At 43.9% G+C, this 256,052-nt stretch overlaps 5 protein-coding genes and 1 long non-coding RNA gene across 11 annotated transcripts in view; 2 read left to right on the top strand and 4 right to left on the bottom strand.

Annotated features, from left to right (window-relative positions):
• RFC2 (replication factor C subunit 2) overlaps nucleotides 1-1,447 on the top strand; it is a 7,087-nt gene extending 5,640 nt beyond the window's left edge. The window contains exons 9-11 of the mRNA XM_082068427.1: nucleotides 1-23; nucleotides 362-475; nucleotides 1,150-1,447. The exon at nucleotides 1-23 is cut by the window's left edge and continues 58 nt beyond it. Of these exons, the coding sequence (XP_081924553.1) occupies nucleotides 1-23; nucleotides 362-475; nucleotides 1,150-1,260 (248 nt within the window). The 3' untranslated portion in view covers nucleotides 1,261-1,447. The remainder of the gene's footprint in view (nucleotides 24-361; nucleotides 476-1,149) is intronic.
• Nucleotides 1,448-4,530: 3,083 nt separating this feature from the next.
• Nucleotides 4,531-19,950, bottom strand: LAT2 (linker for activation of T cells family member 2). 2 transcript variants are annotated; one of them, XM_082068594.1, is made up of 13 exons: nucleotides 19,762-19,950; nucleotides 14,815-14,920; nucleotides 14,064-14,103; nucleotides 12,542-12,585; nucleotides 11,602-11,656; nucleotides 10,974-11,017; nucleotides 10,396-10,434; nucleotides 9,778-9,894; nucleotides 9,599-9,654; nucleotides 9,025-9,090; nucleotides 8,106-8,174; nucleotides 7,148-7,232; nucleotides 4,531-5,333 (listed from the first exon to the last, which is right to left on the bottom strand). In XM_082068594.1, exons 2-13 carry the CDS (start codon nucleotides 14,900-14,902, stop codon nucleotides 5,251-5,253), a joined length of 786 nt encoding a protein of 261 aa, XP_081924720.1. In that variant the 5' UTR covers nucleotides 14,903-14,920; nucleotides 19,762-19,950; the 3' UTR covers nucleotides 4,531-5,250. The 2 variants fall into 2 exon arrangements, with proteins under 2 accessions (XP_081924720.1, XP_081924721.1); XM_082068595.1 differs by having other exon boundaries at nucleotides 9,778-9,808; nucleotides 19,762-19,943.
• Nucleotides 19,951-26,889: 6,939 nt separating this feature from the next.
• Nucleotides 26,890-38,770, bottom strand: EIF4H (eukaryotic translation initiation factor 4H). Of its 2 annotated transcripts, XM_082068204.1 has the most exons (7): nucleotides 38,619-38,770; nucleotides 32,881-33,065; nucleotides 31,880-31,944; nucleotides 31,680-31,779; nucleotides 30,946-31,011; nucleotides 28,909-29,067; nucleotides 26,890-28,784 (listed from the first exon to the last, which is right to left on the bottom strand). In XM_082068204.1, the coding sequence occupies exons 1-7, from the start codon at nucleotides 38,675-38,677 to the stop codon at nucleotides 28,648-28,650; spliced, it is 771 nt and encodes a 256-aa protein (XP_081924330.1). In that variant the 5' UTR covers nucleotides 38,678-38,770; the 3' UTR covers nucleotides 26,890-28,647. The 2 variants fall into 2 exon arrangements, with proteins under 2 accessions (XP_081924330.1, XP_081924331.1); XM_082068205.1 differs by lacking the exon at nucleotides 30,946-31,011.
• A 1,031-nt stretch (nucleotides 38,771-39,801) lies between these two features.
• MYBBP1A (MYB binding protein 1a) lies at nucleotides 39,802-92,969 on the top strand. The gene is made up of 27 exons (XM_082068220.1): nucleotides 39,802-40,003; nucleotides 40,177-40,272; nucleotides 41,133-41,216; nucleotides 41,610-41,684; nucleotides 42,097-42,204; nucleotides 43,234-43,424; nucleotides 43,716-43,883; nucleotides 44,305-44,422; nucleotides 46,756-47,045; nucleotides 47,939-48,046; nucleotides 48,652-48,777; nucleotides 49,129-49,332; nucleotides 49,874-49,982; nucleotides 50,389-50,476; nucleotides 51,591-51,742; nucleotides 52,435-52,524; nucleotides 53,163-53,303; nucleotides 54,019-54,183; nucleotides 55,220-55,377; nucleotides 56,119-56,253; nucleotides 57,486-57,594; nucleotides 58,362-58,493; nucleotides 60,271-60,339; nucleotides 79,000-79,113; nucleotides 90,172-90,273; nucleotides 91,364-91,488; nucleotides 92,310-92,969. The coding sequence occupies exons 1-27, from the start codon at nucleotides 39,836-39,838 to the stop codon at nucleotides 92,848-92,850; spliced, it is 3,966 nt and encodes a 1,321-aa protein (XP_081924346.1). The 5' UTR covers nucleotides 39,802-39,835; the 3' UTR covers nucleotides 92,851-92,969.
• LOC309447684 lies at nucleotides 62,604-62,923 on the bottom strand. The gene is made up of 3 exons (XR_014185654.1): nucleotides 62,831-62,923; nucleotides 62,722-62,753; nucleotides 62,604-62,627 (listed from the first exon to the last, which is right to left on the bottom strand). It is a non-coding gene; the product is annotated as an uncharacterized lncRNA (long non-coding RNA).
• On the bottom strand, nucleotides 67,523-219,238 carry SPNS2 (SPNS lysolipid transporter 2, sphingosine-1-phosphate). 4 transcript variants are annotated; one of them, XR_014185623.1, is made up of 15 exons: nucleotides 218,843-219,238; nucleotides 186,225-186,290; nucleotides 162,920-163,056; nucleotides 145,410-145,561; nucleotides 143,460-143,526; nucleotides 140,790-140,932; nucleotides 139,508-139,660; nucleotides 137,457-137,646; nucleotides 130,931-130,996; nucleotides 124,251-124,349; nucleotides 114,766-114,929; nucleotides 114,116-114,198; nucleotides 101,803-101,849; nucleotides 99,925-100,203; nucleotides 67,523-67,573 (listed from the first exon to the last, which is right to left on the bottom strand). XR_014185623.1 is itself a non-coding variant. In XM_082068221.1 (13 exons), the coding sequence occupies exons 1-12, from the start codon at nucleotides 219,135-219,137 to the stop codon at nucleotides 101,807-101,809; spliced, it is 1,575 nt and encodes a 524-aa protein (XP_081924347.1). In that variant the 5' UTR covers nucleotides 219,138-219,238; the 3' UTR covers nucleotides 96,826-100,203; nucleotides 101,803-101,806. The 4 variants fall into 4 exon arrangements, 1 of the variants encoding a protein (XP_081924347.1); XR_014185624.1 differs by lacking the exon at nucleotides 67,523-67,573 and adding an exon at nucleotides 83,740-84,021; XR_014185625.1 differs by lacking the exon at nucleotides 67,523-67,573 and having other exon boundaries at nucleotides 96,826-100,203.
• Between the last annotated feature and the right edge of the window lie 36,814 nt (nucleotides 219,239-256,052).

The following is a 256,052-nucleotide window of genomic DNA, read 5'->3' on the forward strand; positions in this document are numbered from 1 at the left end:
CAAATATTGATGAAGCATACAAGGTTGGTTTTCATGTGTTGTGTCTGCATAGACACTTCTTTACAGAATTCTTGTTTGTTTTGAAGAATTCACAGTGTGAGTTGTTTTTCAAGATAAGGGCAATACCATGTAGATGAGTTGATGAATTAAACCCCTTTTATGCAGAGGTTTGTTCAGATGAATAAGCCAACAAGCAAAAAAAGCAAGTTATATTGAATTTACTTGCTAAATAATTGATGTTAAATCATTTGATAAATAGTACCTGCAGTTCCAGTAGTTTATACAGCTGTTCCAAAAGTGAATATGCTTGACTACCTGATAAATTTTGGAGATAAATATAGAGTTATTCTTGCCTGCACAGATTCTTGCCCACCTGTGGCGACTTGGCTATGCTCCAGAAGATGTGATTGGCAACATCTTCCGTGTGTGTAAAACCTTTCAAATGCCAGAGTATCTGAAACTGGAATTTATCAAGGTTAGTTCTAACCTAGCTGCTGGTGAGGTCTTTTGGGCCATTTTAAGAGGAGGATGTGATCCCTAATACAGGGGCAGCCTCAGGATTTTCTGTTTGATATTTGCTATATATTAGTGCCAAAAAGTATTTCTCCACTTCTTATTACTGCTTTTTTTCCCCAGTTTGCATCATTAGTTTGTCAATAAGAATCATCATTTGCAGTTTAAAGTCCAACCACCCACAGAAGCGCTAAAGTCACTTTAGTGATAACTCAAATTAATAACAAACACAATGCTGGTTGAATTTATTATTATTTACTTCAAAGCCTCAGATAACTCCTTGAGAACTTTATTCAAGCACATACCTCCAACAGATAGTACAATATTATAGTAACAGCCAGTTGACAAACGGTAAACTGCTGTAATGGAATCACTCTTCAGGTTTAAAACCTATCCTAAAGTATATGCACCTTGCTCTTTACAAAGAAAGTGGAGAAATATGGGCTATGATTAAAAAAAAAAAAGAAGGAAAAAAAGGCATTCTAGTTGGTCTATATGTAAAGTTGCGCTTCTCTTGAGTGCAAGTGACTCTGAAGTTGGTTTCTCAGTAAGGGCTATGTTCTATTTAGTTGTTAGTCATACTATACATAGACTGGGGGAGAAAACAGGTGATTTTTACGATGTCTTTATCCCCAGGAAATCGGGTACACTCACATGAAGATAGCAGAAGGTGTGAACTCCCTTTTGCAGATGGCTGGACTGCTGGCCAGGCTCTGTCAGAAGACGGCAGCCCCGGTGGCGAGTTAAGGGTTTCACGGGGCATTCTGGGAGGGGAAGGGCTGGTGTGCAAGGTCAGCAACTCCCCATGTGCCCCAAGTTCTGCATGCACAGTGTCTGTTCCCTACACTTCGCTAAATTGCAGAAAAATAACCAGGTTCTATTGTAAAAATGTTTTGTACTTCTTTTATTTAGACCAATAAAGCTTTAAAATCTACCCCAAGTACTCTCGCCTGTTGTATAACTGGGCTAGAAGAGAGGACTGCGACAGTCCAGAGCAATAAGGTCTGTCTAGTGCACTCAACAAAACTGCTTATGTCTGCTACTGAGACCTAAGAGCAGGAGAAACAAAAATTGAATCGTGTTGTTAGTGATTACATTTCAAGCCCGGCCATGAGTGGTGGTCCTGCTGAGACCAAGAAGGAAAAGGTTTTGCACAAAATAAGGCATTTAAGGAAATTATAATTGAGGCATGCTGAGCAGATGCCACTCCTGGTTGCTTTTGGTAAGGAAGTTATTTTCACTAAACATATACAAAAGAAATATTACACATTTCTTAATGGTGCCAGCTATTTATTTTGGATTTTTTTTTTTTTTAATTTTCCAAATTCTGGGTTGCTCTGCATTTGAGTTGCCTTTTCTGTTCTTGCTTGTCCAGGTTAGGTAAAGTCAATTTACTACAGTTGCAGCATACCATAAAGCTACAGCATCGTGCTTTCCTGTCTGCTCAGTTCTGGAAATCACCTTATCGGTGCGGGTGAGCAATAAAGGGTGAAAAGCAAAGCGAAAGCAAATATAAATGAATTTGGCCACCTCCATATCAGATGCGAGATGTGTGTCTCCAAGCAGAGCAATCTTAATATAATTAAGTATGTTCTGTTTATAGCAGTCAGACAAAGCATGGTAGAGGTGCACGTCACTGGTGCCTGAAGACAAGTGTTTTGTGTTGAAAGTGCAGGAGAGCAAGTTAATTGGCAGCTAAAGCGCAGACACATTTGAGCTTGCTCCCAAATAGAGTAAAGCAAATAGCTCATAGAATAGTGGATATAATATTCAAAGTACGTTCTTCCTTCACTAGATATTTATTGAGCTTACCTTTTGATTCCCAGCAAGTGAATTGTCGCTACTAGCACAAACACTGTTAAATATACAAATAATTTAGTATTATGTTAAGGGGCTTAAGCAGCCCAGTGCTCTACAGCACCACAGCTTTTATCCCTCAAAGCTTAAATAAGGCATATTTAAATTAAGAGTAGGTTAATTTTCCTTTGGCTTTACATAACAAACAGCCTACTCTGTTTTTGCTTTGGAGTTAAATCTGCTCAGTGCTGAATGGGGAAGGAAGAGGTGTTATAGTGCAAGTTTCAAAAAATAGCACATGTGGCGTTAGGAGGAGTAAAACTGGTTCTTACCCCCCTGATGTACCTCCCGTGCATCCTCCGGTTTGCTGCGTTGGTGCCAGCGGAAGGGCGAGAAATACAGAAGTTCCTGCTCCTACCTGGTTTAAGTGGTTTTCTTCTCAACTCTAATCAGTAGCTGCTTCTCACAGCTCGAGTTTGGAGCAGACTCTTCCAGGCTAATCCAGCACTAGGGGACATCATCAAACTTACTTTAAAGAGGAATAGCGTCGATCCGAGAGGCCACCAATGCAGCTGGTTCTACCAAAGGCGGTTACTCAGTGCCGAGCTTTCCAGCTCCATTTCCGAGCCACACCAGCGGTGCCAAAACTACTTTTCTAATGCATCTTAAATTGAAAATTGGAAGCGAATTGCTCACTTGGCTGCCTACCTGATGTGAGGAAAGAGATACACAGACCAAGGGGGATGTCCTTTCTCCTTGCACGATGTTCAGACAACACGGGATCTGGCAATTTTGGTTGAGCACCAGAAATCCTGGCACACCTAAAAACGAGTCTTAAAAGGACAGTGCACCAGTGGACACACACGTATGTACTCACCCACTGCAAATAAAAACCGTAAGGTGTTTCAGAACAAGACTGTGATAACATTGATGAGAGTTCCTGTAGCAGACTCTGGATATCTTCCAGCATAATGAGTTCACTGAGAAGTGCTTCAGGAGCTTTGTAAAGCTGAGAAAGGTTTACCCCTCTCTACAGCGGGCTGTTCTGTAGAGCTGTGACGCGGGGATTTGCTCACGCTCCTAGAAAGGAGGGAAGATTCTCCATTTCCAGCTCCTGCCCTGCCTGCTTCGGCTCCACAACTTTCAAACTCAGATTTTGGCAGTAGAGGAACCTCACACCAGGAAAACGTAATTGGTCTAATCTGCCTCCCTGCTTGGTGAGGAAAGCAATAAAAATCTTGTATTTTAATGTCTTGACCGCACAGTCACCCAACGGCTAGAACTTTCTGGGAGTTCTCTAGCTGGATCTATTACTGTGTGCCAAGGATGTTTTACTGCTGCTAATCTTCTCCTAATCATTTAATTAAGAGGTGAATCACCAGTAGGTACAACTTCTCTCACATCATTGAGGGCTTGCCTTTCCCCTTCAGCAAAAAAATCCAGTCTGCAGCACTTCATGGAGAGTGGGAGCTTGTTCAGGTACAGAGCTGATCACCAAGGGTGACAATTTTGTGGCCCTGTGAGGGCCAGGAACACTGTTTCAGTTACAAAGGTATGTCCTCCATTCCTTGCCTGTTTGTGGCTGTCATTGTGTCCACTCCAGGCTCCCTGGGAAGCTGGTGTCTCCCACCCATGCAATTCTTTTGCAAAGCATTAAAACATCAGGAAGTCAGAGGGTGTGAATAGGTGCTAGGCTGGAGTAAGCAGAAAATGGAGCTGTAGCTGACGGTGTGTGTACATCCCTAAGCGCACTAGGTTTTCTCTGTTGTAAAAGTCCTATGGAAGCAGGAACAAACACACTTGTGGGAGCTACAAGTAACTCTTCCCCTAAGCCACACTCCAAACCACCCACTGTTTCAGCTACACAGATAGTGGCGACCCATGATCTCAGCGATTCTGCTAAAAATACAGCCGCAGCATTTGCAGGAGGAAGCACCTGACATCCCCTTCTCCTGCTCCAGAGCTCCCCCTTACCCTCAGCTCCACTTCTCTGCTCACTCTTACCAGTCCCAAAGATGTGACTGTGGGCTGCATCCCTTCTTGAAGCATGGCTTTCTGAACTGATTTTGAGGGACTTTGAGGGGCTTTTAAGGAGCTAGACTTTCTCCCCATAAGATCCCACACATCATTCTGTGTCAGCTCACGTGCTCCTGTCTCTGTCTCACCCAACCATTCAGACATGTGCATCATAGCAAAGCATAATAAAACGTCGTGTTTTCTTTGGAGGCTTATCAATTTTAATAAATAAGTGATACAACGGTGCCAAATCTGTGCATCAGGCCTCGAGAGACAAGGGTTACGTTTTAGGGCTGATGTTCCTACAGCAACACTGAAAGACTGGTGCAGTTTCTGAGGTTGGCAGTTCTGGCTTGAATCATCTCAATACTTGCAGGGTTTTTGTATCATTATAAAACAGATACCGAAACAAGGAAAATTGCCAGAAACACTGAGAATTACAAGCAGTGGATAAAGCAGGAATTTAATCCTTTTTAGTCTTCAGCTTTTGTGCACAGGCTGGTATCTCATTCAGCTCCAGAGAGCCACTGCTGTTCTAAAAACAACCTCTGCCAGTTCCTCTTCTGCAGGAAACCGCTTCTGTAAAACATAGGAGCTAAATCAGAACATAATCCCTGTGTCTTAATACCATCATGCATGAGTCACCCTGACAAATTAAGCAGCTGGCTGCATTACTGCTCGGCAATTTAAAGATTCATTTCATGCTTGACAGGAGAAAACATTGCACGGACTGGCCATCCCCCCTCAAGCAGATGTGCCAGGAAACAAGATGGGATAACGAGCTTGCCCATGGTCCTTGCGGGCATGGTGCTTTCTCCAGTTGCAGGTGTGCAGTTGGACTTCTGTGGGACTTCAAGCAGAGCATTTCTTCCTTTTGGCGGCACCCCTTCGACGTGATCTCGGGCACAATTTGGAGAAGAGATTTCACTGAGGGATCGGAGACTTCCCTCTCCCTGCATACACTCTTACAGCTCGGCAAAGGACTTCTTCAGACTTTATGCAGAATACTTGAAATAAAAGGGGAAAAAATAGTGAGTCCACTGACTTTTAATCCCTCCTTTAAACTTCTTAACACTGCTGCTTAACACTGAAAAATATCCTCATATAATCAGAAGCCCCAGCCGTGCCCCTGGACAGAGTGCAGAGAGGTGCCAGGAGTCCAAATTAACCCGCCCTTGGTGGAGAACTTGTTCTGGCATTTGTTGGTTGGACATGGGGCTTTTATAGCATTACTCTGTTAGCAGAGGCATCATTATAATGGCAAAAAGCGCACTGGCAATTTTAGTTTACTTACAGAGCTGCTAGAAGCTCTTTACACCTACAGCCACGATAGCATTTAGTGGGCTTAAGACTGGAGGTTTTCCCAGGAAATCCATATCACCAAACTGCAGCGCGGCTATTTCTCCCTCTTCTACCTTCACAGCATCGCTTATCACAGGGCAGTGGATTTATGGTAGCCCCTGTGCTGCTTTGATCATTGCTCTTCACCAAATGAAATGCCGTCATTACAGCAACTTTGCTAAATATTTTGGGCATCTATCAGCCCTGATTGTTCCTCTCACAGCTCCGAATGCAGTGGGCAACTTCCCCATTACAAACAGCAAACAGAGCAGCAGGTTTCCCGTGTGCAGCTGCATCCTGGCAGCTGCTGGGGCTGGACTGCGGGCAGGGGAGGAGGCGATCACCAGCCTGAGCTGTATTTGCTGCCGGCCACACCATGTGCGTGTGATGTTAGGAAGCGGTTTGTGTCCCACAAGTGACACACACTGAATCCTTGACCAAAAACCAACTTCCCCTTCAGCACACTCTTCGTCAGAGCCAACGCTGCTGGGACGGGCTGCTGAAGTTCAAAGCAAATGCTGCGATGTGACAAATAGAGTGACCGTGCTTTGTGTGGTGGGGACAAATCTTAAAGGCTTCGCACAACTTCAGAAATATCTGATTTTGGGGATCTGTCCACCACCAGTGCCCACAGTTTGGGGAATATAAAAGCCGGTAATAGGAGCTGCCAGCATGTGGCATCAGGATGATCCCGCTGGGTCTCCGTAGGTTCTCAGAGAGTAAATACCTGACAAGGGGAGCAATACTGGTCCCAGTCCTTCTCCCAGCTGGAGTTGTAGTCATAGTATGGAGCAGGGTGACATTCTAGCCAGCATGTGAAGACTAGTATAGTGGTGGTTTATTTTCCTCTCGCCCTTTTCCCAGCAATCTACAGAGAATTATCTGCCAAGAACTCAGCCAGTGTTTGCTGTGAGCTTTCCACAAAGCCTCCAAGAGCCCATTTTGAGCCACAACACCTATCACAGAACCTGTCACTGCATTTGGTATATCTGGGGCTGCTTTTCTTCTATACGTTACCATGCATTTACTGGCACTGTTCTATGACCCACTAATTCAGCGCCATGCAATCTCCCTGCAGCTCTCTGCAGATGGTTTTTGCTCTAACTGCCTTGAGTGATGCTTTATTACCAGCATCAGCGTGCTGCTGATAACGGGGCAGGATGTGCGGTTGCAGCAGAGCAGGCAGGCTCTGCGGAACCAGGGAATCCCTGCCAGCTACCAGAGAGGTCTTTGGGGGTACCTGTCTGCAGCGCGTAGCAGTGCTGCCCAAAGCTGCTCTGAAGCAGTTTTGAGTTTGTATTGAAGGAAAGAGGCACTGGGGACATGGACTTTGTGAGATTTGTATCCACGGTCTGCATTAGTCACAGCTTAGCATCAGCCAGAGATAAGTTGGGGCTGCGCCTGCTCCCCATGCTGCCACAATCCTCCCACCCCTGTACCATATTTCATAAAATACATCAACCATTTGTTCTCTTTTTACCTTCGCTTTGACAGAGGGACAGGGTCTGACGCAGGGGTTGTGTTGACGTAGTCTGGCTCATCATCCAGGCTTTCTGTCTGCAGAGCTGTGAGCGAGGATGGGAAGCGCCGATCAGTGAGCGGGCTGATCTAAAAGCACGTGCACACCTTAGACACGCTGTGCATGCTGCCAGTATTTAGCTTTTGGTGCCGACACATTTTTGCGCCTGGGCTAAGAAGCCTCAGGTCACAGCGTCAAAGTTGCCTTGAAGGGGCTTCAAAATGATCACCGAAAATTTGCACACACTCTGCGTGCAGCACACAAGGACAGCTTTTCGGAGCCAAAAGAGAACGACTTAGATTTAATCTAGAGAGTGTGCAAATAGGATAACAAGAATCAGTTTGCTTAGGCAGTTCCCACACCAGAGACAGAAAGCTCTTCAATAGACATGTATACATTCACCGCTGTCTCCCAGGCCAGGCTACCCCCTACGCTTCACAGGAAGCCACACATTAGATTAAGCTGCTGTTTAAAGGTTAGTTTAAGAAATATGCACCCATGATTACTGCAGCAGAGTCGCGGGCTGGCCCAGTGGGTGCGCATGCTGCACATTTCTGTGTCAGAGGGGATCATAAGGCTGATCTCGCACCGTGGCAACTTCCAAACGTAAGAAGATATAGGACACAAAGAGCGACATTCTACTGTAGCGTCCCATGGTCAGGGCTCAGGGACAGCCACCTCCACGGTGGCCTTTTGAGTGCTGGAAACACCCTGTCCCACCACAGCAGTGTTCAGTTACAAGTGTCTGTAGCAATTTGCACATGACCTTAGGTGTTTTTCATGGATGACTGAGGAAAAAAGAACTCAAGATGGGGGCAATGGCTGCACTGCTCTGAGCATGGTTGATTCTAATCTAGCATGACAGGCACCCTGCCCATGAGCCCCATCCCTAAATAGTACAAATCTGCTGAGAACATACCTTCCGCTTGCTGGAGTTTCCATACGTGTATCGCCGCGCTGTTCTCGTAGTCTGCAGAGTCATCTGCGACTAAGAAGAGTTTGGACAGGATGATGCTGAAGAGCATGTGGACTAAAAATGGACCTTTGTGAAACCCCCCTCCCACCGCCCCAGCCCAACCACTTCCTACACGTGGCCAAATTTCCAGCCAGGCAGCTCAGTCCCACCACAGCTCTGCTGATCCTGCCTCATCACTTCTTTGGCCCTGACCGCATGCCTGGAGATCTGCAGACGTGGATGGGGATCATAGAATCATTTCAGACTGGTCCCCCTGCTCCTGCCTCCTCTATTCACTCCGTACAAAGCCAGACGGGAGCAGGGCAGGCTCTAACAGTGCAGAAAGCTTTGTGTTAAGTCGCTGAATGAAACCACCTTGAATTCCTATTTTGCTTGCAACATCCCAGGACAGAAGCCAGAAGCCCTTAAGCAGACACTGTGGTCCAGCGCCATCCTCCAGCAGCTCACTGGGCTGGATGTGGTGGGAAACCTGAACTGGGGGCTACAACCACGGTCTGGAATAACACTGAAATAACACTGTAATAACACTGAATATCATAACACTGAAAGACCTAGAGAAGCAATGCAGACCCCAAAGCTCCCAAACTGCTGCAGAGATCTTCTAATGAAAGGGATCAGCTCCGAGGTGAGTTTTCGGCCAGTAAGGTGTCACCATGTGCATTTTCCTGCAGAAAGGGGAAATGCTGCAGGTCTGCTCAGTGCCTGCAGCAGCCCCTGCACCCCGGCTCTGCCAGCATGGAGCTGAAGGAAGAGCTCAGCCTGTGAACAAGGGGTTTTCCCTTGGCTGAGCACGTCACCATCCCTCTCTGCACCTCCAGATACCCTTGTACAACACGCATGAACCACAACAGCAACACACTACCCAGGTCGCAGCTGTGAGAGACTCCAACGATGACGTTCTCATAGGAATGGGAATCCTCCTCTTTCTCTGGCAGAGAGAAGGAAGAGGGGAAAAGGGCTTAAAGAAGCATAGGTGACCTGGGGAGGTCCCTCTTCCCCACCGCAGAACACACATTAGCTCTAAAATTGTTAGTCTTGGTGACAGCCTGCACTGACCCAGGGACGGGACATCCCCAGCACAGTCGAACTGTGCAATTGCTGCCCCACAGGACCCTGTCACCCCCCATGCCGTGGAGAACCAGGAGCATCTCTGGCCATGGCACCACGCACAGAGCCACCCGAGAGTGAGTGGCCAAAACCGGTCCTGAGGCATTGAGACCTTTCTTATGGAGAGGAATAAAACCCAATAAGCACAATTACCAGCCCCACGGTAGCCCCTAAGGCGAACAGAGGGAGGGCTGGCTCTGGTGAGGGGTGAACCCACAGGCACAAGCCACATGGCAATAGCACACAGATCTCAGCAAGAAAAGTCTTGTGAGCTCCCTGCAGCCCCAGAACAGGAGCAGAAACCTGTCTCACTCAGGTAGAGACCTTACCGTTGGGTGGCGTGAAGAACCGGGCATGGTTGTAGTAATCCAGAGCAATGGGCTCCCTGCAGGAAGAGCAGTCGCTGTCAGCTCCCCCTGCCAGAGGCAGCCGAGGCTCCCCAGCTACCAGAGAGCCAGGACCAAACTGGGACCAGTACAGCTCTGGTGGGCAGTGAGCAGCCACTTACACATAGGCAGCGTCCCCTCGCAGACAGTCCTCTGCAGGCACAAAGGGTTTGCCGTCAGTACGCCACACCACTGCATAAACCCAAACTGCCATCCCAAAGCGCAGCCGGACAAGTTCCCTGGGCACAGCCATAGCAGATGTCCCCAGCAGCCAGAAAGCCCCAGCACAGCCCCAGAGCCCGTCCGCAAGCAGAGCCGGGGGGCTGGAGCCAGGGGAGGCATCCCCAACCCACCCCAGACCCTGAGAAAACCGTGGCTCACCACTTCTCACACACAAATGCTGCCAGCTGGCAGGGAGAATCGAAATATCCTCCCCGGTTTGGGGAGGGAGAGCACAGCCCCACATGCCATTAATCCTCTTAGGGTGAGCACCAGCTGGGAGGGAGCTGGAAGCTCCCCAGCATCCCATCCACCTCTGCTCTCGCCATTAATCAGATCAATGTGTGGCTTAAAGCAACCACTAAATTTCTTATAAAGCAATCGCTATATTATCCATGCTGAAGCTCTGCCAGCTGCGGTGTCGCTGCCTGTGTGTTCCCGCCGGCTCTTGTCCCCGGTCACCTCCCATTGCCTGGGCAGCCTTCCCTCCCCAAGCCCCAGCATGCGGATGCAGCATTTACCTGTCAGGAAATTCTGATACCTGGACTCGGTCCTGCTCCCTGGGGAAAAGCCGAGGGCCACGTTACGCTCAGGCTGAGTGACAAGGAGGCATTTGATGACGGAGCCACCGAAAGCTGCGGCATCAGCAGCTCCCGCTCAGCGCTTTGCTCAGGGCTGGGGGACGCGGCTGCAGGGCTGCACACCCCAGAAAGAGGTGGTGGGAGGGACAGGGGTGACATTTTAAAGAACCTGTCCAGCACTGGTCAGCTGTAGCAAGACAAATGCTGGATTTTAAGCTCAGATCCAGGCCAGTTCTTATTGTCACTGCATAGACCAGCCACAAGTATGAGCAGGTGCTGATAAACAGGAGTGACTTTTCTGTTTGCCCAGCTTGTTTCCAGGATAAACTGCCCCTGTGCTCTGTCTGGGGTCCCAGCAGTGAGTAAACAGCCTCTCAGAGGCTCCCTCTTCCCAAAATTGGTGGGAGCCCCCAGCAGACACCTGCACAAACGAGCCGAGATTTGCAACATCCCTATTTATGAATTTTGTGGCCATCCCATGGCCATGTGGATGCGCCTGTCCCAGGGGAGATGCTCACCGTATCCAGCGTGGCGGGAGGCACCGAGCTCCTTGGTGATGTTCCTGGAGGAGAAAAAAGGCAACAGAAGTCCCAGGTCTGAGCAAACCCTACCAGGGGTTACAAACCACAGCAATGACTGAGTCAGAAGGAGCATCCGTGAAACCTGCCTGTGAGTTTATACAAGAAACACATCAAGGAACATGAAATGAAGAGTTTGGGGTTAAATTCCAAGATGGAAATAGCTGTGCTTGAACACTGCAGCAGAACTGGCCCTGCAGTTCTTGGGGGTTTTAGTGTTGGGGAGAAGGGCATTTCTTGTGTCAAACTGCTTATAAGCAAAGAATGGCCATTTCTTTTTTCATGATGTAGCTATTATGGACAGCCACAGCTCATTGCCTTGGGTTTGATTTAAATGGTTGCCAGCAGAATGCAGCGAGACTGAAGAAAATCCAGAAAAAGTCTAAACCCACTATTGACCATCAATAAATTATGTATAGCCCAAGCCCCATGTTTTAGATCCAGAACCAAGGCCCAAATCCTGAACATTCACAAATGTTGGGTGAACTTCATCCAACCTTGGCCATAAAGCTATGTGGCTGTTGGTTTTGGTGGTTTTTGTTTGTTTTTTGGTTGGTTTATTACCTACCTTGCTATTGATAAGTTTTCAGGTTCCTTAATTTGTTCCAGCCTCCGGGTTGTAGCTAGCACCAAGAACAAAGCGAGACGTTAACGATTACAGCAGCAGCAGCAGCAATTTTGGTGAGCACAGGGCACCCACCACGGAGGATTCTCTGGTACTGGCACACATTTTTCTAACACATCCCAAAACAGCTTCCAAATTGTGCCTCGAAAGTACAGAAATAGCCAAAACGAGAAACAGATAGAGGAACAGCTGGTGTCTGTGCAGAATGCAGAGTGAGCAGACACGCACCAGGGGAAGGTATGATCCCAACCACAGCCTTATTTCCTATTTTCCCCCAAATTCCCCTGATTCTGGGACATTTCTCGAGCTCGGCATCCCTCCCTTCACACTGTGAGAGGAGCTGGTAGGTTGTGAGCTTGGGTCAGGCTGGGCTAAAGTGAAGGCTCACAGAGGGCTTTGTGGTGTTGGGGCTGAAATAGGTGTCAGGGACAGCAGTGTCCCCGCGGAGCCCGTCTGCAGACACTGACATTTCATACAGACCCCGCCAGCGGCTCGTTTCAGGATAAAAATCAAAAGGTCAGCACCCAACCCAACGTGCCGCAGGAAGCAGAAGGGGGTGATGACAGATGAGTCACTCCTGTCGATTCGGGTTCACCCACAGCAGCGTTTTCACAGGGCGAACACAGCGGTTTGGGGAGCCCAAGTTAATGTGGTGTTGCATTTCGGTGGCATTGCTTTGGTGATTTATTTCCAATGCAAAGGGAGATTTTTTTTCCTAGAGCTCAGAATTCACATCGCTAGAAGTGGCTTTAACAATCTCTATCTAATATCATTTCACCACCTGGCTTCAAGGTAACCCTTTTATTTTTACTCTCCCCCCCGTTTTGTGCATGCAGGACCCCCACCCTGCAATGCATGAGCCCCGTGCAACGTTCACACTCACTGGAATGGGATCGGATCACCTCAAACCCCTGCTGGCTTTCAAACCTGGAAAAAATAGATGTAAAACCTCAGCAGAATAAAAGGAAATAGATGCAAGAGACCTCCCTGTTTGGTGAGTGGAGGGAAGAGAACACAGCCCCTGCGCTTGGTTTGGTGAAATCCCAGGGGGTGTGTGTCACACAGGACCCATATGAGCTGGGAGCAGTTTTCCAGACTCCTCTTAGACCCTGTAAACTCAGTAGGTGCTTATGCACAATTGGCAGAGCGCCTAATGTCAGCCAAGGGCAGGACCCAGGGTTGAGGGAAACATCATTTAGGATAATTCCTATTTTCACAAATTATGCAACAGTTAAAGCTGGAAGAGCATTTTCACCCACAAAACCCTGGGTGTTCACCCATGAAATGGCTTCAAACCCCACTGCTTCACCTCCACTGGCCCTCCCAACATCCCTTAACATCAACCTGAAAAAAATAACATGCCTGATCAACAATAAAAATAACATACATGCTAAATAACCTCTTTAATTTCTAATTAACAAGAGACCTGCTCCTCAGAGCACGAGATACAACAGCTCTTCTACTGCAAGTACCTATTAACCCTGATTTTGGGACTCTAGAAGTGTCCCTTCCCCCTCTTTATTCGGGTCACCTCCCCGTCCCAAGCCGGTATCACAGCACAGGCCCGGCAAGAGGAGGCGTCGGGCAAAGGACCTCACTGCAAAGTCTGCAAATGTAGAGTTAAACCACTCTGCTTGCAAAAAGCCCTAACTAACCAAAACCAGATCGCTGAAGAGAGCACACCATACCATGAGCCTAAAGGCAAATGGCCTAATCGAGGTGTACATTTCAAGAAGTCGGGAGGATTCAGTATGAGCCCACAGGGGATGGAGCTTTTCCCTCGGTCGCCGATGGACCAGACTAAAGGCAGTGGGGCAGAAGCAAACACCCAGCCCCATAGAGACCTTGGCAGAGCCCCTTCGCACCACGTTTGCTCCTATATCAAAGGTTACCAGCCAGCTTTTTATTTTGTCTTTATATCATTTAGCTGTGGTTTGTCTGTTGCTGAAGGAAATAAGGGGGTGTGCATGTGTGTACAAGGCATTTGCTTCGCTGCGGTCGGTGGCTGCTCTGGCACAGGGTCCCAGCAGCACCAACCAAGGGCAGGGTCTGGTGTATGGAGTTAACAACCTCCTCACCCCACCTCAGTGCACAGCGGGACAGGACATGGACTTGCAGAAGTTTTGGAAGCTTTTCTGACTAGTGACTCACAAGTCTCATGTTCAGAGCATCAGTTTCATTTTGGATTATTCTTTGTGAAGCCATTACCCCCTCGGCAGTGCCCTGGGCTGGGGTACGCTGCTCTGCACGCTCCATTCTGGGATTATTTTATTTTATTTTATTTTATATAAATCCAGATTTTGGCTGCAGAACATGGAGTGGTCTGGCTCTGGCCGGGGTCTCACCCTGGGTGAGCTGTTCGGGGGAGAAACGTGATTGTGAAATTACTGTGAAAAGCAACTTACTGACTCCTCCGCTCACTCTGCTGCTTCTTGCGCTTGGTGGCTGAAAGACAAGGAAAAAAACAGATATTTTGGGAGTTAAATATCAGAAAGACCAATAAAACACATTCACAAAACTTCTTCAATGGGGAGCATGAGAGGACAGCTGAGGCGGCAAGCAGCAGTTGTGATATGGTTTTGATTTTCTTTATTTTTAAACCGTGTCTAAAGCGTAACATTTGCCTCAGACACCACAAAGCAAACAAGCCATTCCTGTCCCCAAAACCCCACTCCGCAGCCTCCATCTCCCAGTAAAACCTCCCCAATGCTCAGAGGTGGGACCGAACCCCACCTGGGGTGGGCGCTTGCCCCCCTCTTTGTATTTAATGCATATATGAATATATCATACATCCTCCAGCCTCTCCTTTCTTGCCTGCCTCTCTCCTGCCCGTCTCCCAGAGCCCCCCCACAATTTTGCATCTGGACAGTGTGGGGTGCCCCAAAGTGCCCACGGAGGGGGTTCTGCAGCCCATGGGTTGCATCCACCCCAGGGAAGGGGTGAGTGGGGTCAGGGGGTCCATCCCAACCCCAGCAGCTCCCTGGCCACCAGCAGAGCCCCTTCCCAACTGGAGCTGTTGGGAGCATCCCCACGAGGACGAAACTCCCAAAACCAGGGCATGGCTGAGCAGGACCAAACCACCCAGAGGGGACATCCCAAGGGGAAGGGGTCTGCCCAGCATCACCCCCCAGCCCGGGGACGGCGGCAGGACCTTACCGGAGAGCTGGCACTTGACGCAGAGGCTGACGATGGCCCCGAGCAGCATCAGTGCGGCGGCCGCCCACAGCAGCTCCAGCTGCCCCATGGCCTGGCTGCGTCTAGCCTGAAACACAGCAGAGAGAACACCCTGAGCATCGGGGCCCCCCAAAGAGCCGCGTCCTGTTTGCCTTTGCGTGCCCAGAGAGACGGGTGTTTGTGGAGGATGAAGAAAAGGCTTCAGGGTTCTGTTACGGGGTGGCAGAGGCAATAGGAGGAAACGGCCTCAAGTTGCACCAGGGGAAGTTCAGATTGGATAGTAGGAAAAAATTCTTCAAGGAAAGGGTTGTGAAGCACTGGAACAGGCTGCCCAGGGCAGCGGTGCAGTCACCATCCCCGGAGGGGTTGAGCAGACGCAACAGATGAGGCTCTCAGGGACATGGGTTAGTGCTAGATTTAAGTTATGGTTGGACTCTATGATCTCAAGGGTCTCTTCCAACCAACACGATTCTATGATTCGATGACTCTATGATTCCCTCTCCCCACACTGCCCACACACTTCCAGCTCCAGCAAGACCTGAGCACCCCCCAGAGCTGAACCCCCATTTCACCGCGGGGAGAGAGGAGAGGTTCCCAGGCTCCTCCTCAGGAACAAAGCAGAAAAACACACTTGGATTTACTCATTCCCAATCCCATGAGCCACATTGCCACCATAATTGTCAACAGATACTATTTTTGAATATCCAGAATAGAGGACAAAAAGGGAGGCACTTCACAATATTCAAAGCTGCCGAGGCTCTCTGGTTATTTCCCTGTGGCATGGAATTATTTAAATGTCAGAATCCCCACACTATTTCCTGCATTGAGCTGGCTCAGACACGGGCTCTTCCCCTCCTTTCCATGACAGGCTCTTCCACACACAGCAGCTAACATTTTGTAATAATCAGCATGATTTAGCATCAGTTTCTTCCTTTAAAATACAAAACATTCTATAAACATCACAGAAAACAGTCTGCTGGGTGCAGGACAGACTGTTTAGCCCATTCCTGTTCCCCAGGGCCAGATTTTCTTTACCTAGGGATTATTTTAATTTATTTTTGTTTTTAATAAACTTCTTCTTTGGCCCCTAGGGATGGAGACGCTTCAACTTGCCAAAGGGCAGCATGTCATCACTCTGCCTGGTAAGCAGCTTTCTGACCACCTAACCTGAATGTCCTTCATTACAATTCAAGCCTGTGGATTGGAGGAAGGAAATAGATATATATTAAAATAATTAAAAACAATTAAATAAATACCAACATCAGATGATAGAAAATAGAAGCTCGATTCTGCCCCACTCAGCACCTTCTGACCCTGTTTGTGGAATAAAGAACATTTCACTGCCCCTCGGTGCTGAGCAACTTCCTCCCACCCGTGTGGCCGAGGATGCCGGCAGGAGGTTTGCGGTCCAGTTTGCCTTCGGAGTCCCAGTTTTACACCAGTGTCCTAATTACCAGGGCACGATTTAAATTGTCATGTAAAGTCCCAGCCCCCCGTTTCTCCCCCAGAGCACAGCGCTGTCTTTCCCTGCAGAATTTCTTGCAGCATTTCTGAAAAAGCTGGGATGAGATATTTTAAATTAACAGCATTTCCAGACCCCCATGGGCCCACCCCGGAGGTGCAGGACCAGCACCCCCAGCTGCTGGGACACCAGGGACAGAGCCTGGTCAAAAACATGTGGTTTCCCACATCATTTTTCCTTGGCTCAGCATCCCCCATGGAAACCATGAGCTGTGGATCATCCCTAAAGCATCTGCGGGAAGTTGGCCCAGTGCTGGAGACCAAAATTTGTTATACAAAGGGCTGTAACATTGCTGGTTGGTTTGTGGGGGAATTCGGTTATTGTTGTGGTGTTTTGTTTTTTTTTTAGAGGCAAGGCAGAGCTGAAGTCACCCGACAACACTGACCTAGTTTGTACCTTTGTAGGCCAGGCTGCCATCTTGCTTCTAGAACCGGTTTTATTTCTGCAGCCAGGCAGTAACGCAGCAAACCCCAACTGCTCCCAAGCCCCTCACTCAACAGCAACACAAAAGGTGGTTATTTGCAGGGCTGAATGGGGCACCCCACATCCCATCCCCATCACAGCAACCCCACAGTGAAAGCTCCTGTGGGCACCAAGTCAACGTCAGCCCCAAGGTTATAATTTATATTCACCAAACACCCAAGTCCATGGAAATCCTCTCTGTTGGTACAAAACCTCCTCTCATAAGGAGCTGATGGAAGAAGGTGATGAACAGATTTATGACAAGCAGAAGGCTGGAGGCACTTACGGCTGGCGGGATATAAATAAAATATTTGGAAGGCTGAACGTGCTTTCCGTGCTCTCCGCCTTGGGAGACGGTGTGGAGGATAAAGGGGCTGGAGCCACCGAGGGCTGTGCTGAGCCCCGAGTATATCAGAATATATCACACATACGTATGGAGTTAACTACGTGCTGACCAGCTGTGTTCTCAAGACGCTACATTCAAACACGGGGAGAAAACCAGTTCCCATCTCACTTCAGCTCTTCAGGAGTAAAATTCAGAGCGTGGCAAGACACCCTGTTGTCTTCACACACTTCTCTGTTCTCCTTTTATGTGTTTTTTTTCCCCTTTTTGTGCCGGCAGAAGTTTCTCCTCACACGAAGAGACTGTGGCGAGCGCTGCCCAAGCACCGCGGCCCCACAAACTGCTCCGAACAAGCAATTCCCGGGAGAGCAAAGTGCAATCAAACAAACAAAACCTTCTTTTATTTTTTTAATGGGAAGAATTAGCAAACTTGGAAAAGATCATCCAGTCCATACACAATATGTCTTATCAGCCCGGCTGCTGCTGTGCAAGGTTTCTAGTCCTAAATTAAGGATTAAACCCAGTAACAGGGCTTGCTACAAACAGCCAAGGGAAGGGGAGTTGGTTTTTAATCAGGGAAAACTGAAAGGTCTCTCACTTTTAAGTCAACTAAAGCAGAGAGTGACAGCACACCGACATTCACTGTCAATCCATCCCACCAAAGTGAGAAGAGCGATTTAAATTTAAATAAGACAATATTGGCTTATAAAATGAGTGGGTATGAGCTGGATACACACAAGCTTGAAATAAAATTTCTGATGGGTGGAAAGTCTAGAAGAACTTTCCAACAGCAGCAGAAGAGGCAAAACGCTCACTTAAAAACCCTTTAAGAGTGCTTAAAATGTACTTTGCGCCAAAAATCCAGGAGAGTGAGGAATGCGTTGACGCGGAATTGTTGAAAATGGCTGGTTTTCTGTAGGATCATTCCTGATGAAATAACTTTATCCCTTCGCAGGTATCAAGCCCACCCCCCGAGCTCACATTACAAGAAAAAGACCGAATTGGTGGGTTGTGTGCTCAATGTATTTGTAAAATAAAAAAATACCCAAAAGGCAAAATTAAAAGAGTCTTCTCCTCTCTCTTCCAGAAAGCTTTGCGGTCTGCACCAGTTTGAAATAAATTAAGGCTAATTCAAACAGATCGGATGAGTCACCGGCATGAAATATAAAGTGGAGAGTTTATTTAAAGTCTCACCATATGAAATTTAGCGCACAGACTTGTTGAACAGATGCGATATTCAGCTTGACTCAATGTCTCTAACATTTCTAAGAAAAGAAACGCTGCTTTCTGTTTGTCTGCGTCGCACAGATTGCTGCAGAAAGTCCCATCGATTTAGAAATTAAAGTCTCAGACCAAGGAAGCTCCTGTGGTTGGAACCACTTCAATGACCAGCATGGAGCCGCTAGAAAAGCTCCTTTCCAGAGCTCTGCACAGCCCATTTCCTACCAGATTTTATGCCACTGTAAATTTTCTTAGGAAAGCTGCTACAGCACAGAGAAAGCCTGGTTTCGTATGGTTATTCGAGCAGACCATGCTTTATTTTATGCCAGGGGAGCAGTGGATGCATTTTAGTAGAACATAGGACAAGAGGGAAAATCAGAATGGATAAATCAATTTTCATAGAGACCGTCACTTCGTAAAATGCTTTAAAAAACCTCAGGTGGAAAATACAGTGCCAAATCCTAATCACAACCAGCGTGCCAGCAAAAGGAGGTGATTTACAGAGATCTCTTGTATTTGTCCTTAAGTTCCTCCGCAGCAAATCCACGCAGCATCATTCCCGCTGCTGCGGAGTCCCGCGAGATGCTGCATTAGGAATTAGAGATATAGGCAACCCACACGTATATAACTACACACTCCTATTTAGTCCAGAGCGATGAAAACAAGCCAATATTACACAAGATTATCCCATAATTACCCTGTTCCGCTAAAGTGTCTGCCTCATGGCCCATATTACACTGAACATTGATCACAAGAGCAAAATGATGCAAAGACAAAGCTCTCTTCTACCTCGGATCCGCAATTTCAAGCACTTATATGCAGTAAAATAAATACATTCATATACATGATGCCAGTCAGCCCTGAAGCTGATGTAAAACCCAGAAAGCATAGTTAAAAATCAGCTATCTCATAGGATTGGGCTTTGGAGGGGGAAACAGCGTGAGCTGCAGCGGTCCCAGCAGCTATAAACAAGAGCCAGAAGCTGGACCGAACAGATTTGGGATGAGGGCGGCTCAGCTCAGCCTGAATGTTCCAGAATGAGGTGGGGAGATGTAAAGAACAGTATCGTAAAACGGTCAATCCAGACTGTGTGGGACAGACTCTCCTCTTGGGTTCAAAGGGGTGTAAGCGCCTCTGAGAAGATAAATTTGGCTATTTTTTTACCTCGGAATTTGTCAGGTGGTGGCCATGAGTAGCAGTGAGGAGTAACAGCCAGTGCATTGCTTTCAGTGGGGTCTTGTGGGGATGACCTTGAACCCTCTCTAACAGGGTCATTGAGATCTAGCTGAGGGTCTCTGGGCTCACCGAAACCCACAGGACACCCCACCTGCCCCCAAAGCCTTCCCACAAACCCACGCACCCCCTCACTCTCCCAGCTTACCCGCAGCCTCAGCCGCTCTCCCCTGTCCGTCCCATCTCCTCCTGCATCTCACGGCCGCAGCCACCAACGCTGGAGCCGGTTCCTCCGGGGCTCATTAGCCAGTTTCTGGTTTCCTGTCATCATCTGAAACAGCAGCCCCGACATCCGCCGCTCGGCCGGCCAGCCCCTCGCCGGATCACGAGAGGGACCCACGGGCGGTGCTCGCACCAACCCACCCGGGGAGCATCTTGCGTTTCAGTTTATCTGCCACGGGGAGAGGAAGAGGCTGGTGCAGAACCACAGACACCACCAACGTCCCTTCCCCAGTAGCCCTTGAGCTTCAGATGGGGCCAGTGCCCTCCCCCAAAAGTTTAACTTTCCTTTTAGTAAAGAGCTTTTCCAGGATTTAACACCACACGCTGGAAACAGCAGATGCTGCCTGGGGAAAACTCCTAGCAGATAAAGCAAATAGCAAGTTGTCTCTTAGTTTTTACAGGAAGGACAATATATCAAGCCTCAGAAAGGCAGCGCATAGCCTGAGGTCACCACTGCTGATGGCCAAATGTGGAGCTCCAGTCCAGAGCTGTAAGAATAAAACTACTTCTTATGCTTCAGCATTGGCTGTTCGCAGGTATCACGCACCATTTCACCGGAGTTTTAAGAAAAATAGTGGCTCATGATATTTTTAAAGTTTTTTTATTTTTTTTTTTTACGCTTTAACAGAATAAGGTGGGCTTGTGAACAATGTGGGGTTTATCTACTGGCTCAAAGCCCCCTTACTGTACACAACATATGTATCCTGCTCCAGGAATAGGAAATTCTGCACACGCACAACAGGCAGCTGGGCACACGCTTTACAACCGCAAAAAAACACGTTTCATGCTGCCTCTCACTCAGGCTCTGTAATACCTCCCTTACACACAGGCATGTAAATTATTCGGTAAAGGGAAATTCTGTTATATTTAAATTAGGGTGCTTTCAAGCTGCCACAACCAGTCATCTGCATCCTCCTCTCTCTACGACAGAAAGTGACTCTTCTATCAGAAAAATGATTAAATAGCCAACTGTTTACAATTTCTTCAAGTCTGGTATCTTGCTATCAAGCTTCTAGAGGAAACTTTGCTTTCATAAGATAGTTAACCACTGTCCGTGCAAAATTATTTAGACTTTTAATTCTGAGGTGCAAAAATAATGGCTTGCATGCACCTTCCAGAGCTGCTCCCGCATGGAATCCGGTGCAGAAGCCCATCATGAAATCAGTACAGATAATTTGAACCAAAGATTAGAAGAGCAAGACCCAGCCCTGAGTTGCTTGCATGGTTTCTGGCTGGCCTCTATGTAGAAGATATTACATAATATAAAACACTTTTCTGACTGTTAAAAACAGTTGTTAAAAACCTGGCATTTCTAGCAGAGGTCTTAGGGATTAAGTAGTTTATTAGGGGCTTTCTAGCATTTTGTTGATTTATTTAAACACATGCTGATAACTGAAGTTTCAATAAAAAGTTGTTTATAGCAGAACTGTTGCTCTGAACATGCTAGAGACAATTACAGTTTGTCCCTTTCATATATTAAAAAAAAAAAAAGTCTATTTTATTAGGAAGAGGCGACGCTAAAAAGGCACCAGGTACTTGCATGTGGGTTCTCTGGTGGGTCTCACAGCTTCTGAGATGACTCAGTGCCATGTACAGACGTTACTGCAGTTGGCTCAGGCTGCAGCAGATGCATCTTGTGTTAGTTCCTGATTATCTCCTGGGCCAACGCAACTGCTCAGCCTCTCCGGAGCAGGCAGAGGCTGTTGTGGTGCCCAGGGAGCAGCGTCGGGACCAAAGATGGAGCAATGCCCTTCAAGGACATCAGTCCTTTGTTGAGACCAACCACCCTGATTGCTAACTCTGATTAGAAGGTAATTACTGCAGTAAAACAGACAGCATCTCACTTCTTTGTATGTCTCACAAGGACTCAATGCAGGGGTTTAGAATGAGAACATCACTCTGAGCAACTACCAACACCACCATGAGCTCGGCCCTTCGGGAGGCCAGACCAAGCCCCCTCTGCCACACAGACAACGGCCCCCGGGCACCAAACCCAGCGTGTGACACCAGGCGCTGCCCCGTGTCACCTCTCTCCCTCCTGTCACCCCTGCGCCTCATCCAGACCTGCTGCCCCAAACCACTTCAGCTCTGAGAAAAGATCAAAGACACGGGAGCACCATGTTCTTATCTTCCGCCATATAAAATGCCACATTGCAACGTCACCTTTTCAAAGCTTACCCACTTCAGCTTCGCTTTGTTTTCCCCCCATAGCAAGCGTATAGGCACCTACTCCTTCAGCCAGCTGACCAGCTAACCAAAACTGCTCTTTCTCCTTTTACTACATAGCTAAACAATTGTAGAAAATTTTCTTTGGGCCCAAAGAGATCATGAGACTGCACCCTCCCCAGCTTACTTGTTAGGGTTGGGAGGCTGAATGCCCGGGGGGGGCAGTTTACATCCTTCCAGATAAAGGTGGGGTCTGCCTAAGGACCAGCTGGTTTTGCTTGAACCAGGTGTTGTGACTAATGCTGATTAGAAATTCTCAGCGAAACAATGATTAGAAATCAATGCATCATCCAAACCTGACCTTTCCACAGAAACACACGCAAAGCTGCAAACATTGAGGAAAGCTTTCCAAGCCCCATCTGGCTCTTTCCCCCAGAGCTCATAAGCTTTGTGATCAAGCGTTACCTACTTTGCAGGAGACCAGGATTCAAATCCTTCTCACTCTGGGATCAGAATAACGACACATCTCATCCCAACCACTAATTATTTGTTTGGCCAAATTCTCGTGGCATTTTTAATGAAAGTCAAGTCTTGGAGGAAATTTTCTCACTTGCTAAAGTAGCCCACGAATGTTTTTGTACAGCCCAAGAAACGGCTTTTCCTCTTGGCTGCAGTCGCCCGAGTGTCTCCCCAGCTGAAGGGGAAGCGCCACCTCCCCGCGGCCGCGCTGCACGCCCCGCTGCAAACCTCCCCTGCTCACCCAAAACCAAAAGCGGCTCCGTTCTAGCTGAAGACACATGCTGCTACCACCCAGTGGAAACACGGCTCACAGCGAGGATTTCTGGGTGCTCCACAAAAATGTGGCCAAGTCAGGTTTGCAAAATGAATCCCGTATGTCCCTCTGGTGCTGTAAAGGTTCTTTCATTCTTACCCTGCTTAGTTCATCCTTGTGGACACCATCATTCTTAAATCTGAACACAAAAGCCTTGAAGGTTTAAATGCTTTTATTTGATTTTTATACAGCAATACAAATTATACAGATTCATTACAGTACAGGTTTTGCAGGGGTTTATAGAGGTACTTAGTGATTTTTTGGTTTATTTAAAAGAAAGAGGCAGATCTTGGGAGCACGGTGACATGGACAAAACAATCGCATAGTAGGAAGCAAATCCCTACCATGGGGAACACTAACCTGGCTCAAACCTACTGGCAGAAAGGCGGTGGCAGCGTTTCCCACAATGACATACCCCAAACACCAACCCTGGGACGCTCTAGAGCTTTTCACAAGAAATTCTGAGCTTACGGGTGAGCAGGCTGTTCCTGTACCAGCACTGAAGGTCCTTAAAGCCCTTGGATGCACTTTGCTGTAAAGGGGACAGACATGAGGGGAGCTGATGTTAAAATTAACCTGCTGTCGAGTGGGCAACGTCACGTAACGGTGTTGCTGCAGCTATGGAAAAGGAAACCATCAAACGCTTTACATTTAGGCACCCAAACAGCTACAGTAAGATGAGGAATGTGATCTTAGACCTAATAATTGCGACGCCTCACACACCGTGACACGTGTGCAAACAGAACTCCATCTCCCATTTCTTGTGCCCATCTAAGCCTCAGGTTTAAGTGAGCCAGACTTGGGGAGCAGCCACCAAAGCTCCTGCATAATCCCTAACGTGCAGGATGGGTGCAGGCTGAACACCTATAGCTTTGGGAGTATGTTCCTCCGGTTAGTCCAGAACATACAATGTCATCACGATATTGCTATTACCAATGGGCATCAGGCTGGAGAGGCAAGTGTCCGGCACTGAAGGGTTAAATCATTTCAGAAAAATGATTACACCATTTTAAACACTTCTCATAGGTTGGGTTTAATAGATATAGTGAGCAGTACTACAAATAACAGAATAAATTGCAGACTATATAAATAAAACGTATTCATCCAATAAAAGACCGCTCTCTGCCACTTCGAATATACCCGATTCCTTGAAATCCTGCAGTGGATAAGTGGCATTTGAGAGGAGGGATTCAGCTACCAGATCGGAAAATTCCAGTCTCAGCTCGAAATCAAATTACTCTCCAGCTACAGAAACTCCCTGTTCTAAAAATTTAAGACAAGCATCACCTACAAAATTGCAACCCAAGAATCCGGTCCAGAGAAGTGCCCCTGAGAACTCCAAAGGGAACCGATTCTGCGCTAGAATATGCCGGGCTACATGCGAACAGCCCCGTTCCTCGAGAGCCTTTGCTCTCGTCTGGTAGCGAAACACAGGAACGATCAGAACGTAAAACATAAACGTAACACAAATGTAAAGATGCTCACGGTTAACAGCTTATTGCCCGTGTTCTTGCCATAAGCCAGCGTGAATAATCTCGAGAGGTCCTTCCAGACACTGAGAAGGAACGAGGTCGCGGTAGAAAACCAGTGATCTGTGCCTGGCTTCAAACCGGAGCAAACGTGACACACGCAGCCTCTGCCCAAAACACACTCGAGGTGAACGGGGGATAATTCCTGGAGAACAGTCGCTCCAAACAGCTTTGCTCAAAGCAGCCGGCGGGACAGGGGCGGCTCTGCGAGCTGCTACATGCGAGCGCCCTGCTGACGGGGTCGCACACGCATTTCCAAATTTGCTGGCTTACTTATTAAATATTTTCTACAAAAAGGGTTGCAATGTCACAGGATTTGCTATGAAATATTACCTTTTCTGAAGACAAGTCAGCATCTAGCACTACAGGTCGCAAATGCTCCTACTGTATGCTATGCTAAAGTCAGGATTGAAATGATAACAGAATTCATAAGACAAGCTGAAAAACATCAGCATCATCCAAAACTGCCCAGGGACAGCAAGTCGTGGCCACAATTACTATCACAACCAGCAGAACTTCAGAAATACATGGTCAACATTGGAGACTCTTAGTACCAGCACATCTCAGTAGTAGGTTAACATGCTGTTGCTACTTCAGAAAGGCAGGTAAGCCAGCCTTGAAGGTGTGGATTTAACAGCACCAGCCAGTCATTTGAATACAAAAATACTCCTCCACCTCGGCCCTCAGCCATCAGAGCATTGGTGACCACAAGCACAAAGAGCCCTGTGGATGCTGTTACTGACTCGCATGGTCCAGTGAGTTGGCAACACACCAATGCCAGCACTGGGATGCTGCTGTTAGACTGGGATTAGCTGTCCCGAGACTGCTCCTGGGAGCTCAGCAGGGTTTAGGTTTTGGTGTGTGACAGTTTTGTAGCACGTTAGGCATGTGCTGCTTACTTCTGCATCACCCCACAGCTCTTCCAGACACCACACCAGGGAAACACAAGGCCCTTCCTCCAACAGCAAAGCTGTGCTTAATTCAGTTTCCATTCCAAAACCTGGCTACTGCATTCCTGACTTCAGTTTTGTTCATTTTTTAAGTTAAGCTTGAAGAAAGCTCTGCACAGCTACTAGAAATAACTCAGTGAGAATATGAACAGCCAGAAAGTGAATTATCCATTTGTTATCACTGCTGGTAACCTCCTCAGTCTAGGCTTTGCCATGCCAGGTTTAGCTTTAAGCTGCAGGTAAAACTAAGCATTGCAGATTAAACCTTAACTGCTTTGTGCTGGTGGAAGGGGAAAAAATAACCTTGCTTCCTCCTACAAAACTTAAATGCCACATCCATGTATTAAATACATTTTTGTCAACCGTTGACACAGCTAGTCTGACACGCTTGCATATAGAAAAATGATAACAAATTGAATTTTTGAAAAGAAAAAAGACTGGAGGAGTCTGACCCTGAGCCATATCGAAAACATAATGCTCAAAGAAAGCAGGCAATGTATTAATGTTTGCATATGAAGAACTACTAAAATAAATAAATAAATAAATACATAGGAAATGATACTGGGATTAGGCTGCATTCACTAGTGGGAAACCCTTGATCAAACAAAGATTAGCAGGCAGAGAAAAATATTTTTAGTTATGAGCCACTTGCCATCTCTCTACCTTTGTAGAGTGTTATTTTCCTCCATGCAGAGTGAGGAAATTATTGCTCCCACCATCAGGAGATTTGGAAGACCAGTTAGGAGCAAGCTGGAGGACACCACTGCCACCCAGCAATCCCTGCTCCTGCACGTACAACTCAGTTTATTGTTCCTGTAGGAGCCAGGTGCTTGCACACACCCCACGTTGGCAGCTCCAAAGCAGGATTTGAGGTTTCTGCTCAAGCTGTGGCACGGGCAGGTCTGAAGAGAGCAGACTGAGCAACCAGGAGGCAGGAACGCTTCCCATCCTTCCTTTCACGCTATGGGAAGCAGTACAACGAGCAGGGAGGTCAGACCTTATTTCCTCAATAAAAACACAACTCTCCCTCTTTTCCTGTACCCTGCAGCAGACACTTAGTGCAGAGAGACAGGGCCACAGCCTCATTATGCCTAGAGGGAAATGGGGCAGCTGAAAAAGTTGGGAGAAACTGGGCAAGACAGCAGCAAGCTGATTTATTAAACTGTCTCACCACAAAGACTCCACAAACTGACCACCACTCACAGGGGAAGGATGCATGTTTTGCCCTGTACCGGACAGGGAATTCCAGGCAGCAGAACCTGTGGGAAATCACAGCCAAAACTCCATCACCTGCTCCAAGTTCTGCCTGGCAGCCTGGGCTGCACAACTGCAGGACAAAGAACTTGGGCTCACTTCCACTTGTGCACAGTTTTTACTTCACCATCTCCTGCATGTTCCAACACTTGTTTAGATTCAATTCCTTCCCTTTATCTTTTCCTCCCCCCACTTATTTGTATAAGAATGGTCTGGTACTGCCTCCCCATAAAATGTATGGAAGGCGATCGGCAAATTAACACAAGGTTTGAAAACTGAGGGGGGCAGTGCTATAGCGGACTCAAATAAAGACCAATGTTAAATATTACTTAATGTTTTCTTTTATTTAAAAGATCATTCACAAAATACCATATCCATAAATTCATTTTGTTATGAAGCAGAATGTGTTAAGTGTTTGGAATTTTCTTTCTTTTCCTTTTTTTTTGTTGTTTTTGTTTTTACATTTAAAAGTCAACTGTCCTGACTAGAGGTGAGTTTTTATAAGGGAATTTGTTCTTAAAATCTTTTCCACATTGAAGACGTAAATAGGTCAATTATTGGTTTGGAATACAACCACACAAATGCATGTCTGTCTTAAATTAAGTATTAGTGTTAGACAAATGGTTCTTATCTCAGAAGCAGATTAAGTGACAGGCAGAAGGAAGAAAAGAGCAGTTCTGTAAATTGCTGGGACTCTGACATTACAACGGTAATTTTAGGGAAGAAATCCACTCCCAGCAGAGATGCTGGCAGTGGAGCAGCTGCGCTTCCAGACTCCTCGTGCAACACCCGGGTGTGCTGGCTGGTTTCACTGAGAGTCGGCAGCACAAGCATTAGGAGCCTGAGATTTTCTCATGCATTGGACACATCCACACTTCAGTGTTACAGATCCAGGTCTGGGGTTTAAACATGAATGATCTCTCTCCTTTTGCTCCAGTCTCCCCTCCTTCCTCCCACACAAGACTCCCAACACCAGCAAGAAACATTTCAAGTGATGAGAGATGAAGCAATTAGAGATGCTTTTTAACCAAACTTCTAAACAAAGAGAATCTATAGCAGAACAATTTCTAATCTGCCCAATTTCAAGGCATTCTGAAAGCAGGGGTCTTAAAACTATATACCACTGGGCAAAGAAACAGAGGGGATAATGGCAATTACATACTGCATGGTAAAGTATACACTCCTTAAACAAAAATAAAGAAGTCAATTTTATTTGTAGAAACTTTGTTTAAAAATTTACCAAACATGTAAAACCCAAAAAAATGTAAGCAGAAAGAGCCAGTGAGTGGTTGTGCTCAAATGGGCACATTTTTGCAGCACTAACCTTGAGCTCAGGGGTGTAGTATCATACCATCTGGAAGTCAATAGATGCCACCAGCAAGAGTCTGCTGGCAGACACTTTATCTGTACTGATGCCACCACCTATTCACCAAGCTCCTTGCATCTATTAAATTGATACTTACTCATAACCTGTGTGAAAGGGCAGTTATCCCTTTTAGTTTTACAAAGGGCTCTGCTGTATACAGCAATTCTATCACCAATTGTCATAAATGGTATTTCACTACTTGGTCAGAACTGTGAATTTCTCTGTTGAACTCATCTGGACTCTCCAGTTTTCCTCTTCAGAGCCACAGCAATACAGAACAAGACATGCAGGTCGGAAGAGGAGCACTGAGGAAGTAAAAGGAAACAACGCAGGGCAATAACTAAGTCTAACTTGTGCTTCTAAAGTAAAACAAACTCAGAAAGGAAGAAGTTCAAGCAGCACCTTTGTCCAGAGACCTCCACACTCGTGAAGCAGCCACACTGCCTTATCTACTGGCAAGTGTGCTGCTTGGAAGGAAACAGAAGAGGGAAACTCAGCACAAAGCAGGCACTAGATACAGCAAAGCCAAGAACGTACTAAAAACCACTTGTTAACAGCTGACATGCATTCACAAGCTCTTGTGTTTTCGGTTTCAAAGAGGACAAATGCCAGATGGCAGGAATGGTAAACTGCAGGGTTGACATTCCAGCAGAGCTAGTCACTCTGTACTGTCTTGCTTTTTCTCCCGCCTCCCCATTCCCTCTCAACCCCAAACTCAGTCGTGCTCTTTTACTACTTCCTCTCGGGGCTTGGCTCCACCAAAGATAGCAGAGTTTGGGTTGGCTACTTGATTGAGGGGGGTATCAACTGTTCGAGGTTTGAGCTGAAGTCGGGGTCGCTGTGCTCTTTCCTCTGAAAGAAAAAACATTAAGGTTTTAAGATCTGCCTGTCAAGGGTGGTAGTTTTAACTTGACAAAGCAAGCAGGAGGCTCCTTCACAAAGGAAGACTGAATTACAGAAGATATAAAGAGTTTACCTTCTGTTGGCTCTCTGAAGTCCATGGAAGATCCACGAAGGGGAGGTCCATCTCTGAAGCGACCAGTACCACCACTTCCCATTGAGGCACCTGGTGGTCGCCGGTCTCCCGGGCGGGTTCCTCTACCCCGACCTCCCAAGAAGTCATCATCTTTGAATCCTGAAGATGGAAGACAGTACATTTAAACAGCACATTTTGCAATATTTTAATCTAGATTTTTATCTGGATGGCTGGAAAACCTTGCAAGTCACTGCTGTCAGTCCAAGATGATGCACTGAGAGCCTTTGTCTGTAGACACATTGCTTCACAGCTCTTACACATTCTAGAAGAGTCACACAGATTCCATTTCAAACCAAGTATACTGTGTCACATTCAGAAACTGCTTTATCCACCTAGAGGCTTATTGGAGTGTTGGAGAGTGGGTCATCAAGTGAGCTTAAAATATGAGCTTCAGCTGCAACTTCAGATTGTTAATACCATTAGCTGAATTCAGAAACAAGTACTCAGAGTACTTCTGTAGTCACAAGATGACACTGGCTACAGCCTTAGCATGAAATCTGCAGGAGCAGAGCAAGTGGGAAAATAACTAGGGAGTAATGAAATACATAGTGCCTTATAAAACAAAACATTTGAAAAACCGAGCAAAACCCCAAGGCTTTTTAGTTGTACTATAAACTGACCAGGCATTTACTAGACTAATTAAAGAGCTGGAAAAAAACAATTCAGATTTCAAATATGAAACTGACTGCATTTTTTTGGGTTTACGTATCAAAAGAGTCACGAACTGTCTGTCACTGGCCAGAGCTCCATCCTGTACCAAGGACTATCCTCAAGTATCCCTCCAAGCCCCCACCTGCATCAATGGGAGGAGGATGCTTTGGGCCAGCAGCACACCTAGGGGCAATATACTCAGTTTTTCAAAAGCTGCCTGGAAGAGAAAGTTGTTCCCATCTGAGATCTTCCTTTCCACTTCAGCATTCTGCAGAATTGCAGAACTGTCTCTTACTTACTGCAGTGCCAAACAACCATCTTTAAAGACTTGATCCAGAGCAAGGCTGTGCAACCTGAGAAGAAAAGCTTCTGTAGCAACTAAGATTTAAATGCGAAGCTTTTGGCTCACAAATCACTCATCCAGCATCTAACAAGCTGAGACACATCTGCATTTCAAGCAGCTGCCAAAAAAAGGCATAAAGCTATGACACCAGAATGCTTAGCTACAAAGGCAGGTCAAGCACAGCACTGTAGCAAGCTTTCTCTCTCCAGCACCACGCTTCAGCGTCATGCTAGTGGCAAGGACACACTTTGTTACTGTTCCATCTACGTTGTCCATTCCACTCATGCAGAGACCAGACATTGCGAAGTTGCATTTGCCAACATCTCCCCATCAGAAAATGGACCAAACCCATGATTTCAGAGGACAAAAGAAATTGTGTTAATGTCACCCTGGATTCTAATAGCTTAGAAACTGACTGGAAGTCAAGAGCAAACCCAATGGCTCCATCAGTGCCTTCCACTCAGCAAGCTCAGTCATCTGCTGCAACTTGCATTACTGTAACAGGTCTAAAGTTTAGGAACATTTTGCATTTACAAGTGCTTTGAAACACCAGTACGTCTTTGGAGATGTCAGTTGCTTCACAGATACACAAATGATGTCATATCTTCTTAAGAAGGTGAAAGCCTCTGTTCTGAAAGAATACAAGATCAGCTTTTCCACATGATGTGTCTGTTTCTGCTACTATTCAGAAATGCACTTGGCCTCATGTTTGAGAAATGCTTAAAACCTAGACACGCTAGTCTACATTTGAACAAGTATTCTGTCATTTAGGATAATTTCATAAAATATACAAGCAAGACTCTTTATTATAAGGCAATGGAAGATTCCCCCTGAAGAATCCCACTGCAGCTGCAGGATGTCCAAAGTTGACAAACAGTAGATTCAATCAAAACAGTAATGGGAAAAAAATGTAGCTGACATGAAAATGAGAACACTTTTGTGCCTTTTAGGCCGCCTATCTTTATAAGTGTTAATACTGATACCAGAATTGAAGTCATCTCTGGAATCCCATCCACCTCCTCTGGATTCTCGGGGACCTCCTCCCATTCCTAGGAAAAAAGTCACAATTGTGTTCAAGTCTGAAGCTATGGGCAAGACTGATCATGGGGATACCAAACCAAAGTTTCAGTCCTTCAATATCCAAAGTCATGCTGCTAGAAAATCCTTTTGTTTTGGTACTACCAAGTTCCATTTCATAGGAACAAAAGATCAGTTTAAGTTAACCAAGAATAAGTGGTCAAAAAAGTTGCTCTCAATACACATTCAATGGAAACTTTAGTGAGTCTAGTTCAATTAAGCTTCAATTAAAGCCCTTTTTTTTTTTTTACACTGGAATAGGAGATAATGCACGATAAGTATTTGTATACTTGTGCTTACTTGTCTTACTCACTTTCTTCACATGACAGTAAAATAGTAGCAGATCAGACTGTTGGGCTTATGATTGTCCTCTGCAAAATGCTATACATTACTGGGGTATTGGTCTCACTTCCTGGGCTAGGAGTGACAACACATTCAGCTTTTGGACACAAAGCACATCTATTCCAGACATTTCAGGAGCGGCAGCAGCTAGGTTAGAAATGTGTACACACAAATAAAATACATCCTTCCTACATAATCTTCATGTTTACTTGCATGCCTTGTCTTAACATTAGTTAGCACCAGAAGTCACAAATACAACCATTATATTTAAAAAGCTATTCAGAAAAATGAAAGTCACCTCTGTCATCAGGCCCGCCACCTTTTCTGAAGCCAAAGCCACCTTTATCCTGTTTTCTGCCTTCCGCTATGTCCACTCGGAGTGATCGATCACCCAAAAGCTGTTAAAGAGGAGAATCTCTTGAGATTTTACCATATGGGCTGCCAAGGACTTTGAGACTTGTGCTTATCATTTCACAAATTAATTGCAAGTATACTTACTGCACCATCATATGTAAGAGCTTCCTTGAGTGACTCCACCTCATCAAACTCTACGTAACAAAATCCTGTAAGAAGAACCTCACAAGTTAATATCAGCACTTTAAAAGGCCTTTGTAAGAAGTCACTCTTCCTGCATATCTGCTAATAGCCTCTCTTCTCTTTCAAACATGAGCTACGATATGATAAGTGTAAGATGTACACAGCTCTGAAACCAAACATTAACAATGGATCCATTTACCTGTGCCTACTACGATGGGGGAAAATCCTGAAACAGAGGTCTGTATGGGCACTATGCAAATGCCAGGAGCCTGATTAATTTCCTTTACCATAAGGTTTCTCAATACAGGTTAGATTTGATCTATGCCTTTAGACAGTTATTTAGCTAAATATTGACTTTTGGTTACTAGTATTTTTCAACAAGAAGCTGAAGTACCCTGCTTGGCCAGCAGTCTCATTTTGTCATCACATCAGTTAGTGAATTTATTCCTTTTCTGAGATCCCCTGTTGCCCAAGTTAAGACTTAACCCCTCGCAAGAAGTAACTTACAAATATACCCCTTTCCACTGACCAACTCCAACGGAAATCAGATTTGCATCCTCTAAAACAATTGTCTGAATGGCTTATCTACGTGCTTTTTCTCCCTGTCTACTAAAAAAAAAAAAAACAAACCACAGCTGAAGCAATAGGAGACTTCTGAACTGAAGAAAGATTGTGTAAGTACTCAACACTTAAGGTCATGGATCTTAAGTGGAACAGACACTTCAGCTTTGTTGCGATTCATACAAGACAAACAAGGTTTGAGAAAGGCCTTTTATGGTGGGGCAAATATTGACTCTTGTCACTGATGTTAGTCTGCATGTTCGGAAGATGGAAGTAACAGTGAATCTCAAGCTAACTGCACTTGAGAGCAGACTGCAATTCCCCACTGAAGTGACTTTAGAAGTACCTCATTTTCTCCTACCAGTTAGCCACCTACAACTCAAACACCACCTAACACTCACCTTTAAATTTGTCTGTTTCCTTGTCTCTGACTAGTCGCACACTCCTTACACTGAGATCCTTGAAGATGGCATCTATGTCTCCTTGAACAGTGTTGAAGGGTAGGTTTCCCACATACGCTGTGAAAGGGGGTTCTGTTGGCAGCTCTTTCTGCTGCTTGCGGGGACCGAGGCCACCACCACGAGACCTGTTGAAAGCAAGCACAGTGTCTCTGCAACTTGACTCCCAATACAGCCAGTAACATACTATATGGCACTGCTCAGGTGCTGTTTGACTGTTTGGAAACAGATTTTTCCATAACTTTGGTTAGTTCTTCCTATCCCATTGCCTGCACTAGCTACCTCCACTATTGGCTGACTCCTCTCTAGTATTACACAATGCAGTACTTCAGTGGGAAAACAAATGAACAATGTTTTTAAATACACTACATGTGAACTCAGCAACAAAGTGATGAACTTCCTTCTCATCCCACAATCCATAGAGAAAAGCAATGTAAGATTATCTCTACTGTCCTCAACTCAAAACTACAACTTCTTAAACTAATCCTAGATTAGACTTTAAGAATAATTTATAGCAGTGAAGAAATACTTGCATGGCACAGGCTCATCACCTTATCCTGAAAGTAAGCTGGATGCAATGCTTTAAACTAAATAGTATATTATTATCCACTCCACAATCATCTAAATTACTTGAGCAGCATTTAGCTTAACAGAAACATCTCCTAACTCTGAAGTTATTGCCATAGCTGTCAGATATCTGGACTGGAGTGCTTTGAATTGAAAACATAATAAAAAAAAAAAAAACTTGGCGGAGCAAGGTCTAATACAGATAAACCAATTTCAGTGTTACTTGGATATTTACTTTTTCCTTTGTGCCTCATGAATTACAGACTGAGGCAAACAAGGTTGTCTTCTCCTGTCTTTTCCCTCAGTCTCGGTAAGGGCTACTGGCATCAGTTGCTGAGGAACTAGACTGTCCCAGCTGAATTCTTTACTGTATTAATGTAACTCATCTCTGTGTTAATTTCCTGTAGAGCCTAATCTTCTAAAGCTAGCTTTGATCTCCTTTACAGAGAGTAAGATTCGTACTGTGGGCACAAACTAAGTTAGAGCTCCTGGACTTCTAGACTACAGGATGCCACTGTCACTGTTTCCACCACCATGTGCCTCACCTACATGATCTTTGACTTTCACCTGAAATGCCAACCTACCACATGTTGTCTTCTTCAACACTTCACTTTTACTGGGCTTTATTCATGTCTGCTCCCTTCCCTAGGGGCTCACTGTGCATTTAAAAGCACGATGGAACACAAACTGTACCAAACCAGGACCTGCTACTGTGACATAGACAATAGACTTCTACAGAGTACTACCTGAAATACAGAAGGTCAAATAATTTTATTATTTCCTTTTATTCCAGCTCGTTGCACACAGCCAGAAAATCCATTGGGAAAGCAATGTACTTGTCTGCCTTTTGTTTTTTTAAAATTCCAGAATAAGTATTTTATTACTAATGAATCAGATAATGCTGAAATCTTGAACAAGATTCCTTAACTCTCTCTAGGTAAACCCCTCATTTGTGCCTTTCCATAGTAGCAGCAGGAGTCATTTGTCACCAATGCTATCAGCATTCTGTTAAATGTACTTGAATCACAACCTACATATCTTTAATTAGTGTTCACCCAGGTTTATATTTCAGCATTTTTCACAATATTCCTCATCTGCCTTTGTCTCATTAACAAGTGAGAGTCAAAAACATACTTGAGAACCAAAGCCGCTATAGTTGGGTGCTGCATTACATATAGCAGAATTTACTTTAGTCACAAGACTAAGTTTTAAGGAAGAAGTCCAAGAAAGCTGAGCTGCTCTTCTAAAGAATTCCATCACATATAGAATCAGTTCCATGCCTTTGTCCTTAATTCTTATTTATGGCCTTACAAACAGCTATGAAAATACCATACATTTAATTTGCAGACAAAAAAAAAAAGTAATCTTAATTTTTATGTTCTATAGGAATATCATAATTTCTTTGGCTGAGTTTAAAAGCGTATTTCCTCCTTCTGCACACTCGTACCATGTTCCTTGAACTCCCAGTTGTCTTGTTCAGGGAGCTGATTCACCTAAAAACTTGCCCTAGAGCTGAATTCTCAGCCAGATCAACCAGGTGATCTGGACAACTGTAGAGAGCTCTTGTGCCAACATGGGAAGGAGAATGAAAGCAAGGGCTCTGACTACAGCTTTCAGCAGCAACCTCCCCTCACATTAACTGGAGCTGCTGTTGAAACCAGACCCTCAAGTTAACAATCCCCAAAAGCATTTTTTGTGCAACAAACCTTGTTTCTGCCACAGTATACCAGAACTTCCCAGGATGCCTGTGTGGAAATTCATGCCCCATTGTGCAATTCCTACTGATATTATGTCAGAAAAATGAAGTGTTCTCTTTGAATTTGATTCATTAGTTGCTCAGTTATCCAAGACATAACTATATAATTGGTAATTTACTATCCAGTTGAAGAATGGGAATGGTCAATAACTAGGTTCCAAACTAAGTTTCCTACAGAATCCAGGTATAGCAACACGAAAAGAAACTGTTTCTACACGTCCTTACATTTTTTTCAATACTGAAACAATCCAAAAATAAGGCTGACTTCAGCAACCAAACAATGAGATTGAAAGATGATGCTTTCACTTGTAACAAAACAGGACAAAAGGCAACTATAATTAAAAACATTTCTGAACCAAGAGAACTGGGTCACACCAAAGTGTTAAATGAGTATTTGCATTTCCCACTCAGCATAACTTTTGCTCACACACAATTAGGTAATAATTATGTCATCTTAATGTTGGAATCTGAAACACAACTATTTGGTTTCTTTTTCAGAAAACCAAAGCAGAAAGCTGAAGAGGAAAGCTTGTTTCTAGCAAATATCCCTATAATTAGACTTTGGGGTAAAAGAACAACTAAACTATCATTTTGAAGCTATTCTTTTAGAAAGTTTAGTTATTCTCTCCAGAAAACAAGACCTGTCAAAAGTTCAAAACAAAGACTATGTTGAAAGCTAGTATTTAATAGCCTTTTTCACTAAGGACCAAAACAATAGCTCAGTATTTATATTTTTGCACAGCACAGAGACTAACTGCATTTGAACATCAGTACTTTACCAGAGGCAGCATAAGGCTCAGCAGGACGCAAGCTTTGTCAAGAATCTCCAAGCCCACAACTCTAAATACATACCCCATTTATTCAAGCAATCCAGTACATCTCTACAGTAAGCATTACACATTTTCAGCTAAAAGCTTACCTGAGCCTATAAATTAGGAGACATTTATTAACAAATTGATAAGACAAAGGTTCCAAAATGTCAGAAGGATGAAGACTAGTTCTCCATTTTCACTTAATTGTACAGCACCTCAGCAGATGAATCTTAACCTTTAAGTAAGGTGCCCAGCATTATTAGAGCCAGCACTTAAAACCACACCTAAATAAACAACTATCAGCAAGTCAGGAGTGATAAATACTCAGTTTCCTTCAGCTTTGAGAAGCCCTACAGATGTTCAGAGGCCTCAGTATGCTTAAGCATCGATTTTTGAGTCAAATTTGGGGGCTCCAAAACACTTACTAAGAAGGTTTTATAGTAGTCTTTTGTTATTAAAGCAACCAGCACGTTCTTCATCTGGAATTAAGTGACTTTTGCATACCACAGTATTATGCTTCAGGTCTTAATCAGCATGCTACCAGCTCACTAGCAAAATCCTGCGCTTCATCAGCCATAGTTATATTCTGTTGCTCTTCCACCATAATTTTGAAGAGTATGAGAAACAGGCAGATATGTCACATATGTTTGAACTTGTTGGGAATACTATTTTCTCTCTGCCATGCTTAAATCCCATGCTCGCTCTCTATACAGACCAAAGGTTATGCAAAATGCAACTTCCACGAAAGTATTATATCTCAACTGAGTTTACAATATTTTTACAGTCCTAGAGCACCTAAAAATGAGTAAGAGTAATTTTAAGTTAACATGGGATTCTTTAAATAGAACCTTCAAGAACAGTCGTGTTTCCATTTCACTACATAGGTTATAAGGCTTTATACAAAGTACAGAGACCTGTTAAGGTCTGAAATAATGAAATGCAAGTAAAAGTTGCACTTTAAGAGCAGTATCTAAGGCTTAAAGCTACAGCTAATTCAGAAGTAGTATATTTTCTCATCTGCAGAGGCATCTACTAATCAGCAGAACACCTTTAGTTCACCAAAACAAGTATCCACATTGTGCCTCAGCAAGGTAAGTACTCTATTGCAGAAATCTGAATATGAAAGTAACATTTCAACTTTAATTTTATTACTTCATAGAACATGCCTACATTGACTGGGGCAGACTGTACCGTAACACCTGAATTTATCATGAGTGGCAAGTGCCACTTCAGGTTGCTGTCAAGGTTATTTGTTAGCGAATTTCAGAAATAACAGAATTCTAAGTGGCTACAACATCTGCTTGCTCTGGGACATCTCTTCTTTAGCCACAAACAGTAACTATGCATAAAAATGAGCTTACAAAGCTTGGCTGTCAGAGTGTTTCCAAAGACAAGAAAACTTACTCCTGTTATAATCTCAGCAGTAGCTCCTCCCAGCTGTCTAAGCAGCCTGAAACAAAACTTATTTATTCCTCTAAGAACAGGAAAGGACAAGAACACTCTTGATCAGGAAACATGTCTTGGAATATTAGATTATAAATTAGCATGCTTGTTAAGATTTGTTCACAAAGACAGTTTATTTCATAGTTTTATGCCTACTGTTTCATTTCAGTGCACACAGAATCTTATATGGCACTGACCTTCAAAAAAATCAATTACTAATTTCATTTTCCTAACTTGATTTAAGACAAAATTCGTAATCACTGGTTATCGCTTTTGTAGTTCCTCCCCCATATGCAATTTCCAGCAAAGAAACAGAGGTGAGACAAGTCCTGTTCCCAAGGATCAGGGTTTTGGAGTCAGCATCCGGAAAACGCAGGACGGTGGCTCCCAGCGCCCCCCTCTCCTCCCCCTCCAATCTCTTTCCCGCTGCAGGAATCACAACGCTGCCTGCTCCAGGGGGCACCTCGCCGTGCGGAGCTCATCCCGCCACAACAGGAGCCTCTCACCCCCCCACAGTCCCTCATGGGAAGCTCCTTCCTCCCATCTCCCGGTCCGTGCCTGCAGGAGCTCCTCACGGCCTACCTTGGCTCTGGCCCAGCGCCTCCCCAAATTCCCCCCTCCACTCGTCTCCGGGCCGGCGGGAACACAGCGACACCCTCCGCCCCTCGCCCCTTCCCGGCACTCACAAGCCGCCAGGCCCTAAACCTTGCGGCACCGTGGAGAGGGGACGGTGGCTCCCCCCTCCCGGGACACCGCAGCCTCCTCCCCGCCTCACAAAGCGGGCCCGCCAGGGCCAGAGGAAAACGTGCCCCGCTGGGCTCACCCTCGCCTGCCGGAGAAGGGAAGGCGGCGGGGCAAGACGGGCTCCAGCAGCTCCTAGGGGCAGCGCCCCCCCGCCTCTCTCCCCCCCCGCCCCCCTGCCGTGCCCGCCCGCCATCTCCACAGGGGAAGGGGCAGGCTAGGCCCTGCCCGGCCGCGCCCCCGCCTCGCCTGGCCGCGGGAGGCACAGAGCGCCACTCCCTCCTTCCTTCCCTGCTCCGGGGGGAGCCCTCGGCGCTCCCCAGCGGCCCAGGCCCTGGCGCCGTCCACAGCGCCGCGCTCACCCCCGGCCGCCGCCGAAGCTGCTGTAGGCCCGATCGTCGTAAGGATCAAAATCCGCCATCGCCACCTCAGCCTCCTCCCCGTGCGAGCGTGACAGGACCGCGCCCGGAGGACCCCGCGCCGCTTATATACGGGGGAGCCCGGGCCAGGGCTGCCCTTCGCGGTGCCTGTCTTCAGCTCTCCGCCCCGCCGGGGCTGTCTGCGCCACCGCCTGCCGGGAAGTCCCGACGCCCGGGTGCTCAGCGGCCGCCGCGGCCCAGCCCGGTCGCGGCTCCGCCTGCGCCGCCTTGGCGGGGGCTCCCGGGGCAGCGCCCGGTACACGCCTCGGCGGGTCAGGGCTGGACCTTTATTGGTGACGCGAGGCCAGGCCTTTGGCTCTGCGGCGTGCTCTAACCGCCCCTCATGTGTCCCCAAATCGCCTTGCTGCCGGTGCTGATGGGATCAAACATAGAGATGGTTCGTGCTCCGGGCGTTGCACTTGTTCTCTGCGCTCCCGTGGCTGGCATGGGAACCTGCAAGGCAGGCAGCAAACGGGCACGGTGTTTGCATGGCAGGTGGAGAACAACGCTAGATTTTATTGTGAAGATAATGGGCTGCATCCCAAAGTGTCCTGCTGTCGTCAAAAGCCTATCCTTTACATGAACTGGTTTGTTTTCTTTTCCTAGGCTGTCATTTAAGGTTTTATAATAAAGCCACAAAACATACAGATTCTCACACCACCATCAATTGTGCCAACACATCCAGGGTCCTCTGCCTCTGCACGGCCGGATCGCTCCGCAGGGCTCCGACCCTCTTCCCGCACCGAGCCCCGCTTCCCCGCGGGGAGAGGCTTCCAACCGCCCCCCGAAGCTGCTACCCGGGAAACGGGGGAGAAAAGGACGCCCTTGGGGCAGGGGAGGGACGAACGAGCTCTGCAGGGGTCTCGGGCTGTGAAGCGAGGGGAACGTGGCGCTGGGGGGCGGCCCGGAGGGGAGCGCGGGGCTGGGGAGGGGAGCGCGGGGCTGGGGAAGGGAGCGCGGGGCTAGGGAAGGGAGCGCGGGGCTGGGGAAGGGAGCGCGGGGCTGGGGAAGGGAGCGCGGGGCTGGGGAGAAGCCGCTGCCCTCAGAGGAGCGCGGGCGCTCGGCGGCGCTGACATGCCCGTCCCCGCCCGGGCCCCGCTGCCCCGGAAGAGGCGGGGCGGGCGCAGGAACGGCGGCGGCCCCACGTGCGGCAGCGGAGCATGGCGGAGCCGGAGGGTGAGGGCGGCCCCGTGGTGCTCGATCCCCGCGGGGTGCTGCGGCAAGGCCGCGCCTTCCTCGACTTGTTCTGGGACATCGCCAAGCCGGAGCAGGAGGTGCGGCTGGCGGCCACCGAGAACCTCCTGCGGCACCTGCGGGAGGGCAGGAAGGTGAGGCGGGGGCCGCGGCTGCGCCAGGCCGGCCGGAGGGGCCGTGGGTGCGGGCAGGCGGCGGGCGGGCACGGCCCTTCCTTTTCTCCGCTTGCGCTTGGACCCGCGGCGCCCGGCAGGCCCGCGGGGTTCAGGGCAGAGAGGTCACCGCCGGAGCTGGGTCTGTCTTGCAGGACGATGAGCTGAAGTACACCCTGAAGCGGCTGGTGGAAGGACTGGGAGCCACCCGCGAGGCCGCCCGCCCAGGCTTCAGCTTGGCCCTGGCGCAGGTCAGTGTTTCCCCTCTGCGGCCCCTTGCCAGGCGCAGTCAGGCCCTGGGGTCCTGCTTTGCTGCTCGTGAAGCGGCTGGAGGGCTCCCATCTGGCGGTTCTGCATGGGAGTGGCAGAAAAGGTCTTGCAGCAGGCACACGTAGGGAGACTGTGCAGTTCTAAATAGTACCAGTCAGTTTTAGAAGCACTTATCAATGTATAAGCTGTACCAGTATCATATTCATGCTACAGAATTGTCCTGCTTCAAGAACCAACTTTGATTTGCAAAATTTGACCAGGTTTTCATATATGCTGCGTTTAGAACTATTGTGACTTAACTATTGTAACTTAAAATTGGCTTTCTCTTGGTGTTGGGCTGGTTTTGTGGGGATCTAAAAAGACAACCCTTTAACACATGCCTCGAAGTTTTTCATTTGTTTGTGACATAGCAAAGAGCCCCAGCAGTTGGGATTACCAGTGGAATCTGACCTCCTCTCACTGAAGAAGTTGATAAACATAGAAGAGCCCATGTTCTTCCCACTTAGATCAGGGCCTTGGCCATGCTGAAAAGTTTTGTTGCTTCTGTTACAGGGTCATGCAGTTGCAACAAAATGTTCTCGTTGTTAATCCTACTAGGTCATGTGCAGGGAAAAAAAAATAAGCGATACCAAATAGGAGCATCAGTGGGTATATTGATGTCTACATTAGTTCTTATTCTAGACACATTTTTTTTACTGATCTGGTTGTCTCTATTCTGGCCTAATAAAGCAGCACATCTGCTGCTATGCTGAACAGCTGTTAAGGTCTTTTTTGACTGCACCTGATAAAACTTCATAAAAGGGAAGAACTGCAGACTGAGCTGTTCCATCCATCTCCTCAGGTTTTGCAGGCTTTTGAGGAAATTCCAATGTGCAATGTCCTGGAACAGATAAAAGAAAAACACAATCTGGAAAAAGTGAAGAAGGTGAGTCAGCTCATAGCAGTGTTGGCCAACAGCTAGTTTCAATTACCTGTTCTGTATTCTTTGAAGGCTTGGTAGCTGGGTACTGTAGTTTTGGGGTTCTTGCTAAAGCAAATTATTATAATGAAATAGCACAAATATTTGTGAAAACTAGAAGCTGATGACATTGTCATCTGGTGGTGTTTTAGCTGAGATTTATCTGTGTGATAGAAAGGCGATCTAGGACTGTTGCTCTTAAAAATTGTGCGGGGGGGAGCTTTTCAGTACATTGATATGTCAGGATGTTCAAGACTAGATCTTCCAGCAATCTTGTTCCACTGGTCAGAGCCGTAGCCAAAGATGAAATCTAACCACTCAGTGAGGAGGATTTTTAACCCCTTTTTCTTTCCTTTTCAGAAACTTGTGAGAAATGCTGCTTTTGGAAATTTTTTTGGAGTTATGGCTCTGTTTCAGTCTGGCCGGCTTGTTAAGGTAACTGCCGTTGTTGTTTGTCAGTACTCATTCTAGGGCTGTCTGAAATGAAGAGAGGATCTAGAGAGAAAAGCTGGATTGTTGGCTAGTGGATGAGATGGGACTTGAAGGATCAAGTTTGGTTCATTTCTTTTACATTATACATTTGTGCCTTTTAAGTGTCTGTTCCTGACTGGAACTTAGGAACTGTGTCAGTACAGGAGGTTCCTACCTCTCATGGAAGGAAAGGATCTGTTGTCATATACAGCCAGAAAACACCATTTTGGGAAAAGCTGAGTGGCGTATCAGGGAGCAATTGTGTAGGTTCCTTATTACAAGGAGGCATAAGGGTCTCAGGAGCGGGTTATTCCCTGAGCCTTCAGCTTAATCTTTGATATATGTCATCTGATTTTGGCTTATGTTTCCTTTCTAGGACCAGAAAGCTCTGCTGGAGAGCATCCAGCTTCTCCAGCAGCTGGCACATCACCAAGCACACCTCAGAGATCTCCCTCGCAAAACTCTTATTGACATCATGTCTGAGGTACAGCCACAGCATGTGGTGGGTGGGAGGAGGACTTTGCTTTGGGGACTGCCCTTTCATTAGTTTGTTCACAGTTGAAAGTTAAAGGGGGCGTGTGGAAGAGTGTATTTAAACCATGGGAGCTCTTTTCTCTAGTGTCTGTGGGCGGATGCTTTTGTTCTGGGAAGGATGCTCAGGTTTAGCTTAGTCTGATTTCATCATGGACAAACCCATAGTCTGTTTTTTCCCAGTTGACTTGCTTGGGTGCTGCATTAGGCCCTCTGCTGCTTTGAACCTTCTTTTTTATGCACCAAGCCTGGGCCTAAGGTTGAATTTTGGGCTGTTGGGAGTGAAAGGAGGTAGGGACGTGGAGTAAAGGAACTCTTGAGTATGTAGTGAAAGAAGAGAGTTTGTTTATTTTCTTTTTTTATGTGGATATTTTTTGTGGATGTGAAGACTAACAGCATCAAATCAAAATTAAATAATGTTTTGTATGGAACTGTTCCGTGTCATTTAGTCTTGATGTTAGGTTTAAATGTATTTTGAATCCAATCTTTAAAAAATACAAATTAAAGCAGTTATTGTGCTTTTCTTATTCACGACACCATTGGATCCAGTTTTCTCTAAAACCATTGAACACATTTGTTTGCCAGAAAATTCCGTGGAAACAAGAAGCTTATTTTTGCAAAATTTAATTAAAAGCAAATACAAGAGTGTTTCCTCCTCCCTGGGCTGAACGGCTGCACATACAGGAGCAGTCGGACAGCAAGAGAACAATTGCAGCTGGAGTCAGTTGACCAGAATTGCTGTCTGATGACAATATATTGTCCTGCTCCACATGGTTAAGCACCTGGGGACTGTGTGGCAGTACTAGACACATCCATTAGTCATTTTTTATTGTGTCACCATAAAGATGATTTCTGAAGTTTCCAGAACACTGCAAGCATTTAGTAAAATGCCCTACAATGCAGATACTTAATACACTACACAGCAAGATAGTAAAATGCCATCTGATGTCTCTCATATGTTCTCACCTTTGTTCCTGTCTAGGTTCCTGAAACTGTGTTTGAGGAGGTCCTGTTTGGCATCTTGCGAAGTGACCTCGCTTCAGCCTTAACATCTCCAGAGAACCTGCACCTTTTGCTTGTGGGCATACAGAAATTCCCTAGTGTTCTGAAACCTAAAAATCTGAAGAAGCTGTTTGGCTCTTCTACTGTTGTAAATGAGAAAAATATTCCCAGGTAAGTTCTTAAATAAGGAGCATTAAATGCAACATTCTCGGTTCTCTTGGCTAGCAGTGAGAGAAATGCGGCTTACATTCCGATACCTGCCCATATTTGCTACTGCAGGTACTTCTAAGGGTTAGGTGCTAAGTGTCATGCAGATTCCTAAATTATAACTCTGTCATTTCTCCCAGGAGGCACAGCCTGCTGTGCTCAGGAAATGTTCTATGTCCTTCAGCAGGATGAATTTGGCCTTCAGCAATCCCCTTCGAGGCCAGATCTCTTGCATTGTTTTCTCTTTTCTTCTAGGCTTGTAGAGCTTCTGCGAAGTGCTGCCAAGTCTGAAAAGAAGGACAAGAAATTGCCCAGTGTAGTGTTTGATTTGCTGCAAGTTTCGCTGAAGGAAGGTGCCTTTGAACTGTTCTGGGAAGAAGGTGTGGAGAACGGGCTATTGAAGGAGAAATCGGGACCAGTGAGGTTTGTTTTAACATACATTGTTGTTTTCCATATCATCCTTCTGTTTCGTGGCCCAAATTTTTCTGATGCCTGCTGGTAGGATGGAGTGTGTGGTTTCTCAAGAACAATATGAGAACACTTGCTTTTGATTATTTAGGTATTCATAGGAAACCTTATAGGTAGCCTAAATCCAGGAGTTAGTAAGATTTCTCTTAGAATTGTGACATATAACAAATTTGAGGTTAAATTGAACCAGTACAGCACTTAAAGGTAATGCACCTCACTGGCCATAAAAGTATCTTAAATCTGTAGTTTGCTGCTACAAGACTTGTCAGAGGAGCTGTACTGTCCCTTTCAAAGTGGCTGAGAAGGAGAGTCATTTCACTGTGCGTGGCTTTATTGCTGGGCCTCTGCCTGAGGGAATCTTCTTGTTTCCACTCAGCTACATGTGCTACCGGCTACTGGGCAGTGCTCTCCCCTTCTTGTCCCTGGATCAGCTACAGATGGTTCTCAGAGGGAAGGTGATGCAGCACTATGGAGAGCACGTGGTCACTTCTCAGGTAGGTCTTCTGAAAGCACTCGTGCTCAGGGCTAAAGACCCTGTCCTGTGCAGGAGCCTTCTCCACCCCCCTTTCTAGTTTCACATTGTCTTGTACAACAGAAAAGTTATGTAATTTTAGACCTTGGACTCTTACTTAAAACAAGGTTGAGTATAGACTGTGTTTAATCATCATTGCCTACTTGTGTAATTTTGTTCAGACTTATTTTAAGGGTTTTGAAATTGTTCAGCCACCTGCTTTCATTGATGTTGCTGAGAAAGCTGTAACAATGGGGAAAGCAGAGGAAGGGCAGCCCTCAGCGTGTTGGCAATGTCATATGTCATCCTTTAACAGTCCTTTTGATTTTGTGTGTCCAGAAGCTCCTTTTTGTCTGTCATTGTGCTGGGTGTTGCATGAACGTGAAGGCAAATACAAAAAAGGACAACTCAATGCTTTTGTTTATATTATTGCTTGTTTCAATAAGCACATCTGAGGTTTAAGCACAAATTTTATTTGGAAATTGGATTTTGAAACTCTTCTTTCTCCTTGCCTCCTGGGAAGCCAAGAAACAGCACAGCTGTGCAGTAAAGGGAGGAAGAAAAAGGGGGAATACTGATAAAAACAGGTTTTGGCTTGGCTTTTTGTGGTAACGTAATCCTAAGCCTTCTCATTTGGGCCCAAAAATCATTGCCCTCTCTTGGGAGAAATAAGTCTTTTCAGTCTGTCTGTTCTGGGATCAAAGCAGCGATAGATCTGCAAGTTTACTCTGAAAATAGTGCTTACCATGGCGCCTCCCTGTATGGTGCAACTTTCTCCAGGGTTTATCCACTAACTCAGTTGTTTTCCTGTTTCTTGCTTTGTATGCTTGTTGTACATTGAATTATGTTACATTTTTCCATGTGGATCAAAAAACTGTTTATTCTTGTCTGAAATTTACAAATCCACTGAAGACAATGGTTGACTAAATGGAAAGAGAACCCCCTAATATTGTTGATGATGAAATAGGAAAGATCTTAGTTTGAATTTGTTGTTGTTGTTTCTGTGGTTTTGTTTTGTTCATGACAGGAGTTGTTTGTTTTGGAAAGCAAATATTGTTATTTTGTACTTTCTTATGGGATTCTGGTGGTTGTTGGAGATAGAACTAGACAAAGCTTGACTCTGATATTTACTGACAGCTATCTTCCTGAATCCACATATTTGTTCAACAGGAGAGCAGATGTGCTTGATTTGCTTTTGTTGAGAGGTGATTGATGAAGCACCTGTTGTGAGTTATTAGCCTGTTCACAGCTGTCTCTCCTGGAATTTTTCTCCCAGTTTTCATACTGATATACAACTATTGAGTTCTCCAACAGTGGAAGCAGGAGCTTACTAAGCTGTATTTTGTGTGAGAATTCCTACAGTGGTATTTATAATTGAATCGACTTGTAGTTAATTAGGAATTTATAGCCCCCTTTCTTAAAAGAACAGTGTTGCTTAGACTTTCATTACTGTTTCTGCTCCTGCCAGGTCACTGTATTGATCGTGACACTATACCAAACAAGTTATTTTATTAATTTACAAAAGTTACACTGTGTTTTTGGAATGAAGCCACAGCTTGGTGTTTTTTTTTTTTTTTTTTTTTTTGTTTTTTTGTTTTTTTTCCACAACAAATGAGTGGAATTGAACACTGTGGGCTATGAAACAACATAAAAAGAAGTGATGTTTGATGAGGTAGGACATGTCCTGGTGGTCTGCGTGCTGCTGAACAGCTGTATGCCTTGTGGATCAGTGGCAGAACTGAGGACAGGACTTAGCACAAAACAGCAACACCTCAGGATGCGGGTTTTAGGTTAAACGTGTCAATTCGCCCTCCTTTCAGAGTATCTCAACACTTCTGAGACACCAGGGAGAGGGGGTGGAATATGCTCTCCCCACTGTAGGTCAGCAGCCTCCAGGGCTGCTAGATTTGACTGGAATTGATGTGGGGGAGTTACCAAATTGAGGGAAAGTCAAAGGCAGGTGATGTGAGAAACACCTTGGACATTCACCCAACATGAAAGCTGATCAGCCTAGGGGCTTAGCTACACTGGCCAGTGTGTGGTCCAGCCTCCTGAAGCCCAACTGCTTGGGAAGGTGCAAATTAAAGGGTTGAAGTTGGTATATAACAGGATTCTGTGGTTGCTTGCAGTGGTTGCTCCTACATGAGGAAGACCATGATGTGAAATTGGTGATGTGCTGTATGCCTTATGCCAAATGTTCAGGCATATGACTTTAATTTACATACTGCAGTCAAATCCGTAAAGTGATTTGTTCTTACAAAGACACTCAGAGTCAGTGTGAGGTTCCTAACCTGCTTGTTTGACTGTATTTTTCAGCTTCCAGACCGATTTAAGTTTGCTCCAGAGATGGAAGGATATATAGATGAATTTCTCAGCAGCTGTGATGACCCAGAGAGGCAGCTGGCAGTGCTGATTGGCTTCTCTACTCTCACCAATCAAGGCTACCCAGTGTTGTCCAGCTCTACCAGGGTAGTCAAACACCTGCAGCCAGTGGCATTACAAAAATACGTTGACTGGCTCAAAGACATGTTCCTCAGGCCAGACTTGGGCTGTTGTTTGGACTTCTCAAGTAACCGGCAGAAACAGAACCACGAAAAAGTAAACAAGTGAGTGTATAGGTGATGCACCTTCCTCTTCTCTTTCTGTTTTGTGGTGTGAAGTTGGGTTTGGACAGACAGTGTTTGCTGGTTCCCTTGCCATGAGTTGACAGTTGTTGCCCGTTCTGTTTCCTCTGTCCCAAAAGGTTTAGCCCCAGCATCTGACTCTTTTGCTGGGACAAAATTAAATTCTGCAAATAGGAGCAAACACGGTGAGAACCAGCCAGCCTGACCAAAGCAGACTGGATCACCAAAGAAGCCTTTTCTCTTGTTTTTCTAGCCATGACATCTGCTTTGGCAAAAATGTCCAGTGGCTTCCTTTTCCACTACAGACTCTTGGGTCTTTGTAGGATTTGTGCATCCCTTTTATCTGGCTGTTAAACTGACCTAAGTGCTCTTGTCTCCTTGGCCCACAGCAAAGCACCTGCTTCCATGTCTCAAGAGTAACCTATAAATACTTATATCCTTGATAAGCATTTGTAGCAATTTTCAGCTAGGAAAAAGTCCCAAGAAATACCCACATTTTGATGCTGTGGGTACTGGGTTACTTGCAGGGGCTTCCTGCAAGGAAGGTGTAAGCTGTTAAAACAGTGTGCCTATGTGTTACTTGTCAGTAGAGTGAGGTTATAGGTTTTCTACTGCAATTCTTTAAGTGCTTTTTGCTAAACTGCAGTGTCTCAGTGGGGTAAACAGACTGTCTTTTGCATAGTAAGAAGCAAACTTGGGGAAGATTATATATTTTCTTATGTACCTGTTGCATTCTTACTACATAACTTTGCCATCTTTAGTGTAAAGCCTCTTAAATAGCTGAGTGTTATCTCTTGCTGCAGTGGATTTTGTAGTTTGTGTTTGTTTTGAGACAGTGTTCAAACTAATAATTGTGTCCACTTCCTTATTGAAAGAGCACAATATAAGATTGCTCGGTTAAGAAAATGGATCATCCACCGACTTGCTAATATCATTGAAAGTCCAGTGAAAAAAGAAGAGAGCCTTGTGATGGACGTTTCCAGGTGAGAATGATTTAAAGACTTAATGCCACAGGTGCTTGGAATAATAGCGTTTAGCTCTACAGCAGCATTCCATGTAAGCTGTCCCCATAACATTAGGCAAATTCAATAGTTGGAAATGTTCCATAATGTAAGTTGTTTAGGAGACTAAGTTCTGTTTTCAGAATACCTTCTGCAAACTGGGACAAAAAAATAGTTCAGGCACTTAAAATCACCTTAGTCCATGCTTTCAGTAAATTTTAGGTTCCTGGTTACCTGAACTGCTTGAAGATATTACTTCTAATCTTTGCATCAGATATTAATAAGTATTTATCGGTCATTTTAAAAGTCCTGGAGAATATGACCCAAATCTGACCATCTGGGTATTGTATTGTGTGGCCTCAAGCGCTGGCACTTTTGTGAAGTCCTAAGCATACTTCTCCCTTCTTTACCCTGTGTTCCTTGAGGAAAGGGTCATATTGTAAATAGTTACGTTTTTCAGTGTTTAGACATTCTTGAATAAAAATGTGGTGAATATGCGGTGCTATTTGTTTTGCACACATGGGCTGGTTTTATTGTGTTATGACCAAGCTGGCTCTTAATTTTGTCCTTGTTTCTGTCCGTTCTAGGTTTTGCTTCTTCCATGCTTTCTTTGAGGCTAAGAAAAAGACTTCCCAAATATGTGAGGCGAATGTTCTTCCATCAGAGCCCCTAGATGAACAGGCGCATTCAGTGACAGAAGACTACTTCTTTGCGTAAGGATTTTGCTTGTGTGCTTTAGGCTTGGAAATGTCTCGTTTTTTTTTCCTGAGGATGAGATTATAAGGTTTGGGATAGTGAGCTGCTATGGGAGCATTTCTTTGACTCCAGGATCAGAGAATGGCTTTTTTTTTTAAGGAGATCCTAGATGGATTTCCCAAAGATCCTAAAGTTTTGTCTGATAAAAACAAAATTTTGCATGGCAAACGTACTGAGTATGTGTGTGATGATCAGGTAGGTGTAGAGTTGAGCTTAGGCTACTTTTTCTTGTAATGTTTCTATTGCCACCATTGCAAGCTACAAGGGGAAGGACCCAAGAGTAACACACTGGTTGTTTCTCTTTGCAGGTTACTTCAGACTTTGAACACCTTGACGGTTTTGGGGGATACACCAAAGGCGGCAGCCTTGAGGGAGAAGCACATCCATGGTGTGACTGCAGATGGGAAGCTGTGGATCTTTCTCCTGGTTGAGTATGCCAACAAGCTGCTCTCCAGTGAGCACGTCAGAGCTGTGAAGCCTTTTACTAAAGGACAGAGAGATGCCTGGGACAGGTGAGATTGGGCCAATAAAAGAGAAGTTCTATCCTCCTACTATTCTGGGTGCTGTAGCAGAGCCATTTCACAGCAGTGGCAGACTTGTTTCTTCCCTTTGAGTATTCTGCACCTGCATCTGGGTTTCGGGATGCCTCTCTGTTTCTTAAGACCCTGTTCCTTTCTTCCTGTTCCTTCTCTGTGTTAACTATGTCTAGATGGCCATGTGCTTTTCTATTTTTGCCCAAACATGATTGTAACTCTGCTAATCTTTTCTCCTAATAATGCCTATACTGAATTTTCAGTGATTTTTTGGTGTTCTTTTCTGAGGTTGGTTTCCCCTAAAGGTAAAGGCTGTAGTATTAAGACTCTAGCCTGTGCCCAAGTGCGGAGGTTTTTGTAAGCCACACAAAGTGAGATGCCATTATTGGGTTAAGTTTGTATACTATATGTACGTCCAAGTTCAACAAACTAAATGTTAAATACAGAAAATAATACTATAGATTTGGTCATGATTTGTTGTTGTAATTGTGAAAGACTTTAAAAGGGTTTCTTTCTTCAGAACACTTCAGTCTGTGAAGAATCTGCAGAAGAAGGAAAATAAATCAGACAGTGCCAAAGTTGTTGCTTTCCAGCAACTTCTGCTTTTAATGGCCATTCACCTTTTCAAGGTAAGACCTCTGAAGCATATTTGAGTGGTGTAAAATGGGCTGATAACTGGGCTTTCTGAACACTGAGCTGCAGAGTTTCTTTGTGTTCAGAGATCCAATCTTTCAGAGCCCCCGGCTTCTGAAAATGGGCAACTGGCAGGTAATAAACTGTGATTCTTACACTGACTGTAGACATGAACTTACAGGGACAAAGCTTGGGCTGAGCTTTGGTTTTGCCCTTGATTTTCTGCTGAGTGAAGCAATTTTTACTTAGTTTCATATTTTCTTCTGCAAAGGACTTGTAGTAGCTGATTTTAATATCTGTACCTATTTAGAGAGGTCCTTAGATTCAAGGTATATTCCTTCTATTGCTGTTGGTACTGTGGTATTCAGAGAGATTGTTTACTGTCTGCTTGTGATCAAACAGAATCCATCTGAAACAATGGATGTTCTGAGTGATCTTCTGAACTGCACAGAGAGAGCATTCAGCAAAGAACCTAAGAAGAAAAAGACTGGTGAGTCCTTCCAACAGGAAGAAATGGAGTGGGATTGTTCATGGTCCGTCAAAAGACAGAGGAATGGCAGTTCTGCATTAGTGAGGCACTCTGACTGCATTGCTTCTGGCTGAATGCACTTATCCCCAGGAGAATCTTTTCTCCTTCATTCTCTTTCCTTGTCTTTCTAAATCTCGTTTCCTGCTCCAGCTCTCTGTGCACATCCTCAGTGGGCTGTGTTCCTGTGTGCCTCTGAAAGGACAGGTGGGCCGCAGAGCTGGCCATGGTGCAGATGAGCAGTCTCCAAGGGTGTTTACGCAGAGCCCCTTGATCTCTACTGGCCAAGAGCTTCCTGCAATGGTGGTATCTGTCTGCCAAGGCAGAGCTGTGGGCTCTCCTAGGAGCTGGGAGGCCTGAAACTTGCTGCTTTCAGAGTTCTTGTTCTGGGCAAACTAAATGTGTCCCTTGTGTAGATACAGCCTGTTTGCTGATTTAGGCTAGTCCTTGTTTAAGGCCTGCAGAACTAGGTTGTAACTCGACCAGGAAAGAACCTGGCTTGGTCTTTTGACTTCCTCTCTAACTATGGCCTTGTTGTTCTCCTTCAATATGTGTAAATCTGAGGGTACTGTGAAAATAAAAGCTGTAATTCTGTGGTAGCTTGGTTGTATGTAGATCAGGATTCCCAAACTTCTGGACTAATGGACCAGTTTCAAATGTCAGTTTTTTTCCTGGGCTGCTGTGACTCCTGATATCGTTTGAAACAGCATAAAATGTGTACACTTCTGCTGGGTAGCTGCTCATTGCTTTAATGTGGCCAAGTAGGTGTCGAATTATTTGCAGAACTGCTGGTCTAAGTGGTGATTTAATGAATAGTAGGTTTTGTTACCTGATAAGGCTTTGTGGTGGCCTAAAGACAATTTCAGGCATGTTTCTCGCTATGGTTAGTAGCCTTCCAATACAGCTACAATCTTTAGCTTCACAGTTAATTGTTTCTGGTCTGTGTTGCTGAATGAGTACTTTTAATAGTCAGCTAGAAGAACTGTCTTTTTCCTCTTAGTGAATTTTTCTGCAGTCTGTTATTGATGTGCCAGTGCAGTGGTTCTGTCCCTTCCCGTCATTGTTTGTTCCTGTGCAGGCAACGCAGAGCCAGGATGGGTTGAGGTGATGGTGGAAATCCTTCTCTCACTCCTTGCACAGCCCAGCTTACTCATACGTCGGATTTCCAAGAGCACATTTGTACGGATATGCCCTAACCTGAACAAGAGGGGCTTGCAGCTGATCCTGGATGTAAGTGAGGCACTAGTAGGGCATTGTGCTGTTCGCCTGTCTTGTCTCTAACAGATATACAAGCATGTCTCTATTTTGGGATTGAATAAAAGCCTCCCTGATTTAGAAAATGTCTGACAATGTGTGCTACAAGGTTTTGAATGTAGCTGACAGAGAGGGTTTGTGTTTCTATATGGGAGCCTGAGATCTGCTAACTCTAGGTGGTATTCTTTGGTAGATTTATGCTGAAGAAATTCCTGGGTCATTTTATATAGCTGGTAGATTTTATGTGTGAATATAAATAGTGACAACTTCTTTTTTTCTAGAAAGGCTAAGCATAGAGTTGCTAAAAATAAGTGACACTGGAAATCTGAATTGGTTGTACCACTGGGTAAGGGAGTGTCTTCTGAGAGAGTAATATGTGGATTGCAAAGATGAGCTGTCAGGTACTTTAAATGATGAACCTAATACTTTCTTTGTAACAAATCAAAATGTGTGATGTCACCAACCTTTTCAGTTTTCTTCACCTATTTTGTTCCTTATAGACAGAACTTAGCATATCAAGAAATGTGATACCATAATGCGGAAAGTTGAGTGTCCTTACTTAGTATTTCATTATTCAACTGGCTTACTGTGCCAAAATTCCTGTCTGTTGTGCACAAGAAATGCGTCAAAACAAAACACTGAAAAAAACACATCTCTTTTTTTTGCAGGTTCTTGACCCATACCAAGAGCAAAATGAGGAAGGCGCTGTTGTCGTGTTGGAAGAATCAGGCAAAAAGATCAAATCTGCACAGGACATGGTAACTGATGTGCTATTGCCAGTGAGAAATACTCTTTAGACCTTCACTGCTTAAAAATAATGTTTTTCCTGATCTGTGGTAACAGATATAATTGCATTGCTCTGGCTTGAGTAAAATGGCTGTTGCTTTACAAATGGCTTGTTGGAAGTGATGTTTTTTGGTTTCTTGGCCTTGAAGGACAAGGCTGCGGTAAGTATGGCTGCTTGAATAGGTGACTTTCTGAGAACAGATGACTGCGTCCTGAGGTTAGCACAGGCCTCTCTTTTTTGCAGCCACAGGCTGAATCATTGTGGTGCACAGCCATCTGAATTCAAGATCTCAGGTTTTAAGAACTGCAGAAATTTGAGTCACAAAGCATTACGAGCATTAGCAGAGAGTCACATGGGGATCGTTATTTCACATGTTCTTTGGAAGCTTCTTTTTGATACTCATTTAATATGACAGAGAAGTCTGTGTTATGTTCTGCTTATAGCTCTTGTGAAGACCTGGTTGATTATCTGAGGTGTTTTTACTTGAATCTGAGGGCTGGAAGCAAGGCCATGAAGTGAGAGGAGGCTTGACATTTATTTTTGAACATTGATACACCTGAATAGAGCTTGAAGAATGGTGGAATCACGACATGAACTTTTCTTCCTCAGGACGAGGAAGGAAGCGAGGACTCCTCAGATGAAGGTGACACTGAGGAAGAGAATGACAGTGGAGATGAGGAAGAGAATGAAGAAGTTGATGATGATTTTCGCAGTCAACTGATGAATGTTCTCCAAGCAGGGAATGCGGTGGTATGTTTTCACTGCCTGCCTTGATACAGATATCAGGTTTGGGGTGGTGAAAGATCTTCTATTGCCCACATCCCATCTGAACCCATGCAGCGATAACCCTGGCAGTCAGCTTTGTATGGCATTTGAAGTAGGAGGTTAGGATCTTCAAAGCAAGCTGTGGGAATAAGTCACTTGTTCTTTTATTTATTGTTAGTGTGTCTTGAGTGCTTTTGCTTGTCCAGTCTAGCTTGAAATAGCTTATGTTCCTTCCTGTAATAAATGAGATTGATGTGAACTGGAGCACTGAGGTACTGTTACTTGATGCCTGTATTGGCTGGCCTGTGTGGAACGTGATCCATGTAGGCTACTTTGGAGTCTTCTTGTAGCAGCGCTGGAGTGTGGTTTAATTATTCCTATAAAGGCCACAGACATAGTAACATAATAACCTCTTTACTGAAAGAGCAAGAGGACAGAGGGATTCAGTGTCAAAACCTCAGCCTCTTCCCTTTCGCAATCCTCTGCATGTTAGTACTGTGCAGTACCTGATAGCAAATATGAGTTAGATTTCTCATTGATCTGAGCAAGTTTTCCCTCCTCATATTGTTGTTCTGGGTCTAGGGGAAGCTACATCCCTACTGTGATTGTGATCCCTACCGCTCTTGGCTGTGGTTCTCTCCTCACTGTCATTCTGAAGTTCATTAAATGGCCTGTTGTTTTCACATTCTAAAAACAAAAGGGCGGAGATGAGAGTGACGAAGAACTGGATGATGAGGCTATGATGGCTCTTGACAAGAACATCTCAGCCCTTTTTGCGGAGCAGCAGAAACGGATCCAGGCGAAGAAGGATGAGAAAGACAGGATGCGGAAAGAGAAGATCCTACGGAGGGATTTCAAGATTAAGGTGGGGGATAAGTATTTGGTGTGAAGTTGTAACCTACTGCATGCCATGAGCTACTTAACCCTAAACAGCTTGGACGTTTGTCTAAGTCATAAGCTCCTGGAGGCTGGGACTGGATTGTTCTGGCTTTGTATAGCACCTGGCATAGCAAAGTCATGATCAGTGACTGGGGGCTTCACATGCCTACTTCAAACACAGGACTGTGCTATCAGAAAGTGAACTGTGGTTTCTATTTGCTGATTGGAAATGATTCAGTTTATCAGATCATTCCCCACACCTACCCAAAGGTAGGTGCTTGTCAGTTTTGGTAAACTGGACAAGCTTGATGTGCTTTAGAGTGGCATGCATAAAATCCCTCAGGTAATTTTGCAATGTAAATTTTTAAATTTGCTTGTTATGCTAATAAAATCAGGAGGATTATGGTTAACACCCCCTGGTTATTTTTGGCTGTAATACTGACTTCAGGCCACCTGGTGTCAGCGTGGACTGTCCAGGATATTTGGGCATCCAGGGACAGCTCCAGCCACTCATGTATAGAAATGTCTGGTGTCAGATTAACCAAGATGAAGTCTGAATGGTGTATCGAGCCATTGGTTTTCTGCATTTTCATTCTGATGCTGTGCTATAAGAGGCTGATTTTATGCTAATGCACTGTGTAGAAGTCAAAGGGGGTTTGAAGAGGTGACAGCTATCAGTCAGTGGTGCTAATGGACACCTCTCCCAAGTTACACTGATTGCAGGTCTGGCCAGGTGGCAGTGATTCTCATAACTGCCATTTCTAAATGGTGTCACTGCAAAAAATAAGGCTGAAGTCAACAGTCTTTAATTTTCAGTTTCAAATTTTTAATTTTCCGTTTCTCATGCCCTGATATGAGGGCAAATGATAGCAGAAAGTGTACAGTTCTCAGCTGAAAATAGTTTTCCTCAGCCCTCTCCAGCTGCTGTGCAGCCCACTGCAGTCTGAAGAAGCTGCTCTGGGTGTATCCATCATGTTTCCCTGTCTGCATTAGTTCTCATGTCAGTAACTCTGTGTTTGCAGGTGCTAGATCTGGTTGAAGTGTTCCTGACTAAGCAGTCAGAGAACCCCTTGGTGTTTGATGTCATTGAGCCCCTTCTTCGGGTGATTGAACAGTGCATGAGCTCCGACTCTGACAAGCAGGAGGTTGACTTCCTTCAGAAAACAGCCAATATCTTCAAGTAAGTGTCCTCAGTCCTTCAGAAAATAGGCAGTGATGTTTGATAGACACCAGTGGCATTGGTGAAATCCCAGAAGCACACAAGCACACAATGGTTAGTCATAACCTCCAGGAAAGAAAACAGGATCTGGGTTTTCTAGTCTAAGGGTCTTCGAAGTGTCAATCCTGTTTGCAGGTAGAAACCTTAAGAGCAAACATTGGTATTGCAGGCATGGTGCCATGTCACTGAATATCTCCACAGGCTTCTGACCTCTGAGTCAGACTATGCAACAGCTCCCTAGGCTGACAGAGTTCCTGCTGTGGCTGCAGTGAAACTCCCAACAATTTATTATTGAGACAGGCAGAGTGCAACTTCTCTCTTCACAGCCAGAAGTGAGGCATGATACAAGCTGGACACAGACATGGTGCATGGGACAGTGTGTCCTCTACACCATTCCCTGACATCTTCAGCACTGTTCTAAAGCATTTTTAGCTCTGTGCTCTAGCCCTGGTGGAGAAGCAGTCTGCAGAAACAGGGCTGAGGCAGCCAGTCCTGTTTGTCAGAGATCTGGAGGAAATCCAAGTCTGCCTAAATATGTACTTGGGTGCAAAGAGCAGTAAGTTTCCTCACCTATCTTGCCACAACAACAACTGGATCTTTTGCTGCCCCCAGCTAGCACTGTTTTTGTTTATGTGTTGCCTTGAGCCCAGTGCTAAGGACTCGTAGCCACCTGCTTTGGGTTTGTTTTTAATGCTTTTTCAGGAACTCCTTGTGCCGAAGTAAGCAGTACTGCAAGAGAGTGGATACCCTGCAAGAAGATTTGCATGCTTTTGTGGAGAGGCTTGTGAAAAAGGCCTGCAAGCACACTGACTCTTCAGTGGCTCTCTATTATTTCAGGTGAGCATTTAAAAGGAGCACCTCTACTCGGTGCTGTGGCCATGGCTGGGCTGTAAGCAGATATGATGTTGCATTGTGATACAGTTCAGAGAAGTGGGGGACTTGATGAAGGCTGGGTGCCAGTGTTTGTGTCTTACGTGAGGACTTGTCATCATGGCAGTCTGAAGCATTTTCAAACAGATGTCTGTTTTTTAGTGATCTTCTGTGGGCTCTGTGAGACAGGAATGGCCTGGTACAGCTTTAGTGATGGGAAGTGCTTCCTTGAGGCTTGATTGGAGAGTAATGAATTATGTGTGATTCAGTGCGGGGAAGATTGTAATTTGTAGTCCACCTGCAATTATCGTTCTGTAAATACAGTGGTTGACTCTCCATGATAACATAATGAGGACAATAATGATTATTACTCCTGATTGTACCAGGATTCACTTTGCTTCTGAACACAGGTGAATTAGGATAAGCCATATGTGTATTTCTTAGGAAACACCAGCAATCTTGATGTTTCCTGGTGTAAATGGGAGTGCCATTTACCAGTAGGCTCTCTTGTGACTTGTAGGCAGTTTCAGGAGGACTTTCATACTCTGTCTGGGATTTCTTACCTGCGTGTGCAGTAGTTACCGTGTTGCATGGTCAACCCAGTGCCATGGGGCAGTGTTGGCTCTGTAGCACACCTGGCCCGTAGCTGCCCAGGAACCGTGGTACCTCCTGGCAATGCGGGGCTGGCTGTGTGTGCCGCATGGCTCCTTGACAGCTTCCTGGCAGTGACAGTCCTGAGTGGAGCTGTGCCCACTTAATACAACATTTCACAAAAGCAGCAGGCTGTCTGTGTGCTCTCTGAGTTGATCTGCCTGAGTTCTCCAAGCTCACAACAGTCTGGGCTGAGAGGGCTGCGCTGCAGCACTGGCTGAGCTATGCAGGCTCAGAAATCCTGGGAGAATGCAGAAATTCTCAAGCAGTGCTAGTCAAAAGCAAGAGCCTGAGGAAACCAGGCTGATAGTAGGGAGGTCTGACTGCATTGACCGATAATGAAATGATGCAGCCTCCTAAGATTTATTTGTCTTTAGGTCTAGCCAGAGTGGGTTAGACTGAGAGAAGGGGCCCTCTCAGGCTCTTTAACCCCCTCGGTACCGAATAAGCTGCCTGCATGACTTGTCCTCTGCTCTCAGGTGGCTTTGCAGTGACACTGTGACACTGTGGTGACAGCTATGTTCTTCCCTTTTTCTTTTATTTTTTAGTGCCTCATTATACCTGCTCAAAGTATTGAAAGGAAACATGTCTGATAAGTCATCAGCTCCTGCCCCTCTACTAGAGAAACAGAACAGCACCATCCCGCAGGCTTCTCAGGTAGGACAGCAGGCTGCTCTTGAGGCAGTGTTTATTGCCAGTGAAGTTGCATTACCCTGTTTTGCTGAGTGGACCTTGCTTATTCTGTCTCAGCGTTCCTGCTGCCTGCAGATACCTGTCTACATGATTTATTTTCTGTAAAACTGTCACATGTCCCCTTTGCCCTCATCCTCCTGCCTTTGCAGTGCCTGCTTGCCCATAGCCACCAGGGGCTGCTGGTGTACAGTGGATCCAGGTTACTTGTCTAAGAAGCCTGATGTATATTTATGCTGCTCTCTTGGACAATTTGCTATTTTTTCCATTAACCTCTTTGCAGTCGTGCTTGCTTTCTTTTTGGGAGGGTGTTGAGGAGCAGGGAGGCACAGGACACTGGTGGATGAGGGTGAACTCCTGTCTCTCTCAGGTTTGGGCTGAGTTATCTTGGGGTGAAAAGAGTGTGGAACAGCCCTGATTTCAGTGGTAGTTGTTTACAGGGAGACCTTTCATCTAGTTGTGCTGTGAGTGTCTGTTACTTTGGGATCCTTACTGTCTGGTTCTCTTTTACCTATGTCTCTACTGAATTTCACAGGTTTCTGAATGCGGTGCCCCTATACATTGGGCAGCCCAGTCCAGTCATCTCCACAGAAACCTAGGAAGCAGTGTTTCACCAGCTAGCCTGATACTTGTCTCTGAACCTCTCAAAATGTGTACAGAAATTAATTATGTCTTTGCTAGTGATTCATCCTTGCATTTCACTGGAAATTTTTTGTTCTGCTTTTTCCCTATAGCTTTTGAGCACAGGTTGTTTAGATATGGAGAGGGTGACTGTAATATATCAGCAAGCACTGACACAATTCTTGACTAAACGGAACAGCGCTCTTACAAGCTCCATGTTCCAAGATCTCTTCAGCCGCTTCCCGGTAAGTGTTGCTGACTATGGTATGTTGTCTTGTGGTGGTTCCAAAGTACGGTTGTAATTCTATGGAAAGTAGGGAAACTTCTCCACTTCATTGCTGGCTTTTAAAACTGCCGTTTCCTAGGATGTTCACCTGCTCAGACTCTTAATACTGCATGTTTGGTGCTGCAGAAGGCCAGGATCTCGTTTGTGATTTGGATTGGGATACTGTATGGAAAACGGAGATGAACAGAAAGCTGGTTTTTAAAGCATAGCCTAAGAAGCTCTATTTTTTTACCAGTATTCAAGATAATGTGGATGAGCAAAGTTTGTACAAAGGCTGAAGGGGCCAACTTGTTTAAACAGTTAATGTAGCTCCTGTCCAGCTTTGCTCTGACTGCATGCTTAGTTTTATCAATTTTCTTCCAAGAAGACTGTAGAGCACAGAGTCTAATTGGAATCTAACCTGCAAGCTGGATGTTCAGACAGTGTCAGTGTCTGAAATGTTTGAGGTATTTCCTGCAAACTTGACCTATGCCTGGAGCTGGTCTGCACTATGAGGACAGCCAGTTTTTAAGAAACAGGCCTTGGGTATGGATGTCACACAGTTCTTTAGGCATTTTTAGGTCTGAGTGAGGGAGAGACAGTTGCTAGAAGCGCTTTCTCAAGCGCTTCAACCTTTTAGATCTAATGTCTGACAGGAGGGTGGGAGGAGACATAGGCTTGTGTAACTGGGGGAAGATGCTTTCAGATTCTGAGGGAATCCATGCAGGAGAGTTCTTTTGCGTGCCAGGTTTCTTAGGACACCAGCCCACGATGCCACCTACATAAGTTAGTGAAGTAGGGGGAAGAGAAGGGTGTGTGCTGCCTACACAGGCAGCAAATGTAAGATCTCATCTGCAGGTTTCTAAAGCCTGTGGATTCCATGTGACTGTTCCTTGCAGAAAAGCCTTTTAAAGTCTTTAAGCTCATCCTTTTTTTAAAAGAAATGTAATGATATACACAGATATTGGCCTGTTGAAAGCTGGGCTTTGCCCACTTGCTAGAGCTATCTGTTTTTTTAGTAGTCTTCTTACCCCAAAAAAGAAGCCATTTCAGGTGCTGTGGTTGGAATAGCTATCTGCACAATATGTCAGTGAACTGCGCAGCGAACTGCTGTCCATGCTTTGTTAGGGCCAGGCCTTCCAGTGCCTGACAGACGACATTAAAGATATGCCAGTAAGGTATTTGCAGTTCAGTTGCTTTCTCATTTCTTGTGTCTGGATTCTGTATGCCCCTCAATTTGGAAATATTTTGCCCATAAGCAGAAATTGATGGATTAGGACAGAACTTTAGGATAACCTGTTTCCAGGGAGGCTTTTCTCCTGACACACTTGTTTTTGGCCCCTTTAGTATGTGGGTTCAGATCTTTCCCCAAGCTCTGACATTTTCCAGTCTAACTCAGTATGTTCTTTGCCTATGGGACTGTTCCTCTGCGTGAACTGAGCTGCCTACATAAAGTATCAGGCAGATGCAGATTTAAATCAAGATCCAGGCAGAACACAGGCATTGAAATCTTTACGCAGTTTTTCCAATTTAAGAGTTTTGCTGCTGATTTCCTTGTGATCAAGATTTCACTCAGGGCTGGTGTGAGCAAAGCTGTTATTTTTCAAATAAGCTGTTGCTGATCTCTGGGCACTTTTCTTTCTTGTGGCATTTTCTTCTCACTCAAGAAGCTGTGTAAAATATAGACTGTTTTGCTTGAAAAACGAACCTGTCTGTCAGAAACCACTAATAAGAGACTGGGTCTTTCTTTTTTACAGATCATGTGTAAGCCATTAGTAGGTACTCTCGTCAAGTCTATCACAGCGGGAGTCAGACAACATCAGCAGGTAAGAAGGAAAGCAAACAAACAAAGCTGTATTAAATTGTCAATTGGAGAAGTCAGTTAATCATGGCAGCTCAGATGATGCTTAATATGCTTATTGCTGCTTTTAAGGCTACCCAGTTTTGAGAAATGGGCTTCCTGGGCGGAGAGCTTTTGCAAGCACTTCCTTACTGCTTCAGGTGTGCGACTGAAGTTTTGGAAGCAGCTTATATATTCACAGTCACGGGGGTTCTTTGGTAGCATCTCCTTTAAAAAATGCCTGCAGCTTTCAGGGTTGAGACCTGCTTGCTTTAGGAGTTGCCTTCAGTCACTTCTTGCTTGATTACTTTCTTATTGGTAAGATGTTCCTTGGTATGAATGCAGTGTGCTGTAATCCTTGCCTCCTAACACTAGCTCAAGGTTAGCTTCTTGAGTCTGTTCTGTGCCTTGCCAGCTGTCCTGCATTTTCTAGGCCACGTGCTTCTGTGTCTGGTTTAAAACCACCTGTGCTATAGATCCGATTTTTGATGGTTGATTGCATGTGCCTGACTAACACAAAATTAGTGGAGCCTTATCAATAAAACATTGCAGGGTGACTGCACAGCTCAGTGTCGCATGAGCAGGGAATGAGGCCTGTTTGGATTTTCCCTGCAGTGGGGGGGCCTTCCATGCAGTTAATAACCAAAACCCTTTAGGCCAGTAGCACTCTCTAACTTTCCCACCCCCTAGCTGTAACCTGCATCTGTCCCCTGCAGAAGTACATCCTAGACTGACCGTTCTGTTTCGTAAATAGCTGTTTTATTGTTTCTTATCATTGGAGGGAAAGTGAAGGGCTAGGTATGTGCTTACAGTAAGGCTGCTTTACATTGTCAGTGTAAATTGCATTTCAGGCTCTTTCACCCAGCAGGAATGGCTCTTATTTAAACAAGAACAAAAAAAAGAGTGAGTGAATTAAGCTATTAGTAATTTCAGTGGGTAGAAATAAGGACGTGTTACACAAATAACAAACAAATTAATTATAAGGCACATACTTGATCCTGTCCTCAAGAGACCAAGAACAGCACCCAAGCAGACAGCTTCATTTATGTGGGTGTCTTTGCTTCCCCACAAGGAATAGCATTGTCCTTCTTTCAGGGCTTCTACAATTATCTGCTCAAGCTTTGTTTCCAGAGCCTGTTTATCTGTGGGTGGGAGGAGCAGGGGAGGATGTGCAGTACGCTGTGTGTGGGAGACTGGATAGAGAACATGGATATACCACTGTTTAAACAGAGGCAACATGGGGAGTAAGCTATGTACAGCCTGGGGAGCTTGGAGTTGCACCTTTACATTTTTTGCAGACTGCTTCCTTTTCAGGAATTCTGGATTCCCCTCATCAAATGTCTAATTTGCCAGGTTTTCAATTAAATTTTCCCACTGATTTGCAATGCAAAAGTGCTTTGATGGTATCCTAGGGGGTATGGTAGTGGGCAAGCTAGATGGGTGTGTGTGCCAGAGTGATGTCGTGGGTAAAGCAGGGGGATAAATAACTCCTCTGGAGCCTCTGCAGCTTCTGGCAGTGCCTGGGGGGGGTGAGGTGGAGGGGCTCAGCTGCCAAAAGGCCTCTCCTAACTCTGAGTACCGAAGACACCAAAGGTCTCCTGATACCCTGACTTTAGCCATCCCTGATGGTTGAGCCACAAGTGGGGTAGTCTGCTATTTTCAGCCCCTGAATATTGGCCTCTAGTCATTGAACTCATTTATCCCAGAGACATGAGCCTTAATTCCCCTTCTAACACTCCTGTTGTTACTGCTGATCGTTCTGGCTCTGCCTGCTGCATCTGTGTGAACAGCTAATCCCATGGTGATTTTGACTTCTCGGCTCTGCAGATCCCTTTGGCGTGGAGTCCTCGGGGCTGTGCTGGGTGGGAGAGCCGTGCTCTGCACGGGCAGGTGGAGCTCACGGCTCGGGGCTGGTCCTTTGTGTTGGCCTGGGAATGCACCCCCAGGGCTCTGATCCAGCAGAGCTGCTTTCTGCTCGTCCAGCTAGTCTGGGGGAGGCCCTTCCAGTGTGGTAGTTGATGACCTGGGCTACTGAGTCTTGCATCGCTGCAGCATTTCTGTGCATCCTGTCTCCCTCAGTTGCTCACCTCTAAAACTTGGAACCCTCAGCAGCAGTGTTGTCTGTGAAGACAAAGGTGTTTGTAGCTGTCAGATGGGTGTTTATGTGTCTTTCTGGGAGGTGCTTTTCTTTGGCCTGTGGAATTGCTGCTGTAGAAGGGGTCTTTCAGCGATATCCAAAGGCAGGTGTGTCAGAGAGTGCATCTTGATGCAAAGCTTAGCAGAAAAAAAAGGGAAGCTTTAGAACAAAAACTTCAGCTAGTGTGACTGACATTGTCAGCCCTTTTCTTCTGACACTGCTCCTACGCACCTAAAGCAGCAGTGAGGTTGTTCACCTTCGTACTGAAGTAATTTGTGAGATTAAATGAACAGCACTTTGGGGGGTGAGAACTCTTAAGGCAGTTTTAAACCTGGCTCACAGTGGTTGGCTTGGTAGGTTTTCCTAGCAGTAAGCTCAACTTCTATAAAAGGTTTTAAACTGGAAAGATGAATTTGCAGTGGTCTTACTGAGACTGAACTTGAAACTGAAGCTTGTAGAAGTGGACAAGTTCTGTTCCTCTGATGTTTCTCTCCTGGAGCATGGATGCCTGCAGGAGACACTAATACAGCAGTTTCCCTGGAAAAGGAAAGAGCTGGAGAGACTGGTGCCATTTGTGAGTAGGGGAAGGAAAGGAAAGGGATACTTGACCGGGAAAGGGGTGTTGTCAAGCCACCATTCACTTAAATTCACATTTAAACCTGTACATCAGAAGTATCCAGATGAAGATCTGTGACAGTGGATCTGCAAAAACACCATGTTTCGAACAGTTCCTGCATCTGAGCTGGATTTCTCACTTTTTGTGAGACCACACTGACTGCAGAACACTATGAATCATCTTCTGCCAGTTCAAATGTGCTGTGACTCTGGGAGCTGGTGCTTTGAATGCTCAGTGTTACCTGTTGCCTGGCCTGTTTCTCAAACTCTGCATTTCTTGAAGTGTGGAGCTAAAGATGACTATTGTCCCAAAGGTGCCTGTGTGCAAGTTAAAATGCTTCAGGCCTTTAAAAAAATGAACACACTAATGGTTGGATATCTTTCATTTGTTGAACTGAGAAATCTGGTGGGGTTTGCTGTAGTTTGTGGGGTTTGTTTTGTGGTTTTTTTTTTTTTCTGTTACAGTAGCAGTCAGGATCTTCTCCCTAAACTCTTGTTGATCCTTGCTTTCCCATATGTATAATTTAAACCAATATATAACTTAAAGCTGCACTGTCTTCTCATTCCTGTGATGTGTTCTTGCACTGTTGTCTACTGTAGAAAGAAGTGGATAGAAATTGGATTAAATCACTAGATTGCAAACAGCTACTATGAAGCTTTTCAAAAGGACCTTTAGTGTGTGAGAAGTGCTACAAGTTAAAGTAAAAAAGAAAGAAGATGGTAAAGAATGAAATTTTTGGGGTGGTCTAATCCAGCTTGTTGGAGGCAGTCCTGAGGACTGAGGTCCTGAAAATCCGTGACGTTGGACTTGGTCTAACGGCCAGCAGAAATGTCTTCAGTGGCAGGACAATGGGACCAGTGCACACATCACAATCTTTTTGTATATATAGGCAGATTTGATAACTTTCTCTTACTGAGAAGGTGGTTATGCTTAGTAAAGTGTAGCTAACGCTTCTATAATCCTGTACCTGCATGCATACAGGTGTTTTAAGTTGCTTAGATACAAATGCCAGCTAGGGATACAGTCTTCAATGATAAGACTGGTATGGGAAAATGACAAGGCATCAGAAAGGGAGCTTGTGTTACACTTTTGAGTTGACCCGGTGGTAATGAATTGTCTGGCACAGGTGATCCCGTTGGCAGTGCGAAGTCTTGCCATTAGCCAGGCAGAATGTGTGTGGTGCTAACAGGTGGGGGAGGCTTGTGCTGTTTTGTTGACTAAGGATGTTGCTGTCTGTCTGTCTTCCACAAGCACTAAGCAGATTCTCTCAAATTCTTTTTAGAAAAAAAATGTGTGTGAGTTTGATCTTGCTTCCTCCTTTCTTAATGTGGTTTGACCTTACTACTGCAATTGTTTTCCAGGAGACCTTGACCTTCAAATTACTTCCTTGTGCCTTGTTTCAGTGGGTGCAGTGTTGCTTTTTCAATATGCACAAAAGGCTTGGTTTTTTTGGCTTGTGCTGATGGAGCGTAAACCAGGGATCAAGATGTGTTTAATTTAATGTTTTTCGCATGACTCAGCTACATACCAGAACCCTCCTGAGCCTTAGGTGAGGAATGTCTTCCTGGTTTATTTTTAACAGCATCAGTATGATGAGCATAGCTACAGTAACATCGCGTTTTGTAGTTGTGTGGTCCTGGGCTGTCCCTCTGATGTTGTTACGGCACAAACCCCTCTGTGGTGCATTGCTAATTATGATGAGGTTCTTACTGCAGTGTCCCTTGACCCATTTTCCTGCATCCTGGGGCTGCCAGAGGACTGGATAAATCTGTGAACTAATGCTTCTGCCTTAACAACTTTGTTAGTCTAAGGATGAGGTGAAGAGGGAACATTTGTGGCTGTTTTCACTGCGGTACCCAGGCTCACTGCTGATCCAGGCTTCTGTAGGCAAGCGCATATTCCAAGTGCCAGCTCTGAACTGGAAACATGCTGAAGCACAGCCTCTCTGGAAGCCTGGACTGGAACAGCATTCTCTTTCCTCTGACAAATCCAGCTTGTTGACCAGTGGTACTGGAGCCAGTTTGGAAGGGACGATTAGTAAATGAAACATCCACTGTTACCAGGAGTAAGGGGTTGCCCCCACCTCACTTGTACTGGCAGACACTTAGACCACTTCTAGTCTGTAACTTTTTCCTAGGGTTTAGGCAGATGATTCCACACCTGTCCCTGGTTCTTTTCCTTTGGGAAAGGCAATAGGAGTGTACATTTCAACACAATTACTTTGCAGTTGTTTCTACACTGTGGCTGCACATCAGTTTGGATACATCCCTGTCTTCTTATTTACATTTAAAGCTATGTTGGTAGAGAATGCTGCAGTAGCTGGGAGTATAATGATGCTATATTTGTCTGCCAAGTGAGTTGATTTTCTATGATTTGGCTAGAGCTCTGCAAAGCTGATGTAAGTGCAGAGCTGTCATGAAACTAATAAAAGCAATTTTACTTAGTGTGGAGATGAGAATGGGCACTGAGACAGTTCAAAATGTCATCTTATGTCATATAGATTCATTAATATTTCAAAATGTGTTTTTATAAAGCAGTCTGTGATGAGGAACGCTTTAAGATCTATCTAATAGAGAGTGTATTTTAGGTAAGTTGCTAATTAATCTTGGTGCTTTGGCAGTCTCCCAAAAGGGATCAAACATATATGGACATAATTCTACAGAACTGTAGCAATTCTTTACCAGAGCTGCCATCACCAGAAGAGTAAAATGTGATCCTAAAGTCCTGCCAAAGAGATCTTGGCTGGTTGACAGTTATCCTTCTGAACAGTTTATGTTCTATGTAAATATCTAAGTTAAAAAGTAATTAAACTTTAATACAGCATGAATAGTCAAAGCATCAGAAGCCAGCACCCCTCTGTGTGTATTTGTGGGAGGATTCCTCCTCGTGCTGTGATAGATGAATGGATCGCTATACTAATGCACGGCGCCTTGCCTGTGTTCTCGCAGCTACTTTCCAGCAGGTGGTATAGGAAGGACTTGTTATGGAATATTTTGCATAAGCCATCACTAATAATGAAGCAAAATAAACCTCCCCAGATAAGTACCAGCGCCAGTCCTTTGCATCAGAGATGAGAACTGGGTTGCTGATGCTAGCTAAGCAATAGGTACCGTTCCTTCAAAGCATCCTCCATCCCCTCCGCAGAGGTGGGACATGCTGTGTCCCCATAGAGGTGTCACTAGGGGAGGGCTTGTCCCAGGGTCCAGTTGAGACGAGCAGACCTTCAGGGGGTGAGTTGCCCCCAGGCAGTGATGGCTTCTTGTGTGATACAGTGTTAAGGTGGCTGCTGCCTGCAGACTTCTTCATTTTTGTCTTCCTCTGTTCAGTATGCACCCTCTCTTCAATGAAAAGAAATCATTTGCAGCTGGAAAATATATGTCAGCCTGACATGCTTTGGCCAAGTCAGTGTCCCACTCCTGTTCCTGTTTTTGTTTTGTGTAAGGAGATGGTCAAGGAGAGCCTGTGTTTTGCAAGGTAAAGCTGAACTATGGGTGGGCTCGTACGTTTTTTTGAGCTATCTGATCGTGAGCCAGCAAAGCCCTGTGACATGTACTAGCTCTAGGTATGTAAACTGTCCCTCTGAAGTCAAAAGGAAAACAGTTGAATGCTTAAGTGCTTTGCTGGGTCAGGGCCAGAGTGCTCTACATTTTTTGTGTAGAGTTATTCAATTCCTAGACCTTTAGGATGGTTGTGGATGTGGATTATTGCATCCCAGCCTTTCATTACTGAGAGTGTCTCTTCCATTGGGAGAGCTCAAAGAAACTATGTTCCCTTGGCGAGTTGGAGGACATTGACAGCATCTATAAATAGTCTTTAATGTTCTTTGGAAAGGTGTCTGATGCCATAGTAAAACATAGCTCTCTCTGATCAGCTGCTTTATAAGCCATGTTTCTGTCTTCCTTTCCTCTCACTTGTGTGAGATGGCTGAAAATTTAAAAAGATCTGTTTAAATTTTTCAGATACTCCTGGCTGCATTTAAGCCAAGTGCTTGAAATCCCATGGCATGAGCTTTTACATGTATTTTCATTGAGAACTTTGTGTGCCTGTTGTGTATTTCAGTTGTCACTGAGTCTGTTTGGAGCGTTTCACATGTTAGGTGTTCATGTTTGTTTATTTTTTCCATGAGATCTATATATATATGTATGTTTATTTTATGCCTTTTAATGGCCCCTATGGCTTTTGCAAAAAGTGTCTAGCAGACAGATGTCTGCATTGCCCACATACAGATCCATAATGACATTAGATATTAACTGACTGGCACAGAGAAACTGCCCTGTTAGCAGTCCCAGGCTTTATATTCTACCATACGTGTGGCAGCACAACCAGAACATAAAAAAGCTCCTACTTGCCTCTTATTCTGATTCTGGAGATGCAGACTGTGATTATTCTACTCACTGCTGTTCAGCTGATTGGGCTGATGATCTTGTAGCGAATCCTCAGTAAAGGAGGAAACATTCTAGTCTGTTGCTGGGAAGAAATAAGAAAATTAAAAGGTCACATATGCTTTAGTTGTTACTGTAGACACAGCTGCTGGCAAGAGGTATCCAAGGATGAGACTGATCGGTGGCATTAACAGCCCTGCATATCAGATGGACTTGCTGAGTTAGATATATACCATACTGCAGTGATTTTCCAAGACTGAGTGATTTCCTGGCCTACTAAATTAAACTTGCCATCTGACACATGAGGAGTTGATAGTTTTTAAAAAGAGAGTGAACCACCCAAGTGTGTTCTGCTCAGCCTGACAAACACAGCCCCTTGAACAGTTTGATGAGTGGATATTTGTGTAGAGCAACTGGGAGAAGCTTGCTGGGAGGCAAGGTCATTGCCATGTGTTTAATAACAGCATAACAAAAACAGGAGGGGAAGAGATGCCAGTGGTTGTGATGAAATTGGTGACTATCTCAGTCATATGGGATTGAGGTATATTCGTGCTACAAAATATTATTAAAACGTCAGGGTAGAATCCTGATTTGTTTGAAGCTTTGGGTAATGATTTCTGCTGTGTTTACAGTGGGGTATTGGATCTTGGTTTGGAAATACTAGCACGTTGGAAGGGTGTTTGTTGGCAAGTGAAGAAAGATTAGGGCTTCTGCAGCTTAAAATGAAATGCCAACCTGGGCTGTAGTGACTGACAAGGATGTTCTTAAGAAGAGTTCCTGTAGACAGAAAGTGGTAGATCCCTTTTTCTTGTTGTTTGTGGGTTGGAATGGGGTTTGGCTGCTGCTGTTTCTGCCCTTGGCATGTACTAAAATGCCACTCTGCAGAAGTTAAAGCACAAGAAAGGAGTTACGATTTCTCTACAGGATTTCTCAGCAATCTCCTGGCAGAACAGGGTCTCAAATGTCCCTCTCCCCAAGGGCAACGTGCTGTCTGTCATGTCACGGTGCTTCTCTCAGTGGATTCTGCAAAATGAAAAGGTCTGCTGGCGAGCATCCGAGTTGTTGAATCTACAAAGTTCAACCCAGTACAATTCCAACATTTATTTTTTTTTTTTTGCTTAGCAGTGCTATTTATTTCAATGTTCCAAGGTAACAATTTTACTGACGTGTGAGTAGTTTTTTTTTTTATACTGCCTGAAAGCTAAACTTCAATAGTTGACGTTTAAGTGAATTGGAATTCTAATTTCTCATTATCTTCAGATAAATGTTCTCAAAAGATAAAAACCTTTGTCCTTGCGACATCAAGCCTGCTCTAGTGAATCAGAGACAGCAGCTAAAAGGCACACAGTGTCTAGGCAATGTGGGGGTTTTTTTGAATGCGTACTGCTCTTAAATCTCCTAAATTATTAAATTTGACTTTAGCAAAGTCTCTTTAAATAGGCTGCATTATGCAGTAGCTGCCTTCTGAATAGCCTAAAAAAACCACCTTATTCCATGTCTCTCCTGAATTGAGGAAAATTGGCTTTGTTGTGCATCTGGCTTAGAATGTGTTGGGAGGAGCAGCCAGGTGAGGAAACTGGAGGGGATGGGTTTGGTTTTGGTCTTACCAATGTGTGCAGGTAACTTGAGGTGTCCGTGGAGCTTCTTGGCGTTTGATGATACAACGGGTGTGTGTATAAAATAAAAATTGACAAAATGAAAGCTTTCGGGATAGATTAGACAGGGTTGAAAGAATAGTGCCTCAGGGGATTTCGCAAGACGTTTCGTGATATTTGGTAATGTTTCTTTGAGCCTCAGCTACTGGGACATTCTGTGAGAATCTTTGCTCTTATTTCTTAACAAAAAGGCATTTCTTGCTCTGGTGTTTCAAGTGAAGAACTTGTAAAAGCAAAGCGGTAATGCTCCAAAATAAACAGGGCCATATTAAGAAACCAAATTGTCTTATATTTTTTTTTTTTTTTTTACTTGTGAATTTGTTCTTAACTTGGGAGAGAAGTGTATTTGGGAATGGAGGGGGAAATGGGTGTATTTCCTGGCTTTGTTTTTTTGTTTGTTTGTTTGTTTTTTAATGCAGGAAGGGAGAGGCGTGGATACATTGCACAGAACACGTTGCTGCACTTTTCCCTCTGATTTCAGTACAGCCTATGGCACCATTATTCCCCACAAATTTTTCAGTCCTGTAGTTGGACATTACAGAACAAGCAAAATTAGCGCTCGTGGGTTCTCATCTGTGTTCTGCTAATGATTTATCTTGTGTTCTTATGGCTTAATTATGGCATCTTTTAACTTTTCAAGAATTTAGGATAAGATACTGACTTTTTTTTTGGGGGGGGAGTGAGGGGAGGAAAACATTAAGACTAATGGGCCTTTCTCATATCGTAAGTGGTTACCCCTGCGAGAAATGAATCCCTGTGTTCACATACAAATGGGCTCCTCTGGTTAGGCAAGTGTAAGATGGGGCTTTTGCTCTGACAAAACCATCATCCAGAGCACTGTTTGCAGAAGAACCAAGTGTGGAAAAATCCACTCCCTAGCAGCAGTGGAGAGAACGTGATTTGCAGAGTTGTTGATGGAACAAATCAAGTAAGGATGTTTTAGGGCATGAAGAAACCTGTATGTAAGTAAGTACTGTGTATGTGCCCAGGTCTGCAGGCAGGCTGCTCCAGTGCCTTGACTGCTAGTCCTGGGTTTTCTGCTGGCTCAAGCATATTTAAAAAATCATACTGGTGTGACTTTGTCAGTGAAGGCAAAGACTATTTTACCTGTAAGGCCAAGGCTGACATAACTCCTGTAGGTGCAGCTGCATTATTTAAAGGTGGTTTCTATGGGGTGTAGCTCATTCCATGTTTTAGCCAGATTGAGCAGTGGTGGTTTAAGTGCTTGTGTCTTGCAATAGCTGTTTGCATGTTGTGGAGGAGGAGGATGTGACAGCGTAGCTAATGCGATAAAACTTTCTGTGGTGTAGACAAGTACTCAGTATTAGCAGAATGAAGTTAACAGCCCATCTGATCGATGCGACAGCTGTTGTTCAGAACCTTGGGAATAGTTGTGGAATTGTATGGATTTCTTACCTTGTCACTGCTGCTGCTTAAAGGACATCTGAGCCACAGGTGAAGAGGTTTATGAAGGGTAATAAAAATAAAGAGGAGAGGGGTGTGGCAGATGCAGCAGGAGGGGTAGAAGATGGAGATGATGTCTGTTTCAGAGGTTTAGAATTGAAAGTTAAAATAAAAAGCCCACAAACCCAACAGAGTCCATCGACAAGTTTATGCACTCAGGAAGGCCTGAACAGATAATCTACATGATGATGATGATCAAATGAGCAAAATGTGTCTGGTGTGTGACAGTTATTTTCAGTGCGCTGATATGCAAGCTGTTGTGAATTGTTTAAAGGTGCCTGGATGGAAAGCATCCTGCTGTATGTGTGGAAATCTGCTCCTCTACTAGTGAGGAAGAACAGGTACAACCTACTTTACATCAAACTGGACTGCAGTGCAGGTTGGCTTATTCTAAAACTCTGAAAATCGCAAGAGCTTGATGACGTAGGCTGTTTGGTGGGAGTGCACTGAGTAAGATTGCTTTTCTCATCCAAGGTTGTAAAATGTGATTTAGGTGTCACTTAAATGCTTTACATGTTGTAATTAACTAGCCTTGCAAAATTTTTCTCATCCATTTTTTGCAGGAACTTAATTTAAGCTTGTAAAATACCATTTGTTTTGATCACTTTTTGGCAGGAAGAATTTTTTCCTGGGCTCATAAATCTCTTCTTTGGTGTTTTTTTGGCAAGGCCAGACTGAGGGAGGGCTGGGAGGAAACTCCTGCGTGGCTCGGGGCTTGTTGTGTGGGCGGGGGAAGGTGTGGGAGCCAGGGGCACTGGTTGATGGGTGCGGGTGTCTGATCAGTGTTAACTTCTGCTGCCTTATTGTGCTGTTGGCCATTCCTGGAGGCACGAGCGCAGATTTGCAGACTTGGAAGCTTGTGTCTGGTAAGACAATGTCTGTGCTGGCCGAAATGGATCCTGCTCATGTTCTTCCCACCTCAGACAACAGTATTGGACCTTGTCGAAGGTGGCTGAGGGGATGTCTTGAAAGAGCCGATTGATTAGTCTGAAGACACTGGGTTGTAGCAGGAAATATTGGATTTGGTTCCTGAGCCAGATGATAATGCAGAAGAGATTTTCATGGCCTTTCCTGTGCCAGCACGAGCTCTCTCCGACTCTGCTTGCAGACACCAGGAGTCTGTGCAGCGATGGATAACGCGGTGCTCCTGCTGCGAGCTGGCTGCGCAGCCTGGGCTCCGTGCTGTGACAGTGCTGACACACAGGCCTGTTTTGCCTGTCTCCCTGTGTGCCACGGGCCCTGCAGACAGGAGCTCTGCACGCAGGTTTGCTCACCCTGGTGCACAGCAGGGCTTCCAGCTCTGGCACAGCCCTGAGATGTTTCTGAGCCAGGCAGGACACAGGAGACAGCCAGAAATGGCACAGCAAAGGCAGTCCCTGGGTCCCTTAATCAAAAGGGACAACAGGGTAAATGTGGGGTAAAAGTGAATGTCTAACACGTGGTGCTGCCTTGGAGCATGGGCAAAGCATTTTTAAATCAAGCAATAGTTATAGAGATGCTCTGGTGTCCTGGCATGGGCAGTTCTACAAAACCAAATGTGCCAGCTGTGTTATCATAACAGTCCTACTTATCCCAGAAGGGGCGAGCACTTCCCACCCTGAAACCTTTTAAATCGCTGCTAAATGAGAATCTTGGCTTCTCTGGTTATGTGCACCTTGTTTCAGCAGCACTGAAGAGGTTAAGAATTAAATTTTTCCTCTCAAACTAGTTTTCTTAAGCCACAGCCACGGCTTTGCCTTATCCTCCCTTCCCCCTCAATTTGGAACATAGATGGAACGTGGGTGTGTGCCATGTGTGGAATATTGCAGTTACATCTTGTGGATTGAGGAAAATTAGTTTGGCAAATGTTTCTTAATCATCTCTGGTTTTCACTTTTTAGATCTAAAGCCTTCAAATAAGGTTTGTATGGTTTAAGTAAATAATTGGCGTTTGTATGGTTTAAGTAAATAATTAGCGTTTTTATGTTTTAAGTAAATAATTGGCGTTTGCTTGTTCAGTGAGGATAGTTGTTAAGGATCTTGAAGGATATTTTTTTGTTTGTCCTTAACTTAGGAAAGTGTCTGTTTGTTTGTTTTCCTCTTCTTGCATCCTCCAGAGAATTTGCAGTTTGGTCCTGTCGAGGTCAACAGGCTGTGTGAAACTCAGACTTTTAAGTTAGTCACAAGTTTAAGTCCTCTGTTAAATATTGTCATGAAAGTTCCTAGCCAAGAAGACTGTCTTGCCCGCAGTGTTGGAGTGCTCAGTCTTTTAGAATTCTGATGATAATGTGTCAAGGAACGGTAGGAAACTTGCATATATATTGCATACATTGAAGTGCAGTTGCTTCTGTACTGCCTGTTGTGAATGTGCTGTAAAGAAGAGGGAGCACCATTGTTGTGGGCCTTGTTCTCCTTTCCCTCTCCTAATTTCATAATTTGCCATTTTGAATAAGCTGCTAGGCTGTTCCTAACTTGGCCTCTGCCTGCCAAACCATTATCGAACTTGTGGCTTATAGGTTCAGAAATACTCAAATGCATGAAACAAATGTGATAAAGAAATGAAAAGCAGGCCCTGAATGTCAGGACTGCTCTTTTGGAGTCTTTTTCTCCATCCTACACCCAATGTAAACACAAAAAGAGAGTATTTTAATGGTGGGGGCAGAAACAGGGCTAGACTGGTACTTGCTTCATGGTTTTGCATGCTGTTTCTTATCTTTTTACAAAAGCTTTGGCAGTGATTGGAAGAGCCTTTTGCTGTGGTGCTCTGGCTGTCCTGCCTTGTAGTAACAAATGACAGGTTATTCTCCTGTAACCAATAGTCCTGTAAGCTGGAACTTGCTGTGCCTTTTTTTTTTTAATGTTACAAATTGCAGATAGCTGAGGAATTGATTTAATAGTTTGACCATTTCTTAAAATTGAGGGAAATCTTATTTACAATTTCGCGTATTCTTGCAATATGTTGTTTTACCCCAGCTTTCCTGGTAGCGTTTGTCATGAGCGCAGTATGTGATTCATGTGATTGCAGTCGCACAGGGCCTGGTAGGTGAGAATTTCTAGAAGTGCAATTATTTTTTTGCCATATCCCTGTGGTCGTAGAATAGTCTTAATGCTGCGGATTATGTACTGAGAGCTGCTGTTTTGAGAACATGTGCTGACATTGGATCAGATGTGCTGGCGGGTCAGGTTATGCTGTAGCTTTGCTGCTGTGGTGTGTGTGCCAGAAGGGAGACATCAGTGCTCTGAAATACCGGTAGCCTGTGTGGTGTGATACCACCTGGGTATTTTTGTCTCCTGGGCTTCCAAGAACAGTGAAATGATGATCGCACTAAAGCTCCTGGTGCTTCTTCAGTTCTAAAAATATATTTGAGTTGCACAAACTCCTAAGTTTCCAGGTAATATTTCTATATCTATATCATCTATATATCTATATCTATATCTATATCTATCTGTAATTTATATACAAAGGGAAAAAGAAGCTCTTGCCATGCTGGCAGCGTGCTTCATGTTGATAAGATTCTGTCCATAATGCAAAAATGATAGACATAAGGATGGGGAAAAAACATCTTGATGTCTTTGGTGAGCATTTAAACTCCCCAGTGCTTCTCTTACAATGTGCAGGGGGGTCTGATGTAGCTCAGATACTGTCCTGGCTCAGAGCTAATGAGATGTTTCTGTCCTGCCAGTTAAACTTACTGCCTCTCTCCTGTGAGCTGGAAACATCATAAGAGAACTTAGAAGGGTTAAGCAGCTGTAACCTCCAGGCTGCTTTGAGACCATCACACAGAATGGCCCTGTGAAAACTCAGACTTGGTGGTTGGCGTGTTGCCGTGTGGGCACATCTTGACGTTCATTCTCCTCTGATGGTGGCAGTGGGTGACTGCTGATTTTGTTGGTGTCTTTTCTCATGGGAGTGTGTCTGTATGGTGTCCTTTTTCACTTGCTTGCAAAACCACCTCCAGCCAGCCTCCTAAAACACTTAAGAGTGAGAAAAGCATTTCTTTTTGTATCAGAAACAAGTCTCTTCCTATTAACAGCCTGCTTTTCTTTGCAAAACAACCCTTAATTTGGGTCATGCTTCCATCTCTTCAGCAATGCAGACAGAATCTCTACATCGTTGCAGAGGTTTCTTTGCTTTTGGCTTTTTTCCTGCACAACAGTAGTGATGGAAAGGCATCTCAATGTATTCCCCTCTGTCCCGCTCACCTGGATGGCGACTGGGAAGAGCTCCCGTTCTGACCTACACGGCCACTATGCCCGTGCCAGATATTTGCTTTCAATAACAAAACAGTGGCTGAATAGGTGGGGGTTAGTCTGTTCCTTACCATTTCAAACAGTCAGGCTGCACGTCTTGTCCTTTACTGCAAAGGGTAAAGGCAGGTTGTAAAACCCAGCAGCCCCGCCAGCTTGCGCTCCTTTTCAGCATCTAAATAAGGTAGATGTGCACATCTGGGAATTACCAGCACATCTCGGTTACTGCAGTGAGCACATTCACTATTTCAGAAAGAAATAAGAAATCTTGACTGTTTATACTGGGTGGTGTTTTGTGTTATCATTGTAGATAAGAAAGGAATAAACAAAGCTGGCAGGAAATCACAGGGTCAGCACTGCAGTTTGTTATTGTTTGTTCTCTTCTCCCACATGGACTGATAATGAGCATTTCTGCCTCATATAGTGACATGGTTGATAGATATATGTGGGAGTGTATGTATGTATGTACTATCCTTGCTTGAATAGACTTCACTTTTGTTTATTTTTGTATTATTTTATGATCTTTCTTTTTAAAAACTGACATTAAGAAGAAAAATGTTTTGATTAGGCAGCTGAGTGGCTACTGGTCACAGAATGGGATGCAGCATTTTCCTCTGCCCTTAATAAAAAGCTCTAATGTGGCTGTCAACTTCTTGTAACTATTCTGACATGTTCTCCTTTCCAAGATTGTGCATATGGGGGATGAAGACTTTCTCTTCTGAACTGGACTGGAGTTTGGTAGCTGGGGCTCTTGAGTCTTCTGCTATTTTTGTGCATTTGTGAAGTGCTGATAATACTTGGCTCTATTGTAGGGCTGTCATGAACACAGCAGGCTTGATTTGGCACTGAGAAAATGCAGAGAATCCTCTATGATATTCCTGGGAACAGTATTGTTCTGGCAGCCTCCAAAATTGCCAAATGCTTGTAAGACATTCAAAAAATATCAGTGATGCTGGAGAGGGCAGGAGGGAGAGGGACAGAACTGGGTAGTTGTTGAGCCCAGCTCTGTGCTAGATTTTGTGGGAGCACTTTCCAAACTTCAATTTACTGCTAGTCTGTGATATGATGGTAAAACATGCAGCTGGTCCCTGTATCATGCCCTTTCTGGCCAGTGGTTTGACATTTCTCAGCCCTGACAGATGAATTTGTGGCTGAAAAGCCATTGCTGAGGGCTGTTTCTTTCAAGGCGATGTGGCTGCTGTATGGTCCTGGTTGCTAGGCCACATTTCTCTGACCACATTTACTTGTTAAGCAGTCTTCTGATGACTTCCATCCAGGATCCTTTTTCACATGCTGATAGATGCTGTGATTGAGATCTGATGTTTGCACCTCTTTCTGAAGGAGAAACTTGGTGTCCCTCCTGTTTTGCTGAGATGGGATGGCGTTAGCGGGAGGAGTGGGAAGTGTGATTTCTTACTGGGTTTACCCTTGGACTGGGATTGAAGAACTGGGTTTTAGTTTTGCTTCTGCCCCTCATTTTTCTGGCTGACTTTGCTGATGTCAGTTCCTCTCCCTGTGGTTTAACTTTTGCTATTTAACTGTGAAGTTTGCTCTGGAAAAATAGGCTATGCGTGTTAATAACTAGCTCTAGGAATAGAAGAGTCACTGACTCTGTGATGAATATGATAACCTTAAACTACAGCATAGCATGGTACTGGGCACTGAGGACCTTGTAATCATTAGTGTCACGTTTGCCCTCTGAGATGTTCTGAGGCAAATTTGATTTCAACCAGCAAGTAAATTCTTTATTTTTATTCTTTCAAATGAGCAAAGTTGTTCATGCTTAGTACTAAACTATCATTTGGTTAGAAAACAATCAGGAAACACAGGATTGTGTTGAGTACAGCAAAAGCAATGTTTTCATTACATGAAACTCAAAACATTTTCTCTTTGCTTCAATGTAATGTACAGGCTGGAGGCATGAAAGCTATGAGTGTGACAAAATTACTAAAGACTGATAGCACCAGCCGGGATTCTCAGATGACTGGCTGTTTTGACTTCGTCATTTATGACACACAGAAGGAATGTTCAGTGTTCTGTTTTTCCTTTCTTTTAAAATAATTTCCAAGCTTAGTGCATACTGAGACCTGGGTCCCGTTCAGGATCTGTTCTGTCAGTCTCAGGTCTCCAGAGCTCCTTGTTCGGCTTTGATTTCTTTCCAGTTCTTTTCCTCATTGACTTGCAGGGCTCCCACCCACTGCTGACTGGTACGATTCCTGAGCAGGCCCTTATCACTGTTGCCTCTGCTCCTCTGTTCACCTCTTGAGTAAATCTGTAGTCCTGAGGTACTATCAGGATAGTTTAACAGAACCCTTCTCTGTGCTTTGCACCCACTTGCAGTATGAACGCTTTCATAATTGTCAAAGAAGAGATGGTGCCTTGAGGTTTATGACCCTGCCTGAGCCTTTCAGGATGAATTGTGGCCTTTCATCTGCTCCGAGGGTCACGTTGTCTTTGCAATTGCACTGAAGTGACTTTCCACTACATTTGGTACATGCATGCAGACATGCCATAATTTGTTCTGTAAGACACAGCCTCCCCATAATTAGGAGGAATATGTAAGCTTGCCTGCCTCGAACATGGCATTAGGGCGCGCTCTCTCATTAAGTCAACATAAATCTTTTGACGTAGTCTTGTTGGTTCCCTGCCACATTTTCTCCCTCGAGTGAAGAACAGGATTTCTGTGCGTGGGTGAAAGCTTGCTCTATTTGGATAATTCTGTTTGTTCGCCAGAGTGGTGCAAACTGGAGGTAAACTTACATAGATGTGTGACATTAGTCTGTTGTGACACAAACACATGTGCTGGAACTATCCAATGGGTCACCTCTGTTCAGTGTCCTGTCCCTCCCAGAAGCCTGGAGTATGTTGTATAGGAGACACAGACCTCCTTGAGCTCGTGGGGTGTTCTGTTCCACTGCCTACAACTTTGGATGGTCTGACTGCTCTCAGGAGATCATGGGATTTCTTCTCTTCCCTCACTTTGTATTCTTCAGTAAATAGTTCCCTAAAAATGCTCCAGAAACAAAATGTGGCCATCGTATGGCCAGTTTTTAGCCTCCTGCCACGTGTTTTCCAGGTTCCTTCCTTTGGACCCAAGGGGTATGTGGAGGCCGGGTTGGGTATCACCAGGCTACCTCCTTTTTTAAAAAATTTACTTTAGGCCTCTTAGACTTTTGATTTCAATGGTCTCTTTGATAAAGAGTTTTACAAACTCTGCCTGGTTGTTTTCTACAGGCTGCTTTCAGCTGCAATGTGTGGTTAAAAAAGGGCAGCCCTTGCTTTCTTTGGACAAAATTAACTCTTGATGCAATTCCCAATGATTTTTGGTATTTATACCTACATTTAATTTCGGTCTGTGTGGTGGCAGCTAGAGGCAATGTTTTGTTCTTTATTTGTGGGTAGAATTTGCTCAGTAAGTCCATGCTGCTACAAAATTTTCCCTTTAAATCCTCTAGACTATTTGCACTAATCCTCATTAGTGTATTCTGTACATTTCTGTGATTGGATTTTGTTATTGCTGCGTTTTTCTCGTGCCTAAGAAAGCCTTAAAGTAGGAATTATGGGATAGAAAAGGGCTTGTAAGAAGATTGCAGATTATTGTTGTTTTTCTAGTGGCTACTCTTTCCATTGCTGTGTTAATGTAAAGGCTTAATGAGCAAGTTTGACTCCAGGGCAAGGCTGAGGGCTGCTCTGAACAGCAGTTTCCATCTCGGGTTCCTTTGCAATGAAGCATTTGCTAACCTGCCAGCTTTTATTTTTGTTTATTTGTGCCTACTGCATTCATCAGGGCATGGTAAAGGGTTGAGTCACGCAAAGGGCTGCCTGAAGATTTCTGGAGACTGAAAGTGATGCACTCATAGCAGCTACCTGAACCATGTTTTAGATATTAATGCCTAAATCTAGAAGCAGCATGATCCCCTCCCTTTGACCTTGTCTTTTAAGTATGTGCACTCAACCAAAACCCACCACCCTGTCTCCTGAGGAATGACTCTGTCAGGGTCTAGAGAATGTTTTCTAACAGAGTGACATGGATGTTGTTGAGGATATGCAGCATCTGTAACATAGCATTCCCTGGACACTGTGCTTAGCTCTGCTTCAGCGCAGTATTTGCATTGCTGATATCTTCCCTAGAGAGTGCAGAGTTTCACATCTCTTTTCTCTTTCAGGCCCAGGCTTGTTTGCTTCTCCAGAAGGTTCTGCTACTTCGTGAACTGAAGCTCTTCGTGACGGAGGAGGAGTGGGAGGAACTGATCAGAGAAAGCATCAGCCAAGTGACAGAGGTAACAAGCTTCAACATGTTCAGTGTATAGATAGCGCCTAATGGGTGCTGCTTTTACTGCTGTGATGCTCGTTCTCGGAGCTGGAGTTTGCAGCTGTGCTCAGCACTCGGGTTGTGCCTGCTCACACCAGCTCTGAGAGGTGTCCACCAGGACTACAGCATTCTTGTAACGCCGCTGTTCGGGTGTATTTTCACAGAGTGCAAGAAACGTGTCTGCTACAGCTCAGCAGTGCCAATGTATGAATCCAAGAGACAGAGTTTGGGTTTTAGGGAATATGCTCATTCAGATTAATTTAAGCTGGTTTTAAAAAATTACTTTTGAATTGGAAGGTATTGTGAACGTCGACTTAATGTCTGAAGATGTTAAGGTATTTCTGTATTTGCATGATCTTCAGGGCCAAAGAGAGAAAGCTGAGGTCCACTAGACTTCTGACTCTTTCCTGGACCGGACTCCCTTGTCAATATTGTTTATCAGAGAAACCTTAGAATACATTGGAAAATAATTTGTACGTAAAAAACGGTGACACAGAAACTGCAGGGCTCCTGATTCTCAATGCCAAGCGTGGATTATACCTGAAGACAATTTTTGGGTGCAGCTATTATGTAGGAGGTGATCTATGGGACAGGAGACTGAAGAAGCAAGTGCCATTCACTTATATTCTTGTGGATTAACGTGAGGGGAACCAAACAGCCAAATAAATGTTATGATGTGGTGACTAAACTTGATGACACGGGAGATTCCAGTCTTGGTGTTCCTACGTAACTGTAGTATTGACGTCTTTTTAAGTGTAGCTTTCATTCTTCATGGACTTCCTTAAATGCTGGTTACATGGCAATTTAAGCCATTCTATAATTTACCATATTGGAACAGAACAATTAGTTCTGTTTTCTTTTGTTGAGGAGGGACAAAATCTAAGCAGGTTTAAACTAAATAATTCAGAGGTGCTGCGTATAATTCTTGAGCAAGCAGGTTATCTTGGGTTTCATTAAATAGCTTCTATTTAATGATTACATCAGGAATCCAATGGGTGGAGTTAGGTGTGATTTTATTTTCCAGCTACATAAAACATGCCCTCCTCCCAAGTGGGTCATCTCCATGTTTCTCTTTTGCAGCTGGATACCTGCAAGACTTGGTGATTCACTGGGAAGCCACAAACATTTACAATCCCTTTATGTTGTTCTTGTCAGGGAAAGTTAAGCGTCTTGCAACCCATCCAGTTTTTTAATGAGCTTTGCTACCAGAGCTTCCTCAGTGCCTCTCATTTCTGTGGTCATCTGTGTTTAAAGAAAAATTCCTGGGAAATATTGTCAGTTTGTTTGGGCTGCCCAAGGTACACGCTGCGGGCAGGAGACCTCCCGTACTATTAACTAGCAGTGGTATATAGGCCTGTTCTCTTTTTGGCCTGAAAAAGCCCTGATATAACATTTTTAGAGTGTTCTGTTGGTGGACATATGTGTACTGGGTTTTGTCTCCCTCCTGCTCTCGCCTTGCACATCGCTCAGTGGAGCTGGGGCAGCTGCACATCTTTAAATGTTGCTGTAATTAGGAGGGATCAAGGACTTTGTATATCATATAACAGTTTTGATTCATAACCAAAGGCTGATCCTTGTGCTGCAAAACTTTTTAAGGCTGCAAAAGCTATTCTGTGTCCTTTTGGTGGTGCAGAAATGCTCATTTCTCTGAGTAATAGCTGCAGAAACGTGCAGTGGCTCTATGGTGTAGTAAAACAATACTCATATCATGACTGATCTCTTTTGGCGATGGTGAAAATCCCTTGTAGCAGAAATCAGAGGCTGGAAGCAAAGCAAATTTAGAATCTACAGAAAGTATGTATTTGTCAAAGACAGTAATCCACCAGTAAAATAACTTGCTGAAGAGTTTATTAGCTCTGAATTGCCAGGTGGAGATTGTGTGCTTGTCTGACACAAAAGCTACAGGTTGGGTGGAAGTTACAGGCTTGGTATTGAAATTATGCGCTGAGTTTTCTTGGACTGTGCTAGGCAGAAGCTTGGGCTAAATGACAGCCCTTTGTGTCCCTGGTGTCCCTGCACCCCTCTGCTTAGCTGGAGGGTGGGGAGGGCATTTGCAGAACCAGGGGCTTCTCCTGCAGCTCGGTCACATCCATTCTCACCTGAGACTTGTTTTGGTGGGACATTCTACGTCAGCCATGATTTTGGAGGCGAGTGCATAAGTAGGCAGATGTTGGCATGCGAGTGTTTACACATGAGAACCTGGACTGAGAGCTGTAATTTGTGATGCTGTGGAAAATGATGTTTTATTACCCTGCCTCTATTTGAAAGGTCTGCATTTGTTGTCAGTAGCCATTCCTGCCTCCATCCCTCACAAATAGCTGTTTAAAAAGGAAAGTATGGTAACGCAGAATTTTATACCTTTCTTTGACCCAGGGAGAAGTCTGAAATAACCTGGGAGGGCCAACTCTTTAACTGACTATAATCTTGGTGCCTGATTTCTCATCCTGTCTTGCCTGAAGTGTTTGCATTGCATACCTGCAGATCACTTGGTGAGGAGCAGGGAGCCTGGGATGGTTTTAGGCAGTGATATGTGCTGGAACTGGGACAAAGCAATGTGAGAAAATTGCGGTCTTGGATATCATTGAATTATGTGTGCAAAACGAAGAGGCAGATGAGGGAGAATCAGCGGCCAGGAGCTTTAAGTGAAGAGACAGCTTCCTGAAATAGCAGCTCTGGCTGCTGCGAGGCAATGGCTCTTGCACTTACATAAGCTAACTTGACCTTATTTGTTCCCAAAATGTTTAAGCATGCTTATAAAACATGTATGGCAGTAATGAGGGGTTCATGTTTGCCATCTCCTTACTGACAGTGAGGGAAGTCTTGATATCCTGCTTTGGAGTTGACTTGTTCTTGTGAGTGCCCTGCTTGCTCTTGGTGCTCTTGCCTTGTTCTGCTGGGTAACCTGTGCTGAAAGCCGTGTCTGCAACTCCTGGGACCGCAAAGATGTGGAAGCGGAGAAAGAGCTTTGGCAGAGTTTTGGACTCCCAAGTCCTAAATAGTTACTTTACACAAAGCAGAACCTTGCTACAGTTGTTCAGGTTTATTCTAATGTTGGGAGTCTAGACAACTAGGTTGTGTTTACAGTATAAAGAAATAAGAGTTGCTTCATGTTGTAGATGACAGAGCTCACCTGAGATCCTAAAACATCTGAGAGACTTCTTCCTCTTCCAGAGCTTTGTTCTTTTATCAGTAGGTCTCAAAGCACTTTACAAAGGAAGTTCAAACCAGTGAGTTGTTGATGTAATGAAGAAACTATTTTGCAGAAACCAAAGGGCTGATGTTATTTGGTTTACTAAAGTAGTTCACCCTGTTTTACAGATGACACGCTTGGCTGGGAGCTAAGCCAAGAATCAAACTCGGGTCTCCTGAGATATCCCAGGGACCTTCCTTGCGCACAGTCTGTTTCTTAACTTGGCTTCAGAACACCCCAGTGTGTTGGGCAGCAATCTCTGTCCCCACGTTATCTAAAGGAGGATGCTGGTGGTTGTGAGTTCAGGCTGCCGGATCACGCCATGAGGCCAATGGCAGAACCCCAGGGGCCCAAGTTCCCCGTTTCACACAGGAACTGTCGCAGTTTTGGTGAGGGATCTCTGCAGGGTTGCTGCTGGGCTCACACACTGTCTTTTTGATTCTATCAAGCGCCTCTCAGTTTGGTCTTTCAGCTCTCCCAGTTGTGATTGTGGACACATTTTGGTGTTTGTTCCCCTTGTTAGATGTATTCCTGTTTTCTTTCTGACGTGTTACAGAATTGCCATCTTGGCTTCAGAGTGATCTTGAAGCCCTGCGGATTTTTCAGTAACTTCACTGACAGATTTGGCACAGGAAGCTCCGGGATCAGAATACATAGTTTCATTACCTTTTTGTGTCATCCCTTTCCCAGGGACTTACTTGCCCTCCTGAAATGAGGTGCTTTGTGTAACTCCCACCTTTGCTGAAAGTCAGGAGGAAGTGGGAAAGGATTTTGAGGAATATTCTAGAAAACATGTATTTTCACAGCTGAGCAACTTCAAAACAAAACAACCCTCAGAAAACTCTTGATAAAACTACTTTCTCTGGCTTGTACACAGCAGTTTCCTGAGGGTTTCCTTGGTCTCTCTTCTGCAATAAGTGCAGCATAGGAAGGGCCTGCTACTATTTCTTCCTTTGCTTGTCTTGTCGGTGTTGTAAGGGATGGGCAGAGCACATAGTGTTCAGGTTGGTTATTTGAAAGCAAAATGGGATCCTGGAATGTAAAAACACTCACTGAATCTGATACCTAAATTCATTGAATGACCAAAGCTTTCCAGGTTACCAATATTGGAGACTTTCAGTTAAATATACACATAGTCCTAATGAGACACATGTGATGCCTGCTCCCGTGTAGGATAACCCAAGACCTCTTTTCCAAGACTCTTATAATTTAAAAGTTACTATATGCTCTCTGAAGACTTTTATTGTACGGCATTAGAGGGTTTTATTGCTATTGTGTTGTTCAGCTGGGGATTTAAAAGAACTAGCTGGAGCTACTCAATGTGGGAGGGCAGAGAGGGATATACTATATAGGCTTCCAGTGTATTTCTGAAGGGCATCACATTTGATTATCGGTGTCTTAATTTGTAGGGAGATAAATTATTAACAGTGACTTCATCAAATCTCTAAAAAAGCCATTGTTCATTCTTTTTTCTTCAAGATTGCCTGAACTTTTATCTGTCCATCGTTATAAATTCTTAATTCATTGCCCTTTCTCAGCCTCTTAGCTTGTAAAATGAGGCCAGTGGTGATTTAACTGATATCTTTGACGTGCTTTCAGAGTACTGGATGTCTCTGTGGAGAATTCATTCTCCTCTGTTCCCTCAGCTGTCCCGTATGGTTTTTCCCTGCTGCATTTTCACATGATCTGTGGAAAAAAAAGTCAGATCTTTAAACTTGGGTAAGCATTGACATTTTCTGTGAGAATGGCTTCTGAATTTTGGGCTCCTCCTTCTAATAACAGCCAAAATAAACATTGCAAAAAATGCCCTTTAGTTATACCCTTCAGCATGTGGATCTGTTTAGTTTCCTACCTTTCTTCTCAGTCAGGGGCAAGAAGCAGCTTGGTGGTTCCCTTCCTTTTGTGAGCATTTCTCGCTAACTTGTTTCTGTGAGAGATGCAAGGAAAAAGATTTTGAACATTTATACTTTCACTCTTCAGAAATTTAGTGAGTGAGAATGGAGGGAGAAGGGATTGTCGGTGCTTTCTTTCCTCCTTTTAGTGCTCTCGGCAGCAACTGCTGGGCTGTTCATCTTGGGTTCTTCTATTGTATAGTGAATGTTGTCTTGAAAGGAAGTATTTGAGGGTGGCTTGTCTAGGTTTTGGGAAGCCCAGGGTTCGTTCCTGACTCTGTCATGGTCTGTGTGACTCAGTGATGTTACCTGGCCTCTCTGAGCCCCTGTAAAATGGGGGAGAATGATGCTGGCTTAGCTCTTACCTCTTAGGAGGTGTAAGAGTAATTACAGGTAAAGTGGGGGTGCTTATGTTGGATAATGACAGGGGCTATGAGCATAGAGAATACTAAAATACCTCATTTGGTTGTCAGTTTGTTATTAGCCTCTACATAGCAGGGGAAGGCTGTGCCCCTCCCAAACTGCTCAGATCACCTGTACGTTGACATGGGACATCTTGTGCTCAGGTAATGGCCACACTCTTGCAGGGCCCCAAACCCACTTTCTGGAGCCCTTCTGGGTGCGGGTCCACCACAGGGACCTGAGCCACAACAGCAGCAAAACACCAGGTTGTGTCTTTGCTCTGGGACCCTGTGTGCAGCGTGGAGCCAGGGCAGGGCTTTAGCTTTCAGAGGCAGCGTGGAAGCCGTCAGCACACTGAGCCCAGACCTCTTCAGCGCTTTCTCCTTGTGCCTGTGGACATTCAGTAGAGTGGAAATTTCGCTGAACTATTTGCTGCTGGAGAAGAGAGTTTACCTTGACGACCTCGGGCTGTGCCAGGGGGTGTAAGGTCGTGCAGGGTGGATGCAGGTATGTGTTTTGCAGATCCAGGCACTTGGCACTGTATTCAGCCATGAATCTGCACATTTATCCGTCAGCATCAAGTCTGTTATGGGGGAGGAGGGGGAAGGATGGAGATAGCACAGCATGCGGAAAGAATGCAGGTTGGCTGGGTTTCTCCAGCTCAGGGAGCAGTGATGGATCTGTCAGGCTGATCCCACGGAGGGGAAGGGCTGTTTGTTTTGAACAATGAAACAGGCTGAAGGACGTGCTGGGAATGCATAAATATTAAATAGTGTTCAAACTTCCAGCTAGGAAATGTGCTTGTCTCTTGGTAGGAGAACACTCCTCTGCACTCTTGATATACTGCTGTGTCTTCTAAGTCTGGGCTAAGTGTGTTCCCCACTGTGGTACCTGTGAAAGGGAAAGAGGTGCAGGTGGGTGTGGATGTGGAAGCTTCCAGAAGTTTTGCCTGGCTCCCTGCAACAGCATTTGCCATCTCCCCTGTGGGCAAAGCTGGGCAGTGGCTGGGATGCTGACTTTGGCTCTAGATGCACATACACCACTTTTTGCTGTATTGCAGGTTTCAGTGGAGCTTAGACTAAAATCCTACCTGGGAAAGTGAGACATGGAACTCTGTGGTTAATTAGCTGCAGTTAACTACTTGTACGGCTGAATTGCTGCAGGTATTCACCTCCTGTGCTCTAAACCAAACTTGGTTTATGCTTTGCGAAGATGGAGTGCTGCGAAGTGCAATAAGAAGTGAAACAAAGGCTGAATCCTGCTGTAGTTGGGATATCTCCATGTGTGGTACAGAAATTAGGAATATAAGAAAATACTTGATTGCTAAGATGCTGGGGGCGTGCTGTTCTCCTTGTAGAAACCCTAGAAGCAGAGAACTTTGGATCCAGGAGTGCCATCCCCCAGAAACAGCCAGAGGCTTTTGGAAGCAGCATATTTGACACAACAAGACTAAACCATCTCTGCCAGCTGAATCCATGTAGAGCGAGGCAGGAGCTGTGTTGCTGTATTGACTTGAGATGAGATGGCAGTTCCAGCTGTGAAAATCGCCTCCTCATTTTTCCTTCTGGAAAATGACCTGCCCAGATCTGCTGACAGCTCAGATGTACAGGCATGATTAACCATCACAGGTATTACTGAGCTCTAACTGGAACTGAGATTCCCTGTAAAGTGGAACTAGCTGTTACTGAAGGAGCGGAGTAAAAAAAGCAGAAAAGGGGAGAAAACCATAATGATCAGCAAGTGATGTAAGTGGGACTGTTGAGTATAAGCCACATGGTCTCTCTCCCTTGAGCATTGAGGGACTGAGTTATGTGCCTCTTGGCTTGGTAATGCTTTTGGTGGGCAGGGGAAAGCAGAGCTGGATAAGTTTTTGAACAGCACATGGCAGAGAATCACTGAACAGGTAGTTAGACAAGTTCTTCTGGGTTTTCGCTTAACCCTCCACCACTGACCTGTAGCATAGCTGGGAGCAAAACTGCTGCTCTGTGCCTCAGTCTTGCTGTGTAAAATAGAGATACTTGCCAGCCTAGTGCAAGTCTTTTGCAATCTAATCAGTGTTTGAAGCTCTCCTAAGAATGCTGCAGATGACTGAAATACTACTTTTCTTTTTAAGGCATGTTTACCATGTGGTGCAGTTTGCCATCTGTTACATAACAGCTTTTGCTTTAATTTTATGATTGTATTTTATACATTCCCCAAATGAAATCACAGTAGGCATGTAAAATGGTTGACCTACGCAACTGGGGTGGCAGTAATAATTTCACCTTTCAGATAGCTGAGCAGGGGAGCAGACCGAAGCAATCTGTTGTGTGAACCCATAACGTACAGACAATGGTGGGTACCTTATGTATAATAGTAAGAATTTATGACAAATAAGTGGGAAAGCTACTTTTGAGGTTTGGACCAAGCTCCTGTTGAAGACACTTGGGATTTCATTCCTTGGGAGCAGTTCCCCATGATTTGCCAGCAGTTCAAAGGCAGCTTCTTTTTGATGTCACATGCTGACACAAATCCCATGGAAGCAAATGCTCCCTGCTATGGGAGGAGGACAGTGAAGATAGCATCTCATGTACGGCCTAACGGGAAATTACTCTGAGACAGTGGTGATGAGATCAGGATAGTAAGTGACACTCATCTGAGCAGGAGTTGGGCTCAAATCCAATTCAGGGGCCTTGACTGTCTCAACCAGAGGTGCTGGCATTTTTTGTGCTCTTTGGAGTAAATTTCTTTCACACCTTTTATAGCAGAAGGGAAAGAGAAAAGACACCTATTGAAGAATAATAAGGCTTTATCTGAATCCAGCTTCCTTAAAGCAAATCCATTCTGCCTCCAGACTAGAGAAAATAGTGGATTCTGTAGGAATTAATTATCTGGTGCTACTTTGCTGCTCCTTTGGCTTCTTTACCCACTCCTACCCTCTTTCTTGTTTCTTCCTCATCTTTGAGAGCTGTTTAAAAATGACCCATTTCAGGAGGGAGCTATTTGTTTGCAGAACACCTAAATTGTACTGAATTGCTTCTGGCTATTTATGCTGTATTTGTGTTTCCAGACTCATGCAAAACACTACTACATAAATTCTTAGTCTTACAGCACTGATGTCACTAGACCAGTGATATCTTCTGTCTCTAGCTGGGCAAGCCACCCTTTTGGTTCTATAAGTCTGCATTAATTTGTTCGGGCACTCCAAACAAGGCTCATGTCCTGATTTTCCTGAAAACTGCTGGCAGACTTCTGAAAATCAGCCCCTCGGGTGTTGTTCAGAGCTATAGGACTCTCCTGTTGACTTCAGTAGGGTGTTTTCCAAACCTTTCAAAGCACCAGGGCAATTCTGGGAAGTAGGAATGGCAGCGAGACCAGGCAGAGTCAAGCCAGCACGATATAAATGCAGTCATTGACATCACTCATGTACAGTGAAGAGAAAATGCAATTTATTTTTAACACCTTCTTAATTCCAAAATGCTTGTGCATTAAAAAGGTGAAATGAAAGTTGACTTCACTGTGGCTTCTTCTCCCAGTACTGCCCTGATTCCTCATCCTGAAGAGCTGGCAATCCATACTGGTTTTGTCTCACTGTGAACTTGTAGACAACGTGCCGAAATAGGATCTCAACTTAATAGCCTCTCTGAAAGCTAATTTAGCCACAAGTTAGCCTGGCAATATCTTGTTCTTTAAATTGCAAACAAAATTTTTATGCAAATCGGGCTGGTTTGTTTTCATTATTGATATTATTACTAATGATAGTAATAATAAATATTATTACTTATTGTGGTAAGCCTAATACATGCAGTTTACATGGCCTATGGGCTATTACATCCTACATGTGAAGATTTATTTTTTTTTTTAATCACACACCCTCTATTTATTTCTCATTTTACCTGAGAGACTTTAGAGCTGCTGAATTGTATGACCTTGTAGGTTAATGACAGCTCTGGAATAGAGTTGCACTGCATCTATATCAGGAGAGAGTAATTAGCAAGTTATTGATAGTCAGATGAAGTTGCAGCTTGAATTCCAGCTAGCAGAATGTGGTGGCTTTCTATCACAGGGCTTGAGTGGTCCATCCTGGTCAGGAAATAAGTGTATCATTATTATTTAAAAAAGGTAATCTCAGGGTGTGGAGCCTGTACAGATAGTAAATAATTGTACTTGAAGGCTGCTGCTCCTGCAGATATGTTATCTGGTCTCCCCACTTTTTCTGGTGAAAGTATTCCTTATTTTTTCTGTTGTGGGCATCATTACTGAAAGAGCTTGCTTTGGGGAATAAATTTCTTACTTCTCTCTGTGCCTGTGAGGATTTTTACTTGATTTGCCAGCTTCATGCTGATATAGATGAAGAACAGTTTGCTCAGAATCCTTAAAATTACTTCCAGTCTGAATGGAGCAAAAGTAATAGATGGTTAATTGGGAGAGACTGCATCTCCTGGAGAACCTTCTGCTGCTGGACACAGGTTTGGTGCCGTGACTTCCCAGCCACGTGTGTTGTCTGAGGCGCTGAGGATGCTGAGCCTGGGCTGCGTTGGTGTGTTAGGTTGTGGTTGGACTTGATGATCCTGAGGTTCTCTTCCAACCAAAATGATTCTGTGTTCTGTGTTCAAACTCCAGGCAAAGGCGGGCTTGGCCACGAGTTCAGCCTCCTCCAGAGAAACAGGCTGTGATGGGCCACACCACTTCTACAATAAGCTTGTCCCTGCAAATCCTATCTCATCTTAGTGTAATCCATGCAAGCTGTGAGGCTTACTGTGATGTGTGCATCCGCACAGAAATAGAGCGGGGCAGAAAACTACCATGAAAGCAGGGCTGTGAGGACCAGCTGCAGGCAGAGGATCAGTGCTCCTGAGCCCCTGGGCCGCCTCTTTGATCCAGCTGCCTTTTTATGGCGATTTTCTGCCCTTTTCCACTTGTAAATAACTGTGGCTTTTATTTGACCTATCTTTGGAGTGATTTTCCTCTAAGCCAGACCTTTCAGTGTCTCAGAAACCCTGCAGCGCGTAAAGGAAACACAAAGAGATGAGATTTTTCTCTCAGTCATTTCAGTGAATTTAAGCTTGATTGACAGGCCCTGTTCTAGTGCTGGCAACTGGGATTTCCTAGGCGTAAGTGTTAATGGATTTTTGCATTAGCGCTTTATGTGTAAATCCCAGCTTCCTCAGCTGAGTAGCTGTTGTCCCCAGGTGAGTCTGTTGTCTGGCAGCCTCCTGGCCTTTCCAGGGGACAATATCGCCTGTCGTCTTTGTCTCCAGGAGGCAACAACATCTCCAGTTGTGCTTTAGCTTAGAAACTCAGGAGAGCAGCAAGGGTTGTGGCTTTGTGGTATGCTTGCTCTTATTTTGTCCAGTTGTTTCTTAATTAACCTGGGCATCAGCAGCTTCCACCGTGTACCATCTTGAACATTTCTAGATTCAGTGTGGTTTGTGTTCCAGAGTTACTTCGGTGTCAGGTTAATCCTGTCAGTCATTACTCATTTTCTGCTTTCTTCTGAGAGGAGTGATTTGTTTCCCCATTTAATGTGTGCTTTTTCTCCATCTCCTCATTTAATTTGCAGAGTTTGAAAACGGCTGGCATGTGTGTCCTGAAGGCTGAGAAAGAGAAAGTTGCCAAGAGCTTGGAGCTTTTGAACTTCCTGCTCAAAAATGTGACAGAGCAGGTGAGTGCGTGACCTGATGTGCTGCAAATTATTCTTCTGAATACCACCAAGGCCTCTCTTAAATGTCATTCTTGGATTTTACATTGCGACTGCTCCATTGCTATGTCCCACCTCATTTCTTACTGAAGGTACCCCTGGAAGGAATGCCTGGCTGGATTTGAGGACAGAAAAGCCCTCATGTCTGAATAAGTGACCCGTAGCTCTTGTGAGCTGATCTCTAAGTGCTCGTTGAAGGGTTTGTGCAGTGTTCCTCAAACACGTGTGACATCTTCTTATCAGCAGAAACACAGCCTGGGATACAGTGAGGGCGAGCTGGGTTTTGTCCCAGGTGATTGCTCTGTCCTCTCCACTGATTTTTAGTTTCCAGAAACTGGGACCGACCCAGAAGCTTTGGGAGCAGGTGTGAAGCTTTGTTCTGAGGCTTTGTTTTCCATAATAAAAAATGCTTTTCTGAACATGAGAAGATTTTCTATAGGTGACAAAGTAAGTCTTCAATGTGGTCTTATTTACTGGAGCAAAATACCACAGGCAGCAGAATTGCTGAAGACCAGTTTCCTACTGATAAGCACTGAACTCACACCACAGCCTGTTTCTTTGTGAAGACCTAATAGGAAAGTGGGTGGAGGAGAGAGATTATTCCCAAGGCTCTTGTAGGAACTGAATAGCCTTTGAGAGACCCCTTTTTGTCCGATTTTACTGGAATTATCCAGTGGGTTGTGGAAGAGGCAGCCAGAGGCAGCATGACTGTATTCTTTAGAAACCAGACTGAAAATGCTGCTGCTTTTCTTTTAGATAGGTACATAGCTATGTGTCTCCTTCCCCCTCTTCCCAGCCATGGAGTGAAAGGAAAGAAGACCAAAGGACCTTTCAGTCCCTTTTATGCCAGTACAATTCCAGCTGTTAGACTCAAGCCTCTCATGCTAGAGACCTAGTTTTCAAGCAAGCCCGCTGCAAATGGTCTCAGGGCAGCAGCCTGGAGAAACCAGGCAGGATTGGTTATTCCTACCATAGTCTTATCCCAGGATGGCCTGTGCCCAGCTGCTGTGAGGGCCTCTTCTGCACTCTGATTGTTTGTATTTGCCTCTTGCAGAAGCTGCATGTGAACTTGACGGAGTTGGACAAAGTGCTGGTAGCTCTGAATCAGCCGGAAGGCATTGGGAAGTCGGCACGTCTCGACGCTCTCTACTGGAACGTCATGCGCTGGCTGAATTACACGTATGTACGCTTGGCATTCTGGCTTCTTGACTTGCCTGGGGGACTGCCTGCCTGTCCTGCTTGTCCTCATTCATGTGGGGAGGTAGGAAGAGGAGAGAAGCCAAGGCACTGAGCTCAGGCTGGAGTTTGAGTTAAATGGAGCTCTTGGGTTGAAGTTGAAATAATGTGGTGTTTTGCTTGTTCACAGCAATGCTGGGCTTATTGTTCCTTGTGCTTACATGCTTAGAATTGGTCCTTGATGGGAAAAGATTGTAAGGCATGTCTGATATCTGATCGTCTTGTCTGTAGAGGACTGAGCTGGTGCAAAGCAGCATGGACTGGGTGGTGGGGAAGGTGCTGATGGACCTCTTGGAGAACAGCAGCAGCAGTGGCTTTCTTGCAGCAGTACAAAGGCTGCCTAGATGAGAATGGAATGGTCTCTTGGGGGTTCTTGCTGGAAACCCCTTGTGACTGTTAGCACAGTGGAGGCCTTGCTGGGGCTGTTCACCTTGCACAGACAGTCTCAGTAGCCTTGCACAAGGCCACAGGTGGGTGCACTTGAGAAGGTGTAAGTACAGCGTTACCTGCTTCTGTGGAATGGGGATTCTTCCTCAAGTCTCTGTATGACTTCTTGAGTCCTGGTCCAGCTCTGGCTGTTCATTTAACTGGTCCCTGTGCAGACTGAGGACAACCTCCAGGGATCACGCTCATCCTTGCAGCATGCCTGTGCTTCCTGTGCCTTTCTTCTGCTTCTGCCTGTTCGTGGATTGCCTGTAGCACAGATCACACTGCTCCCTGGCTGTAAACTAAGTTGCTCTTGATTTTTGGCATTTTCTCTGCAGGAAGCCCAAGAAAGAGAAGACAGCCAATAAGCCTGTGCAGGATGCGGAGCCCCTTAAGCGGAAGAAAAAAGGCTTCCTGCCAGAGACCAAGAAACGCAAAAATCGCAAGAAAGGTATCCAGGAGAATGGGGTAGCACCAGTAGCTAGTGAAGGTGGAGAACCAGCACCCCCAGAGGAGCAGCCCCCGGAAACCGAAACACCCAAGCAGAAGAAAGGCCTCGTGCCTGGTAGTGGCAAACACAAGCATCGAAACAGAGGCATCAGGGAGAATGGAGTGGCAATGGTGGAGAGCAGGGAAGAAGCTGTTAATGGAGCAGATGCTGTAGCTGGCAAAAAGAAGAAGAAAAAGAAGAAGACTAATCTGAACAGGAAAAGAAAAGGTGATGCAGGCAATGAAGCTGAGCAGGTTCCAGCTGCAAAGAAAACCAAGGGGAATATCAGCCAGGAGACTCAACAGAAGCAAGGCAAAGCCAACCAGCAGAAGCAGGGCAAAGCAAAGAAGAAAAGAAAAGAGAATAAAGCTCCAGTGCTGCAGGAGTAAACTCCATGGACTCACCCGGGCCTGGCATGGCAAGCAGGCTCAGAGGACTGTTTTAATATCTTTTATAAGTATAGTTTTTATGTCCTCCGTGACCTTAAATAAACCTTCCATGATGCTGAGCTTGGAAGCTGCAGGTCTGACTTGTGTGGAGAGTTCAGCTGGAGAACAGGGAACTTTAGCAGGCCACACACCCTCCCGGCTCTCTTCTCTGGCAGTGCCAAACAGCCTGTGCTTGGGATCACAGACTCCTGTCTCCACAATTGCCCAAGGCAGAAGTGAAAGCCTTGTGTGGGTGTCTTGGGGAGCTGCAGCAGGTGCGCAGGCGCTGCTGAGTTGTGTGGTTCAGCCCTCTGGGAGGTGCAGAAGTAACCCCGAAAGGCACATTTCTGTCCTGCCCAGGTCCAGCACTACTCGCAGCTTTTCCAGTCTGGAAGATGCTGACTCTCTTAAATGCTGGGAGGTAAATGGGCTTGTACATGCATATTCTGGGGTCAAGGATATCCAATTTGGCCACTCAGGTGTCACCAGTAACTACCATGACCTACCTTTCCTGCCTGTTTGCTGCTGAGTGCAGGAGAGGTGATGGCACAAGGGACATCAATAAAGCAGTGAAACAATTGAAATGGTTGATTGATTTGCTGGTCTGCCAGGCCAGCAGGGGCTGTGCAGCTGTGCAAGGCACCTGTTACCAGCAGGTTTACTACAATCTGTGAAGGTGACTCCTTGGAGCTGCATCTGCTTATTTATCCCCAGGCTCCTGAATGCCATCACCCCTTTGTTCCCAGCCAGGAGGTTTTGGCAATTGTTGTTGCCAGTCTTGTCTCCAAGAAAAAGGGTGTCTCTGCTTCAAAGGGGCCTGTTGGCACTGGGGATGCTGCTCTGCCTCTGCCATTTAATGTTGAAAGCTGTTTCATTGCCTCGTTAAAACCTCAATCCCAGCTAAACCCCTCCAGATGTCTCCCGAGTGGTGACTTTTGGTATATTATGCAAATGCAGCATACAAGAGGCCAGCCGGTCAGGGCCATCCATGTTTAATGATCCGGAGATGCTCTGAAGAGGAGCAGGGCTTTCAAATCTGAACACTGTCTTCACTAACGATTTCTTTGCTTCTTCTGTGCTTGTAAGTAGGACAGCCTGGGACTTTGTACCACTGCCCCTGCAGAACCAGAGGAGAAACAGCATGCAGGTGTGGTGGGTGGGAAGCAAGGTGAGCACACAGGTATGAGAAGACAGCATTAGAGCCCACGGGGCTGTCTGTTCAGATGTGCAGCAGGGCAGCAGCTTGATTGTGTCATGGGAGCTGAGCCTGGTGGACTTTCTGCCCCATAGAGCTTGCTGAGTTGTTTTAAGGAGCCCTTGGGTTTGGAAGGGACCTCTGGAGAGCATCTGGAGCCCACCTGAGTGTGAGCTGGGGCCATGGAGGCAGCATATCTGCCAGGGCCACAGAGGTTAAGAGTCCATGCAGATTGGTTTGTCACTGTCCTTTTGCAAAGAGACCGGGGAAGGACAAAGTGGGAGGCTGCAGCTGTGCCAGCCATTGCTTCCGACAGAGGTGGCAGCTGGAGGGGTTGATTTTGGCCTCCCCCTTGCCAGTGTGGAGGCTGCTGTGCTAGTGTTCTGTTTAGTCTTCGGCACTTGCAGAGCAGTCAAGGGGAAAAGGGACAGGAAAGCTGGAAGGCATTGTGCAATTTGTGCTTTGGTAACAACTTTTTTGCAGTTAAATTACCTGACTTTAGAGTGGCTTTGATGCACAGTTTATAGAAAGCAGTCACTAATCCACCAAGTCAAATCATGTTTTGCAGGCTCTTATTTGTGCCTTTTAACAATTGCAAAGGTTTCATTTTGCTTGATTTCATGTCCTGTCTGTCACTTGACCTTTAGGACTTTAGGGGATAGAGCAGGTTTTGATTTTAATGAAGCCTTTCCAGCTGTCCTGTGCACAGAGGCTCTTTGGCAGCCATAAGAGCTCAAGGGTTCTTCTGAATAAAGAAAATAGCTGCAGGCCCTGGAGCAACGAGCTCAAGGCAGCAACTGCTGGAGCTGGGGCTTTGTCCCAGGCAGGGGGAGGCCTGGGAGGAGCAGGGCTGTGAGCCACCTTTCCCAGTCTGGTGCCTGCTGCTTGTGTAGGCTGTAACTCTTTTAACCTTTGACTTTTTGGTCCCAAGGTGCATTAAGACTCTTCCCGCTGCCTACGACTGGCAGAAGAGCCAGTGCTGAATTGCTAGTGGAGGGTCTGGACAGGGCATTGAGGCTGGGAGGAGGCCGGCTGAGCTGTGAAGTTGGGCAGTAAAATGTGCTTTTCTGCAAAGGGGATTAAAAAAATACACCTGTCTCTCTTCTTTGCAGATGAGATCAGTCTTGATCAGTCTATGGCTTTGAAACCTCTGCCATGGCAGGATCCCTGCCTGCTGTTTGTCGAGACAAATGGTAGCTTAGCCATGTTGCTAATGAGGCTGGTGGGGAATTAGCCACCCTGTAGCGGTGGGATCATGGTGATGCAGGAGAAGCTCTGGGGTTTACTGCCAGGACCATGTTCCCGTGGGGTGGGAAAGTGTCGTACAGCACTGGCACTGACGTGTCACTTGTGGCCAATATGCATCACTGCTAAGTGGCAAATATAGTGGCTGTGATCAACTCAGCAGCAGCCAGGCCTCTTCCAGAGAAAAATAGCTGCAATAGCTTTTACTTTGAAGTGTGGGACAACAAAACCTTTTTTTTCTGAGTTGTATTTGCTGCCAAGACTTGAGTCCCAAGCTTGTTCCCAGCTGCTCCAGACTTAAATAAAATACAGCCTGGCACAGGCTCAAGATGTACCTGGGAGACACCTGGAAGACAGGGAAGCCACAGGCCTGGTCTTGTCATCAGCAATACCACTGCAAGTCCAGCATGCAGAATGGTGAGTTGTTTGGGTTTTTTTCTTTTCTCCCTTTCTTAGGCAAAGCAGAACCTGTCCTAGTGGCAGCAGGAGTTGATGGTGACATTACTGTCTAAAAGGATTAATTCCTTATAATCAGAAACACCAAGGTTGGTTATATAAATTGGCTCAACATGGGGTTTTATCACGGTTTGTGGTGTTCTGCTTTGTGCTGAGAGACTAGAGAAACCAGCCAGGTCCCTGTTTAGTGGGGAGGGTTGAGCAGCATGTGCTGGGGTTGGCAGATGTTCCCAGTTGCTTGGTACTGGTTTGGCTGGGGGCAGTGACTCTCCCAGCAGCCTGGCTGTGCTGTGAGGGGTGTCCCAGACTGCTCAGCCAAGTGGAGCCTCAGCACCCAGCAAATGGTGTCACCTTATGGCTCTTATTGGCAGGGGAAAATCTGCCTACACGGGTTTCTTGCTGACTTGCATGTGTTGGTCATCACATGTAGCCACAGAGAGGGCTGAATCAACTGCTAGCGAGGTAAATGTTGTGTCCTCTTAAGCATATTTTCAAATGTTAAAACTTTAAAGTTTTATTTTGAATTAATATACTACATGTATATTTTTGCCAGGGACTACAGGATGTGGTTGCAGTGTGTTGGGAGTCGATGAGGAGAGAAAGAGGTGGCCATGCAGTCAGGACATTTTCATGGCCCCTTCTTGCTTGTATTCCAGAGCACCCAGCCCAGAGCTGCCACCACATGAGGTGTCTTCATGAGTCAGATCTACCCAGTCTTTTAGCTGTCACATGTGTCATCGCTGTGCAGTGAGGAGCCTCAGAGGGGACAGAGCAGGACCCTGTGGCCACCGCTGGCTCCAGGCAGCCAATTCAAAGGGAAAAGGAGGCTGTGACCCCCTCGCCCTCTGCTCCTTCCAGCCTTCCCTGCTCCTGGTGTTACTCTTGAAACGAGCTCTGGGCAGGCTAGTGTCCAGGTGGGTTCTTTGCCATCCCCAGCCAAGTGTCCCTGGCAGGAGCTGTCCCAGGGGCCAGCCCTGCAGCAGCAACCACAGGCGTGTGCGACCAGAGCGAGAGGGGACACAGGAAAGGGAGCCGGGAGGTATGTTTTAAATACTTTTATTTCTTAATTTACATAAAGGTATATATTTGGCTTATTTATCTGTTTTTATACTCTGAGATTCACAATCAATTGCGCTTAAAAAATAAAATAGTCATTTGCTTCTGAAAGAAATCAGAAAACTATTTTATATTTGTCCCTTGTATAACAAGAAAATATACTATATACTCCCGTACATCACGTAGCAAAAGTGATCGTAAGTGCTGGTTTACCAAACAATAAAGCAAACGGAGAAGACAAACAATTAAGATGGAAGGTGCAGAGAGGAACTCTGCTCCCCAGAGTACAGCCAGTCATTTGTAGGGTTTACTCACCCCGAGGTTCTCTCTTTGCTGGGCTATGAAAGGGGAGAGCACTGGGGAAGGACCCGTCGCAGCCCTGAGGAACAGGGTGAGGCAGCGGGTGCCAGGGAGTCGGGGCAAGACACAGCAGCTCCTGTTTGTGTCCTCTAATTTTCAGACATTCACATGAAATTATTTTGTGTGCAAGAGATCAGTGGCTTTAAAGGTACTTCTGTCCTTATTGGGACTATTTAATTTTGTGTTGAAGTTTAGAACCACAAAGATAAACCTGATGACTTGAACATCTACTTAAGTGATGAGGTGGAATCTTGCTTCATTTGGTGTGATGGATACTAAAATATGTGTATTCTTTTTTTAAAAATTAATTATCTTTTCCTATTAACAGCCTTTCTTTACAAAAACAGAAATACTAATTTTAATGAGGGTTCTCACTCAGCTTGGATATAAGCAATATGCATTCATTCTAGACTTCTCATTCCAGAAACACTTCCTGTGTGCATAACAGATATTGTTCCACTGCTCCACAAAGTCAACAACCAACTGGCCCAAACAGCTTCTGAGCCTGGTTACATCCACACCTGCCTAAAATGGAGTCATAGAGGAAACACGCATGATAGTCCAGTCCAGCACCAGTATAATAAAGTACTGTAAGTCTTTAATAATGGGGAACTTCTGACCTCTACTAGAGTACAGAAACAAACCATCATGTGTTTATACAGCACCTCAGCAGCACGTATCTCAGCTTTCCCTTCTGTTCCTCTCCTCTGAGCTGTCATAGCTCTGCTTTGGCTTCCCTCTCAGCCTGGAACACGTAGGAGCAGGGATTTGGGGATCCCTTGGTGTGAAACTGCTGTAGGTAGGACTCACTTCTCACTCCCTTGCTTCCTTCCCTCTTTCCTCGTTAAAAAGAAAGCCACAGCAATTTCCTTCCTCTGCCCAAAAGCTAAAGCTGGCCTCCTATAACAGTGCTGTGCTTCTCTAACAGGGCTGGGGCTTGTCATGAACAGGGAGAGCTACCCTATAGAACACTGAAGTTCCCTTTCATTGTTGACTCCTGAGAATTAAGGTTAAGGACAATTCCTAATCTCTGAAGTCTAGCAGGAATGCTTCATTTTGTTGACACTAAATGCTACAACAGAGCAACTTATGAAATGTGGCTAATCTTCTTTGGTCTCCGAGATGGAATGACTGATTGTTAGGTTGTTTTTTGTTTCTTTTTAAACAGCTTAATAAGGAATTTCTTAATGGGAATCAGAAATTCATGTGCCTTTAAAGCCAAGTGTTTGGCTCCTAGACTACAGAGGCGTATTTCCCCTACACATGTAAATAGTGGCACGAGGTGGGAAATGAAGCATTGTTTTGGATTTGCTTTGCTCTATTATTTCTAGCACCCACTTGCTGTTCTCCAGAGGATGCCCAGGCACTCAAGGAAAATTTCTGGCTCTAATTGTTTAGCCAAATCTTAAAGCTATTGTTAAAGTGTTTTATGTGACAGAGCAACCTTTGCAGAAGAGTTCTGTGGAGTCTGATGAGGTGGAAAGGCTCACATTGTTACAGGAGTCACCTCAGAACCCATCTGCTTGGGCACAGACTGGTTCTGTGGTGAGTACTGACCAGTTCACTGGTACCTGGAATTACTGACCATCTCCACTACTGTCCTGTCCTGTAGGTTGTAGCACATCCTGGACGTGAATGGGAGATAAACTCCAGAGCTACTACCAGTACCTTCCTGTGTCTGTGAACAAACTTAGGCCACAATCAGACAGCCAGCGGCCAGACTTAATTCACATCCAGTCCCAGTCTGGCATTTTCTTTGCTGATTTAGTCCTACTCACAGCACACCTGCAGCCACTTGTTAAACACGAGCACAAGAGTAAGATGCATTCACCTGTTTAAGGTGTGTGCTAAATGGGAGCCGAGTATCTAAACTGTGCGAGACATCTAAACAGGAAAAAGAAAAGTCTGGGACAGGGGATGGGCAGGCACTGAACCTCAGCATTGCTCCAAAGGAAACGGTGACGGTGGAGCATCAGCCACCTGCTTTGAAAATACTGACAGAGGGAGAATCAGCACTGACAATACATGTGATGTGATGTGATATGCATGTAAACAATACGTGATGTCACTGGCACAGCAGGATTGCACTACCAGGTCCCAGGTAAAGCCATTCAGCCAGATGGATTTTGGTATTTTAAAAACCTGTGAACCTCCTAGGCAAGCCTGAGTTTAGCATGTTGCGCAAACTCTACAGCCCCTAGGTATTTCTGTCTAAAGTTCTCCTGGGCCTTTCTGTAACAACCACCACCAGCACATCCAGTGCAGTGAAACTCTCTCTTCTGTCCCATTGCTCAGCCTTAGGTGACAGGAGTCACCGACGGGAACTCTTCCTATGGTGCCCTTGCAGGGCCAGCGAGCGGGCACTGAGATGAGGAGAGTTGTGGATGTTATTCATGTCTGGCATGGTTGCACAGGCAGCTCCAGATTTTAAATGTTTAAATAAAAGCTGTTTATCTAAATATATAGAGATATATATATAAAATCTAATGTCTTCAGCAGAGATAAAGCATCTTATGACATATTTAAATAAAAAATAATAATCTGAATTGAGCCTTCAGTGTTAAAGAAAAGGTGATGTACAGAATAGGTCCCCAATAGTGCAGTCTCGGGGTGGGGGAGTGCTGACAGAACAGCAGCATTCGGTAGGACGTAAGTTGCCCTATAAATGATGCGGACTTCGCTGGCTACAACTAAAACCATATACACAATCTACAGTCACTCACTTGGGTAGCACATTGTGGGTCCAGTTGCTTCCGATGCTCAGAGGAACCTGTGAACGTCCTTTTGCTCAAGAGTTACGTGTGTTCCAGGACGCCCTGCTCATCTCCTGGTGCCTGACCCCGCAGGCTGGACTGGTGTGATCAGTCTGGTGCTGGATAACCCTTCCAGGGGGGTGTGGAGCTGGAGGATCCACTGGTTTCCAGTACGGAAGGGCTTTGAGCTTGAGATTGGTGTGGTGGTGGTAGGACCAGGAGTCCACATGTTGTTTCCTTCACTGGCAACTGCAAAGAAAGGTGAGAAAAAAGGAGGTTAAGGGGGTAGTGACAGGAAGGGATTGGTAATGGTGAACCATTGTGGCAGAGGCCCCTCGCTTCCATGCAAGTTGGAGACTAGCACATCTTGGCCAGTCTGGAGACAGCACTTCGGGATGTACTGAAGGCTTTTGGAACTAGAAACACAAAGATGCTGTGATCCAGGCAAAAATCTGCCCAAGGAAATGAACCAGTAGCAAGTTTACACTCCTGTCCATACTATTTAAGGGCATTGACCACTTGTGCATGCTGTGGCGTATCTAATGGGCCAGCAGCTTTCCTAGATTAAGTGGAAAGGATAAGTAGTTCTTTTTCTGCAGGATTTCCTGTGAGAGGTTCTGTGCTCCATGTTATGCAGGAAATTGCCCCTGACCTTAAAAATTCAGTGACTGCTGGGTTATAGAAAAACTCCCTGTAACAATGGCCTCTTTTCTCTCAACCTGTATAAAACTGGGCTGAAAACAGAAGAAAGTACAGTGAAAAACCCAGGCGTGCACAGGACCCGAGCGGTCAGTGTTTTATGAGGCAAGTCTCTGCAATACCACCTCGTATTTGCTCCCAGATTTATTTAGGCTTAAAAAAAACCTCAAACAAGGAACAAAAAAACCCACAACAAACCAAAAAAATTACAAGCAAACCCCAACAACACACACAAAACCAACCAAATTTTGTCTAAAACCTCCTGATAGATGACAACATGTGAATACTCATCCAGTCCAGAGACCGCAAGGTACAGGCGGGCCTATGGAATCCTTAGCCTATACCAGAATATCCTTCCCTCTGTGGAAATAACACATCTGCTGTACTAGAGATTGTATTAAACCTTTTCCCCCAAAAGGCCGTTCTTAAATGTGCTATTGAGTTCTGATTTTATTATTAGTCTTTCAATGCATTTAATTTATGGGAAAGAAATCTCCTCTTCAAAAAACTTGGTTTAATTAATTTTGGCTACAGTAAAATGCTGGGAAGTGTTTATCAATCGTTGCAGCTCTGAGCTGCAGCACTGTGGCTGTTGGTGAGTGATAAGAACAGCGTGAACATAAGGGAGAAGAAAGGGCAGCAGGAGTGGGACTGTCCCTCTGGCTCCCTGCCGAGGCCTCAGCTCCGTCACCCTGCACCAGGGTGGCAGTGGGGACAGTTCTAGCAACAACATACAAATTGATATGCTGCCAGAAAACATTCTTCTGCAGAAAACTGGGAATATGCTAAGAATGGTCATTTGACAGCGAGCAGCTGTTGGACCAAGAGCAATGCGGCCGCAGGTTTTATGAACACAAGATGTGTTCTCAGTCTGGCCACGGACAATCACACCTTCAAGGTCAAGGCAAGAGGGGCTGCAAGGCCTGGGCTGCTCCAAGAAGGGAGCACCAGGTTTCTGGAAGCAACTCAGTGCGAAAACGACACTTGAGTTGATCCCTGGTTTCTCTGTTCTTGATTTGCTCCAGTTTAAGTCAAGGTGCAGACCAGGGCTGTCTAATGTTAACATCTTCCCAACTTAAAATAAATGGCTTAACAGGGGTTTGGAGCGGAGGGGTAGCATGGAACCAACTGCTGGTTTGGGTCACTCACCGTCTCAGACTTTCACAGAGGCTGGTGGCATCACAAGCTGATTCACCCTGGTGGAGGGAAAACAAAAGTGACATGTGAGAGCTGAATTAGCCAAGAAACAGGCTCCTAAAAACATACCAGCTATTAAATTCAGGTTCCTGTTGCTTAACAGGTTCTAAAGAGATAAGACATTAATAACTGTCCTGCACAATGGTATAAAATTGAAACCTTTCACAGTGGTGTCTGATAGTGATTCTGACAATTGCTGGAACATGCCAAGTAACATTGCTGACACTAATTGACAAGGATTTGGGAAGGTCCCAAAGGCATTCAGACATCGCAATTGTTTCCCTAAGCCCGTAACAAGACTGTTTATACAGTGCCTGTTAAATGGTGTCCTTCAGACTGACAGCATAAATGTAAACAGTCACCGCTGATAAAAATTAAATTAAGAAAAAAGGAGCTGTCTTTTCAGTTTTCAGCTGCTGGAGACCTGCTGCTGCTCCAGACAGTGATGGATGGAGTCCAGTGGGGACCGCAGTGTCAGCAGCCAGAAGCTGTCCTGCACCTCCTGCTGCTGGGGGAACAGCCCCTCTTGGCGCTGGGGGTCCCCAGGGAAAAAGCTGCAATGATCTACAAAGCGCATCCCTTAGACCTGCTCCTTCTCGTCGCAGGACGTGCCCCGTGCAGTTCAGCTGCTCGGCTGCTCTCCTGCAGCAGCTCATCACCTCTCCTCCTCCAACAGGAGAAATCTGAGGCACCAAGATTCTTCTCATACCACCTGGCTGTGCCAAATTACAAATAAACTGAAACGGCAGGATTTTATACCTAAAAGGGTTGCAGCAGGATTTTGCCATCGCATACAAAATCACAGCTTCTTTTCAAATCAATCAGTGAAAAACTTTGGCAGGTTTACAGGGAAGATCACAGAAACCATCTCCGCCTCAGGTCCTACCAGGTAAGAACTTCTCAGTGAAACATCATTTTCCTTTGGAAAATGCTGATTCATCAACACTCATTTGTGTCTCTTCACCCGACTTCATACCTAACCCAGGACACTTTTTTTGCTGAAAAGGTACAGTGCTGGATTCAGACGTATTCCAGGATAAAAATTAACCAGTGGAAATCTCTGCCTCAGAAATTGGCCCAGTCCAGCCTACAGCTCTGACCTTCACACCAACCTCACAGAAAGTTTGTCTCCAAGATGCTTAGGAGCCTCTGTGCCCTTTCTGCCTTTCAAGGCTATAAACTGAAATATTTTTGATGCAGGAGCTGACCCAAGTTTCTTTGTAGAGTTGCCATTCTTGGTAACCCCACTGCATCGGGCATTACACGGTATTGAACATGGTAACTGTGCTTTAACTACCAGAACACATCAGAGAGAGAAAACAGATCACCTTGTAATGCTACAGTCACCTTCAGAGGCAGGAATAAACTGATATGGTGTGAAGCTATTAAACAATACCAAAACTTCAGATGTTTGAATGCACTGAAATGTTGTTTCAAAGTTTACAACATCCAGAATACAGTTAGTTTGACCATTACTGTCCCTTTAGCACAGAGAACCCACCTGCATTGCTGACGGATGAACACAGACAACTTCCCTTCTTACTCTAGTCCTAGTTCAGCCTCCTATAGGAAAAAATGTACCTCCCACATAAATACTTACGTTTTCCCCAAGTTATGAGAGTGACTTGTTCTTTGCATTTTAACTCATTTCTCTCAACTCCTGCTTTATCTCTCTTTTACAGATGGGAAGAGAGGCCTAGAGGGGCTAATCCTGAAATGCATTTAGAAGATTTCATGGGAAATTAGACCCCACATGACTTGAGAAGCTGCTGGGGAGAGAAGTGACTTTCAGGGATCACATAGGAAGCTGTGAGCAGAGGAGAGAACAGAAATAGTGTCCCAAATTTTGGGCAGCGTTTGGTGTCTGTGGAGCACTGTGTTGTACGCAGTGGTCACAGGCTTCTGCACCGCCTGATTTCAACCCGGCTCAGCTTACAGGTGGCAGCAGTTTAAATCAAATCTGCTAATAATAAATTTTATATTCTCTTAGGTGGTAAAATGTAGTACTTGGACTTAAGCTAACAAGCCTTAAGAACATCTAAATCCCTGTTAAAGTCCCACTTGCCTTTCTAATAATGATAATCCCCCACTGAATAGATTGTCGCTTCCGATTTGGGGATATCTGCTGACTAAACATTGGCTCCTAAATCATTCTATTTTCTTTGCAGTGTTTTCTCAAGACTGTGAATGTTTTCATTCCTTGAAAAGAGTGGGGTGGGAACCACTCTGTTATTTCCTGAGGGGGAGGAAACTTACCCAAATTGCCTTTCAAGACCAGAAGCTGTACAACTTTTTCAGTTGTTTTTATGGGCTCCTCCAGCAGTTAAAAATGTGGCTGACTCCTCATAACCCCATCATTTCCTTCCCTGTCAAACCTGGATATTTCTACTAGATCCTATCAAGCCATTTCCATGTAGTGTGACAGCATCTATAATTCTGAAGTATTTATAAGACTGTCTGTTCAATATTAAGCTACATGCTCTAGAGCTGTTAAATATTTATACTATGTAAAATGGATCTAATTTCACAGCACCTCAGCCGGTTAGAGAACTGCATAAGAAAAAGAAGATGATTTTAAGATAACAGATGAGCGGCCAGGATCTTTTCCAGGTCAGCTATACTCTACTTTGTTTCAGGAATTGTGCAGAGATGATTCTCCAAACGCTCTGTCCCTTTCAGTCTAGCTGGTCACCAAGGCAGCAGATGCTGCAGGTTACGGTTTGTCACGGAGCCAGCGCTGCTCTGTAGTTCCCGGCACAATCTGGGCTCTGTGAGGCCTTTGAAGGTGTTTTTGGTGCCCGCATCCAACCCAGGAACGCTCTGTTCCACCCTGCGCCAGCAAGAATAACACCCACACCTCCCTTCTCACCTGCAGCTGTGTCTGCTCCAACAATTCAGAGTGCAGTGATGGGATATATGTCCCACTGACTGTCCATAAGCTATAGGCTGCTGAATGTTTGAGCTCATGAGTTTGCATCTCTGTTCATGAACTCAAACGCAAGCAAGAAACAGGACGTCCCAAAGGAGAACAGTCTTAGTGTGGGCAGCACCATAGTGCACGAGAGTCCAAGAGAAAGGCTGTGCTTACCCAAACCACTTGCAAATGCTATCGACACCACTTTATATTAAGTTTCATCATAACTTAAACAACACATGAATTTTAGTATTCTGCAGATTTCCAAAAGCCCTGTTTTCTTGCTATCTAAACAAGTAAGGCTCTGGCTTTTGTACCAGAGAAACATATTAGGAAATAACGTCCTAATTTTTACAGCCTGCTGTACTTAACATCACTTAACTTTTACAACCAACAATAAAATGCTTCAGTGGGGTCCTTCTAGCCTGCAAATAACTCATGTTTTAACTAGCAGGAACTCACTCAGCAGAGTATTGGGGCTACAGGGGCAGCTCTATCACTGTACTTCGCAGCAACTCCTGCCCGTGATTAAGGATCCTTTCACCGCAGAGAATTCTGTGTTTCTGAAGCACCGCGGCTGTTTGAAGCAGCACGTTAGGAAGGGACATCAACAGAACAGTCACTGACACCACCCTTCAGCAGATTCCTCCCTGTCTGAACTTCCTCAGACATTGCTCTGGGGGGTTAAACCCCTCCGAACCGCCTTGTGAACACACTGAAATCAGAAATTTTAGGTGATGAAATGTTCACGTGGCCAGGCATCCTTGAAAGGTCATGAGACTTCATGGCATTACATCTATGAAAAACAAAACATATTTTTCAAATACAGCCAAATAAAGGGTTTTTTTGGCATCAAAGCATTAGAGCCAATGATGCACCCCACCTGTGCATCAGTGATGGGCTCGCTTCACCCTCCGCCTTGTTACTGCAGTGATCAATTGCCTTAAATAAATCCTTGCTGAAGCCAATTGCCAAAACACAACATTTTAGTAAACAAAGGAGGGAAATGGACCCAAGTTTACAGACCATCCCACTCATATTTTCCACCACTGACTACATACTGTCAACACCCTCATAAACAGTCAGCTTCAAGAGGATGTAAAGCTTATTCCAATACAAACAGGTAACACAGGATGAGGAAACACCTTAAAACCACAACCAACCACGTTATCACAGCTCAGTCTTACCCTGCACACACCTACTGCTTTGTCTCACTGGTATTTCACCAGAGAGCATGTTCCGTGTTAACAGAACTCAAGCTATTTTGATAGCTAAGTCAGTAACTTTGGGACAAAACACACAAGATTAACACCACACATCACTGCAGAAACTCGGTGCTTTGATTTAAAATCTTGCAGCTGAAAACAATGAGTGAAAGTGAAGATGCATGAAAGGTGAGCAATAATCATACATCAACCCAGAAAGATCCCAGTGAGTGGTACAGGGACAGGACTGGCACAGCTAAAAATAAGTCTATGCACTGAGCTTTCTGATGCATCATGACGGGTTCATCCAGCCTCCCAGGACTGTTTGACGAAGCCGAGGTCACTTTGCTAAAGGAAAAGGACACCAAGCAGATCACTACCAAAAATTAACAGAGAATCAGCCATTGGAGTAGGAAACCATTACTTAATTTAGCTCTGCCAGCTGCTTACACTCACTCATTTCTACCCAGAGAGGAAGCCTGGGGGGTGTAAATCCGAAGGACTCCAAAGCAGGGCTCAGACAGGACCTGGTTGCGCGCAGCCTTTGGCACGAGCCGCCCTTCCCTCTGCGGAGAGCAGCGCTGGGTCGGGCTGCGGCTCCTCATGGACACGGCCCGGCGGGAGCTTCGTGCGGCTGGAGGCAGCTGCTCCGCCAGCTGCACCGCATCAACTAATTGGCTTAAATCCCCTTTTCTTCCTGCACATCAGTGGGTTTAGCAAACAGAATATGATAGTTGTGTACAGCAAATATTTTTTTTCCTCTCTATTCAATGCAGTCCTTTAAACCTGCACAGACTCCGTTACTATTTTCCATTTCTCCATTTAATCTAGATGCTGAGGGTATTTGCCTCCAGAGGAAGAAACATAGGTCAGCTTCTGCTTTTCCTCTTTTGTAGATATTGATAGAGGAGGAGAGTAGCATAAAGAAAAAAAAAAAATCAATAACCTTTCCTTCTGTTTTTCCGGGCAGCTGCAACAGAACAGATGTGAAGATGGGCGGTTAACAGCACCCATCAGGGTACCAAGGGCTTGGATGGAAATGAGCTCCAGAGACAAGTCTGCCTCCCAGCTCTGCCGTGGTACACTGATGTGAGCACCTGAAGTTAGTGAAGATGTGGGTCTTTGAAGCCCTCAAAATGTTGTGCCTGAGTCTGTTCCCGTATGTATAATTCTGCCAGGTATTGATGGGCTCAGATTTTCGGTGAGATTTTTAGTGCCATGGAAGATGTGAGTAACAACATACTCATGTCTACTGAAATAATGGAAGAGAGAGGCAGTGGAAGGTCTTTTTCTTGGCATGACTGAGCAGGAAAGGGGATAGAACATGACACAAAAAGCAGGTATCATCTGATTAAATCTTTGAACAGAAAATGCTGTAGAACTTCTTGACGCCACTTGATTAGAAACATACTTCTTACCCTCCAGGATACAGCTCTTCCCACCAACCTCTCAGCTACCCGGGTTGGGGAACCGTCCCGTTTTGCTCCGCTGTTGCACCCTGGGCAGCCCTGCCCGGCGTGTGGCCGGGGTCTGGCAGCAGCTTCAGGAATGACCAAGCCACAACACTTAAGACACTGCTTATTGAAGCACTGGAACTAATACTGCAGCAGTTTTGTCCCAGTTTCACTTAAAAGACGCCATTCAGGCCAAGGACCCAACCACAAGTAAATTACTCTAACACAGTCAGAGCTTACTGAAAATCTGCCTGGCAGATTTCTCCACATGAAGAGGTCGTCTGCTGTTGAGAAAAGTCAATACCTTCATAATAGGCTCTGTGACCACGACAGGCTTCAGGAAGCAAACTATCAGGGCCAAATTTTTCATGATTTGTTCTATTTCCTTGTGTCAGGAAGAGTTTCTGGCTGGGAAGGCCGCTCAGCTCTCCGATCACCTGCACGGGATCTATCAGATTTCATTTCTGTGCCAGGACAGCCTGGGCAAAGAAACTGCCTTAGCGTGAATTTAAAATATCCTCCTGCGTGATAAAGTCCCTGCATGCCAAGAACTGTCCTTTGCAATGACAATGCAAATTGACATCTTGAATTCATTGGAAGCATATGGTTTAAGTGCCCCATGTACCGTGCTTTTAATCCTGTTTTACAGCTGATGAGCATTTCAGGGACAGCATCTGACTTCGTCAAGGTTGCAGCAGAGAGTCAGTAGCCAAGACAGCAGGAGGACTCCAAGTAGTTCTTGATCTGGAGTTCTTGGACAAGTAAGCTTGGCCTTCCTATAACTTCAGGCACATGGAGAAATTCTTGCTGTAGAACAGCACTCAAGTAGCTCAGAATCATCTAGGAATATTGTTTTCTGTTCCCTGTGGCACAGGAGATTACCCTCCAATATACGTGGGACACTGATGGGCTTGGAGAACCACGAAGTTCTGCCTGTTCCACAGGCTGCAGTTCACAAGAGCTGCGCCAGCACCAGCTGGCTCGGTCCTTCTGCTGGACTTACGCAAAGCTCCTGCTGCCAACAATTAACTCGAACAGCATATTTCAAATGCCATGAGCATTTTGTGTCAGGACCACAACTGAGCTCAAAATGTCTGGGAACAACCAAACTGACCTTCGACATCTTCCTACCTTACCGGCAGGAAATCCGCAGGTTGACTAAAGCAGCAGAACAAATCAGTATTTTTTCTATATGAGACCGTATTTTCCATCTGCATGAAATCAGCAGCTCCCAACTGAAGAAGCAAATCAGCATTTAAAATTCAGCCAGTCCCAAACCGTTACATTCTTATATTTGCTAGCTCCGTAAACGGGAGAAAAAATCAGCTCTAGAAGCAGGCTTTACCACCAGTAATAAACCTACTTACATTTTCACCACCCTTCGTATTCCCAACCATTTGATACCATATAAACCATCTACTGGTCTAATCTTAGCCCATCTGCAGCCTGTGCATCTTTATCAGGCCACTCTGGGATACCCGGAACACTCTCCTTGCCTCTCCTTCCATCCTCACAGATCCCTGTATCCTAATCTGGGCTTTGGCTGTAAATTCACAGGCCTTCAAGGGCCAAGGACATCTTATCTGGGCAAAAAAAGCATTGTGAGCTTATATCACTGTAGGAAATGTTTAATTATTGTTCTTAAGCACAAAATAAACAAAGCAATCATATTATTCCCCCTGAATAGCTGAATATGAGCAGTGAGTGAACTGTTCCTCAAATAGCTCTTTATGGGAGTTGTTTGATTAAATCCACTTGCTGGCCCTGAAATCCCCAAATTCAAACTCCGCTTCAATGCAGTGCTGAGATTCTCTCTACAGTTATGTGTCCGGCCTCTTTAAGAAAAACCCTCGCAATACATCTTAAAGTATTTCATAGAATAAATAGGTTTTTAGTAAAGCAAACTACCAGAACGGAACATGCTGTGTGTCAGTCCAGCACACCAGTTTAATACCTGTGACACTACTAAGAGAGGGGACTCAATCCTTTGCTGGCGACAACATGAGGGATTCGATGGGTCCTTTCTGTCTGTAACTAAAAACAGGGTTGACAACTCTGCAAGTCCTTCCCCTGCCCCACATAATAGAATCTGTAATGCAAAAATAAGGTCAGACACTTTCAAATTGCTGCAATAGGAGAACTGGGTGATCATTTTATATCTAGTTCTAGAAAAAGCTAAAAATAAACCTAATGTGAGGCAGAAGACAGAGGCTGAAAATGGATTATTCTCATTTTTCCTGTAATGTAATTTGCAGATATGCCATGTTTAAGACAGTAGAGAAAGTGTACAGACTTGGGATTGCTCTTTCTGTGGCTTACACTATCTAGTTTGCACTGAGTATTTTCTTTCTAGTGTTTATACACACCACTTTTAAAATAAAATCTTAATCTGCACTGCTATTTTGCAAGAGTTCCTGCACCTGATCAAAGGTGTTAAAAGTATTTTTTTTCCTTATTAAATGTTTAATTTTTATTTTAGAAGAGAAAAAAACCTAGTAGAGCTGTTTAAATAACCTGGTTCTTGTCATATAAGCAAATGGGTGAACCATTTATGGTTGCAGGTCTCTGAAGGGCTGAGCAGTAGCAGTTTAAATACTTAAAAATCTCAGCGCAGCTCTTTACTCGGGTTGGAGCCTGCACCAGGGATGCACGCTGCAGTGGATCCTGCTGCCTGATCTGCATTGCTGTATCTTTGGTGAAAGTACCCAGCATATATCGTGCAGAATGCAGAGAGGGACCGAACAGTTACACAATTTGGAGACCCACCCAGAGCATCTTTCTGTACTTTTGAAAGGATATGGGGAAAAAAACAGAAATTCTCGCGCTTCAAGGTGTAAAGTGAGGGATTAAAAAAAATATATTTAAAAAAATATGTTTTGAAGGGTAGAGTATCCTACATGAGGGTCCTGCAGGGCTGTGCCCTCCAGACGCTCCACGCTCCCACTGACTGCCCGGGAAAGAGTCACGTCACACGCCAATTACATTACACTGATTTATATGCCCTGGCACCCAAAAGTTGTCACAGCTTGGGGAAAGGATTTATTTTTTTCTCCTTTTCATAATAAAACCTTCTAATAAGTACCAATGCAGGCTTTTCTTCTGCAGCTCCCTAGGGTTGAAGCTTTGGGGTTTTTTTCAGGTTATCTGCATTATGAGTGAGGAAGAAGACACAGACCGACCACAGATGCAATTCCCAGTAGTGCTGAGTTTTTACTTCCAACGAGTGAAACACCTGACGTACTCCTGAGTTCTGAGAGCTGCTACCTGATATTTGGGCTGGTATCTGCCCAGGCTGCGCAGGTATCCTGATGGAATAACAGCAAAGTCACCGGGTTTCTGCCCCATTTCTGTGGGGCTTTGCCATGGCAAGATACCGTATCTGTATGAGTCGTCTTCCACAGTATGTCAATGTATAGCCTGGCTCTCAGCAATTTTCATCAAGCAGGTAGGAGAAATACAATACAGAATGCAGTTTTGTTTGGAAATAGCATATGACTGGTTTAACCCTCCACTGCAGTACTACAGAACAGGAAAGTAACAAGATAGTCAAGCAAAAGCACAGTAGGAATCTGTCAAGGTTTAAGGCAAGGCAGCAATAAACCAGGACAGAATTGTAGCTGAGTGGTTTAAAAAATAACTGAATAGTTATTATGACTAGCACATAAGAGCTCTTACAGAAACCATTCTTAACCATTTTCTCTCTCTTATCACTTTGGAAGGGTGGGATTAAATTTGTGTTAGACAAATTGCACCAAAAATGATTGGATTATATTATAGTGATGTACTGTATTGTGTTCTCTGCCAGTCCTAAATTTACTAAAAGCCTCTTTAAGCTGTCAGGCTTCTGAAGATGTATGAAAAAAGTTACGAAAGAATTGTGATTTTTTAAATAAAGAATTGCTGTATAAAGAGGAGCAGCCTTACTGACTGGAATTCCTGTGCTAAAATGTAATCTACAAAATATGCCAGGAATTGTGGCGATGATAAAAGTAGTGTAAAAAAGTCACGAGGCACTGAAAGGCTGGAAATTCTGTTTTTGAAAGGAAGTGTGGTGGAAACTGGAGGAAGCTTTACAGGAAAGAGAGGTCGCTGTCCTGCTGCTCTGTCCTGCCTGGAAGAAGAAATTATCTCTAAGCAAATGCCCAGAGACCAGTACACAAAGGAACAAACAAACGAAAAAATCCCAGCAATAAAACCCTGAACTTCTTTTCACAGGAGCATGGAAATTAAAGCGGGGAAAGCCTAACTTCCACAGGCAGAGCTGCAGAGAGCAGTGTTACAGTTCTTTGCTTCCACATTAGTTCATTCGGAAGGTCTGTGACATCTGCCCTGCGAGCCCTGACCTTACTGGTGATGAATGGGTTTAATCTCTGCCGTGTGACACCCGCATTTGTGATTCCCGCAGGTTAATTGATTTCTTTTGGCAAAGCGCATTTCCAAGTCCTGTTGTCTGAGCAGCGTGACTGACTGCAGAGGAAAACCAGGCGTCTCGAAGAAGAAATTGAAGCACTAGGTAAGAGAGGACGGCAGGCTGGCCCGGCAAACGGTGCGCGATGCCAAGCGCAGATGGACTGGCGGGTAGGTGGGAGCTGGACGCCGGATTTGGAGTCCAGCGTGGAGTTTGAAGCTGCTAATAGCGAAATACTCTGTTGTCTTTTCGCTCACAGGCGCACGTGCGGCTAATAACAAACAAATCCTGCCCATAAATTACCCTGAGGAGACCAGTGAACCTGTCGGCACTGGCAGATGGGACCCAGGTGACACAGGGCAGGAGAGGAGCCTTACCCCACAGTTGCCAACCTTATTGAAGATCTTTTTCAACATGTCAAAGCTGAATCAAGCTGCGCTCTCCAGGAATCTGACTGTAGGATGTATTTTTAAGATGGGAGTGGGCATATCCCTGAAACAGTGCAGTAGGAGTCACTTGAAATTATTTTGTTAACCATTATTTATGACAACTGTTATCCGTGTGTGTCTGAGGCACTTTGCAACATGAAAGATCCGTGGCTGGATAATACAAAATTCATAAACAAATGTGAATCAGGCAGACCAGGAAAGAAAAGGATGCTGAAAGAGAGAGAGCAACAAAACCAGGTCTGATACTTGACTATGCTTCTTCAAAAAGTAAACTAGTGACTGGTTGAGAGCTGGTCTGCTTTGGACGTGAACAGAATACAACCAAATCTGCTCAGGCTGGACAGCCACAGAGAGAAAGAAACACTTGTAGGCAGGAGAAAGCAGAGCTGTGGATGTGATCTCCCTCCCACTGTGACGCTGCTGCGAAGCCGGTGTTTTGGGGCACTGGAGAACGCTCCTGTCAAACCCCGCAGGGCTGGCAGCCACGCAGAACCTGCAGGGAGCGCCCGGCCGGCCCTGCGGTGCCTCCTCACAAAGCCTCTGCCTTCCGAACGGCCCTGGGGCTGTGGGACCGGCTGGGATCCACAGGGCACTGCCCCGCGGGACGGCCCGGGTGGGGTTAGAAACGCTGATGGAGATGAGAGTGACCCAGAATTCATCAGTACCCCAACACTGAAATGCTTCTTCCCCACCGGAGACGCTGCCATGCCAGGCTGGCAACACACGTGGTACAAAGGGATGCATCCCCACCGTCATTATAAGTGGAACGAGCCCTCTCCCCTCTGAATACAGTGAAGACAAACGCAGTGTAGTTTTCCTAGAAACAGGTGGAGCCCCTGAGTGAAGCCTCATGCTTTGGCTACACGGGGGATTTAATCTGCTGCACTGTATCACTACCCTAGCACTACAAAGAACTTCTGGCCCCTTGCAGCAAAAAAGCCACCCTGAGCACCCAGAAACTTCTGGTCATCTTGCCACGTCCCCAGGTGATCACAACTTGGATTTGCATGTACAGTTTATGCGCACGATTACAGAAACAGGGCTGGGAGGCAGCAGGAGGGCAGTTCCCATCTTCCTGCCCCAATGCTGAGCCAGGATGGCCTTCAGAAACACAGGACAGATTTCATACCGTCTCCAAATAATCTGCTGTAGCATTTACCTCTTTTTTCTCTTAGGAAGTTCTTGCTAACATCTAATCTCCAATTCCACTTATTGTACTGTCGAGCCCTTATATGCAGATAACAAACCAGGCACACATCAGTCATGTCTCATCTCCGAAGTTCAACTGTACAGGAATTAACCTCCCTTATGAGATCCATGAGTTTTTTCCACCACGTTTAAGCATCTCATTACAGGGGCAATGTATACATTTAAAGGCACCAGGAGGCAGAAAACCTTTCCTTTCTCTGGTATTTATGTGTGTTAGTAAAAGGAAGGTGGAACTGCTCTTACGGGGTCACAGCACCGTCTGTGACACAGCTTCCAAATCTCTTGTATCCATCTGATACAACAGTGTGAGCCAGAAAGTATCATCCAAACTGTTCCCACACTTAAGTCAACCACCAAACACCTTATTTTCCTTCTAGCTGTACCATGCCTAGCGACACGGACATGCCAGGGCTCTTCTCGAGGTTCAGCAAGGTAAACTCCGCTCGCTTTGTCTGCAGAACTACGCCAGGCTGTTAACATCTGCACCGCGTCTGCGTGTCTCCTCCCAGTGGGAGCGAGGCAAAGGCAACTTACAGTCAGCACCAGACTAGTCACCTACCCACATATTCAGCATGACATTATACACAGTACTCTTATTTTTTGACAATTATGAAAAAGAGACTAACCCCAGAAGTTTGTATGTCATGTGGAAGCGTCTTCTGAATTACTGTAGTTGCCAACCGTGAGGTGGTCCGAATCGGTTTCATTACTGAAAAACAGTAGCTTTTTTTTTACAAGCTGCAGTAAGGGACTGAGAAAGACTATCTTCAACACGGTGACCCTTGAGCGCGATGTCCCCACGTACTCAGCTTGCTTCCTTCTTGTTCCTGTGTATTGGAGGTAGCGAGCGGGGCATGGGGGCCTGAGATGGCACTGTGCGCTCAAAGTTGAACCACCAAGCTCCATAAAGTACCTCTCGCTCTCCACCTAGCAGTCCACGCTCCAGCACACAGCAACCCCTCACCACGATGGCCTGGGCTGTGACATGCTCACGCAAGGGTAAGAGGGGCCTGCGATCTCAACTACTGTGCTCCCCTGCGGGTCGTACGGCCAACACCTGAGATCCACCAGAGCAGAAGCGTGTAAAGGATGCCCAGCCAGCATGACCCAAGCCCCTGTGCTTCGTGCAGCCTCATGCACTCTGCTGAGCTGAGGTTCTTAACAACGCGACATCCTTTACCTGAAGGACCAAGGCCAGGGAAAGAGTACAAGCATAACGTTTGAGAGAGAAAACAGGCTCCAGTACCTCCCCATTTGCAATTGCCAGGTTACTCACTGTTGTTCAGCTTTGGCTCGGTCACTTAGAAAGAAGAGGGCTGTGGCCAGGAAAAACATCCCTCCTAGGACAACGACAAACGGGCAGAGCATGAGTGCGTACCCCAAGCTGAGGAACTCCCAGACTGGGGACTCCTTTGTGCTTTGTCGTATCAGGTCTGAGATCTAGGAGAGAAGAGCAAAAAAAATAATCAATTAGATGAAAAAGAGACATGACAACGGTGAGGGAACAAGACATTCTAAACAACCGCCCACTGAACATGTGCATGAGGTTTAAAATGGAACAGTGTGTTCGGGAAAGGTTGAATGTCCCCTCCACACTCCAGCATTCCACATTCTCCCCACAGCCGCTCCAACGTCTCCCCGGCTGCTTCAGCGACTGAATCCGTGGGTGCTTAACCTGGCTGCACCAACCAAGGCTCCGGTGTGCTGACAGGGCCACCCCGGCACTGCTTGATGGGTGAGGGAGCAATCAACCTTCTGCAATTTCTATCAAGTCCTGTTTGCTCCTACACCTTACCGGCCTTGCAGCAAAGGGAAGCACTCAGTTCCATTTCTGTGTATTGAGTGGGAAGGGGGAAACGTCTTTCAAACCACAACAATACAGAGATCTCATCTGATTTTCAGAAACAGGACTTCAACGTGGGTTTTTTATCATCATATCTGAGGCACAAACCTCATTCCCTCCTCTAAGCTCCTAAACTTGTTGCACTTTGCAGGGTAATTGTGTGCACGTCGTGACTCACACCGAAGAACCACACACCGCCGAGTTTATGGGCTAAGACAGCCCGCACCTTCCATCAGCCAAAAAGTGTAATTATATGAAAGGGAACACTAGTTTGTGTTTACAGGAAGGAGCAGTGACATGCAATGGCAGGATTTAGTTCATTATGAAAAGCTTTTGCTCAACCTCAGTAATATTTAACGACTGTCTGTAGCTAAAACAATCACATTGTAATATTTACTGTCCAGCAAACAACTTTACACTCCATAAATCCAACAGAGCGGTATGGGTGAGTCTCAAGGCATTGGGTATTTAAATGTCCAGCTCTGTTTTTAATCTGTGACCTTTTGTTGAGGCAGAAATGCTAGTTTATACCAAAAGACTGCAGAGAATTTGCAGCATGAAGTCCTACTGCTGTGCACACACGCAAATCAGTTCCAGAAATAGGCAAAGCTTGTGCAGCAACTTCTGAACTGCTACATTACGTCTAACAAAAAAGATGCTGTCAGACACAAGTTACAGGCAAAATCCAACATGCAAGGCTAAGAACATGTGAAAATCAAGTGAGGACATGTCACAGATAGGAGAGATCACCAGTTCACAGCCCTGCAAACAACCAGGGCGAACTGGAAGGTGAAGGTGTGTGAAGGGATGTCGCAGCAGAGGCCAAGCACAACAGATGGGCACACAAGGTGACACTCATGGGGACTCAAATGAACAAGTCTCAGAGTGTGCAGAGGGAGACACGGGAGCTTTGGTGGCACTGGTGCTTTAATGTCCTCCTGACGGCTCAGGCTGGCTCCTGCCACAGCGAGGAAAGGACAAGCAACCAGCCTGATGCTGGAGATAAACCATTCTGCACACCACGGAGCAGAGGACTGGTTCTCAGGATGGAACATTCTCAAATAGAGAGAAATCAGTTAACACTGAAAGAGCATTATCTACAGAAAGAATTGAAGGTTTTTAGACTTCTCTGTTTCATACCCTGCTGTAGAAAGGAGGAGGAGGAGAAAATGTCGGTGCTTGGGATGGAGCTAAGGAAGTGCTCCTGTTCTCTCAAAGAGAACTTAATTCACAGCGTACAACACACACAAGAGCGTTATGAACAAGTCTCATGTGAGGACTGATGGTTAAAAAATTTTTTAGACTGAAAGGCAAATAACAGGGGCTATTAGTCTGAAAGACTAATTAACAAAATAGCAACAAGACTTGAATGTGAAAAGAATGCACCCACAGGAAATCAAACAGAACATGCACTGCACCCAGAAGACAGCGACATGGGCTGGTAGTTTATTCCCTCTTGTATCCAGACACCTTAAGTCCCAATATTTCCCTTGCTCTTCATTATAAACCAAAACTTGGCATTGAATCAGCCCCTCTGTGTGCAACAGCCAGAATTGAGGCTATTCTAAACTAGAAATTTAGAAATTCTAAACCACTTTTCATTTTGGGAATGGATACAATTATCCTCCAAAAGGACCAGACAATAAATCACTCGGCAAATTGACATGATAAATCAGCAGCAGAGGATTAAAAGTCAGGCATACGCTCCCCATTGCTCTGTCTTATGCATGACAAGACATTCTAAGCTAAAACCTGCTTTGAAAACGTAAAGTCTCCAGCAAATGAAACTCCCAGTGCAGTTTGCCCACACCTTCCCTTCTAAGGCATTGTGTTGACCTTTTATACCAACAAATCATGTTAATATTGAATATGCTAGCCATCTTCCTCCTTTTTAACCCAATGTACTCTGTAAGTGCACGTTAGAAAAAGCACTGTGTCCTCCCATCCACAGTATAACTCTTCCCACCAAGCCAGTGGGCTTTATCTAAGTTTCCTACAAGCTCTTCAGCCATGCCTGCATCTCTTAACTCCAGAACTTTATCAGAGCCCACATATGTTTTTGCTGTTAACTTAACAGTCGCTATTCCCTGTTGTTTTGTTCCACTCAGTTACAAGCCACCTGCTAAGACTGGAACTTTGGCATCTCCTCTGGAGGACACAGACATAATTACAGGCTGGTGCTCCAAGAACATACATGCTGTTTGCCAAACGGTCTGCTCTGTATTGCCAGTTTTTGGCTTTCCAGACTCCTTGCAATGATAGCAACCCAACTTGTCTAACTGTGATTTGGCAAGACCCAATCGCACATCGTATTTGATGTCTTCTCCCTATCATGAGTAACAAAACGCGGGGGTTGTGTGCAGAGTCAGAGCCAGTTCTGTGGGATTCCGTTCTTTGTTCTGCCCGTTGGTAGGTGGCAAAAAGCTTCAAAACCTTTACCCAAAACTCAGGGGTGGAAAATCAATAAGGACATGCTTCTGCTGCTTTGCAGTCTATTCAAAAGTCTTTGGCAACACCCTATGAAAGTTCACATCTTCTCTTCCCTCGCTGTGTGACACAGACCTCAGACCAAGAGGAATGACTCTGCTAAACAAACTGCAGCTCGTGGCATTTTCCCAACAGAACACAAATGGTGTGTGTTCAGCGGGTGGCAGCCAGCGGGATGGGTCCAGCGGCACAAAACCCCCACTTGCTGGGGAAAAAACAGCAGAGCTGCCGTGGGCACGATCCCAACCCCCCGATCGGTGAGTGTGTCTTAATCAATGAAGGAAGAAACGGAAACTTCTTTACCTCTCTTGGGAAGCAAGTGCTGTGATTTATGAACACTTGACAGGGTATTGATGCAATTAAAGTTCTAGGGCTGAAGCCCTAGAAAGATGGCTTGCTTCTGTGCTCCCGTTCCTCCTGAACAGCATGAGCGGTTAAATTAAACTGATTTACTAATTAGACAACGTAATGGTAACAACATCTTTGAAACCATCATTTCATCTACCTTGTCTCATTGCTGAGTCTGTACATCTCAATTCCTCCGCAATTGCTTGATTCTTCTAACTTTCTGATGTTGCCTCTTGGGCACAAATTTTGCTACATAAAAGGATATTTCCACTGCAGTATCTGGCACAAATACCTGATTTTCATTATTACCGATGTGATACGATGCTCTCCCTGGCTCCTCTCTTCAGTACAGGTCCCTGACACAGCACCCCCTGAAACCCCACAGCGGTTTGGGTTCACCCACTTGGAATTCAGAGATGCTCGTGAAAGATTCCTTCAAGTTTTTATTTTCTAAATCTAATATCCATGCAAATGAAGACTAGAAACCAAAAAGAAGAGCTTCTATCAAGCAAAAGTAAACAATTTGCTGGACCTGTGGGGGAGCACAAACATTTATACTGTGCTAAATGGCATGAGAAACACATTATAAAACAAGGAAGTAAAGCCAGCTATTTTATTATATTCATTCTGAAAGCCACAGAAAGGTAAATCAATTATATTCTAAAAGTTACTTCAATTTTATCATTGGCATGTTTGGATGTTGGAGGTGAAAAAAAAGTGCCAAACAGCTCTTTATTTAATGAGATTTTTAGTGCACAGAAGGCGTGACACAGCAGATGGGATGGAGCTTGAAATACCTGAGTGCAACAACAATCAGCTCTGGATTTCTGGGCTTTCTTTGACGAGATACTTTTACATACTTTTAATGTCCGTTTATCAAAAACACTGAGAACCTGCACTTCTAACCAAAGCCGTTGGAAATGACAGGTGCACAAACCAGAAAAGGCTGTGAACCTTTGGCAAAGAGCATTTTATAGATGGGAAGTCATCTGTTTTTTCAGGGCGGATTTAAATCTTGACTGTTGCTGAGTCATCAGGAGTGAGAAGCTTGTTAGCTCGTCGCAATGATGAGATAAATCCCATGTGTTTGGTCTGCAGGTGCTTAATTCTCCCCTTTCTTTTTGCAGCTGACAGCCATGTCAAAGACTTGGCCTTTCCATGCACTATGAAAAAGGCTTTTAAATACTGAGCTCAGCCAGGACCAGAGAAATCCTCAAAGTCACTGCTTGAAGATACAGATAATAAGGATGAGGGGCTGGGGGTACCTTCCTCACAGTATTTCCCTGACGCACGTACATGAGATGTTGGACTCCCATGTTACCCACCACAACCTGGGCCACCTGCAAGCACAGATGTGGGGAAGATCTCGACAGGAGCAGCGATTCCTTTAGGGCTACAGAACCAGCAGCTGGCACTTGGTAAAGAAAGAACAAGAAAAAGCAGAACTGTGTATTGCATTTCATCTGCCTCCACCAGGTGATGGAAGATGCTGCCTGTACACACTCATAGATACTATAAATATTAGAACATGTAACATGCTGCAAAGGCCTCATGCACTCTGTGTTACTCCAGAGTAAGCATGTCCACAGATCTGAAGTAGTCATATCATTTAAAACCATAAAATACGAATTTTAAACCATAATGCATGAATTCTCCTTTCTCGGGCAGGCATGTCTTTACATATAAAACTACTTTCTACATCTCTGAAACTAAATCAACAACAAGGCTGTCTCAAAATGGGACAAGAAGGTTGTGGAATCTACACCTCCAATTATAACTTTCCTTTTTAAAGTATCTTAATTGCTGCATTTACTACAATTTTCCTTGAGTTGCCCCTAATCAAATGCTGATCTGCCTTCCCTGATACTCTGCACCAGTGGTAATTAACACTATTCTGCTAAATACTTGCTAAAGGAAGGTCATTAGCATTCTTGCTATTTAAGTAGCTCATTAGATCTAGTTTATCAACCTACTTACATAAGAAAGTTGGGGAAGGGGGAAAAGTGAAGGGCGACTGGCTTATTAATAAAATTTTTCTAGGTAAGATTAGGAATTGCACAAACCTCATTCAAAACGGAGCAGCTGAGGTTTGCTTGCAGTTAATTACAAGGTCACTCACGCTCAGAGCTCTTTTTTGAAAGGAAAATCCCTGTTCAGACACTCGTGGTCGCTGCTGCCAGGAGAAGCAGCACACCTGGGCACTGCAAACCCACACGGGTTTGGGTCGTGGGGTCTGCCAAGAGGAGCCTGTTAGAGACCCAGCAATTTGGGTAATGCTGGATGTTGTGTCCCTCAGGTGCAGCAGCCAAGGAGGTCAGGACAGGTGGGTACCAGCACCAGCAGAGCACAGGGAGCAGCTTTTAGCCCATCCAAAGGTGCTGGTGGAGCAGAGCTCATCTCTGGCACTTCACACCATCCTCACACATTGATGTTGCCAGGTGACAGGCAGACACAGACAGGTTTCAATCTCTAGACCTGATGGATGGTTGCACAGGGAAGATAAGAATTTAATAAAGCAGGAGGGTAAAAGGAGAGCCCACAGCAGCGAGGACAGTGTGTGCCCACGATGGAGATTTCCCCAGCACGTGTAGAGCGAGCAAACCTGCCGTAGGTGCATGTTTCTCATCACAGGCAGGGCTGGAAGCAAGGCAAGGGTGGAAGAGGAAAGCACAGCTGTGTGCAGGTGGGGAGCAAATGACAGACTTGGAGGAAGGAAAGAAGAAGTACAGAGGCACAGCCTCAGAACAATGAAAGAACGCCTGCCTGAAGCAAAAGCGTACTTCAGCAAGTGGAGGAAGACCACTGTTTGTGTGAAGGAATAAAGTAAACCCCGAGTAGGGAAGACAGGCTCGTGCACGCATGTGCGCAGGTGAACGTGTAAGTACGGGGTCATGGGCACATCTTACAACTATTTAATTTTAAAGGGCAACAAAGATTTAACCAGAATGAATAATAAAAAGAGCTGGAGCTATGATGCAGCCCGAACAGGATGAACTGTATTTCACATTCTGCTGCTGGCTGCCTCCACCCAGCTCTCCTGAGCTTGAAATCCTGTCCAGATATGAGGCATGGGAAGAGCAGATAGAAAACCTTTATCTGATCATCAACAAGAGTGGTGGGATTTGGGGTATTTCTGTATAGTCAGACCTTTCAAAGATGGAAAAGGACTAGAGATATGTGGGTGTAATGCACTGAACAGGTGAGATCTCTCACTGACTACCTCAAGAATAAAGCACTCCAAGTTGTTGAACAGGAATTATATAAAATCTGCAGGTTATCACAAAGGCTCTGAAAAAGTTACAGTTATCTAGGAATAAAAACTGTCTCATCTAATGAAATACTGCAGCAATGCCTGCTCTTATTTGTGAATGAATAGGCAGCACTGATTTATAGTAATTGATCTCAGTGCTTGGCAGGTAGTAAAACCTTACTCAAATTACAGCCGCCACCCTAAAACTGCATTTGCATAACTTCTTTGTAAGACAATCTTAAGCCTTTTAACCATAATAAAAGTTATCGATATTTAAAGAGACGTGAAAAATAACCACTTAGCTTTTAAACACTATCATATGTTTGGTGCTTTGGGTGATTTTAAAGAACCGCATTGCAAGATTTGGAACTGGAGGACATCACAGAAAAATCTGAGTGTGACCTTCAACTCTTACGGCTCTGACAGAGCGAGGGAGCGACCGTACGCAAGGCTGCAGCTGTTAAGTACCTTCTACGTTCCACATGAGGATTATAAGATCAATACAACATTTATTGGTAGCCAGCAAACAGAGACAACTGCCTGTGACAGCTTCGCCCTACAAGGACACGGGTATCTGATTCTTTATTAAAAGTGCTGCTAGAGGGAATCTCACTATGAACTCACCAAACCCATGTAAGATTCCAGCCGTATTTGGATCAAAACACTGCTCACACAGCAGTGTGAGTTCATGTCCTCAGGCTGGGGATTCCCAGAAGGACCATAGGAACTGGCTTCCCAAATTTCCCTTAAAGCCAACAGGAGCAGGTTGCCTTGAAACTCCCCATCATCACCCAAGCCTTCTGTAACCCATCCCACACAAAGGTCTCCATCCTACAACGTGGCTGGACGATGCCAACAACAAACACCTGCAGATTTTAACAATGAAGTTGATTGCTTTTCTTAGCTCTGCTGCAGAAGTTGTCTGTTTGGCCTTTCACTTTAAATAGTATTTGTTTTTCTGTGTTATGCAAAAGCTGCAGTTGCCCTTTCAATCCCTGCAGCACAGGGCGCATGAGTCAGCCAAGCCGGTCCAGAGGCTGCAGAAAAGGATGCTGGTGGTTTCCATGAGCACCTCTCTCCTCTGCTGCCACGGAGCCGTGTACTTGGGCAGCCTCCTCCCAAATGAGAACTGCCCGACAACCACAGCATTAGAAAAGAACAATTCAAAATCGTAATTAATATTTTCCCAGTCCAAAGAAAGCCTAAGGCAGCTATTTCAGGCTGGCATCTTTAAGTATTAATAACTCACAACTTGCTTGATCTCTCACCAGCAGAAGGGCAAGGCACATTATTTTCTACAACCAAAGTCCTTTTTTTTAATCCGTGACACTAAAGAGCCCCAGGCAACTTTCAAAATTAATTGCAATCCTTCAGAGTCCTTGCTGTTCCTCCCAGACATCCCCCTTACATAAGGAAAAGACAGAACGTGCAGCAGCATCACCTGCATCCCAGACCCTGCCCTCCTTCCAGCACTCCCCGTGCCGCCTGCCCTGCACAGAGCAGCCGCCGCCAGTGATTCCTTTGTTCTCACCGCCTTCAAATCATTGCTAAAATAAGATCATTTCTCCCTGGATGCCCAGAAAGTAAATAAAGAGTAAACTAAACTGCACAAATTTATTCTGCTGAGGTATTTCTCATTTCTTCATTCCCTTCAGCCTTATCTTTATCTGTCTCTTCATGTATGCTTCAGAGAGCTTCACGGCAACTATATCAGCTTTGGGAGCTGGCATTCAAGGGTAAATATTTATGTATATATGAATACATATCTAAAAAATAAATATAAATAAATATGTATAGACACACACCAGTGTCTATGGGATGAACAGATGAGAAACGATGTTTTTCAAGAACTCCAAGGTCCCCAGCAGCCAGCGGCTGTGTCACACAGTGGTACTGAGCTAGAAGAGCACAACAAAGTTGTGCCTCTCAGGTGATGGGACCAGCGAAGATCCCACTTGCATCACTGGAAAATGGGAGCACCTTCAGCACAACAAGATCGGTGCCGCTCGGGGCTTTACGTGGAAGCTGCTGTATTTTATAAATGGTCTGCGTTCTGTGAAACTCAACACATCAAACTCCGCAGAAGGGTGCAAGGGAAAGTAATTATCCAAGAACATCTAGATTTCTTTTCCTCGTTTCATTTCCCAGGACTTATATTTTCAGCTGTGAATGTTCTGTGATTGCCAGCTTTTGGAGGAGGATCTGTTGTTTTGCTCTGCACTAGGATACTGGGGGCATAATGAGGGACATGGCCAATCAGACCAAGGCCAACAACTGCAGCAGAAATAGAAAGGAATACTACTAAAAAACCAAAATATACACACCAGAAAGGAATACTAATAAACCCCCCAAAACATACACACCCATCCTGCCATGGATTTTGCACCATCATTTATTATCATACAAAGCAGGTTCCAAGTGTCAGCAGGTCAGAACAGCTGCATGTTGCTACCCATACACAGATATTTGGCTTATGAGGCCAGATTCACAGTTAAACACACACACACAACTCTGTTCCCATCTAATTTCAAATGGATCTGTGTCCACACCACAGCACAACCACTGTCCCTTTACAGAGCTGTCTATAAGCTTTACAAATGCCTCAGGCTAACAGGATTTAGCAGCTCACTTCTTGTGCCCTAGTGGTCCTTCCGAGGTTGAACTGTAGCCCACAGACAACACAAACACGTAAAAAGGTTGTATTTCACTGCACTACTTCCTATTCTACCAATAAATACAGGTCTTCCTTCCCCAGCATGGTTCAACTTGGCGTTTTAGATAAGCAGTTAGTAAACAAAATCCAACACGGGCAGGTAACCCTGTGAGCACTTACAAATCCAATCAGGTACGGGCTGCCAGCGTCTCCCAGGAGGTGCGATGTGAAGCTCTGCAAGGCCACTGCGGTTGCACGGCGTGTTGGAATGACCACATACTGCAAAGAAGGAGAGAAGAGAAAATATTACATAAGGGAACCAAAGTAAGAACCTGTCCTGCTGTCTTGTATTGCTCAGTTTATATCCAGGTCAGGACTAAGTCAGTGGCAGACACAGCCACAAGTTATCCCCCCTTGGGGGGACCAGAGTTCGCAGAAAATAGAACCCTAACCGTGGAAGGGGGTGAAAATTGAAAAAGAAAAAGGCCCAACTAACTCTTATCCTATGGAATGACCTTAATTTTACAACACAAATTTAAGAGCCAAAAAAAGTAAGTATCTCCTGCATAAAACTTGTGAAAGAAGCTGGCTAAGAGCATCTGCACCAAGTCCATATGTCCTAGTTTAGAAATTGATCCTGTCTTGATTTAAAGGCTGTAAGTAATGAAGAATTCAATGGGTCTCTAAATCCAAGTGAGCATTTTTTCCATTTCTAAGCACTGAACCTTGTTCTGCCTTTTCCTGTGCTCTGAAAAGCATCTGCCCTGCTAGAAATGACTCTCTAGTTTAGCTGTTTGTACACCATGATCCCTTTTACTTCTCCACTTCCTCTCTGGGCTGCCTTTAGTCTTTCTTTACAAAGCACGCCTTCCCAGACTTCAACCCCTTCTCGCAATCCTTTCCTGAAGTCATTTATTAATTAGATGTGACATTTCAGGACTGGCACATCCGCAGCTAGAGATACACAGAGATGGATGTACCTCAGCTGACTGAGGGAGGAGAACTCATTGCTCAACAGTGACATGTCTGGGGGGACAGGACCTGACCTGAAGCGCCGTTTTGGAGCTTTTAATGCTTCCTTTTAGGGAAGGTGAGTTGCCCTGTCTGCAATGGAAAAAGTTTGCCATAAAAAAGGGACAGAAAAGAAACATCAATGAGAAAATACACACTAGAAGAGAACCGATGCCTATTTAGAAAGAGCATTTTGTTCCATGCAGAGACAATTAGGAACGATGGGTAAAATTAGATTAAATGCTCTTCCTTAGGGTTTTACCATGTGCTTTCGGAATGACCCGCCTGTTCTTTCATTACTGGTTTACAAAGCTGCAAATGCACGCTGCTAATGCACGTTGACAGCACACATTAAATGGGTCCCCTTGTTCAACTGCTGTTGAGCAACACAAGATGATCAGATCCTCAGCAGCCACCTGGCCATGGGCGTCAGACACCGTCCTTTGGCATCCAGGAGCATAAACCAGGCCTGAACGCTCACAGAAATCCCCCGAGGAAAATAAAAGTCTAGACTTTAGAGACATGGAAATGTCCTGAAGGTGACACTGTGAAACAGGTCAGCCCCACAATTCATTACCATTCCCTGAAGATCCAGGGCAACGGGTGCAGCCTGGGTAGATTAGACAGAAGGAAAAATAAAAGGATTGTTCTTCTTCCCACCTGGCCCCCGTTCACACAGGAGCAATGGAGAAACACTCTGCAAGAGCTGTTTGAGAAAAGGGCAGCTGAGAAGATAAAGTGAAATTCTATTTAATTCAAGACTCCAGAACTGTGCAGATCTGTGAAACAGGGAATTTTGAACTGACGTTAAAATATTTTTCTTTCTATAAAGTTTATGTCAATAAATCTGGAGGGTTGAGCCTGCCTGGCTCTGTATCCTATCCATTTTCTCAGCAAAATGACAAAGGAAATGGGAAATATATTCAAAAGTTGCGATGTTCAGGCAGTGAATTCGTGCCAGTTGGAGAAAGAAGTTTGACTGACATCTGCATCAGATGTGTGTGTGCATATAGGTATTTATACACGTGAATACACACACACCTTATACAGAAATTGCATGTATACATGTGCTATGCTTACATGTAGTTTTGCAAGTAACAATACAATTTCCAGCAAGATTTCAGTTTGCATAGCTGAAGAAGTCCAGCATTACGAAGAGCCAAAACTTATTCAATTTATTCTGGAATTCAAGTGGCAACCACCCCCAAACCACCCGCCCCCCAAACCAAAACCCCAACACACGGCAAATAAAGGACCATGAGATTTTCCCTCCTCCTCCAAAAAGATATTGGGAAGAAAGAAAGATTTAAACCAGCATCTCCAAAACACCAAAAAAAATACTCTGCTTAAAAAACATTTTGTTCTGATGCAGAGGAAGTAGTTGGTAGCACACATTATCTACTTTTCTAGGAAGACAGCAGTAAATTACAGCTCTAAATGGGCATTTTGGTACCAAAATAGACTTAAATTCAAACCATACGCGCCCTGGTTTGAGCATCCCATGGAAAGTGGAGGTGGGAGAGCCGCAGCGGCGCGGGTGGAGGGACAGTCCTGGCTCATCCCCAGCGGCAGGTTGGGAGGGAGGACGGGCAGGGAGGCTGAGCAAGCAGCTCTGGCAAACCTCTGCTCTTTAAATAGCGGCTCAGAAAGGCTGCGGTTTGCTGGTGACATCTCCCCTTCCTGCAGTGAAACCAGCAGAGCTGGTCCAAAATGAAATAACCAGGAAACCCTTCTCCCAGAAAAAGGCCAAAACGATAAGTTCTGATGTTCACGTCTAATCTTTGATAGAACCCCCTGATTTCTAAAACGCTTTGCTGCTCTTTCTGGGTCAGACAGGAATCTTCAGGACAACGCATCTTGGCCTCTTTCAGCACCAAAGGCAAAGAAAACACACGCTGACCCCATTCCAGCCACTGACAAATCCTGGAAATAGCCCAGGTGTCCCTGTTGTAACTACTGCTCAGAAAAGACAAAGCCTACGATCCAGAGAAACCAGTCCCAGAGAGACTCTTCACTTGAGCTGGGCAGACACTCTCTAAAAAGCACTTTTAAGTGAAGTAAAAGGAGGCTGAGCTGGTCTCTGGATCACAGCACGGAGTAGCACACATCCACCCGCAGCCATCGGCACCCACCAGAGCCGCTCCTTGGCATAAAAATGGGGCAGTATTGTATATTAAATAAGTACATTTTTTTATTTATAGGGAAGGTAATCAGAGCAAAAGCAACATTCCTCCGTGGCTGCAGCACAGCCGGGCACCAGCCCCTGCCTGTGTTAAGCCTAAAGGAAGACTGTGACTCTACAGCAAAACATTCAGGCAGCATCTCCATGGCAGCTCATGACCATTTAAAAAGAACTCATGTTTTAAAAGAAAAAAGAGACTTTGCATAAACTGGAGGAGGCTTTTCTCAGCAAAGACCTGAAGAGATGGCAATTGCAATAGCTGAAGCCCTTTAAATCACCTGTTGGCTTTTACACAGAAATGCCACCGAGCCTCTGCCCATCAACTTTATTTTTGACACGTGCTTTGGAGGAAAAAAAACACTATCAGGACCAGATTCCACAAAGTCCCAAGCACATCAAATGTTACGCACTTGCCTGCTGCACCGAAGCTCATTCATTATTGCTGTTACAAGGCAGTTTTAATGCTGCTTTGGGGTTCTGGTAATTTTGAGGCCAATTTGCAAAGATGGCTGGCAAAATCTGTTTCATAATTAGTGTGCTCCATGAGAACCGACTCCCTTTCCCTAAGTACCACCCGAGCATGTGCCTGGGAGGAGACTTGGAGAGTTGCGCTCAGGAGAATAAGATCCCTTCTCTACGAATTTGCATTTGGAACAAATATCAGCCTTTTACAATCTCAGGCAGCGCTGACAGTTTATCAAACCCAGCACTCAGCACCTTTTCCTGCAGACAATGTGAGGAGCTGCACACCGACCACTACACCAGCAAGAAAAGTAGATGCAATGGAAGCACGAGGCTACGAAGAGCCAACAATTCACTTTGAAGATAATAAGCAAATATCCTTGTTTTTCTAAGCAAATTAAACTTGCAAACCCTCTGAAAATGCTTACCAACTTGGTTTTTAAGCAGTCATGAGATTGGGAGAGCTACGATAAATCATTTGGGATGCAGTTTCCAAAAAGCCTCACTTCTGGCATAATGGAAGCAGTGGGAACAAAGTTCAGGCAGTATGGAGAGCTTTTCATCCATGAAAACATGGTAATGTTTATGTATATGATGGAAGTGTTGTTATGCTTACACTAATAATGCTTTTAAACTCCTTACCAGCCCCAGGCAAGAACAGACACACTTCTGATTACACCAAATAAATAGTAATCAGTAGAAACTAATTTGCCAAACATTTAAAGTGCATCTTGCTAGAGCGCATCCACACCTTTCTCTGGCGAGGACTTCTTCTAAAGCTGTCAAACATGGTTGGAGCCCTGGCTCTCACCTGCTGTCTGACTCAACATCCTCTCGAGTCCCTTGTGTCATACAGATGCACTTCAGACCATCTGTTTACAGGTTTGCATTGACCTACGTGGATGTTCACATTTATTTGTACAGCACTTTTACAGGTCTATACACGCTGATAATGCATTAAGCTGGGCATTATATACGACACTCAGTTCTTTAGTCTAAACAGCAAGAGAACAGCTAGCTTAAGAGTTGGCATGAATTAGCAAAATCCAGTTTTTAACATGGTTTTAGGTTCTATCCTGTGTTTTGGAAATTGGAACTAAGAAATTATTTCCAACTATTTTAAGACATTTCTTATGGAGTTCTTTTGCGCTAAAGCAACATAAATAACCACAAATGCATCCCTACAAAATGCAACTGGATCTAGGATGCTGGGAAGACAGATGGCAAACCCTATAAAAGCTATTCAAAAGCTACAGGATACTGAAGTCATATTGAAATCGACACCAAAAAAATCTCAGCAATTAAAACGGGACAATGATGGCATCCTTAGTACAACTATACAACAAAGTAGTTGGTAGAAAAATGCCTTGAGGCAGCACGGGTCTATTTTGAGCTCTCCCCCTGGCCAGATATTCTGGAGGACCTTGAATTTAATTAACACATCAGCTAATTCTGACCAGAGAGAGCTGGGAGCGCTCCTGGGAACACCACAGCCAAAGGTGGGATGGACAAGAACCTCTGGCAGGAGGCAGCAAGGAGCAGCTACAAATATTGCGCTATCATTTCTTCCTCAACACAGCTGTCTGTAGACTGCACATCTGTCTAAGTGTTGAGATACCACTTAACGAAGGGCAACCCTGACCTCGGCACAAGCTGCAAACCCCGTGTAAGTTCAGAGCACCCACCCGCTGGGCCCCTGCAGAGCTCTACCACCTGACGCCAAACTGGTACGAGGAATGAACCTCGGTAATTAAAAGCTATCTAATGCTACTGAAGGACACTGATAATTTTTGCTTCTCTGTGCTTTATTCACATCTGAGAGACGTAGAATTAACAACCCCACCTCCTAAAGTGTTCTCTGCACAAATGAGTTAAAGATTGAAAGTTCCTTAGGCAGCACAGTTATGGCAACTACAGAGCTACCGTAAAATACAGGGTGTTCCAAAGGGACAGACCAAATCACTGTATCTCTAAAACCACAAACCGCTCGTGAATGAAACTCTTGCCATGGGAAAGGGCAGGGCATAGAGTTTCAAATTATTTATAAAAGGTTGCTAAAACTGGATAACTCATTAAACTGTTTGTAAATTTTTGTGTAACATGTTGCCGTCGTGAAATATACTGCTTTGAAAGCACACGCACCTTTTTGAAACACCCTGTGTAAACACAATCTTGAACTTAAATCATAAACAGAACCTAAGCAGAAGCTTCAAGTTCTTTGCTGAATCAATATCTCAACACCATTATCTTTACATCTAGGAATACTGAGCATGCTTGTTTTCTCGTTGATATTTGCACAAGCAACAAATACCAGTCAAGGGAGTTTTCTATTGATGCCAGACTGATTATATTTTTAGTTCTGCCAACAAGCTGCCAAAAGACCTCGGGCAAGTCCTGTAATGGTTCTGTGCCCTAGTTTCTTTCTTTTTCACACAATAAGCAACAAGTAACCTCCCTCACAATAGGATTACAACATAGGGTATGTTTGATAGGCTCCATAAGTCTCTGATGGAAGCATTACAAAATATGCGAGGTCCTCTAACATACGTTCACACTATTTCATAGGAAACTCTGGCTGCTGAGGTCAGCTTGCTTATTTGAAAGACTTAAAGAGCTCTATGGTGGAGAAAGAATGGAAAATGAAGGACATGAGGTGAAAAGTCGCTGACAGCTTCCTCCTGGACGAGGTGGATGCAGTCCAAAAATTCTTTATACTTTCTTTTCCTCCCTCCTCTCCCAGAGGTGGTTTTCTATTGTGCCTGTGTTGAATGGGAGGTTTGCTGGAGCTTGGCCACAGGGAGAGGGATGTGGCTCCTTTGTGGTCAGAGGAGGGAGGGAGGGAAGGATTTCCTACCGCAGAACAAGGCCAAGTTATTGATAACAAAATCCACTAATGTGCTGACTATTAGGAAATGTTGGCTGATTTCTTTGCATATGGAGTTTGCGCAAATAATTAAAATTTGGGAATTCAGTAACAGTGTTCCTTTTGGACATTTCCTCTTCCTGGTGCTCAGAAGAAAGGACAAGTATAATATTTTTGTCTTTTTCTCCCTCACTTTGCTTTTCAGCAAGTTAAAAAAAGAAAAAGAAGAGGCTGAAGTAGGGGCTACGAGGTATTTGGAAGAAATGGTGAATTTCAGGCTGTTCTTGCAAGCTGACAAACTGGCCACCAGAAGAGAAAGATGCTGTTCCAAAGTACACTCACCATTAGTATGTCTGCTGTGATGGCCCAGTTTGAAAACAGAAGAGTTTCTCCGATAAAAATGCAAATCTGTTGTAACAAAACACACAAAAAGGAGAAGATTTATTCACTTGACATTCAACGGAAAAATAACCTGTCACAAACCTTTCTTTGTTGCTTATTTGTCTCAACTCTACACAAAGGATTCTTTTGTACACAATGCGCTCCTGCTTACTGTTGTGGTTTATCCTGAATATCAGAAAATGATAGATTTTTATCAGAGCTGTAGAGAGTTGGCCTGCAACTTCATTAGTGCAAACTGTTTATGATCTACAGAACAGCTAAATAAAAGGCTGACACATCTCGTAACAGAAGAACATGAGAAGCCAAGAGGAAGAGACAGCCCTGGGCTTTCAGACTGCAGTGGTTTAACCCCAGCTGGCAACCAAGCACCACGCAGCCACTCACTCACTCACTCCCCCCTCTCAGTGGGTGGGGGAGAGAATTGAAAAGAACCACATGGGTTGAGATAAATACAGTTTAACAGGACAGTAAATGAAGAAATTATTATAATAATAATAGCATATAGAAAACAAGTAATGTACAACGCAACTGCCCACCACCTGCTGACCGACGCCCAATGCATCCCCAAGCAGCCACATTGCCCAGCCAGCTTCCCCCCAGTTTGTATACTGAGTATGACATCATATGATGCGAAATATCCCTTTGGTCAGTTGGGATCAGTTGTCCTGGCTGTGCCCCCTACCAGCTTCTTGTGCACCCCCCACCTTCTCACTGTCAGGCCAGTACGAGGAGCTGAAAAGTCCTTGACTGCTCAGTAACGACTAAAGCATCAGTGTAATATCAACATTACTCTTATTCTAAATCCAAATCTCAGCACTACAGCAGCCACTAGGAAGATAATTAGCTCTATCCCAGCTGAAACCAGGACATATACTTAAATAATTCTGTTCCAAAAAGCCACCTAGAAAAGGTAAGATGGCCACAAGTCCCCAAAACATAGTCATTTTCATCACTAGAAATCAAGTTATGTGTTAACATAACAAAGCCAAGCAGGGATTCAGAGTGGGAAACTTTTGTTGGAGGGAGGTAGGGGTAGAGGGGCTTGTTTTGCTTATTTTTAATCCAAATTGGCTCCGCAGTGCAGCTCACCGAATGGTTCTACAAACAGTTATAGCGGTTGAAGAACTGGAAATGATCAAGAAGAGAAACTAATTTAAGCTGACCTCATCATTAAATGTTCATCAAATTGAGTCCGATGGAGCAACAGTGACGTGGCTTCAGGAGGAACACGCCTCCATCTAAAAGCTTTTTTCGCATATTTCAATCATGAACCTTTTCTTTTTTTGCTGTACGTTAACAATTCAGCAAAGAAATGTAGGTTCAACAGGATGAAAAAACAAGGGCAGAAAATCTTCCACACACGTTTCCCTCTTCCTTTGTGTATTATGAAGAGCTACTTAAATAATTAGACTTGTAAAAACCAGCTCTCCCATTCCCCAGCAGTAACAAGGCAAGCAGAACTCCTTTGATCTCCCCCAAAGGTTGCTTTTTGCCCAGCCAACTCATTTCTCTTTGTTGCATCTAGAGAGAAAACATTACTCCTGAAATCCCTATTGGCACTTGGAGATAACAGCTATGGAGATTTGGCTTCTGGTAATTGAAGATTCCCCTATTAATTGCCTTATGTTCAGTTTTTGTTATGTTGAATACGCTACAATTCATTAATGAGGCTACAATTCATTAATGAAGCAAAGACAGCAAGAAATACACAGTACACTTTTCTCTGAGGAAACATCCAGATGGATGTTGGTTTGTGGTGTTCTCGTCACGCTTTGATGGGCTCTGACAGTCACAGCCGCTGCCCCAGTCCCTGTTGCTGGCACGGGCGCAGTTTGGGGCAGGAGGGGGACCCCCAAGATTGGCCCCTATGGCTCTGATGTGACGCCCACAAGTGTCTTTCTGAGCTGAGCTGAGATTGCCTAAACCCCTCAGACCATCATGTCACCACCAGGAATAGTTTTTGCTTTATTTAGCAAGTCTTGCGCATTAAGCTACAGAAAGTTTCCTCTATTTGTTTCTAAAATTGTCTTTGTTTCCCACACATTCTCCCTCCCTATCCCCTCTTTTTGCGACTGGATCTGCTTCCTCTGTGGTGGTGTCTGAGCCAGTCATTGTGGCCCAGCTGGTCAGCTAGGAAATCTCTTTCCATTTTCCCACTGCGCACTGGTCTGCCTTGAACTTGGCTCTCACTGGAGATGACAACGGCTGAGCTGAGCAACACACATCTAACAAATCAAAGTGCTGATGGGAGGAGAAGCCACATGTCACGTAGCCCCAGGTGGGCTCTCAGGACCTGCTCAGAAATCCATCCCACTACAGCTTTGCAGCTGCTGTTGCTGGGGTTCTGCAGCTGAAGAGATTAAACAGAGCTTGGAAAAGATGCAATCACACTTCTGAATGCAGCATCGCTATGCCCTGCTTCTTCACACAGCAATGCAAGCAGGCAACTGCTTGCCTTCAGGTTATATAAATTATCAACCCGCACACACATATGAATTGTTGCACGCAGCAAGTAAAGCTTGCCTCCTTCTGCAGGAATTCAGTGCAAGTCCTATAAATAAATCACTGAACTTCAGGGTGCATCACTTCTGAACTGTTGAATGTGTCTCAGCCATGAAACACGTGCTTAATATGTGGATACTGGTGAAAGGGGAAAGAGGAACAAGAGGAGGATCAAAAGTAGGACAAAAGATACGGACATTAAAAAAAGCCCGTCCTTCAGCTGCTAATGGGGATTTATAAAAATGAGTTCATCTGCTGCAAAGGGCGCATGAGGATAAGTGGCATTTCTGCTGGAGAGACTCGAGGGATGCTCACTGCAAATAGGGCAGCCTCCAGAACAGATCAATAGCTCCTGAACCCATCACGGGTTTGACTCCTCACGCACTTTTTGAAGCCTCATTTTACACTGAGATTTCAGCTCTAGAGATATATCCTCTTCTGAATCCAGCTGTGTTGTATAATATGTCACCATCTCCATTTGGCGTCCAGCGGTTCATCTGTGATGAGCTGATAGAAGTTATGTCTCCCTCAGGACTTCTGTTTACGTGATCAGTTCACAAATTCTGATTCCCAAATATGTTCAGCAGTTTCAGTGCGGTCACACCAGCAGCTCTCACAGCAAGATCTGAGCAGGTTATAAACTCCTTCCATGGCTATTTGCAAAGTCCATATCTGTCTCCATCTTCATTATCTGTGTTTCTCTTTGGAATGGTGGGCAAGACTCCCATATGTGCTCTTGAATTTGAAGCAAGTCTGAATCCATCTCAGCGTTGGGCAATATCCATGCCTCAGAAGAAGGAAAGTCACCAACACCATGGGAACAGAAAAACCCTGGAGTTAAGCCTGAGTTGCTGTAAAAGCTCTACGGCAAGGTTCTACCCTGGGACTTGCTGTTTCTGCAAGATCATAAAGTGCCTTTGAGGAATTGAAATAGATGTTGAAATTGAGGTACAACAGGAACTTGGAACAGCGTCAAAAGGAAGGCAAAGCAAAGCAAAGCATCTCTCTCCAGTCATTTGGAAATCTAAACTAGTTTAAAATCTGCTGTTGAAATGTCTGAGTAGTGTGATACAGTGGTGCCACACAGCTAATGGCTTTCAAGAGACAGGTTTAAAACCCAACATTTCAAAGAGTACATATTTCAGAAAGAGTGGCACCTAAAGATATGCCAATTGCTGTTTTAAGGAGCTGGATTACAACACACAAATCCACACGCTGCTAGGAACACAGAATAAGAACCAACTGGACTATACAGGCAAGCAAGATAGTAAAAGACAGAAATACAAGTGTCTGGGCAGCTAAGTGATAGAGAATTTTGCTTTATTCCACCTTGCAGCCACTTCTACCACTGCCAATAATTTACTGGATCAGTATGAAAAGACTGGAGGGAAAAAAGAAGTCTGTCTATCTGCTCCAGGTAGGAGTGGCTGCTACAGAACTGGAATAGCAGCTGCCCTTGGGGACCCAAACCACCTACAAGACAGGACTGAGCCGGGGAGGAAAAAGTACAAATGATCAGGGGAGGAAGACAGCAGACAATCAATTTTACTGTATTCTTTCCAGAGCAAGCTATTAGAATGGATTTTGAGATAAGGAAGGTAACCTAGTTCATCATGCTGCCCACTCAATCTAGGTTTTCCAACTTCAGAGTCAGAGGACAATCTCTCCTTCATTTTGGACCAATGAGACTTAAAACAGAGGCTAATGAGAAACTACACCATGCAGCCTTGCAAAACAGGTCTCCTAGTGAAAGCAAAGGGAATTCAACACTCTGGAAGCCTGTAAGATTGCAATAGCATTGAATAGCATGGAAAACCAAGGGCTCATTTGCTTGAAACTTCCCTTTAAAAGTCAGTTCGACTGACACATAGCACCACCATGACAATACCTTGTGTTATGAGACACTGGTAGCTCCAACACAGACCTGTTCCCTCAGTGGGGTTCACATCTGTAACACCAAACAGCAACCACAGCAGGTGCTGTGCTCTCATTTTCTCTTTATATTAATCTATAGTGGATGGCTTGGCCACAGATCTTCTAAGTCCAGGTGATGTACAAACATTAATGATCTAAGCTACTCTGACCCTTTGTAAATTAAGAATCCCAATTTTTGCAGAGGCAAACCAAAGTTATTTAACTTGCCCACTGTCACATGTAGAACCCGTTAAAAAGAGTTCAGATCTCTGATTCCCCAATCAGCACAGGAACTAGATTCTTATCTGCTTTCTAAGCATCAGGTTTCCCTCGGCAGATACAGGGTATTCAGGGCTACAGAGAGGCAGTGTTACCTCCTCCTAACAGCATCAGCAAATAGGCTTATATTCCTCACATCCCCTCCATCTGCAGATATAACTTCCTTTACAAATCATTGACTCTTTATGAGATTTACTGCTCATGCATTATAAAATAAATAGTTTCTAAGACTGGTTAAATAATACCATTGATATTTATATATTTGCACAATGCAGAACAGTCACGTGGCTACATAGAAGAAAAAAACTAAGCAAAAAAAGATGACAATGAGACCAATAACCACCTTTTGCTGCAATATTTTTGAAAACAATATTTCCAGCTTAGAAAGGGAGGACTTTCTGCATAAAGAGACTACACACCACACACGAACATGTCTGTCATCGGGTCCAAGAAAGGAGAAAATCACAGGGCTGGCTGCACAGAGAGGTGGAGGGAGGGACGGGTGGATGGATGTGACAGATCTTGTCACTCGGAGCCCATGAAAGGAGGGTTAATGCTTGGCTGACCATTAACACCCTCTTACAGGCTGTCCGAGGTGAGCGTTTTTCTGCTGATCGCTAATCAAAGGTTACTTCTAGACCATGCCACAAACCAGAGGAGCGAATCTCCTTCTGACAGTTTCTAAATAGCCCCAGTAGGTATTGTTGGTTCTGTCTTCAAGTTTTAAAATTTTCAATCTTTCTTCTTGTGCTTCCCCGTAACAATGAAATATGAGCATTGAAATACTCAGAAAATAACCACGGCTCGGCTAGTGCTGGAAATACAGAGAAACTAGGAACTGAGGGAGAGTGGCTGGTTGTTCAATGGTAAATGAATTCTTCTTTCTGGGTGGAGTGTGCAGCGCAGCGGGGAAGTGAGCGTGGGCTTTCACAAACTGTCCCACTACTCCAACCATCTCATGCTTTCCCTCAAAAACTTCTCCCAGGTCCAAGGCTTCTCTTTACTATTATTATTACTATTTTCAATATATTGAAAGAGAACCTGGGACCTGTTCACTGTACTGGATTTCCACTCTACTGAAAGCAAGATTCTAGCCCGAGGCTGGATTATTACACTTGAGTTTTTAATTTGTCTGGATCTATTAGATGCCTTTTAATATATTTAAACTATAAACACTCTGGGAGGGGCTATATTTTAATCTACATTTGTGCAGTATTGTGGTTCCTGGGCTATGATGAGGACTTTCAGGTGCTATGGTAATACAGATAACAACAAACTGAAATTACACGGTAATTACTATTGGTCTGCAGCAATCTACCTAGTTATGGAAATTAATGACACTTATCACAAGTAGCCAAGAGCTTGCCCACAGACAAGTCATACTGTAATTATAATTTGGTACCACTGCATCTACAATACCCTTATTGTAAAGGAAGGAGACAATTTTCCTGTACCATTAGGCAAGAGCAACAGAGGTATGGATAGAGGTATATATAGAACAACCCAAAGGCCCAGAACTGTGGGTTTCCATGCATGCGCTAAATCCCCAGCTCTAAATTCTGATGACAATTAGGGAGAAGGGACAATCAGTTGAGATATAATTTTCCCTTCAGGCACATCTAGATAGCGCCAAAATGCCAAGAGGCAAAATGAAGGGGAAGAGCGAGACCAACATCTCAGGTTTGCTGTAGGAGAGAATGCACAGGGTGTTCTAAGGAGTTTGGTAGAGAGGGAACAAGTGAGACGGGCAGATGCAAAGGATTATACTCACATAGGCTCCCACAATGCTGCTCTTGGCAGCGACGAAGATGAGGCAGATGAAGATGGCTGAGCCAAGCATGCCAACAGCACAGACAAGCGGATCAGCTCGCTGGGTTTTTAACCGGCACCATTTGGTAGCTCCAGCCCCTGTGATTACACCCAGGAAACCAGTGAAGCATGTGATTGCTCCGAAGATCAAGCTATTGAAAAGAAACAAGAAAAAAAGAGACAGTTATTTTTTCTGGAGGTTTTCCCAAAAATGGACATGGTCTTTGAACACATTATTAGGGTAAACTGACTAATGGAAATCTGCACATTGGCTTTGCAAGTTCAAAATAAAACAAACAAGCTCCCTGCTGACTGCCTGAGATTTTAGCACCCTTTCCTTGAAATTAAGAAAAAAACAACAGATGAAATTCAGCCTTGTACACAGGCATTGATCAATACACAAAGATGTGCAAAGGACTCATATTGCTTCTTTGTGTGACACTGAGCGTAGTATAGCTAATTATGTATGTACAAAACTAACTGCACATTGATAATCTAAGGGGAAATCATGGACAGAGCAGGCACTAGGAAGCTTAAGGGAAAGGAAACCTAACAAGACTCTACATACCAGTGACTTTTAACATCTTTCTAACTCCTTTCAGACCACTTCAGAAAGCCTGATTAGGTTATTTTGCTGTTCTGTTACACATTTGAAATATGTTAATTACATTTAAGGAGCCAGGATGTGTTAAGGATTCTCTGTATTGCATGTGCAGGACTTGGGCTACAGAGTCTTTGGTAACTACATTACAGCAGCTCCAGGGCAGCTCACAATACAGGTGTCATCAAGGCGTGAAACGTTTCTCTGTGTGAACGGCAGATGGGCAGTCTGACTGGAGCTCTATTTTCTTCTCACTGCATTTTTGCAGAACAGACCGCAGCTGCCTGCTGGGCGCTGCAGTGGATGGTACTCCAAACCACTAAGTAGTTTATTTGAGATGGGATTGTGTCAGCTAGAGCAAGGAGGTTTCTCTAATATTACTTTTCCCTCGCAAGCTAGAAAGCAAAAGAGTTCACAAAAGGCAGTTTTTTGCATCTTTTATTCACCTGGAGAAATGCTTTTTTAGCATTTCATGTTTTGTGCCATCACAGTAAAGCACAAAACAATGAATTACTTCTCATAGCTTATGTCCTGCAAGTGATATAACTGGGACTGGAAAACCGCACTACTGTATAACATCAAGCAATCCAGGCCAAAGTGTCCCAGATCTCTGCAACACTCTTCAGCACAACTCAGCACACACAGCTGTATATGGAGCAATCAAACAGCAAGGTCCTCCCTCACATACAAACAAAAGTTTTCAGGGTCAGTCCCTGCATCCTTGAGGGGAATCGGTCCAGCCTCTGAATTACAGCCACGATTGCGGCTACCCAACCTGCCAGTTTATTCTGCTGCTACCACACAAAAGTATGGGCCTCAAGAAACCATAGCATCATAAAATGTTCTGAGTTGGAAGGGACCAACAAGGCTCACTGAGTCCAACTCCTGACCCTGTACAGGACAACCCCACAGGTCACACCGTGTGTCTGAGGACCTTGTCCAGTCTCTTCTTGAACACTGTCAGGTTGGGGCTGTGACACCTCCCTGGGGAGCCTGTTCAGTGTCCAGCACCTCTGGGTGAAGAACCTTTTCCTCATGTCCAACCTGAACCTCCCCTGGCACATCTTCCTGCCATTCCCTCGGGTTCTGTCACTGGTCAACAAAATTCTCAGCTCTCTCATCATCCTCTAAGGCAAAGAAAACAGTCTCTTTTCTACTTCTGAACTATATCCTGGGAACTAAGACAGAGCTGAGGTCATCGCTTCTCCATTGGTTTGACTTCATGCGATGAAGAAAAGAAGAGAAATAAAACCTAGTTTACAATTCCAGCATTTCCTATCATTGTTGCAAAGACCTAGAGGAAATTACTGACATTCTAGTAACTTGACTCCATGGGACTTGCCTGTTTCCTCTGGTAAATAAGCCCCCACTCCCTTTTCCCCCTCTTTAAAGCAGCAGAGTATGAATCTCACCTATCTTTGGTGCCGCAGGGCTGTGAGCTGCAGGTCTCCGCTGTCTTCTGCACGACCTGTGCTCTGTGAAGGTAGAGAGGGATCCACATGCCAAGCGCTCCTGTGGCAAAGGAGACGGCTGAGGTGGCCAACGACGAGAACACGTAGCTGCGGCTGTGGAGACACAAGAGGCAAAACCAAGAGAAGGTTTAGTGACAAAAGTGAAAGAGCAGGAGCCAGCGCTACAATGACATAACACAGTGTTGGCCCACAGAGCCCTTTGCCAAAGGGCAGAGCTCATACAAGGTACAAAGCGATGGAGAATAAGAGGCATGGAATATTTCTTCATATAGGATGTTCCCTTGATAAAAATGTACTTTTCAGAGGTGCTTCAAAGAGATCATTTTATGTGGGACCATTTCGGAAAATCAGTATTTAGTCACAAAGACATGGTGTGTGAGTTACAGGGCTATAATATCTGTAATATTACTTATTTAACTGGGTGACCAGTTTAACCTCTCCTTCCCTATCCATGCCATATGATTACTGCTTGGATAAACTAACAAAAAAGTAAAGTAGAAATATTGATAAATTAACCATCATCAGTTTTCATAGTCCTTCGATACTGGATGACAATACCAGGAGGCATTTTATCCAGCAGTTCTAAAAATGAAGGACACCACAAGTATCTCATCAGAATTCCGATGTAACATTGAATTCACAGTGCAAGTTCTTGCACATTCGCAGGCAAGCTTTTTGGAAGCAAGTGCAGGTACTTAAACACTTGTAAGCATGTGATCTTTTATGCACATATACAAGCACTCAAGCACAGTCGGTGCTCGTGCATTCGGTCACGTGTGCTTTTATAAACATATACATTTAAACTTGCCATGCAGTGCAAACTTTTGTGTATTTTCTCTTTTTAACCTCAGCAGAGTTGTTCTTTCAAGGTAGAAAAAGGATCTAAGAGCCTGAACAACAGTGGCACAACAATTAATACAAGAATAGCAATTTCTACACTTTAAAAGCCTTGATTTGTCTGAAGTATGAGCCAAACAAAGCAGACTCTCTCTTAGATCTCAATCTTGTAAAGGTTAGAGGAAAACCTGGAATCCATCACTGTCTCTGCAGTCAATACCTCATGAAAACCTAACTGTGATTTTCTTTCCTATGTCCACAGACAGTTCCTGCAACTCCCTGCGTGTTGTCTTGTTCCAGTCTCACAGTGCTAAGAAGTACAGGTCATTGCATGTTCCACTTAAGCATCAGAGGCCAAGCATGCTTTTTACTAGAGAGCTCTTACTTCCTAATCAGCGCTTTCATGTCCCTTAGCCATGAGGTGCGTGCCTTCAGCTGTCCCCCAAGTTGTTCAACATTGCCTCTTTTAGCAGCAGGTACAAATATCAAGATGAGTGTCCCTGTTATCATTCCCAGGAGTGGAGATACCTGTAAAAAAGGAACAGGGAATTAGCACAGGGGCCAGCAGGGTTTGCTTTGACCCTTCAGTAAGAAGTTGCATTTCAGCAACTCAATTTTTTACAGCCAGCCAGAGCACACTGAGGCATTTGCTCTTTCCTTCCTCCCTGTCATTCCCTGGACTCTCTTATCTCACCCTAGAACAGCAGCTTTGAGAACACTCTGATTAAGGCAGTCCATTTCTTTGTGTTATCGAAGCACCAAGATTCATCTAAACATGATTCTTCAGTGAAACCTACTCCCAGCTGGGCTGAGAGAACAACCGGTTTCTGGGAGAGCACAGGAGCCTTTTAAGGGTTATGAGGCCACGTGAAAGATTTCTGGATGGCTTTGAAAATCTTTGTTTGACACGCATCCCTCTCCCAGCTAACACGCAATGGCTTTCCATTTCCAGGCAGGTTCCTCGCATTACCTCAGTGTACAGCAGACCAAGAAACCTTGAAAATTCAGGCTGGAAGAGGGGAAAATGACACGTGCAAGGGTTAGGCTTCCCAGTTTCCGATCCTTTCTCCCACTCACGAGACAAAAGTACAAAGATCCTACGGTGTTTTGCAAGCTACAAACATGATTCTTATTTTGACACAGAAATTCCATCATTGTCAGAATGGAAAATAGCACCATTATGAAAATAGGAACATGGATTTTCACTGACCTATTGTCTCTTCTATATGTGCTATTTTAAAAATAAATTCCTGTTCCAAAAAAAATATGCTTCCAATAATAACCTGAGAAAGGCCTTTACACATAGAGCAGTGTTTCATGTCCGAAGATGACAAACCCAGAATTTTTCTAGGCAAAGAGAGAAAAGACAAAAATATTTCAGAACTGGAAAGTCAGGAAGTCCGTCATCCAGGGATAAATAAGCCTGATACAGAATCCTTACTACAGTTCACCACAAGACACAGCACTGGTAAGAAAAAAGGAAGTGCTGGCTTTTTCTAGGGTCATATAATTTAAAGTCTCTCTGATTTTTATCTAAAGGCTTAATCCTCCAACAGGACAATATCCATTGATATGCAGTATTGCTCCAACGAAACAATGATGTGATTGTCCTTCTGTCTTCTTCATTCCACTGAAGTACAGATTATTCCTGACCTCCCACGGACGGCAGGAGATCACAGAGGGAAGCGTCACCTCGGGGAATCTTTCACATCTTGCAGGAGCACAATAATTGCCATGGGGATGGAGGCTGCTTTACACTGATGTCTGGAAGCTTTCAACTTGTGCTGTTTGACTACAAAAACCAAGCAATGCTGTTCAAAGCAACCATCAGAGAAGTGTGCGGCTTGTCAGATTCCCCACAATTTCACACAGGCAGGGAATCAGGCATCGATGTGTCATTTAGAGTGGAAATCACAACCCCATAAAGGGTACAGACTTGCAGATAGCCTGGATTTATCAGGATAACTACAGAGTCTTCATCAACAGAGAAAGATCCTAGTGAGGATTTTTTCACAGAAATTAACCATTTGAGTTTTACAGACAGAAACACAAGAGTTCTCCAATGTTTCAACCTCATTAAAGGCCACTGAGGAGGGGCCTTGGGGTTTCCTCATGCTGGCGTCTGCTCAAAAGCTAATTCTACCTTTAAAGTCTTTCTGTTAGTGAACAAGGTGGCCATCCTCTTGGTTTGAAGCTGTAGGCTATTCAACATTCACTGCAGGTTCACAGCTGGAAACGTGTCTCCGCTCTCCCAGCTGCAGATGAACCATTCACGGTGATTTTCCTGGCCTTGCTTACCCTTGCTGGCCAGGAAGGGAACAGAAGGGCACACTTGCCTGAGATGGGAACCCATGTGTTTCATCACCTGCCGTTATAAATGGTGTTGGCCTGAGCTTCGTGAAATTCTTTCTCTTCATGAAGTGCCAGAGCCAGAGAATGCACCTCACGGGGGCTCGTGCCACCATACGGCCAAAGGTCAGAAAACAGTTCTGCTGGGCCGCTTCCTCTCTGCACTTTCAAGGCATCTTTGTGCACGGGATCCGCTTGTGCCTATGTGATTGGGGTGTATTATCTTTTCAACACATTTATCAAGGTCTCAAGAGGTTAAAATAGAAGGAAATAGACTGTCTCAGGGCAGAAAAACAAGCGGAAACTGGAACAAAGTGTTTTTTCCTCAAAGCAGGAAGCCATTCTCGGAGTTTCTTGACAGCAGGGGACTGAAAGACTGTGGAGTTGATTTAAGGCCAATGCGTTGTCTTCCCATCCCCATCAAGAAATCATGGTTGACTGATAATAAAGTGATTGGAAAATTCTTGCTCCCAGGCAGGAAAAAAAACAAGCACAATGAGCCAAAACCACATACCTGTCCCATTTGCTTAGAGAATGTATCTGCTATGCACTTCACATCCATAAAGGCAATTTCTAATCATTTACCTTCTATCTAATATATATATATATATATATATAATAACAGGTTGAGTAATTGTGATAGAATTCTTCCTAATGCTGATCAACTGATGCAGCTGTTATTAAGATGTTATGAAGAGTGGCTTACCCGCAATGCCCAGTGCCAGTCTCCAGCAACCTGCTTCACGCTTGAGCCGGTGATGTATCCCAAGCCACTGCAAGGAATATGAAGACAAGAGTCAGCCAGAGTGGCACAATCACAGCTGTTCTTAAACCAACATTTTAAAAGTCACAATGAATTTTGTGTCCTAGGCTCTCTTCTCCTGCAGGAAGAAACATGGGGCGTGAAGCTGATGGTGGCTAATGTGTAACTCTTCCCAGCACCGTTGATGTAAAAGTGCTCAAATCTGATGGAAATTTGGACGCTGATCTCAAGTTTATAGCTGACCTTTCAATTTATAGCAGATGGAAACAAAAGCCTCAAAAATAATTTATTTCCCAATTCAATTTCTACATCAGGCCTTTCTGTGCACTAATAGGGATACTTAACAATTTTATGTTCATGCTCCCAGTTTAGAAGTGCCCTTCAAGGACACATCATATTCCATCATTAAATTTTTTCTTGCCATTTAATAGTACTTGGTTCTAATTGCCCATGAAGAGATAATTTTCCATGAGCTTGTTACAAAAAAAAAAAGAACAATATGCAAGACAGTCTGATTGAAGAACATCAGATCTGAAGCTTGAAGTCCCTTCTGAAGATAAAGGAGCAACAGGACCATGGATCCAAACCTCTGTTGGATATTGAGATAATGAAGTTCCAGAATCAAACCCAACAGGATGAGTATTTGTCATCCCTTGCTAGTTCACTGAATTCTCTGTAAATACTGGGCATCCTTGGCCCTCTTAGGAAGTTGCTCTTTTCACCAGTTAAGGACTTTGCGATCTCTTTTTCCTTAAGAGCAAATGGACATTTGTGCATTTTATCTCAAGGATAAGTGCTCTAATTTGTAAAACACAGCACCCTAAACCAGAAGTTTTTCCCTGAGCTGGGAAGGATTCAACTGCTGCCCACGTTTTCCCTGCTGGAAATGAATCCACTTGTGCACAGGATGTTGTCCAACTCTGGGAATCAGCATGCAAACTATGTGAACCCAGCCTGTCTACGACCTCACAATAGAGGGTCAGCCATTATTTAAAGAATTTTTAAAAATAATAATAAAAGAAAATCACAGATTCCCTCCTGTCCTGACAATCAGATATTGCATTGGGCTGATAAGGGAACTCAATTGAAAGAAAGCGCCAGAGGAAATAACTACTCCACATCGGAGTCTGTCTGTTGCTTTCGTGAGGCATCCATGGGCTTGGCTCTAAGTTAAGACTGAGTGCGAATGCTCATTACAGTTTCTCTCTTTGTGATTTCTTCTAATTGCTGTTTCAGTGGCAATAGCACTCAAATGGACTGGCCACTACTATTGCAACTACCCAGTCATCTCAGATTGGCTCAGACACATTTTCCAAGCTGAGTCAGACTGGCCAAATTCAAGGTTGGGCAGAATTTGAGCTTAAATTAAAAGTATTTTTAAAAGGAAAAATTTCAAGTTGTCTATGTTGTAGAGCATAATTCTCTTGAAACCTCTGATAACTGGACTGTCACATAGGCAGGAACCCAGTCACTCACTTCTGAAAACTCAGCCCACTGTCTTAAAAGATCTTGATTTCACAGTAATCTAAAAGACATTGGCTAAAGAAGGCCCAGAAATCAAATGAATCGAAGCAAGGATTCAGAGAACCAATATAACATTATTCAAAATGAGTTTAATTTAATAACGCTAAAAAAAAGAGTCGGCTAAAATATTTTTATTCCATTTCCACCTCAGTGCTGTAAAAAATAGTAAAATCTGTCCCACTAATTCCCAGAAGTCACATGAACCGGGGCTAGAAAAAGAACCCAATTCCTGCAACTAATTAGTCACTAATCACAATATCTTCCTGTCTAAACCAAAGACAGAAGAACTATCATCATTAGCAAGTTAAGATCTGTGTGAGCTTACTTGGAAAGCCAAAAGCAGATGAGAGCAGCAGTTATGTCACTTACCTGCCAAGAGGAATTGCAAAGTAGAAAACAGACAGCATGAGGGTCCTCGTGTTTTTGGTGAAAAGGTCTCCTATGATGGTTGGTGCAATAGTGGAGTAACTTGCTTCGCCGATGCCAACCAGGCCTCGTGAGAGCACAAGCAGCCAGAAATACTGAGAAAAGACAGAAAACACCTTAGCAGGTCTCCCCTTGTCTTTTCGAATTCAGGATGAACAGTAGAAGGGGCATAAATAGGGAAATATAAACCCATGTGGGTGGAAAGTGACCCTCTTGTATGCATTTATTTTTTAAAACCTCAGGCTCTTTTCATGTGTCTCTTTCTGGAGAAGGAGAATATTTTTTGTGAAGATTTATAGGCATGAAATAAAAGTTATAATAATAATACATGTTTACCCAGTGACACTCCAGAGATCTCCTAAGGCAGCAGAAGACCCGTGGTTTATTCTCAGGAGGCAGCTTGCTCTTGTTAAACCCAAGTGGAACGTGGAAGGTTTGGGGAGGTGGTTGAGTGTTATGAGTCTTGCACTCGGATCCCAAAAAATCAATAACAACCCCAACTTCCCCAGCCTTCCAGGGGACAAGTTATGATTGGTGAGATCCTAAAGGCTCTTCAAAGCCGTGAAAGAATTGAACCTGCAATCTCCCAAATTTGTTTTCCTTCATTAGAAGCTACGGAAGAAGGGAAGTTTGTTCACAGGTGCTAAGCACCTATTGCACTCCATTTTCCACAAATAAAAGCAGAAATCTCCCCTTCGCAGCAGGAAAGCAGAGTAATTCAACACTGAACACTTTGGAAAAACCTCAGGACAATTACGTGCCCTTCTGAGTAAAAGGCAACCCAAGAGAACGAGGAGATGGACTCAACGTTCAGCACAACACAGCCTCAAATGGACAAAAGGGATTGTTCACCTGACAGAATTCTCTTCATGGCCCATTTCCTTGTTTCCATAAACTGCAAGGACCTGATTTTCAAGCCAATCTCTTCCACTATACTTGCAGTTTTCTAGGTGCTGTGTGTGAAGGCATAAGGCACAACACTTTGATGCCTAAATATCTGATATATACGCACAGTCAAGTTCTCAGACATCCAAGCAGCCTGAGCTACACCCAGAAGTAATTGCAGGTCCAGAAACTAAACAGTCAACTGCAGAAAACTGTAAGCACAGGGCAATCTATTTCTACAAATCTAACCTCTACAAATTCTCAATTTACTGTTACTATTCTACGGCTCATTTGTGAGGAAAACAGCAGGGATTATGATATGCCCTTAAACATGAAAGCGCTTTGAGAACAACGAGCAATTACTGATTCTCTTTCTACAGATGGGGAGCAGTGGAGTTACAGGGCAGCGACTTCGTGCCCTACAGCAAAGCTCAGCCGGAGCACAGGGCTCTCGTTCTCAAACATGGGAATGCCAGGCAGCCATCAAGCCACGTGCGTCCGTCATAAATACATCCATCAGCAGACAAAAATCTACCACTGACACGTTTTCATTGTTGTCTTTGCTCTAACCCCCTGGTTGAAAGGAATTTCTTGATGATTCCTATAGCAGCTCAAAACACTTTTGCGCACTCTTCAATTCCTCTTATTTTAACGTAAATTCTGCATCAATGCCTATTTTCTGAACGTATACAAAGTTCCCGGTTTGCTGGCATGGCATTTGCAGAGCTGCAATCATTCATATATCTCCCATAAGCTGCACATCCACACCAGCCACACGTGGGTGTTTGCAGAAAGGGCAATACTGTGACTCACGCTTCTTAATTTCTGCCAATTACCCAACGCTGAACCACCCCACTGCAGAAATATGCTGACAATGATTGGCGCACAGGTAACCAATGCATTTGGAATAAGCAACAGTATTTATAACATGCTGAATGACTTAGTCACACAGAATTAGAGAGCAGGGGAGCTAGAGGCTGATTTTGGTTTCTTAAGAAGTTCCGATCTGAATCACAGAGAGGGTGACGGGTAAAATAGTCACCTGCCAGACCTGGACTGAGTATGTAGACAGCGCTTGGTACACCTGTAGAATGACAAGTTTGCAAATGCACTGGATGTTCCTCAAATCTGAAATACCTACACAAAAATGACTCAAGTTTGTGCTCACCCGCCAGTATCACTCGCAGTGAATGCACTGGATAGGAATTTCTCCCCAGTAATGCTGTTGAAGGCTCCTCTTCCTCGTGTAAAGCAGGAAAACTGTACAAAGTTTTCCTGTTGTGGTGAAGTGTGACTCAGTTCCATCAATACCATTGAATCAGAGTCTCAATACAATGAAATCATCTGCAACAAGTAACATGTTCATTCTTCTCCCCGACTCCTCGTCCCTGGTTATCCCATGCTTCCACACTTCAAATATCTCTTTAATATCTAATCTATGTTCCCTGAAGCAGCAGTATCCAAATTTACGTAATGAGATTCTGACTTCAGTTGGCAATAAAAGGAGTCTTATAAAAGCATAAGCTACATAAAGACATGAATGGTATCACCCTTTTGAGATGCTATATTGAAGACTACGGACAATGCAGCTATTTAGGTACAACAACTAGGCAAAATACATAGAAGTCTAAAACACTATTAGGGAAGTATTTATAATGAGCTCTATATTGTGCCAGGTTTTAGAGCTCTATATCTAGGATTAAAGAGCTGATTCCTCATCCCACTGAAAGATCTCCAAAATTCTTGTGCTGCTTCTCATTCGGACCCCCAGAGCACTGGTCCCCAAACTGGACCCCATGAACCGCTGGTCCCCAAACCACTACGTGTGCATGCTGCCATTTCATGTGTGTGTATTTATATACACATTTATATCCACATAACACATCTCTGTGTGTATGTGAACATGTCAACCAACACAAACAAATGGGGAAGTCAGATATGGCCCAGGCAGAGGAAGCTCCGTTCTCCCCCAGCTGGAGCAGGACATTTCTACCATTTCCTCTGCACCAGATTGCCCCCCAAGTGCTTTTTCCTCTTTGTCCTACCCCAGGATTCTCAGCAGTTTAGTGAGACAAAAAGGGCTGACACCACCAAATTCTCCTCTACATTATCTGTGCTTAAAAGTAGTATAGGCAGCTGAGACTTCTAAGTGAATTACAGTCCTCCGCAAGCAGAAATTGATATATATTGAAGCAGCTTATTCTTTTCTACATTACTTTGGAGCTCTTCTGTAATTTGTTTGTCTGTGCAAATAGTTCTCACTCTAGCAGGAAAATTGACAACATCTCAGTCAGCTTGCAGCACCCGGGCTTATTCCTCTTCCATAGGTTAAGCCCAGAAACCTCAATACTTCAGCCTCTTCTTCCTGGGTCAGTGCTTGCAACTGAAGTTTTTTGAAGCAAAGAGCTATTAGAGCAAATGACACCCCCGAACAGTTGAGTTTTGGAAGGGATGCAGATCCTTATGCCTCAGGGAATGCACCCATCACTAACAGGAAAGTGCTACCTACTCACTTCTAAATTTCTTAAATTATCAGCAAATCATAGGCAAGAACAGTGATGGATCATGGGGACAGATGGCCCCGGTCTGATTGCTGTTGTCAGTGACATTATCCCATTAGAAGCTATAGGCTGGACACAATCCTTTCAGAATTTTCATCTGAAAAAAGCTTTCATGCTTAGAGTTAAATATTTATAATATGCCAAAAGACAGTTAATGTATTTTCTCTGCAGAGTATGACATGGTTTATATGCATATTTTAATACTGACTTTACTACTCTCAATCTCATGCACACGTAAATGTTTGATGGCCTAGGACACGTGACTGGCTCTAATCATGTTTGGACAAACCTCCTAATTATACATTTATCCTAGTTGTATAGGCCATTGAGTAATACACGTTTTAATAGCTCTAATTACAGCTTTAACTTTTTTCTCTCTTTTTAATTAGTTAACAAAAGGAATTAAGCCACAGTTCTTTAAAAGATTAGCTGTCAGTGATAAACCTATAATCTGCCAAATATGTGTACAATGCTGAACCACCAGATTTACTGTCTAACGAATCATATGATCCTTAAGCTTCGGTTATTAAGTATTTGCATTTGAATGTGGAGAGGCTTGTAAGGGCCCCATAAAACAAGCTGAATACACGTTTCTTTCAGATTGAGGACACACGGATGGATGAGATCACACAGATACAGTTAACCTAACCGTGCAAGCCACGTTTTGGACTGATGCTGCTGGTCTAAAAGAAGGATTTTATTGTACAGCTACAGCAACTGCACCTGCAGCCTTTCCTATACGAGGATATTGAGTTAACCTTCTATAGTTTCTACATTTAGCTTCTGTAAAAGAGGGCTCAGCACCATGAAATTCCATATTTGAACTGCTGAGGTTTGCCATATTTTCCTTCTTTTATTATATAAACATTATGCAGCAAAGAAGGACATAGTGTCAGGGTTTGAATACTTGGAAAGAAGACGTGCATAAGGAAAACCATCCATGCCACCAGGCAGCTGGGATCGCCACACAAAGCCTAAAGAAAATGTGTGTGGAGTGACAATAAACTAAGAAGCAAGCACTGGGATTGATTTAATTTCCCTGAGTTTCCTGAGCAAAGTCAGCTGAACTGTACTGCACTTCTGCAGCTGGCAGGGACAACACCCAGGGTACCGTGGCAGCCACAAGCCATCAGTCAGAGCAACTGAAGACAGATAAACCTGGAATAGCGCAGGAGCCAGCTGATCAAAGTAAAACCCGCAGGGCTCCCGTGTATATTCAAGGGCTGCACAACTGTGGTCCCTTTTGACAGCTACACCCACGTGCAAGCATTTGCCTCTCCTGAGCAGAACCTCTATTTTCTGGCCAGGCGAACACTCTTTCCTCTTGCACTGCATTAAGTTTTCCCAGCCGCATCAGTACCTTGCAGGGATCTAAGCGGTTAAAATCACACACCACACCCGTCACCGCAGGTGGCAAAATGTACCACTGACCATGATGCAAACCACACCAGGAACAGGCTTCTGAGTATCGGGGTTGTGACTAAGAGCATCAAATTCCAGCTCATTAGCTGAGAGGCACTAGGAGAGCTGAGCAATGGAATGACGTTACAAATGCAGGTGATATCTTCGTTTAAACATTAACCACTTCATTTCTCTTAGCCCTCACCTTTAAGAATCTGAAAGTTCCCAAGTCAAACACGGACACTGACATACCATAAAAGACAAGATGACATTAAATGACGATGTTTTAAATTCCATTCTGTGCCTGGATGGATGGCAAAGGCTACAGGAGAATAGATAAGCCTAAATACACCTTCCACCTCTGTGCACCCCTACGGCATCACAAATTTTAAACAGCTATAACCAAGGTACCCGGTTTCCAGTGATGGATACAGGTCCTGGCTCCACACACTCGGTAGGAATGGTGTGTCAGACCTGGATACGGACCACAAAGTCACACGCCCTGCCTTCTCAAACATGAATGGTTCTAACTCTCTTTTAATAAAAGGAGAATAAATATCGTAAAGAGCTAGAGAGGGGTTACAAATGTAGTACTGGTGAGTTGTTCTGTGCCAGTACCCAAGAATATGTTTTCCTGTCAAGTCCAGGCCAGATTTCATGCCAAATTTTGGCCATTTGCTGTCTTCCTGTCTGGGAAATCTTTGTGCAGGAACAAAGAAAGATGAGTATCTACCTTCATCTACAAGCACTCTTAACTAATCCCTCATGGGCATTGCCAGCAGAGAGACCAAAATACAAAATAACATGTGGGTAGACCCGCTTTGTTGGTCAGTACTTTTCTCCCCCATTATTAGGTTGGGTGAGCATTGTTTTCAGGATTTCCTACAACCAAAAGGAGATGATTACATTTAACCTCTGTGTGGCATAGATAGCGACGAGCCAGGATACATGCTAGTGTGGGGTCTGGTTGACAACAGGTTGATGAGATGAGTTATCAGCTCTGATGCAATGCTGCGAGCTATCAGTAGTTTATCTGTTTTCTGTAGAGATACAAGTGCACTTAGAAGTTCAAGTTACAGTTACCTGATAAATAAAACTATAAACTACCCTTCTCATCTCCAACAAGATGTTCTTCCCTTATCAGAAGTGAATCATGCTGGCAGGCTAGTCTGGGAGACATTCACTACAGTTGCTGGTTCTTTCGCCATTTGGCCCATTGCGGAGCAGTGATTTGGTTCAGAATCCTCTTTTCTCCCCTCACTGTGTGTGCCATCACTTACCCACAACCACTTTTCACTTCCCATCTCTTTACACTCACAACTGCTTTTTAAGTCACCACTTCACCCATTTCCCATAATTTCTATCACCATTGGAGTCTATTTAAGTTGTACAGTTTCCTCCCTTCAAACTGAACTCTTGATGCCAAATCCATCTTCCATCACCTTCTAAAACTGTTCTTCTCTCCTCTGCATGCACGTCACAAAATCAGGGAATGGTTGAGACTGGAAGGGACCTCTAGCCTCTGAAACCTTAATACGCTTGATTAATCATTTGCTCAAGGGCCAACATAGAAACCCTTTGCAATTTGGATGGATGGACTTTATACTATAGCTTCTAAAGCAGTCTGATTCTTCTGCAGCATCCACCTACACTATGCCAAACAATTCAAAACTGTGGCTCATTTTGTATGCACTAAGTGTCCAACCAATTCTCAGCTCTGAGCACCTCACCTTTGAACAATTCCCCTTTGGGAAAATTCAGCTGGTATTCAGAGACCCGCGAGGAGGAGAAGAGAGACTGCAGCAAGTAGAAAGGGAACAAAATACATATTTAAAAATAGAAATGAGCAAGGGAGATGAAGCAAAGTCCACTCACCTTTCCTTTGATTGTCTCTAGTATTTGCTAATGGCTTTAATTCTCCCAGGTGACCTGTTAGGCACACTTAATTGAATGCGGAAAGTTTTATTTGGAAATATGCTTAAGATTGCGGCTGATGAAAGCATCCTTATTTTACGAGATTTATATCATTATTTAGTACATAAAAATAACCAGTGAAGACTGTAAGATATTCCTTTTTCACTCATCACACCCTTCAATCAGCAACTAAAGTGTTTAACAACTGGATACCTACAGAGAGGCTCTAAAGTGAAGCACCTAATTAAGCTCTCTGGAGAAAACAACAAAAACAAAACCACCCGGGAAGCAGCAAGACTCCCACAGAGCTGCCCAGAGTCGGCAGGGAGCTGCTCTGCGCTTCACGGGTACCAAATCAGAGCCAAGATTTTCTTTGCTACTTGTAAATTTGGCACGTGCAATTGCCTTTCAACATTCAAATTGCAACATCTGGAATCCAAGTTCCCATCGCTGCCCTCCCTTCAAACCTGTGGCAGTCCCGAGAGACTCTTCTGTTGCTTTTCCATCATTTTTTGGGTAGCACCAAAAGAAAAAGAGGGGAAAAAAAACCCAATTCCCATTCTCCATCCAACTAAGTAATGTAATTACAAGACACTGGGTGATGAAGCAGCAGCACCAGGTTCTGTCAATAGCCTCGGTTAAGACAAAGCAGCATTTCAGCTTTCTAATTGAAGGGCTTTTCATCTGATCGACCTGCCTGTGGTAAAAATATTACAGGACGCTCAAACGGAGGGATTGATGTTCTTGTCAGTTTAGTCTCTTGGTCATTAATATTACATTAATGACAGGGATCTGGAAGGTAAATGGAAGGAATGTAACGGATTGGCTGGTTTATTCAGCTGAACACCATCCGGTCGAGTGCCACATGTGTAGCTTCTTATAAAATAGACCGTAAAAGAAAAAGGTTGATGTTGTCAAATAAATCACAGGGATCATGAAGAGCCCCGTGTTACCGGTCCCTGCTTGGTCACCGACTTAAAGCAATTCTGTTCATCCTGTGCCTCTGGTGCGAGACACAGAGGAGTCTGTAGCATTTCACATGGCTGGAATAGGGTCATTTATCCATGTTACAAAACAATTACATGCAGCTCGGCCAGAATGTATCTTCCAAAACAGCTCCCCTGAGAACCTTAATAGTTCTGGGTCAGAAACAAACTGTTGCTTTTTGTTCCAGGTCTGTCAGGTGGAACACACTTATCAGCGTTTGCAACAAGCATCCCTGGCACCGGGCACTGTCACCATTCCCTTCCTGAGACGTGCAAAGGCAACCATAACAATCACAAAAACAGGGACTGAGAGAACTACAATGCGTTTTTGCAACCGTGACAGCAATGCAAGGTTCTCCATGCAAAAGTTTTCAAATCCTAATAGCTGGAATATGACCTGGCATACACAAAGCTAAGGAACATTCGCAGGCAGTAACAGGCTGCTGTGATGAGTCACAAGTGAAGACTGAATCCAAGCAACCCAGCTGTCAACAGACACCAGATTTTTCAGAACAAATAGTTACAAGTATTGATACACAACACTAACACCATCTCCACCTTCAACGAACTCTATAGAAATGTGGGAGATCCAACCACATCAACCCGATGGGCTGTCTTGGCTCAAACACTCTGTGCTTTGGACCAAGTCTTAAAGCAAAATTTAGTTAAATCCAACTGACACAACCCCATGGTCCTGGCCCTGAGACACCTGCAGAAACTGATTTCTCAGCACCCTTTGAAAAAAGCACCAGCCAACTGAGACACCCAGGTGTGGATGTTTTGCCCTACGTGCATCTTCAAGGGTAGAATGAGATTTGAGAGTCCATGAAGGACACATTTTAATGGTCTACATCTGAGAGATATCTCATTTTAGCATCAAATTTCCAGAGGGAAACTGATGCATCTATCAATTCCTCCTACCTAGCAGCTTCTTCTTATTCATGATCTTCAAACAGTTGTTATTTTGCTAGTTGAAGCGTTATTAATTGGCAAGGTTTTATCATGCTGCAGTTCCATTTCATTCTCTACAGCCAGACTATTTGACAAAATGACAACCCTATTTAACTATATTAAATACATTTGCATGTTCTGTCACTATCTTCTCATGAGACTATGTCAATCATGTTTTCAGACATGGTGATCAGCACCATTCCCAGGGATTTCCAGCTCAAAATCTATTACATGGGTTTGAGATTAGTACTCTAATTCAACACTATCTGAATTGCAAATGCAGTGTTTTGTGTAGCATGTGAACTTTATGCATTTAAAAAGAAATGTCAACACTTCAAAAGACTAATTTAGCACCTGGTACTAAGACATTTCCCATCCTCACACTATTTACATGTTACTCAGAACACAATGGTCCTTTTTTCAGCCTTTCTGTGTGACCCAGGAGGCCGCAGACTGTGTGTGCCATTGAGGAAGCACTGACACATCCTACAGCATGAGTGATGCTTTCGGAGCAGCAGGCAACCATGAGCTCGACCAAAGAAAAGCCCAAATCCTGACTTTTGCATTTGAACACAAAGCCAAAGAGGCTAAATAACACTTTCCCTCTCTCCTGCATCCAGTTTTTCAAGACAATGTGCACAACCTTCAAGAACCACCAAGGTCCTTCTAATACAAAGTTTAGATTGGTACTTTCACCTGCAAAACTCACCCTACTGAGACTAAAATTGGGTCGAATTAATTGTTTTATTTGTGAGGCATCATTAAGCAAGCTCTCCTGAAGCACCATGCTACTGTCCACGTCATAAGCCCCATGAGGACAAGCCATGAGCTGCCCCACTTACATCCATGCTAAGTATGTATCAGCTTACATCCTTAAACGAACAGTAATAATTCTCCAGACCTGCACTTGAACACCGCAGTGAAGCACAAAGAGACATGTTCTGCCTTCCCAGCTTGGCACCCTCTCAATACCCTCAATACACAATACTCTGGGAAGCTTCTTTCCAAAGGAACAGGATCACCTGGTGCCATCCAGACACTGCGGTAATGACTTGCTTTGATTCCTGAACTCATTTGACCAAGCCAGACCCCCCCACCAGTGAAGCACAGCATGGAACAGTGAGCACTGCACTGGGAATGGCTTGTGCTACTCAGGTCACAACCACTACTGCAACAATCATCTTAAGCTGATAGGAAATTTTATAATTCCTTACTCTGTATTTTAACATTTGCGTAGAAACTTACATGCAGTTCTTTTTATCTTTCCCCACCCAGCTGGTTCAGTCCATCTATTTAAGGAGCATTTTCCTTTTCTTCCATTCCTGGAATGTTTTGAATAAGGCTGAGCTTAAGATGTTGTAATAATTATTTATAAAGCACAATGTTAAAGCATTATAGAGACTTTCAACAAGACAGGGTTGAAGCAATAAGACCTCCTTTTTGTGTTCCATCAGCATGCTCTGTGGTTAGGCCCCTGCTGCAGTATGACAAACAGAATATACATTTTAATAGACAACACAAGAAGAAGGAATTCTTCAAAGACACACACAACCTGGCAATGCAATAAATATGCCTTCTTCCCTCTGCCTCCTCAGCAAATAACTGACCCAGGTGAGGTTTCCTGCTCAGGCACAATGAGGCAGGAGAGGTGGGATGATCGTTACCGCAGGCGTTGTGTCCAAACCATCCATTAACTGACAGAGCGGCTGAACTTTCCTATTCTTCAGCCTAGAGACTGTAAATTCAGGTTTCTGCATAAAAACGGGACAAAGCTGCAAAGGTGTTAGGCCTGTAAAGATCTTTCATGCTGGCTTCACAGTCCCCTGCTGTTGTCTCTAGGCATTTTCACGATCCCATGAAACAGCACCAAATGTCAGCACATTGATTTAAAACGATATAGGGTCTGACTCAGTTCCCACAAAGACACACAAAAGGTTGCCACAGACTTCCAAAGGAGGAGCTGAATCAGAACCACAATCACAGATCCTACGATAACGATTTCAACATCTTCCAGTAACCCAGATAACCAACGGTCCTCTAAAAAAAGAGCAGAGGCAATTACAGGGAGCGCTCACAGAGCCCCACTGCAAATTAGCTTTAAGCCTGGAACCTATTTCTTGATACTCTCCCAGCACAAACCTCTGTCCACCTGGTCCATAAAATGCCTGAGCTCTGAGGAGCAATTCTGACATTTCATTTTAATGAACCGGCAATAGAAGCCTCTGCGGCAGCACGTGTCACTTCAGGTAACTTATAATGTTCAGTAACAGAAACATCTCTTCTTATTTCAGCATCCACAGATCTTGCGTGATTTCAGACCAATTAATGACCCAAAAGTATGCAGCAGAGGGTAGGAGGCACACTTATCTGATCGGGGTGATTTGAAAAGTTTGAATGGGATGTGATGCCAAAGTGCCGCTACCTGGGGAAGGTGGGACTTGGGAGCTGTAAACTTGATTGATTTTGGGTCCCAAAGGGGAGAGAGCAGACCCGATCTTGTTCCAGACACCCTGCAGACAGGACAACCTGTGTATGGTAGAAACAGTCCTTACAACAGTTTCTTTAAGTTGATTTTTCTCATCAGATGAATAAGCTTTCTGAGTAAGCTTTGGAACTATACTCTGTCTCCCTCCTGGCAGCCATCACCAGCTGTGTTTTCAGTAACTCTTCCCAAATGTGTTACAGATACATGGATGCAGATACTGGAGGGGAAAAAAAAACCCCAACAGAACAGAAAATATAACACTTCAATTTCTGATAACACCTATGAAAAACCTCCTCCTCCCACAGATTGGCTTTTTTGGGCTGATGCTCTGAGAACACCCTATACCTGTTTTTCATTTATAGTTTCCCTTGGGAAAGGGACAAGGTAGGAATATAAAGCCGTCAGGAGACAAACACGACAGTAATTCTGCACTCTATTTCAGCAAGCTGCAACTGTTGCATCTATATAAATCTTCTCCCATCTCTTCTGTCCTAGATCAGCAAAATCTGAGGGAACAATGAGGACCCAAGAATCAAGAGTTCAAACCTTTACACTTGTCTGTGCAAGAGAAGATGTTGCTCTTACATGAAAACAGTTTCCCATACAGTATTTGGTATCAATATATATATCTATATATATTACCCACCCTAATATCTTCTTCTGTGATAAGATGATGCAGTGGACTGTATTCTTCCTGAGCAGTCTAGCAAAAGGGCAATTGTGCAGAAATCCAAATGCCAATAGCAAATGTTCATCTGTAGAATTCCAGTATCACATTTAAGGCTGGCAAAACCCACCAGAGCCAAGGAACAGCCCTCGGCCCCGAGCCCCTGTCAGTGCCAGCCCTGTCAGGAACGGACTGAATGCTGTGCTGCCGACTCCACTAAGTTGCTCGGGAGAATGTGATTTGCTTTCTTTCTAAAAGACACTTCTGCTCAAAAATAAAAAATAATAGGATGGAACAGTGGGATATAAGCATTCCAGTAATTCATGGTGACTTCAAAGATAACGCTCAGTACCCGTCTAACATAAGAACTGATGGCTTGGGGCTTTTAGTTCTGTTTGTTTCTGGTTCTCAGACTGTGGATTTATCTTACACAGTGGAAGCAAAGGAACAGCAGCTCTGTGTTTTATAACATAACTTCTGCTAGCGCATGTAAGACCAAAGGGGTTTATTATGTTTTTTTCTTAGAGTGAATCATCATGTGTAGGGGCATGGGGTTGGTTTATGTTTACATTTTTTTAAATTAAACCAGCTAACCATTTGTTCCACACGGCACATCGTTTGTTGCTTCTCTTTTAGCACTCCTTGAAAGACAAGCTCTGGAAATAAATATACATCTGGCAAGGCTGAAAGACGGGACTTTAGCAAGCACTGCAGGCTAACTGGAATTCCACAGTGGTCTGTTTGCTTCCTCTTTCAGAGATAAATCAAAAGGAAAAAACCACCAGTAGATGTACCTATCCAGATTAACTTGCAGTGGGAGCAAAAAGGTTTTATCATATTAGCTATATCAACATTTAAACAGAAATATTTACCAAGAACTGGAGGATTCAGAAGCACATTCCTGGTTTACCTTGGTAATTCTTTGCTTTTCCATTTCCAAACCCTCTACCATATGCGGCTCTGCTGTCTCCCAGCAAACCCACATTACCACAGCCTGGGCTGGCTGATTATTAGGTACGCTTGGTCTCCCAGCCTAGTGGAGCCAACCTACTTAGCAGAACACTTTGCCTGTCTATAAAACAACATCCCCTTTACACAGAAACATGCTTTATTCAAGATAAGTGCACGGTAACCAGCAGTATTTCACAAGACTAGGGGGACAGTCTGCAACTTTCCACCTCCAAGCTCCTTCTTGCTTTAAGAAACTGGTGTCTGCCCAAGAGGGAGAGGGGTCCTGGTCTCGAATTTGTGCTAAGAGGGGTAGGAAGGCTTGCACCAAAAGCAACGTTTCACCTAAGACAAATTTCTGGCCAAAGCAGTCAGCTGTAAGAACAGCTACCATGGGTAAGAGATGTGGATATCCAAGCAGCCAAAACCAAACCCCCAGCACATGGGCTGATCACTCCTGGTAACCAGGTTGCCTCACATGAAACTGTTCAGCAAGTGAGAAATGGTGCAACTGGGATTACGGACTCTTTCCAGTGACATCTTGGAACATAAACCAGCCAAGGTGATCAGTCACCACACGGGCAGTCAGGCTCTACACTCATCAAAGTGTCATCTAAAGAAAAACGGGTCACTTGTTAAATCAGAGTTTATATTGATACAGAGGAAGACAGACGCGTATTTAGCTTTTTGTGTGGATGGAAACACATCTTGGTAAAGCAATTCCATGATGTCTGTGTGCTCAGTGCGCTTCTCTGTGATATGACTCTAGACAGCCCATCCACTCACTTATTTTTGCTGATTTATTATGGAGCACTAGCCAACAAACAGAAAGTGTTTCATCCAAATGCTTCCAAAAGCCAAAACACCACACGGGGAAGAGTTTTGCAGGTGAAAGTACCAAAATTCGTATACCTGCAGGTGCAGAACTGATTCAAAGGCATGCAGAATGGGAGGTCATTTCTAAGCAGGTGTCTGTACTTACAAAATACAAATTAAGATATATACATACTCTACTGAAGTTTCTATAAATGGAGCTAATCTAGAGATCCGCCTGATGTGTACCAACTTAAACAAATTTTAGATTAATGAACAAGTTTGTTAATGATTCCTTCACACAACTTTTATTTTAGGAAGTGCTAAATGGTGTTATAGAGCAGAAATGTGCAAGCACCGGAGACAAAATAGAGGAAGATTAACTTCTTATTTTTCTGTAGAGAAATTGTGCACTAATGTAAATTATCAAATCACATTACTTAACAGAATAAAAACTCACCTTTTCAAAATTATCTCAGACTTGTTACTTCTGATGGTTTTCTTTAGTTAAATTTACCATTAGCTGCTTTTATCCGTGAAACCAGATGTATTTATGGAATTGTTCTCCAATATGGTATTTATTTAGGTTTCTTATTTTGATTTGGTTTAAATGTAATCTAAGACCTCATGAACAGCAACCAAACATTTAAGTATCTAGTTATCTTGCTACTATTTTGCTATGCAAGGAATTAATGCATTGTTGTTTTCTGTAACTATCACCTCCTATATGCTCTGGAACTAACCTCAAATTATGGTCTGATTTTCTTTTTGCCCTGTGAGAACCTATTATTTAGTTATTTAGTAGCTACTAGCAGATGAGAGACTCATTCTTCATTTATTCAACAGTCATTATTCCATGTTAAAAGCCCAAATATATTTGGTAATAAATAACTAAGGATATTTTAATAAGTGGTTACAAACCCTAATGTAGTACTTTCTAGCAACTATGTGTCTGCATGGTATATATATATCCAATTCCCTGTTTTATCCGCCAGTTTTCAGTCACTATCTTTTTAACCCAAACAGCATGAAATAGCATTTAGATGGTATCTTCGATGAACTGTTTCATTGTGCTCCAATCCTTTTCTCCAGATCAAATTCCATCTCTCTGAGGTATTTTCTCACTCCACATCTTCTTCTTTCTACACGGCTATTTACTGAATAACTTGGCAGATAAGAATTAACACGTCCTTTTCTCTATGCTTGTTTGCACAACAAATTACAAATAATCTAGATATTCGGTCAAGCGATAGCATTTTGATTGTTTTCCTTTACGTGTCCAAATTTTAGCCAGGAACTAACACCACACTGCCAAAAACCGTTACAAATTGGGTGCCTTCAGAGCCCACCAGCTCTGTCGCTGGATTTCTGCCTTTGTTAAGCTGCCTCTTCCCACTTACACTCCGAATCTGGCTTCTGTGGACGTGTACTCTATAGAATTACACAGTGACGGCGTGCACAAGGCATGAGACACCGTCAAAATGGGAAAAAAGGCAATCCCTGAAGGCACAGTTTGCTATTTCTACTGAATGGCTATTGTTTTCACCTACTTCAGTATTCTTGCTGTCGCCACACCTGAGTTTACTGTGCAGTCTTGCAATGGGCTCAGCCTGTGTCAACTTGCTCCTTCTAGCCCTGTGTTTTCACGTTGATTTGGGTGTGAGTGCTTATCTATTTATAGTAGCCTCACCGCTGCTTTTATTTGCGCCAGCAAAGAGTTTTTCGTATTTCAGCTCCTCGTGTTCCTCCCTGACAAACACACCATCTTAAAAGAAAGAAAAGATGTTGAGAGAAGAGCTGGTGTTTTGCTCCTCTAATGAATCGTAGAAGAGAAAGATCAGGAAAAATGCTCTCTCTGACCCTATTTCTCATTGGCACTTCAGGAATTCGCCTTGTTCAACGTGGCATGTCTTCCCAATTAGAGACAAGGCCTCAAAATGGTACCAAAGTGGAAAGGGACACTGTGTGAAGTTGGAATTATTTTTATGAACATGCTCAACTGCTGCAACCACTGGGTTGAGCACATCCATACAGCAACTGTGAAATTTTCCTATGATCTCCTGGAGTCAATAACAAGAGCTGGGAACGAGACCTCTAGCTTAATTGAGAAGTTTTGGGGTAGAGTTGAAGATCACAGTAAAAAATGGACAGGGAATTTTTCTCAGTACTCGGGTGGGTTTTGTCCAAGGTTGTGGTTCGGGTCCAGAGTTAGTACTGATGCAAATCCAGAAATTTCTATCCTGTCTCTCTTGTGACTTCCAAAACACTGAAGTTTGTATTCCGAACATAATTCAGCTTTATAAACATTATTCTCCCTTTCTTTGGCTAAAAATACACCACTTCCACTCTGAGCTCTTGTATATTGATGACCATATATATTAATCCCTACTACTTCAGCTAATAAACCCCAAATCCTTAAACTGAAAACCCGCTCTGAAAACACAGATTAGATCAGTCCAGTTCCAGTGTTCCACTACTTGCAACTCCATTGCAGAGAGAGGGATGAAAAATTGAGCATGAATGTGTGTTCCTAACATGAGAAGTGTTTATAAGCAGATAACTGTTTCTTTTATAAAACGCTTCCCTCTTCAGCTTTCACCACAGTTGCTTTTGCAGAATGTTACAAAGATAAATTTAGGAAAAAAAAACAACCAAACCCAACACCCTCTTCATTTGAGACAGGAGATGTTCTTTCTCTGGAAAGATGCTTCTTGGCCGAACATAAACCCAGAACAATTCACTGAGTTAAGGCTTCTACATTTGGCCATGTGCATTTTTCTTTAGAAATAGAGCAACACTCAATCCAACATGAAAGCCAGAGAGACACATGACTGCCACTGCCCGCTTTAGGTGGAAATTCTCTTTTATTAGAAACTGTGTGTGGGCAGCAGGGAGCAGGGTGGAGAGGTTTAGTTCCTGGTTGTCATTCTTTAGGCGTGACCACAATGCTGCAATTTCTGGAACGCAGCTGGACAGAAAGGATGAGGAATGTCCCTACCTCCCTTGGGGAAATCAGCCCGATGATGCCAGGAGCTGTGATTTGTCTCTCCAGGAATGTTGCCACCTGCAGCAATTAAGCCTCCTCTAAAATATGGTTTAAACAAGATGATATTTTTTCCTCAGCCACTGCCAGATCATTGTTTCCTCCAAGCACTCTCTGACAGGCATGAAAATTAATGCAATGAGGAGTCCTGAAAATGGGGTGCTGTGGCTGTCCTGAAAGTAGGTGAGGGATGCTTGACAAAATTAAGTGAGCCTGACAACTCCATCATCAGTTCCCCAGACACATCCATCAACAAGCGTTAAAGGAGCTGAACGTGTGTCTAATCTCTGTGCTATCGTCCAGCTTCGCCGCCTTTGCTGGACAGGAAACAAAGCGCAGGCATAAAACCACTGCTGGATGCATTTTATCATTCTACATATCATATCATTCTACATACCACGGGCAGACTTCTCAACAAACCCCAATGGCTTCTCTCACATACCAGAAGAGAACAACTCTATAGACGAGGATTTGTTTTTCAAGTTTTTAAAGTTTCTTTAAGATCTCCCTCAAAACAAAACCTTTATGTCTACAGAAACTCTTGCTTAGATATGCTTCACCTGTTGTTTTTTATGTATGGACATGATCAGAGAATAACAGCTTTCACGGTTAAGAAAACACAGTTATACAGACCACACTTCACCTAGAAAAGGTCACATAACACAATGTACTCTATGTCTAATACACACCAGAGGGTACATTCTCCTCAAGCACACTGTGATGGTGGGTCAGGAGTTTTTTGGAACATATTGTGCATCTTTTCAGGACACCGTGCAAAGTATCTATACAAAGATCTTACCTGTTCAGTGATGAAGGAGCTTGAAAAAGTGACAGCTGACCAAAAGAAGATCCCACAGCTGAGAATGATCTTTCTGTTGAAACGGTCACCAAGGTAACCAAAGATGGGCGCTGCAACCATGAAACTACAGATGAAAACTGCAAAGGGGAGAGAAAGGAAAGAAAAGTTTAATAAACATCAGGCCAAGAACATGGAAACTAATTTTCTGCAAGCCAAATCCTCTAGAGAGCAGTTCCATTTAATTAGACATTCTGCAGCCCTGATTTATGAAGTTTGCAGTCTGATTGGCTTTAAGAAGCCAGTGTTTCCTTAATCAAACAGATTTTTCATTCCCTAAGAAACTTCAGAGCAGTGAACTCTTATTGCAGCTGAAAGCACCAGCCCCTCTCAGCCCCTGGGAGCTCAGCATCCAGGAATGGGCAAAACCAGGACAGAATAAATTCAGAGCTTCAGCCTAAATGTCACTGAGAAAGTGAAGTGGAGGTTGGAAGGAGTTTCAAGCAAACAGAGGACAAGCCAAGGGCTCCTTGTTGGCTCTTGCAGCACAGACCAGAGCAAAAGGCCACAGAAACAGAAGTTATTTCATCCTTACTAGCGGTTATTTTAGAGCAACCATGAAGAAAAACAGTCAACGCTACAACCATCCTATTGGCACTGGTCCTGTAGTTAGACAGAAAGCTCCCACCTCCTCATTAGATCCTTTCACCAGCACTGAACTTACATTTAAACCCATCACGAGCAACAATTTCACTAAAATAAAGAGTTTTAACCTACAAAGCCCAAACAGGCCAGGAACATCCTCGCCTGAAAGATTACAAGTTCACCTTCCACCCCAAAAAACCCCCAAAGCATTAACCTAAGACCTTTTGTCATGTAGGAATGAGGCTCTCGATAGAAAAACCTCTGCAAAATCTCAGCTTCAGAGTTCTCTCCTCCAGCCGAGCTCAAAACCACTGAAAACACCTGAAACGGGGCACTCACACCATATCCACAATTAAGTTGAAACTTGCCAGAAACTGCCAGATTTTAAGCTGATTTAGACCTGGCTTCAGCGTGTCCACATTAGCGATCTGGATAAGAGCAATGACATCAGTTTTATTGCTGTGTAGTAAGAACTTTCACCGACTGGCTGAGTTCAGCAAAGCCAGAAGGACTTGGGTGGGACACCAGGATACCTGGAGATCCCTCGTTAGCACAGAGTTCTGACTCTCACAATTATTGGGCAGCTCCTGGGTGGGCTTTTGGTGTTGTCTAACCATGGCTGTCTTTTATAAGGGGAAGGATGGGGGATAGAACATGGGAAAAAAAGGCAAGAGCAGAGGACACACTCCTTTGGTTGGAATGTGTGCATAAATTAAACCGGTTATGACCCAGATTCTGAATTTTTCATGACTGATGATATCCGATAGCTCAAAAACATGCAGAATGCTGAACTGAGTAATGATCTAAATGTTTCTTCTTTTTTAATATATTAAGATGTCAAAGCTGCTTTATAAATAATACATAGCCATTTGCATCTGTATTTTGTGAGCCGTATGACTGTGTGTCAATTTTGCACAGTGATATTTGACAGGAATTACAGATTTCCTCTTTTTACATTCATAGTAAAATGAATGGAGATAATACAGAAATGTTAAGACATGACAAGAAGCACATGCAATATGTTATCACACATTTCAATAGTAACGCTATGCATAATGTTGCTGTTAAGTTAGCACATAAACCCTATTGACAGACAGAATGCTCTGTCCCTGCATCTATCCCAAAATCCTGGTGCAAACAAAACCTGTTGTGCTCACCCACCCCTGCAGACACCCCCAAAAACCCCCATCTCCAGGGAATTTGTCTGTAATAGACCAGAAGTGGTTTAAAAATCTCAGCTCTCCAAGGTACATCTGCACTGGCCCCAGCCCAACAAGGCACTTAAGCGCGTGCTTAAGCGCTTTCGAGTCATCAATTCCATGATTAAGTGCTTTCCTGAATTAACACCAAAGCGCCCCGTACCTTGCAAAGCTGGTGTGGCAACCTGGCATGAAGGGTATGGGGCTGTTTATCGGGAATGAGAAGCAGAAAATGACTCTGACTCATACCAAGCAGCATGCCCACTGCAATTTGACCTTACCCTTGGAAGGACAGTGAGATCCATTCATCTCAGAATCAGATATTCTGCTGTTTTTACGATATAAAAAGACATGAAGCTAAAAAAGCTTCTAAGGGAAAAACCAGAAACATCCAAGTCAGCATCCCACCATTTCAAATACCAAATAACCTGATCAATTAAACTTTGAGACATGGGGAGTGTGATCCAAAATTCACATTAAGCAGTGGGATTATTAGCTTCAATGACCTCTGGATGATAACTGCAAAGTCTAATTCTGGAATTTGGGCAAAAGCAAGCAAAAAGCACAAGCCTCCTCTTTCCAATAAAATAAACCTAAAAAAAAGATTGTCCAGTGCCTCTCCAATAACATACATCCTGCTGTTCCTCAAATCCCTTTGGAGAATTTATTTTTGGAAGATTCTGAACTGAGCTGTGAGCTTTGTCACCGGTAAGCAGCTGACTTGACAGCTCCACAAGGTGTAAAATGAAAGGACAACAGAACCTAATAAATAACAGGTAATGGAACGCTGCTGTCACAATAATAAATGCAATTTATATCAGAGTATTTATGACCCAAATATGCATCAGAGCATTGATTGACTCAAACAAATGCAGAATATGATGGCTGTGTGGTCTATCAAAAGGATCTGCCTGTTACAGGCATTTCCCATGAACTCATTTTTACAATTACCCCTGAAAATGACAGATGAGACTCCTGAACAACAGACTGGGTTGGCGGAACAGCAGTGAATGAATCTAGGGCATGTTACCAGGTGGGATGGAAACCTGAGTTATTCCAGACTAGGAGCTGAGCAACAGCTAAACACCATGAAGGAGAGTTCTTATCCAGAGGACAGAAACCTGCCAGCACGTTCAGCTGGAGAGAGGAGCAGTGGGAACATGATTAATTTGGAGACAGAGATGGGCACAGCATAACACAGAGCGGTGCATCGCAGGAAAGGAGCCTGGCACTTGTGCAGCCTCTTCCAATCTGGCTCCTGTCCCCCTTCCACAGCATCTTCTGCTCCTCACACCACCCGCTCCCCTGTTAACATCCCAGTGACACACGGCAGCTGCAGCTTCGGCTCAGCCCACTGCCACAAATCTTGTGCATTAGGAGAGAGCTGGGACAGGGGCTGGCACTTCATTTGCCCCTTCCCAATCAACAGCTTCTCTTCCCATTTACACTTAAAGCCACCTCAGAACGTCACCAACTCTTGAGAAGACGGCCAGAGTTAGAAATCCATGGGGATTTGGGATAAGCTACTAGAAATACACCCTTTAGAGCGGCTGTGGGCAGGTATAGCTGTGTCAGTCACCAGTGCGTAGCTGAACAGCTAATTTCCCTTGGTAAAGGATCTCCAGCAGCGCCAGCAGAAGTGGCTCGGTCCCAGCACTGGGTGGAGCCGAGATACGTTTCTGCAGGAGCAAATTATCATGTGAACAAAGGATGAATAAACAGTCACATAATGAACACCATCCCAGGAGGGAGGTTCTTTTAAGTACAGGTATTTTCAAAAGGAGATCCCATTTGTCTTTATACCTCCCTTTGTGGCTCAGCCGCTGAAATGCCGACTGCGGTGAGAATGCAGGAAGAGGATAATTGCCCAAACAGGATGGCTCGGTGTCTATTTCTGCCTCTGGATGCCTGTCCCACCCTGTACAGGTGCACAAGCACCTTTGCAGCCAGCACTGCCCAGCTTGTCCTGTACATGGCTGGAATTACAAAAATGTGCAGCATAAAAGAACCCAAAACATTTATATATATATATATATACACATATATATATATACATAAAAATTGTACACTTTCCACCCAAACACCCACCAGAGAAGGAAAGCATCCTCCCCAGCCTCTCCTGCCTACTTCACGTTCTGTAGCTTCAGTTTTCTCCCAGGATTATGAGCTGGGAGCTGCCATTCAGCCCATGTTCCCCTCTCCAGGGCTGTCTGTGCACCCAGTGGAAACGTAAATCTCCAGACAGTGGAAGCAAAAGAGATGAGGGGAGAGGGAGAAGCTGTAGACTTTAACACTCACAAAAAGCTCCTGCCTACTGGAACTGGACTTCATTGCTCTTATTTTTTTCTTCTTTCCCTCAAAACAAAACTTCACCCAGTGTTACTCTACAAGTGTTCCCTGAAACAGCTCTGACCCCTCAGCTCTCCACCCCGTGATCCCAAAGACACTGTTGCCTCTGTCTCACTTGCTCTTTTCTTGCGTGGACTGATCAACTCTTTGTGTCTCAGCGAGGGGCTTCTCCTGCCGGCGGGTCATCCACAGAGTATAACCAAGAAGGAAGAAACACACTGACACAGAGGCACACGGAGAGGCTGCGTTCCTCAGTGACTGGAAGGGTGAGGAGATCACAGGCACCTCCAAGAAAAGATCCCTTCTTTTGGTTTGGACTTCAAGCACACAGGCTTTATTTTTTCCTACCAGGAATAATGCTAGAAAGGTTCAGGTAAAAATAGCTCATTCTTTCTATGCAGGGATGCTCAACAAGAGAAAAAGCACTGGCTATCTTTGAGCTCTGAGTCAGCGTGAAACCGTATATACACGTCTAATTGAGTGCTGACAATGTGCTTGGCTCTGTGGAAGGCAAACCCAGACAGCCTCTGCCCCAAGGGACTGGCAATCCACTTACACACAGCAAAGAACTATGTGCTGCGAGGTTGTTAATATTTTCCCAACAACAAATTTCCAAACAATGAGAACGCCTGAACACCCAGCTCGCTCCGGATGGGATAATCCACGGGTGTGTACAAGCACGATCCTGCTCCTTGTGCATGAGGCGCTGTCCTGCTGGGATGTGTTGGAGCCACTTCTGCTCCAGGGACTCTTGGTTGTGACTGCACATGTTGCTCAAGCTGCTTATGATACCAACCTGACATCGACCTGCAACGGCGAATAAAGACTCTCCCATCAGCCCAACCAGTCCCTCTGTTTCAAAAACGTTTTCTGCAATGCTTCTTTCCTATTTTCATTATAGCTTTATGCTATAATACTACTACTCAGCACATACATACACAGTATATTTAATCACAGTGAGGCTTGGGACAATTTAGAAAGGAAGTTAAACATCATTAATTTCTCCTTCAGAGTTAAGGAAATTAAGACACAGACAAGTGACCTGTCCAGAATGAACTACAGAAATCTTAAACCCACACAGGTCTTGCAGCTTCAGCAGTGCCCTGTTTACAGGACCATATCTATGCTAAAGATATTTTTGAAGGTCTACAATTACAAGTGACTTTTTTTTCCTTACAGCACCATATAAGCCAAGCAAGAACAAAGATCCTTTTGTGCTACTTATCATTCAACCCGATAGTTCAGACACAACATGGTGATGTGACCAAGGTAAAAGTGACATCTGACTATGGGGCAATTCAAGGCCCTGGGAAATCTCAGCAATGTGATTTAAAACATCCATCATTTGATGGAGATGAATTCTTACAATATAATTGCTTGTACAAAATACCACCCTTCAAATCATCATTTTCACAAACTCCACAACAGGTACACTGTTACATCACTCTCCACAAGGAATTTGTTTTACTTCATTGCTAATTCAACAGCCAACAGATGGATCATGTTACTGCGGTTTGCCAAGTGCAAAACTCGAGATCACTGGGTTCCAGACTATCATGCAGACTAGAAGTTTCTGACAAGTGTAAGGAGCTTTGAAACACACCATCAGCTCCGTATGTCATACAAAGCTGTCGTATACCAACCGCATTGAACACAGGGGATTTGAAAAAAAGGGACTGAGAACACACCAAATCAATTGGAGTTGAGTATATGGATGTTTGGTTGGGATGTGGCCTGGAATGCCATCCCAGAACAGACCATGGTACAAGATGGAACAGAGAATTTAATAAATGCCTCATTTTATGTGCTTTTGTCCTCAGCAAATTAACAAAGGGGAAATAGTCCTTTGAAAGGTGTGGACCAAACTACTCACACTGTTTGTGTTTCTCTAGTGCCTCTGTGTTTGGCAGGACACTAGATTGCTCTTCCCTCACTGCAGATGCCTCTCATCAGTATTCAAGCTCCAATCCTGTCTTCTCCCTAGGCAGCATGCTGCAACATGAGGTGCCACTTTTTTCCTTAGAGCAAACTGATATAAAATATAAACAACATGTTTAGGATGACTGTATACACACACAGTTGATGTACACATGTACATTGAGAAGGCGGCTGCCGTACGATCCCACTGCATTTCATTTGCCATGACAGGGTCAGGACCTGGTTACACAAACACAGTTGTGAAGACAGACAAGGCTCAAACAGAGTTTTCCTGGCAAGTTCACGATTGACTCAACATCACACAAGATGCTGCCCTGGGAAGAATTCAGTACTGATAATTCCACCCCTCATATTCCCAGCAAAGGATATCCTGAAAGATTGTTTTGTTCACCTTCATCAACAAGAATAATTGATTCAGTGGGAATTGTTGGGAAATCCACTCCTTGGAAACAAAAAAATCAGATAAGAAGAGCCAGAAAACCAGCCCGATAACACACTAATGCCACCTGAGCTTTGCGGGGAACTGTGTTGGGCAAAGAACAACCACTACGGTCAGATAAAAGTAATTGCTGTCGTAAATGCCATATAAAGTACAATATGTCATTGGTCCTTACAGTGGTATGTGATGTTATGGATGTGAGAGTGGTTTCCCTCCCTCTGTGCATTGCTGCATAGGGATGGAGAAATATTTCTCTTCAGTCCCAAATGCCTAGACAAAGAAATAACTCTAATGAAAGTGAAACCTAAAAAGGGAAATGACCCTTACACACGAGTCCTGTTGCCCACAGGCCAGAGTCCAGTGGCCACGGCAGCTCCGTACATGATAAAGATAAAATCATCCAAGGAAAGACAAACAATGTCTCCAGCCAACTCTATAGATCTCAGCCAGTACCTCTATAAAACTGATCACTATGGTTCCCATTTCTATGGTCCATAGCACACCAGCACTCCCTAAAGAGTAGTAATGATGCTCCTCTCACTTAGGCCTGACTAATATTGCTATAACATTTCAATGTTTGAAATCAGTCTTAGTTTCCCGATTCAAGCAGCCAGCATTGTAATGACAAGGAAAAAATGGCTTTGAATTGAGAGCCGAGATCTAAGACAGCACTCAAATTTTTCACTTTTTAAAAAATTAATTTCCAATATTACGTCAATTTGAAGTTGCATTTAAAGATTCAGCTGTTAATATCTTGCTTATTGCTAAAGCAATTAAGAAGGTTATTCACAGTTATTATTTCACATCCATTTTCCACATCCACTGAGGTCCAATTCTATCATGCCATCCTGCAAAATTTTGCGTACAGTGGAGAAGCAAACACTTTACTGTGCTGTTTGTTCTCTCTAGATGTCCAGCAAATTTACTTGCAGCCAGAGCTAACTTGCCAGCAGATTAAATTTTGAACACCTGTACACATAATTTAAAACAAAAGAGGAAAACCCAAAGCCACCTTCTGCTTTTCACTTAGGGAATTACAGTGATTACATTACCATTGTTTTAAAGGGATTTGTGCCTCCTGAACATCAATAAACCTGTTACTGCGTTCTAGGGATGTGCTTCACAAGGCAATGCTGCAGGCAGCGATGCCAAGGAAGGGTTCCAGCGTCCGGCCCACGGCCCAGCGCTTCCCTCTGCCTAAACTGGGGCTTGTGTGACCCTGCAGCGAGCTGGTTCTGGGAGACCAGCACATACACAACCTCAGTGAACATGTTTTGCAATAAAATAAATGGCGTATTCTCTAGCGGAATGTCTTGTGTGCCTACACAGTGTGTTTGGTTAGGGGATTAGAATTTACCCGTGAGAACATTTGAGGAGGAGGAGCAGACACCACCTCTCCTCATCAATTAAAAAAAAAATGTTCATATCTGGGTCAGTTCCACAATCGGGTTCATTACACAGCAGCCAAAAAGATGGGGCAGGAACAGGAGGCTGTGGCAGAGTTTGCTTTCTGTGGCAGTGCCATCCAAAAGGCATGTAAATTATTGACAAAACCAGCATTACATTGCTGACACTGAGCAGCAGCACCCAGAAAATGAGCTTGGCTGCCACTGTTTAAATTCTGCTTTTGCATTTCTTTACCATTTGGAACTGAATGGTAAGTCAAGGCCACTTTTGTTTTATAGCCACTTCCACTTTAAGTTGTTTTTCTGCAAAATGGTTTTAGTGGGGTTTGATTTAGACTCCTGACCAAAGTCAATGGAAGGACTCCCACTTGATTCAGTGGGCACTGGAGCTGAGTTTTCTGTTTAGATACAACTGCTTACGAATCCCAAATGAGAGCAGAGATCAGAACCTCTTTACCAGTAAACACATTTTAGTACTTGTAAGTTTACTGCATCCCTGTAACATAAAAGGTTATTACTGAGAAAAGTACAGAGAGCATCAAAAAGAATTGTTAGAAGGACAAAACAGGTCCTTTTACAGGGAAACATTAAACATACTGGAAAAGAAACAACTGACGTGGGATACAGAAGAGACCTAGCACCATGAGTAGCATTGAAAACGGGATGACTGAATTCCCTTCTCTCTTACAGACCGACCAGGTGGCATCTAATAAGACTGGCAGCTGCAAAATTCAAATCAAAGGAGATACTTCACGCATGAAACTTCACTAAACACTGGGATTTTATCATGGGAGGCTATGGGAGCTCAGAGTTTATGTTATTTCAGAACAGGATTGGACAAAGTCCTAGAAGAATACTAATTTAAGGACTGTTAAAGATAACAGCTCTGGTTCAGAAAGTCCTCAGCTATCCAGTTGATACCAAGGACCTGCCACCATAATCTTGGACTGTGCTTTTCTTTTTTTCCCCTATATATGCACTTTTGATCACAATCAAAGTACTCGGCCAGTTAACAAAGCTTTGTCCTCTTGCAGTTTCTTCTCCATTTGACTTAAGTGGCTCTGACTGTTTGAGGACTTTGCAGGTTAACACAGCGGAGCAAAGCGGGACCTCAGCCCTTCCTGGCTGCGGCCTCAGTGCTCACACCATGCGTGACATGGGCCGGTTTGCCATTGTGCAATCAGCTGTAGGGAAAGTTCATTAACTTACCTAGCCAACTAGGATGGATTTGTATTCATCCTGGTCAATCCTGAATTAGACATGAGATCCCAGAGGTACCGAGATTGGTCAATAGCTTTGTAGTGCTGCTAGATCAGGAGTGACACTGCTACAAGATTGTTTTTGCCTCAATGTGACTAAAACACACTTAAAAAAATCTTCACTGCTGTTACAGAAACAACCAGTAACTGTTCCTAGGACTCACGAGAGTGTACCTGAAAGAACAGCGGGTTTGCTTTTCCCTTTATGGGCAATTTTTCAGGGCATCCTGCACATGTGCCACCCATCTGAGAGCTTCGATCCCAAATAAACCTGCAGCAGGGAGCGGGACGAAGCAGCGATAGCCAGGGCTCGGGGCTGGAGAAAGGTGCCTTGAGAAAAGCATTTAAATAACCACAAAACTAAAGGATGTTTACTGTATTCTATATTCCTTTCCTCCACTGGAGATCTTTCTTTTTCCAGCAGTTATGATACCAGGCGCACACCGCAGCCGCATTCACGGAAGCCTTCGGGAATGAAGGTGAGGTCTTTGAAAAGAACCAGTCAGACTTTCCCTTGTGCGAGAACTTGTGCAGCCACCTGGAGAGGAAAATCAGGGACTGATGAGGACTGAAAACTGACCTCGTATCTCTTCTGGCAGGAAGGAACGGCCAGGAGCAAACCAGGACCAGCGACCTGCACCCTTTTGGACCACAGCGCGCACTTAAACACACCGAGAAACAGCAGCCCAGACCTGATAATGCAGAATAATCTAAATCCCTTGATCCCTGAAATCTGCACTGAGTGCCATGAATTAGATCTAACTAGCAATAAAATACTTTAAATCTGTTATTCGCTTAACCGAATGATACATCATTTGTATTAACAGAAGTAATGTTCCTTGTCTCCAATGACAGATAAAGGGGGAAGGCTGCTTTCATCCTAAAATGAAGTTTGCCACCCTTCTTTACAACTGCACCACTAATCCTGCATCCTATCTCAACTAACATTTTAATTTCAAATAATTATCCAGAGTGCGATAGGAATTATTCTGCCTCAAAGAGAAATCTAAACCTGCTTCCTGCAGCAGTGAGAGAACAGGAGAGAGAGGAGATGCTTTGGAAGTACAGTGTGCTACTGACAAATTCTTTGCTAAACGGAATTTACCAACAGCAGCAGCAGCTTCCTAACAAAAACAATGCAATAGGAAGTGCTTCCCCTCCTCTTCAGAGCAGAATCAATAGTTCTTCATGCCATGGTACTCATGGAGACTTGCTAAAAGAAATGTTCATCTTGACATATTCTCAACCCAGAGCTTTTGTCAGACGTCAGGTTTGTTTTTACAAGGCAATTCCCAAATAAATTACTATTCCGCGGTCGGAATGCCTTGCTCATCTCTACACATGAGCTCCTATGAGGCTGCTGGTTGCATTTACAAAGCAGGAGAAACCCTGCGGTGCCCAAATATATACACCATAAATACGCTGCACAACCAGGTAGGGCACAGGGCAGGCAACATGGGTGCAGTTCCATTGCAGGGCGAGGGATTCAGGGCCGGCTGCGGCACAGACGCTGGTTCTGCCAGAAAGAGCCCCTGGGCCATCGCTTCCTACCGAGCTCAGGGGATGTGGCAGCTGCTGGTCCCCGGGGCTGGATGGGGGAACCAAGAGGATGCTGCGGGCGGCAAGAAAAAGTGACATCAAAGCCTCGCAAATCCACAGGGTTCTGCTTTGGCAACAGAGGGGGACACTGTTCTTTGCTGACATTCTCCCCAGACAGCCAGTGGGACTGATTGATTTGGTTTTAATTATTACAGTTCTTTAGGGAGCTGTTGTACCATCTATAGGTCTTGGCAAAACACACGCTCCCTCTTTGGAAGGGAAAATGGCCATCCTCTTATTTTAAATTCTGAATTTGCCATCCATTAACTCAGCACCGACAGCCTCGTTACACAGATTTTCCACTCTGGCCAGGACAGAGGTATGAAATGAGACTTTGCTCTCAAGCTTTTAATGCCTATTATTGACACCCACCAAAGTTGCCCTATCAAGAGTTAAAACTGTTCCAGAAATTGCTCGGGAAGGCATTAAACACAGGGGAAATGGGCAGGAAAAGCTCTGGGATGAATGAGGGATCTCCAGTGCACACCAGACCCTGCTCCACTGTTACCATGGATGGGCAGGAGCGGAGCGCCCGTGTCTGGACAGGGAAAGACACGGAATGGCATCCACAACCTGCATTTGCACATATTTCATATTTTGTTATTTGTGCAAAGAAAAGCATGTCAGGGTTTTGTAGCAAACCCATTTCACACCATTCTGCAAAATTGTTACCTTTCCAATTCAAGCCATACATATTCAAGAGTGCTTTTAGGAGCCCAGGAAAATGGCATCTTTAAAAAAAAAAATCAATAAAACCTCAATAACTAAGAAAATTCTCAGCCTGAAGGAACAAAATGCTGATTCATCTGTGTATTGTAGCCAACTTCCTTCACACAGGTCAGCTCAGATCTCTCTAAATTTCTAGACAGACTAATTTCACCCTGGTCTCACACTGCCTGGCTCTACTTATCTGGAAGAAGGTAAATATTTGTCTGATTCAACTGAATTTTAAGAGATGAAAATATATTACCTCTCATCACAAGAACTTCAAGAGGACATCTGAAATATTTGATTTTTATTCACTTGCTCTAAGATCCAGGCAGCACCAACATGGGTTATTGCTCTTAAAATCCTGCCATCTGCACTCTTACACTAATTCACTTTTTCAGGACTAAAAATCACCGTGGAATGGGAATATGCTAAAATCCACAGAAGATATGGATGTAAAAGCAACTGTAGGTGATTGCTTCTGTTTGCTGCTAATCCAAAAGCCTGAGATTGTCTTATTTTCCTCAAAGTTTTTCCTCCAACTTTCCTCTCTCCCAGGGATGTTAGTGCTCGGTATAGATAACATCATATTTGTTAGTGGAAGCACTTACATTTCATAACACTGCCCATGAAACCCTTACTTATATAAAGCTGCCTGCTGGTCACAGAGGGAATTTCGGTATTTTGCCCTGCTCAATAGCCTGTTTTCTTCTGAGTTGCCTGTAAAATACAATAGTGTTTCATGCAATGATAGCTCTTGCTATATAAGCTACCACCCATCCGGGCCTGGACCAAAACCGCGCTAATTGTACAGAGGAAATTTCTGTAGTGCTGACTGGGTTTCCATTAAAAGCAGCAACACAGGAGGAAAGTGAAACATCTCTTGATGGCATCTCACAGTTTCCCCTTAACAGCAGCATCCATCTTTCTGCCTGAGGCGTTGGCAGTGAATAAACAGTAACAAATCCCCCAATAAAAGATCTTTCATGTAACCTCAGGAGACCACTTCATAATAACATGAGAACAATGGCAACAGATCAGAAAACCATGTAGCTTTGCATCCTGTCTGTGACAGTGACAGCAATCGGATCCTTCCGAGAAAAGTACACAAAATTCCCACACAGCAGCTGAATTCCTCCGAGGCTGCTTAAGCCCTCCCGAGAATTATAACGTGTTATCCACATAAAGATCTGGTCTTTTAAGCTCTGGCCCTGACAACGCTCCTTGTGGCATTCAATTCCACAAGGTAACTGCTCCCTGATAAGTTTTTGGAGTGCTTTCCAGCAAAGTGACCTGTAGTGATTGTATCTGCATTATGTGGAAAACAGTAGAAAAACACACACCCTACCTTTTCAAGACATTCATTTCTTTATGGGTTTTTACATTGCCTTCCCCTTATTTTTAAGAGCGAGAAAAATAATAATACAGATTATCTTTAAAACTGTTCCTGTAAGGAGGAAGCAAAGGGCGCGCATGTGAAGACAAAATGTGCATATGCACAGGGGCTGGGCAGCCAAATTGGACCAGACGCGTCGTGGGTGTAAATGCACTTGCTGTCTCGTTTCATTATGAGTCGCATATTCTCTAAAAGGCAAGGAAGGAACCATTTGTGCTCTCACCCTGTGCCCTGAACTAATTCTTATTTGTTTTATTACCCCAGTCATTACACTTGCACAGTCACGGATCGTGCGTGTTTAGATAAAATTCACCAGTAGCTGCAAGGGCCGGGAAATAAAACACTGAACCACCAACCGGGGGCAATTAACAGAACAGCGCGGGTCAGGGAGGAGCTTGCATGTGCCAGACAGCAGGATCTACCTTTGGCACAAAACAAGGCTCTTGCCTCCAGCAGGTACTGTGCTGCTTTCTGATAAAGTCCATCAAGTAACTCCACTCATGCTTCTCTTAGGGACTGGGATCAAAACAACATGAGAAGGGCATTCCAGCCAACCACCAAACCCCAAACTCCTAACGAGATCCACAAGTGAGACACAGGCCTTGGGAACATGATGTTACGACACCCAGAACACCCTCAAGTCCCACAGCTGCGAGTGTCTTTCTTAAGCAGTGGTCTGAGCACAGGACGGGGCTCATCAATCCTTTCTACTTCTGTCCAGCTCCACACGATGCCCATCAGCACTTAACCAGCCCTCTGCCAGGGTACAGAGCCACAGGATTATCCATCTACTTTTTTCAAATGCCAGCAACATTTCGACAGGTTTTTGTACCACAAACACAAAGAAACATCACTACCGACTGCAATTTGCAATTGTAGTAGTAGGACAAGGGAACAAACAGCAGACCACAAAGAAACACCTACGATGACAAGCAGTCTTCATCCTACAAGGCGGGATCACAGAGTATGTAAGGAAGCCCTGCTCACAATTCTAAGTGACTAGTGCTATTTTACAGAAATTATTCGCTGACTCAATTTTGCTGGCAGTATTTAGAAATGCTCTTGCCTCTTGCTGTTATAAATGGCACTTTAGACAAAGAGCAAGTTGTTTCACAGTGGCTGGGTGGCCTTCAAAAAGGGATAAACTCATTTAAGGAAATTGTTGAAATACTGAAGTATCCCAATGTTTAGTTTGCCATGGTTTCCCAAAGGAAAAGGATCATCACTCCACTGAAGAATGAATCGGGTCTCTGTCTGTCTTACAGTTGTTATTCCTAAGATTATCACCCCAGTGTCATCCCTGACTTGCAAAAACACTTTAATACCAAGTTAAACTGCAGCTCCAGGAGTGAGCTGTGCAACTAAACTTGCATCTGTGGATAAAAGAACATGACCTCTGTAAAAGATCCCAGGCTTAACAGTAGTTTCAAGAGCCAGGGGGCGTGACTGGACCCTGTTTTAAATAATCCCTTGTTTTAAATCTCTTCTGACTAGTACCTTCCTGGTAGAATGAGTCCTACTGGAAAACAACATACTGCAATGAATGCTGCGATGTGCAAGGTTTGCAAATACAATGCCTTCATGCATCATTGATTACATTAATGGAAAAAAGGAAAGACACTATTTGGTGAATCTAGAGACTGTTGACGTCTTAAAAAGCCCCTTTCAATCAGGCCTAAATCTGTAGAAGGTGAGACTAATGACTGACCAGTGGCCCATCTGCAGTCAGCCTGTGTTCAGCGCCTCTTCCATTCCTTTCCCTAGAGAACACAGCATCATAAATGTCCCAAGGCGCCAGCTGAGCTTCACTATTAGCAGCCCTGAACAGCCACAAACTGACCCTTGGGGGAAAACTTGTCTTGGCATTGCCAGCAGTTTATTTGTCTGGTGATTAGACAAGGAGCCTGGTTCCATAAAGAACAAGTTCTATAAGTACAAACAAGAAAAACCAACTTGTTTTACACATAATGCAAATATTTTCTCAGCTCAACATGTCAGATACTGTATTTTCCAAGTTGTTGGAAGGTGTAACACTAGCAGCTGGTAGGAATATCTCACTGGGGGGCTTTTAGTGAAAATTCAACATCCATTGTATAATATCCTGTATTATTATTACCTTTGCTGCCATAAAACATCCTCAGCGAGAACAAGGACAACTCTGGACAGCCAAAGCGTTTCCCTGCTTGCAGCAGAAAGAACACAAGAACACATGCAAACTCTTCCTCCTGCTATTCATCCCATCAAATAACTGGTTTTCACCTGAGATTTAAAATCCTAAGCCATCCTCAGTCATCTGACTAAAACTTGAAAACAACTGAAGAGAGTTTTAGCAAAAAAAGTCTATGTTCATTTACATTTTTTGTTAGAACTAACTCTGAATTGGGATAAGTAATGGACTACGGTCAGTAATATTTTCCCTCCAGAAACAGGTTCCCTGCATAATCTGAGCAGAAAAACGGTCTTTTCTCTGTAACCTTACATCAGCACACAGGAAAAATCCCGGAATACGTGCAAATATCAGGTTAAAGGGAGAACATTGGGAGATTTCTTTTGACTTGGTGCAACAATACACCATTCATGCAATTTGGAATTACTTGTGTTAATTGGAATCTGGTTCTGCAGGCTTGTAACGTTACTGAATACCATAAGGAATGTTCTTTTTTTACGTAACTGATGCCCTGGAATTCATTTTCAAAGCCAGGTCTATGCGTCTACAAATGAGTCGCTCCCTCTTGAGGTGGCTGGGTCTATACCTGGGCATCACTGCAGCTGGACTGAAATGGAGTTGCTGCTGCCTGGCACACACCACCCGTTCCAGCAGCTCATCGCAGCGAAAGGCTACGGTTCCCAAAATTGGGTTCCGCAAAGTAACAGCAATTGTTTTGTAGCCAGCCACACAGACATATTATTTTTATAGTGGTCTGTTAATAAATCAATGCAAAAATATTATTGTATGGATGCAGAGTGATCTGGTACTCAGCCAAAAGGTTTGAGAAGCTCTGGACGGGAGGGCACAATGTCAGAGAAGCAAAATGATCACATGGACTGGTCTAGGATCCCAACATTCCCACTACCACAAAACCACCCTGGTGCTTCCAGAGTCCACTGGGCATCTGCAGTATTACAACAACTAACAGCGACGCTCTTGCTTCATTGCAAGACAGAACCTTAGCGCTCCAGAGCTCCTTCACACTCTGTCAAGACTATTTGGTGTATCCAAATGATCTCTCTCTCAAATCAAGCGCCTTCTCCAGCAGCAATGCTTCTGGCTACACCAGATTAACTTGGAAATCTCCTTGTGGGCACAGACCGAGCCTGAGCTCTGATCTCAGGTCCCTGTATGAACACAGGCTCTTACACTTTTCACAACGCTGTATGCTGCCCGGCAGAACTCTAGGGTTTGTGCTCTAAGACAATGGGAGTTGTTCAGGTGTGGGAGGCAAGACAAAACTAAACCAATCTTGAAATAAATCTTTAAAGAGAGAACACTTCTGGGTCCCCTGGGATGAAGCACATTAAATATACAAAATGTACTATAAAAGTTAGTTCTGTCTTCTCACTCCCAGTTCATAGAAAACCAGGACCCAGCTTCACTTGAAGTCATAGCAAAAAATCTTTCCCTCTGGGCTACCACTTACATTTTAATTAGGTCCAATAGGTATCAGTAGCAACTGTATGCACAGATCTAGATCAAGGTACAAAGAAGAAATACAGGGCTCTTTCTGATTTAGACCATATACAAACACTCCTCTGGTCACTACACTTGAAAATTAAACTTGCAGGCTCAGTGAAAAGCAAGAATTAAAGCTAAGGTTTTCCACTTACTATCATAAGATTTTAGTGTCATTGTAGAGGGTGAGAAAAAAAATTAAGCTACTCATGAGGTATTGAATATAAGTACACACCTCTCATCCAGTAACTAGTAGTCATTAGTTGTCTAATAATAGCATGAAAAGAACTTAAAGTAACTCAAATGTTCACCTCCCCCTTTTAAAAGTCCAAATACGGTGTTAATGAAAAAAGCAAAGGTGCCATGACTAGCCCTTCTGAACTATTTCTGCATGAAACACACAATACAGTGCATATCACTGCTACTTTGGATTGCCTAGCTGGTATTAAGAGGAAGTTGTTTAAAAGCACTACACAATGCCAACAAAAATCTCATCTTCCACTGTAAAGAGCCTGAATGAAATGCTGAGGTTTGAGGACCATGTGCAGGCGGAGATGGACAGACTACATTAAAAACTATTAGGGCTTTGGGTGCAATGATAACTACTTCTCTAGAATCTGTGGGAAATCTCTCCCCTTATTATTATAATAAATTACAGAAGTGAACACAACCTTGGCAGGAGGTGCTTGAACTACAGCCTAAGGGAAAAGAGGCCAATATGTACTTACAGAACAGACATGCCACAGGCAGCCCAAGTGCAACTATCTCTTGCAACAACCACCCCGAGTACCTGCCCTGTCTGAAAGGCCAAGGGTTAGGACAGACCTTCCTTCTGCAAACAGGAGGACAGGAAAACGAATTGTTGTGTTAGTGGCCATGCAGTGTCATCAAATCAAGGTATCAATGAAGACAAGTCAGTCTGGAGAGTTTCCTTGTTCTAATAGTCTGCACTCACTTGCTGACAGGTACAATAAAAAGACAAAGTGCAACACTGGCTCAAGCATTTACCTCCCATCAGCAGGAGGCAAGGACATCTTCCCCTCCTTGCCCTGCCCCTTCCCTTCCACCAAGGATTATTTACTTTGCAATCTAGGGCTGTCCAGTGAGGGTGCACAGTGTAAACAGCATTTTTATAGTTTGGTCCTTGGTGCTCAGGGGACTGGGCTAGGGCACAAACACATCTTCCTATAACCTGCTCACTGATTCGAGAGAATGCTTTCATTCTTGATTGCAGGGGGATTTCCATATAGGCTTAACTGCTTTCATGAATCAGACCCTCAGATTGCCATATCAGACACTATTCTAGCACGCAGGAAAAAAGGACTGTCGGAACTTGTAAAGGAGTAATGTGGGCAATAATCAGGCTCTGGACTATCTTGACTCACTCTACCTTGCTAAGTAAAAGAACCACCCTTGTCACAACATTAATTGAGGCTCACTGAATGCAGAGCCCTGCTTTTTCATCTTTATCACTTAAACTGGAGCTGTACTACACAAACTTCTCAAACCCTAGATCAGCGACACGCTACAGAAGGCTGGAGAAGTTCCAAAAAATGATACAAAATCAGGTATGGACAAGGAAATGGGGAAAAAAGTTTAACTCATTGATATGACTTCGAGGATTCTCCTTTTGGCAGAGAGCTCCAGCTTGTCCTGCATTCAGAGCCCAGACTGCCAGGGAAGGAACGTGGATTTAAGAATGCTTAGCGTGGCTGGAGGAAGGGAAGGTGACAGTGGTGTCACCTGCTCTGGGTATGGCACAGTGGTCCAAAACATTTGCAGTGATGAATCAAGACAAGCAGGTACAAATAATTCTGTCTTGCCTTCTGGCTTTGACACCTGAGATACCAGGGCCCTGGGAGGTGCTCTGGTGCAAGAAGTCATTCTCTCAAAAGGAAAGGCCATGAATTTTAAGCAGAAAACAGGAAAGTCTCCAGAATATGAGTTCCTGTGTTCTAACAAGAAGAAAAATTAAGCAGGTGCAGCAGGAAGTAAAAGATGAAGATTTGATTTAATTATGCATAGCACAGATGAGAGGCAAGACCGTATGTATTCAGGTAGAAGCAGATGGGAGAAAAGAAATATGCGGCACCTGCAACTCACGTATTACACACATACGCAAGGTTAGCGCCTCATCCAGAGGCAGGGCTCTCTGTGTGGAATACATTAAAAATGTTAGAACAGTATGGGCTGTCATCATAAGAAGGTGAGAATCAAAGGGAGCTGAAAGAAAAACCTTAAGTGAACAAGCAAGTCTGATTTATCCCATCATTGCTCTCCACAATTTCTAGTCCCCTCCTCACTTCACATGCTGATACAATCACAGCACACCAGAGCGGCTCACACGTTTGCGAGGTTACACAAGGTCAGCTCAAGAGGTAGGGCAACTCAGGGCAGTAAAGGCTTCACTTTCCGAATGAACAGAGGTTTTAGTTCGAGTTGACCCTTACAGGGAAAAAAGAGCCCATAACAAGATTTAAGAAAGTACCTGGCATCACTAGGCTTCCTGGAAAACCAGGGGCTGAAAGGCATTTGGGAGAATGCCCATCTGTCTCCAGGTGTGAAGAGACAAGTTCTTTCAGAGCCCCAGTTATCTATGATTATTCACCTTTAATGAGTCCCTCCAGATCTCACTTCCTTACAGTTCCTTGCTTCTGACCTTATGGTATAAACTTTTGGTTACCAGAGTTTCCTCTAATGACATCCCCATGCTCTTTCTGAAGGCAGATGCTTTTTCCCTCTGCATTTCAAACGAATCCTTGCCATACCCTCCATCTGATGCAGAAGTCCCTGCTGTTTTATGTGCCTTCCCCCGAGCCTGCGCTGCCTTGGCTGGAAGATTAAGGTGCCCATTAACAAGGATCAAATCTCCAGGTCTAAGCATTAACCTAGTTGAATGCTGCACGTTCCAGAGCTGGACCGCGGTTCTCTCTGCCTCAGACCCGCTGTGTGACTTTGGGCAGGTCATTTCTCCCATCTGGCTTTCTTCATTTCCTGATCGGTAGAAAAGGGCAAGCCTCATTATCCCTTCCTATATAAAACATCCTGAGATCCACAGAAGACAAACCTTATTGAGAGCCAGGCGCTATTATTGTTAGAGCTCTGGTGCTAAACAGACACTGGCAAGAGACACAAAAGCAAAATGAATCCAAGGGCAAGGAAAGCAGACAGAGCAATAAAGCACAAAAATTGAAGAAAGAAGAGGAAAAATCTAGTGAAAACCAGAATATAGCACTGGGGCACTGCTTCTGTGGTCTAAGTATATATGGAAGGTTAACGGCATTTTGAAGCAGTGCTACAAATCCAGTTGCCCATCTTCTCAGTCTCTGTGTTTTTAGAGGCGACTCCAAATTGCTGCTCCTGCCTAACTCCACACATGGGAAAGACTTTTTGTATGGTTTGGCTTAAAAACGTATTGACTGACTACAGCCATACAGCTCAAGTAGGCAAGGAGATGCTCTGTCACCTCTTGAGATCAGCCAAGATCATCCTTCTTCCAGCTGGGAAAAGCAACTCGTAAGAAATGAAAAGCACAAGAAAGCTCAGATGCAGACCTGTACGACAGTTAAGTGAACTTAACTACTATTTATATAACTGTGTACGTTGTGCTTTAAAAAGGAGGATCAGCACCAAAGTGTAGCATCATCAAGAGATAACCAGGGCTCTGGAATGAACACAGTTACTGTGTTACTTTGCAATGCTACCAAGCAAAGCAGCAACTGTGATCCATCTGTCAGCATGTCCTTTGCTGCCACAGATCTTTGCTGCCGAGACAGCTACCCCGTTCTGCTCCATTCCATTACGGCTGAGGCTGGAGTGTCCCTGTGATTCTTCTGTACAGGCAGCTATGGTGTCCCTCTAACCAGCTTTCATTATATCTCTTAGGCAAAGAGCAGATTGTATCTTGGGATTAATATAAAAGAAGATAAAAATTCAAATTCTGTCTTTGCAGTTCCTAAGAAACCAATCACCTCTGCTTTCCAGAGAGCAGCAGAAGCTGAAAGTGTATGAATTGGCTTTTGAATGTTTGGAGAGAGAACGCTACAAGATTGGCTGTGTCTGCAAAGAGCGGGTTATGGTACAAACGCAGGGTCAGACGTTGCCTTTGGTGGATTTCTTTTCCCCTCGCTGTTTGAGTTTTCAGTACTATCTCTTCCTAAAGCTGTCTGCAGCCTTGTTTCTCACTTAAAAGGATATTTTTATTTAAGCCTGTTTGATGAGTGATATGAACTGCTAGTGAATACTACATTTCACTCCCCCTCATTAACATTGTAAATTCATTTAGGACTCATTTGGATGCAGGATTAACAACCTGAGGACTAATCCACTCTTTATTCAGAGGACATATTCAGGATGAGCAGTCTTTCGTCTCACATCACTCAATTAGTTAGCAGGACCATCTCTTGGGAATAAAATGATATTTCTATCTCTCAGCTTGCAAAGGAACTGTTCAAGGTCAAGGCTGAGCTCTGGGAGACATCAGTCCTGGGCCCAGCTCCACTACAGCCTTTCTCTGCAACCGTGGTCACATACTTCTACACTCTGCATCCATTTTCCCCAATCTGCACATCTAGACAGGTCAGACTTAGAGAACAAACACAAGATTGAAATTAGTGTTTATGGTGGTTTAGTCCATGTTTCATTTCACCACGGTTAAGGGGCCACGGGCCACAGGCCAGCTGCCAACACGGAAACTTGTTAAGCTGAAGTAATATATCTAGTAAGTTTTCAGTTACGTGCCCCTACCCTTACTTACGCAAAATAGTGTTTTATTTTGTAAGTATTATTTTCCTGTGATGGCACTGTGATTAATACATTATTATCTATATTGCAGGGGCAAAGTCAAGCCCTCAGTTTTCAGATGAGCAAAATAACAAGAGAAAATATTGCTTTTCTTAAAGCACCAGCTATCAGTTAGAAAACTCTTGACACACTCAGCAGCAATCTTGCAATATCTCAGTGACACTGTTTTCAGCTGCCCTGTACGTTTGCTAGAGAAATAAATAACATTTCTTGCAATTAACAAATGAAATGCCCTGTTGGAGCTTAGCTCTTACTTGCTGTCAGTAAATCATCTGCAGAACAGTTTCATCCACTGAGGGGAATGAAGATTAAATACATGCTCTGGCAAGTGTCACTTTCCACCAGAATATTTTCTTGAAGGCACTTTGTGTCTAATGATACATTGAGGACCTGTTCCTCTGAGTACAATAAATAAATACAAATAATTGTTGTAGAAAAGAGCCTGACAGACAACCAGTGCCACTTTGGGCATAACTGATTGATGCTACTTATCATCAGTAACGCCTGTAAAGCTGAGGGCTCCTGTTCTGGACACGTGCTGCACATATCAGCTCAGCTCAACTCTGCCGTCCCACAAGGACAGCGTTTTCAAAGCCCTAATGCAAATGGTTATTAATTGTTTGTATTGCAACATTACCAAGAAGCTGTAACCACAAATGAGGACCCTGCTGTGCCATGGATTGCAGAAAAATAAAAAGGAGGACGTAATGCAGTGTTTCATAAAGTTTGAAATCAAGGGCCAAATGACAGAGCTCCAGAAAATTCTCACCTTTAGTGGGAGCATAAAGAATGAGGGATTTAATACACTTTATTGTTGGCTACAGTTTCACGGAGAAGCTTCTGATGGGCGTTTAGTAGCCCCTGTGACAGTACAGGAAAAAAAGCATGGAAAAAATGTCTTTCTGGCATGCTATTTCTAATCCTAATTGAATTCTATTTTTTTTGGAGATATAATTGTTCCAGTATGGTTCCCTGAGACAGATGACAGTGACAAGACAACCACAGCACCACATATCTATGACTCCAACTAATAATTCTGTAGGAAGTTTCCAAACCAGACTGTTTCTCTCCTTAAAATCCTGCATTTTCCCTCTGGCTAGTCCTCTCAACTCTTCATAAACATCAAATTGTGCTATTATAACTACCTGAGAATGCTACTCAATGTCATCAAATCCAGCCTATTGACAAAGGTTCTAAGTCACCTCGGGACTACAGGCCAGGAGAGCTGGGTTTGTCCTGCGGTGTTACAGCTCTGCCTGCGGATGTTGCAACATTAAAATGTCTGCTGCATTAAAAGGACATCACAATTGCAATAATCCTTCTTCCTTAAACACAAGGAGAGAAATCTCTGAAGCTAACAGCACCAAAATCATCAGGCTATTGTTAATCCATGAGTCACCACGACTGCAATGATTGTTAACCTTTCCCGCAGTTTGCATCCTCAGGTACTTGTCCTGATGAGTTTTACATTTTCATGCCACACTGTATTCCCAATTACTGAGCATTCAACAGATTCTCTGTAGAGCACATGAAGGACATCATACATCACACTTATTACCAACCTACAGAGAGTTAGGCAAAGTAAGAACAACAGGAGCCTGCTGTTGGTTCATTACTGACCTAGAGGAAGAAGCCATCTCCTTTTTTAATTTAGTTGTCATAAATAGTATCATTAGGTTTGTTTGCCTTTAGCCCATTCTGCATCTAAGTCATTCTGAACCGTGAACTCATGCTCACCAGCAAATCGAAACCAAAAAACCCTTCGTGTGCACTCACCTTCCTAGTAAGAGAATATTTCAAAAGCAATGTGCCCAAGGGCCATAACTGAAGAAATTCGAAAGCGCCCTTCTGAGAAGAGGAAGGTTGCAAAAACCAGCAAGGAAACGAATACTCTTACCTGTCTGCAATAAGCCAGCCCCGCTGTCTTTGACTCCGAAGTGTTGCTGGATGTCTAGTAACACACCTACAAGGAAAACAGAGAGAAGGAACTCAGTGCCTTCAGCCTCTGAAAAGCACACAACACAAACCTTTGGTGAAAAATTCCAGTAGTTTAAACACATAACTTCTAAAGTTTTCACACTGGCTTTTTTTCTGTATGTGCACACACAATAATTCTGCTTATCACTGCAGGTCATGGGAATCAACTAAGTGCCAACCTGAACTTGCTCATCATAAATATCTTGGCTTTTGGAACTGCCAGGATCACACTAAATGACAAACACAAAAAGATAAAAGACCCAAGAGATAACTATTCCCAGAAAATATCTGGGACAATGCCAAGAAAACAGATCTAAATTAATGGTACTAAAGCAAAACAGATACAGAGAAGGAAGGATAAAGCAAGAAAGCTCATTTGTCGTATTCCATATTACTTGCACATCACCATTTACTCAGGGCAGCATTCAGTTTGGCTTTTAGAGCACCAATACTGGCCCGGTAATATTAGTTCAACCTCCTACAGCAATCCCCCCTTCCACAATCTCTCAGACTGTTCAGCGCCGAGCAGGGAGGGCTCAGGGTGGGGAAGAGTGTGAATCTTATCCATGTCTATCACTACCTGAAAGGAGGGGGGTAAAGAAGCAGCTGGTACAGACAGACTCATGTCAAATTCATTCCTTCTAAACTAGCAGGTGCACAAGGGTCAAGAGCAAGCCAATAACCTGTGCAGGAAGCAAAATGGTGTCCTGCCATGGGACAGCAAAAGGATCGATTCAGTGATGGAAAAACAGAGATGAAGAGCTGTAGCGCTGCATTATTAAAACTGTCTGAGGAGGCAGATCCTCGGAGCAGGGCGTTGGACTAGATTATCTCCACAGGTCCCTTCCATTCTCCACGACTCTGGGATTTTGCGCTCCCAATCCCATGATGGAACACACACACACACACACACACACACACAGATGTCCAGAGCTCCCTCCACCACCCTGAAAGCGGCCAGTCCTGCCCACAGCAGCGTATTCCCAGCCACACCAAGATGCCTGAGAGGCACGTTAAACTACCAAACACTATGAGGAGCAGGGGCCTGGGATGTGATGGAAAACATAGCCTCAGAAAGAAGATTTTTTTTTTATTTGCATCAGAAACCAGAACAGCAAGTACACAGGATTACAATGGTGCCTACACAGTGAAGCAGAGGAGGTCCTCCAGTTCATTACAAAGAAATTATCTGTCCGGTGACAATGGCTTTGCACTTCTACAGTGCTTTTTTTTTCCCACAAGAGATCACAATGTGTTTTACAAGCTTGAGCTATTGTAGCCACAAATGAAATCCATTTAGGACACTGAAGTGTAGCCACCTTGGATTAAGCCTACAACTTCATTCTGCTGGTGGAGAGGGAGCCAGGTTCTGGGGATGGTCAATGAAAAAGGACAATATAGAACCACAATTATAAGCCTTGTGTGAGCTTGGAAGAATGTCTCAGATGATTAATAGAAATCTACATGTGTAATTGGCATGGATTTCCTACTCCCAGTCTATTCTATATTCTCTTTGGGCTACAGGTGTTTTGAGATGGGATTTAGAACATTAAATTAGAGGCAGCTGCAAGCAGATGATGCAACACATGTGTGAAGGGACAGGAGTTTCACTCCGCTCAGCACACTCACGTGGGCAGACACTTCTCCTCTCTTAAATTTCCTCAGCTCTGTTTCCACCTCGCCATGGCAATGAATCACCACAGACTTTAATAAGCTTTAGGGATACAATTAAGCAATGATAGACTAGGGGAGAAGACAGGAAAATGATAGAGCTTTTGACTTTCCCTTCTGCTTCGAGATGGTGGGAAGGCAGAGACAGCTGGAGTCAGGCTCCAGACAATGACCATGTTCCTTGTAGAGATGTGCTCCCACAGCACCTGATGCAATCTAAGAAAGGGAGGCTGCCCCGTGAGGCTGACAAGGCCTTTCTTGGATTAAAATTCATACCTATGTCCCAGGAAGATCTCAAAATAGCCATGGGCAGCAAACAGGCACCGCTCTTCCTGAGACAGCTTCTCAGCAGGGCTGGTGGCCACGGGACGTCTTCATGATTACATGGCACACGTTAGTGCTCTCACCTATTATTTCTTAAGTACATTTGGCGTTTTCAGGACTGAACAAACATACAGGAAAGATGGTGCCCACCTTACAAAGTATCTTCCTAGCTGAACGAGACACTGTTAATGCTGATGTAGAGCTTGGAACTCACTGAGATGAAACACGGGCAGCACCTGGCCAGGAGCGCTGATCAAGATGGGCACAGAGACAGGACTGACTGGGAGACCCAGCCGGAGGTATGACTGGTTACTGCAGCCCTATCAAGGTTATTTTACCAGGCCTGCCATGCTAGTATCTAAGTGCCTGACAAAAACACCAAGGCAGTCATCGGATTTTTGTGGGCACTGGGCATGAAGAGGACTTTTAAGAGCAATTTGGAGGATAAAAGGTCTTTGGGTGTGGACTGTTAGATAGGGAGGGAATGTCAACTAAATGGAGAAGAGCAACATGCCCAACTTCATCCAACCTCATCCATTCACAGCGTTATAAAGTTTTCTAGGTTCTAGTTAGTGCAAGATCCAGAGCACTGCTGCCACTTTCAAAGGCCATTTCACAGTGAATAAAAACACCTGATTCTGAGGCTTTTGGAATGCAGGTCCAGATTTAATGGCCTAAGTTATCTCTGATTTAGGGGAAATGCCTTGGGAAAGGCAAATTTTCCTGTAAGTATGTGGTTCAGGCTTCAAACAGGGAGGTAGGTGGTACTGATCACGCATGAGCCAAATGCTTGCCTAGATAGGCTTTGTGTTCCTGGCCAGAGCTACAGCAGAACAGAAATTGCAGGACTGGAAGGTCAGCTGGTATGGGGTAAAAAGATGCTCTGAACAGAAGGTCATCTTAGTACAGATGTTTCTTGTGTTAACCATCATTTTCAGAACTCCTCCATAGCCGATCTAGTGTGCAGAGTGTCTTGGTTCTGTTTTATATTTAAAAGAAACATGGGCTCTTCACCTAATTACTGCCACCTGTATATATGAATAAAGAGTCGCCATGGTAAGAAACTGTTCATAAGCTAAGCCACAATAAAATCACAATTTCAAAGCCAAAAGGTATTAGAGCTTCCCTGGGAGAGCCCCATTTTCCACTTACCAAAACAAAACAGCACGATTTGATTTCAAACTGCTTCCAAGGCAGGTGCAAAATACAGAGCTAAGCTGTGCACTGAACGCAAAGCTACAGACACAAAGCCACAGGTTTTCAGCTCACCAAGCCTTGCATCGGAAATGCCAATGCACATTCTTCAAACACAGCGCGTGTGCTCCAACACCACTGGCCAACAGAACTACTTACTTTAAAAGCATGTGCATTTTTAAAGGTATCTTTTAATGGGGAAATATTACGGTGCTTGAAAGGAATCAGCACACAGCTCTGCACATGGTGCAGGCTGGACACTGATAGCGTGTCCCTCCCACCCCAATGCAGCCCAGGACCTGCACCCCTCTTTGGGGAAGCCTCAAAGGAGATGGAGGAGAACCCTGTCTCACCCAAGCCCAGTTTCACCTGCTCTCTTGGCTCCCAAAGATCCAGAGCACACTCTGTACTGACAACTCTTTTCCCTCCATTACCTGTTGCTCCCCACCTCTCCATCCCTAGGAAGGCACTTTCCTTCCAGGCTGTGTTCCCTGGTTCTTCCAGGACCAGCACCCTCAGGTGGAGGGAACTAAGCGGGGACAGCCAAGCCCTGGCCTCCTACCATTAAAGGAACAAACCACCTTCCTACCATCAGGCTCTTCCTCGTGCCTGCAGCCATATTCATCCTGCTCCAAATAATACTTTAGGAGACACAGGAGTGGTGTACCCACATGTCTGTTCAGAGACATGTGAAAAGATTAGGTGGGGAGAAGTTTATTCTGAGGTCTCTGTGATTGTATCTTCACTGCAAGCCCAAGGTGTGACTGCAGTTCACACACACATCCCCAAGCTTCAAACGAGCCGGCTTCACATCAGCCACCCACTAGTTATTAAACACCAGCTTCACTATTTGGACACAATTTAAATGCTCAGGTGCAGAAAACCACCATGGTAGCCCTGCTGATATTTGTACCTCAAGATTAATTCCCACTGCTACCAGAACTAGCAAATCTAGAACTAAAGTCCAATACCACCTTCTTTGGATTGCCATGGAATCATTCCCTGTCTTACATGCAAACAGAAGCAAGCCTGCTCTTTAAATATTGCTAAATAAGTGGTGACACTGTGCTTGAAAATACAGACAGGAGCTTCCTTAGGATGCACACACAGACTTTTCTTCTGCAAAACTAATATCCATGGTTGTATGACACGACAGTAGGCATCTGTGAAAAAGTCTTTGGTTTTGAAATAGTGTTGCAGCATCAAAAAGAAACAAACAAAACAAAATGAGTAGCCAGCCTAATCAAAACAAGGGTTTCCTAAGATCTGTTCACACTGGCATGCAAGAAACCTGTGACCTAGAAAGCCTTGAAAAGAAGCTGCCACCGCCCATAGTGGCAGGTTTAGAAAGGGGTAATAAAGCACAATGAGCTGGGGTCTCGGTGCCCAACACTGCAGTCATTCCCAGGCCATGAAACAGCTGTTTAAAAACCCGCTAACAAAACCCCAGGGTGGGCAAATGTGAGAGCCCAAAGCCTCCGGGCACCCGGAGCCTCCCACCGCCCGCACGTGCCAAACGGCGCCGGGCTGAGGGCTCATGGCAGAGCCTGTGCTGGAAACGGAGAAAAAACCCACCAGCACACACACGAGGATGTGCTGTGTGCCCTCTTTACCCATTTTCGGTGAGCTTTCATTAGGAAAGGTGCTTCCCCTCAGCCAAGCACATCGCTTCTTGGGAAACGAAATAAACCCCAGCATTATCCTTGCACCACCTGTCACACCCACTTATTCCATTCAATGTTTTTATCATTATTGTAATATCAGTGGGGAAGTATCTGAGCTATTCATTCATTCCCAAAGGCTATTGGCTTACCTGCACGGCGTGTCACAAGTAATTAATAATTAGGAAAAAAAAAATAAGGAATCCAATTAACCAAGGGCTTAGAGAGGAAAATATATTAAAAAATGACGTCGTGTTCTCTTTCTGGCAGCGGCTAGGTAATAATAAATGATGGTTCCTCTAACATAAATCCACCGTAATGTTGTATGCAAAGCACAAACTTGTCTGCAAGCATGGGAGGGGATAAAAAAATGCTCATCAGGTGTAGAATCAATTAGCACAAGGCATCATTAACACAGGGTCAAGGCGTCTGGGGAAGGCAGCACAGGACAGCTAGTCCTGCTCGGATTTAAAACAAAAAAACAAAACAAAAAATCAAAACAAATAGGAATTTGAATGCAACCATGGCTGCCAAATGCTGGGTGCCTCACTGGCAAAACCACACCCTAATCAAATCCCTCATCTTCTTAATTACAGTGTAGGGCTGTTCCCAGGACTATGGCTGGGAAGGAAGCCCTTGTCAAATAGGGAACATGGGATAGTCAGCCAACATAAGCCCAAGAGCTTAAATAAATTCCAAAAAACTGAAGATTTTCCACTTATGATCCAATGCAACAACAGGTCTCACCAGTAAAACTGCAAAATGACGTGGGTTAAATCTGAGACTAAGCTCACAGCGTCACTTCCCCCTTATTTCCACTCCTGCTGTACAGCTCCCTATTAAAGAGATCTTTAATTTCATCCCTGCCTCATCTCACTTTAAGACTCCTGCCTTGGCCCAGTTTAATCAGCCGTGCAATTCCCACAAGCCAAGGGAAGACTCCAATTACGCATAAATGACATGATTTGGATAAAAGGGCAGGATAAAGCGAATGGGCACCTAGACCTGAAGTTGAAAACAAACTCATTCATTGGGAGTTGGAAAGATTCCTTTATGTGGAATAGTAAAATCAGAAGTTTTAAGCAACCAACAGAAACATATGTAGTAGCTGAGGTTTATATTGGTCATTTCAAATGACAGGAATCATTAGGAGCTTTTGGCCAAAGCTGGCCAGACCCTGCTCCATACCCGGCACATCCTCTCAGGACTCAGTTCAGACCCTCTTCCTAGTTTTCAACTCACACAAAGCAGGCGAGGCATGCTGAGCACTGCTGGACCTGCTCAGCGCAGAATGAACAGTCTTTAGCGAGGGAAAAGGTAAAAGCGGCCTTGACAGATTTTCAGATCAAAGATCAGAGCCTCAAAAAACAAGAATGTTATTATTTCATGCATTCAAATCTTAGAAAATTCTGAGACTCCCCCCATTTACACTCTCCTTACACATGCTATGGCAGAGAAAAGTGGTCCTGCTAGCAAAGCTCTAGTTGTCTCCTGGTTTTCTAATCTTTACTGAAGATTAACAAGTCTAGCTAATCATGCAATGAAACATATCTCAGAAACTTTGTATGTGAGCTCATTAAAATAAATAAAAACAGTGTAGATAATGATAGAGCAAATCAAGTGCACACAAATCCAGCCAGTGAGTCACCACTCCCTTGTTTTCCTTATTGGAAAACTTGGCGTATCACCATACCGGAGCGAGGCTGAGTCAGGAAACTGGCATGAGCCACAAACTGCAAGGAAATTAAAATAAGTATCTACAAAATCTCTTTTTTTGAGAGAGATTTTGGAGATTTTTGCTGGCTTTGTACAGATGTGGCTATGGACTTCACAGCTCTATTCTCATGGTTTTCTGGCTAGACAAAAGTCAATAAAGAGTCATGTACGTGTTTTTCTAGAGAGTATAAAATTATTAGACTCTTGTTCTCAGAATCAATTTGATGCCCTTACTTTTACATCTTCTTGCATATATTTTAACCAAACACATTCGCAGGATACTACCATATTCTACTGAATGCTCGATAACCTCTTGCCTAAGAAGTGGGCAGATATTACTTGCTTAGAAACAGCCAAAGTACATGCAAATATTTTAACAGTACTAACCTGAGAACTAATGGCATGCATGATATGAGCGTAACAGCCCTCAGCCTAATTCTGTGCAAGCACAACCTCTAGCTGGTCACCTCCCTCATTCACACAGACCACGAGAACTTGCACCGTTATTTTCTGACACATCCTCTGTTGGATTTGAGGCTTTTCAGACAGGTACCAAAAAGCCTGTGCGATCAGGTGCACCTTCTGCGCACAAGCAGCTACGTGTCTGGGGCTGCCACTACATCATATTTCAAGATTGTGAAGGCTAACAGAAGAAATCCTCTATGTTCTCTAACGTCACACTCTAGTGAGTGAGGACTTTTTACCCGCTCCCTTCCCTTTCATAGCCACGCACACTTTTGTGACACGGAAGACTGAGATAAGAGTGAACAACTGGGGCAATTAGTGACTGATGGTTTACAGCAGATGACAGCTAATTTCTCCAGTTAGGAAGATTTCTATCAAATCTGTAGAAATATGCACTTGGATTGGACATACTTCCAAGTGACTGCATCTCATTTCTCATTTGCATTTTGCTTCTGCTTAGCAATGCCTCAAAGCTATTTTGGAACATCACAAGCTGTCCAGGGCATGATGGTATCGTTGGATGTAATCGTAAAGAGCTTTCTATTCTTTTGTACTACAAAGAATGTTTTATAAAATGCAAGGGAGATGCCATATCAGAGGTTCCTGCACAGAGTGGCCTGTAGAAGAACCGCAGCTGGGTGGTAAAGATGCCTGGCAGAGAATGTCAGGAACATTCTGGGCAGGTTTCTACTGCACAGAATCACCAGTTTCTTCGTGAAAGCACAACTAAGCTACTGCTGTGGTCCTGGGTTAATAAAAAGCTCTGGTAATCAACTTCATATCAGCGAAGGGGTGTATGAGCACATCTCCAGTACTCCTGTCAAGTTGCATACTGATTTTTAAAAGCGGCTTTGTAATGTTAACATCCATAACGCAAATCTCCCTCTGGGACCTAGATCTGGGGATGATCATAAGGCTTTAAGTGCTAAAGCAGGAAAAGGTGGAATTACCTATACCATATCCTCCACAGATGAAAAACTGGCTAAAACTGATGCTAACTTGGTGCTGCAGCCCACTTCTGAGACAGGAAAGCTGTAAAAAGAGAGAAAGAGAAAAAGAAAGAGAAAGAGAAAAAGGAGAAGGAGGAAAAGGAGAAAGGATAAAGAAGGAAAAAGAAGCACCCTACTATTTCAAGTAGCTAGCTAAATCTTCTTCCCAAATCTTCTTGTTTTAACTTCCAGATGAAAAAGGTTTTGGCTGCAGATAAAAATACCTACCCTAATTTTAGAAATCCCAGAACAGCCCTTACTGTTATATTTATGCTTTAAACGTGTCTGAGACAGCACTGCTGAACATGGCAAATAGGTTTATGAGTCTGTCACTCTGCATAAAGAAAGGAGGATAAAGCTGCTCAAGTCCACCCTTGCACGCTGCTCCCTTTCATCCACCTGTTCTCCCCAGGGCACCAGAACTGGGACTTTCTGGGTCTCCTCACCCACCTCCTGATCTGGAGGGCACTGTGATCCATACAGCAGCTTCTCATACTCAATGCATATTCCCTTCCTCTGTCCCTCTCCCCACTCTTGAATTAACTTGGGAAACTCTCCCATCACGAGTGTGTTGATCTACACAAGAATCCTACTACACAGTGCATTAATATATAAGATATGATGTAAATAAATCAAAAGGTCCTGCTTAGAGGAGCTTTTTCATATCCTCACATGACCCAACAGAGACGTATTTCCCTGCAGATGAGGCTTGAGGGGATATTACCACACACTGCCAACATCGGCTAGAACCCTCTAGTGTTTTCTTCCTTAACTATTTAAAGCAGCCATTGCCACCCTCTAATCAGGGGCATTTTTTAATCTGCGTATGGGTGGAAATGCCCTTCCATCATCATCCACTCCAACATCTCCTACTGACTGAAAATACCTTTCTCTGAGCACAAAGCAATGTGAAATTCCTCCTCTTGTGCCCACCTCCCACAGAAATGCATTAAGCATTTGCATTTCTTCCTGGGTCCTGGTCAAGCTGTGCTGGGAAACGATCAAGTACGGTGCACATCTCTTGATGGCTGCATTAGTTATTGAAAGCAACGTGTCTTTAAATTCATCCAGCTGACAAGGCAAGTGGCTTTGTACAGTTAATTAGCAAGGCACATGGGTATTCAAAGAAGATCTGTGTGGGGCACAAAAGCTTGTTAAGAGACCCAGAACTTACCCACAGCACTGGCAGGGAAAAGAGAAAAGAAAACAGCTTTGGACTTATCACAGGAGATCATTTAAATGCTTCCACTCAGCTTCTTAAATATGACCTATTAAAGAATTTACTATGTTCTACAATAGCTCCATGGCTGATATGGAAGTAAAATGTGTGTATAAACCCTATACCTGCATGAAAGCGTGTACTTAGATGAGAAAAGAGTGCACTAAAATAAGCCTGACACCACAGGCTTCCCTATAAGTAGAAGTGGTCACTGGTGGAGCCCTGTGACTACAGTGACACCAGGAAATGCCCAGACACAAACCTGGCTTGCCCTGTTTTATTTAGAGAGTGTTTTATTTGGTGCAAGTTGTAGCAATTTCTGAAGCTAAAATATCTTCCACAGCAACATTTTTGATTTTGCCCAGTTGCATTGCCACAGGACCTCTGTGAGCTCGGCCATGGTTCCAGGACAGCGATGCACAGCCCTCAAAGGCATACCTGCATTAGCAAAACCTGAATTCAACCCAGGCCTAAGAGACGGGACTACTCAGTTCCAAATCCTGACACTACATCACTATGTAACCCTGGGTAAATTATTTGATCATGCAGAATTTCAGAGTCTGCATTAGCCTAATGAAGATAATAACAATAATCATGTGTGTCACAGATACAGTGGGGCTTGGTTATTATGTTCTTGTGAAGTGCTTAGAAGAGCCCCAGATGAAAGGGAAATTAGGAGAAGGAAGATTAATTAAAAGACATGTGCATCCCAAATAAAAAACAGCCAGGAACACTGTTGTTGCTGTTATTAGGAGAGTCTCTCTGATTTAGGGCAGCTTTTATTTCTGTGTTGGTAAAGCAGACCCACTTTAACCACTTTCTGTGTTCAAACTTTATTTGTAGATTGTGGGTAGGTGATAAAGGCTGCTGAGCCTCTGATACTGCAAACATAAAGGCCTTTGATCAAAGGTCTGACTTCACAGTAACTGACATCTGTGATACGACACTGCTGACGGGCTGCTGCTGTTTGCACTGCTGCAAGGCAAAACAAGGAATCAAAAAGTTACTACCATGCTGAAGGAGAGACTAGGATTGAAGAAAAGGGAACATTTCCTGCGGGTAAACACACCATAGTGAGCACAGTTCACTAGTGAGAAATGCTGCAATGAAATTATGTTACATTCCCAAGTTCTTGTTAATAACAGACTTGTGCAAATGGAAACATGTTTCCTACAGTGGTTTTTACCTAGGAAGTACTAAGCACTGATCATTTAAGTCAGTATCATTCCCTGTTTTAAAGATGGGGAAAGGGACACAGTGAGAGATGCGGTGAGACATCTGAGCTCATCTATAACCAAGCAGCACAGCCCAGAATAAGGCTCAAGCTCCCTGCTCTTTGTCCAAGCCTGGACTGGTCTCCACAGGACGAGGCTTCATCCTTGGCCAAAGCTGAGCCCTGGTTCCTCCTGCAGCATGCCACGAGTGTTGGACGCCACACTCCAATTCACCAGCATCCAGTGCCAAATAGACTTCTCACCCTAACTTGACTGTGTGAATGTCCAAGTGACACCAAATTCCATGAACTATCTCTTGGGACATTCAGGAATGAATTTCTTAAAAGGAAGCGAGTACGGGAACTTGGGAAGAAATTAATAATTGCACATTCTCTCTGGGACACACAAAAACCTTCCCTTTACGTTGCACAGACAGGTGGTGTTGAACCCTTCATTTTTGAAGAGTCAGATTTTTTTAAGCGCTGTCAGCAAGTCAGCTACACTTTAATTTGTTATAATTAACACCACAGTAGAAGAAAAAGGGCCCTACCCTCCACCCATTTCAGGAGACACTGCAATACAGTTAAAGACGGAGTCTGGGTTTCCCCCCTTAACTATAAACAGTAAGAGGCTCTAATATGTTACGCTTCTGCTGATGAGATGTGCATTAATTCCCTAATGACAGGTGCACCTCGGAGCCAGGACAGCTAATCACAAGATCCCGAGTGAACCACAGCACAGGGCTCAGGGAAGGCCAAGTCTTTTCCAAGGAACAGCTTGGCGAGGTCCCACGAGCTGGTTCACGGCAAGTTCAAAGCAAAAAGTTATTTCCTAAAAGCAGAACCAATAACCCCCCTTTTCCTATGGTTTTACGTCTTGAGACAGCATTCTCTAATGCTGTCAGAGGTCGTGGATGTTCAAAAGCTTTTGCCTTTGTGGGTTTTTTTTCACATCTAATAAATGTTAAGCCCATGTTACAGGGACTCTCTCATTTCCCTGACTTCAAATTTCTATGAAACCTCACGCAGCACTGAAGCTTTCAGAAGTCTTCTTTCTTCAAGTGTGGCCCACATTGGCCAATGGATTAAAACAGAAAGAGGTGAGAGGAATAAGAGTAACCCAGAGACTGACTTACCAAACACCCTCACTTTAAAATAAACTTCTTCCATTGCAATTCATGTCTTCTTTTACTGGAATTGCTGAAGTTATTTATTTTGGTCTCAGTGGATACATTTTAGAAGTGGAAAGCCCAGACTGACTTTCCTGTTTCAGAACAGCTATACACCTTACAGATCTGAAAACAGCTACGGTGGCTTTTCCTTTCCATACAGAAGAAAACCAGCAGCATTACTGCACTGTTATCTATGAACATGGAAATGTGTGCGTTATCCCATGACAGTTAATCAACACTGTCAGTCTTTTAGTAAGATATAACACCACACAACTCTGGTGAAAAATAGACCAAGTAAAATTTCTTGCAATGATGTTTAATAATCTTAAGTTTCATAGCTGGCCAATAAAACATCACTTTCAGGACAGACAGTCCCAAACTCTCACTCCTTATCACAGGATGTGTTTATGTGTGAAGTGGAAAACTGTCAAATGTTCAGAGATAATCAAGACTGGGCACAGGTGCTGCACACAAGGGACTATCACTGAAATAAAGCAAACAGTATTTATCTTTCCCTCTCTGCCCACACCCTACTTTTAGACAGTAACATCTAAGCAGCTGAAGGTGGTCAGGAAGAAAATGCTTAGCCACTGAACTTGTGCAGAACATAAAAGGTAGAGCTCCCTTTGAAGAAACAGCCTGTTGGAATGCTGTGAACATGCCTTCCCTCTGAATAGAGAAGAAAAGATCTATTTTAAAATTAAGAGGCAACACTGTCCTCAATCGGAACAGTAATCCACGCTCTTTGGTCCTGTACTTCAGTCACTGATACTAAAACTACTTCTTTTAGGACACATGTCAATCCTTTTGATAACTTTTTCTTGGTTTAGATGTTGAGTAGAAAATAAAGCATCTTCATTGTATGTGCATCAGAATTGCTGCGTAATATAGAGGGGAAGAAATATTTAAAGAAAAAAAAAAGCCAGTCTGAGGTAAAGGGGAAAAAAAACCTCAATGCTGTCTGATTATCAAAAGTTCCTGTGTGGTCAGTAAATTTAAAGTAAATGAGGATTCAGGAAGTACTGCAAACTGAGCTCTAAGATCAGTGCTATCAGATAAAGCAATGCTCAGATAAAAGGAACTCCTCGCCAAGCATTCTGCCATGGGGGTGTATGTACTGCAGGTGGAGAGCAGACTCCAGGTCTTGCGTAAGCGTGCGTAACCTGGAATCTGGAATCACACTTGACTATGAGAACACTGATGGTCTGCAAGATGTTTGCTGGGAAGCTGGGCTGTGTAGAACTTGCTGACCGCTGCTTTTTTCAATCCCCTGGTGCTGAACCAAGAGAAGTTTGGTCTGGATAGAAGTGCAGAACACACCATAGTATGGATATAGGTCACCGCTGAATGCGTTTTAGCATATATAGGTGGTAGGTAAATCCACAAGGACCTGACAAGTTAGATATGTGAGCTACCATAGCGCAAAGAACTTTATTTTCCAACAGGCAAACGCCAAGCTAGCGAGGGTGCTTTCAAGTCAGTCCAAAAGCCAGACACGAATGCCACCCAAACAGCGGCAGATTGCTCCGTGCAGGTCTGAACAGGCACGGCAGGTCTATCCAGGAGGAACGCGCTGCTCCAAGGGAGCTGCGGCATTCCTCGCCAGCCTCCGCATCGCAGTGGTTTTCAGAGGGGGTCCCAGAAGTCATTTACTCTGTCAGCTATTCCCCCCGCAAGATATTGGGGGTGATGGAAATGAACACGAGAGAAAATTAATCTTTTTGTTAATGTAGAAAGGTGCAATTCATGACTCACAGCAAGCTTGTGTAAATAAATGGCATTGTTTAAATCTTATTTGTAATTATACTTCTAGCGAGAGACTTTCAAAGCTGCATTGAGAATATGGCATTCAATTGTCTAATTTATTGTTATTTTAAGCAGGTACTGTATGCCCAAATTCCCTTGGCAGATTATATCGCAGCTTAAGTGTTTCGCTAGAGGTAATTTTCACCTGTTCATGACAACAGCAATAAGAGGAAGGAAATCAACCAAAAGAGAATTACATCTATGTTATCCAATTTCTTCTTCTCTCTGTGGCAGGTTGAAAGATGTTAGTGCAAAACTGCAAAGCTGTAGGGTCGCTGTGCTCTGCCTGGTTCACACTGGAGAGAAAGCAAAGTGAGGAAGGAGCACATGCAAGTGGTTTGGAAAAGGAAACAAACCAGTAGGTTCCCTTAGAAATACGAAAAACTGCTCTTGTGCTACTTCTGCTCACAGTACCAGCCACCTGTTCATTACAACAATAGTAATTAATAAGAAGCAAAATACTCAGAAGCAGATCACCTTGAAAGTCTTGTTCATACTTCATCAGCCTCCTGCAGTCCCCAACCTCATTTTAAACCTCATAGGATTAAAAATGTATAGAAGTCTAGAAGGTACTGAGAGGAAAATAATAAGTGCCAATGCATATATAAATTCAGAACACCAATCTGCCTAAGAAATTAGTCTTATTAACACCTCGCTTGAAATACCCCAGGCACCCTGGGAAGGCACCTGGTGATCCCCAAGGAAATAGATGCAGTTTTCAGGAACTGTCACATAGCTGGTTGTTCTTGAAAAGCTGGACAGAGAACAAAAACGCCTGGAGAAGCGCCTATCACGTATCTACTGCTTTTTAATAGCTATCGTAGTGCGGCAGTGTTGCACGGAATCTCAGACATGTAGCAAACACGTGGAAAATTAGCAGCATCCTAATATATATCACTGCTAACAGCCAGCAGGATCATCGTCACCCATTTATTCACTACGTGAGCTGGGGAAGAGTTACCATCTGTCCTTTTCTCCAGGCACTGTTTTAACCAAGAGACATTTCTACATGAAAGTACAACCAAATTCCAAAGTGCTAGACTTACTAGGAGTATAAGATACATATATTTAGAAAAAATTGTTCCCTAAACCAGTTTAACTTTGTTTTTTCCTGCTGCTAGAGTATCTAGACTGCTTCTCTCTCAGTTAAAAAACTTGCCTTTCATATCAACTCAAATTCCCATGCAACGGATTTGATTTTGGTTTTGTCTCCAGCTCATTTTGCTCCCACTTCGTGACAGAACTGACCCTGAGAAATGAGAACTGCGCCACGCACATTGAAATTGAACCCAAGTATAGTGGGTTTTCCTCCTCTGTCCAGAATATGATCAGCAGTTTGACTTTCATATGACCACTATTTGAAAATGTGCATGTAACACTGTTCAATCTTGAAGGACTTCAAATCTTTCTTTCCTAAGCTGCATTCCTATCAAGTGTCTTCTACAGGTGAGAAAATACAACTCGATATCTGAAATGGCAGAGATTGAGAGAAGTCTCTTGCAATTACTTTTAAATGACCTGGCAATTCAGAGAACACTGTTAATTCATCTCCTTATAGATGGGGTCACAAAACTGCTGTTCTTTGTCTTCTGATGCTCTAAGGGCCCAGAGGACTTCAGATATTCAGGGACAATTGATGTTGTCAGATGCTGGAAGACGCAGTTGTTAGAAATGACATAGACATTTGTCAAACACATACATAGTCCATCCTGCTCCTACCTTCTTTTTTGTATAATTTCCTCATTTTATGTTGTTATTAATATCACACTTTTGGGGGGTAAGGAGAAAGAAAATATTCACCTCAGGCATCACCACCCTAGGAAACTGCAAAAAGAAAAGACTGCATAAAACATCTATAGACATAAGGATCCTGCTGTGTCCCGGAGGCATAATACATCTCTGTTCAGCTAAACTGTGCAATACAGAAGTGGAGAAAAACTGCAGAAATTGCTTTGAAAACAAAAAGTGTTTTCCTAGAGCCATCATCAGGTTTGCTTGTCAGATCAGATGCCTTTTTTTTGGTGCTCCATTCAAATGCAAAGAAAATGCTTGAAGAAAATTGCTAGTTCTGATATTTACACTCTTCACACACACAGCTGGAGTGAGATTTCGGCCGTGGTTCAGCAACACCATCAACAAAATAATCTAAACCTAATGGCAGCCATACTGCAAGAACTATTCAAACACATATGCAAAATATTTCTTGATTCCCTTCTACAGACTCCCTAATAAACTTTATGCTTAAACAATGTTAAAGTACTTATTTTTGCAGCAAATTTTAGGGAAAATGGTCTATTTCCAGGTAAAGATTATGATCTTGGATGAAGAACTTTACTTCCTCCTCCCTGCACAAAAGAATAACTTATTTGCATTATATGTCAAAATTAACAATGTAACTGCCTACAAATATTCAAGTAAGCCTTCAGAAATGACCCAACACATCTTATTGCAGCAGAAGCACGTCCTAATACTCAGCTCCATTGCTCCAGCTAGATACAGACTACTTCCACAGCCTCCTAAAGTGCTTTGAGTTGCATCAATTTCCTCTCCCAGGCCTTCATGTTAATTGATGTGTTCTGAATTACATCATCAATTTTTGCCAAAGCACAGGTATTTAAATATCATCCATCATCATATTCTTAGTTCAAGGCCCTTCTGTTCGTTCTCCCTTGCACACACATGCTCACTCTCAGCATAACACAGGGAAAGCTTCATGTTTTAATACGCACTAACGTCAGCTGCAAACAAGAGGTGTGAAAGGAAATTAGGTATGCAAGGCAACTCATTCACAAATTAACTGCCGATTCATTTGCAGGAGTGTGATGCTTTGCCACGCTGGAAAGCGGTTGTGAAACAAGAGGCAGCCAGGGGAGCATCAGTGTTTTTCTAGCAGCTTGAAAACAACTGGAGCAGGTAGACAAAAAGATACCTTTGTTTCTGAGAAGCCATTTCAGGTTTGACTTCTTCTAATTGCTGTTCTCAGTTTCCGAACACAAGGCGGACATTAGCGTCATCATCAACATTAGGATATTATGTTAATACAGGATATTAATATTATTAGCAGACCACTGTATTGATTATTTGTGAAGAGTTCTGGTATGCAGGGTGGGAAGGCAGAGCTGGAAAGGCCGTGCCCAGCTCTGCAGGATGGTCACCCTTGAACACGTACCATGTGTTTTCCATGTGGTCCTGCTCAAGTCCCCTGACATGACCAAGTCTCCTGCCTGCACTTGCTCTTTGCTGTCCTGCTTCCAGCACCACTTGCAGGGATGCAGGAGGATCAAAGAGCACAGTAGTTTCTGCAACAGGATCCCCTCTTGTGGACCTTAGGACTCCACAGTAACACGAACAGCAATACTTCATGGCTGTGTCCAAGGCTGAGCTCTCCGATCCTTCTTCCATTTATCCCTTCTCACGCAGGAAAAATATTAGTACAAACTTTATCTCAGTTGTACAGTGTAAACCTTCTGCGACTGCCCTGTATTCACACTAACATGAAGAAACTTCAGCCCAGCTATTTACCTTATAAACTTCCCATTACTCAGTTTTGATCAAGATATGAATATCATTTCCTTTCTGAACCTTTTCAACCCAAAATAAACATTCATCGTCCACAATCAAACTTTTTCATACAATCCCAGTGCTAACATCTCACAGCACGTTTGAAAAATAAATGGTTGCAGCCTATCAAGTAGAGTTTTGCTTAAATTACACACTCTTATTTCATAAAATTACAGAAGGTGGCTTTGCCTCTCGCCGTACCAGGGACTGCACAAAGTGCTGTTACTGCTGCACCATGTATGCCTCCTCAGACTGCTTAAGCCCAGTCTTCTGCTTTGTATTGAATAATGTAAAACCCCATTAACTTGTTCAGAAGCAAAGATAACCATGGTCAGCCTTATTGGTTGAGAACTGCCAACAGCAGAGGTCCCTATGGTAGATAAGGAAAGGCCAGTGAAGGAATTAGTGTGTAAAGGTACGGCAGGTGATCCATACTGTTCCCCCAGTCATCGTCATTACTCATCTGCACAGAACACAGCACGATAGAGTCCCTAATTGCAATTCCTAACTGTAAATGCAAATAATACATAATTAACATATAACCAAAAAGCCCTCTGCAGGTATTTCAGATTTAAGAAGCATCCATTACTTTTTTAATAAGTATCAGAACTCCACTTCATTTTAGAGCTGAGTGGAAAAGTAAAAATATCTGGAGATTAAAGTATCTTTGTACTTCAAGACCAACCTCCATCCACAGGTTCGGCTACATCACAAGCCCTTGAAGATCTGATTAGTTTGGCTAATTGCATTTACTTGTCATGTCCTCTTGAGAAATCCATATTCAGGCTATGAGTATAGTAACAGTTACAATCACAACAGGAAACACCCAGAGGATAAACTTGATGTAAAAAGCAAACAAAGAACATGGTTTAATTTCTCAAGGCTCCTAGAAGAAAAAAAAACAAAACCATACACACATACACAAAAAAACAACAAAAACAACAACAACAAACTAAACACCACCACCACCACAACAACAACAATCCACCAGCAAGATGAAACCCAATGGAAATGATGAAAGCCAGATGAAAGTGCAGCTCAGATCCATCTCTCATCTCAGCATGTCAAGTTTTCAGACTTTAGAATAAATGATATACTCTTTCGGCTTATGACATAACAAGCATATAGCCTAAAGTAGAGACTGGGTGCTAGCTGAAACTCCAAGCACATCGCTAGTGATTTCAAACCAGCCAAAGGCTCACAGGAATAGCTGACACTTCCCAAGCTGAATTAAAGAGCAGATTATTTGGGAGATTCTTCGACTTTGCATAGCAAACACCTTAGAATTTTCCCTACAGTAGCTCTCGATCTCACATTTTGAGGTGTCCTACAAGAGGACAACGTGGTTCTCCAGCATGTCCATCTGCTGGATGGTCACACCGTTGCCAAACAACAGAATCTTCTCTCTGCAGCCAACAAACCGAGCACCTTCTTTACACCACAGCCGGCACCTTCTGCCCCAGCACCCTGCTCATCGCCACCACCTTCTCTGGGCTTTCTGTCACCGCACAAGAGGGAGGCAAGTGCCTCTACCCAGATTAAACACAAACAGAGCCTGCTGAGGAGTTTAAAACATTCAAAATTCCAGCTCGGAAAGGGAGAGCCGCCAGTGGCTAACATTTCTATGGGCAAAATTACAGCATGTGGGAATTACAGATCTGCAGACAAACCAGCAATTTCTGAGGTATTCAAGGCACCAGAAGCGACAAATTAGGACCACAATGCTAACAAAATTAGACACAGGCTCCTTTTAACCTCGTCTCTATTTTTAAGGGCTTTTTTTTTTTAAAAAAAGGTTTTGTATTTGTTGTGTTGTTAAAGTTTCCGTGAAATTGGACTGAGAGCAACTGTTTAGGAACGAAGTTTCCCCATAATTTACTCTCATTACCTTAGGACGTGTGAAATTATGGCCATGCCTGTACAAGGAGGTTTCTCTCAGCAATTTAGCAGTGCCAGAGTAGCACAGCAAAGACAACACTCAGCAGCAACATCAACATTTCCATAATCTTTGCAAATATGCTGCTTAATAGGAAGATGCCAGCTGTAGAATTTTTCTTATTTTGAGGTTCACTTGCATTCTTCAGTCTTCTGTCCAGCTGGGGACACTGCTAGAGCCAAAAGGCAACTCTTTCCCAATGTGACTCTTGCTTGTCTACATGTCAATAGAATGAACTACAGAAAAACAAAACAAGAAAGGAGCCAATTCCACCCCCCTCCACCCCGAAACAATAAAATCACACAACAGTATCTTTACAACCACGCCTGCTCATTTTGATAATTACTCTAACAGTCCGTCTAAGCGCAGCCCCTCAACCAGTTTCCAAAGGAGAAACCAAAACCTGAAGGAGAAGGAGGAAATGGTTCATCTGCTGAATACAATGTTCGGAAATGTGGGGTGAACATTCCTCACCAGAGCAAGATGAATGTTCCCACCCAAGCACAAAGAAAGGGTTCATATTTCATATACTTTCCATTGTTTGAGCTTGATTGTGTATAAGTAACTGCATTTAGTGATCACCAATGGAAGATATTTAGCAGCTAAAGTGATTGATGTTTTTAGCAGTGCAACAGCAACAAGGCAGGGTGCACCCTGTTCAGTTCCACCAACATTCTGCATTTCTGATGGGGATCCACCCTTCCATGGGTACATCACCTCTGTAATGCCCACCAGGGAGATGTGCAACAGGCGCTGCCCAAACAAAACACCACGTGAAAATGACCCACAATGAGGGGCATGCAGCAACGAACCCCAAAGGAAACCAAATGCCACTGGGTGCTGCTTAGTCTAAGCCTGGCTCTTAGAAAGTTCCACTGCACAACGCCAGCTCAGTGACTTTCAGTGATGGAAAGTGAATGGATACAAAGTTTGCATGGAATCAAACAATTCTGGATTGAAATAAGTGAATACTTTGAAGTGAATGATATTTAAATGAGATGACTTCATGACAAAGAAATATCCTGTAGGTACTGATGGAGACAGTGGTTTCAAATTTCCACACTGAAAAAGCGTTGGTTTGACTCCAAGGGGTTCGTCAGAGAGCGAAAGCATGATGGAAGGACTTGGGTGTTTTCGCACCTTGCTCCTCCTCGAAGTGCAGCTGTGAGGCTGGGCTGTCTGGTCCTGCATGGGCTCTGCACCCCACAGAAAGCACAACGCCCAGGAGATCTGACCAGAAACAGCAAGAGAGGCTTTACCAACCTACAACGGGTTCCACGAGTCACTGCTGCTGTCTTGAATGACCCTGCATCATTGCACAGTTATCGCTTGACACCAATTGCTGGCGATTTGGGTTCGTGCCTTTCTTTATGTATTTAACAGAAACCTCTTAACACTGCCCTTTCTAGCTGTCATTACATGTGCTGAAAGCACTTTTCACTGGGACCCTGTAAAAATATAATGCAGAGTGTTTATGGACAAAGACAAGCTTTAGAAGACTGGCAAGGAATTAAGTGTCCTTATAGCTATTAATTGAGATAGAAGGAACAGGGAACGCTTATCAGCACAGGCTGCTGGCACATCAGGTCCCAGCAGGAGCCAGCGACGGCAGGTGCAAATGATGAAATCTGTGTGCAGATTCTAGAGGGACAGCTTTCTAACAGAGGAGCTCTTCTCCACTGGGGCTGGTGCCACTGTTTAATTTGATTACACACAAGTGAGAGCCTGGGGGAGGGAAGAAAAGGGGAAAAAGGGAAGAGTGGGGACCCTCTAAGCACCCATGCTGAACTTAAAGGGCTGTGCAGCTGCAGGCTGGGCAGCAGGGGTGCTGAGCAGTGGTCCACAGCAAAATTACAGGGGGGATCAGATGGCTGACATGGCACGATCTTTGGCAGACAACAAAATTTACTTGCTTTCCTCTCAGCAAACCACAGGCCACATAGCAATTTTGACTGAACAGACACTATCACAGATTTAAAGGGAAACAAATCTGTTAAAAGAAATGTATCGCGGAGCAGGAGAGCCTGGAACCTGTGTGTGAACACACACAGACCAACTGCAACCGGAACTCTTGCAAGTGCTACACTTTGCAGCTTACTACCAAATCTTTTACTACCTGGCTTTTTAAGAGCTACAAAGAGACACTTTCCTAACCATAACTTTTAGGTTAAAAGTTCCCAAAGTGTGCTCCTGCTTCCCTCTAGTCCTGGGACTGTTTCTTTAAAAGGCAGAACAATTCAGTCTCGTTTGCATTCTGGGTTAAAAGCAAGTTAAAAAACCACACACACACACAAAAAACCCCACCGGAGTCCAGGATCAGGCCCTCCAGACTAAGCCCAAGAATATCACTAAAGATGAAAATTCCTCTTGTTGAGATATTTAGGTACAACTTCTTTTTTTTTAAACCTACCTTAAAATTGCCATGACACTACCTACCGGAGTCTAAATTATACTTTCAAAATTATATGTATTAATATCTAAAGTGTGTAATTATAAAGAAGCAGATATATTTTAGAAACACCATACTTATAAGCCTATTTTTTAAATATAAACTTTCTCCATGAGTCTAAGAGCTGTATTTTAGGTCTCCCGTCTTTACGAGTCAAAACGAGGGGAGACAACTGGAGTCCACATGTTTGAATGGAGGCTGCAAACCGCGATCCTCTATATTAGGTCAATGCCATTGATTTTTTTATTTAAGGCAACCTTTACTCCTGCAGAACAAAAGAAACCCATGAAAACAGTGAAAAAGCTGCTGCTCATACACTTTCTTCTTACCAGGTTCCTTCACTAAAGCCAAACTCACGCAAGCAAAAAAGTTTCAGGTATTTGTTTTTATCTAAGAAAACTGAAGCACTGAAAAATATTTTCTTTTGCCAGCCAAAAGTGACAGTGATGAGCATGTTTCCTATTCATACAGAAAATGTGAAGGGATAATATAATAGAACTTGACTATATATTATATCAAGAAGGTTAAATCCTGATTCACATTGTATTGCATGTGCTTACAGATAGAAACCTCTATCCAGCCACTCACATAACTTGCATTTTTATTCGAACATTAGCTCTGCTGCTAATTTATTCTTGTTAAGTGGCTTTCAGCAATGCAAGTAATTTAAATGTGCACTTGTGAGCCAAACATAAGCTTGCAATGATGTACAGAGTCTGACATTTATACCATTATATATTTTTGAACATGACTACAGAAGCATTACTAATTTTGAGTCACTTCCAAATTAGAAAAAGAAGTTTAACAAGAGCAATGAAATGCAGAGCAAAAGTGATTTACCTCACTCTTCTTCAGCTACTGTTGCAATCCCTCTCAATCCACAGTCCAAAAACCTGAGAATTTTCATAGCTTTGTAATATCTTGAAGTACACCCACTGTACCTTGAATAGCTGCCAAAAATGTGCCTTAACACCACATGCATCTTCGCACACCTTTAAGGACAAAATAATTTTAACCCTACTTGGAAAAGTGGTTTAGCTTGGAAGAGCTTTACTGAAGAACAGCATGAGAGATGGACCAGCTCTGGAAGGGCACTATGCAACAACTCATAAATGTGTTTTCACTAGGAAAAAGCTCCAAAAAGCAACAGCTGTTCTCCCTCCACTGCATCTGTAACTTTTGAGACATCCAGGTTTGGAAAGATGACCCACTTCTTCAGCGCCCCCCACCCCAGCACTTTCAGAGTACGACCCAAAACTTATTGAAGTAGTGAAAGGTCTACCCAAGTGTTAAAGCACATAAAACAGTGCACGAGCTTCCAAACTGGGTCACGCATCTAAGCTTACAAAATAACTGTGAGCAATATCCATTTATGCCAAGCTGGAATTTGCCAAGATGTAAGAGGTACAGATTATGACTACCTAAAAATACATGTTTTATGAAGGAAACAGCAAGTGACCCTAAAGTTTAGTGGTTCTATCAAGACTCTGCTATAATGAAATAGGGAAGAGATGCAAAGTCATTAATTTTATTGCTCTTTTGGCACTTCAGTGCAGTTCAAAGTACATCACGGAGCCGGCAAGTACACAGCAGTACGTGCTACGGATGTGCTGCAAATTGCTTGTGAGCATCCAGCACCTGCATACATATAAAAAGTAAATTAAATGAACACAGAAGTAAAGGAAATAAAGTTGGCTATTCCCTTGACAGCTAAGAAATGCGGCTGGGGAGGAAAGGACAGAATATACACTCACTGTGCAGAGTACTATGGGGTCAGTGCCCAACCTTGGGCCAGGATTTGCACCCAACAACCTCACATTCTGACCAGTGACTCAACGTTTTTCATTAGGGATTGTGTAATTGTTTATGTCATCTATATGCAAGCACAGATGAACAAAACCACCAGGATTCCTCTCATTTAGGAAAAAAGAAATCTCCCTTGGATTTATACTGGTTGGGAATAAAACACATACACATATTTTAGTCCCCCCAAACCATAGCTTAACCCATCATCAGAAGATCAGGAATCTCAGCACGTATCTTCTTATAGGAAGGTCATCATGGAAAGATCAATATTTGCCCTTCCAAGCACTATTACTCAGGTCCTGGTTTGCTGCTTCTGAGTTACAAATTCCTGAAAAACTGCAAATACTATCCCATTACATTGCTTTTTGTCCTCCTCCTCCTCTACCTCCCCATCAGAGAAGGAACTAACACATCCAAGACGGAGGTGATCAGGACCTGTCAGTTTTAATCAGAGCACTGGAGCTGTCAGTCACCACTGGCCCTTGGGTATTTTGTTTCCTGAATATATAAAAGATGGTTATCCTGAAAGTTAGTCAGCATTTCTGGCTGCTAGACGGAAATAACAAGACTATTATAAATGTTTTAACATCAGTATAGCTGCAGCAGTATTTGAGTTCTAATAATCTAACACACAAACACATGCAATGACCACTCTTTATTAGGCACACTGGTACATTAGAAATAATTGTTCCTTATTGCATAGTTTCCTAACTTACAGAGTCAACATTTATTAATAATGTTGCAATTCTATATTAATTATTATTTAGCACTGACAGTAGGCCCTGAACTGCACAAAATTAGTCGCTGCCCCGAAGTGCTTAAGCAGCTCTGATTCAGTGTCCCATAACCAACATTTCCTACACCAACCTGCTCCATTACTAAAGCCTGGGTAGCTGACCAAGTTATTTAACTCCTGCTGCCAAGCCATGGGGGGGTCTCACTGGAGTAAAGTTTACAAGCACAAGCCTGTTGGAGAAAATCATCCGATATTAAGGGCAATGGAAAAATGAGAATCTAATGGGGAGAAAAAAAATAGTAATACTATCAGTGTCACATTTTTAAATGTAAAGTCCCACTGAAGAGGTGCACTGCAAGAGCACTCAGTGGTTTGCAAACTCCCAAACTGCACACCTGGCAGCAGAACTGGGCTAAAGCAACTATATACACCAGCCTGAATGCAAAACAGCCAAGGTCATCATCACAACACAGGCACAAATAATGAAATATAGAGGAGAGAGGCAGAAAGAAGTGAAAATTGCAAACCAACAACAGGGCAAGACCCCCCCACTTTCAGATCCGAACCGCTTTGTTGGCACACTGTCCCAAAGGATCACTTCTCTGAAATGAGAACACGCAGGGAGAGCAGCTCTTCAAATCACAGGCCGGCTGTATGAATCAAACTTAACCTTTGGGTCGGTTTAATTCAGGCCCTGCAGGCTTCACACAGACACAAGTCCTGTTGACTCTGTCATTCACTCACTCCTGTTGTTTTCCATATTGCCAAGAACACAGGGCTCAGGGTCTAAGACAATAATGACATGTTTCTAATACAAATAAAGAAAATGGGAAGCTAGGAAACAAATAATTAATTGTGTTTTGTTCTTTACATAATTACTGGCAGAAGCCTGAACAAGGAGCAAAATGGATTACTGCAGTTTCGGTTCAATGAAGCCTTAAAGTAAAAAAACACCATCACAAGCCAAGGCTGAAAGGATTTTCATTCCAGCATGTGGTTCTCTCATTCTGCCAGCCAAGCTCCAAGCTGCTCCTACAGCTCTTCTGCAGAGAACCCTCCTCTTCTTCTGCTCAGCCACTGCAGTCGCTGGCCACCAGCAGAACCATAGGAAAGGGATTTAAAAAAAAGCCTGTAGGAGATATTGTTCACCAACAACATAACCCTGGTACATTCTTATTGCTGAAGCCTGAACTTAGGTCTGACAAGGCATAAAGGTGACTTTTTCTTCTGTATTTCTCACCCTTCTCTTCAGCTAAAATTGCTCTATGATTTCAGTTGTAGAAGATCAACAGTTCTGCCAAGGAAGATTGGACCAGATGATCCCTGTGGGCCCTTCTAACCTGGTATTCTATGATTCTATGATATTTATTCCCTCAAGAACACAAGCACAGAATTGGTGGGAAGAGCAACATTGATTTCACGACAGGCTTTATTGCAGCCTAGAAGGATCAGCTAATAGAAAAACTTGATGCTTTTCTCTGTCATTTTATATATTGAGAGACAACATGGTGGTTCCCAGCCATGCCTTGAGTGGAGGCTTTCATGAAACACGGGACATCACGAAGCATGGGAAGAGACCAACACAGCCTCCTGAACGGCTCATCCAAGAGCCTTCCAAAAGATACCTTCAGCCACTCCGGACTGGCAATAGCTCCAAAACAATGACCTCAAAAATAAAGGATTCTACATCCCTTTAGGCATCCAGGATCCCTCACATTCTCACCTTCCTGATTATTTATACTGCTGTGAAGCCAGAAGCACGGAAATCAGTGTTCCCTCCCTTTCACTTCCCTTCCCTGCAACCCGACAGAAATAGCTGGGTTACATAAGACAGAAACACCCACAAAATAACAATGAAAACAGATGTGTCAAAAAAAGTAAAAAAAAGTGTATGAGATGCCTCCTGTGCATGCCAATTCTGAGTGAAGTGTTCATCCAGTCTATGAATAGCGTGGTCAACTATTTTAATAGTGCAAAACTCAAAGGGAGGTTGTAGTAATTAGAGCTTAGAAACAGGGGTTTGAGGTGGTTTGGGGGAGTTTGTTTTGTGCGTGTGTGTTGGGTTTGTTGTTGGGTTTGTTTCTGTTGGTTTTTGTTTGTTTCTGTTGGTGTTTTGGTTTACTTGGGTTTGTTTTGGTTATAGTTTTTGTTTGGTTTGGGCTTTTGTTTGTTGTTCGTTTTAATGACTGTTATTTTAGTTTGCCTGTACCAGTCTCGGATTTGCTTCTTTACTTTCAGACCAAGAATTTCAGAGCAGTTCACCAAAAACGCAATTTGCAGGTGAGGTCTACATCAAGTTCTGTACCCAAACTTCTCTGGAAACCACCAGTTGTTCACCTCACACATCTCTTGGCTCTGAGCCCAACCCCATTTTGCTCAACTCCCATTAACTTCCATGGCCCCTCAGGCACTTCACAGAACTCATTTTGAACATGCATTATTTTTTTTTCCTAGAACACTCACCACCCTGCATCCACAGTGCCAATCTCCAGAAAATGCTCTCAACCAGCAGAAGGGTGTCATCCTCCATCATCCATTTCCAACAGAAACCATCACGCTTTCTCCTGCGATGCCCATCACGTTTGGTAGATGCTGTCTGCAAACGCCTGCGGAAAGCAACCCTTGTCTTCCCTCATATCCCTCCTCACCCTTCGGCTACGCTGCCTGCCCAATAAGTGATACCTGCTAATCTCCTAGCACCCCTACACTAACCAGTACTGTCTCTTGTCTCCTTCAGACTCTCCCAACCATGGCCTACAGCTTTCTGGTATCTCTTGATATATGCAGATCATAAGCACCTTGGGTGCACTATCTGATTAAGTAGAAGCTGCACAATGATGTCCTGGTCTATAACACTATAAAGAGATGATGATGCAAACAAGGAACTCAGCAAGAGTTCTGATCTCTGAATTTCCTAATTTCTAAATGCAAAATAAAGTGATGTTTTCCCCTTGAATCTACTGAATAGGTACCATGAGCTGTTATTAACAGTTGTAAGGAAACTTAAGACCTGTGCAAACCTTATTTGACTCAGGTGACACCTTTCAATCACAAGTTCCTCAGCACTTGAAAGCCCAAGAAAGAGCTACAGGATTTCATACTAGGGGAAAGTTGCCAGCTTTTAACAACATCTATTGAACTTAGCAGCCCACCAGGCTACCTAACGAGCACCTTATTTGCTTCTGGTGTACTATCTACCAGAAGCACTAAAGAATAAATGTGTAATAAATAGGAGCAACTAAAAACAAGCTGACTGATGGAATTCAACCCTATTACAGCTTGGCATGGTATTTGAAAACTCCTGAAGGAATGATTACAGAATTCCCACACTTTTAAGCAGAGAAGCTTTTCCACACAACTTCTGATATTGACAGTCTCAGAGATGAAGGGACCAGTAAAATCATCACATTATTCCTAAGAAAACACTCAATATTTATGAGGATCTTAACTCCATGTAATAAAAGCCATGTTCACTGACTATGATGACTTGGATGCTTTGGGGATAAAATTAATCAACATGCATGAAAGAGGATCTCAGAGTCAAACAGGAAAATCTAGACATAATAACAAAGATAGTTACTATCTGGCAAAGCGACATCACAAGGAAGAAAAAGACTATGATTAAACATAATAAGACTTCACTTGAAATGTAAAATACTCTGCACAAACCCTGCCAACTCGCGTAAGAACCGGCAAACAGGAAGCAGCTGACTATGCAATAAAGCCCATCACACGGGGAAAACGCGACGTTAAGAAGACGACGCTGCTCCCCAGTCCTTGTGCTGCAGAATGCTTTCTGTCGCCTGCTTCTCAAATGCAGGAGGGTCGGTCCTTCCAGCTTGTGCTCACCGTGCAGTGCTGCTTGAATTCTGAGCCCGTGACAGGTATCTGTCGTCTGAGCAAAACACTGCAAATTCTCACATGAGTGAGCTGGCAGCACTGCTGGCTCAAGCGGGTTCAGTCAATGTTCTTTCCTAATATTTTCCAACATTACGCTCCTTCCACAGCTAAGTCCTAGGTTGAGATTAGCTCAGCAAGAGACTATAAAATGAAGAGCTTGCACTGCCACTTAATGGTTTCCTCCCTGAAACTGTAAGCACTGAGCACAGTCTTGTTACAACAGGGATAAGGAACTCTCTTTAATCCATTACATATTAATATATGATATCTCAGACTACAAGAAGATCATTCAGTATGAAACATGCTATGAGGTAATATATTACTATCACAAAAGCAGTATTGGCTTATAAATTCTTTAATACCTTTGCACTTGAGTGTCAGCGTTGAACCTTTCCTAACCCTTCAGTTATAGTTTGTACTACAGGGTTTTAAACTTGACTTTCAACTTTCAATAATCATTTGCATGTACGTATCTTCAAAGAACGGTATTTGATTTGCAACTATATGTTGTAATGAGAGGCTAATTAACACAAATATGGTTATTAGCAAGTTACAGACATTTACAGGACAAAGCCAGCAGACCAAAACCCATGGCGTACTGCGTTACAGGGACAGAGAACCTCAAGGATTTTGCCTCTAACTACGCTGCCACAGGCAAATCGCCGCCGCTCTACAACACTGTTTCCCCTCCTGCACTGGGATAGTAGGACTCGTTTACTTTGCTGGGTAGTTCTCCAGCTTAATTAAATCATTACCTTTAAATTACAGAAATGCCAGGAAGAAGCATCTGAATTAGAAGGCGGAGGTGACACCCTAATGAAGCAAGACTATTTTCATCATCAACAGCAGGCATAGGAAAAGGTCATCCATGGCATAATTGTGAAACCACATTCCAAGCTTCTGAAGGTAAGATGACTTTTCCCAAAACTTCATTAAGGACAAAGGTATGTCCCAGCATCACCGAATGGCTGAAATGCTGTAGTTTCACAGGTAATCTGCAATGGTTTCATTACTGCTAGTTGTCCCTTTTCATTATTCTTTGCTTTCTTAACAGCAGCAAAAAATCATGGCTCTTGAGACAACGCTTTTTCCACAGGCAACTGGAGTATCAAAGACCTATTAAGAAAATTGCAGAGGATCACTTTGCATCGGTAATGTTCAGCATGGAGTTTTCCATCTTTTCTTTAGAAAAGCCACAGTATGGGCACTCCCACTTTGTGTTTGGGACAGCTTCTCCCAAACACCAATATACTGTAACATTCCCCACACACACTGGAAATTTCCAGTTCTGTACACATAAGGACATTATTGAAAGATCCAGTATTACTGTGCAGGCTTTTTATTTTTAAAGTATTGGAAGAAACTCTTAAACCATAAGAAGCGGGCCAGTCCTCAACAGAGGCCCAGTTTCATAATGTAATTTATTGTTAGGTGTGAAGCTGTATATACCCTGTATCTCAGAAACTGCACTCAGGTTCTGTCACAGAACGTCCCAGGTATAAAAGGCATCTGCCAACCTAAATTCATTTAGTTTATACTGCAAAGTTATTAAACCAAAACCAAGGAACAGGTAGCTACTTCCTTGTTTCTTGCACCTGGAAGAAAATTACCCACAAACAACTCATCATACGCAATGTCTTTGTATCCTGAGTGTAAACACCAAGAAATACCATATTTGCTGTTTACTTTTTAGCAATGCAAAAACATTTGCTTTTTACTTTAAGGAGCAAGACGTGCTATAGGAGAGGTCAGCCTAGTTCTTTCTGTTACCCGAGATCCCCTTGCATTTGTTGCATGCATGTTATCTACCTTCCACATGGTTCTTAGAAAAATAGAAGAAGATACTCAGGGAAGTGTGTTTGCAACAAAGAACTCCATATATGACTTTTTTTTTCCTATTGACTAAAAATACACTAAATATATACTTGTATATAGTTATTATATACAACCCAAATATATACTTGGGTTGTGTTTTGTTGTTTGGGTTTTTTTTATATACTTGCATTTGTGACCAGAAGACCAAAATGGTTGCAACCAAGTTGGAAGATGTACTTGTAGTATCATGCCCATAAACTGGATTCTGTGCTTGCATATGTCCATCTGTCAGCTGCCTACTAATCGCTTTGGAGTCCTCTGACCTGCTTTTGACTGAATTTGACAGCAGGAAGAAGTCCCAGAGCTCTCAGCACTTTGATTTAAAAAAAAAAAAAATGGTTCAGTAGAGGAGAGACTCTTATAAGACAAGAAGAGAAAGGTTAATGACAAAGGTCAACTCCTATTTGACGTCAGAGAACCCACAGGAGGGATCACCCCAGAGACACAAATCCTCAGGAACCAGTTTTCATTGGTATTGCTGCTCTTTTAACACTTGTTTCAAATAGAGCTAGAACCAGAAATTAATGCCAGTTCTCACAACAGTTCACTGGCCTTAGGTAAATTATAACTTCTGATGCTACTTCCCCTGACATAACATGGCTAGTGCTAAACTCCCTTATTACGTTGCTGCAACAATTCATATTTGAAATGTACTTTGAAGGTCTGAAGAGTTGTATTCACTAATTATTACCTGTCTTGAGACATGAGCTGAATATTCAAAGCGCTAACTTGATTCATATGCAAGTGCACGTCACATAAGCATGTGGTATGCACTAAGATTCAAAATATAAAAGCAAAGATTGCTTTTAGAGAGACTTTATTATAAAGTCAGTTTTGAGCCCAAAACATATCATTTTTATTACCACAACTCCTCTATTCGACTGGATTTAAATTATTCCTTGTTTTGGATTAGCACTTCATGAAACACCAGCTTGAAAAACAAATACCAATTGACAGAACACAAAAAGATCATACAAAATTTGATTCTGTCGCTGAAAGAAAGTCTGATGTCTGAGATCTTAAACCTTTAGTGAATGCTAACAGATAAGTTCCACAGGGGAGTTATTGAGCACCATAAAAACAGAGCTTATCCTAGAAATACTGCCAATACTATATTACAGTAAACAGGCATTTTTAATCTCTTTGGTCAGGCACTTTCTAGCCTTCACATAAATGAAGACGCTTCTCCCTTCCTTTGCCACAGCAACCCATGCCTCCTGTTCTTGCAGACAGAAAAATCAGATGACAAAGGTCTTCTGAAAGTACTACAGCAAATAGATGAACAAGACAGTGATTAAAAAAGAAGCATGCACAAGGAGGGGGGTAGCTTCCTGAAAAGGAACCTTTCCATGCATTAAAGGAAAATAGTGCTTTGTGGTAAAACTCTCTACTAGAGAGACTCCTATTTGAGGGTGAGGGAGCAAACTACAGTTTCCTTCAATAATAATAGATCAACCTTGTATCTTCAAGCTTCCTCCGGTTACACACTGACTAGCGAGTACTCAATACTTCCTAATACTGGCCTTTACATTTCCTGAGGGAGCAAGCCCTGTCTAAAGACAGTTTTGTTCTAATCCTCCCTGTCTCCCTACCCCAGACAAAACAAAGCCAACCTGGCCAACTTATTCTGACAAGTGACTAAATTTATGTCCCCTGCACTCTATTACTGCCCTACAAACATATATTATTTTAATGCAGTATAAACAAATATATGATTTGTTTAACACCACATTGAGTACTACTGATTAAAATCTGTATATGCATAGAGCAAAATTTATACATGCACAAACCCCTTTACGAGCTCTGAAGATAAAATTATCAGTATTGCCAAACACAGAATATGTATTATATTTTAATTACATGAGACAGTTGAATACCAACAAGCCTACTTCATTTCTAATTAGAAAAAGTTCGGTAATCATCTTCTTCCCTGCTGTTATTGCCTGACAAGAATAAATGAGGAGTCCCCTCCAGGGACTGTACAGTAAACATGCTAACATAGATTTGTTTCACCGCCGAGCTTCGTAGAAGTCACTAAGGCACATAGTAGTTTTCATGCAGTACGGTTGGCAAAACGCATCTGCCAGGCAGTGCATGATTTTAAAAGGTTTACCTCCAGAGCACAGATGCTTTGCAAAGTGCAATGCAGCTGCCTTTGCTGCTCCCCCTGCGTTACCGCCAGCCAAGCAGCAACGAGCAGGCAGCTCTGCTGTCACCTCCCGGAGTTCTGCGGAGAAGGGACCCTCCTTGGCAGAGATCTGAAGGACAGCCGGGGGTTGCAGGCTGAGGGGACTCGGCAGAAACAAAGCAAAGGTGATTTGCTTCAGTGCGATGTTCACCCACAGCAGCAAACGCAACTGCATTCCTCCCTCCCACAGCACAGTGTATTGAACTGAGCGGGCTGCACCTGCCACCCGCAGCATTCATACTATTCCTAAGATCAATAACGCTTCTGCCGTCAGCCCGTACAATCACATGAAGTAACCTCCGCCTTTGCCAGTCCTTCCCGAAAAAACACAGCGAACATTTACTCCGCCGCCGAGCCCAGACAAAGGCCACCTGCTTTTATTTTCAATAAAATTCAGACAAACTCGAGGACAATACCGGACCGCACAATGGGCACCAGCCGTAGCCGCCACACACACCCCCGCTGCCGACCTGCTTCAGCCCGGGCACGGCCAACCGGACCCCCGGCCCGCCAGAACGGCCCCGCTGCCCCCCGCCCCCGGGACGGCCCCACCGGTCGGGCGGCGGTGGGGACGGGGGCAGCTGCACCGCGGACCGGCCCAGGGGACAGGGGCCGCCGCCCGCCCCTCCCGGGGAGCGTCGCCGAGGGACCCCTCACCTGCCACCGTGTACCGGTCCAGGTAGTTGAGCACGTTGCCCACGCTGAGGATGCCGGCGGCGGCCACCCGGGCGCGGCCGAGGCTCGGCGCCTTGTGGCGGGCGGCCGGGCGCTCGGGGTGCTTGCCGGCCGCCGGCGGGTTCATCCTGCCCGACAGGGTCTGCACCTCGCCCTCAGCGCCCCGGCCGCAGCAGCCCCGTTCGCCGTCTTCCTCCTCCTCCTCATCGCCGGCTCGGAGCCGCCCGCCGCAGCCCGGGCTGCTGCCGGAGGAGCCGTCGCTTTCCAGGCACATCATGGGCTGCGGGGAGGGCAACCGCGGCGCGCAGGAGCCCGCGCGGAGTGACCGGCCGCTCCGCGCTCAGCGCCGCATCCCGCGGCCGCCCCTGCGCCCGCCTGCGGGACCGGCCGCCGCCGCCGCCTGTGACAGCTGCCCGGGCGGGGCGGGGCCCGGCGCCGGCTCCGCCCCCCCGCGCGCGCCCAGCCCTCCTCAGAGGCCGCGCGCAGCCGCTCGCGCCCCGCCCCAACGGCCGCCGCGCGCGCCCCAGGGGCAGCGTCCCCTCAGGCGTCGCGTCAGGGGGACGGGAGGTGGCAGCTGGTCGGTCTCACAACTGTGGCGGGACTAAGTAATATACTGAAAAAGAATCCTCAACCTTCTTCTCCTTCCTATATGACTGAGATAGCTTATCCATCTTTCAATAGCTCTGGTAGTATTTACACATGTCTATCATGCAATATACATACGAATATATAACCCTGAATTAGAAATTTTTCTATTGACACTCCTTTCCACATTCACTTTAAATGTCTCTAAGATTCAAATTCCTTTTATCTAGGTTTATTCTATTCCAGAATGCATTGATTAGCAGAATTGTGTAGTTAGCTGACACGCACACAAAGAAATAAACCAACACCAACACAACATTAAAACAGGGCTCAAGGCAATGCCACTACTGGCTTGTATTATTCAACAGCAAACTCCACTCGGGCCACAGGCCCACCCTCAGGTCTGATGTTAACAACAAATACATACAAATAGGCTCCTCGCCTACTTTAACCACCAGAACCATCTAAGTCACTATTGCCATCTGGGAAGGGACAACATTGTGAGGCACAGACTGGAATGTGCTGCCAACCTCGCAGCTTCCTGCTTGGCCCCAGATGATTTTCCTATTACACAGGAGTTGCTTCAGGAACAACACCCGTCTTCAAAGGAAGTAAGATTGCTCCAGAATTCCCCCCACTGAACACAGTTTCATCCTGCTCCCTGTAAAGTTCACCTTTGAGCTCAGAACAGCCAAGAGAAATTTCATTTCAAAAGATGTCTTCAAAGAGATAAAAGTCTTCACAACCAGAGTGGCTCCAGCCTGTCGTACCTGTAGTAAGACTAGAAAAGCGAACAAAAACCAGAGAAATAAAATGACTGCTGGAGAGCTCACATGCGCCTGTCCAAGAACAGTAAGTTATGATTTCAGATTTCTCTCAGTTTGTTGATCTTACCTACGAAACTGTGCCGTGATTAAAGCCTTTGTCTCCATGATACACGTTTAAACAAAAACCCTGTCACCTGCCTCTAAGGCACCAGGAGTCACAGCACAATGGTGTATGTGTGCCCAGCATACCTGGCTTTGTCACACCCTTTGCAAAGAGCCCGCACCGATGACACCAGGACCGGGCTATGCCAGCGATCCGGTGAGATACTGCAAAAGGAACCCCCAGGATGCCGCCAGGGAACAGGGCGCTTTCTGGTGAGTCAGAGTGCGATTCAGGGCTGTTTGAGCAACGCACGGTTGAGGAGAGAAACAAACACCGTTTCTGCTGACACACAACACTCCCAGATAGAGGCAAGTGACGTTTTTACCTTGGGAATAGCTCTGCACGGGTGTCCTGGAGCTAGTTTCGGTAACAGAAACAACGTAGCTGGATTAACATAGGATAATGCTCTGGTTGACTTGTTGAAATATAAGGAATCATTTTTTACTCCATAGCAGCATCTGCAGTTCAGATGTGACTGACTGCATGGTAAAGCTCATATTATACTAACAAAACTGCTTCTTCACATTCCCACTCATTTCAGAGTTTCCAAAATTAGCAGTGTACACTAGAGTGGTCAGGTGACTGCTGACCAAGAATATTCTATAGCCTAAAAGGAGAAAAAACAGAGTAGAATTGAAGAGAAGGAAGAAGGTAAATTAAAAAAAAAAAAAAAATTTAAAAAGAGTGAAATGGCTTCACGAAGACCACACAGCTTGGTCAGCAGTGGAAGCAAAAACGTGTGCATTCTTTAATTTAGACATATCAGGCACTAAACACAGCTGAGCTATGGGCTCAAGATGTTCCACAGAGGCTAGCCAAATTATCCAGGAGCCTTCAAATTCATGTGGTCTGCTCCAAAGTCTATTACACTCTTTTTTTTCCCCCCTCCCCACTGCTTGGGCTACCTCTGGGCTTTGCACGCAGAAAACAGTGTTCAGAACATGTTAACAAGATTAAAAAGGCAAAATTAAAGACCTTAGCCTTACATATCAAATGGTTCCCCTGAAAGCAACTAAGAAAGCACAGTTTTCTTAATAAACAGAAGTTTAATTTAATTTCTTTCTTTTCATTTGCAAGCAATACCAAGCACACAAACACAGCTGACACTGAAGCCAAGGTGGCTTACTGCACATTAAAATAACTGCCTAAAAAGGCTGGGGAGTGACTTCTCCAAATCCCTTTGATCCAGCAAATCCTCAACAGAAACCAGCCCAAATACCAATTTATTGTTAAAGGTCAACATATATGCTGCAAAGTTTGGGCAGGTTTCTGATGGCCGTCGAACACGGAGCAATGCAAGACCAAGCTGAAGGGGCTCGCAGACAAACAGAGCAGGTGCCAGTGCATCCGTGTCATAAGATTTATGTAAAGCAAAAGCAGAGGGAACTGGAAAAAATGTGATGGTATTGGCTTTACTGGCAGGATTATTCATATGACTCAACTGCTAAAATCACTGGTTACTGCCTCTTAGGAGGAACAGGGTAGACTCGAGCTTAGAGACATTGCTGGATTTTGCTGTTACAGGTTGTTGAGAGGCGATTTGATTACAGTGTGCAAATTCTATCATGGGGAGAAAAACACAAGTTCTAAGAGCTCTAATCAAGTGGGAAAAGGCACAGCAAGAACCAGAACAATGGCTGAGAGCTGGAGTTAGAAAAATCCTAATGAATCATCTGGTTCACATTTATTACAGCATGATTATTCTCTGGAACAAAATGGTAAAGAAGGGGTACATTCTCCATCCTTTTATGTCCTTGGATCTGGGTTGATTGCCTTTCTAGAAAGCGCATTATTGAACTCAAACATGAGCTATTGCCCTCCATACAGAAAGAACTGGCTGTAATTTAGTGATATAGATGGTCAGGCTAGATGGGTTAAGTCCCAACCCTGAATACCTGAGTTCTCACTCTGCTTTAAGACATGTTCAATGCTTAGTGATGTGAATAACGCCCTGGTTATCACCCTTTTCCCTCCACACTTATGTATGACATGTCTCACTGAGGAGGGCTTTGTGCAGGGTGCTGCATGCACAGAGCAACACAGCCAGAACATGTCACCCCCGGAACAATTTCATTAAGCAGAGGAGATATGAACAGTGCCCCAAGACGCACAGAAATTTTAAAGTCTCTCAGAACACAAATGAGGCTTCATCTCAATGTTGAAAGTTTAGTGGCATTGAATTCAACAAATGTGATGGAGGCAGAGGCAAGGAATTAAAGGGGGAAAAAAAAAAAAAAAAATCCATCACCAGAAGTTGGCATCCCAAGGCCCTGTTCCTTTCTAACACTTGTGCTGTAGTGCTTGAAATGGTAAATTGCAGAAGGAGCTGTATTTCCATGAAAACATTTAGCTTTTGCAACAATATGAGCAGCTGCTCTCACTTTCCCCTACAATCTTACATAAGTGCCTGAATTTTTTTCTGTGGATTTTTCAGTTACAACATTTGTACTGTTCCAGCCTGCCTGGCCTGTAAGATCTCCTACCAACCAAAACTGGGAGGGGAAAAAAAACAAAACAAAAACCACACACACCACACACAAACAACAACAACAAAACACCCACAAACTCACAACCACCGCTGTCCTGTGCAATTTTTTAGTAATGGCCTTTGATGTTCAGGACTGTTGAATGCAGTGATCCATCTCCAAAAGTATTGACCTTCATTATACTCAGAGGAATCTCAATGCTCCAAATAAACAGAGATTGTGGTCTCACCACAGGTCCCAGCGGGGACTACAATTACTAGTATGCCATATTTTTGGCAAGTTTTGTCCCGTGTTTGAATGAAGGATGTCAAGCCTGAAGTACTGCCTCCTCCCACTAGAGGAGTCAGATTCTGCAGATGATAACATGCAGATTTGTCGTTAGCGTCCCACTTCTCAGAACAGCTAAATACTTGAGGTCTGATAAACTAGCATTTAAGAATCCAGTGTGGAATGGACAGTTACAGAAATAGCATTCTGGCACTACCCCAGCATTTCAGGAAGGGACTGCCAGGTCCGTGTGGGAGCAGAGGAATCCCAAAACAATAAGGACAGACCCAGCAGTTACCAACTTATAAACAACTTCCTGGTATCGTTCAAAAGGGCTCAAGCCATGAGATGGGGATCCTTACAAAAACAACATTAACAGAAATGGTTCCACTGTTTGGTTTTGCCCACATGAGGACAGATAAAAGATGAGATCACACAAAGTGGAACAGGGGGGAATTGCACGGGTTTTAACTGCATGGTTTTCTCAGTCAAGTTGACTTAACTCGTTTCAAGACCAAATTTCCTCGAGCAACTTCAAAAATTGCAGCTTAATACCAGTAGCTGTAGTTAGGCCTGAGCATCCATTGTCCCAGACCTTGTCCCAAAATTACAATCCCAGTCTTATAATCTCATTTGATTTATGTTAATACATCATCACAGTAACTTGAATTTATAATGCTCCAAGTGGGCTGAAGTGTTTGCAGTTCAAAAAACAACTACAGCCTCAGCACCTGAAGGGCCAATCTGTGTTTTCAGAAGAGGGGCTTTATTTTATTTCACACTTAGTAATTTTCATGCCATTTCAGCATTTACAGTGAAGCCATTTGGTTTATAATGGAATATTGGGGATGCGCTCTTCTGGACTAACAACAATTACATCCTTGGACTGAAAGATTGCTTACAATTACATGGCACAGGATTTGACAACTAGGTGTATAGGATGGCAGGAACCAGCTACCATTCTTAGTGGTTCAACAGTTTCAAGCTCTGAAGTCCTCAGTGGTGACTGGTCCACTTGATCAAACAAGACAGATGATGCAGGGCTTGCTACCATGGTGAATTGCCCTGCGCAGCTTATAAGGAGACCAAGAACATGGTCAAAGAGCTCTTAATATTAATATATCACAGAAAATTCCACACCATGAGCATTAAAGAAAAAAGAAGGTAAAGCCCTTCTTCAAAGCCAAAGCACTACTCCAAAATTAGAAAGCTGAGCTCAGTTTCTACCCAAGGTAATGCTGGTTACAGGTGCTAGTGAGATTCTTTGAAGGGATCACAGCTTGAATGTAGTCAAGATCAGGGACTTTAAGAGGAATTTGAAGAACAACATCCAAACTATTCTAAGATCATTAATGTCTTAAAAGGAAGGAGGAAGAAGGAAGTTCTCAACCCACTACCTAGGTAAAGTAGCATGGAGTAAGGGGTAGGTAGATTTGAACTTAAGCTTTTCTTTTATGGGAGGGAGAGAAAAATATATCAGATAGATGCAGAGTAAAGGGACTTGTGCAGCCAGTTAAAAAGTTATCTGCAACTCTGTAAATTATTAGCAACTACTATTTCTTAGTTCAAGCAATCTTGTGTCCTAATCAGAGAAGTTTTAAATCGGGCTTCATTTTCAACACAAAAGGGAACTGATCACATAATTAAATGTTAGTTGTGACTCATGTGGGCAGGCTTACACTTGGATCATCTTTTTTGTATGCAAAGAGAATATAGCCAGTGAGTAACTACCTGACCAGTATAAAGTGTTTAGTGCTTTAACAGGGACTGTTTCACAAAGCTGAAACAATCATGAGTCCAATTAGTCAAGAGGAAAGTTAAAGAATGATAACAATCTAGGAAGTCATTCATTTACTGAGAAAAATGCTATAAAATACAAAGGACATAAATAAAAAGGACAAATTTTGATAAACTGGAGTGTAGAAGTAAGATGAATAAATAATGAAGCAAAACCACACAATATTCTGTAAGCAATATTTTCATTTTCAAGTCTATTTTAACATAAGAGTAGTGTTGACAGCATACTACCTCATCATTTGATAAAGGAGTAGAGCTGTCAACAACACACTGTGCTGCAGTCTGAAGCTACTAAGGCCCAGACACTTCTAAGTCAGAACTTCAGAGATTGTTAAAAGAGCAGGATGAGAGCACTCCGGTCTGCTGACATGAAACATGCTGATAACTTAACTTCCAAGAGCCTAAAGGATGCACATGTTGTGCCAGTATTTTATATATATAAATACAGGCCCGCCAGCCTGGCATCAGTCCTGAGTAAAATCCTGTGAGGGCTGACATGGAATTCTATTAGAGAAAAATTTGGATCATATCATTAATACCAATGAACAAAAGTTTATTAAAAGGTACAACTCGCCAAATTAAATTGATGTCTATTTTAATGGGATCAAAAGTTTGCTTGCCTGCTGAAAGGTAGCAATATCACTGTAATGGACTTCTGCTCAACACTTAATTCTGTATCTCGTGACACGCTGATTAGGGATCCACAACAGTTCAGACTTAGCACGACACACTAATTGAATTAAACCTGGCTATATCACAAGTCACAAAATATAATTATAAGTGGGGATATATTACCAAGCATATTTCTGAAGGAGTCCCTCAGGAACTTTAGCTCTGTTTGTTTTATTACATTGTTAGTGACAAGGAAGAAAGTAATCAACAACTATGTTCCAATGCTATAGCATTTAGCAAATAAGGACAGCAAAGCTTACAGCTGGAGTTGTAGGGATTGCTTGCCAAATCAAAATAACATGTTTTAATGTCTAGGAACACAGACCATAGGTCTTACAGGATGAAGGGTTTTACTCTGGAAAGCAGTCACTTTGGAAAGGCCGGCAGTGAAAAGTCAGTTAAACAGGGGTTCCCAGTGCGGTGCTGTATGCAAAAAGGCTACGACCACCCCAGAGGCCTGGTGGAGAAAGCAAGTGATATCACCTTGCAATTGTGGTGTCACATCTACTTCTGACACAGCAAGTAGAGTTTTGTTGCCTACCACTCAAGAAGGCTGTTGGTAAGTAGAAAAGCACTCAAAACAGCTGCAAGAAAATTGTGAAGTCAGAACAAAGCTAGAGGGCATTGGTTAAGTGCTTAATTCTCAAGAATACAACAAATTTCTTGGTATTACTGTTTCCAACCAGCTCTTTTTAGTAGCTAATTCTTCTAGGATGCATACATCAGCTTAACTACTGCTCCTTTGAGCTGCTGGAGCTGATCTTCTCCAACCTTATCCTGAAATGTAACCTGCAGCAAGACCAACGTGCAGCTCTTACACCCAATCACACAGCCATGCAAGCCAGGGCAAAGGAACAAGGTAATACAAGTGTGCCACTGGAAATTGTCCCTCTCCTGTTGTTCAGGGCCATCTCCCCAGACACCTGCAGAGTCCTACTTTCCTTCAAAGCACCAGATCCCACACACAGCTAAGGTAATGAATTGTCCAACAGATCAGTTCTTGCTATGTTCCAGTTCACTAGAAAACTTTGGTTGTAGACAGAGCCTCTCTTTTTTTTTTTTTTTTTTTGGGGGGGGGGTGGGGGGGCCAGGGGGACATAGAGCACTGAGTGCTCATTGGCAGACTTCTTCACTGTGAAGAAAAACCCACTCCGGCAGGAAGAATATTGTAAGATCTTCAAGCTACATCATTTCCTAAAATGACTCACAAGCAGCAATATTCACACAGATGTATCCTATGCCTTATATTTTATGAATTCCACACATTCACCAGTGTCCCTGTAAAGAACATTAAAAAGAAAGGCTTTGCAAGTGAGGTCCACGTCTTGCAGTAGAGGATCTGGTTGAGAGTAACTGTAACTCACGTTTTCCTGCCATTCATAAGCTGCACATACTGCCATCAGCAGTTCCTTTAATTGAATTAGAGCCTGGTTGTAGAATCAGGAAATGTGTTTTCTGCTCTGAGAGAAAGAGAATGTAAAGGGAGAGGCTGATTCACAGGCACATCTAGAAGCATTTTAGCAAAATGTGTATTGGCCAGAAAGCTGCCTGGTTGTTCCAAAAAACAGAGATGAGTGGCATTTGGTAAACACTGATGGAGATAACCAGACCCCACCTTAATGCTGCTCCTAAAAAAGTAGCTCCATTTCCAGCTGCCTAGGAAAAAATATCATCTCATGATGGGACTAGGTGCTTTATAGCAGCAACCAGTTCAGTTGTATCCGCATTACCTTTTTGATAGAATGTGGGGCTAAAAAAGCCTTCCAGATCTCTGTTTCCTAAAATAAGTTTTCTTCTCCCCACAGCTCCAATTTGGAGACTCTTTTAAAGCCTCCCTGTTCTGAGAATTATAAATTTTTGTCTTATATCCAGACTAAGTTCATTCCCGGCCCAGTCATACCCTTTTTCTCTTTGACTAATGCTATCCTTTGGTTTAAATATGTTTCTCTTTCTGTTGTTCACTCCTGTAGTGTATTTATAGACGGAATCTTGCCCCTCACAGGGTGGACTCTTTCCTTCTTTCATAAAATGGCTTCCTAGGATGACTGGGAAATGAATAAGCTTTTTCTGCACTTGTTTCAGTGCTAAGAACCTGTTGCAAAACTCTAGGTAAGATTTCATTCCTGCTTTGTACAAATAGCCCCTTTCCTGCGCTCAGGAAAAATCCTGGTAATATATTTGTAAAACAGCTGGCAGAGAAACTCCAGACCTTTTCTATTTTTTAGTATGTTGTTTTCCATAATCAATTTCACCTTTGAAAGAGAAAACCCGAATCACAAACCTACTTTTGTTTATCCTTTCATTTGATTTAAATAGAATCAATTTACGATCACCCAAGCTAGGATAATGTTTTTCAGCAACTTCTTTATCATATCCTTAACACTTGCAAGAATTACATTTGAAGTCATATAATCTTTTGTTGATTCAGGTGTATTTTGATGAGAAAAATCTATTAGATGTTATATGCAGGACTATCTGACCTTACATTTAATAGCATTTGCTCTCCAGTTTATTATCTAGGAGGTTTGTCTTCATATGCTAGTTCCCAGTAGTATGTCTCTTTTTAATAACACTACAAAGATTTTATGCAGATACTATTCTAATAAAAGAGAGAAGCCTTCTGGCACCAATCTTTTACCCATGCTGTCCCTTTCTGGTTCCTTACAGCCTGTCTTGTCATTAGCACAAGACAGAAAGGGGAACAATTGTCACACTTGGAATTTTCTGGATAATGCGGATAGGTTTCGGAGAAGTAATTTACATAACTTCCAGGTTGCCAGGAAGATTGAGAAGTTTGAAATCTCACCATAAAGTCAACTTTTATGCTAGAACAAACAAATAACACATTGCCTGCCATTAGTTCTGTTTGCACAAGTGTTAGATTGCACCACAGCCAGACAACAGCTAGAATATAATAGCTATGAAAGCTTATTTTATTATCACTGTTGATCCCATCCCCAAAACATCATCTACCATTATGAAAAATAGGCTCAGTGATACCCTTGAATCTTCAGCTTTTGCTTACAGAAGCAAAACTGAGGCCATTGAAATGGTACTGTTGAAAAAAGCTGCCAGATCTTTCTCTCTGAAGAAACCACAGCTTGTTGAACTGCTAAGTCCTTCACAATACACAAGCCACAGCTCTTTTATCACCACAAAGCAGCTGGCTCTTGATACCACATGAATGTGCTGTGGGTTTTCCATGTAAATATTTTTAGCATTTGGGTTTTCCTAATTTTTTTTTTTTTGGTGGACTGAACTCCCTGAGGAATGGGTGGTGAAATACAGTGAACTTTCTCATATCTGAGCACCATGGGAATAGCCCTGCCTTCCTCCAACATCCAGCCCATGGAGAAGTGTGCCATAAAACCAACATAATTAAGTAACTGACTTCTTAAAAGGCAGCTTTCCTTCCTAGCACTTGGAAACATCCTCCTCCCACACAAACACGGTAGAGTTGATTTACAGCTTGTTTGGGTCACACAGGTTGGAGCTGATTTGCTTTTGTCAGGTATCACTGAGAGGGTGAGAAAAACTAGTTTTATAGGAGGCAGAACCTGAGCTGACTCCAGGCCATAGGAATGCCCTGCTCCATCTAACCAGCTCACCGGAGAGGTGTGGTTTTGGCACAGCACTGGTAAAAATTACGCCAGATAAATAAATGCAGTTCTGACAGGCTCTGTTGCTGTCCCTGAACAAGCCACTTCACTTCTTTTCTTCTTCCATTCAAGAGTCACCAAGTAAAAGTAAAGTCTCTCTGAAGAGATAAGAAAGTAATACCACTTCGGTGGAAACATGGTAAAAAATGAGGCTGGCCAAATGGCTGCAAGCCTTTGCACAGGTAAATCCACAGAATGCTCACTTGTTCAGTCAACTTTAAAAAAAGTGTCCCCTATGAAACCCATACAAATACATAGAAATATTAATACCTATAGGTTATACCTGCACAACTTTCTTATGCTGACAATCTCCATCTTATACATGAGTAATTCCTTGGGGAACTCAATGTCTGCAATCATCTTTGAAGAGATGCACAAATACGCAAACATCCAGACCATCCAAATAAGATTCTAGGTGAGTGGTGAGTTCTTCTCTCTGCTGAGCTTGGATTAGCCTGAGCAGCTGGAAAGCAAATGAGGAGGAAAGCTGTCACCACCAACCGCATGGCAGGTGTTCCCCAGATAAGTGATAATGGCTGTGGAGCCATCCCAGGGGCATTTTGCTTCCTTATGCAGGAAATCCAGGGCTAGGGGACAACTTCTTCCATAACCATCATGTAGGTTTGTACATGTGGAATTCAGGGATCCCTAGAGAAAGGGCCTGCCAGCAGCGTGAGCTCCAGGCTGGGCTTTCTGCAATGGGAAGGTATCTACCCATCAACTGTCAGGCCTCAAACAAATATATTTAGCACCAAGCTGTGAGCCCATTTATTGAAAGAATCCTAAAAGCAGGAAGGTGACGAGAAAGAAAAACAAACAAACAAAATACCAAAACAACACACCACCACAAACCACAACACAGAAAGAATAGTCAGCCCCCAAGGAGCGTCAGAACTTAACTGCATTGCAAGACCTGGCATAAGGCTGTCAAATCCAGCAGCCAGACACTGAGAGCCTCTGTCAGCCTGGCTGTGCTCATACCTAGAGGCAGAGAGAATTCTGTCAAAGCCAGCTCTCCGCAGGCTGTTGCCTGCTTGCTGTGGCCTGAGTTTGGATAAGCACAGAACCCAATGTGCGTCTTACAGGGTGCAGCCGCCAGCCCATGCTCCTTATACGTTTGGGTGCAATGCTCCTTTAGTCAAGACCTTTCACAACAACATCTCTTCTTTTTCTGGTTTCTTTTGAAAAGAAGTATTGTAGAATCTGCACAGTGGAGAGGGTTCAAATCCTTTACCTTTGGGTGCCATATGCTTCTTGTGGCACAGCAATGACACAGTCTGCTTTGTGGGAGGCTCTTGATGCAAGGCACAGAGTGAGTCAGAGCAGGCTACTTCCATGGCACTTGTTGCAAGGCCAAAACATTTTATAGCTGCAGATTTACATACGGGGCAGAGAAATAGCCAGGATTTTTAGTTAAAGTGTCTGTATATAAGATGTTTGATAAGAGAAACCACAGCAGCCTTACAAAGTTTTGAATGAAGCAGTAACCTCTCAGGATATTAACCATGACAGCTACTCTGGGTCCTAATAGCCAAGTGCCATGGCATGCAAAGGAAGGTGCAGCATCCCGCCCAGCGGGTGTTTGTGGTATAACAAGCCCAGGAGCACCAACATTTCTGTCATTGTGGGCTTCTTACCTCACCGAGCAATCTGATAGTACTTGTAGTTTCTTGAAATTGCCATGTTGAGGCATCCGTTGAATTTTCTGTGCTCCTCCCGTAACTGCGTTCATACTGCAAGCCTGGAAACAGAGATGGGCTCCACCAGGTCCACACTGCCCAGGGTTGAGTCTTCTCCTTACACCTCCCAGCATGCACATTACCAGAAAGCACAAAAACGTGCTCCCATTTCTTAGTGGCAGCAAGACTTCAGTGTAACTTGCAAAACACTTTGCAAATCTCTGATGGCAGGTGCAATAGAAACATTATTTACTACTCTGTTTTCCTGGCAGCTTTCCTAGATCTTCCTTGGAGCAGATGGAGAATGAGCAGCACTACCATTGAAGCTGTGGGTGCAATCATTCACACATGCCTAATACTCCTCTGAGTAGCAATTGCTTCTTTCAGTTATGGAAAAACGTGCTTACCATTGGTACTACAACAGCTAGAGTCCTGCCCTTACACAGCAACCCAGAAGATACTGTTCACAAATGCTCCCCTAGGCAGTTAGGAAGTGGCTCATAGCTGCTAAGAGCTCTAAGAGACCAGGGCTGAGAGTTACAGCAAAGGAGCAGCGATGCAGAAAAATATGTGAAGTATTTTCCTCCCCCCCCCCCCCCCCGGTCACAATCCTATTACCATGAAGCAAGAAGAAAGGAGGGAAGAAGGCTTTGAGTATTGTAATCAAACAACTTTGTGGGAACAAGGAAATACTCTTTGTCTTGCAGAATAGCGTGAGCAACCAGATGCATTAGAAATCCCAAATCCTCAGCACACGTGACTCACCTTAAAATCCCCTCTGATACTTCCTCACCTTTTGTTTCACAGCCCCTGAGAGGCAGCAGGAGCACGTGCCCTGTGTGTGAGCCAGAGATACAGTTTGCTCAAGCCAGGAGGTCAGCAGCAGGTACAGAGCACACCTTCATGGGGAACCGTTCTCTGGGTGTAACCACACAGTGCCCTGCATGGCTGTGCTCAACCTGAAGCATAAGAGTTTCCTGGATTAGTCCAAATTTATTGTGAAAACTGACACAACAAATGGGCGGAGGAATACTCAAAGAAATTTGAAAATATTCCTACAGTGAAGACTGCTGTTACTCCAACTCAGACACAGCAATTTAAATGTGTGTCCTGGCATTCCTTTCTGATGGCAACAGGGTTCCCAAAGCTAATATTCTGCTGTACCCACTGGTTTTGTTGTGGCCATCCCAACCAGGCAGGCATGCATAATACCAGTCATTTGCATTTGAGCGTCATTGTTTGGCTCCAAGAGCAGTGGTGGGAAACCTCTCTAAGGATAAACACCTATCTCAGGCTTGAAAAAGGTCAATGCAAGATGTGTTCATATGCTTTGCTTCCCTTCCACCTTGGCCTCCCTCCAGCCTTTGAAGAAGCAGGTGCAGGTGACAAACTGTCCTTCTGCAGGGAGAGGTGGGACAGGGCATTGCCACATGTCCACTCCTTCAGAGGGCAGGTGGCTCCCTCTCCTGGTGGATCTGCCACCTCCAGCTCACCTGGGGACACAGTTGCATGAGGACCAAGGTCCCCAGTCACCTGTCTTCTGCCCCTGGAAGCTAATCTGGCAAGCACAGTCTGACTCCTGTGCATGTAACCAACATGCTCCAGGTGAAAAGCAAACAAAAAAATAGGAAGAGAACATCTGGCGAATGTCTTTCATCTATGTCAGATAGCCTTCGTCCTGCAGTTGAACCTCAGGCCAGGTTGGTTTGCAAATATTTCTAGGGGAAGGAAATGCTTGGAGATAAGAGGTGTGAGTTATCTGCATTTTGATCAGCCCCAATAGATGATGGGGCCTGATTCTTCTCTACCATGCCACCTCGATCACATGTGATAAAGAACAATCACTGCCACATGGTGCTTTATGTGAATTAAGAAAACACCAGGTGCAGTAGAAATCCTCCCATGACAGATGGGGTTGGAACAGCAATTAGATGACTTGGTAAAGGTTTCACTGTAAGTCTGTGGCAAAGTCAAGGACTGAATAAGGATGTCAAATGCCAGTAACACTCCTGTGTTTTCCCCAGGGGACTATCTAAAAATCAAGGCTATACAAATTCACCTGGATGATACAGGCAAGTTAAAAAATACCTTGTGAAAAATTGAAGTAAGGATAGAATTTGACAGGGAAGGTATCCCTGCCCATCCCTCCCCTGACCTCTAGTGGTTTAGGCTTTGTTCAAAGTAGAAGAGTGACTAAGCTGAAGGGAAAAGTGACTGTGCTAGATCTAGCCCAGTAAAATGCAGTCTCTCTAATGCAAATGTGTATAAACAGAAACTGAATCCTAACAGCCTCCAAATGGCATTTGGGACTTGCAGAGTTTGAACTAGACAAGCCTGGTCTATTTTCACTATTTGTAAGCCTGTCTCTGCAAAAGCAAAGAAGGTTTTTCAGAGGAACTATTAACCTTGGTTCAGCCCTTCCTAAGCTCAAGCATGTGCAGGTTTCAAAAGAATCCACCTGTCCCTCTTGCGGACTGAACATGAGAGGGGGAAGAATTCAGGTGCCTGCAAACCCAAATAATACAGGAACATCAAAACACGGGACAGTCTCCTCAGAGACATGCACCAGCACAGTAGTAGCCAATTAAAACAATCATGTACATGTAACCCAGATGTGATTGCCTATAAAATATCCTTGCACAGGCACATGGATAAAAACAGATCATGCTTCATTTTCAAGCTTTCTTGGTGGATGAGAGCCATAGATATACAAAGTACTGTTTGCTGCTGCATTAAGTGCATAGGAAACTTTATGAAGTCTGGATATTTTATCAAGAAATAAGACTTGAACAAGAATATGCTTGATATCCCATTTCTTTAATGAATGAATGTGCTACTTGTAAAGACAACTACAAGGTCATTGTACCTTATGCTCTAATTGCTATATGACAATATAGCCAATACAGCAGAGACTGCTCATTGCTGTCTCTGCTCATTAGCTAAAGCAGTCCTTGCAAGAGGAACAGGGATGTGGGAAATGGTATGGCAGAAATCGACTCTCTGCTTTTTCTAACCAGAAACAGTTCCAAGTGGTCAATGTCTCATAATTTGCTATTGACTTAGAAATGGATTCCCCATAATCTCCTTGCACAGAGGATGTGGTAAAAAGCAAGAGGAAAGGTGGGCAAAGGAGCCTGGAAAAGATGTTTTATTGCTCGGTGAGAGGCAAAACAGGTCTTCCCTGTTATTTTTATCTCCAAGGACCTGTTCTCCTTCCCAGCTTCAAGTCTGGAGTTTTGGCCAAAAAACAGATCCCAGACTACCTCCAGAGCCCTTACAGGCTATGTCTGAAGCATTAGGATAGCAGCAGGAGGCTTTGCATGCACTTGTCAGTAATGCCAAGAATAAAACCATTTGCAAGAACAAGAATCCATTTGTGAACAGAAACAGCAAAAATTTTCACCTAACTTTCTTTGCAATCAGTCTTTCAAACTCTGTTCCAGGCATCACATGATGTTCTTGAAAGTGCAGAGAAATTATCTTCCACTATAAAATACATTTCCTGATATCAGAATAAAAGAGGTGCGGGTAGAAGCTGATACAACAGCTGTTCAGTTTGCTTTGAACTGCACATTAGTCACATACCTGCAGAACATCCAAGTGTCATACAGGACTTGGCAGGTACAATTTAACACCAGATATGTAAAAAAATAAATCATCCAAACTAGAGGCAGAGGGGTTTGGTGCATAGAGGAATACAAAGAATTTCAGCTTTTCTACAGAAATTCTGCTACCTATCAAAAAGTGCTGTGCTGTGGGGAGAAGAGCTCTAACAGTACCAGCTAATGGCAACATCAAAATTTGTTCTTAACCTGAAATCAATAACCAGTTTAACCTTGAATACGACAATATACATCACCCTCACCTAAAAGATTTTAGCATCACTCACAGCAGTAGCCTTTGCAAAAGGTTTAGGGTGGGTCTGTACACTCTTAACTAGCTAGCAGCTATCTTGATTTCACAAAGAGGGTCTGCAGAATTGGATCAGTTAATGCTGCCAGTAACATTTCACTGCAACATATTACCACAGAGAACCAGACTCTGATCCAATCATGACACCTACAAAAAGACTCCCACTGGCCTCGTTATTTAAACTCAGACAGGTTCCCTGAGACTTTAGCAAGGGATTTTTCTAAATCCACCTAATGGGAGCATGTATCTCAGTCATTAATGCTTTAGAAAATACCATTTCTCACAGGCCATTGCATTTTGTTTCTAGACCTCATTTTCTTGCTGTTATTTACACAGCCTTCATCACCGTAGCTGCCGTCCAGCTCATGGACATGGATGTACTGAACCCCACAAACACCCAGTGACACTGGTGTCCCCATTTCAGCAACGAGGGTCCATGGCATAATTACATCTCCACTGTATTGGGGAAGGACTGAGGTACTTGGGTAACTTAGAATAACCAGGATTAAGAGACTCAACAATATCACGTAAGAAGGTTGTGGCTGAGTAGGGCTTCTCCAAGTCCTACACAAATGTCTACCTTTGTTTAGCTTTCTGCATTAATTCCTTAAGAAAAAAAAAGTCTTGGAGTAGAGCCTAAGAGTCCATTGAGGCGTCTTCCAGGAGATTGCTGTCAGCGTGGGTATCATTGTGGGGATACTGCTGTGTCTTCATGTAGAGATTGTCAGCACAGAAATGTAGGAGAAGACCAAAACCTTTGGCCATAATTAAGAGTGTAGAAAATTTCCTTTTTGCTTTTCAGACTCCTGGGAGGCTCTTGTTCAGATTTATTTTGACATGGTTACTTTGGGGTTTAACGCTAATAAGGATAAATTTAATTGCAATCTTGTTATTCCCTCTGAAATCATAAGGGATATGTGTAAATAATTCAGAGGGAAATAATCTTTTTCACCATGCTTTCCCATAAAGGAAACCAATGATGAAAGAACCATCCATGCGTTGGTGTTGATAACACATCCTCCAGAGAGGTGTTCACTTTATACCAGAAGGCACTGGATTAGATTCCACCCTCAGTAGCATTAATTTACATGCAAGGCTCCAAAAGACTGGGTTTGGGAAGCCTTCCAGCAAATGAAGAGATTCCCTGTGGTCACTTCAAAGTGGTACACAGTGATTATTTTTCTTTCTCTTTTCCTATTTTGCCAAGGTTAGGGTTCCTCTAGGGTTGCTGCCAGTTTCCATCCATTCCTCTTTCCACCATCTGCCTCTGGTACCTTTTTTGTGTGCCAGACACTTTGGGTCTTTATTATCCATAGTTAACGCAACTATTTGTGAGTCTCTCTCTGTCTGTCCTCCCCTCCCTTAATTCCAGTCCTGGCCAAGCAGTGGTGGAAGAGAAAAGAGGAAAAAACGTGTTATTCACAAGATGCCTTGACTTGGCGTCTCTTAACAGAATCTGCATCAACACATCATGATACACTGTATCATCAGTTATTAGCATAGCGTGGTTGTATAATATTTTTTAAATAAAAAAGCTTTTTGATTTTTTTTTAAATGAACTCTGCTTACAATGAGAAGCTACTTATCAAAGGCAACTGCAATCTGTGAAGTACATGTATTTAACTCCAAAAAGCACAGGCAATAGTGCAGGGCTCTTTGTGTCACGGTAAGAACACAACTGTCTTTTATAGGAGAAAATGATACCTTACCCTCAATAGCCACAAGCATTCCAGATTTCCAAATCCCTCACCGCTGCCCAGCAATGTTATTCTCATAGCATTAAGTACCAACATCAACGCAGTTTTGATATAAAGAAAATAGCACAACTTATACAGCAAAGTCTTGATCTTCCTTGAGAAAATCCTCTAAGTGTATAAGTGACATTTATTTAGATGTGAAGGAAGGAAGAAGAAGCCTACACTGGGAGAAGAGAACAGAGAACCATATGAGGACAGTTGTCTGTTTGCTCCTCTAGTGGAACAGAGGAGCAGGCAGTTTCCTGGCCATTTTACTGAGCTGCAGGGGGAAGAGGTCAGTAAAGAGAAGCTGTTCAGCAGACTACAGGTCTAGACCCTGTGCTGAGTTTAGGGGATGTTCCACAGTTAGCAGTACACCTCTGCACTCCCAGGAGGAGCGAGTTAGTAAAGAAGCAGAAAGGGAAGACGTAGTTTGCCCTGAAGGCTAAGGCAGCAGCTGTCCTCTTTTGCTGTACTTGAAGCCCAGAGGCCAGCAAGAGTGCCACTCACAGGCACAATACAATGATTTACAGAATACATGCTGCAGGAGCTAATCAGGGTTTTGCTAAAATATGTATGTGCACTAAATAAAATATCAAGTGATATAAATACATCTCAGTCCCAATTCATTCTGGCCTGTCAGGAAAGCACAGCAGTCTATAGAGCTTCACAAGGGCTTTCTTCTAGATGACACTGAACTTCTGTCCTCAGCCATTTTACTCCTGATGGCTACATGACAAGAGTGTTCTGCTGACAGCTATCAATCATGTTGGGTGTCTCCCCACACATCTGTCCCTCTTAAAATCCTAGGATTGCTTCTGAGCTTATACTCTTTCACAGTTCTTTGCTTTTAAACGGACCGTTATGAACCAAATGTGCAGGCTCTAACTTTAAAAATCCCTTCAATTCTCTGGTTTCCATGCAGTAGGACTTAAAAACCACTTCACTATAGCATAGATTTGCATGGGGGGGTTTAGTTAGGTCTCTTACATGAGTTGTTCATATTTCTTTTTGTACTAGTACTTAGATAAGAAAATGAAGCAGGATTTAGTCACTTTGCCTCTCAGTGCTCAAAGGGAAGCAATTTGCTGAGCAAGAATACATAAGCTTTCTATAGTCTGTTCTCAGAGAACAAACAAAATGTAAGGAAAACAAGTAAAATTAGGGGGATGAATACCTTTAACAACATTTTTATTCAGATCTAGGACAGACAAAAGTCTACAAAAAAAAAAAAAAAAATCACTTCTCCCCATCAGTGAAGCGATGATCTCTCTAATCTCTGTACAATTATCCTACACTACTCCTACACACCACATGGAAACGTGTATATCTAGTTGTCCCCAGCAATCTCGGGAATTCATTTCAAAATAAGCTGAGATCTGCAGTAAGTCTGTCTGTGCTGCCAAGTTCTTTTAGTTTTCTGACATAAATGCTCATGTGTCCATGCCATTGGAACAGGCTTGCTAACTGTAACCCATTTGGGAAGAAAACCTGTTAATGCATCCAAGTGTAAGGGAAGCAATCTGCAATATTGAGCAGCAGTTCACAGCACTGCCAGCATGCATGCCAAGCCAACCGGGTGGCAACAGGAGTGTCCAGGTTACACCTCGGCAGAGGTGGCTGAAGAACTCGGCCCCTTTGGCTACGCAGTGTTGTGCTCACGTATCCCACACTAATTTCCAGCTGTAATCCAGGCCATGTGCGCTGTTGGGTGTGTGACAGGAAGCAAACGACTGCCTTGTCCTCCCACACCAAAGGAGCAAAGTCTCCACACCACTACCCTTCATATGAGCAGGTATGTGGTTGTGCATGTTGCCCAGCTCCAAAGCACAGGAAGGACAAATACCTCTAGCCACCTTCATCCTTACATCCCAGTACCTGGGAGGAAAAGCAAGCTGCAAGAATATTTGACATGCCTTCTGAAAGCTTTGTGCTAAAATCACTCCTGCTTATACTAAGTCAGCTTTGCATGGCTCTTGTGCACTCAGGCTGGGCAAGTATTATATTTGCATGAAGTACATCTATCTCCAAGGTGGATCATTGCCCTTCACTTGCCGCACTGACAATAGCTCGATTATTTCTTCTAGACTGTGATGCCTTCTCGCTTTGTTCAGCTCTCCTGCTAATAGACTGCAAAGAGAAGAATCTCTTGCTTTGATTTCTGAGAGAGAAAGAAATATGAGGCTGAACTGTTTTCATTATTATCATGTACACTAACTTAGAGAGACCTGGAAAGTGGCTACCATGCTTTAATGCATGGAGACAAATTCTGTACTGACTTTACTATCCAGATAAATTCCTTTCAGCTGTTATTCATTCTAGTTCAATCAAAGTTAGAGTAGAAACACCCCCCAGACTGCTCAGCTTCAGGGAGTACACTAAACCTGCAGCCAAACTCATTGAGACTGCAAGGGGTGTAAGGCAACCTGAGTCCAACCCAGAACATTTCCAGATGTATAAACTTGCAGATTCAGCAACTGAATCACCACTGGCAAACACTGTGCTGCCAATATAGAGACATTATTACTCCTGCAGCTCCAAGACTATGGAAAGGAATGGTACATTCAGCCTGCAGGAACTGTTCAAGGCCTTGTATTCCGAACTGAACAGAGAGATGTGTACCATTGCTGAACAGCACATGGGCAAGGACAGCCAAAGCATTTTGTGTTAACTAAAGTCGTCTTGCTAATATCAGAATGCATGTTACCAATGGTTTTCATAGATACTCATGCCAAGTGTTTGAAGATGTCACACTCCCCTACCACCATTTACACCAGTTGGAAGGGTATTTAATTTCTTTGTGCTACTGGCCCTAAACATTTGAACTGAGAGCCACAATCTGCATTATATAAATGAAAAAGGTGGCTAGTCTTCATCAGTACTGATTCAAGTTGGCTTTTAGTAGAGATTTAGCTGAAAGCTCACCATCAGCTAGAATGCTGGCTGCCCAGCTGAGTCCTCTTCCAAGCACAAGTCTGAGCTATGAGGCTATTTCTGAAGTCACTGAGGGCATTTTATCCAGGGTCTATTAGCCATTGTAGCAGCAGGAAGCACATTACCATGGAACAACTTGCAAGAAAATAGCCTAGATTTACAATCCAGCTGAACAAACTGGGAAATTAAGCAGGCCCAGGTGTACCTGAGTAAGCTCCTTGTAACAGGTAGCAAGGCTGAGTGCTTGCTAAGCTTCCAAGACTGAGCAGGAAGGTTCATATGTGTGTGTCTCATTTTCCTGGAGATTTAAAATCTATTTAAAATTAAGAGTTATGATTTTAAAAAATTGAGAAAGTGTATAATCTTATGGATATACAACAAATATGCTTTGACTCACCACATACATGGATAGAAATATAGACCCATTTGCAACTAATATTGTGCAGAGAGGGAAGATTACATTGCCGTAAGCAAAGAATTCTTTACCAAAATATTTGTGCGTGCAATTGTTTGTATGTGTCTATGAAATACTAAGTCTGGAGTACACACAAACAGCATCGTGTGCGTGGATCACAGTACCGCACTGGCATGATGACGTGATGCTAAATGCTTATATCATGTTGAAAACTCTGTGACAGGTCTGATCTACAGAGTTCTAGAGAAGAAAAAAAAATAGAACCACCACAATGGGGGGGGCGGGAAATAATTAAAAAAAAAAAATTAAAAAAGGAGATACCCACAATCTTTACTGTAGCAGTCAAAATAAAATAAATAAATATAAAGGGAAAGATACCAAATGTGTAGAGCACTGGGCACTAAAGACTGCATTACATGCTTGAACAAACACACTGAAATACTCCCAAGAGCTCTTTACCCTTCCTGTAGTGCAACCCACATCCTCGAATAGGGGTTGGATACAGCTCCCCTGCGTACATCTGCAAGGGAGAAAGCAGCTGGGAAGCAAACCCTTTGTCCTGTGCAGGAGCTACCTGCATCGTAACACCACCTTTTGCAAGGTAAAGCACAATGGGGAGCTGCTGCTCCCAGCCCACAGAGACGGGGAAGCCTGAACATGTATTGATTTCCGCCTCACAGAGCTCACTTGTAACTCCCCAACTAGTGCAGATCTGAAGTAGCCGGCACTAGCAGGAGAGCCAGCATTGCTTACATCCACCTCGAGCAAAGAACTCAGGGCAATTAAACCACAGCATGATCCCTGCTCTGCCTCTGGAACAGCAAGGCTGGCACCTTTACCTCAGGCTGGACATCCTTACACAGCTCTGTAAGTCTGAGGAGCCTCCCTGCACACAGTATCTCCAGTAGCATCTTTAATTATTTACAGGGCAAAGGATTCCACTTTTGTCTTTTATACAGCATCATTGGCTTGTCCATTTGGGGGAAAAGCTCAATGATATTTTACTGCCATGCTTCCCCTCCCCATGTTTTCAATTTCCACATACATTCTCTATAGCAGAATAACTGTGCCACTGCAAAACTCAGGCTTTTTTGAACTAATTCTGAAGTGCTAGTTCTGCTCATGTCCAAAGTATAAGGCAAAAAACCCTGACCACCAAAACACCCCACCAAAATTTAAGTGAAGAAAAAAAAAAATCAGCACTATTTTACTACTCCCTAGCAGTGTGCTACAAGTCCTGGACTGCTGCACAGAACCAGCACAAGATTTGAGGGCACTTGGGTATTTCTCTCAGGTCAGAGGTGATGGGTATATTAGCTTTGTCAGCTTTTTCTTATCTAAGAATAGGAATATGCCCATCTAGAGGGAAGGATGATGGGACTTACACACTGACGTGAAACCGTCATCTTGACCTCTCACTGATCACAGGAGTCCAACATCTCCATAAATCCCATCGCTTTAAGCATCCGGCTTTAGCCATTTCAGTTTGAAAGTGGCAACCTATGCTGAGAATGTGTGAAGAGTTGAGCACTTCTATTTTTCTTTTATTCACAACCATATACTAGAACAGTTTTAGAGTTATAAAGATATCAATCAATGGCCAGTTAATTTATGCATTTAATTCAAGGATTTGACCTGGAGATGGCAGGAAAACATATATTGTCTCAATTTCTGGAGAAAAGACATTCCGATACCTTAACACATAATATAGGATCACTTAGAAAGCAAATATTTCTGCTATATAACATCCAAGTTTTGGGGACTGCAGCTATGAAAAAATATCCACCAGGACAAAGCAGATTGACTAAAATCCAGTTTCTGACTAGACTAGGTACATATAACCAAAGTGCCTCACTGCAAGGGAATAATCCCCCGACTTCTTGATATAAGGAAGAGTGTGGACTGAACATCCATATAAAAAGGAAGCCTAGAAATTGTGTGTGCAGACTTGTCCTGTCTCTGTCAGATGAGACACCCCAGAGGACCGGGGAAACTAGTCAATAACACATGGCATTTGTTCAGCCAAAAATCGATGTGCTGCCGTTGGTGCTGAAGGCCTCCTCCGGAAGAAGCTACAGCTTCAGAGCAGCTAATGGCACAAGTGGAACCATAGTAAGTGCGTGTGTGCCAAAAAGGTCACGTGAGGGTCCTCCAACACTCCCCTTCATACAACAGGGAATTTGCAGAGCGATGCAAGTTGAGGGATGATGCAGTATCGCACCTGCTTCAGCTCACGTATTGTTTTCCAGTGTCTCTGCATTTCTAAAGCCAAATTCTATAAATGAGCAAGTTTTTACTGTTCCTATTACATTTTGATTTGCATGCAAACTGTTACAAACAAAGCCATTACAAGCTATTTACATATATAACATATGAAATTCCTCCTTTTCATCTTCATGACCTTGACTGTTATCTCTCCTGCTTCTCTTACATAACTTGATTTTGTAAAGCCATATTTTTCATGCTCCAACTATTTTGCCCGGCCTAAACCTATAGTATCTTATTTTCATTAAGGCTTCTGGGGTCCCAACAGGTAATTGATATTAGCTTGTCAGATGAGTGATTTATTTAATGGTATGACCCTATTAAAGGGCAGGAATGGCTAAGGTACAAATAAATACAATGAAAGGGAGTTAATTTCTGCAGCAAAAAATATCACTTCAAATTGCAATCCTATAAATAATGCAGGTATTCTCAAATCCTCAATATTGCTCATGATGACAAAGTAATTACACATGGCAGATGAGAAGCAGCTGGAAGGGAACGACTTGGCTGCTCACAGGCTTTGCAAATGAGGGCAACTTCACTGTCTTACCAAAACCTGGCTGCATTCAGAGTTCCTGAGCAAGGAATTCCCATGAAAGGCATTGCTGGAGTCAGTGGGATGCATTTTGAAAACCATGCAGAATGAAAGCACATCAGCTCCCATTGCTCTGCAGGCTACTGTCCCTTTGCAACCTCGTCAGTCCTGTAACCTCCAGGGGTTATAGCACAAGCAAACACATCAGTAACTTGGCTTAACATCCTTATGAAAATACTGATTATGTATGCTTTTCTCCTTCAGATCTTCAAGTGCTTTCACACATAAGCATTGCAACTCATCTTACATATGGCCAAATCACAGATCTTTGTTTTCCAGCCAAAGTCACACACCCAGTTCCCTTGTACAATTCAGGTATCCTCGTCTTGCTCAAAGGCCAGACACATAGGGCACAGCAAGAACATCTCTGAAAAACTTCACCTGGAAACATGGAGGATACCTAGACATAGAAATTCCTTTTCACAATTTAAAGCAGCAGAATTCCAAACAGAAAAATCCCTCTTACAGGGCTGCTGGTGAGAAAGTTTGAGTAAATCAGCCTCATCCTATCCAGGGTACGAGACACCTTTCTGACAATCTCAAAACTGCATTGTTTAATATCAGAAAACAAAGCTTTATTGAAGTCTTTTTCCATTAGTCCTTACCTGTGAGACTTTATGCTGGGTCCCAGGGCACTTCCTGTTAGAAGAACATTTAAGCACTGCAGAAATCACTGAGAACATCCACCAGGAACTCCTTGGACAACATCTTTCATTATAACATAGAATCAAACATTCACTATGCCCTACAAGGATGCATAGGGTCACTTTAAAACATCAATAGTGCAGACCATCTGTCATTAAAGTAATTACTTCATTTCTCTTGCTACTGTCTGGAAAACAAATCCTTCAGAATGATGGACCTAAGCTTTGTGCTTTATCAGTCAAGACTTTAATTCTGTTGTTTGCTCGCTCAGATTTTACCTTGCTGTTCTGCATATCACAGCAGAGGTTTATCCCAGAAGTCACTGCATTTTTAATCGGCATTTCAAAATCTCTGTGAATGGAAAACACTACATAACTTAAAAAAAAATTCCCTGTTTCTTTAATAGGTTTAGTTCTCACCAGTGCCCAATTCTTACGGATTTGTTAAGTCTAATTAGTCCATATTCAAATGTGCCATGCATTAATTTGGACACTGCTCAAGTCCCACACAGATTTCATATGAAAATGGAGTATTTGAATTTTAAACACAGTCTGTTCCTCCAATTCTGACATATTAAGCAAGCTCACAAGCCATTAAAGCCACAAAACGCCAGTGGACCTAACAACCTGCAGTGGTAGGGAATGAACAAAGCTATTTACTTTATTAACTGATGCTCAGCACCAAGAGCTATATGCACATTCCAATTCTGTATCCTTTGATTTCTCTAAGATTTGGGTGAACTCCAGATGCTGGACTCCTTTAGTCTGCACAGAACTGTTGGCCATTCCAACATAGAAGCAGAGCCCCGAGATTCCCCAAAAACCACTCCAGCCTTCTCAGGCTACAGCCACAGAATACAAATCATTCCGCCTGCTTCACCTTTTTAATATGACAATTAAGTCATTTTAGCTAATGGGCTTTAAATACATCTTTTAGGGTAGTCTAGACAATCCTTAGCATTGTCCTCAGAGCAAGTAGGGACCTTTTCTATTTCTGTGCTAATTTGTATTGGAGAAAAGGTGCAGGCTGATCAGAGCTCGGCTGAAACCAAACATAACCAGTTAAAACCAAACAGGAGCCCCCACTCCTCTCACTCATGCTAACTGCAGTCAAGCTTACCCAGGTTTTACCTCTGTTAGGATTTCTAGACTTAATTTTGGGTTAAATTCTCCTTTTTGAGGTGAAGGAACATACATACCAGCCTTTCAAGGTTCACTCGTTGCCTCTGGCACGTAATTCCATGGACATTTGCTTGTCTAGACTAGGAACATATAGGGTGGTAGCCAGACTATTGACATTAACACAGAGCAAGAAAAGTGCATTTGAACACATGCATTAAAGTGTGCTCCAGCTCTGCTAATGCATTTCAGCAATCTAGCGCAGACACTGCCTCTTTGAGTCAGTCTAGACAAGGCCATGGAGACTCTTTGGAATCTGGGCTGAGCGCTTGACATTAGTTTCCCAAAATTGCAATAGCTTTATTTTAATTCAGCACAATAGCACCTTCCACCAAACACAGCAACCTGTAAAATTAATGTTTCAGGGTTCATATCAGGGTTAGCCTGACTCCTTTGGCAACACTTCCTCTCCAAATAAGTTCAGAAATTACAGGGGAAAAGCAAATCCACTCAACTGATGGCAACAATCCAGGACAGGAATGATTAGTAAAATTACCTTAAGGTGGAAAAAAATGCAGGACTGCTAAGATCTTGGAAAATTACAAGCCCTGTAATTCCATCACTGAAGCTTCCATAAGACAGCAATATCCAGAAAGGTGATAGTATCCCGAAATCATGCAATAATACATGAAAGGGAAACTATTTCAGCTGCAATTGTCTCTCCACACAGTATCAGAAAGGAAGGAAAACCTCAGGGAGAAGTAGGGTTGTTGTGGCTGCTACAGCCTTTAGATGCAGCTGACTTGGTAGTTCTTTTCAAACTGAACATGGGACCAGGTAGAGAAGGGAGTTGGCAAATCACCCACAAAAGGTTGTTTCACAACACCGCCTTGGCAACAGGATCAGTTCCACCTATCAGCACGACATGAAAACTGTTTAACTGGGCCCATCAACACAGAGATGTGCAAATAAAATAATTATTTTTTACTTCGATAGTGGAATTAGGCATACACATGAATTTGGGGGGTGAGAGAGAGAAATTTCAGAGTGAGGAGTTGGGGAGACAGATTTGCTTTGGGGTAGACAAGCAGACAAGTTTTTCCACATGCATAGAAAAAAAGCCCTTAGCTTTTGACCAAAGAGCATCTCTAGCCCAAATGGAGTGTTTTACTTTGTAATATTCAAGACTTAAAAAACCAAAACAAACCTGATGTTTTTTCAATCTCAAATTTTACATTTCCTAAGCAAAAGTCAGTTTTTCTACTCGAAGTTTTAGATCAAAATGCTTTGGTGTTTTAGAAGTGTTGTCCTTTTTCCTTTTGTCATTTTTAGCTAAAGTTATTTGCAAACTACTTCAGTGATAGCTGGTCAGTCATTTAGTGCTGAGCACACTGATGGTGTTTCTTATGGCAACTGTCCCCCGGGATTAAGGCACATTGTAGTACGGACATGGCCTCAGTAATCACGTCTGATAACACTTTTTAAGTCATCAAGGACTACCTAGTGTCAACACTCTATATGCAGGAGCCTCGTGCAATTCCTGGTTTGGTCCATCTTAAATCTTCTGGTCAGCACAACAGGATTAGGCTGCCTGTACATAGGAGGAATGACAGAAAACTGCTAAATCTCCCCACATTTGAACGCATCTGACTGCATATTTACTGTCTAGTCTTTTTCCCCAGCAACACCTGTCCTTCCAGCACAGTCTTTATCTGGATATAATTAAGCTTGTAAGTGGCAAAGGGTAAACTGAAGAGCTCTGTCTGATCACTGCAGAGGAGACTAAACAAAAGCTATTGTATTGCAGACAACTGAATTTTCTTCCTGGAGGTTCCAGCTGTGAACACTTCACTAACAAGGAAGAGCCCAACTTCTGTAGGCAAGGAGAGAAAACACTCTCTCAAAAGCTTGGTAATTTTTTTTTTTTTCTTTCTGAGAAATGTACAGTGATAAGACAGCAGAGACATTGCCTCATTGTGCTGCTCGCCCCTAACTCAGGGTAACTTCGCACCGCGGCGTTGACCCAGAAGATGAGGACCCAAGGGAGCAAATCACCAGGTTACTGCATCTTCTGGAGCATCATGTTCACTTGTTTGCATGTGGCTGAGGCACAATCCACAATTTTCCTCACAATGCTGCTCTGAGCAGCTCCGGGATCCATTTCTTCATCAACTGTAGGAAAATACACATCTTTCTCAGCAGAAGGAAAGAGACTTATGAGAACTCATCGGGAGACTGTGAGATGATTAAATCATTTCTCATGCAAACCAGCATTTTGGCACATGCTATGCCCCTCGTATGCCAGCCAGTCTGAGCTGAAATCACCTCTTAGCTCACCCGATGGCTGAACGGGAAAGGGACACAGCAGCCCTGTAGGGACACCCTGATGCCCAGAAGGCAGCAGTTGTAAACAACTGGTCAAGCAGCTTCTACAGCTGGTTGATGGACAACTTGTTAGTGACAGTCTGATCCACACCTCCTCTCTGCTGCTGTTTGCAAACACCCAATTGCTGTGGTGCCAACTTCTCTGTGGCTGAGGAGCAACTCATCAGAATTATAATCACAAGACAGATCTTCAAAAATACTGATTTTTCCCTTCACTCTCTGCATATTAATGAAGCATTTGGGAAGGCTGATATTGTAAGCAGAAGGAAAAAAAAATCTTTCCCTTCAGAACAATCCCAGCAGGAGCCTTCTACATCCCCCTATGATAAGAACTGCTTTTATGTTATGCTTAATGACTGAGCAACCACACAAGCAACGCAACAGGCAAGAGTCATCTGTTGGGGTAACAAGAACCACTCACTCTCCACGCATTTAGATTCTCCACATCTCAGATACTTCGAGCTTTCATAGCGTCCCCAGTGCTGCAGAGGATCCACCTGTGAGCAAAATCACCATCCCAACCCTGTTTGGGAAGCCTGGGGGAAGCAAAGGCAGATGGTGAACATGACTGCCATTCAGTGCCAAAATGAGTCTAGAGTTTAGATTTCTAAACTGCTTTCTCAGTATTCACCAAAACCTAGTTTGCAAACAAGACTTGCCGAGGCTTCAAATCTTAACCAAACTAATCAATAAAAATGATGAAACCAGAAAAAATAGAAACCAAAGACATTTTTAAAAGTGCAAAGCCATTCTACCACAGAGGCACACAAGGCCACATGTGTAAGAAACTTTGCTGTCCGAGAAGAAAATATTATGAAGTGATGGGATACATTTTGCAATGGAAGATCAAGTTTCTATTACTCTTGCCATTCATAGGTGAAAATCATCAAAACTCACTAACACAAAAAGATGCACCTAATGCTACTAGAGAATGAAAGATGAGGACAAAGAAATAAAAATAGAGGTGGAGAGGCCCTTGACAGTGTTCAGGAGAGAAAGGCTTTTTTTCACAATTTAAATTAAAACTGTGCAAGGAGTGCACTTTGCTGCTAAGGAAAGACGGATGGCTGTCATTAGCATGAATAAGCTTGTCTGACACGTTTTGTCTGCAAGTCCTCGCTGTAACAGGGAAGGCAGAACCTCACCAGATTGTTGTGGCTAAAAAAATTCACTACAATAATGGTGAAATGAAGTCCTTGAAAAAATAGTTTTGGTTTTAATCCACTTACCATAGTGCTATTAAGAATTCACCTCCAACACATATTTCCTTTCTAGAAATATGTAAAAGGTTAGTTTTGTATGACTTCTAAGGGAGCTAAGGCGTATGTAATCACAATCCACACATCTATTCATATCTGTGCCCTCTGCTGCCACAATTACTCAAATCCACACCGAGAGGTTAGCAATTTCATCCAAGCAAAGTAGAAGGTCTGACTCTGAATGATGAAACTGGAAATGGTAACCAAAGAGTACCTTACAAAATGCAACTCCAAATTACATTTTGTAACAAAGAGGAATGTTTGTTCCAACTTCTGTTTTTGGAGACAGCTTGGTTAGGAATCTGAGACACACACGGGTCGGGCAGTCAGGAATGCACAAGTACCCACACAGCAGCAATGGACAGTTTGTGGGCTGGTTTGTTTGGGCAATTTTTGGGGTGCACATCTGATGCCTCTGATCCATTTTGCTTCCACACTGCAACTGCAGAGCAGGAAAAAGCAAGACTAGTTTGGGGTACATGCCTGACCAGATAAATAAGACTTCCCTGCACTTTTTAAGACTGACTTTGGACTCCACCAGGGCTGCTGACTAAGTGCACCAGCTACTGCCAGTGCTACAACACTGTCAGGTAGTAGAAGGATTTGCTCTCTCAAGGTAGTTGCTTCTCTCTTCCATAACAAAACCAGCTTTATTTCACAATCTTAGCACAGATGTATATTTGTCTAGCAATCTAGACTGTATCTAATATTATATTCTGCATGTGACAATACACAATCCCATTGCCAAACACCCCCAAAGCCCTCAGGTGTTATTAATGATGAATGAAACTAAACTTTATGTTGTCAGCTGTTAAACACTTAGGCAGATACTGTATTGCATTAGAGATGAGAGTATATTTAACTTGTATCAGGCCACATCTTTCTTCTATTTGCAAGGCAAGATGTGTGATAGAGGCATAGGACACAGCTTGGTTTTATTTGCTGGCTGACAGTGGGATATAGCCCAAGTTTACATCAGTGTGGTGCAACCCTGGGAGCACAGCCTTTCCCACAGAGGAGAGAGCAGGGGTAGGCTCAGCTAAGCACATGTCAGAAGGGAACAAGAGGTATTTCCATCTAACTTTGTTCTTTAAGAGCATTTGAAGTTGAAGATGTACAATAAATAGTGTTGTGGAGCTGGGGAGAGCAGCCCTCCCTGCCATGGCTGGCCTGGCTGTTCTCAGGCAGCAGTCCAGAGCACACCGGTACATCTCGAGCTTTCAGCATGCTTCCTGCTGTGCTGTCTGCTTCATGCATGTTTTATTCTGTTCCCTTCAGGACAGTGCTCTGCCTCACTCCCTTTCAAAACAACCTGCGTGCAACAAGCACAAGGGCTTGGTTAAGGCCTCAGTCCAACAAGTACCATCCATGGGTGAGCAGAAGTAGCCAGAGAGAGGAGCTTGGCTGGAGAAGTGTCCTAACATGCAATATCAAAGTTGCTTGCAAACCCCTGAGGCTTCAAAACACAGATTCACAGGAAGGCAGAAGCTTAAAAGTAACAGGAGAAAAACTCAGGAGTTTTTTTATTCATCCTGATGGCATCCACTGCAGGGACTATTGCTAGAAACACAAATGACATGAGCATTGGTGCAGTGACCAAGTTTGTAACAGTCTAATAGCATTATGTAGCCTACCTGCTAGGGAAACTGCTCAGCTGCCTCACAACAGCAGTGGTTATCAGTTTATGTTTTTAACCCTACACAATTGTTAAAATTCATTTTTCAGCATTTACCCAAGGTAAATTTTAGGGGAAGCTTTGGTTTGTTGTGACCAACTAGTTTATATGAAGATTAATTATGGCAGCGGGGAGGTAAAAAGGTCTAGAAATAGTGCTGGCGCCTGAAATTATCTTTCCATTCAATGCACTGAACAATGTATAGAATATTCACATAGACAGTCTGTGGCAGAACCAAAAATAGAAATCTATTTCTGGTGATTCTACCTGGAAAGGACCTGCCTTCCAAAAGCCATCGGAGACTCCGCAGCTCAAGTTCTTTCCGCTAAAGCAGTGTATCAGGCTTCTTTGCAAACTCTGGGCAGGTGTAATGCCTCTACACAGGAAACATCTTTCCCTAGAAAGTGAGACAAACACAAACTCAGTCTTAAAGAAGTCCAGGAATCCTGGATTCCAGCACATTTCCCCAGCTAGCAGTAGCCTCTTCCCTCCTGTTGTGAAATGACAGCCCATATCGAGCAGTGTGCATCAGCTGGCGTACGGGCGAGTTACTGTGGAAAAGCTGCCTTCAGGTCCTCTTTCAAGATGAAGCAGAAACAGCGTAATCTCCAGTTATCTATTAATATTCAACATTAGAGACAGAAGAGCTTTACAGTGATTGCTTACATAGTGAGACATACACAAGACTGAATTAGCTGTCATGCCACTGCTATTTCATCTTCAGCCTGCTCTGCCAGTTAATTCCAGCACAGTCCGCAGAAAGCAGCGCATCCACCAGCCCCTTCATTACTCTCCACAACAGGAAAGTACCTACAAGCTGCTGCTGGGGCTTCTCAGGCCTTTATGCCCTGTTGCACCAGAGCTTATGGACCTGGGAAACATCCGGCTTTATTTTAATTTTATTGGGTTAATTACCTGACTTTCAATGACCTTGCTGTCATTCATAAGTGAAAAAATGTTGATATGTTTGTGCTTCATTACGGAAAATTATGCTCCGAGAAAATCCCCGGTAATTCACATGGAAAAATAATTTCTCTCCACGAGAAGAGATCCCAAAGCTACCACAACCAGCCCTTCGGCTATTAGAAAAGTACTTTGGGGAGGAAACACAGTTAAACAAAGACTGCACCATATGTAGTGTGCAGTGCTTTCAGTTGCGTGATGTATTCTTGATTAGATAATGTCACTTACAGCACAAGGTAAACAAGATGTTACAGAAATCAGGCTTGTCAGCCAAACGAGGATTTCAGGCACTGTCATAATTGTTGAACACAGCCCATTGACAGTGATCCGCAGACGACAGGAAAGCTCCCGAGCAGATGGGAGCTGGTGGCTGTGCCCGTCACTGCAGCCCAGGAAGATTGCCACCCAAAACTCTGACAGCTCCGTAGCAGCACACACAAACTGGAAATGTAATTAAAAGGACTAGAGGGATTGGTTATCAAGGGATAACTAGAAGGGTTTGAAAGGTATATGGGGAAATATTTAGGCTAACACATAGAAGTTGTATGACAACACTAAAATACGAGAAGGATGAGTATCAGGAAAAGAATAAATGTATGGCAAAATCCAAAAGGCTGTTTACTAAAGCTGCAAATACACTTCACTAAGATAATTAAAAGCTACAAGCAGACATGACATTTAAGAAAAAAATATTATAGTAAACAATCTGGCATCAGCAAAGAATAAGTGATCCAATACAGTTTTCATGACTAAGTCTAACAAGGGACACCCAGCAGACCACAGATACAACGTTCACATCTACACACAGGTGCTGTTGCTTCACACAGGTTCTACATTTTTATGTCTCTTGGTTCAGCACCGATACTGTAATTTCTCATATGATATTAGGACTTGTCTTCTCAGAACCAACACCATATAGTTTGGTCTTGTCAGGAGTACATCACTAAGATCCCCTTCATATAGTCAGCAGCCTTCTTGCAGCAAGAGAGACACATTCCCCAAAGAATACTTGAATTTTCTTACCTCCCAGGGCTGTTCCTTGTTCCATAATGCTTCCTACACCTTGTCTCTCACCCAGCTGGCTGAGAGCTTGAAGCTGTTTGACTTTCTCTACAGGTACAGAAAACTCTCTTAACACCTCTGGCTTTTCTGGTGTATCTAAAACCAGCCTTGAGCCCCCACTGCATACCTGCTCCAGAAAACTCTAGTTAGTGATACCCTGAACATAACAAACCAGAAATGCTTTCTAAACAAAGCAACATTAGAATATTTATCATTTGCAACAAAACATTTACTGCGAAGGGAAGCATATAAAGAGAAAATAACTAAGAAGCCTGGCTAAAAAACTCCAAGCTCTCACAAGAGTTGGAAGCTTACCTGTGCTTGGGACTAAACTGAAGTGAGTTTGCAGCGGTCTAATTTAAAATAAGAGACAACACATGGTTCCTGTTAAAGGAGTAATCAGCATAATTAGACGTCTGCCATGTTCAGAGCATTAGTAAGCTGAAAAATAGGGATGTCTGAGCACCATGTACCTTTATAAAGCATTAGCAAAGTTAACATTTGATGAGATTGTGTGTTTGATAAAATTTTTAAATAGGGGTGCAACATAAACTGATTCATGAAGCTACACTAAATATGGACAAAGTACATAGTCCAAGATAGAGTTTACAAGTATGTAAAATACATAATGTATGTATTAAAAGCTACACTTCTGGTTTCAGCAGTTTTCCTGCAAAGAGATCAATGTTGAATACCCATTTCTGCTACTCCCCTGCTCAGTCAGAGAGACTGGGATTCTGAAATGGCTGGGATGTGGGTGTTGGTGAATGAGGCTCAACATCCCTCTGCTGGTATCTGCTCTATGAACATAATGTAATGTTATTAAGTTTCATGGAACTTTTTGGAGGTGAAATGTAACTAAATGACATATTTAACTGTGTGCCCTTTCCTACCTTTAAATTATGGCACTAAGCATGTTTACATTCCTGCCAGTTAGAAAAGCTCAGCATTCCTGAGGAAGTTCACCCGTTTTCTGCTGGTGTAGGCAGTAAGAACTGAGCACCTGAAAGCTTCACTTCTGTCTTCGTGCAGATCTGATCTTGCAGATGACAATCTCTGCTGGCCCTTTGCTGAGCCACATCCCCTGCTCTGGTGGCTGTTGCCCGAACCCCTTCAGAACAAACTTTTTTTTCTAATACAAAATAGAGAAACTGAAGAAATCTGGAGGAAATTCAGCACTTAAATGCTATGAAATAACCATGGCTTAGGTATTCCATCTTAACTCATTGCAGGACATTCTTCTAGTTCTAAAAGGGATAGGAAGGTAATTGAAATCTCACCTGCTCTGGCAACACGATCATTGAATACCACTGGGAACATTTTTAATTAGCATTTTCATTATCAGCATCTACTTTGGAGGCCTCTTACGATCTTTCTAAACTTATTACTCCATGAAAACGCAAGGCTGTGTCATAGTTTCTGTGAGTTTCCATCCCTACCAGTGCATCAGTCAGTTTGCTGCAGCGAATGGGCAGGAACACTCAGTTACTCTTCTAATCTCCGTTAGCAACAGTGCTGTAAATCCGAGGGCAAAACCGCAAGGGGTGAACTTAAAGGACACTGGAAACCCACCCGTGGTTCTGCAACAATGTGAGCTCTGGGCACTCATCAGAGGGAAGTACGAAGCACCAGCAGGAAAAATATTAATACCAGCCTGAGAGTTCAGACAGTCAAGTTCAAATCCCAGCTGTACCATGACTGATGCATTTCTCTGGGCTCTGGGGTTCTATTGCCAGTAAAACAAAACAAAACACAGATGACACTGATCCATCTTACTGAAGTAGTACTCAGTTGGGGGGGTTGGCTAGTTACAAGTGAACTGAGTTTTATATTCTTCTCTTTCCCATTTCATTCTTTTTTTAAACAGACTTGATTGCTTAAGATGAGAGAAAAGTACAATCCTGGTACCCAAGTCCTCTTGTCAGTGTCTTCAGAAGCTGAGAGAACTGCTGGCACAAGCCCAGGAAAAGCAACAAAGAACAGTGCAAGTCTGGGTAGCAGCTAGACGTGCAAACCTGAAAGCAATGCAAAGTAAACCAAACACGAAACAGTTAGAATGGTGATTGGCAGCGATATGATGACTCTACTGCTGGAAATGAAAGTGATATGAATAATTAGCCACCTCTGACCCACGAAAACATTGACTTCATTTGCAGCACAAAACTGATTGCAGATGGCATTGGGGAGGAGAATCAAGCTATTCACTGTGCTTTCCCCTCGTCAGAAAAATTCATTTCCTCTCTACTGTTGAGCAATGAAATGCACCTGATTGGATCTGCTGAGACGACTTCGCACAGAAGATTTGGAATGAAGAATTAAAGAGCCCATGGGGCGATGCTACAGACAATCCTATTAAACAGTGTGCTAGAGGGAAAAATGCACATATATCTCCTACTTCAATAAAGAATGAAAATAAATCCCTTAAAGGAACAAATTCATTTGGACATTTCTTTGAGATCCTAATGTCATTGTTGCTGAATGAGATGCTGGATATCAGTGCTTGAACGAGTACGTTTCTCATTCCCCGCTCCTCCTCCTGTTGGTCCCCATTGCTCCTCACTCCTCCCTACACAGCTGGCTGCTTCATCCCCTCCTGCCCCACAGCACCCAGTCACCTCCTTGCTGAGGGACAGCTCTGGGCCAGCCCTGGCTGCTGATGGGTGTCACCTTCACATGGGTGACAGCTTCATTTTGGGCTCTCAGCGCTCCCTGGCCACTGCAATGCATTTCCTATAGCCACAACTCCAAGGCTCAAGAGAGAGAAAAAGCAAAGATGGGTTCTTACAGTGAGCTGTGCGTTGTGTGTGCTCTTGTCCAACACCTTTACCTTTCTGCAGCTGACCACAGACGTATGAGGCATCTCAGACTGGAGAGAAGCCTGAAGATAAAGAACATTATCCCTCACCACAGCCTTTGGCTGGTGGAGGATGGGACAGAGCAAAGCCTGACTGGGAAGAAAACACAAACAGCTCCAACTATCTCTCTGGCAATCGCCTTTGAACACGTTTGACATAGGCAGGCACTCGCTGGAAATCAGATATTACCATCCCTCTGTTGAATGCAGCCCCAGAACAAATGAGTTTTAACGCTGGCTTTCTAGGGCCATTAGAAATAAAGACTAAAGGCTCTAAGGTGGAGCAGGCATTCGGTTCCTGTTCTTGCACCTCTACAGCATCACTGCAGGATGGACATTTCTCACATCAGGAGGAGAAATAGGCACCTTAAAGTAGGCAGCTCATCTTGGTTTTAAGGCAAGTTTGCAATGCTCAAGGAGCTAACTGTACTTACTTGTAGTTAGTCTGCTCTGGAATTGTTGGGATCACAACAAAGCAATCACTTTTCGATGCAGACTCATCCTGTGGCCACATCTCTATGTCGTTACAAGCTCCCTACGAGATCTCTTCACTTAAGCTGTTGTGTTTTGGTTAAACATTTGCTTTTTATGCAACATCAGTAAATGCAAATCTTTCCCCTTTCCTCCTGTACCTTGCCCTTAAATAAAAAGATACACGTTTCTTAATGAAGTTGATGAATCCCTGCAACCCCAGTAAGTAGAAAAATTTTCTTCTCCCCCAGGCACAGGTGAGTTGTTCAGAGCCACCAAAGTCCAGGCTTCAGTCCTGCTGTTTCTGTCAGTCTCACCCTTTCCAGTTGCACTTTGAACTGGTAAAATGCAACAAAGAACTTGAGTCATCGCACTAAATCAGGACACAGACCCCCTAAGACAACACGACAGTGTTTAACAATACAAACTAAATTTACAGGAGAAAGCAGCTGCTATGAAAATAACTGCATCTACTTTGCTACCAACGTTCTCCCACTTGCACGCGCTTAGCGGAGATGATGATGAATCACATTTAATCACATGCTATTAGAGGAGGATCAGACCACACAGTGTGACCAGGTTAATAGGTTGGAGATACGCATATCTGCTGTCCAATTAAAACTGTTCTAAAAATAGAACTGCAATTTCCCTCAGGAGCTATGCCTCCACATTTACAGATCAGGGAAGCAGCTCTGTCTTCCCTGACTTCCAGGCAAAGGGCCAAAGAAAAATAATTCCCTTGCTCTGGAGCTTACCATGCAGTTCCCATGGAGTTATCCTCAGTTACCCAGATTAATTGGAGGGACGACTGGGAGAGACTGCTGGCTC

This window comes from Streptopelia decaocto (genome assembly GCF_964273445.1).
Source record: "Streptopelia decaocto genome assembly, chromosome: 18".
Classification (NCBI taxonomy): Eukaryota; Metazoa; Chordata; class Aves; order Columbiformes; family Columbidae; genus Streptopelia; species Streptopelia decaocto.

What these genes read in the sequence shown, in the direction of transcription:
- SPNS2 (XM_082068221.1), bottom strand. Translation starts at nt 219,137, where the DNA reads ATGATGTGCCTGGAAAGCGACGGCTCCTCCGGCAGCAGCCCGGGCTGC. An exon ending in GCTCCTTCATCACTGAACAG is followed by an intron (nt 145,562 to 162,919) that starts GTAAGATCTTTG and finishes GTCTTTTCTCAG; the next exon opens with TATTTCTGGCTGCTTGTGCT. An exon ending in GCAGCATTGTGGGAGCCTAT is followed by an intron (nt 130,997 to 137,456) that starts GTGAGTATAATC and finishes TTGTTACAACAG; the next exon opens with ATTTGCATTTTTATCGGAGA.
- EIF4H (XM_082068204.1), bottom strand. Translation starts at nt 38,677, where the DNA reads ATGGCGGATTTTGATCCTTACGACGATCGGGCCTACAGCAGCTTCGGC. An exon ending in GGAAACAGACAAATTTAAAG is followed by an intron (nt 31,945 to 32,880) that starts GTGAGTGTTAGG and finishes TTCTTCTTACAG; the next exon opens with GATTTTGTTACGTAGAGTTT. An exon ending in CTTCAGAGAGCCAACAGAAG is followed by an intron (nt 28,785 to 28,908) that starts GTAAACTCTTTA and finishes TTTTTCTTTCAG; the next exon opens with AGGAAAGAGCACAGCGACCC.
- MYBBP1A (XM_082068220.1), top strand. Translation starts at nt 39,836, where the DNA reads ATGGCGGAGCCGGAGGGTGAGGGCGGCCCCGTGGTGCTCGATCCCCGC. An exon ending in ATCTCTTCAGCCGCTTCCCG is followed by an intron (nt 58,494 to 60,270) that starts GTAAGTGTTGCT and finishes TCTTTTTTACAG; the next exon opens with ATCATGTGTAAGCCATTAGT. An exon ending in TCAAAAATGTGACAGAGCAG is followed by an intron (nt 90,274 to 91,363) that starts GTGAGTGCGTGA and finishes TGCCTCTTGCAG; the next exon opens with AAGCTGCATGTGAACTTGAC.
- LAT2 (XM_082068594.1), bottom strand. Translation starts at nt 14,902, where the DNA reads ATGGGGCAGCTGGAGCTGCTGTGGGCGGCCGCCGCACTGATGCTGCTC. An exon ending in CGAGGGGACGCTGCCTATGT is followed by an intron (nt 9,655 to 9,777) that starts GTAAGTGGCTGC and finishes CTCTTCCTGCAG; the next exon opens with GGAGCCCATTGCTCTGGATT. An exon ending in GAAACTCCAGCAAGCGGAAG is followed by an intron (nt 7,233 to 8,105) that starts GTATGTTCTCAG and finishes CCTCGCTCACAG; the next exon opens with CTCTGCAGACAGAAAGCCTG.